The 256,940-nt window shown below is 35.4% G+C and overlaps 6 protein-coding genes, 2 long non-coding RNA genes and 1 pseudogene across 33 annotated transcripts; 6 read left to right on the forward strand and 3 right to left on the reverse strand.

Annotated features, from left to right (window-relative positions):
• Positions 1-11,793: 11,793 nt before the first annotated feature.
• On the forward strand, positions 11,794-26,235 carry LOC128230901 (uncharacterized; annotated as a pseudogene).
• Positions 26,236-33,611: 7,376 nt separating this feature from the next.
• On the forward strand, positions 33,612-100,685 carry LOC128230620 (uncharacterized). Of its 11 annotated transcripts, XM_052943051.1 has the most exons (20): positions 46,960-47,111; positions 47,452-47,502; positions 48,192-48,351; positions 48,445-48,500; positions 48,749-48,882; positions 49,055-49,247; positions 49,712-49,861; positions 49,997-50,097; positions 50,517-50,590; positions 51,001-51,171; positions 51,277-51,500; positions 52,237-52,337; positions 52,907-53,011; positions 53,525-53,621; positions 54,021-54,158; positions 54,370-54,499; positions 57,090-57,871; positions 58,061-58,347; positions 58,624-58,752; positions 59,039-59,958. In XM_052943051.1, exons 4-20 carry the CDS (start codon positions 48,485-48,487, stop codon positions 59,135-59,137), a joined length of 2,931 nt encoding a protein of 976 aa, XP_052799011.1. In that variant the 5' UTR covers positions 46,960-47,111; positions 47,452-47,502; positions 48,192-48,351; positions 48,445-48,484; the 3' UTR covers positions 59,138-59,958. The 11 variants fall into 11 exon arrangements, with proteins under 11 accessions (XP_052799012.1, XP_052799013.1, XP_052799014.1 ...); XM_052943053.1 differs by lacking the exons at positions 46,960-47,111; positions 48,192-48,351 and adding an exon at positions 33,714-33,732; XM_052943054.1 differs by lacking the exons at positions 48,192-48,351; positions 59,039-59,958 and adding an exon at positions 99,470-100,685 and having other exon boundaries at positions 46,959-47,111.
• Positions 66,762-74,788, reverse strand: LOC128230621 (uncharacterized). Of its 8 annotated transcripts, none has more exons than XR_008260281.1 (8): positions 74,697-74,711; positions 74,364-74,430; positions 73,662-73,700; positions 73,212-73,299; positions 70,252-70,334; positions 69,740-69,861; positions 69,241-69,353; positions 66,762-66,929 (listed from the first exon to the last, which is right to left on the reverse strand). It is a non-coding gene; the product is annotated as an uncharacterized LOC128230621 (long non-coding RNA). The 8 variants fall into 8 exon arrangements; XR_008260282.1 differs by lacking the exon at positions 74,697-74,711 and adding an exon at positions 74,539-74,553; XR_008260278.1 differs by having other exon boundaries at positions 73,662-74,430; positions 74,697-74,788.
• A 3,382-nt stretch (positions 100,686-104,067) lies between the features above and the next one.
• On the forward strand, positions 104,068-112,507 carry LOC128230148 (uncharacterized). Its single transcript, XM_052942188.1, has 5 exons — positions 104,068-104,349; positions 106,533-106,647; positions 107,147-107,237; positions 108,234-108,347; positions 109,658-112,507. Exons 1-5 carry the CDS (start codon positions 104,134-104,136, stop codon positions 109,767-109,769), a joined length of 648 nt encoding a protein of 215 aa, XP_052798148.1. The 5' UTR covers positions 104,068-104,133; the 3' UTR covers positions 109,770-112,507.
• Positions 112,508-114,267: 1,760 nt separating this feature from the next.
• Positions 114,268-174,824, forward strand: LOC128230547 (trithorax group protein osa-like). Of its 6 annotated transcripts, none has more exons than XM_052942922.1 (43): positions 114,268-114,331; positions 122,475-122,658; positions 138,884-139,017; positions 139,620-139,824; positions 141,998-142,165; positions 142,671-142,787; positions 147,994-148,050; positions 148,636-148,688; positions 148,830-148,896; positions 149,181-149,266; positions 149,779-149,865; positions 150,070-150,157; positions 150,560-150,687; positions 151,180-151,285; positions 151,620-151,730; positions 152,381-152,484; positions 152,728-152,837; positions 153,239-153,410; positions 153,716-153,831; positions 154,167-154,352; positions 156,897-156,959; positions 158,677-158,813; positions 159,293-159,322; positions 160,088-160,238; positions 160,446-160,697; positions 160,991-161,374; positions 162,624-162,767; positions 164,640-165,212; positions 165,385-165,633; positions 165,872-165,943; positions 166,130-166,358; positions 167,543-167,746; positions 168,216-168,416; positions 168,706-168,902; positions 169,174-169,719; positions 170,235-170,348; positions 170,687-170,829; positions 171,174-171,351; positions 171,636-171,826; positions 172,025-172,202; positions 172,454-172,650; positions 172,918-173,136; positions 173,448-174,824. In XM_052942922.1, exons 1-43 carry the CDS (start codon positions 114,306-114,308, stop codon positions 174,402-174,404), a joined length of 7,914 nt encoding a protein of 2,637 aa, XP_052798882.1. In that variant the 5' UTR covers positions 114,268-114,305; the 3' UTR covers positions 174,405-174,824. The 6 variants fall into 6 exon arrangements, with proteins under 6 accessions (XP_052798882.1, XP_052798884.1, XP_052798887.1 ...); XM_052942924.1 differs by having other exon boundaries at positions 165,388-165,633; XM_052942927.1 differs by having other exon boundaries at positions 154,167-154,301.
• Positions 174,825-177,095: 2,271 nt separating this feature from the next.
• On the reverse strand, positions 177,096-191,559 carry LOC128231389 (uncharacterized protein DDB_G0283357-like). 2 transcript variants are annotated; one of them, XM_052944159.1, is made up of 4 exons: positions 191,385-191,559; positions 183,318-183,593; positions 181,566-181,706; positions 177,096-180,926 (listed from the first exon to the last, which is right to left on the reverse strand). In XM_052944159.1, exons 1-4 carry the CDS (start codon positions 191,428-191,430, stop codon positions 178,231-178,233), a joined length of 3,159 nt encoding a protein of 1,052 aa, XP_052800119.1. In that variant the 5' UTR covers positions 191,431-191,559; the 3' UTR covers positions 177,096-178,230. The 2 variants fall into 2 exon arrangements, with proteins under 2 accessions (XP_052800119.1, XP_052800120.1); XM_052944160.1 differs by lacking the exon at positions 191,385-191,559 and adding an exon at positions 184,782-184,929.
• On the forward strand, positions 191,556-196,690 carry LOC128231390 (peroxisomal membrane protein 2-like). Its single transcript, XM_052944161.1, has 5 exons — positions 191,556-191,755; positions 192,666-192,767; positions 193,682-193,853; positions 194,266-194,385; positions 195,039-196,690. The coding sequence occupies exons 1-5, from the start codon at positions 191,652-191,654 to the stop codon at positions 195,120-195,122; spliced, it is 582 nt and encodes a 193-aa protein (XP_052800121.1). The 5' UTR covers positions 191,556-191,651; the 3' UTR covers positions 195,123-196,690.
• A 10,782-nt stretch (positions 196,691-207,472) lies between these two features.
• On the reverse strand, positions 207,473-215,572 carry LOC128232044 (solute carrier family 28 member 3-like). Its single transcript, XM_052945384.1, has 10 exons — positions 214,762-215,572; positions 213,374-213,515; positions 212,867-213,058; positions 212,039-212,200; positions 211,253-211,378; positions 210,862-210,992; positions 210,407-210,575; positions 209,760-209,918; positions 209,251-209,431; positions 207,473-209,019 (listed from the first exon to the last, which is right to left on the reverse strand). The coding sequence occupies exons 1-10, from the start codon at positions 215,232-215,234 to the stop codon at positions 208,889-208,891; spliced, it is 1,866 nt and encodes a 621-aa protein (XP_052801344.1). The 5' UTR covers positions 215,235-215,572; the 3' UTR covers positions 207,473-208,888.
• Positions 215,573-220,664: 5,092 nt separating this feature from the next.
• On the forward strand, positions 220,665-231,738 carry LOC128233013 (uncharacterized). Of its 3 annotated transcripts, none has more exons than XR_008260595.1 (7): positions 220,665-221,417; positions 225,079-225,165; positions 225,901-226,044; positions 228,149-228,257; positions 229,275-229,351; positions 230,336-230,438; positions 231,330-231,738. It is a non-coding gene; the product is annotated as an uncharacterized LOC128233013 (long non-coding RNA). The 3 variants fall into 3 exon arrangements; XR_008260594.1 differs by having other exon boundaries at positions 220,665-221,181; XR_008260596.1 differs by lacking the exon at positions 220,665-221,417 and adding an exon at positions 221,867-224,873.
• The last annotated feature ends 25,202 nt before the right edge of the window (positions 231,739-256,940 follow it).

Below are 256,940 nucleotides of genomic sequence, written 5' to 3' on the forward strand. Positions count from 1 at the left end.
GTAAACAGGGGCGCTATTAAACCTGTCGAATTCCGAATCGCGCACTTTGTACCTTAAATCGTATAAGCAATTGTTCACTGTATTGTCGTACGCGTTAACAGGGGTGCTATAAAACCTGTCGAATTCCGCATAGCGCACTTTGTACCATAAATCATTTAAGCAAATGTCCACTATATTGTCGTATGCGTAAACAGGGGCGCTATAAAACCTGTCGAATTCCGCATCGCGCACTTTGTACCTTAAATCATATAAGCAATTTTAAAATATTTTTTCGTCAAAATTGTCACAAATCACCATATTTATCCTTGTTAAGTAGAGTAATACAATTAATCAACAACCCCTTTAAGATTGTTCCAAACATTAAGGGCAGGTATCATTGATTCTCAAGTGTCGCATACGTACAAAGCTGCTAATTACAGGTATTTGTTAATCAAGTCTTTTGTGTAATGCCAAAATGTAATGGGTTCTCAGGTAGCTCTTGTCATTAGCATATTGCCGGTGTATTACGGCAACATTCATGTTAGTTTAAAGGCGCACAATATACGTTGATACAAAGTGTTGTGTTTTTTTTTTTATCTTAAATGCGTTTTCATGTATAACTCATTGATGTAAACGATAATGCCGAGGCCACACTTTCCTGGTTAAAGAAGCGTCAAAATATGGCTAATATATAAGCAAAAGAAATATAATTGTGTCCCCTGGGATTCCCATCTATAAAATAATACTTATTCCATTTACAGGCTTAAACAAAGTGTTACTTTCAAAAATGAATCATTACCGTGCATACAGTAAATATAGAGTTGTACGTTGCGCTATTGCTTTTTATGGAAGTATATCAGTAAATAATGTAAAAAACGAAATTTATCTGATTTGTTGACGTTTTCATAGACCGCGTGCGCAAAGCGTACATTCCAACCATTTATATAATGTTTTGTGGTAATTATGGCACTAATACAATTTAAGATAGGGGATAATGTTTTGTGGTTATTATGGCACTAATACAACCGAAAAAAGGGGATAGTGTTTATGGTTATTATGGCACTAATACAACTGAAGAAATGGTATAATGTTTTGTGGTTATTATGGAACTAATACAACTGAAGATAGTGGATAGTGTTTATGGTTATTATGGTACTTATACAACTGAAGATAGGGGATAGTGTTTTGTGGTTATTATGGCACTAATACAACTGAAGATAGGGGATAGTGTTTATTGTTATTATGGCACTTTTACAACTGAAGATAGGGGAGAGTGTTTATGGTTATTATGGCACTTATACAACTGAAGATAGGGGAGAGTGTTTATGGTTATTATGGCACTTATACAACTGAAGATAGGGGAGAGTGTTTTGTGGTTATTATGGAACTTATAAAACTGAAGATAGGGGAGAGTGCTTATGGTTATTATGGCACTAATACAACTGAAGATAGGGGATAGTGTTTATGGTTATTATGGCACTTATACAACTGAAGATAGTGGAGAGTCTTTTGTGGTTATTATGGCACTAATACAACTGAAGATAGGGGAGAGTGTTTTGTGGTTATTATGGAACTTATAAAACTGAAGATAGGGGAGAGTGTTTATGGCTATTATGGCACTTATACAACTGAAGATAGGGGATAGTGTTTTGTGGTTATTATGACACTAATACAACTGAAGATAGGGGAGAGTGTTTTGTGGTTATAATGACACTAATACAACTGAAGATAGGGGATAGTGTTTATGGTTATAATGACACTAATACAACTGAAGATAGGGGAGAGTGTTTATGGTTCTAATGACACTAATACAACTGAAGATAGGGGAGAGTGTTTATGGTTCTAATGACACTAATACAACTGAAGATAGGGGAGAGTGTTTATGGTTATAATGACACTAATACAACTGAAGATAGGGGATAGTGTTTATGGTTATTATGGCACAAATACAACTGAAGATAGGGGATAATGTTTTGTGGTTATTATGGCACTAATACAACTGAAGATAGGGGATAATGTTTTGTGGTTATTACGGCACTAATACAACTGAAGATAGGGGATAATGTTTTGTGGTCATTATGGCACTAATACAACTGAAGATAGTGGAGAGTGTTTTGTGGGTATTATGGCACTAATACAACTGAAGATAGGGGAGAGTGTTTATGGTTATTATGGCACTTATACAACTGAAGATAGGGGAGAGGTTTATGGTTATTATGACACTAATACAACTGCAGATAGGGGAGAGTGTTTTGTGGTTATTATGGCACTAATACAACTGAAGATAGGGGAGAGTGTTTATGGTTATGATGACACTAATACAACTGAAGATAGGGAATAGTGTTTATGGTTAGAATGACACTAATACAACTGAAGATAGGGGATAGTGTTTATGGTTATTATGACACTAATACAACTGAATATAGGGGATAGTGTTTATGGTTATAATGACACTAATACAACTGAAGATAGGGGAGAGTGTTTATGGTTATAATTAAATAAATACAACTGAAGATAGGGGATAGTGTTTTGTGGTTATAATGACACTAATACAACTGAAGATAGGGGATAGTGTTTATGGTTATTATGACACTAATACAACTGAAGATAGGGGAGAGTGTTTATGGTTATAATGACACTAATACAACTGAAGATAGGGGATAGTGTTTATGGTTATTATGACACTAATACAACTGAAGATAGGGGATAGTGTTTATGGTTATAATGACACTAATACAACTGAAGATAGGGGAGAGTGATTTGTGGTTATAATGACACTAATACAAAACTGAAGATAGGGGATAGTGTTTATGGTTATTATGACACTAATACAACTGAAGATAGGGGATAGTGTTTATGGTTATTATGACACTAAAACAACTGAAGATAGGGGATAGTGTTTATGGCTATTATTGCATTAATACAACTGAAGATATGGGAGAGTGTTTGTGGATATAATGACACTAATACAACTGAAGATAGGGGAGAGTGTTTATGGCTATAATGGCATTAATACAACTGAAGATAGGGGAGAGTGTTTTGTGGTTATAATGACACTAATACAACTGATGATAGGGGATAGTGTTTATGGTTATTATGACACTAATACAACTGAAGATAGGGGATAGTGTTTATGGTTATTATAGCACTAATACAACTGAAGATAGTGGATAGTGTTTATGGTTATAATGACAATTATACAACTGAAGATAGTGGATAGTGTTTATGGTTATTATGGCACTAATACAACTGAAGATAGGGGAGAAGGTTTATGGTTATAATGACACTAATACAACTGAAGATAGGGCATAGTGTTTATGGTTATATTGACACTAATACAACTGAAGATAGGGGAGAGTGTCTATGGTTATAATGACACTAATACAACTGAAGATAGGGGAGAGTGTTTATGGTTTTAATGACACCAATACAAATGAAGATAGGGGAGAGTGTTTATGGTTATAATGACACTAATACAACTGAAGATAGGGGAGAGTGTTTATGGTTATAATGACACCAATACAACTGAAGATAGGGGAGATTGTTTATGGTTAGAATGACACTAATACAACTGAAGATAGGGGAGAGTGTTTATGGTTATTATGACACTAATACAACTGAAGATAGGGGATAGTGTTTATGGTTATAATGACACTAATACAACTGAAGATAGGGGATAGTGTTTATGGTTATAATGACACTAATACAACTGAAGATAGGGGATAGTGTTTACGGTTATTATGACACTAATACAACTGAAGATAGGGGATAGTGTTTATGGTTATAATGACACTAATACAACTGAAGATAGGGGATAGTGTTTATGGTTATTATGACACTAATACAACTGAAGATAGGGAGAGGTTTATGGTTATTATGACACTAATACAACTGAAGATAGGGGATAGTGTTTATGGTTATAATGACATTAATACAACTGAAGATAGGGGAGAGTGTTTTGTGGTTATAATGACACTAATACAACTGAAGATAGGGGATAGTGTTTATGGTTATCATGACACTAATACAACTGAAGATAGGGAATAGTGTTTATGGTTAGAATGACACTAATACAACTGAAGATAGGGGATAGTGTTTATGGTTATAATGACACTAATACAACTGAAGATAGGGGATAGTGTTTATGGTTATAATGACATTAATATAACTGAAGATAGGGGATAGTGTTTTGTGGTTATAATGACACTAATATAACTGAAGATAGGGGATAGTGTTTATGGTTATTATGACACTAATACAACTGATGATAGGGGATAGTGTTTATGGTTATTATGACACTAATACAACTAATGATAGGGGATAGTGTTTATGGTCATAATGACACTAATACAACTGAAGATAGGGGATAGTGTTTATGGTTATTATGACACTAATACAACTGAAGATAGGGGATAGTGTTTATGGTTATAATGACACTAATACAACTGAAGATAGGGGAGAGTGATTTGTGGTTATAATGACACTAATACAAAACTGAAGATAGGGGATAGTGTTTATGGTTATTATGACACTAATACAACTGAAGATAGGGGAGAGTGTTTATGGTTATTATGACACTAATACAATTAAAGATAGGGGATAGTGTTAATGGTTATAATGACACTAATACAACTGAAGATAGGGGATAGTGTTTATGGTTATTATGACACTAATACAACTGAAGATAGGGGATAGTGTTTATGGTTATAATGACACTAATACAATTGAAGATAGGGGATAGTGTTTATGGTTATAATGACACTAATACAACTGAAGATAGGGGATAGTGTTTATGGTTATAATGACATTAATACAACTGAAGATAGGGGATAGTGTTTTGTGGTTATAATGACATTGATACAACTGAAGATAGGGGATAGTGTTTTGTGGTTATAATGACACTAATACAACTGAAGATAGGGGATAGTGTTTATGGTTATAATGACACTAATACAACTGAAAATAGGGGATAGTGTTTTGTTGTTATAATGACACTATAACAACTGAAGATAGGGGAGAGTGTTTATGGTTATTATGACACTAATACAACTGAAGATAGGGGATAGTGTTTTGTGGTTATTATGGCACTAATACAACTGAAGATAGGGGAAAGTGTTTACGGTTATTATGGCACTAATACAACTGAAGATAGGGGAGAATGTTTATGGTTATTATGGAAATAATACAACTTAAAATAGGGGATAGTGTTTATGGTTATTATGACACTAATACAACTGAAGATAGGGGATAGTGTTTATGGTTATAATGACACTAATACAATTGAAGATAGGGGATAGTGTTTATGTTTATAATGACACTAATACAACTTAAGATAGGGTAGAGTGTTTTGTGGTTATAATGACACTAATACAACTGAAGATAGGGGATAGTGTTTATGGTTATTATGACACTAATACAACTGAAGATAGGGGATAGTGTTTTGTGGTTATTATGGCACTAATACAACTGAAGATAGGGGATAGTGTTTATGGTTATAATGACACTAATACAACTGAAGATAGGGGATAGTGTTTTTTGGTTATTATGGCACTAATACAACTGAAGATAGGGGATAGTGTTTATGGTTATAATGACACTAATACAACTGAAGATAGGGGATAGTGTTTTGTGGTTATTATGGCACTAATACAACTGAAGATAGGGGAAAGTGTTTATGGTTATTATGACACTAATACAACTGAAGATAGGGGATAGTGTTTTGTGGTTATAATGACACTAATACAACTGAAGATAGGGGAGAGGTTTATGGTTATTATGACACTAATACAACTGAAGATAGGGGATAGTGTTTATGGTTATAATGACATTAATACAACTGAAGATAGGGGAGAGTGTTTTGTGGTTATAATGACACTAATACAACTGAAGATAGGGGATAGTGTTTTGTGGTTATTATGGCACAAATACAACTGAAGATAGGGGAAAGTGTTTATGGTTATTATGACACTAATACAACTGAAGATAGGGGATAGTGTTTTGTGGTTATTATGACACCAATACAACTGAAGATAGGGGATAGTGTTTATGGTTATAATGACACTAATACAACTGAAGATAGGGGATAGTGTTTTGTTGTTATAATGACACTATAACAACTGAAGATAGGGGAGAGTGTTTATGGTTATTATGACACTAATACAACTGAAGATAGTGGATAGTGTTTTGTGGTTATTATGACACTAATACAACTGAAGATAGAGGAAAGTGTTTATGGTTATAATGACACTAATACAACTGAAGATAGGGGATAGTGTTTTGTGGTTATTATGGCACTAATACAACTGAAGATAGGGGATAGTGTTTATGGTTATAATGACACTAATACAACTGAAGATAGGGGATAGTGTTTTGTGGTTATTATGGCACTAATACAACTGAAGATAGGGGATAGTGTTTATGGTTATAATGACACTAATACAACTGAAGATAGGGGATAGTGTTTTGTGGTTATTATGGCACTAATACAACTGAAGATAGGGGAAAGTGTTTATGGTTATTATGACACTAATACAACTGAAGATAGGGGATAGTGTTTTGTGGTTATGTTGACACTAATACAACTGAAGATAGGGGATAGTGTTTATGGTTATAATGACACTAATACAACTGAAGATAGGGGATAGTGTTTTGTTGTTATAATGACACTATAACAACTGAAGATAGGGGAGAGTGTTTATGGTTATTATGACACTAATACAACTGAAGATAGGGGATAGTGTTTTGTGGTTATTATGGCACTAATACAACTGAAGATAGGGGAAAGTGTTTATGGTTATTATGGCACTAATACAACTGAAGATAGGGGAGAATGTTTATGGTTATTATGGAAATAATACAACTTAAAATAGGGGATAGGGTTTATGGTTATAATGACACTAATACAACTGAAGATAGGGGATAGTGTTTATGGTTATAATGACACTAATACAATTGAAGATAGGGGATAGTGTTTATGTTTATAATGACACTAATACAACTGAAGATAGGGTAGAGTGTTTTGTGGTTATAATGACACTAATACAACTGAAGATAGGGGATAGTGTTTATGGTTATTATGACACTAATACAACTGAAGATAGGGGATAGTGTTTTGTGGTTATTATGACACTAATACAACTGAAGATAGGGGATAGTGTTTATGGTTATAATAACACTAATACAACTGAAGATAGGGGAAAGTGTTTAGGGTTATTATGACACTAATACAACTGAAGATAGGGGATAGTGTTTATGGTTAAAATGACACTAATACAACTGAAGATAGGGAAGAGTGATTTGTGGTTATAATGACACTAATACAAAACTGAAGATAGGGGATAGTGTTTATGGTTATTATGACACTAATACAACTGAAGATAGGGGAGAGTGTTTATGGTTATTATGACACTAATACAACTGAAGATAGGGGATAGTGTTTATGGGTATTATGGCATTAATACAACTGAAGATAGGGAAGAGTGTTTTGTGGTTATAATGACACTAATACAACTGAAGATAGGGGATAGTGTTTATGGCTATAATGGCATTAATACAACTGAAGATAGGGGATAGTGTTTTGTGGTTAAAATGACACTAATACAACTGATGATAGGGGATAGTGTTTATGGTTATTATGACACTAATACAACTGAAGATAGGGGATAGTGTTTATGGTTATTATAGCACTAATACAACTGAAGATAGTGGATAGTGTTTATGGTTATAATGACAATTATACAACTGAAGATAGTGGATAGTGTTTATGGTTATTATGACACTAATACAACTGAAGATAGGGGAGAAGGTTTATGGTTATAATGACACTAATACAACTGAAGATAGGGGATAGTGTGTATGGTTATAATGACAATAATACAACTGAAGATAGGGGAGAGTGTTTATGGTTATAATGACACTAATACAACTGAAGATAGGGGAGAGTGTTTATGGTTTTAATGACACTAATACAACTGAAGATAGGGGAGAGTGTTTATGGTTATAATGACACTAATACAACTGAAGATAGGGGAGAGTGTTTATGGTTATAATGACACCAATACAACTGAAGATAGGGGAGATTGTTTTTGGTTAGAATGACACTAATACAACTGAAGATAGGGGAGAGTGTTTATGGTTATTATGACACTAATACAACTGAAGATAGGGGATAGTGTTCATGATTATAATTACACTAATACAACTGAAGATAGGGGATAGTGTTTATGGTTATAATGACACTAATACAACTGAAGATAGGGGATAGTGTTTTGTGGTTATTATGGCACTAATACAACTGAAGATAGGGGAAAGTGTTTATGGTTATTATGACACTAATACAACTAAAGATAGGGGATAGTGTTTTGTGGTTATTATGACACTAATACAACTGAAGATAGGGGATAGTGTTTATGGTTATAATGACACTAATACAACTGAAGATAGGGGATAGTGTTTTGTCGTTATAATGACACTATAACAACTGAAGGTAGGGGATAGTGTTTATGGTTATTATGACACTAATACAACTGAAGATAGGGGATAGTGTTTTGTGGTTATTATGGCACTAATACAACTGAAGATAGGGGAAAGTGTTTATGGTTATTATGGCACTAATACAACTGAAGATAGGGGAGAGTGTTTATGGTTATTATGGAACTAATACAACTTAAAATAGGGGATAGTGTTTATGGTTATAATGACTCTAATACAACTGAAGATAGGGGATCGTGTTTATGGTTATTATGACACTAATACAATTGAAGATAGGGGATAGTGTTTATGTTTATAATGACACTAATACAACTGAAGATAGGGGAGAGTGTTTTGTGGTTATAATGACACTAATACAACTGAAGATAGGGGATAGTGTTTATGGTTATTATGACACTAATACAACTGAAGATAGGGGATAGTGTTTTGTGGTTATTATGGCACTAATACAACTGAAGATAGGGGAGAGTGTTTATGGTCATTATGGAACTAATACAACTTAAAATAGGGGATAGTGTTTATGGTTATTATGGCACTAATACAACTGAAGATAGGGGAGAGTGTTTATGGTCATTATGGATTTAATACAACTTAAAATAGGGGATAGTGTTTTGTGGTTATTATGGCACTAATACAACTGAAGATAGGGGAGAGTGTTTATGGTTATTATGGCACTAATGCAACTGAAGATAGGATATAGTGTTTATGGTTATTATGGCACTTGTACAACTGTAGAAAGGGGCGTGCGCCAAAGTAATTATACTTACGAACGATATCCTGACGTATCTGTTCATTTATTCGGTTTTATAAAAAATCTCTGATAAGGGAAAAATGAAACAAATTTGATATGGTTACAGAAACACAAAGATGGTTCTACCAATGCATTCAGTACAAATGCCATCCTATGGCGGCAGCGGTGAATCCCAATCAATACAAGGCAAAACAAATTAATGGATATAAAGCTTGCTTTAGTGTCAGATATATCTAAATTTTATATTGAAAGAGGTCTTTGTTTTAAAATACGATTCAAATCAAGTTCATGTCTAAAATGCTTTACACAGTTTTTACTCCTGGCATGACAATAGAAATCGTCAATAAAGTTAAAAGTAAAATTTAACACTCTGAAAGACAAGATGATTTATACATTATGTTTATGTTGTTATATCATTTCAAATAATCGGTAAGATTCAGTTTCTGCATTCTTTAATTACTAGCACAATTTTTTGGTAGTAAATCATTAAACTTTACTTATTGGAATCGAGTTCTATGCAATACAACTAAAACAAAAAGAAAAACTGTGATACAAAGTATCACAGCGGGCCCACAAACAGATCTACCATGTAAATATTTTGAAGTTAGTGATAGCTGATGTCAAGTCTAGGCTTTGAAGGAATTAAAAGAGACCTATTTTGGTAAAACATTAGTCTACGCACAACTACAGTTTATATTCAACACTTCTTCCAGGTTTCAGTACAACTATAAGTTTTACAGGGGACAAAGTTTTGTGACAGACAGACAGACAGCACTAAATCAATATGTCTCTTGCTTACTCGGGAAAAGACAAAAATAAAGCAAACCAAAGTTACAGTTCTTGCACAAGCACAGCTGTAACAATACTTTTTTATTTTGGTACCCATTTTAATATTCAGTAACAATTTTCGGGACATTTAATTACTTATATTAAAAATAAGTTTCAATAACATATTAGTTAAATCACTATGTAAATTGTCACTAACTTTACAATGCATCAGAGTCAAGTTTTCATATATGTTACATTGGTCAGCTGAGGAATTGGTCAGTAATTTATCAATACGGCAGTATCGAGTTTCCCTAAAGCATACATTGGTCAGCTAAGAAATTGGTCATTAAATTCTGAATGAGGCAGTAATGAGTCATCTATATGCACCGGACCATGAAATGTAATGACCATACAACAATTCAACACCCCGAGGGATTTTGTGCAAAATGTGGCAACACGCCTTTGAGGCTTAATGGACTATGCAAGTTAATGAACAAATAATACATAAAATGAAAAGATTACACTTATTTCGCCATTAATGATTCATGCTTTATTTTTTTACATCATATGAACATTTCATTAGCAACAGTTTGCCTTGTTTTCCACAAAACAACTTCGAAAATACAACATATTAAAGAGAAATCTATTTCATTTAAAATGATCAATAATGGATTGGCAAACAACATTCTTTTGATCGTTCTTTGATGTAGTGCAGATAGTTTTCCACAAGTTGTGAGGCTAACATTTAAAGCCGTCTTTACGTACACTTAAAGGAGTATATAAAATAAATTAAACAGAATAAGTCTTAAAAAATCTTTAATTTCAAAACTTATTTTTTCCCTTTTTTTGTTTTTAATGGTCAGCAATTGGTCAGCATTCTACTCTATTTCTATATCGTCAGCTAACTCGTCAGCACTTTAGTACGTGCCCAGAAACGGGACTGGCAAACAACATTCTTTTGATCGTTCTTTGATGTAGTGCAGATAATGTTCCACAAGTTGTGAGGCTAACATTTAAAGCTACATTTACAATTAAAATAATTGGTTCAAACAATTGTAAATGAAACACCTAAAAAACTCAATTGATTTCAATGAACTGCCGTTTTCAATAAAAATACACAAACATCCGTCTTTACGTACACTTTAAGGAGTATATAAAATAAATTAAACAAAATAAGTCTTAAAAAATCTTTAATTTCAAAACTTTTCCTTCTTTGTCCATATGGTCAGCAATTAGTCAGCAGCTCTACTCTATTGCTATATCGTCAGCTAACTCGTCAGAACTTTAGTATGTGCCCAAAAACGTTCCGAAAACAAATGTACGAAAGACAACTCTGTAAAAAATAGACTGTGTCTACATTATTAATGTCATAAGTAACACCGTATATTGAATGATGAGACAATCATCATGGTAAGAACGACAACTCATGTATTCAAGGGAAAAATTGACTGTGTCTACATTTTCAGCTCAAAAGTACTTGATTTTTTTAGGAAAAAGAGACGCATAGTTTCAACCAAGTTCTTAAGTCTCCATAAACCTTTTACTCACCACGTATTAAATATAGCGGGCCGCTAAAATTATTATATTGGTTTTTAAACATAGGTTCAATACAAACTGTTGTTTTCTAATTTCAGGAACATTAAAACGGCTTGCCTTTTATATATCAGAAGTACAAAGTAGAGAATCAACATCAATATCACGAAAAGATGCATCATCTGTAAGAAAAGTAAACTACTGTATAGTGTATTGTATCCACACATATTCGGTGCAGGTTTTTGTTATATGATACTATGTTTAGAACAGAAGAAAAACCCTAAAATCGAAAGTAAGATAATAATACTTGTGATTTAAATTATAGTAAAAATCGGTTTTGAATTTCACAAAAAGTAAGTTAACTTAAAAATGATTTCATATCAAACTTTGTACATTTATAATACAACTTAGAATATTTATGCGAAAAACTACAGAAACAAGCTCAGTAGATAACAGTTTTAACATAAACCCGGTTTAATGGCACTGGGTAAACGCCAAAGACATAGAACATAAAAACAAAAAAATCACAAACAAGAAACATGGAAAAAAACAGCACAAATCTCCACAAACAGCACATTGCATACATACTTTATATAAAAAAAAATAGGTATGTTTACCAAGGAAGTTCATATTTATATTTACTTTATAAGTTTAAAGTTTCAAGTTTTATTTACAGAATATCCAGAAGGCCATGGCCCATGTGGACAAATACATACATGTAAATTAGTGTTGAATCAATGCATACTGTATACTCGTACACAATTTAATTTCAAATGTTTTCTTGTGTTTTGTTTCATACAAGAGTTACCATACAGTGTATCAAGCGAACTTTAACTCAGGGGTAACATCAATGGCAGCCAAGTATAATGTTTATCTTGTAAACACATTTAGTTTCCAACTTCAGATAGTCATGGGAACAACCGGGCCATAAAGGCACAACCAAGATGGCGAGACAATTGAGTAAGTAACAACCATGCATGCAAATAGATTTGCCATTACATAAAATAGGAAGTCTCCATTGGGATTTGGTCTATTTGCCTCGTAGCAAGACGAATTTCCTGACTATTAGACTAGTCGTTATAGTTTCCATTGAAGTATGCACATAAGTCAAGACACCTGTTTAATCAGTAAGCGCAGAATATGAATACAAATTAGAACCTAAGATGTCCAGACCCCAATATCACTAAAATACTTAGTCAATTCTCAATTTCAATCTTCACTTATTTGACCACATAACCACTAAGGTTGATTATTTCTTCTAAATGATTTGCTCGTTTAAAAAGTGCGTTTTCTCGCACGTTATGTTAATCCAAACATTTGGTCAAATTAGAGAAAAAAATAGTTAACTATTACTGGTTTTTAATCATGCCAAGCTTTAATGTAGAATCATGATCTGAGGTTGAGATTGAGAAATGACTTGAATAATTTCTTGATATTTGGGCCGAACACTTGCGTATTGTGTTCTTTGTAGGTAGCGATGAGTTGCACCGAGTGTTCTACAGAGCACATCAGTACCTTCTTGATAACATGTTGCTGACAACAGATGTGCTTCAACACATGCGTTCCAAAGGACTTATTACAGATAAGGAACATAAAGCCATTTTGGTTAGTTGTATTTCGGATACTGACTTGTTACTACATATTCCTGTAATTTGGTGACTTATTTGAAATATCCAAAGGATATCAGAGTCATATATGTTTTTCATCCCTTTTTGTTACGCCGGATTCCGGTTCAAACTCGCCTCTAAAAGAGCTAACTGGATTCGGAGAGCATAAGAAATCAATAAACATAAATTGCAGTTAAAAACAATATAAACAAAAAAAAAACATTTTCAAATAAATCGTCAATATGGCAACATTTTCATAGAAAAAATGCGAATAATTTCTCAGGGAAAGCCCCAACCCAAGTACAACAATTAAACCTATTTTTTCACTAATGGAGGTGCATGGTCCAAGTGTTCCGACCCTTCGATACCTTACGTCAAATCTATGAACCTCCGTGAGTCACGTATGCTACATATTAAAGTAAAATCTGATTATATTTGAAAAGCTAATATAACTCAATTTTATAAAAAATATATATTTTAAACGATGAATTATTGACAGATACATCTAAAAATACTTCGGTCTATAACTGATATTGCTGCTATATTCCGGTCCTTTGGTGTAGCCAAAATTTAATGTAGCTTTGTTGGGTATGGATGTATGCGCACTTCTAAAAAATACTTAACTGAGCCGGAAGTTTATTACAAACATCAAAATGCAAATCAATATGTTCGACTTTCGGTCCATCAAACTGTACCACTTCGAACTAGAAATCATACACCAAGATCCCAATGCAAACATTTTATGCCATATACATTTCGTTTCCGAAGGAGAAGCGCATGTCAAAAGGTTTGCACCCCTAAGTTACGCTACGTCAATTCCTGGATCCACCTCTGGTTTCCATTATATACTTTCATATATACTTATCATAAGCTCAATGCTACAGATCACAACATTTGATCAATATGCATACACATATTATATATCTACATATGCAATTGGACTGCATCGTTTTATAGCTAAAAGATTAAATGTTCTCGCTCGCTCCCCAACTTTTGCTTGTTGAAGGTTTTATTATGTTTTAATAAATAATTCTTACTTGGGCTGAACAGAAGTAGGCATACAGTAACAGGGAGTAAAATATCATTTGATTTAATAAAAAAACAACAACCGCATCCTTAAATGTTAATTTACCTCATTTATAATTGTTTTATATAGTTGCCATTCCGCCAAACTGGCCTATATCTGCTTAACCTTCAATTCAAAATTGAACAGACTAGCCAATTTTGCAACAGCTGGATGTGTTCTGCTTATAAGATAATTCTATTTCACATTATCATGCATTTCTCCAGTTGTATCAATCATGTTTAAAAAACAACACCAATTGAACCCAAGATATTTAAGTTTCAAGCAAAATTGTTGATAATTTTTTTTTTTAATTTATTGCAAATCGGCAATCGAACGCATTTAGAAATCAAATTGATCGTAATATTTCGTTTCAATTCATTTTTTTTTAAGTTTAGACATTGTTTAATTTTCATGTAAGATAAGGGACATATTACTAATTGAGAAGGCAGCTGATAACCTGAGAATAGCCGGGTCATACAGCCAAAATTGCCGGGGGATATCCCCGGCCCCCGGCTCTTATTGAGAGCTTTGCCGGCAGTGAAGTTTTATACTAAATGATATTCGGGATACCTGTTCAAAGTAAAGTCGTTTTCCGTATTCCTGTCAAAATTAACGGTATTCCGGGTCCAGAGGGGTAGGGTTGTGGGGTTGACACATTCATTGCTCAAACCTAAGTGTTTGTTACATTTGCACGTGCAATACTTTGGTTCAAAAACACTTAAAAAGCCAATCTAATCGAGTTATGATATTTTGTTCATACAGGATATGAAAACAGAGCGAATGCGGAACCGCACACTGCTGAATAAAGTGTCTGTGAAGGTAAAAGCTGGCCACGGCGGGTATGAATTGTTTAAAACGTGTTTAACAGAAATGAAGTATGCCCAGTGTGTTGAGATGTTAGAAAAAAAGGAGAGGGAGCTACAGACAGGGTCTATATGCCAACATAAATCAGTATGCTTCTATTCAAGATTATACGTATATGGAAATCTACGGAAACAAGCTCCGTTTCCAAAAACAACAACATAAAACCCTGTTTAATGGCACAGGGTAAACGCCAAAGACATATAACAAAAATAAAAACTCACAAACAAGAAACATGGAACAACATCACAAAACTACACAACACAGAGCATATATGCTATATAAAAACTCAAAGATTGTTAGGTACCGCAATGGAACGGTCAGTAAAATGTAAATTTACTAGGGGTTTAAAACAATATATGAAATCAACGAAACCGATGTCATTATTATTTTTCCTGGCCTGCTTTAATAGGCTCTTTTGTAAATTTGAAAACATTGGTTTACAATGATTTATATAAGCTTCATGCCATTTCTCTAGTTCTCCCGTTAACGTCCGAAGAAAAGGCATCAGTTACGAAATGTCTTCATGACGGTCGGTTGTTGGAGATGACACAGGCACACATCGATGTCCTGAAGTCCAAATGTTCTAAGACCTTCAGCGGAGCTTTCGGAAAGGTGTATATTTGTAAGTGAAAGGGATATCGTAGTATCTGATTACGTTAATCATTTGAAGTACATTGTTTGCAATACTTTAATAATGTTTTAACTATGTTTACATTTCGTATCGATTGTAGTATTTTGGTGTATTATACTTTTAAAGGTAATGGAGAGTGCATAGGTATTAATCACACGCAGTTTGCTTTGAAAGAAATCATCTATTCGGAGAAATATGGGGAATTAGCTACCAGATCTATTGCGAATGTAAGTTTTACCCAATTTGCGTTTTCCAAAACATACAAATTTATGTTCTAATTCAACATAGAGTAAAACCTTTTAACTGTTAAATTTACATTATCTAAACTGATGTTTGTTACATATTTTATAATAATCAGGGAAATTATAGCGAAATAAGAGTATACAGGCATCTGATGGTCATTAAATCTGAAGAAATAAAACACCTTAAATGATAAGGTGAAATAAATAGATACGGCGTAGTTGTACATCCATTTCGGATGTAATTCAAATCTGTTAAAGACCTGAAAGTCTAGAAAACGTGTTTTTTCAGTATTGAATTATATTGTTTTATGTTTTAAAACTACAAGAAGACTGATGTACTAAGCTAGGCCAGGGCAATAGCTATGATAGGCTGATTGGAAATCAAAAAGCTGCCGTAAAGTGTAGATTGTTCTTGTAAACATATACCTGTTCTTGTTTTTGGAAAATGTCGCATCCAGAATTTGCTCTTCGCTATGCCAAGGACATAATTGAGACAAGTTGTTTGCAAATTAAAAAGCACCAGAGAAATGTAGATGGTTTTTGTTATTTTATACCTGCTTTTGTTTTAGGAGAAGATTGCATCAAGATTGATGCACTTCGCTATAGTCCCATTGATTGCACATTTTGAAGACAGCATAATGAAGTAAAAACTATTTATTTCTAACGCTTAACACGAAATCAATAATTTATAATCTATGATCTTATTGTCCTCGTATTTGTTCTTGATAAAATTATTATTTTAACATTTGACTGAAATGCAGTTTCACAATGTAGTAATATATCTTCTTTTCACTTGATATCTTATAGCTGCACTCTCACAGATTTACCGCTTTGACAACTATTTTTTGTAATGCGGCACATTCGGTGTAATTATCTGAAAACCAGAGATCTAAAACTGCTAACAAAATATCAGATCGCAGGTTTTCATATTTACGTTCGAAAGTTAATTATTTAAGGCTACTAGCGCTTTAAGAAAATTGCATAAAACTTCACTTTTTTATCATAAATATGAAATCCTGCGATCTGATTTTTTTGTCAGCAGTCTTAAATAACCAGTTTTCTAAAGTGTTGCACTGACCTTTTTTGTCAATAAACATTCTGAAGAAATCAAAACTGCCATTTTTATACTTTGGATGTATATCATTTTGAGGGATCTATTTTGCATAATGTATATTCTTATATATTATATTGTTTTCATTCCAGGCGGTCCTATTTTCTATCACCGTACATGAGCATGGGTAGCTTGTTTGACGCCCTCAAACACATAAGATCCGAGGAAGTTACCAAACTGTCGAAGGATGGTAATAGAATAAAGGTTCTGTTACACATTGCTTCAGCTATTGCATACCTTCATTCGGGAGAAAAGAATTTTTGGTAAGTTTCTTCCAGATTATAATTTTCCTTAAATGTTCAAGTCGTACTTTCATCAATTTTCTCTTTAAAGGAACTAGACACCTGATGATACCATTGTAAGAATTGTTATGGTTATGTACAACGCATTGTACCTTACTTACTGATGTATCACATCGCTTACAACACATGTTTCTTTCGCAGCTTTTGCGTTTTCTTCCAATTCAAAAATACTGGGTATGTTTACCACGTAAATCCCAGTAAAAAACTAGAATAAAAAATAACGTCGGAATATTTATCTGTTCTAAACAAGTGACTTTCGTATGCCAAATATACGCACTATAAACTCAGAAACCTTGATGCGCTATTTTAAACAGGTATTTCAGTTAAGACTTCGTCGAAATATTCTTTTAATTATGTAAATTAATAAATCATCGGCATCATACTAGCTCATATTGACAATTCGTATTTTAAGGAAATACTGTATTTGCCGTCGTTGGGCCAATCTGGTGTCAAGTCCCTTTCAGTAGAACTATGGCTAATCTCCCAATGTTTTCAGGGGACCAGTTCTGCATTTGGATATCAAGTCACATAACATTGTTCTTGACTGTGAATGCAATGCACGGCTTCTCGACTTCGGCTTTGCCAGAGAACTGAAAGAAGGAACAACATCAATGGAAACCAAATTGCACAGCTACAGCGATGGGTATTTCCCTAAAGACGTGAACGGGACACCCACTATGCGTCACGATGTCTACAACTTTGGAGTTGGTCAGCTATTTAGAATATTTACAATAAAGTTGTTGGTGTTTTACCAAAATAGTCGCACCCAATCAGTTCGAAGCGTTTCGTATGAAAATATGACTAGATGCAATCTAGTTTGGTCAAGCCCGCGAACAAAACTTCTTCTCATTACTTATTTGAAAAACTAGTAGCCAAAAGTTTAAACATTAACCCTGTTTAATGGCACAGGGTTAACGCCAAACACATAGAACACAAAAACAACAATCACAAACAAGAAACATGGAACAACATAACAACACTCCACAAACAGCACAGTGCATATACACTATATAAAAAACTAGGTATGTTTATCAAGGATTGTTATGTTCCGCCTTTGAACGATCAGAAAAATGTAAATTTACTGGTGGTTTAAACCAGTTTGTGTGCACAACCTCACTCTTATCCAAATAATCCCAAATAAAGTAATAACGGAAATGGTTGAACTTAAATTGTTAAAGGTGTTTCTTAAACATATGCCCTTTACTTTTTGCCATAATTTTGTTTAAAATAGGATTTTTTTTAAATGTTCTGTTCAGATGTTTCATTTCCCAAAAGAATACGTCTGTCAGGAATTACTAATATCTCAATTACGCCCAAAATGTTTTTTCGGGGCAAAAATCCCGTAACTGGTCACAATTTTAAAATATAAAAAACTAGGGGTGTTTATCAAGGTATGTTAGGTACCGCGCTGGAACGGTCAGTAAAATGTAAATTTACTGGGGGTTAAACCAGTTTACGTGCACAAACCTCACTCTTATCCCGACAATCCTGAATAAAGAAAACACGTAAAAGGTAAATCTTATCAAAGTATGCATTAACTTGAGGAAACTATGTACTCACTTTATTAAACAGTACAATAATTTGATATTTAAGTTAGTGATCACTTTTTCGCCCGTTCCATATTTCGCCTTTTCCAACTATAACCTCACACTGTAAATCTTTTGTTTAGCAATTCTATTTAAATGATATATCAAGCTCATATGAAGCTTCTTTATAGAAAATATATTCTTCTTCTCTAAAAATTACTAATTTATCAGCAATATTGAAATTGCACAAGGCTGCGTCTATTTCTCAAGTTAATTCAGAAAAACCTCAATTTTCAGGCGAGTAGAGGTCCTAAATCAGAACTTGTCCCTGTGGTTTACATTGTTTGATTGACAGGCCAACTTTTAAGGGATTCGTTTTCGTTGTATAGAGTCAAACATCGATAATTTATTGTTCGTGTGAAATGTGAACAAAATGCTTGTAGCAATGATTAAACATCGATAAAAGTTCAAATTAGCTCTATTTTAAATAACTAAATAAAATGTGACAAAAGATGCTCGATTTTACCGAAAAGCGTTAGAAACGCTATTGAAAGTTGAATTATTTTACGATTCTATTCACGTGTATCTGACAGTTGGTCTGTTTGGTCGTTATTAATGAAAGTGAGTAAATAAACCCAATTTCAGCAATTTTAAAAATAATAATTGCCAACATAAAATCTGTGTACGAGTTCCTTTAGGATAGTGGTATACTTCATGTTGTTCGTGTTGTAATGTCTCTGTTTCTTGACCGCGTACTCCTTGATCATTTGTTCATAAATTTGAACACAATTTAGAGGTTGAGCGATTAGATAAACTAAAAAGCCTTTCGATTTAACCTCATTTCGAAGAAAAATGGATTAATGGCAACAAAAGCGTATCAGCTCATGTATAAGTCAACTCAGGCTACTCAAACCCCAAATATAGCAGTTTTACTCTTTGCAGCAGATCATATGTTCAATAGCATGGACTTCGTATCTAGCTTTGATCGTTCAATGTGTTTTGTTTTATTTACCAGTCATTCGGGAAGTCGTGACGGCACTTCCCCCTCTATCGCTGGATGGAGATGGAGCGACGCCTACACTTCGAGACGAGGGTGAATTTAGAAAGAGTATTTCTGAGGTAAACGCCATTAAAATGGAATGTGTATGTAACTATGTATATTAAAGCAATCTTTTGTTTCGTCCATGTTTGTCAATAGTCTGCTTAAATTATTTTTTGAAAAACGAAATAATATTCGGTAAAAGTAGATACAAAGTTTCATGAGGTATTCATACACACTTATGCCGGGCCGAGAGTTATAACAACATTAGCAAAAGGCCTTCTACTTTTAATAAAAAATCCTGTCGACTAGCAATGCATAAGTTGTTGATCAATGTACTTATTGTGAATTGCATAAAAAATATTAAAATTTGTTTAGAATTGAACAAAACAAGAAGGCTGAGAACAGTAGTATGATAATTCATATAACCGTTAGTTCCTGATGAAAAGACAGACGGACAGACAGATATACATGATTATTCGTTGTCGTAAACTGCATCCATTCTTGACAGAAATTATATTTGATATATTTCATGATGCTGCATACAAATTTCTTGTTTTCAGTTCGTGTTGCAACCAAATGATGAAGCCAAAGATATTTGGAAGGTTTCAAAGAAATGCATAAGTGATCAATTCATTCCATCAAAAGAAATTCACATCAAACTAGAGGTAATCGATGCCGATGATTTGCTTATACAATTCTTTGGTTCTGTACATTCCCCTAATTCCTGTTTCTTTCTTTAAGGTAGACAAAAACAGTTATTTATAAAACGTTCAACTGGCTACAAAATAGGAAACGTTCGTGAATACGAATTTAACAATAGATGTTTTTATAATACAATAAAATCTACAGGGATAAGATATATTAACCTTGCATTAACATTTTGTTGTGTAGAACATGCTGAAAACAGGTTCGCAAATTATTGATTAATAATGTTCATTTTTCTTAAAAGATAAGCCAGTCTTCCTAACCTTTATTGAAAAACATACTTTAATGTTGAAATCAAATGTTACACACATTGCCTAGCAGCTAGCAACTCTAAGTGTTTCTAGTTGATTGTTTGTTAACATTTGCCTTGACCTTGTGCACTTAAGCACATTTACCTGTTTGAATTATGCCGTGTGTTGCCTGTAGTTTACATTGTATTATCTACATATGTATTTATAGAACATAACACGACAGCATATGTGCTCTTTCAAAAGATGGAGACCAGCACAGACTAGGCCACTAAAGTGTGAAATCTGCCTTGTCAATCCGTTCGAAGGTGGGGTATCTTATATATATATATATATATATATATATATATATATATGAATATATATATTTTTTATGATTTTTTTTAATTCAACACGTCATTTTTATATTAAATGTGTCGCGCATGTTCTTACTTTATTTGGACACATTGAATCTCAAAGAAGCATTCTTTGTTCTTTGTCGGAAATATAACTTTGTATGTGAATATAATACTTGAATGATGTTCAATAAATATGTCATATTATTGTGGTTCTGTTTGGAAATGGTCACGATTGAAACTAGTCTTTTTGTGCTTAACTCTTGTCCATTTCGTACATTGTTTTTACTTATTGTTGTACGTTGGAAATATATATAACGTAAACATGAGTTTTGACTGACTCATGTGAAGTATTTCTACGTTGATGCAAGACATGTAAATGAAATTACATATACTGCACAATTTGCCCTGTGCAGGAATCTACCTCATATGCTCGCATGCATAGCTGTTAAAGTATAACCGCCGTGTATCTTTTAATAAAATCGGGATGCAGGTACTTAAAACATTATAAATCCTGCAGGGAACATATCAAGGTTTGCATCGCGTGTATGCGGAACTCGTACTTCAACCCGATAAAGTGTCATTCCTGCGATTAAGAAAGGATCGATCCGTTCATCGGTAAATAATACACTGAAGTAGTTCTTTTTCATAAAACTATGCCTATCTTGGTTTATTTAAAGCGATCGATTTTATATTTAAACATGCTTATTTAAGGCGACAGATTCTACATTTGAAGATTTTGTCTTCTTTTTGAACTCAAACTATGGTGAGTTGTTGTTTTTTCCAAATGTTCAATTATCTGTTAATCCTTGGTAAAAGTATGTGATTGTAATCAATTTCAGGTGTAGGTTGGGGTGCTGTTTTCGTCGCAGGTTATGACAGCAATCCGAAAATTGCGGAAGCTTTTAAAAAAGATGTTGAGGAAATGCGCTCTTGCATGACATCTGTTAGCCTGCCGGTCATGTGCATAAGGTATGTGTCATTTACGTGCATCAGGTATATGTCATTTACGGGCATCAGGTGAGAGTCATTAACGTGCATGAGGTATATGTCATTTACGGGCAGTAGGTGTCTGTCATTTACGAGCATAAGGTATGTGTCATTTACGGGCATCAGGTATGTGTCATTTACGTGCATCAGGTGAGAGTCATTTACGTGCATACGGTATGTGTCATTAGAGTGCATTAGGTGAGAGTCATTTACGTGCATAATGAATGTGTCATTTACGGGCATTAGGTGAAAGTCATTTACGTGCATACGGTATGTGTTGGTTACGGGCAGTAGGTGTGTGTCAATTACGTGCATACGGTATTTGTCATTTATGGGCATTAGGTATTTGTCATTTACGGGCATTAGGTATTTGTCATTTACGTGCATTAGGTATGTGTCATTTACGAGCATTAGGTATGTGTCATTTACGGGCAGTAGGTGTGTGTCATTTACGTGCATTAGGTGGGAGTCATTTACTTGCATCAGGTATGTGTCATTTACGTGCATAATGAATGTGTCATTTACGGGCATAAGGTGAGAGTCATTTACGTGCATTAAGTATGTGTCATTAACGTGCTAAACTACCACGATACGCGTTTATGAAGAGAAATATAAGTTTGTGCATGATTCATAACATTATTATGTATGCATATACTCCATTTTGATATGTCGTGCACCGCTGTTGCATTTCATTGCTAGAAACATTGTTTACTTATCAATTTGCTCATATTAGTTAAGGAAGAACATGATGATGTTTTACGGCTCAAACATGATCTAAACATGTACTAAAGTACTAAAGTACTAAAGCCTAGGAAACTAATTAAAAGGGATTGGCCTAAAGTAATGTAACTGTCTTCAAAAGCGGTTGAGTTATCTTACCCATAACATACCCATACAAGACCAAGGATTTTTTTTGCGTTAAAGATGCTTTGGGATATTCAGCTTTATGGTACTATGAATTGGCACAGCAGCCGTTCTTGTTTAGCTTTGTTTGTGTTTTAAGAACTTCTCATAATTAAAATGACATTATTTACGTAAGTCCGATTGTCGTTGACAGTTATGTCATGCTATTTTAATCAACTTATTTGATTCGGCTTTAGTACTTTAAAATGGCGATATTTCACGTGCAACCGTAACACATTTTAAATATTTCATTTCTAGCGAAGAAAATACTGCAGTTATCGAACCCAATTCTGGTGGAAATGCAACACCTGAAAATGAATGTCTCGAACGAACAGCGATCGAAGATGCTCTCAAACGTATTGTTGATAATGACATTGAGACATTGGTATTTTATTACTCCGGCCATCATGGAGACAGCGGCTTTCGTTTGAATGATAAAACAACTATGAAAATTGACGAAATCGGTGATTCAATTTCAGACATATTTAATGAACAACAAATGACAAAAGAGAGAGAGGAAAACACCGTAAGGACGCTTAGAGTACTATTGTTTTTAGACTGCTGCATGCCAGGCGAATTGAAAACTAAAGGCAACCAGAATATCAAAATTATTCAGTTTAATGCCTGTGCGGATACGGAAGAAGCAATAGTTGAAAAGAAAGAGAGTATTTTCACCAAGTTTGTCATCCAGGCTTTTACAAAGAAAGCCTCAGCTAAAAAGTGCTTGAACGAAGTATGTAGTAACCAAATGGAGTGCGGAATCGAGGGAAATTTTGTAACGATGGATGCTCTGCTGCAATATGTGAACAAACACGTTTCTGATGCCGTTGTTGGGAGAAAATCAAGCACTCAGGTCATAGCAAGGGGAGCGTTTGATCCGAAAGACGTTATCATTGGCTACAACTACGACTTCAAGATGGAATTTGCTTTTACACCATACGGTAATGTTAGTGGAGAGAGAAAGAAGCTGAAAACAGTTACGTTAAAACCAGACGACTTCAAAACCATTGCAGAAGCAAAGGAAAAAATTGCTCGCCATGGTAAGTTTCTTCTTCGAAATCAAAAAAAGATAAATGCACAAAACAATATTTTTGAAATTGTAACATACATTGTAGTATTTGATACAATTAAATCGTAGTTAAATAAATTTGCCTTTTTCCTTTTGAATGGTATATAACTTATATACAGACTTCATTTTTTGTACTTTGTGAACTAATATGTATATACAGCTACAGATGTGTTTCCGAGAGAATTGACGCTAAAGCAAGTTATTCCCGACTTGCTAAGTATCGAAATATCGACGGGACCAAGACGTACACAGAAGGAAGAAGTGTGTACCATGGAACAACTTCTGTCTGCGTGGAATGGTAAAAGGCAACTTGAAGTGCTACAGAGGGGCATTGAAGACATCGCTCCTGATAAGGCTGTTGGCGTTGTTGTACAGAATGGAGAATCACTGAGGGATAATTTAATTCGATTGGTAAAGGAGAACAAACTGAAAGCGTCCATTTCTGAGGTATTTTACAATAAATGATTTTACAGCAGAAATGTTGATCAGGTTCTAAAATACTGTTTATTGTTATTCAATTGTTTATGAAGCAATACGTGTGTATTAGAAAATGACACCTCGCCCGAAAGAGTTGATCATGTCTAATCATCTGTGTAATAAATTGTAATTTAACATAAGAATTCGTTCTTTACATTTTTATTTATTAATATAATTTATTCCGCATTCCAACTACTACAGTTAAACTGAGAATTTACGCAAAACTTGTTAATTCACTGATTCCAGCAAATCGATGCTGCGTCACCAGAAAACTGGACTAGTTTCGCGGTCAAGGGTGAGGATGTAAAAGAATCGATGAAAACATTGCCATCTGGCTTTGAAGCTTTCTTTCAAGCGATGAGGAAAATTTGTGAGGTATTTTTTTGTTGTCTTTTTTTGAAGTGTTCATCTAAAGAACGTATAACTATAATGGGTTACTTATATGCTAGAGAATTAAATAAGAACTAGACTCTTTTGTCACCAAAGGAGCTTTTTGAAGATACTCTTTGATCGCTCTTTGTTTTATCTTGCTACTAGAACCATTCATATATTCTTATTAAAATATTTACCGAAAACCTTGCATTACTTTAGTTTTCATCATGCTGTGAGATTTTCCTATTAGACAACCAACAAAGATATATTTGAATATATTTGCGATCAGATTCAGCCGGATCGTCGATGGACACGGGTGCTTTGGAAGTTCCGAAAGGATAGCCACTGGCAACCAATCGTCATCTTAGAAGTTGAACTTCGACAATGATAACGCCTGGAGTTATTGTATGTGAACGTTGTAATGTATAATTTGAATCGTTCAGTAGTTGGGTGCAGTTCGTTAGAATTGAAATTGTTATATGATAGGAGGGTGACTAAATTCGTATTATGCACTAATGTGTATTTGTGCCAAGCCAATGTGTCGAAATGAATGTGAATGTTCAGAATGCAAAATACAGTGTTAGCAACAGTCAACTTGATGATTAATCTGAAACTGTAATCGATGGCATGTTTACTTTTTGAAAACCCGTCTTAAGTTTATCTAGCAGACATAGCTATTTGAGTTCAGGTTTTGTAATACTTTACGTTGCATTTAGATGATCATTGTATGTATCCAAGAACTTGCTATATAATGCTTTAACGACATGATGATATTGGAAAAAAATGGGTTACATCTGTAAAACATTTATTATTCAAATATGGTTTTGGTTTGGTTTGGCTAAGTCACGAAGTTGGAAATGTTGGCGATTTTTAGTATCATTTAAGCAAAGATAGGTTGATTGTAAAAGACAATACTGGTTCGAAAATGTGGGAGACTCAACACGATGTGACACATATAAGCATTTTAAAACTTTGTTAAATCCAGAAAAATATTTCTGTATTAATCTACCATTTTATTAGAGGAAATCGTTAGCGAGATTCCGATGTTCTAGCCATAAATTGTTTATTGAGATTGGTCGACATTTGGGTATCGAACGGAAAAATAGAGTGTGTAGATATTGCTTAATTAATTTTGATATCAGATGTGTAGAAGATGAATTTCATGTATTCTTTCAATGTAACAAATTCAGGCAAGAAATGCAATTATATATATATATATATATATATATATATATATATATATATATATATATATATATATATATATATATATATATATAAATGGTACACGGGTAGACAAGACTTCCAAAACTTCATAAATCTTATGCAAAGTCTAAACGATGACCGAATAAAAAATATAGCATTCTTTGTAAATGTAATAATGAAACAAAAAGATAAGGATATAAGAATGTCATTAAGGAATCACAACTCTAAAGATTTTATGTTTTGTATTGTATGTGTTGTAATATGGGCCGGAAACCTTTCTTTACAAATAAAATTTGAATTAAATTAAAATATGTATGTATGTATGTAGTGTTTGGTTCGATAGAGTTAAATAATTATGTAACGTCAAAATATTTTGTATGTTTATCTATCCTTTATTTTTTCTTCATAAACATAATTATTGTAAAATCACGAGTGCATATGTGTATGGTGCGGGCGTTTTAAAAAAAAATAATATTGTACATGTATCATATGCTATTTAAACAGCTCGATTTTAATTCCAAGAAAAATGTTTTGTATTCATTTCAAGAATTCTAGAGTGAGGGTCGGTTTAGTATTCGATTTGCTTTTGGTTCTCTTTATACACTTAAACATAACCTCTATATGTACATGTTTACTTTGCTCGTTAATCTAAGAAGTGTTTTTTTTAGTTTTTATATAATATAACTATGTACTGTGTTTTTTGTGGAGTTTTGTGCTATTGTTTCATGTTTTTGGTTTGGGATTGTTTGTTTTTGTTGTGTTCTTGTCTATGTCGTTGACTCTCTGCCATTAAACGGGGTTTATGTTTAAACTTTTGTCTACTGTGTTTCTGTAGTTTTTCATATAAATATTTATGTTCTACTGAAATCTTGATTTGTATCTTCTAAGTTAATTCTTTCGATATTTCAAAGTAAAACAATAGAAACTATATAATAAGGACAAACCCAGTAGCATGAAATTCAACCAATCGCCTCCTTAAAGGCATAATTATCAAGAACAATCACACCAAACAAGAGACAACCTTAAAAAATACACAACTATCAGAATATCGTAAATTGGTAAACGTTTGAGTAACTGCCTTGGACGGTCAGTAGAAACTTAGTTAGAATTCACTTTAAATTGTATATTATGTTATAATGCTTCGATCCTTGCGCGGTATTAAAATGATTTGCTCGTCTCTGTAGTTTGCATTGCAGTGTATAAAATGTCAACCATGTACCTTTTGTTATTTAAATAAGGACAACTGAGGATCTTTTTTTCTAAGAAATGCAGTTCGTTCTTCCGTTTTGATAAAACAGGGAACTAGTGAACATTTAAACAAACTGCAATCACTCAAAAGCGGCACTGTCTCGTGACGGGATTCGAAAATGTTTTCATATTTGTCTTTTGGATGAAGATGAACGATCGTTATAGGTGTATTGTTATAAACCATTTATTTTCATTATATTAACACTTTATAAATCATGTTATATTTTTTTTGCTTCTGATTTGTCAATTTCAGTAAAGATGTTCTTCAACCCCTGAAATCATCTTATATACTATATTGCAATTGCAGCAAAACAATCCAGTAATTCATTTATTATGATTAGTTGTATCAAGTTAACATTTCTATGAGTAGCATACTATTATATATAGTTAACATACTTAGTTCATGTATTCGTATATTCTGCATTATATATCTAAGTATATCACCGCTTCACAAAGTGAAATGGGTGCTATATAGGAATCACGCTCGTCACGTTCGTCCGTCCCATTTTCGATCCATCTCTTTCTCATTCATGGTTGGATTTTACTGTTTGGCAGAGGTGACCACCATAGCTTGTGGGTGTGTCGCACATAAGACCCGTGTCCCTTCCCTTAATGTTAAGGTCAAAGCAACCGTTCGAACTTCGTATGTTTTACTATATAAGTCTAACTGATTAAAGTTCGTGTCCAGTCCATAATTTTCTCCTTTATGTTTGGCTTTTAAAGTATTTGTCAGAATCGACCACAACAGCATGAGGATCCTAGGTAAAGGTCACAGCCACCCGCACACGAACCGGTTCCCTACATTCGAGTTCAACGTTCAGCACCCTTCAGAACTTAGGATTTTTTGTTATATAAGCCTTATTGGTGATAGTTTGAGTCACATAACAGTACAAATATTTTCAAATTTTCCTCAATATTATATGGTATAATTATCTTCAGTGAAACACGTTCCACTTGATTTCTTTAAATGTTTTATTCACACAGTATTTCCGACACTTAGATGAGGGGTGGTATTAATCACATTTTGTGATAGCTCAAGTGATATATGAATAAAGTTGTTCATGTGAGAAAACCTTGTCACCAGTATATTGCCGTTCATAAATCTGTGAAATATTGCCTGCATACATATACATTTGTTTAGGTGTGAAAAAGTAAATATACTTATAGTCTGACAGACAACTAGTAATATACTTCAAATTGATATATCTAAAATTATACGCTATTTTTTTAGCATGCTCTTATCATACTGAACTGTTTGTAAATGTACTATTCTTAGTTTCATATTGTAAATTCGTCAATCGATAGATTTTATAATCGCTGTTAAAATCACATGTGATGATGTTTTTTTTTGTCACCACAATGGGTATTTCTCTGGTACGTTTGTTGTAGGTCTTTTTGAAAATAAAGAAGAAATATTTGGGTGTTCTCTTTGGCCTTGAACTGCAAGTCTTGACACAAACATTAATGTAAATTAATATACCTTAACTTGACAAAAGACAATTTGTTTTTTATAATTAATTAATAAAACACATATCTCGTTGTCCTTTGTTTTTTGTTATTCCTCCGTAACGCTTTTGTCGACAAACATCTAACAAACCAACACTTGTATGCATGCATTAGACACTGACTGCGCAAAGGTTCTCCATTATAAGAGACATGAACAAAATATGATTTAATTAAAGAATTTCCTATACACCGTTTTATCCTGCTAACGAGTCCACGTTAATGGCTCAGCATTGGTGAAAATGATGTTAAAATGGACTCGCTTACTATAGCTGGCAGATATTATGGATAAAACGATGATCGAGTGTTGTCAAAAATGATCGTTTAAGATTTGGGTCGCCGATAATCGATTGCATAATTGTGTTATCGATTATCAGTATGTAACTATAATTGCCTAATATTTAAAAAAAAACACACACTTAGAATAACAGGTTATTTTATAGTATAATTACTTACTTTGACCCAGGTTGGCATCGCTATACGACTGCGCTTCAAAGATTGCCATGGTTTTGAGAAGAAAACAAAGTTCTGCATTCGTTTGGTGACGTTATATGCTTTCACTGTAAAGAGTGAGGAAGTGTAGAGACCATATGAGCTACGTGTATGCGAATAACAATACATGTTTATGAAAAGGCGTTGATAAACACCCCTAGTCGAGAGTATCTTTAAAATGCTTTCCTTTATAGGTCACGAAACTTTTTATTAAGCGAAAATAAATCAAAATTTATAAAAAAAAATGAGTACTCCGGTTGATTTTTCGAGTGGGAATTGCTTTATAGGATTTAAAAACCTTGATAATTTTAGACAATGGCATGCTTTGTCGCATTGGCAAAGAATTTGCGTGCGTGCTTAATTATACTCGCACTAGGGCAAGGCCCATTCGACGAGTGCTCTGATAAGATTATTAGTAATTTTATGTTTTCGGAGCATAGTGCACAGACAGAATGTAATCCTGGTTAGAGCTATCATGGTTCTTTAACGTGCACCAGTGCATAGCACTGTCACACGGTACTCCCATTTAACGTTCCTCCCGGAAGACGATTAGTGATTACATTATAGTTGTGCGGCAGGAATCGAACCTGTGATCCTTGGATTGACAGTCAAGTATGTTACCACTAGACAACGGATTCGCTACAAATGCGACAGATGACGTCAGCGACCCCGAGTTTAAATATCGCGATGTTTCGTGGCGCGGCTCATGCGCAGACGATAACGGCGACTGACAACAGCGTATATCAGAAAATTTCGACGAATTCTCATCTCATGACGTTTCGAGGGAAACTTTATCGATTTAGACAATTAAGGATATCTGTTTGCGCCATTAATAAGATCACAATGTCGAAAATATCCACAAATAAAACATCTGTCAGCAAATGTCAGTATTTCAGCGTGAAGTATAACTCACTATATTGTCGTATGCGTAAACAGGGGCGCTTTAAAACCTGTCAAATTCCGCATAGCGCACTTTGTACCATAAATCATTTAAGCAGTTGTTCACTATATTGTCGTTTACGTAAACAGGGGCGCTATAAAACCTGTCGAATTCCGCATAGCGCACGTTGTACCATAAATCATTTAAGCAGTTGTTCACTATATTGTCGTATGCGTAAACACACATATATGAAGAGTAAAATTATGTGTATGCGGGTTTGTCTTTAATTATCTGAATTTGTCAGCTAAGATGGACAATTCCGTGATAAGTTGAATATATTATTAATAATATGCATTCTGTTGTGAACGGTGAAATGTATTCTTGTCAACACATTAAATGATTTTCGAAGTGTATGTTAATACTGATACAAACTCGAAATTCAATCTTGATAACTATGTGTGAAAATAATTTCTGGTTTATATTCGCAAAGTGTGCGATATGCAGTGGGTTTCGTTGTTGACTATTTTAAGATAATTGAATTATGTCAATAGTAAAATGATAGCATCATATTAATATTTAATATTGACTTTTTGTATGTTTACTAGTGTCACATCTGGTATTCTGATCAAGACCAAGTTATATTTCATTGATTTCATCAAATCAGTCTATAAAAGATAATCACCTCGTTTACACGGGCATTTAGTATGTAACACAATTGTAGCGCTACTATGATTATTATGAGATACTGTTTACAAATATCTTCATATTCAAGTTTGAATAAACATTATGCTTTATAAAATAATAAATGTTCAGTCCTTTTCCGATTTTTTTTGCTGGCATCATTTATATCCACCAAAATGCCACTGCAAAACTTGTGTGACGTACTTTAACAGATAGTACAGCAGCGTCCATTCCTGTCAATGAGGCCGAAGCACCATTCATAGTGCTTATATATCAACCTTTTCTCAAAATGATAAAGAAATTCGTAAAAAAAACATCAGTTGAAAATAAATTTTAGCTGAAAATTGAACCACCAAAACATTTTTGGGGAAAGAGCTTATGTTTTCTATGAATAATAAACCTTATCATAGTCTTTTACTTCCAATATCCATGTCTCATGAACTATTTATATTAATTTCTAGTGTAATTATGTTCATTGAAATATTGAAACAATCAAATAGAGGGTTAAAACAGTTTCTCAGACAAAGTCTGGTATAGCATGTTTGTTTCTTAACATTTTTGACATTTTGTTCTTGAAAATAATTTGATAATTTGATTTAAAGACGATCATAATGTTTTAACACCCTAGACAATTTAACCTTCAGTATCTACATCTTGTTTTTATTTACAAACATGGGAAATTTAACACTGATTTTCATAGACCGAAATAAAAGTAAAAACTTCATCTATATTACAGACTGTTGTTTAATTTAAATTATTTCTTAATTTTTGAATTCGTTTAACAAAATTGTCTCCGCGATGCAGCTTTAACGGAATGTAATTTAGTTTAGTTTCAGTTTATTTTTAATATTAGCAAATACATGTCTTTGGCCCAAATTAACATCAACTTTCACAGAAATGTCCATTTTCTGTAATTGTTACCCTTTTTGCCTTGGATTTCAAAACATGTAATTTCCTTTGACATATTTTGTTATTTGGCGACAGCCCGCACTTTTGCAGTTTAAAATGTGAACAAAAAGGCGGGGTAGGCGGGCTTTAACAGATACACAAAATAGCTTATATGTTTTTTTCGTTTCTAAGATGATACTTTTAAAGCACTGTTCAGGCAATATGCCTTAACTTCTAAAATAAATTGATCAATTGACAAACCTGGATAACTACGAAATGTCCAATACTCATTCAATATGGCATCAATAAAAATAGTTATATTACTGTTTAAAAGCTTAACAAGTTTTTTAATGTTTGGTAACATCAAATTAACGGCTTACATTCATTATTGGTATACTTAAGATCAGAAGCAGAGCAGCAACAAGGGCAAACCCGTAGTGGATAATTGTATTACCCATCATAACAGTCAAGAAAAGCATAGCCTTTTCAATATTTATTTCATTTTCATTATCTTTATCTTATGTTTGGATAATAATGGGCAAGGCTCGGACTTAATGTCGGTAAAATATCAACGGTTCTGTCATGGTATATCTAGGATCAGATCCGACTAATCTATTTAAATAGCACAAATTGTCCATAAAATGTTATTGTTATTGTTATTTGAGAGTTGCCAATCGCCGAGCAATAGGATATGCTGAGAAAGCGGTATACTACTCCCTCTGAATACTTAGCTGCTAGGTATGATTGATATTGTAATCGTCAGAGCCTTACCAGTAACGACACAAAGCAACATCAAAATAATGAAATGGTAAAATAGCAAAAAACACAATAGGTTTGCAGCACATCTGGTATTGAAATCATCAGCTGGACCTCGGCGTGAGGTAGGAAGCTTAATGGTTAGCGAGATGTGCAGAATGATTGGATTGTAACCTCGAGTCAATCTCCGGATTTACTGAAAATATATATAGGAAGCAAGCAGAACACATGAATTGAAACAATTATCATTCATTAAGTACATGCCTGTATGTAGACGAAGTTTGGGGTTTTGGGAGGGTGGGAAAAGTAAACCAGAATATAATAGAACTGCGAAAGGCTGACCTTTCTCTTACGATGGTCGGAGTAAAAGAGGCCTGAATAACCACGTGCTTTGTAGAGGGCGCGCACTGCGGCCAATCAGATCAGTATAATAAGTCATGCAATAGCTCACGATATGGTTATAGAGCACTATTAATTAAATGCATTACTAAGATACGAATAACGAAAGCTATCCTTAAAGGGATAACTTGAATTATTGGTATACTTAAGATCAGAAGCAGAGCAGCAACAAGGGCAAGCCCGTAGTGGATATTCTATTATATTTATCAATCATAATAACCCTTAGAAACTCATATTTAAATGTATAGTATAAGTTGTATTGTTTGCGGTTACGACTTGAATTATGGTAAGTGTAGAGAGACATTTCCTTGCTAAGTCAAAAATATATTTCTGTTATACTAGTTACTTGATGATGCATTTTATTCTAGCCAGCACATGAAATTCAAACATTAAAATTTGAGAAAGGATTTCCGGTTAATATTCGCGATTGAAGGAGTGCGCGCATTGAGTCATGCAGTTGAGTCTTAAGACACTCATAAAAGGCATCATCATTTTAAATGTTCATAAACTACTATATAGTATAGTGTGTCAATACATATTCGGTGCAGGCTTTTGTTATTGGACACTATTTACTATATTTAGGGCAGAAGAAAAACCTTTTAAACCATAGTTCGACTTATGCTTTCGATTTGAATTTCAGAAATTGTCATTTATAATGGCATAAACATGTAAGTTGAAAAATAGTTTCTTATCATATTTTGTATATTTATAATGCAAGAGATACTTAGAAATTCATAGTTATTATACATGCATGTATAAAAAGTTATATTTGTGTGGGGATATGTCTTAAATTATGGTCAGTGGAGGCAGAGAAATCCGTGATAAGTTAACATTAATTATTAACGTACGTTTAAATGCATAATAATAACTAAAAGGTGTGTGTTAATGAACAGGAAATTGATACTTCCTCAAAATTAAAATGCAATATAGTTAGATGTGAGAAAAGTACGGGACTCGATATGCAGTGGGATCTTATTTTTGTTATTTAAAGAACATTGCTTTCAATAGTACAGCTATTTTAAAAATTGTAACATTATATTTATGTAAACTTTTCACTTTGATTATGTCTCCCCCTCTCTGGGGGAGACATATTGTTTTTGCCCTGTCCGTCAGTCCGGTAGTCCGTCAATCCGTCAGTCCGTCCGTACGTCACACTTCGTTTCCGATCGATAACTGGAAAACCGCATGACCTAGGATCACCAAACTTGGTAGGGAGGTTGGTCGTGAGGTGTAGAGGATCCCTATTGTTTTTGGGGTCACTAGGTCAAAGGTCAAGGTCGCGGCGACCCCCAATATAAAAAACATTTCTGCTCAAAATCTTGAGAACGGTTTGACCTAGGTTCACCAAACTTGGTAGGGAGGTTGGTCATGAGGTGTAGAAGATCCCTATTGTTTTTGGGGTCACTAGGTCTAGGGCCAAGGTCGCGGCGACCCCCAATGTAAAAAACATTTCCGCTCAATATCTTGAGAATGGTTTGACCTAGGTTCACCAAACTTGGTAGGGAGGTTGATCATGAGGTTTAGAAAACTCCTGTATTTTGGGGGGTCACAAAGTCAAAGGTCAACGTCGCTGTGACCTCTAATGTAAAAAAATATTTCCGTGCAATATCAGGAGAATGCTTTGATCTAGGTTCACCAAACTTTGAAGTGAGGTTGGTCATGATGTCTAGATGATCCCAATTGTTTTGGGGGTAACAAGGTCAATAGTCAAGGTCGTGGTGACCTTCCATGTAAAAATCATTTGCGTGTAATATCTTTATGTCTCCCCCATTCATGGGGAGACATATTGTTTTTGCCCTGTCCGTCAGTCAGTCCATCAGTCTGTCAGTCAGTCAGTCAGTACGTCACACTTCGTTTCCGCCCATTAACTATAGAACTCTTAGACCCAGGAACTTCATACTTGGTATGCTAGTTGGTCATGACTAGTAGATGACCCCTATTGAATTTGGGGTCACTAGGTCAAAGATCAGGGTCAACGTGACCTTGAGGTGAAGAAACGGTTTCCACTCAATAACTAAAGATCCTTTGGGTCCAGGAACTTCATACTTGGTATGCTAGTTGTTCATGACTATTAGATGACTCCTATTGATTTTGAGATCAAAAGGTCAAAGGTCAAGGTTACCTTCAGGTAAAAAATGTTATGTTGGCAGTGACCTTAAGCTTAAAAATGGTTTCTGCTCAATAACTAAAGAAAGCTTGTACCCAGGAACTTCATAGTTGTTCATGACTAGTAGATGACTCCTATTGATTTTGAGATCAGTAGGTCGATGGTCAAGGTCACCGTGACCTTGAGGTGAAGAAACTGTTTCCGCTCAATAACTAGAGAACGCTTGCAACCAGGAATTTCATACTTGGTATGCTAGTTGGTCATGACTAGAAGATGACCCATATTGATTTTGAGATCACTAGGTCAAAGGTCAAGGTTGCCATGACCTTGAAGTGAAGAAAAAGTTTCCGCTCAATAACTAAAGATCCTTTGGCTTCAGGAACTTCATACTTGGTAAGCTAGTTGTTCATGACTAGAAGATGACCCCTATTGATTTTCAGATCAAAAGGTCAAAGGTCAAGGTTACCTTCAGGTAAAAAATGATACGTTGGCGGTGACCTTAAGCTTAAAAATGGTTTCTGCTCAATAACTTAAGAACGCTTGTACCCAGGAACTTCAGGAAGGTCAAAGGTCAAGGTTGCCATGACCTTGAGTTGAAGAAATGGTTACCGCTCAGTAACTAAAGAACACTTGCACCCAAGAACTTAATACTTGGTATGCAAGTTGGTTATGTAGATGATCCCTATTGATGTTGTGATCAGTAGGTAAAAGGTCATGGTCACGATGACTGTGAGCTGAAAAATGGTTTACGATCAATAATTGAATAACGCTTGCGCCCAGGAACTTCATACAATGCAAACTTCGTTTACATTTTCCATGATTAATCAACAACACTTTCTTCTCTTCACTATTTAATATAATCGAATAAACCAAACTTCACTGTTGGTTTGTCTCCAGTCCAAAGTTACAAATTTCATGTCCATCATTTATTTTTTCTCAGCTACGACCACACAATAGGGGAGACAAGCGCTTTTTCAAAAAAGCAATCTCTAGTTGTATATTTGATGTTAAAGATGTATTGTATTATTTTAAATGGATATCTATAAAATGTGTATGGCAATTCATTCGGAACTCATCGGCCATTTTATCGAAACAACCTCGGATGTATGCCGGTACATCAGTTGAAGTAGTTCGTAAAATTTTGAATTATATCATTAATTAAAAGTATTGTTTAAGAGTTGTATTTATTGATCTCAGTTTAAATTGATTGCCAGTGAAGTGAATTATTGTAAACATCATGAAGATTCCCACGAGTAAAGTCATAAAGTTTAACTACTAAATAAAATAACTATGCGATCTACTTGCAGCGGACTTAATCGTGCCACTTTTTGAGTATGTAAACCGTCCAAATACATCCGAGGTTGTTTTCGATAAAATGGCCGAGGAGTTCCGAATGAATGGCAATTTTGCTACAATTCCAATCATTAAGATGTCTGATTTGTTAAAATATATCGCTACGCTAAGAGGCGGAGCGGTATGTGCTGGGATCTCATTATTTTAGCATTATCACATTCGGAACACCTCGGCTATTTGCATCGAAACAAACATCGGATGTACATGGACGGTTTATAATGTCAGACTTCTTTACATTTCACTACGCTGCAAGTAGATCGCGTAGTAATTTCAATTTAGCAGTTAGACTTTATGACTTTACTCCTAATTATTTATGCAATAAAACACTTCACTGGAAATCAATTAAACGTAGATATACAAATTTAAATCATGACACGGGCCGAGGAGTTCCAATTTATTATGAAACCATTTTATAAAATCAATTATATTATCACTCAATTCATGGTACGCGTACGTTAGATTTCCAAAGATATACACTTAACGGATCCGATTCGTTTCATTTGTGCATATCTGGTAGGTTGTCACGGTCTACAAACTAACAAACATAACGTTGCTCGAAATGTCGTACGTGATGATTGTTTCATCGATTTTCATTTGATGTATGTACAAGATAGAGTAAATTCTATAACCATCGAAGAAATATTAAAAAAGCCATCAATTAATTTAATAAGTTGGTTTAGCTGACAACTTCATGTGTTTATGTATATGTTTAAAAATGTACAGAATCCACATCAATATCACGAAAAGAGGCATCATCTGTAATTAATGTTGATAAACTCTTTGTTATTTGTCACATAACAGAATAGAATGTGACGTAATACGTTATATTTAAGATATAATTAAGATTTAATTAAATGGATATGTGTCTACATACTGTATGTTTAGTAATGTAGGGCATATTTGATTGACATTTGAATATGAAAATGGTTGACAGCCGACCTGGTACAAATGTACAAAATGGTCATGTTAATTACAAAAACGTGTATTCCTTGGGTTGTAAACCTGTCATATTCAGACCACAAATTAGTATAAGAGAAATGATTTTGTATGTAAAAGGACAGTTGGCTTAGACAAGGCAAGCAACGCGGCCTTGGGTCCTTAATGGACGGCAGTTAGGATGCGGGATTACCTTAAATGCCATGCTGTATTATATACTGATTATTATACTTAGAAAGAACGTGGAACAATAAAGACTTAGAACACTTGAACAGTTGTTGGTTGGTTACTGAACGAACTATCACGAAAGTTAAGTGAGCGTTGGCGTTACGTGACACGTAAAAGTTTGGCGCCTGCTGACCGAAGATATTCAAGAACAGGGTTGACGTGGAACACAACGGCGAAGTACTGAAAACTATTGGATCACATTTGAAACGTAAAAGAAAAAGGTACATGATGACAACTGCGGTTCGAGTGACTATGGACATTGCAGCGCGACCAGGCCACGGGACAAAAGTTAGTGACATTTTATTACTTTGTATTTCTTGCCTAGATATGACATGTGTTGCTATAATTTTGGGATATTTAACGGGGCAAAATTTTAAAGTTTTGGATAATAAATGCAATCAGAGCAAAGCTGTTTTTTTGAAAGAACCCCTATGTAATCTAATTTCTGACTTAACAACGTTCTACATTATTAAGTACAATAAAACCATTTGATTTAAATAAGAATAAACTAAAGAATGAGTATTTAAGGTAACAAAGATAAAAATATTGAGAAATTCGATAAAAAAAAGTAAAACAGGTGTGAAAAAAACGTTGTTAAATGCAAACGAAGAATCATTTAAGTACATTATTGAATAACTAGATGAAAAAGAAAACTAAGTCATTTAAGGACATTAATTGAATAATTAACATGGAAAGAAATGTAATAAAAAGAATTTGAGTAAACTTATTTAGCAGGTGTTACATTAATGAAAGTTGCATAAATACAAAAAATAATGACTTATACTCAGGGTTTAGTGCAAACACTGAAGATAATACAAAATGAGATATTTTTTATGTCGAAGAAGGAGACAAATGGCAGGTTTCCTTACTTCAGTTGTCATGTAACTGTAAATAATTGTCAAACACATCAGATAGGTAAATGAATGCAATGTTACCTGTAATTAACTTGACATAAATGATATGAAATCATTAAAATTAAGTAAGTTTATAGTCGTGTAAATAATGGTAGTATTTTGTCAATATATCATACTATATAATTTTGAGTAAATTGGTGATGGTTTTAAAGTTTTAAAAATCATATAAATAAATCATTGTTTGGATCATAGAAAGGTCTGAGAGAGAAAGCATGCAAAATAAAAAGTATTTTTTTTTAGATGTCATTAAATAAAGTGTATCGCCTGAATACGGCAAGTAATTTTCAATTTCGAAATCACTAATAAAATTGTTTGTTAGGTAGTAAGTAATCTAATTAAATTATTTAAGTAACTCACAGATTAGTTTGGTAAAACTAATGAATCAATTATAAAGTTGTAAGTTATCCGATGATAAGCATGATGGTAACATGTTAAGCTAGAGTTTAGCTTTCTTATAACTATGAAGATGTACAAAGTTGTACAAAGATAAACAAAGATAGTGGTCAAGAAAGACCAGGTTTCTTAAAAGTGATTGGAGATGATACGTTCAAGATATTGAATTTCAACAAAATTGTTGTACTCCTGTGAAGTCACATTAGGGTGTGAGTTATTTAATAAATTAATTGAATCACTTATGTATTAGTTTTCTTAAAATAATGGAATAATTATGAGATTAAAAGTTGTCAAATGATAAACATACCGAATCTTCAATCTTGTTCGAAATATCTGTTAAGATATCTGCTGATAAGCAGGACAGAACGGAAGTAATGCACATGTTGAATAAATGGGTGTTTTAGTGTGGTAAAGCTAACATATAAGCTTTGTAAAATATTGCATAAGAAAGGTTCTTAATAAAATAAAATGTTGTTCATGAAAAACAAACGTTTCACAAAAAAACCCAACTTAGGTCAAACATTCATTAAATCAAACATACGAACACTTACGCACAGATACAGTAATTAATTATAAATGGGGCCACCTTCAAAATATAAGCCTGCTTGAAAATATCAACACAAAATTTCATGGTAATAGCAACACCTATGTCAATGAAAGGTAAAAGTACAGGTAATATGTCACGTGATACGAACAGTCAATATCAACATTATTCTCAGCGGATATCGAGATAATATACCTAGTGGCGATATTGTGTTAAGTGGTCATCGGTGTTTCATAAAGGATCGAACTATATTCTGGTATTGCGTATGTGATGTGCTAACCAATTGGTTACACTTCGGAATATCCAGAGGAGCTAAGCACACATTCTCGTATGACCTGTGCTCGGCTTGACGTCACATGATCAAGTCTTTAGGACCGTGATGATTCCTGTGTGATGGACAACACCAACTTGAGATCGTTAGCATCTTCAATAACATGAACACTTGCACACATATATCTAAGTACACTTCAAGAATTAGCAGTCGTATAATGGCAGAACATTTCGAGTCGGTGGGGACATTCTACAATCAAACAACCCCTTGGCTATAAACTCTACATCTACAACAACAAGGCAGCAGCAACAACAACAACGATGATTCCCTGTCTTCAGAATGATAACATGAAAAGCAGTGCTACATAAAACATTGACTAAATACCAAATTTGACAACAGTTCTGTCAGTGTTAATTACTTGTACTCAATCTGCAGTGTTATTTTCTAATTGTTAACTATGTTTATTGATTACCTGAGGGCTAATTACCAATTAGTCTATATTATGTCAGACATTTTGACAAATAACGTGTCAGTTTACTTTCTATTGCTTACGAAAAGAAAATCTTGCATTAAAAAGGGACGGTATCTATACGTATCTATACAATTTGATATCATTGTTTGGGATTTAGGCACAGATTTTCTTTTGCGTATTTTTTGTCGAAAATACAACTTGATCATCATTGTTTGGGATTTAGGCACAGATTTTCTTTTGCGTATCTTTTTTTGTCGGAATTACTTTTTTTATTTTTTTATTATTTACCTGTTTGGGGTTGAGAAACATATTTACTTACGATTTTATTTATCTATTCAATTATAACCATTGTTTGGGGTTGACGCAAAGATTTTCTTAAAAATCTTGATAAAAAAAGGACGAATGTCACATAACAGAATAGAATGTGACGTAATACGTTATATTTAAGATATAATTAAGATTTAATTAAATGGATATGTGTCTACATACTGTATGTTTAGTAATGTAGGGCATATTTGATTGACATTTGAATATGAAAATGGTTGACAGCCGACCTGGTACAAATGTACAAAATGGTCATGTTAATTACAAAAACGTGTATTCCTTGGGTTGTAAACCTGTCATATTCAGACCACAAATTAGTATAAGAGAAATGATTTTGTATGTAAAAGGACAGTTGGCTTAGACAAGGCAAGCAACGCGGCCTTGGGTCCTTAATGGACGGCAGTTAGGATGCGGGATTACCTTAAATGCCATGCTGTATTATATACTGATTATTATACTTAGAAAGAACGTGGAACAATAAAGACTTAGAACACTTGAACAGTTGTTGGTTGGTTACTGAACGAACTATCACGAAAGTTAAGTGAGCGTTGGCGTTACGTGACATATTGGATGGTATATCGTGTCCATAAATATTCGGGTTTTTGTTACTTGAAACATTAAGTAAAGATGAAAAAATCCCGAAATCGATAATATAATAGCTTTCGACTTGAATTTTAGTAATCCGTCCAGAGTGTTTGTCCTCCAAACTTAACATTTTGATAAAGGTTACCCAGGGTTAGTGTTTATTAGCACCAGCGGCGGATCCAGGACTTTCTAAATGGAGGGGCACAACTGATTATAAACATATCAAACTTTTTTTGAATGCATTAATTTAATCATATACTAGTAATGCCATGGAATTAACATTTTTCTTCACTGTCAATATTGTTTGGCAGATAAATTGAATTAAAAAGATATCATTAACTAAGGTAAACCTTTCAACAAAAAAAACAACAACAAAGATATCTAGCCGTTTTGAGGAATCGAACCACGGTCGACGGATTAATAGGCTAAGTAGTTAACCATTGGTCCACCTCGGACACACATATTTATGCTTGAAATTAGTGCTATTAGTTGCACTCCACGATACTGTAGGTACTTAGGATGTCATTGTTATAAATTTAAGTTAACTAAATTCAAAACAAATTAACAATACATTCCAAAAAAGGTTTTGAATAAATCATAATGAATTAATTTACAAAGTCTCTAACATAATTCAGAGAACGAGACAATAATTAAGGCCGAAATGAAAAGTTTTAAAGCGGCAACGTTTGGAATTTACACTTTTGTTTAATGTACGTCATGCACATACATATCTTGTTGGCACAGAATGACATTATTAAAAGCAATGAAGAACATATAATGTGCACATGTTAACAGTTTAAAACAATTCATATTTCTGGAATATGATATATTCTATAAATAGTAAACTTATGCGTATAACTGCAGCCATATTTGTTTACTTGATCAGCTGTCTGTGTAAAATGCGGCGCCAATTTTCTTTATCGAATGTCATTTTTTAAAAGACTTTTTCGTTTCGAATACTAGTACTTTATTATACTCGATAATCAGGTTGTTTATTTGCTGAAATGCTGACATAAAATTTTAATTGTGACAAACAACTTATTTGTACAGTTAAATCAATATAGATGTGTCCCCAAAAACATTACTTGCCGGCCCGCTGGGGGGGACACACGGGCCCTATGTATCCCCCGGTAGATCCGCCACTGAACACCTCTGTGATAATGATCTAAAGCAAGCCACAGAGATATAAATACTGAGCTGTACATCGTATTTTCACTTGATTTTGTCGTTCAGAACATTTTCGAACCGATTTAGTATACTTAAATTATTTAAGTGGAAGAATTAATTTTATTCCATTTCTTTTATTCTCATTGAACACTTCAAGGTACATGGAATGATCATTTCAAGGCCAGAATATGAAAAATACCCCATTTTTTTCAATATTGTATTCTTCTTTTTAAGTTTATTTATCTATTTGTACTTTCTTAGATTCATATGCTATAAACATGGATTGCTAAAATTTCAACTCCATTTAATTATCATGAAAAGTTAAAAACAACGTAAACACGTGCAGTTTAAATGTTTTTTTTGACAGGATAACATTTTTATTTCCCTTAAATTACTGCAACATAATATCGCTTAGTGAATAAGAGCTGTAATAAATATTGATATTAATATCTTACGTGAAGAAAATTATCTTCATCATTATGTCTCATATTCTTTTCAACACAAACGTATGGCATTTTATTAAAGAAGTCAATGTTATCAATTACCATATAAACGCGTCCAAAAGGTGATACCACAGGTGCACATTTGCATACAGGGGATGAAAACGCAACATATCGTGATGATTAGATGATATAACTGTTTCATAATGTACTTCATACGGACATACAATACTACGCATTCCAAAAGTCAATGTTATCAATTACCATATAAACGCGTCCAAAACATAACACAGGTGCACATTTGCATACAGGGCATAAAAACGCAACGTATCTTGATGATAAGATGATATAACTGTTTCATAATGTACTTCATACGGACATACATTACTACGCATTTCAAAGTGCAGGTCAAAATCATTAAATGAATGTGAAACTGCAAATATGATAATATCGACAGCGTTATTTTGATAAAATCCATTCTATTTGAAGTCATAACATAAATACAATCACAAAACAGCTAATAAACATATTTAATCTCTTTCCATATTAAAAGTCAAGTCAACCATGCATTGTCCCTATTTAAGCGCATCCAGTGTAAAACAAGCTACATTTATAATACATTTATAATAATATTTGTGTGAGTTTTATGTAAGGCCATTCAGACGGATTCACCTTTTAAGTCCAGATTGTGTTTTTCCAACCTAATGTGTAAATATTCTAGTTTTTATATCCATATATATATATATTATTATATCCAAATAAACTTTTTTCCCTAGGTCGAAACAGTATTTAGAGAGCAAAAAAGTCCGCTGAATTCCTCAAACACCATTAATCGAATTGTGTCTTGTAGACAAAATAGGTCTCCAGCAGCTATATGCATCCTTATTTTGGTTACAGACAAGCCGACTCATGATCAAACAACTTGCCCCAGACGGGCTCTAAAAAGTCAAGCCAGAGCTCATTCAATCTCATTATGGCTACCATCAACCCTATCTGCCATACAGTCACCACAGACAGACTGTTCTTAAGTCCACTGTGTGTCCAATAAACAATTTGTGCCAAACAAACAATAAAGGGGCTTTATGAAGCTCTATATATGAAGTGCCCAATTGACAATAGTTTTGTAATACTAGTACTTGAGACTAAACGTTGTGAAAACATATAGCGTTGCTGTTTGGCCCAAATCCCACATGATAACGGTGATTTAAAAAAAACGGTATACAGTTGAACCCCGATGGCTCGAACTCCTTGGGACCGGCGAAACTACAATGAGCCACGGAAAATTCGAGCCAAGCGGGAAAACTTACGCTCAGTGTAAAGAGATCGGTCCTTAACATTCAATTCGAGCCAGCGACGAATTCGAGCCAAGCGAGTTCGAGCCAACGGGGTTCAACTGTATTGATACGCAAAATTTCGTCACAATTAAATTGTACACGTCAACTTAAATCAGCGAAACAGCTGGTTGCATGGATCTTAAATCAACGCTCTTCATATGAGAACATACACCTTGTGTTATTGTTGTTAAATAGTTGGCTGTTGTTATGAAAAAGAAAGGCAACATTATTGTAGACTTCATAGGTACGATTTTGAAACTATGAACTTCTGATTGCGGTTTTTTGACAAAAGAAAGCAAATGGGTTAATAAATATTTACATGGACAAAATATGCGTTATTGTTATGCAAATACAATGTATGAAAATCAAAGTTATCTACGAAAGTATTGCTTAAAAGTAACACTGGTAACTGCGCTACATTTAATATCAGAGGGAATCCTTTTCTTTCAATCTTTGAACGGTAAGATGCGTTACCTTTTTTATGAAAAGGTAGATTTACATTGAATGTATCCCCAATGTCAAGTTCACAATAAACCATTGGTCGCGATTAAAAAAAACACTTTTAAAGTGTGTCTGTTGGTTATGTATACACTATAACCTCTTAATCAAGGAATTGAAACGAGACTTACCACTACGTCAACACTATCAGCTTGCTGGTTTACTTGGCACACATTTTTCTTTGGACTAAAAACGAGTTATGATGGCGGTAACCCCCCCCCCCCAAAAAAAAAAAAAAAAAAAAAAAAAAAAAAACCATTTAGTGAAAAGAAATCAAGTCAATTCAGTGCCCTGAAAAACTAAATTCTGCTGCATTGAAGTTTATCTGGTTTCAAACATACCACAGTAAGGCTCTTCCACATTCAACTCAGTTCAAATAATCACAAATGCAGCTACATTTAAGTCCATCACGTGTCAAGCAAACACCTAAGCAACATAATGAATACAGTCAAGCATTTGTCTAGATAAACTTCAGGACCCAATTTCTCGAAACTTCTTAAGTCCATTATAACAGGATTAAGCTAAGCTCGTTATATTTGTTAATATTAACTTCATTAAGATTTTTTATACTTTAGATAGGAATTAAATTTATTATTATCACAATCAACCATTTTCCTTTCATAAAAGTTCAATTTAAGTTTGTATTTTAGCTAATTGAAATAAGCTACTTAAGCCTGTTAAGCTTAAGAAGTTTCAAGAAATCGGGGCCAGAGGGTATAAACGTAAGCCAGTCCAGGTCTCCATTATTTTCATTATGCCTACAATAAAGCACATTCAGAGCCAAACAAACGCATGACCTTAAAGTTATCGGCACGGATCATGAGCACATCCTCATGCTATGGCGTTCACTTCCGCAAAAAATCAGGACATGAGTGAGAAAGATATAGAATCGACAATAACAGGACGGAGGGACCGACTGTCGAACGGACGGACGTGATAACGCGAGCGATTCCTAAATAATACCCACCTGACCGTGAAGCGGGAAATAATGAATACACAGTTTTCTGTGACCATAACGTAAACAAATTAGGTGCATTGGTTTGTAAAAAAGTGCAAACCAAAATAAGCATAACAAAAGAGTGCAGCAAAGTTATGTATAATACACCCTTTATCAAACTCAAAAACCGAAAAGAAAACATTGTGAATTCATGTATTAACTTTTAATTCTCCAATTTGTGTAGACAAATCAGGTGGTAAAATGCTCTTGAAGGGTTTGTGTATATTCTTTTTGTATGCAAGTATGTACCTGCTTTAAGGCTTACAAGACTTTTATAATAGACCACAAACATTCAACTGAGTCCATATGGAGTTGAAAATCATACTCGAATGTACCAAATTTCAATGAAAATCAGTCTCTGAAACATACCTGAAATAATGTTTGATTTACAAAATAAGTGCATGTACGAGTATGTAATATTTTGCGTATATTAACAGTAAAACCTATGTATACACACGGATATGAATGGGAAAACTCCCATAAATTGAAAAACTACTTGAAGGTCTGGTGTTAAGCTAATTGTAACTGTATTGCATAATAATTATATAAATAAGATTCTACATGGGAGGACACTGAGATGTACAATCCATAATTAATTCAGTGCGGGTTTTGTCCATTCTCCCTGCACTGTTCTAGAAGTGAAGCAAGATAAATATACTAAGTAACATTGTTTGTAAGGTGGGAGAACATTTATCCTTTATATTATCCATTAATATATAACTCAGATTTTGAAAACGTATATTTTCCTCTGTACATGTATGTTTTTGTGTGTAAGTTCAAACAATATCTAGCCTTGCGCGTGTAAGTCATATACTTCTGAACATTCTAATGATTCTTATTTCCATATAGTGCTGTTATGGATAGTTGGTTTAATTAATGTACATTTTTAAATAATTTGTTATACTTTCTTTTTTAAGCTGTGATGTAAATTGAAATAGTATTTTCTATTCTACAATTGTGTTCACATTCTCTTAAAATTGTAATTAATAGGCATAATATAATCATCACAGTAGTATAAAGATTTAGTTGAATCTGAATATAACCTTTTGCTATGATGCCCATTTTATTCTACAGCTCATGGAATACACCGAATAAGTATGGTGGGTGGGTTGGGTTGTGAGTGGTGAGTGAGTGGATAGGCCGGTGTGTCGGCAAGTTGGATGGATGGAAGGGCAGGCGTGAGAGTGAGCTAGCGAGTGCCATGATATCATTCATATGTTTTTGTTTTATTTCTCATTATCACATAAAAGGAAACATTGTTCAATCCGTTCAGCACTCTCAGTGCTTTGATTATACATGCAATTTATTCATGACAAACTCAATACAAACAACTGGGATTACACTGAGTAAATAGCCCAGCAGGATTAAGTGGTGATTTATTAACTGGTTTAATTTCATAGACTAATAAGCCCTTTTCTCAAAATGAGGACTTTGGGAGGCAATTTCTCTGGACTGTAATACCATGTCTTGGATTGTAAAGTAATGTAAGTTTATTAAATAAAGAAAATGCTATCATATTTTGATTATTTATAATACCATTTAGAAATTCCTAATTATATGGACAGTAAAGTTATTTGTGTATGCGGTATGTCTGTATTTAATTATCGTTAGTAAAGTTGCAGAATTCCGTGATAAGAAAACATATCATTAATGTTAATAGTATGTATTCTGTTTGTGTTCTAGTCAACAAAATTAAATGCTTTGTGAAGTGTTGTTAATATTGCCACAGCATAGACATTTGGTTAACTAAAAACTATATTTAGTACAGAGGACAGACTTAAAATCTAAGTTTAAAGATAATTATGCTTTCGACTTGAATTTCAGTAAAAACAAATGCGCTGACGAGGCGGGTTAATATGGGCAACGACTAAGAATGTTAAGTACTGTTTGTTTGGCATAAATTTATATAATGCATTTCCACCATATTGTACATTTCAGTATAGATATTCCCCATTTAAAACATAAACACACATAATCATCACCCACAAAATGAGCAAGTCAACATTTTATAAAGGCCCCACATGCATCTGAATATAAATTAGATTTCCGGGATTCTGGCCGTCCAGGGAAAAACCTCGCTTACCTTTTTAGATGTGCAAGAAACCTGTATTCGTTACATGCACGAAGCACGCGCTATTGTATCTCAGATTAACTCTCCTAATGTGAGACAACGAATACATCGCGACATGCTCCATTTAGCAAATAATAAATAAGTATTGAAACAATCTACAAAACATTCTTCTAAGAGGGGTTTGTGTCACCACTCATCAAACCCCACAAAACTCCTAACCTAATACATCCTAGTTCATTCGAATCAGAACTTCAATGTGAACCGATTTTCTTTTTGTTGTAATATATTACAAGATCATTGCTCGAACGCTTAGCTTGTTTTTTATATTAAATTTTGGTCTCGGACAAGAGAAGTTTTCAATTTTTTTATCAAATATATAATATTAACGCATCTTGAATGCTAAGTTTCACATAACAGTAATACATCAAAGCTGTTAAGAAAGTTCAAACTGTCATTATCACATAATTTTGTTTCTAATTATTGCACATTTCAGAGTAAAAAAAAATAAGTTGTTTATTGCTACGTCCCTAACTGCGGGTTGGTCGTAGGGGCCGAGTCGACCGCTGATTCTTTGCGGCGCGGGCGTCTCTCGTTCCTCTGCTGATTTAATGTACAGCAATGAAATGTTATCGCTTTAACTGCATATCACACAGGTAACCCCTCGTATCAATCCCATTTCATGCAGGTGAAACCATTAATTGCTTTTTTCATATAGTTTAAGTCACCTGCATTGTTTTCAACTTCAGATAGTTATGGGAACAACCGGAAAATAAAGACACAACCTAGATGGCGAGACAATTGAGTAAGTAACAACAATGTATGTTAATAATATAGTCATTACAAACAACAGTTAGTCTTTATTAGGAAATTGATTACATTACTTTTTTGACAACTAGGCTTGTCTCAGTAGTTTCCATTGAACTGCCCACATAGGTCAAGACGAAAGTTTTGAAATGCATAGCAATGTCAAATTAATAAAAAACATACCCTGTTTGACTTAGTTCAAGTAAGTATGTAAAAAAACCAGAACGGTTGCGGTTCAATTTTCAGATCACGATGATAAGCGCCGGGTGCTTAACCGAGCACATAGTTACCTGGTTCAAAACATGTCGCTGACAGCAGAGGTTCTTACACACATGCGTGACAAAGGACTCATTACAGAAAATGACCACAAGGACATTTCGGTCAGTTCTAATGAAGTTACTGGTTTGTTACTACATGTACCTCGAAATAGGTTAAGAAATATAAAGTATTCAATGAATATAAACAAGTCAAATTTATAGTTCAAACCATTACCTACATGTTTTTCAATGACCCCAAAAGCCAAGCTTATCATATCATATTCTTTTCATACAGGATTTTCAAACAGAGACAATGCGGAACCGTATATTGCTGAGTAAAGTGTCCAAGCAGGAGAAGGGTGGCGAGGGCGGGTATGACCTGTTAAAATCGTGTCTAAGGGAAATGGGGCACGCCCAGTGTGCTGAGTTGATGGAGGAAAAGGAGAGGGAGCTACTGACAGAATCGTTTGGCCTGCGTAGAACAGAGGGCAAGTATGCTTATATTCTAAGCCCAAAAACCTAACAAAACTGAACCTTTAATTTAGGCCGACTTGCGTTTGACCGGCGGGATATGTCGTAAAATATACATCATTCCTATTTGAAAATCATTTTGCGTGATTGTTTTTCTGATTGCGTGAAAGCTATGCATATCCTTTCCATATCCTTTAAATAGTTTTTATTGCATCACTTTAAAGTTTACAGAGATGGAGCAGTTTCAAATCTGTCATGGCATCCCAATGCTCACGCTTGCTGGTGAACTCGCTTATGTTGAAGCTTTTGAGTTTTTAAAGGAGAAACACAATGACTTTTTTCATAGCTATAAGGATCTGATATTTGAAGTGAACGAAATTAATGTCATTATTTTGTTCCCGAACTGCTTTCATATGCCTTTTTGTGAAATTTAAATCCATGCCTTACGCTACATTATTTAAGTTTGCTATCTTTCTTTCAGTTGTCCGGTTATCGACCGATGAAAAGGCGTCAGTGACGAAATGTCTTCATGACGGTCGGTTGTTGGAGATGACGCAGGCACATATCGATGTCCTGAAGTTCAGCTGTTTTAATACGACCACTGGCGGAGGTTTCGGAAAGGTGTATATTTGTAAGTAAAATGGATATCATAGTATCTGATTACGTTAATCATTTTAAGTATAATATTCGCAATACTTGAATATTTTTTGAACTATGTTTATATTTCGTATTGATTGTAGTATTTTGGTGTATTGTACTGTTAAAGGTAACGGAGAATGCATAGGTGTTGACAAGACTCAGTTTGTTTTGAAAGAAATTGTCTATTCGGAGAAATATGGGGAATTAGCTACCAGATCTATTGCGAATGTAAGTTTTACAAAAGTTGATGCTTGTTAAAATAAAAACGTGTCAAATCAAATTATTGTATAAAAATACTGTTTAATGTACAAATTTATAATAATCAGTGAAACTATACCGTTTGATGAGAGTATGCAGGCATCCGTTGGTGTTCATTGAAAGACATAAACATGTAAATAGATTCGGCTTAAATGTATATCAGATATTACACAAATAAGATATACATTTGTCAGTATATATATATTTTTAAATATTTATTGTATTTTTCAATATTTACTGAGAATTATTGATGTACTTAAACGTAAAGAAGTTGCGAATTTACTTTGCTTACTAAAACAATAAAGGGTCCATGATATTTTAATGACAGGTTGAATGTTTAAAAAATATGTAGACTGTTTTCTTAACCATGAAAGTGTTCGAGATTTCAGGAGAAGATTGCATCCAGATTGATGCACTTCGCTATTGTCCCATTGATTGCACATTTTGAAGACAGCAGAATGTGGTAAATTTTTAAACTATTTATTGTCGTAGCGCCCAACTCGAAATCAATAGTTTATAGTCGAAAATCTTCTTCGTGTTTATACATACGAGACACGAGGAAAGATTGCTCGCGAAGAATGTAAAGCATGGAATCCTTAAAAAACGCGAAGTCGACGTTGCAGGTTTAAATTCTAAGTAAAAGAAATTCAGATATAAGGTGAAATTCAGAAATAAAAAAAAAAAAAAAAAAATAGTCCGCGCGGCCAAAATGTGTGGGCGCAATAAAAAACATATTTATTTTTTTCATTTTTCGAATTTTGACTATTGTTGTCAATACAATGTCAATGAATCGAAACTGTCATTTTCATTTCAGGATGTATTTTGTTTTGAGTAATGTATATATTGTATCTAATATGTTGTTTTTCATTTCAGGCGGTCCTATTTTCTTTCACCATATCTAAACAATGGTAGCTTGTTTGACGCTCTCAAATGTATAAGGTCCAAGAAGGATACCATTCTGTCTGTGCAGGGTAACAGAAAAAAGGTTCTGTTACACATTGCTTCAGCTATTGCATACCTTCATTCGGAAGTAAAGAATTTTAGGTAAGTTTGTCGCCCAGAAAGGAATAATTTTCCTTAAAAAATACAAGTCGTACTTTCGACAACTTTTTTTTAGAAGAAGTAGTACTTAACTCTCAATATTTCCAGGAGTTCAGTTCTGCATATGGATATCAAGTCAAATAACATTGTTCTTGATGGCGAGTGCAATGCGCGGCTTATCGATTTCGGCTTTGCCAGAGAACTGAAAGAAGGAACAACATCATTGGAAACCAAGGTGTACAACTACAGCGATGGGTATTTCCCATCCCATTTCCCTAAAGAAGACAGCACGAAGCCCACTATGCGTCACGATGTCTACAACTTTGGAGTTGGTCAGATATTTAGAATTTACAATAAAGTTGTTGGTGTTTTACCAAAACAGGCGCACCCAATCAGTTCGAAGCGTTTCGTATGAAAATATGACTAGTTGCAATCTAGTTTGGTCAAACCTGCTTACAAACCTTCTTCTCATGTCTAGTTATACGCCCATGGCTTTCTGTCCACGAAAAGGGAAAACTTTAACTTGTTCCGCACATATCGAACCTCACCAAATGCAGACATCAAAATAGATTCTCGGAATATAAGCAATAATACAATGTTAACTGCAGAGAAGGGTCGGAAGAATCAGCATGCAAATTATTTTTTTAAGTTATTTACTTACTTTATAAAAGCAGTACAGGTATTTAATATTGAAGTTGGTGACCAATTTTTCACCGGTTCAAGTTTTCGCCCGTTCAAATTATTCGCTCACACTGTAAATCTCTTGTTTAGCAATTGCATTTTAAATGATATTTTAATCGCAAAAAAAGCTTTCGTTATAGGAATTCTAATATTCTTCTCTAAAAATGGCCAATTTGCCAGCAAGAATGAAATTGCACCAGGCTGCGTCGTCTTTCTTCCAACCGGAGTGTTGGGGGCGGGGTCCCAATCATATTCGTTTTTTAAACAGATCAACATACTGAATTGTATAGTAATTAGTACCAGCTCATGTATAAGAATATCCTATGTTCAGTAGCATGGACTTTATTCTAGCTTTGATCGTTCAATGTGGTTTGTTTTATTTATTAGTAATTCGAGAAGTAGTGACAGCTCTCCCCCCACTATTTCTGTCTGGAGAAGAAAAAGTCACGCCTACGCTTCGAGACGAGCTTAAATTTAGTATTTCTGAGGTAAACGCTATGAAATTGGTATAAACGTATGTAGCCATGTATATAAAGCAATATTTTGTTTCGTCCATGTTTGTCACAAGTCTGTTTAAATTAAACCATAGTTTATTGAAACACGATATAATATTCGGTTAAAAATAGATATCAAGTTTCATGTGGTATAAAAATAAACAATTATAATGGGCCAAGAGTTATTACAACATTAGCAAATAGCAAAAAAAAACCTTCTACTGTTAGCCAAAAAGCTCGTCTTGTTGACTAGCAATGCATAAATGATTGATAAATGTACTTATTGTGAATTGCATAAAAATATATTAAAAATAGGCTGAGAACTGTGATATGATAATTCAAATAACCGATAGTTCCTGAAAAGACAGATGGACAGACATATTGTTTGTTGTTTTTTGTTGTCGTTACCTGACTACTACTACTACTACTACTACTACTACTACTACTACCTGCATCGTTTCTCGACAAATGACATTTGACATGTTTCATGATACTGCATACATATATAATTTTCAATTCACAAAAAACACGTAAATAAAGAATGTATACTTTCTTGTATTCAGTTCGTGTTAAAACCCAATGATGTAGCCAAAGACATTTGGAAGGTTTCAAAAAAATGCATAAGTGATGAATTCAGTCCATCAAAAGAAATTCACATCAAACTAGAGGTAATCGATGCCGATGATTTGCTTATACCATTCTTTGGTTCGGTACCATCCCCTTAATTATTCCTGTTTCTTTCTTAAAGGTAGACAAAAACAGTTATTTATTAAACGTTAAACTGGCTACAAAATAGGTAACGTTCGTGAAAACGAATTCAACAATAGATGTTTTTATAATACAATAAAATCTACAGGGATAAGATATATTAACATTGCATTAACATTTGTTGTGTAGAACATGCTGAAAACAGGTTTTCAAATTATTGATTTATAATGTTTATTTTTCTTAAAAGATAAGCCAGTCTTCCTATAAACCTTTATTTAAAAATATATTTTAATTTTGTAATCTAATGTTACAGACATTGCCTAGCAGCTAGCAACTCTTAGTGTTTCTAGTTGATTGTCTGTTAACATTTGCCTTGACCTTGTGCACTTAAGCACATTTACCTGTTTGAATGATGCCGTGTGTTGCCAGAAGTTTACATTGAATTATCTACTGCCGAATGGCGGAATTTTTAGAACATAACACGACAGCACATGAGCTCTTTCAAAAGATGGAGTCCAGCACAGACTAGGCCACCAAAGTGTGAAATCTGCCTTGTCAATCCGTTCGAAGGTGGGGTGCTTTATATATATATATATATATATATATATATATATATATACACACATGAATATATATAAAAAAAATATGTTTTTTTTTTAATTCAACACGTCATATTCAATAAATATGTCATATTATACTGGTTCTGTTTGGAAATGGTCACGATTGAAACTAGTCTTTTAGTGCTTAACTCTTGTTCATTTCGTACATTGTTTTTACTTATTGCTGTACGTTGGAAATATATATAACGAAAATATAAGTTTTGACTGACTCATGTGAAGTATTTCTACGTTAATGCAAGACATGTAAATGCAATTACATATACTGCACAATTTGCCCTGTGAAGGAATCTACCTCATATGCTCGCATGCATAGCTGTTAAAGTATAATCGCCGTGTATCTTTTTAATAGAATCGGGATGCAGGTACTTGAAACATTCCAAATCCTGCAGGGAAAATATCAAGGTTTGCATCGCGTGTATGCGGAACTCGTACTTCAACCCGATCAAGTGTCATTCCTGCGATAAAGAAAGGATCGATCCGTTCATCGGTAAATAATACACTGAAGTAGTTCTTTTTCATAAAACTATGCCTATCTTGGTTTATTTAAGGCAATCGATTTTACATTTAAACATACTTATTTAAGGCGACAGATTCTACATTTGTCTTTTATTTAAACTCAAAATGTGGTGAGTTGTTGTTCCAAATTTTCAATTATCTGTTTATCTTTGGTAAAGGCATATGGTTATAATCAATTTCAGGTGTAGGTTGGGGTGCTGTTTTCGTCGCAGGGTATGACAGCAATCCAGAAATTGCTGAAGTTTTTAAAAAAGATGTTGAGGAAATGCGCTCTTGTATGACATCTGTTAGCCTGCCGGTCATGTGCATAAGGTATCTATCATTTACGTGCATCAGATATGTGTCATTTACGTGCATCAGATATGTGTCATTGACGAGCATTAAGTGAGAGTCATTTACGTGCATCAGGTATGTGTCATTTACGTGCATTATGTGAGAGTCATTTACGTGCATACGGGTTGTGTCATTAACGGGCATTAGGTGAGTGTCATTAACGTGCATCAAGTTTGTGACATTTACGAGAATTAGGTGAGAGTCATTTACGTGCATATGGTATGTGTCATTAACGGGCATTAGGTGAGAGTCATTTACGTGCGTCAGGTATGTGTCATTAACGAGCATAAGGTGAGAGTCATTTACGTGCATACGGTTTGTGTCATTAAGGGGCATTTGGTGAGAGTCATTTACGTGCATCAGGTATGTGTCATTGACGGGCATTAGGTATCTGTCAGTTACGTGCATACGGTATGTGTCATTAACGGGCATTAGGTGAGAGTCATTTACGTGCATACGGTTTGTGTCATTAAGGGGCATTTGGTGAGAGTCATTTACGTGCATCAGGTATGTGTCATTGACGGGCATTAGGTATCTGTCAGTTACGTGCATACGGTATGTGTCATTAACGGGCATTAGGTGAGAGTCATTTAAGTGCATACGGTTTGAGTCATTAAGGGGCATTAAGTGAGGGTCATTTACGTGCATCAGATATATGTCATTAAGAGGCATTAGGTGAGAGTCATTTACGTGCATCAGGTATGTGTCATTAAGGGGCATTAGGTGAGAGTCATTTATGTGCATCAGGTATGTGTCATTTACGGGCATAAGGTGAGAATCATGTACGTGCATCAGGTATGTGTCATTTACGAGCAGTAGATGAGAGTCATTTACGTGCGTACGGTACGTGTCATCTACATGCATTAGGTGAGAGTCATTTACGTGTATCAAGTGTGTGCCATTAACGTGCATTAGGTGAGAGTCATTTACGTGCATACGGTATGTGTCATTAATGGGCATTAGGTGAGAGTCAATTACGTGCATTGGATATGTGTCATGTACGTGCATTACGTAAGAGTCACTAACGTGCATCAGGTATGTGTCATTTATGTGCATTAGGTGAGAGTCATTTGCGTGCATACGGTTTGAGTCATTAAGGGGCATTAAGTGAGGGTCATTTACGTGCATCAGATATATGTCATTAAGAGGCATTAGGTGAGAGTCATTTACGTGCATCAGGTATGTGTCATTAAGGGGCATTAGGTGAGAGTCATTTATGTGCATCAGGTATGTGTCATTTACGGGCATAAGGTGAGAATCATGTACGTGCATCAGGTATGTGTCATTTACGAGCAGTAGATGAGAGTCATTTACGTGCGTACGGTACGTGTCATCTACATGCATTAGGTGAGAGTCATTTACGTGTATCAAGTGTGTGCCATTAACGTGCATTAGGTGAGAGTCATTTACGTGCATACGGTATGTGTCATTAATGGGCATTAGGTGAGAGTCAATTACGTGCATTGGATATGTGTCATGTACGTGCATTACGTAAGAGTCACTAACGTGCATCAGGTATGTGTCATTTATGTGCATTAGGTGAGAGTCATTTGCGTGCATACGGTATGTGTCATTTACGTGCATAATGAATGTGTCATTTACGGACATTAGGTGAGAGTCATTTACGTGCATACGGTATGTGTAAGTTACGGGCAGAAGGTGTGTGTCAATTACGTGCATAAGGTACGTGTCATTTACGTGCATTAGGTATGTGTTATTTACGGACAGTAGGTGTGTGTTATTAACGTGCATTAGGTGAGAGTCATTTACTTGCATCAGGTATGTGTCATTTACATGCATAATGAATGTGTCATTTACGGGCATTTGGTGAGAGTCATTTACGTGCATACGGTATGTGTAAGTTTTGGGCAGTAGGTGTGTGTCAATTACGTGCATAAGGTACGTCTCATTTACGTGCATTGGGTATGTGTCATTTACGGGCATTAGGTATGTGTCATTTTTGTGCGTGCATTTGGTATGTGTCATTAACGTGCTAAACTGCCACGATACGCGTTTATGAAGAGAAATATAAGTTCGTGCATAATTCATAACATTACTATGTATGCATATACTCTATTTTGATATGTCGTGCACCGCTGTTGCATTTCATTGCTAGAAAAATTGTTGACTCATCAATTTGCTCATATTAGTTTTGGAAGAAAATGATGATGTTTTACGGCTCAAACATGATCTAAACATGTACTAAAGTACTAAAGCCTAGGAAACTAATTAAAAGGGATTGGCCTAAAGTAATGTAACTGTCTTCAAAAGCGGTTGAGTTATCTTACCCATAACATATCCATACAAGGCCAAGGATTTTTTTACGTTGAAGATGCTTTGGGATATTCAGCTTTATGATAATATGAATTGGCACAGCAGCCGTTCTTGTGTAGCTTTGTTTGTGTTTTAAGAAATTCTCATAATTAAAATGACATTATTTACGTAAGTCCGATTGTCGTTGACAGTTATGTCATGCTATTTTAATCAACTTATTTGATTCGGCTTTAGTACTTTAAAATGGCGATATTTCACGTGCAACCGTAACACATTTTAAATATTTCATTTCTAGCGAAGAAAATACTGCAGTTATCGAACCCAATTCTGGTGGAAATGCAACACCTGAAAATGAATGTCTCGAACGAACAGCGATCGAAAATGCTCTCAAACGTATTGTTGATAATGACATTGAGACATTGGTATTTTACTACTCCGGCCATCATGGAGACAGCGGCTTTCGTTTGAATGATAAAACGACTATGACAATTGACGAAATCGGTGATTCAATTTCAGACATATTTAATGAACAACAAATGACAAAAGAGAGAGAGGAAAACACCGTAAGGACGCTAAGAGTACTATTGTTTTTAGACTGCTGCATGCCAGGCGAATTGAAAACTAAAGGCAACCAGAATATCAATATTATTCAGTTTAATGCCTGTGCGGATACGGAAGAAGCAATAGTTGAAAAGAAAGAGAGTATTTTCACCAAGTTTGTCATCCAGGCTTTTACAAAGAAAGCCTCAGCTAAAAAGTGCTTGAACGAAGTATGTAGTAACCAAATGGAGTGCGGAATCGAGGGAAATTTTGTAACGATGGATGCTCTGCTGCAATATGTGAACAAACACGTTTCTGATGCCGTTGTTGGGAGAAAATCAAGCACTCAGGTCATAGCAAGGGGAGCGTTTGATCCGAAAGACGTTATCATTGGCTACAACTACGACTTCAAGATGGAATTTGCTTTTACACCATACGGTAATGTTAGTGGAGAGAGAAAGAAGCTGAAAACAGTTACGTTAAAACCAGACGACTTCAAAACCATTGCAGAAGCAAAGGAAAAAATTGCTCGCCATGGTAAGTTTCTTCTTCGAAATCAAAAAAAGATAAATGCACAAAACAATATTTTTGAAATTGTAACATACATTGTAGTATTTGATACAATTAAATCGTAGTTAAATAAATTTGCCTTTTTCCTTTTGAATGGTATATAACTTATATACAGACTTAATTTTTTGTACTTTGTGAACTAATATGTATATACAGCTACAGATGTGTTTCCGAGAGAATTGACGCTAAAGCAAGTTATTCCCGACTTGCTAAGTATCGAAATATCGACGGGACCAAGACGTACACAGAAGGAAGAAGTGTGTACCATGGAACAACTTCTGTCTGCGTGGAATGGTAAAAGGCAACTTGAAGTGATACAGAGGGGCATTGAAGACATCGCTCCTGATAAGCCTGTTGGCGTTGTTGTACAGAATGGAGAATCACTGAGGGATAATTTAATTCGATTGGTAAAGGAGAACAAACTGAAAGCGTCCATTTCTGAGGTATTTTACAATAAATGATTTTACAGCAGAAATGTTGATCAGGTTCTAAAATACTGTTTATTGTTATTCAATTGTTTATGAAGCAATACGTGTGTATTAGAAAATGACACCTCGCCCGAAAGAGTTGATCATGTCTAATCATCTGTGTAATAAATTGTAATTTAACATAAGAATTCGTTCTTTACATTTTTATTTATTAATATAATTTATTCCGCATTCCAACTACTACAGTTAAACTGAGAATTTACGCAAAACTTGTTAATTCACTGATTCCAGCAAATCGATGCTGCGTCACCAGAAAACTGGACTAGTTTCGCGGTCAAGGGTGAGGATGTAAAAGAATCGATGAAAACATTGCCATCTGGCTTTGAAGCTTTCTTCCAAGCGATGAGGAAAATTTGTGAGGTATTTTTTTGTTGTCTTTTTTTGAAGTGTTCATCTAAAGAACGTATAACTATAATGGGTTACTTATATGCTAGAGAATTAAATAAGAACTAGACTCTTTTGTCACCAAAGGAGCTTTTTGAAGATACTCTTTGATCGCTCTTTGTTTTATCTTGCTACTAGAACCATTCATATATTCTTATTAAAATATTTACCGAAAACCTTGCATTACTTTAGTTTTCATCATGCTGTGAGATTTTCCTATTAGACAACCAACAAAGATATATTTGAATATATTTGCGATCAGATTCAGCCGGATCGTCGATGGACACGGGTGCTTTGGAAGTTCCGAAAGGATAGCCACTGGCAACCAATCGTCATCTTAGAAGTTGAACTTCGACAATGATAACGCCTGGAGTTATTGTATGTGAACGTTGTAATGTATAATTTGAATCGTTCAGTAGTTGGGTGCAGTTCGTTAGAATTGAAATTGTTATATGATAGGAGGGTGACTAAATTCGTATTATGCACTAATGTGTATTTGTGCCAAGCCAATGTGTCGAAATGAATGTGAATGTTCAGAATGCAAAATACAGTGTTAGCAACAGTCAACTTGATGATTAATCTGAAACTGTAATCGATGGCATGTTTACTTTTTGAAAACCCGTCTTAAGTTTATCTAGCAGACATAGCTATTTGAGTTCAGGTTTTGTAATACTTTACGTTGCATTTAGATGATCATTGTATGTATCCAAGAAATTGCTATATAATGCTTTAACGACATGATGATATTGGAAAAAAATGGGTTACATCTGTAAAACATTTATTATTCAAATATGGTTTTGGTTTGGTTTGGCTAAGTCACGAAGTTGGAAATGTTGGCGATTTTTAGTATCATTTAAGCAAAGATAGGTTGATTGTAAAAGACAATACTGGTTCGAAAATGTGGGAGACTCAACACGATGTGACACATATAAGCATTTTAAAACTTTGTTAAATCCAGAAAAATATTTATGTATTAATCTACCATTTTATTAGAGGAAATCGTTAGCGAGATTCCGATGTTCTAGCCATAAATTGTTTATTGAGATTGGTCGACATTTGGGTATCGAACGGAAAAATAGAGTGTGTAGATATTGCTTAATTAATTTTGATATCAGATGTGTAGAAGATGAATTTCATGTATTCTTTCAATGTAACAAATTCAGGCAAGAAATGCAATTATATATATATATATATATATATATATATATATATATATATATATATATATATATATATATATATATATATATATATATATATATATATAAATGGTACACGGGTAGACAAGACTTCCAAAACTTCATAAATCTTATGCAAAGTCTAAACGATGACCGAATAAAAAATATAGCATTCTTTGTAAATGTAATAATGAAACAAAAAGATAAGGATATAAGAATGTCATTAAGGAATCACAACTCTAAAGATTTTATGTTTTGTATTGTATGTGTTGTAATATGGGCCGGAAACCTTTCTTTACAAATAAAATTTGAATTAAATTAAAATATGTATGTATGTATGTATGTATGTATGTATGTATGTAGTGTTTGGTTCGATAGAGTTAAATAATTATGTAACGTCAAAATATTTTGTATGTTTATCTATCCTTTATTTTTTCTTCATAAACATAATTATTGTAAAATCACGAGTGCATATGTGTATGGTGCGGGCGTTTTAAAAAAAAAAAATATTGTACATGTATCATATGCTATTTAAACAGCTCGATTTTAATTCCAAGAAAAATGTTTTGTATTCATTTCAAGAATTCTAGAGTGAGGGTCGGTTTAGTATTCGATTTGCTTTTGGTTCTCTTTATACACTTAAACATAACCTCTATATGTACATGTTTACTTTGCTCGTTAATCTAAGAAGTGTTTTTTTTTAGTTTTTATATAATATAACTATGTACTGTGTTTTTTGTGGAGTTTTGTGCTATTGTTTCATGTTTTTGGTTTGGGATTGTTTGTTTTTGTTGTGTTCTTGTCTATGTCGTTGACTCTCTGCCATTAAACGGGGTTTATGTTTAAACTTTCGTCTACTGTGTTTCTGTAGTTTTACTGTTACTGAAATCTTGATTTGTATCTTCTAAGTTAATTCTTTCGATATTTCAAATTAAAACAAAAGAAACTATATAATAAGGACAAACCCAGTAGCATGAAATTCAACCAATCGCCTCCTTAAAGGCATTATTATCAAGAACAATCACACCAAACAAGAGACAACCTTAAAAAATACACAACTATCAGAATATCGTAAATTGGTAAACGTTTGAGTAACTGCCTTGGACGGTCAGTAGAAACTTAGTTAGAATTCACTTTAAATTGTATATTATGTTATAATGCTTCGATCCTTGCGCGGTATTAAAATGATTTGCTCGTCTCTGTAGTTTGCATTGCAGTGTATAAAATGTCAACCATGTACCTTGTTATTTAAATAAGGACAACTGAGGATCTTTTTTTCTAAGAAATGCAGTTCGTTCTTCCGTTTTGATAAAACAGGGAACTAGTGAACATTTAAACAAACTGCAAACACTCAAAAGCGGCACTGTCTCGTGACGGGATTCGAAAATGTTTTCATATTTGTCTTTTGGATGAAGATGAACGATCGTTATAGGTGTATTGTTATAAACAATTTATTTTCATTATATTAACACTTTATAAATCATGTTATATTTTTTTGCTTCTGATTTGTCAATTTCAGTAAAGATGTTCTTCAACCCCTGAAATCATCTTATATACTATATTGCAATTGCAGCAAAACAATCCAGTAATTCATTTATTATGATTAGTTGTATCAAGTTAACATTTCTATGAGTAGCATACTATGATATATAGTTAACATACTTGGTTCATGTATTCGTATATTCTGCATTATATATCTAAGTATATCACCGCTTCACAAAGTGAAATGGGTGCTATATAGGAATCACGCTCGTCACGTTCGTCCGTCCCATTTTCGATCCATCTCTTTCTCATTCATGGTTGGATTTTACTGTTTGGCAGAGGTGACCACCATAGCTTGTTGGTGTGTCGCACATAAGACCCGTGTTCCTTCCCTTAATGTTAAGGTCAAAGCAACCGTTCGAACTTAGTATGTTTTACTATATAAGTCTAACTGATTAAAGTTCGTGTCCAATCCATAATTTTCTCCTTTATGTTTGGCTTTTACAAGTATTTGTCAGAATCGACCACAACAGCATTAGGATCCTAGGTAAAGGTCACAGCCACCCGCACACGAACAGTTTCCCTATCTTCGAGTTCAACGTTAAGCAACCTATAGAACTTAGTATGTTGTGCTATATAAGTCTTATTGGTGATAGTTTTTGTCACATAACAGTAAAAATATTTTCAAATTTTCCTCAATATTATATGGCATAATTACATTCAGTGAAACACGTTCCACTTGATTTCTTTAAATGTTTTATTCACACAGTATTTCCCACACTTGGATGAGGGGTGGTATTAATCACATTTTGTGATAGCTCTAGTAATATATGAATAAAGTTGTTCATGTGTGAAAACCTTGTTGCCAGTATATTGCCGTTCATAAATCTGTGAAATATTGCCTGCATACATATACATTTGTTTAGGGGTGAAAAAGTAAATACACTTATAGTCTGACAGACTAATATACTTCAAATTGATATATCTAAAATTATACGCTATTTATTTAGCATGCTCCTATCATACTTAGGCTGAACTGTTTGTAAATGTACTATTCTTAGTTCCATATTGTAAATTCGTCAATCGATAGATTTTATAATCGCTGTTAAAATCACATGTGATGATGTTTCATTGTCACCACAATGGGTATTTCTCTGGTACGATTTTTGTAGGTCTTTTTGGAAATAAAGAAGAAATATTTGGGTGTTCTCTTTGGCCTTGAACTGCAAGTATTGACACAAAAATGAATGTAAATTAATATACCTTAACTTGACAGAAGACAATTTGTTTTTATAATTAGTTGATAAAACACATATCTCTCTGTCCTTTGTTTTTTGTTATTCCTCCGTAACGCTGCTGTCGACAAACATGTAACAAACCAACACTTATATGCATGCATTAGATACTGACTGCGCAAAGGTTCTCCATTATAAGTGACATGAACAAAATATGATTTAATTAAAGAATTTCCTCTACACCGTTATTTCCCGCTAACGAGTCCACTTTAATGGCTCAGCATTGGTGAAAATGATGTTAAAATAGACTCGCTTATACGTAGCTGGCAGATATTATGGATAAAACGATGATCGAGTGTTGTCAAAAATGATCGTTTAAGACTTGGATCGCCGATAATCGATTGCATAATTGTGTTATCGATTATCAGTATGTAACTATAATTGCCTAATACTTACAAAAAACACACACTTAAAATAACAGGTTGTTTTATAGTATTACTAACTTACTTTGACCCAGGTTGGCATCGCTCTACGACTGCGCTTCAAAGATTGCCATGGTTTTGAGAAGAAAACAAAGTTCTGCATTCGTTTGGTGACGTTATATGCTTTCACTGTAAAGAGTGAGGAAGTGTAGAGACCATATGAGCTACGTGTATGCGAATAACAATACATGTTTATGAAAAGGCGTTGATAAACACCCCTAGTCGAGAGTATCTTTAAAATGCTTTCCTTTAAAGGTCACGAAACTTTTTATTAAGCGAAAATAAATCAAAATTTATAAAAAAAAATGAGTACTCAGGTTGATTTTTCGAGTGGGAATTGCTTTATTGGATTTAAAAACCTTGATAATTTTAGACAATGGCATGCTTTGTCGCATTTGTAAAGAATTTGCATGCGTGCTTAATTATACTCGCACTAGGGCAAGCCCATTCGACGAGTGCTCCGATAAGATTATTAGTTATTTAATGTTTTTGGAGCTTAGTGCACAGACAGTATGTAATCCTGGTTAGAGCTATCATGGTTCTTTAACGTGCACCAATAAATAGCACTGTCACACGGGTACTCCCATTTAACGTCCCTCCAGGAAGACGATTAGTGATTTCATTAGTTGTGCGGCAGGAATCGAACCTGTGACCCTTGGATTGACAGTCAAGTATGTTACCACTAGACAACGGCTCCGCTACAAATTGTCGACAGATGACGTCAGCGACCCCGAGTTTAAATATCGCGATGTTTTATGGCGCGGCGCATGCGCAGACGATAACGGCGACTGACAACAGCGTATATCGGAACATTTCGACGAATTCTCATCTCATGACGTTTCGAGGGAAACTATCGATTTAGACAATTAAGGATATCTGTTTGCGCCACTAATAAGATCACAATGTCTAAAATATCCAAAAATAAAACATCTGTCAGCAAATGTCAGTATTTCAGCATGAAGTATTACTTACTATATTGTTGTATGCGTAAACAGGGGCACTATAAAACCTGTCGAATTCCGCATCGCGCACTTTGTACCATAAATCATTTAAACAGTTGTTCACTATATTGTCGTATGCGTAAACACACATATATGAAGAGTAAAATTATATGTGTATGCGGGTTTTTCTTTAATTATCAGCTAAGAATTTGTCAGCTAAGATGGACAATTCCGTGATAAGTTGAATATATTATTAATAATATATATTCTGGTGTGAACGGTGAAATGTATTCTTGTCAACACATTAAATGATTTTTGAAGTGTATGTTCATACTGATACATAATCGAAATTCAATCTTGATAACTATGTGTGAAAAGGATTTCCGGTTTATATTCGCAAAGTGTGCGATCGGTTTATATTCGCAAAGTGTGCGATATGCAGTGGGTTTCGTTGTTGACTATTTAAAGATAATTGAATTATGTCAATAGTAAAATGCTAGCATCATATTAATATTTAATATTGACTTTTTGTATGTTTTGTAGTGTCACATCTTACATTACATATCTTACATTCGCTATTACTTTCTTTAGTTGCATTTCTCTGGTATTCTGGTCAAGACCAAGTTATATTTTATTGACTTCATCAAATCAGTCCATAAAAGATAATCACCTCGTTTACACGGGCATTTAGTATGAAACACAATTGTAGCGCTACTATGATTATTATGAGATACTGTTTACAAATAGCTTCATATTTAAGTTTGAATAAAAATAATACTTTATAAAAATAATAAATGTTCAGTCCTTTTCCGATTTTTTTTGCTGGCACCATTTATATCCACCAAAATGCCGCTGCAAAACTTGTGTGACATACTTTAACAGATAGTACAGCAGCGTCCATTCCTTTCAATGAGGCCGAAGCACCATTCATAGTGCTTATATATCAACCTTTTCTCAAAATGATAAAGAAATTCGCAAAAAAATCATCAGTTGAAAATAAAAATTAGCTGAAAATTGAACCACCAAAACATTTTTTGGGAAAGAGCTTATGTTTTCGATGAATAGTAAACCTTATCATAGTCTTTTACTTCCAATGTCCATGTCTCATGAACTATTTATATTAATTTCTAGTGTAATTATGTTCATTGAAATATTGAATCAATCAAATAGAGGGTTAAAACAGTTTCTCTGACAACATACAGTAAGTCTGGTATAGCATGTTTGTTTCTTAACATTTTTGACATTTTGTGAGATGTACTAGTTAAAATCTTACCACATTAAAAGACTTTGATAAGCGCCGGTTTGCTTCGAAAATATCTTACAAGACATACTTTCTTCTTGAAAATAATTTGATTTATTAAAATCAAATAAGTAGTATAATAATTGGTATTTCGCGGCCATTTTGTTTGGTGGTTTTGTCGGTGGTTTCATTGTTTGCGCATGCGCAAGTTTGAAATTGACTTTCGCGGCCATTTTGTTTGGTGGTGCGGTGGTTCTGTCGGTGGTTCCATTGTTTACGCATGCGCAAGTTTGAAATTGACTTTCGCGGCCATATTTAGCGATTTCGCGCGTTAGCGGTCATATTTGGCGATTTCCCGCTTTTAGCGGTTATGTTTAACCATTGTTTAAAATCCAAGACAAAGGGTCATTGTTTAACTGGGTCTCCATTGATTATCAGTATTAATCTTTTTGCGATTGAAGTTGGCAGCCATTGTTTTACCGGCTAATATGAGTTATAATTTGACACCATATGACTCAAACAGGAGAATGTTTGATTCCTTTTGGGATGAGAATGGTAATATGTTACCCTGGAACGATAGTGAAGCTCGTTGTATATATTTGTGGGTTAAGGAGAGTCATCAGAAAATGGTAACTCTTTTAAGACAAACTAACAATTTTCAAACCATAGTTGATCAGTACAATAGCCATCAAGAGATTGAAGAATATCCGGATAGATGTAAATTCATTCCCTTTTTAACCGCATATACAGGACTTAAAGACGAGCCCATAGTACGAGAATAATCAACGTCCAAGACATTTTTTTTTTTTTTTTTTTTTTTTTTTTTGGATTGTCAATAGTGGTATATAACAAACCGAACAAATTGGATATTGTAAGTCTGTGCTTTAACAGTTGTCTAAAGTGTTTAAAAAATACAAAAAATGGCTCAAGCTCAGATACGTTTTTCTAACGAGTTGCAGACATATTTGAGAGGTTTTGGTTTTGAAAATGTCTCTTGGTCACCAATAAGAAGGGAAATTACATGCACACTTGGTGACAAATTTGTCATAGTTGTGAAAGAGAGACAGCGACGCATTAAAATAATATTTAAAAAGGGTCACCAAAGTTTTCAATTACCATTTGATATTTTTGAAACTCTCTGCGATATGAAGGAAAGTGTTCAGTTATTGGCTTTATTCTTACACGGACAGTCGAAATGACAACTTCAAAACTATTAGAGTTTGAATATAGTTCTCCAAGCATGCTATTCTTTCAAGACAGACTTAAAACGTTCGACAAGTGGCCACCTCAAATAGAACCAAACAAGTTCCAATTATCTTCAGCAGGATTTTATTATACTGGCAGAAATGACACAGTAGAGTGTTTTTCTTGCGGTTTGCGATTACATCAGTGGCAGAAAGGAGACGAGTCGTTGTTAGAACATAAAACACATTCTCCAAGTTGTTTATTTTTGAACATAATTGGACATCATAAAAACGACATTTCATGGCAGCATAAGGACACCCGATCTTCGTCCTCCAATGACTCATCCCGAGCACCATGGACGTGGACCGAACCTCTGGCGGGTTTTCAATATGGCGATATCCCCGGATGATCTGAAAATTCAAATTTGAATTTTTCCGTTATCATATGTAACTATAAAAGACATACAACACAGCACAAACATTCAGTGTTTCATCGACATTTGGTGTGATCATATCGCAGCAGAAAAACTTAACATGGATTGCAGTGAACTATCTCAAGATATTTATGAAAATGAACATTGTGACTCCAAAACGAATGTTATGGACACTACAGACATTTATACTCCAGTTTCTACAAGTGTCGCGCTAATGAATTCATACTTTGACTTTGTATATGCGAAGGCACTGTGTGAGGTTATGGGTATGGTGACTAGACAACTTTGCTATGGTTGCCAGATGGATCTCCCATCTCAAAAAGATCACGATTGTATCATGGATACAGACCCTGATGATGATGAGTATAAAATAGAACGTTACTTTAGTGACATGCTAAACGCAGTTAATGAAAAAAATATACTACAAAGTTGGGAAGAAATTGTGCGCATTTCAAACATTTCCTCTGAAATGATTGATTTACACAAACATTTGCTAGAGAGCAATGACTATCTGCAGATAATGAAAACCGAGCGGTGGTGTGAAAAAATGAAAAGAATGGTGTTGACAATCAATCGCATTGAAGATCGACTGTTTCGTCCATCACGTTGAGCAAAAGAATATTTACAACACAACAAAATGGACATATTATGCAATGTTGTATGTGTTTTACTGCATTTTTCTTCAAAAAAAGAATTCATGAGAAATTAAGAACTCTGGCATTGTGTGGCGTAAAATGATTTGTTATATTTATTACTTCACGAATTTCCTTTTTTGCATGTTTCAAATAAATATTTAATTCACTTTATGTACATGTATGTCATTGTATGTATATGCTTGTATGATCATATGCTGACTTATTTTATACATGTTTAGTTTCAAATAAATGTATTTATATCTATACATGTTTTCATTTCCTTGCTTTAGTTTAATTAACAACCCATGTGCCCCATAATATAAACTACTAACAACGATGATCATGTTTAATCATGGAAAAAACGCAGAAGGAACATATCCTATCACAATATTATTTCGATTCTAAAAACGCAGGCAGCTTTTTGGGTGCAAAAAAGTTACACAGGATATTAAACCAAAACTATCCAAGAGTATTTACTACTTATTTCATACAGAAATGGCTCAACAATCAAGATTCGTATGCCATTCAACGTCAGGCGAGACATACATATAAAAGACCACGTGTTGAAGTGGCGGGTATGAACGATCAGGGTGATATGGATTTAATGGCAGTTGATAACATTGCTAAATACAATGATGGAGTTAAATACCTACTCATTGTTATAGATATATTTTCACGTTTTCTATCCGTTCGACCCTTAGTTAATAAAAAATCTAACACGGTATTGTTAGCAATCAAGGATATTCTTAGTGTTCATAAGTTTAAAAAGTTAAGAACGGACCGAGGTTCTGAATTTATCAATCGTGAATTAAAAGCGTTTATGCAAAAGAAGAGAGTTTACTTGTTTAATACACAAAGCACCGCTAAAGCAAACTATGCAGAGCGAGTCATTCGTACCCTTCGTGGTATGATATTTAGAATGTTAAGATATCAGCGAAATTATAGATATATAGATCACCTTCAAGATATTGTAAATAGTTACAATAATTCCCCTCATCGGAGTTTGGATGGATTAGCACCAAGTGATGTTACAAAGAAAAACGAGACACAACTTTGGAGTAAAATGTATCTAAAACCTAAAAAATTCCCCAAAACGCCTCCTCGCTTTAAATATAAAATTGGTGATTTGGTTAGATTAAGTTACACGAAACATCCCTTTAGAAGAGCTTATCAACAACAATATACTACAGAAGTTTTTAAAATAAAGAGCAAGATTTTCAAACAAGGTTTTCCATTGTATAAGATCATAGACTTGAATAAAGAACCAATATCAGGTTATGTGAATCAAAATGAAATAATTCCTGTTGATAAAGATGCAGACAGTCTTTGGTATGTTGATAAAGTTTTAAAAAAGAGAAAAGTCAAAGGGAAATTAGAGTATTTTGTTCGATGGGAAGGATTTCCAAAATCATTTGATAGCTGGATTGATGCAGATCAAGTTCAAGAACAATATTTACCCTTAAACCGATCAGAATTCCAAGAGATTGATTTCAGTATAAAAACTGTGGAAAACGAGTATGCTTCATTCGTAAGTTCACCAGTGCATCTCACACTTCATTTTAAGCGATATCCATTTTACCCCAAATATGAATCAATCTAAGTTGTATGTACCGAACCCACAAATGTGGATAGACTATTTCAAAAATAACAAACCTCAAGTTGGGAGGGGATTTGCCATTCCACACAAGTCGAAGATGGGAAGTAATGGTATGACAATCAGCACAGTTTCCCCATCGGAACAGACAGTAAACCAGGCGAAAAGTGAGCTGAAACGAGATGGTTTAAATACTTCAGAAATGTCAACCCTTGTTCATAAATTATCCAAACCTTCAGAAGTAACACATCGTGTAAACAGCGCGAGAAAAAAACAGTTCAGAAACAGGAGTAAACAAACTAAACCGAAAAAAGGACAGAAGTCTACAAGAAAAAATAAACAAACTGAAAATAAACCTGTAAAAAACAATCAAAAATCAAGAAAAGGTGTAAAAGCAAGCAAAAAAGTGGACAATAAATGGAAAATTGATAAGAAAGCGAGAAATAATTCGAAGAAATCTATAACAACGTGGGATATATTTGGTTCATAAAATGTCTTATTTCACAAAAGACGGATTTTCTGAAGGTGTTCCGAATGAATTACTACTATTTGACTTACCTCCTACACAAGTTGCGGTGAATGATGTCCATTATCAAGAGATTCGTCCAATATCCCAAGTGTCGGATGATACTCCCATTGAGTTTCAAATCAGTGGTCAGAATTCGATGGACTATCTCGATCTGAAAGATACACAGTTATGTGTGAAACTAAAAGTAACTAATCCAGATGGATCTAACTTAAAATCGGGTGAGAAGGTGGGACCTGTGAATTTGTTCTTGCAGGCATTATTTTCAATTATAGAAGTGACTCTACAAAACAAGGCGGTTATATCATCTAATTACAATCCATATATAGCCATGTTTAATACTTTACTATGTAATGGAAAAGATGCTTCATTTTCTCAATTGTCTTCTCAACTATTCATAAAAGATGACAATGATCACCCAGAAGACTGTGATCCTAGTGGAGCAAACAATGGATTGTTTTTACGGGCAAAATATATAACAAAATCAAAAACTTTAGAGTTGCAAGGGCCTATATATCACAGTTTATTTACTATTAAACGGTACCTGTTAAACCAAGTGGATGTTAATGTGAAGTTGTATCGTAGTTCTCCAGCATTCTGTCTAAGTTCTGGCGAGACATCCCCAAGCTATAAAGTAAACATTACAGATGCAGGGTTCCCGCTGGCGATCGCCATTGTCGCCATTTGCGACAAAATCGCAAAAGTGGCGACAACTTTTCAAATTTGGCGAATTTATGGCGACAACGATTTTTTTCTAAAATATTTTTTTAAAATGACGTAAGTGGTGACCATGCGGCCTGCATGATAATCGATTCTGTCACTGTCATAAATCAAGCGCATCTGCTGGTGCGACAACAAAAATTAATCCGATAATTAAAGCAAGCAGTCACGGCCCAGTCAACACCTCGCTAATTATTGCAGAATTTTATTGCTTTCACGGATAAACAATGACATCCTTTAACTGTTATGTCTCTTATTAGCAAACAATTTTAATATGTAGCTCAACAGCCTTGTTGCTGCGTAATTATCGTGTTAGTTTTAAATATGCAAATCGTAGAATTTTATGTTGTCGGAAAGTCACTTGATATATGCAAATTTCGTAATGACGTTTACGCGCTAAAAATAGACTTGCTTTCGGTTTTGTCGCAATTTGTAATTGCTATAAATGCAGCATTCTTAGAGTTCAAAAAGTGTCAAAAAGATTAACAGAAATCAAATAAATAGGATTAAACCCCATTTGATAAGGCTTCTAATATGTTGGCTGGAGTAAAGAGTAGGTAGACAAATTTCTATTAGGAAAGTTATGGCCCTAGTTTGACAATGTATATTTTTTTGAGTTTCCATTTATTCTAAAAATATCTCATAATTTCACAAATGTATTCTTTTATTGTATGCAGGCATTAGACTGAAATCAACATATTGATGTTTATGTCACATTTTTTGCAATATTTTTTTTATTAATATACTAGTCCATATACAATGAATTTTGTCAACAGAATAACAATTTGCTATTAATATCTTGTGCTTCATGTACAACAAAATGTTATGATTTGCACGACAATGTGCTAATTAAATGCAATTTAAGGCTCTTAAAATGCTTAAACCCCATGAGCTTCAGGGGGCTTCGCCCCCTTGGCCCCCACAAGGGCGCTGCCCTGGACCCGTAAGGGGGCCTATCGCGGCCCCCTTAACCCCCGCGAAAAAGTGGCGACAACTTTTTAGAACCCAGGGGGAACCCTGCAGATAGTTATCTTTTAGTAAAAAAAGTTAGAGTCAATCCAGCTCTCATTGTTGCTCACTCTGAGATGTTAAAGATCAACACAGCAAAGTATCCATTTGATAGACTTGAATGTCGGTTACAAACCATTGCTGCAGGTAGTACGGTGTTTACGTGGGATAACTTATTTCAAGGACAAAAACCAAATACAATTGTCGTAGCCTTTGTCAGATCAGCAGCAATTTCGGGAGATTATAAATCAAATCCATTTTATTTCCTAAACTGTGACATTAGGAGTATTTGCCTTTATGCTGATGGGGTTCCAGTGTGGGGTAATCCACTAAAAACAAATTTTAATAATTTAAATGGAGAAAGTTTTATGAGAGTATACGCAAATATGTTTCTAACAAATGGAATGTGGAATAAAGATGCTGGACTTGATATAAACAGAGAAGACTTTGCACGCACATCCTGTATTTTTACATTTCAATTAGAGCCAAAGTTTTCTGATGAAGCATTTCTATCTCTAATAAAAACAGGAAATGTGCGATTAGAGGTTCAATTTGGAACGGCTTTATCTACCGCAACAAGCTGTATTGTGTATAATAGTTCTCCTGGATTTTTTCAAATTAACGCTCAGAGAGACATAATAACAGAATGAATACATCACAGCTTCAGTGTTGTATAGACTGTGATCCAATGTTGCAAAAAACAATTTTGGGGGTGTTTGCGGCTGATCAACTACCAAACGACTTGGTATTTCCATGTGGTTTTATTGCCAATACAGACAATCATTTCATGGAAGGAAGACATTGGTGTACATTTTACTTCCCAAATTCAACCACTATCGAATATTTTGACAGTTATGGGAAACCAATTGACTATTTTAACACTTATTTTCTGAAATATGCTTCTTATTTTTCAACTGTTATCACAAATTCGAGACAGCTACAAAGTAATTACAGTGATGTTTGTGGGATGTATTGTTTGTTTTTCTTACTACAACGAACAAATGGTGTATCTTTTTATGACATTGTACATAGTTTTTTCAATGATTATGACTGTAATGATTTACTTGTATATAACTTCGTTAGAAATATGTTTCCATATTGTTTGCAAAATGGTTGTTTCAAAAACCAAACATGTAGATCACTAATAAAGTAGTGTATTTAAATGGTTTTTGTTTGTATTCTATTTATTGTGTTCTCTGTTATCAACAAGTGTAGATCATGTTGGATGCATTAATTAAATTTGAATGCCCTGCCACTTGTATTGTGGCAGGAACAAGTGGAAGTGGAAAGTCAACCTTTCTATTTGAGTTGTTTAAAAATGCAAACTCTATGTTTACCATGATTCCGAAAAAGATTATATATTGTTATTCTACCTATCAATCCTTATTTGATGATATGAAAGAACATGTGGAAAATATTGAATTTTTTGAAGGTTTACCAACTAAAGACGATATGGACATGTGGACTATGGAAACTGACTTCAAAATATTAGTGATTGATGATTTAGCACAAAAAGCTTCACAAAGTGTAGATATTGTCAACTTATTCACCATTTATAGTCATCACCATAATTTTTCAGTCTTTTTCGTAGTGCAAAATTTATTTACAGGAGGAAAATATTTTCGAACTATTAGTCTAAACAGTCATTATTTTGTGTTGTTTAACAATCAGAGAGATAAATTACAAATTCAAGCATTAGCCAAACAAATGTTTCCCGGTGAAACGCATTATTTTATGGATGCCTATAGAAAAGCCACAAACAAGAAATATAGTTACCTTCTGGTGGATGTAAGTCCACATTCTAACCCGTTATATAAACTTCGTACAGACATCTTTCCACATCAAACCCCCATTGTATTTCTACCTGAAAAGGAGAAAAATGGAAGATAAACTACAGAAGGAGAGACATTTTTTAAAATTTATGATCAACACCAATGAAAAACAACAAAAAATGTTGATAAAAAACTTAACAAAATCTCAATTGGCTGCACTTATAGAGGTGATTTACAATGCTATCAGGGGAAATCTTGTCATTCCAGAAAAGGATAAAAAGAACTTGAAACGATATAGACATGTCATACGTAAAGTAATATCCAAAAGACTCTCTCAAAAACGAGGAAAGCCATTCTGTTAAAATATTTCAAACAGTTTTTAGCGTTAATTAAACCCAGTGAATCATGGCTCAAGAATTAGTGTTAATTCCTAAATCAAAGTATGAATACTTACTCTCTAAATGTGATGGAAGTTTACAAAACAGTCAACCTTCTAAAAACAATAACATGGTATTACAACAAAATGGTAAGAATTCACAGAAAAGGTTGACTCAAAATGGCGGGAAGTTACAGAAAAAATCAATTCAAAATGACGGAAATTTACAGAAAAGACTAGTCGTGAAACGTTTAAACAAGTTTTTTGAAAAACCTAAAAAAAAAAATAAGAAAAAAAATGAGAATCTCAAAGAAATAAAGTCAAAACAAAACAAAAGGGGAAAAACAAAGATAATTAACAAATTGAAATGGATTCCCTATAGTATTTGAAATTCAAATGTTTAAAATTCAAATGTTTGGCGAACTTTTTTCCCTCCAAATTCACATTTTGGTGGAATATTTTCCCACCAAAACATTTGACAAACTAGTTCATTTACTATTGAGTTTCCGAGTTAGTAACATTCTTTAAGTTTTTACAGAAGGAAGAAATTGATACTTTTGAACCTGAAAAAATACCAGAGGATGGATCTAAGGGGTATATTCTAGAAGTAGATCTAGAATATCCAAAACATTTACATGACAGTCATAACGACTACCCATTAGCTCCGGAACGTAAATTCACACCCAATGAAAAATTATCTCCTTATGCTCAACATGTGTTGAAACATTTACACAACAGTGAGGAACTTCCACCCAGAGCAAAGGTGGAAAAATTACTCACCACTTTAGAAAACAAACAGAATTATGTACTTCACTATCGCAACCTGCAACTGTATCTCCAACTCGGTCTAAAATTGAAAAAAATACATAAAGTATTAGAGTTCCAACAAGAGGCTTTCATGAAACCCTACGTTGAGTTCAACACCAAAATGCGACAACAAGCCAAGACTGCTTACGAGAAGAACTTCTTCAAACTCATGAACAACTCGGTCTTCGGTAAGGTTGTTGTTGTTTTTTTGTTTTTTGGGGGGGTTCGTGTTAATTTATAACATTGTTATCATTTTTGTATGATCTGCCCGTATGTAATTTATACAATTTATTGTCACTTCCATACCACTAATACTTATCTACAAAAACAACTGTTCAATAATTGTCAGGCGTAGTTTCACTTTTTGGTATTTCATTCATCTTCAATCAAACGCTTACAAGTGCTCATGTACAATTAGGAACCTAAAGTAAAACTGACCAAAACTAACTACCGGCAAGTAAAAAGTGTATTTTTCGGTCCCATTTTCATATCCCTCATCCAAAACACAGGTATCTAAGATAACGACGGATACCATCATAAAAACATATATTGAGCAGTTCAGAGTAAAGATTAACATGATGAAAAGTTACTTACCAAAAATTTTGTTTACTTTCAGGAAAAACCATGGAAAATCTTCGGAAGCATCGGTCCGTAGAACTTGTTCATACAGAAAAACGACTACAGAAGGTGTCATCCAAACCCACTTATAAGATGCACCGGATTTTTTCTGAAGACCTTGTTGGTGTTGAATTAAGTCGCAAAAAAAATTAAATTAAATAAACCAATTTTTGTTGGAATGAGTATCCTTGATTTGTCAAAATATACCATGTACGATTTTTATTATAATCATTTGAAAAATGTGTATGGTAGCAACGTTGAGCTAGAATTAACGGACACAGATTCATTTTTAGTATCATGTACAACACCGGACATTTTCCAAGATATGTTGGCCTATTCACATTTGTTTGACACTTCAGATTTCCCTAAAGATCATTTTTTATATAGTGACTTCAACAAAAAAGTAATGGGAAAAATGAAAAGTGAAACAAATGAGAAATGTATTAGTGAATATTGCGGTTTGCGATCGAAAATGTATGCATTTAAGTGTGATGATATAGACGAGAAAAGAGCAAAAGGGATATCAAAAGCGGTTGTTAAAAAATCATTGACTCTTAATGATTATAAACATGTATTATTTAATAATTCTCAAATGCACTCAACAATGCATTCATTAAGTCATAACCATAAAATTTATCTGGAAACAATCAGCAAAGTAGGATTATCTAGTTTTGATGACAAAAGATTTTTATTAGAAGATGGAATTAAATCATATGCTTATGGACATTATAAGATACAAGAGATATAATTTCTATGTTTTATACCAAATTACATCTAATTTCATGTAATTTCATGTGATGTTATCTACTGCTCTACTGTTAAAATGTAACCTAAAATAAATAAAAAAAATAAATAAAAATGTATGATCTTTGTTAAACAAATTGTTTGAATTAAATTATAATCAACTTTATTTGTATTTGCATTGTATTGTATTTATAAGAAAATAAATATTAAAATCTTGTCTGATATTTTATTTATTGATACAACATACCGGAATGGTATAAAATAGCTCGTCAGACATGTCCTCAACTTATAAATCTCAATTTGGTCTTGTTAAATTTTAAAATATTGTATTAATGGAATGAAATAGTTATACACAAAAATAAATAATAAAAATCATTCACGTTTTCATTACAATAAGATCGAACACATTTTAACATTTCTGTAGGGTTGATTTAATGAAATGTAAACGATACATCATACCTTTAAGGTATGAGGTTATTTGATAAAGAAATTGTGTGAATCCTTTACCGATTTAATAAAAATAGTGAAACTCAAAAGAAGCTAAGAGAGGACAAAACTGTTATATCTTCAAAACCTACTTTTGGTGGTCAAAATAAAAGATTATTTAGTAAGTTGTTTGAAAAACTTTCATGTCATTGTAAGGTTCAACGGAGGTGTTCATAATGATAAACAGAGTCCAGTGAATCGAGCGCTGGCATTTGACAATGGTTTAATAAGTGATTTATTGTGATAGCTCACCACAGTGGAAGAGCTTTAGTCACCCTGAATGATAAACTAGATATATGATAACGACAATCTCGTCTTTTGAGCCATCAGCAGCTCATTTAACTGTCTTCACTTTTAAGTTATTACAATGGGTACGTCGGAGAGTAATTGAGTGGCTATTAGATATGGTGTTGTTGTACGAATTGACACTAAACGGTCAGGTTTTAGTCATTCAATTTCTTGAAATCACTTTCGATCACGCGATGGCTGGGTTCTGATGAACTTTTGTTTGTCAATGACCTGTGATCTTACATATAAAAGAATCCGTTTGATCACATATAAAGATGGTGGAGGTTATGATAAGTCCATCGTCTGATGAGGGAAAACAATACCATTAAATAGATCCTAGGTCGATGACCCTATGTTAGAAACGTTGGATGAGTTGTCCTTTGACATACAATACACTGATGTGGTTAGTGTGACAATGCTATTGTTTATATCCCTTCTATTGAAATGAATACTGTTAATCAATTGAGACCCAGTTAAACAATGACCCTTTGTCTTGGATTTCAAACAATGGTTAAATATGGCCGCTAACGCGGGAAACCGCCACAGATGGCCGCGAGAGTCAATTTCAAACGCACATCCAATTAAAAGACACATGCTAAATTTATAAGTTTAATGATGTATATTAATGTGTGATCAGTTCGTCCTCCACCTCCTTGTCTGTCTGGAGCGTACATCTGACAGGATCCAATTGTCCTATCCACCTAATGTACAGTAGCAATACTGAATTTTATCACCACACTTGCTAAAATGTATAACAATGTTGTTAAATTAGATGAGTTTGACTTGTAATTGCTGAAAGTATAGCTTTCATATCAAATATCTGCTGTATGTTTTAAATTAGAGTATGTCTTGCTATACCTATTTCAGGGACTAGAATTTGTCATTAATGCCATCGCGGATAAAATCATTTGCAAGTGAATAATTGCTTTTTTTTTCTAGAACGGGCATAAGTACAATTTTCAATGTTCGTTGAATGCACAAGACTATAGGTACTCACATTACAATAACATAGTTGTTAAATGTTTTTCTCAAGAAGCAAATATTACATGGAACAATTTGAACACCTGCTGAAGGAAAGTCATTTCCCCCTTTCTCCTCTTTAGCCAATATATCATTCGTCATAAATCTGTCAAAACCAGGGTACAAAATCAAGTACTAGTAATACGAAGGTTATTAAGGTACCTCTTTGTAAATTATTGGATCAACCAATCATGATTACAAGTAAACATTTAATATAAAGTATATAATACTGCAAAAGTTTCATGAAATCAAACCTGTGAAAAAGATGATGTTATAAATCTGTTTAATATCAATATGTACAGGATTGCTTGGTGACAGTTAATTAAACTATATACAATAACAATGATTAATTACAAACTAGTTTAATAACATACAAAACAAAATATCGCATGGGGCTTTCTGATTCTAACCAAAGATTAAAACAACACAGTAATGACTAATATTGATCTCAAAAAGAGATTTTTAAAGAGGAAAATTATCATTATCTTCTCACACAAAGGAGTGTGTAATAAATCGAGCGTTGGACAACGGTTTAATTAGTGACCTTCTGTGATAGATCACCTCATTGTACTAGATTTAGTTAGCCTGGATGATAAACTAAATGTATGATAACGATAATAGTGACAGTCCCGTCTTTTGGACTTTCAACACATCATTTAACCGACTTTTCACTTTAATGGTATTACAATGCGTCAATGACATGTGCTTTTTCACCTTAAATAATCAGAAGTTTGATCACTTAAAAAGATAGAGGGGGTTATAATTAGTACATCGTGTGATAAGGGGACAACAATTAAAGGCAATACTATTAAACAAATGATGCGTTAATCATTGTTAGAAACTTTGGAGCGTTGTCCTTTGGCATACATAACCCTGATCTGATAAAGACGATAGTGCTATCTTCGTGTCGTACCATAAACTACATTGAAATGAATACTCTCAATCAAACAATGCACCCGTCAACATTCCGCGGACCTGCCTGTGATGGGACCCGCCAGATTCGTCAAAGATGACCGCGAGTTACCTTCTTTTACCCTATAACCTAGTGATAACTATGGGTTTTTTCCTTTGTAAAAATGGAAAACATTATTATTTTTTTGAACAGAGACATTATAAATCTTTGTGGTAATGAAAAAACTGTATCTGCTGATGAACAAGGACAACAAACGTCTTTTCAAAGTTTTAAAATGAACATTTTGAAACCTTTGTCTTAAACTTTCTTCCAAAACATTCGTGTATGAATCGTTATTCTTTGAAACAAAGAAATCATATAAAATCATTAAAGGGAAAAAAAAAACGTTGTAATTTTCCTAACTAGTGAGATCAAATTTTGTTTATTACTTGTAAAAGGGATTGAAAAAAAAACTTTTGAAAAATTTGATGATTGTAGAAAACAATAGTTATTATCATAACCTCTCAACTGTTAGGTCAGCTCAATATAACCTTTATCAATATTTTATGTAAAATGATCATGAGCCCCTTTTAAAAGGTATCAAGTACAATCATTATAACAATCGTGACCATTTCTATGATAAATGTTATTGTTAACATGTTAAGATTGTTCTCCCTATCGCTCCTTTTGGGAGTTGAATTGATATATAAAAATATTGTATTGATGGTGATAACGGAACTCATCTTGGCTAATGTTATGTTAACGGAAAAATGAGTATGGTTTTGCAAGGTGAAAAGTTCATATCACCGTTCATTAAATTTGAATGTCTTTCACTGTTAACAATGACCCTTTGTCTTGGATTTTAAACAATGGTTAAACATAACCGCTAAAAGCGGGAAATCGCCAAATATGACCGCTAACGCGCGAAATCGCTAAATATGGCCGCGAAAGTCAATTTCAAACTTGCGCATGCGTAAACAATGGAACCACCGACAGAACCACCGCACCACCAAACAAAATGGCCGCGAAAGTCAATTTCAAACTTGCGCATGCGCAAACAATGAAACCACCGACAAAACCACCAAACCACCAAACAAAATGGCCGCGAAATACCAATTATTATACTACTCAAATATTTAAATTAAAGACGATCATAATGTTTTAACACCCTAGACAATTTAACCTTCAGTATCTACATCTTGTTTTTATTTACAAACATGGGAAATTTAACACTGATTTTCATAGACCGAAATAAAAGTAAAAACTTTATCTATATTACAGACTGTTGTTTAATTTAAATTATTTCTTAATTTTTGAATTTGTTTAACAAAATTGTCTCCACGATGCAGCTTTAACGGAATGTAGTTTAGTTTAGTTTCAGTTTACTTTTAATATTAGCAAATACGTGCCTTTGGCCCAAATTAACATCAACTTTCACAGAAATGTCCATTTTCTGTAATTGTTACCCTTTTTGCCTTGGATTTCAAAACATGTAATTTTCGTTGACATAATTTAGTATTTGGCGACAGCCCTCATTTTTGCAGTTTAAAATATATTTTTTTTCGTTTCTAAGATGATACAATTAAAGCACACTTCAGGCAATATGCCTTAACTTCTAAAATAAATTGATCAATTGACAAACCTGGATAACTACGAAATGTCCAATACTCATTCAATATGGCATCAATAAAAATACTTATATTACTGTTTAAAAGCTTAACAAGTTTTGTTATGTTTAGTAACATCAAATTAACGGCTTACATTCGTTATTGGTATACTTAGGATCAGAAGCAGAGCAGCAACAAGGGCAAACCCGTAGTGGATAATTCTATTACCCATCATAACATTCAAGAAAAGCATAGCCTTTTCAATATTTATTTCATTTTCATTTTCTTTATCTTATGTTTGGATAATAATGGGCAAGGCTCGGACTTAATGTCGGTAAAATATCAACGGTTATGTCATGGTATATGTATGATCAGATCCGACTAATCTATTTAAATAGCACAAAATGTCCATAAAATGTTATTTGAGAGTTGCCAATCGCCAAGCAATAGAATATGCTGAGAAAGCGGTATACTACTCCCTCTGAATACTTAGCTGCTAGGTATGATTGATATTGTAATCGTCAGAGCCTTACCAGTAAAAAACAACAACAACACAAAGCAACATCAAAATAATGAAATGGTAAAATAGCAAAGAAACACAATAGATTTGCAGCACATCTGGTATTGAAATCATCAGCTGGACCTCGGCGTGAGGTAGGAAGCCAAATGGTTTGTGAGATGTGCAGAACGATTGGATTGTAACCTCGAGTCAATCTCCGGATTTACTGAAAATATAATATATAGGAAGCAAGCAGAATTCATGAATCGAAACAATTATCATTCATTAAGTAAATGCCTGTATGTAGACGAATTTGGGGTTTTGGGTGGGTGGGAAAAATAAACCAGAATATAATAGAACTGCAAAAGGCTGACCTTTCTCTTACGATGGTCGGAGCAAAAGAGGCCTGAATAACCACGTGCTTTGAAGAGGGGGCGCACCGCGGCCAATCAGATCAGTATAATAAGTTACGTCATGCAATAGCTCGCGATATGGTTATAGAGCACTATTAATTAAATGCATTACAAAGATACAAATAACGAAAGCTATCCTTAAAGGGATAACTTATTATTATTAATTATTGGTATACTTAAGATCAGAAGCAGAGCAGCAACAATCGCAAGCCCGTAGTGGATATTCTATTATATTTATTAATCATAATAACCCTTAGAAACTCATATTTAAATGTATATAATAAGTTGTATTGTTTGCGATGGCTACCAGACAAATCGGCCCCTTACCAAATCGGCCCCTAGCTCAAACGGTTACCTTTTCGGCCCCTTACCAAATCGTCCCCATCCCGTAGACGTTTCGGCCCCTGATTACCGAGACGTTTCGGCCCTTATTTTTATTTTATTTTTTATATCTAAATACATTGTTTAAGTAAAAAACATGTAATTTCATTTTATTTTTTTAATAGACAAAGCTATATACATGCATACAAAGGTATAGATAAAAATAGATTTAAAGAAAATATCTGTACACTTGAAAACATATTTTTATTTTATTTCTAGATATAAGTAAAAAAACATGTAATTTCATTTTTTTTTATTTTAAGAGACAAAGCTATATACATGCATACAAAGATATAGATAAAAATAGATTTAAAGAAAATATCTGTACACTTGAAAACATGTAAAGATTTATTCACGAGATATTTTTATAAGACGAAATAGAGTTGAAGAAGAAATGTTTAAACTTCATTTTTTTTAAATAATCTTTAAATATTTTACATAACTATGTTGCTAATATTATGTATAATGACATGTCCATTGTCTAACATCAGTCTTGACCAAACACCTATCGCCCGCCGTAGATGGCACCAACATTTTTCAGGAACTCCTCGCAGGTGACCTTATGCGAATCGTATGAGTCCCACTCATCCATGATCCTGGCGTTGATGTTCCTGTAACGCTCTCGATACAAGTTATAAATTTTATGAAATTCAGTTATTTATATTCAAATCAGGTATATATAAGGATGAAAAAAAAACTATTATTAATCTTATATTGAATACGTATGCAAAACCATACTGGCTTAAACGGTGATTTTAGACAGACGGTCTTATGGCGAATTGTCACATTCCACAGAGGTATCAGGCATTGAAATTGTGACACTTTGTGTTTACAAGCTTATAAATACGTCTACAAGGTTTGTTCCGACTTTCCCAACCGCTAATTCTCACACTTAGATTAATACCAAATATCTCTTCGCACCTCAAACAGAATATTATTTCACTTTTTATTACGTATATATTGTTTTACTCTTGTTAAAATGCATTTGAACTATCAAGTTGTATCTTGTTTGCAATTCATATCTATAAAACAAACATTATTTCCTAATTATGTTTAGATAAAACACTAATTGTCAAAAATAATAATTAATAATTATTCTGGAGCAATAGTATACCACATAGATAACAAATTAATGGTTGAAATGTAAAGGCATTTTTAAAAAACGCAACACGTTTAAAACAAATGGTACCCACTTTTAGAAACGATTTAATATGTATACTTACGTGGTTATATTACTCAAATCTTCTTCAATCAACTCTAAATAACATTAACAAATTAAAGACAATTATTCATTCACACGTCTTTGAATGTCTTTTTCACACCCACAACACTAACAGTTTGCCTTGCAAAAAAGAACGCATGGTTCAAAGACAAATTTTCTTTGAAGTCTTTAATGATCAATTAATAATTAACAGTTATAACAAATAAAATTTCTTAGATTTTCTAACATTTTATATTAAAAATCAGGGTTAATAGTTATTTAGATTTTAATCATATTTTTATATCAGTCATATCAATGTTTTTCATGCATATCTGTCTATTTTTAAATTTAAAGATTTTATTTACAACTTATTTACAGATCTCATTGACATTTATAAGACGACCTACAATGTTTTTCTTTATACTCAAGATAAAAAATAAAATAAAATTAAGGGGCCGAAATGTCTCTATTGAAAATCACTAAGGGGCCGAAACGTCTCGAGTCATTTTAATTAAGGGGACGAAATGGCAGGGCCGAAACGTCTTAGGGGTCGATTTGGTAGTAGGCCGATTTGGTAAGGGGCCGATTTGTCTTGCTCCCTTTGCGATTACGACTTGAATTATGGTAAGTCTATCTATCTCTGTTTAATGTCAACTCCTCTTCCGAGTGTTACTGACATGAACGGTGCGCGCCGGCTTGTTAGTGAAAAAATAAAACACTGATGAGGCAAATCACATCAGAAAAGTGAGAACTAGGGTATAAAGAGAACACAATTTAGGTAACATGATAAAAAGTGATTGGTGAACTGGTAAAAGGATATAAAACACTGCTCGCTTATCTAATGCTTAATGGTTGCCACAGCCACCTTGAATGTGTTAGGGGTGGGGATAGTGACAATATGATTTGGCAAATTGTTCCAAAGTACAACCGAGTGAGGGTAGAATGAAAATTTGTGATAGTCAGTTTTTACTTGAATTTGTCTGAAACATAGTGGGTGCATTAGTCTGGTAAATCTTATCGGGAATCTAGTCTACGTTGTTCAAGTGAGCGCCAACCAAGACTTTCCTGCATGTTTGTAACACTGGAGAGAGGAGAGAAGTCATGTTTAACCCAACGGATAGCCCGACGTTGAACCATTTCAATTTTATTGGTGTTTGATTTTGTGTGTGGGTGCCAAATTGTGCTTGCATATTCTAACTGTGGACGGACAAGGGTTTTGTAAGCTAAAGTCCTGACACTTTCTGGTTTTGTTTTTATATTTCTTTTAATGAAGTTGAGAGTATTATTTCCATTGGTGGTAATTCTCGAGATATGAGTGTTCCAGGTGAGGTCTGCTGATATGTCAACACCAAGATATTTAGCACTTCTGACTAGCTCTAAGATCTGGCCATGGAGAATGTATCGATTTCTGATGATATGCTTATTCTTTGTTATGTGCAAAACTTGACACATGGAGGGATTAAACTCCATATCCCAATCATTTTCCCATAATTCCAGTTGATTGAGATCATTTTGAAGGATAGCCCAGTCAGAGGGAGAATTGATGGTAAGGTAAACAGCAGTATCATCTGCAAAAAGTCGAACTTGTGATTTGATACTAGAAGGGAGGTTATTTATGTAAATCAAGAAAAACAAGGGACCCAGTACAGAGCCCTGAGGTACACCAGATGTTACGGGTACTTCTTCAGAATGATCGCCATCCAAGACTACTGTCTGACTTCTGAAGGAGAAATGCCTCAGACCACTTGAGAACCTGTGGACAAACACCATAATCCTGTAGTTTGAATAGAAGTTTGAGATGATTTACCTTATCAAAAGCTTTGCTGAAGTCCAAAAGAATTAAGTCAGTTTGATTACCTGATGAAGTGATTCTTTCAAGATCGTCGGTCAGCTCAATAAGTTGAGTTTCGCATGAGCGCTTTTCTCGAAAGCCATGTTGTAGGTCATAGAGAATATATTTTGTTCGGTCAGATGTGCAGAGAGATTTGAGGCAATAATGTGTTCTAATGATTTACATAAAATACATGTACGTGAGATAGGTCGATAGTTTGCTGGGTTGCTGGAATCACCCTTTTTAAATAGTGGGCATACAAAAGCCTTCGTCCAGGCAACAGGGATTGAGTTTGTGGTTAGTGACTTTTGAAAGAGGACTGTTATAATATCAGTAGAACTTGCTTGGTTTTTCAACCGATTGCTCATTATTAGCTATATCAAGGATGTTTTCAATGTAGGTTAAATGAGACGTTTTTATTTTACTTTTGATGGTTGCCTTTAATGATTTGAATTTGTCACTAATGTTTGAATCAGTGCGATTCTTTTTCAATTTTGTATAGAGTTTATCTCTTTTATGAATAAGTCTCTTAATTTCTTTTGTAAAGTGTAGAGAGACATTTCCGTGGTAAGTCAACAATATGTTTCTGTAATACTAGTTACTTGATGATGCATTTTATTCTAGCCAGCACGAAATTCAAACATTACAATTTGAGAAAGGATTTCCGGTTAATATTCACGATTGAAGGAGTGCGCGCATTGAGTCATGCAGTTGAGTCTTAAGACATTCATAAAAGGCATAATCATTTTAAATGTTCATATACTACTATAATTATAGTGTAGTGTGTCCATAAATATTCGGTGAAGGCTTTTGTAATTGGACATTATTTACTATATTTGGGACAGAAGAAAAACCTTTTAAACCATAGTTCGACTTATGCTTTCGATTTGAATTTCAGAAATTGTCATTTATAATGGCATAAACATGTAAGTTGAAAAATAATTTCTTATCATATTTTGTATATTTATAATGCTAGAGATACTTAGAAATTCATGGCTATTATACATGCATGTATTAAAAGTTATATTTGTGTGAGGATATGTCTTAAATTATGGTCAGTGAAGGCAGAGAAATCCGTGATAAGTTATCATTAATTATTAACGTACGTTTAAATGCATAATAATAACTAAAAGGTGTATGTTAATGAACAGGAAATTGATACTTCCTCAAAATTAAAATGCAATATAGTTAGATGTGAGAAAAGTACGGGACTCGATATGCAGTGGGATCTTGTTTTTGTTATTTTAAGAACATTGCTTTCAATAGGACAGCTATTTTTAAAATTGTAACATTATATTTATGTAAACTTTTCACCTTGATTGTATATTTGATGTTAAAGATATACTGCATTATTTTAAATGGATATCTGTAAAATGTCTATGGCAATTCATTCGGAACTCATCGGCCATTTTATCGTAACAACCTCGGATGTATGCTGGTACATCAGTTGAAGTAGTTCGTAAAATTTTGAATTATATCATTAATAAAAAGTATTGTTTTAGAGTTGTATTTATTGATCTCAGTTTAAATTGATTGCCAGTGAAGTGAATTATTGTAAACATCATGAAGATTCCCACGAGTAAAGTCATAAAGTTTAACTACTAAATAAAATTACTACGCGATCTACTTGCAGCGGAATTAAACGTGCCACTTTTTGAGTATGTAAACCGTCCAAATACATCCGAGGTTGTTTTCGATAAAAAAGGCCGAGGAGTTCCGAATGTATGGCAATTTTGCTACAATTCCAATCGTTAAGATGTCTGATTTGTTAAAATATATCGCTACGCTAAGAGGCGGAGCGATATGTGCTGGGATCTCATGATTTTAACATTATCACATTTGGAACACCTCGGCTATTTGCATCGAAACAAACATCGGATGTACATGGACGGTTTATAATGTCAGACTTCTTTACATGTCACTACGCTGCAAGTAGATCGCGTAGTAATTTCAATTTAGCAGTTAGACGTTATGACTTTACTCTTAATTATTTATGCAATGAAACACTTCACTGAAAATCAATTAAACGTAGATATACAAATTTAAATCATGACACGGGCCGAGGAGTTTTAATTTATTATAAAACCATTTTGTAAAATCAATTATATTATCACTCAATTCATGGTACACGTACGTTAGATTTTCAAAGATATACACTTAAAGGATCCGATTCGTTTCATTTGCGCATATTTGGTAGGTTGTCACGGTCAACAAACTAACAGACATAACGTTGCTCGAAATGTCGTACGTGATGATTGTTTCATCGTTTTTTCATTAGACAGAGTAAATTCTATAACTATCGAAGAAATGTTAAAAAAGCCATCAATTAACTTAATGAGTTGGTTTAGCTGACAACTTCATGTGTTTTATGTATATGTTTAAATATGTATAGAATCAAAATCAATATCACGAAAAGAGGCATCATCTGTAATTAATGTTGATAAACTCTTTTTTTATTGGATGGTATATCGTGTCCATTAATATTCGGTGCAGGATTTTGTTACTTGAAACATTAAGTAAAGATGAAAAAAATCCCGAAATCGATATTAAGATAGCTTTCGACTTGAATTTCAGTAATTCGTCCAGAGTTTTTGTCCTCCAAACTTATCATTTATATATTATAGTATGTATGTACTGTGCTGTTTGTGTGGAGTTGTGTGCTGTTCTTCTATGTTTCTTGTTTGTGATTTTGTGTTCTATGTCTTTGGCGTCTGCCCAGTGTCACTAAACCGGGATTATGTTTTAACTTTTTGCTACTGAGCTTGTTTCTGTAGCTTTTTGCATAAATAGTGATCATTTAGCAATTGTATTATATCATTGAAAGGACCATTGCAGTTAAATCTAATACATGATTTTATTGAAGGACAAGCTGTATTCAACCAAGAATGGTGCGAAAAATCGGACAGATCATATACCAGCATATTGTCAAATAATGAACATAATTCATAATCAGCTAACACATAGTCAACAACGCTAGCACTAACTCTATTTCTAACAGGTGAATAAATCTGACTCATTACGGGCACTGAGACCACCGTTCACATTTCTTGCACATTCCAGCGTAAAAAAAATAAGTTGTTAAATGATGCGTCCCTTACTGCGGGTTGGTCGTAGGGGCCGATCGCTGAATGGTTGCTCTGCTGATTTAATGTACACAATAAAAGGCTATCGGTTTAATTGCATTTCACACAGGTTAACCCTCGTATCACTCCCACTGCATGCAGGTGAAACCATTAATTGCATTTCTTTTCATATAGTTTCAGTCACCTTTATTGTTTTCAACTTCAGATAGTCGTGGGAACAACCGGACCATAAAAACACAATCAAGATGGCGAGACAATTGAGTAAGTAACAACCATGTATGTTAGTAATTTTGCCATTACAAACAACATATAGTCTTCATTAGGAAATTGATTATATTACTTTTATAACTGCGCACATAATTCAAGACATAAGTTTTGAAATGCATAACAATGTTAAATTAATAAAAAAAAAAACATATACCCTGTTTTACTTAGTTCAAGTATATAAAAAATCCAGAACAGTTGCGGTTCACTTTTCAGATCAAGATGATAAGCGCCGGGTGCTTAACCGAGCACATAAATACCTGGTTGAAAACATTTCGCTGACAGCAGAGGTTCTTACACACATGCGTGACAAAGGACTCATTACAGAAAATGACCACAAGGACATTTCGGTCAGTTCTAATGAAGTTACTGGTTTATAAATACATATACCTCAAAATAGGTTAAGTAATATAAAGTATCCAATGGATTTAAACAAGTCAAATTTATTGTTCAAACCATTACCCACATGTTGTTCAATGACCTCAATCATATCATATTATTTTCATACAGGATTTGCAAACAGAGGGAATGCGGAACCGTATATTGCTGAGTAAAGTGTCCAAGCAGGAGAAGGGTGGCGAGGGCGGGTATGACCTGTTAAAAGCGTGTCTAAAAGACACGGGGCACGCCCAGTGTGCTGAGTTGATGGAGGAAAAGGAGAGGGAGCTACTGACAAAATCGTTTGGCCTGCGTAAAACAGAGGGCAAGTATGCTTACATTCTAAGCCCAAACCCCTAACAAAACTGAACCTTTAATTTAGGCCGACTTCCGTTGGACCGGCGGGATATCTCGTAAAATATACATGCATTCCTATTTAAAAAAATATTTTGCGTGATTCTTATTTCTGATTGCGTGAAAGCTATGCAATGGGATCCTTTCCATATCCTTTAAATAGTTTTTATTGCATCACTTTAACGTTTACAGAGTTGGATCAGCTTTAAATCTGTCATGGCATCCCAATGCTCACGTTTGCTGGTGAACTCGCTTATTTTGAAGCTTTTGAGTTTTTAAAGGAAAACACAATGACTTTTTTCATAGCTATAAGGATCTGATATCTGAAGTAAACGAAATTAATGTCATTATTTTGTTCCCGAACTGCTTTCATATGCCTTTTTGTGAAATTTAAATCCTTGCCTTACGCTACATTATTTAAGTTCGCTATCTTTCTTTCAGTTGTCCGGTTATCGACCGATGAAAAGGCGTCAGTTACGAAATGTCTTCATGACGGTCGGTTGTTGGAGATGACACAGGCACACATCGATGCCCTGAAGTCCAACCGTTCTAAGACCTTCATAGGAGGTTTTGGAAAGGTGTATATTTGTAAGTAAAAAGGGATATCGTAGTATCTGATTACGTTAATCATTTGAAGTATACGGTTTGCAATACTTTAATAATGTTTTAACTGTGTTTATATTTCGTATCGATTGTAGTATTTTGGTGTATTATACTTTTAAAGGTAATGGAGAATGCATAGGTGTTAATCATTCGCAGTTTGCTTTGAAAGAAATCATCTATTCGGAGAAATATGGGGAATTAGCTACCAGATCTATTGCGAATGTAAGTTTTACCCAATTTGCGTTCTCCAAAACATGCAAATTTATGTTCTTATTCAACATAGAGTAAAACCTTTTAACTGTTAAATTTACATTATACAAACTCACGTATGTTACATATTTTATAATAATCAGGGAAATTACAGCGAAATAAGTATATACAGTCATCCGATGGTCATTAATTCTAAAGAAAAAAAACACCTTAAATGATAAGGTGAAATAAATAGATTCGGCGAAGTTGTACATCCATTTTTGATGTTATTCAAATCTGTTTTAAATCTGAAAGTCTAGAAAACGTTTTGTTTTTTTCAATATTGAATTATATTGTTTATGTTTTAAAACTTAAAGAAAGCACTATATGTCTGTTCATCTTTTTCCAGTAAATAAAAAGATTGCAATCAGACTGATGTACTAAGCTATGCTAGGGCAATAGTTATGATAGGCTGATGGGAAATCAAACAGCTGCCGTAAAGTGTAGATTGTTCTTGTAAACATATACCTGTTCTTGTTTTTGGAAAATGTCGCATCCAGAATTTGCTCTTCGCTATGCCAAGAACATAATTGTGACAAGCTGTTTGCAAATTAAAAAGCAGCAGTGAAATATAGATTGTTGTCGTTTCCATATACCTTTTCTGTTTTAGGAAAAGATTGCATCCAGATTGATGCACTTCGCTATTGTCCCATTGATTGCACATTTTGAAGACAGCAGAATGAGGTAAAAACTATTTATTTCTTAACGCTTAACTCGAAATCAATAATTTATAATCTATAATCTTATTGTCTTCGTGTTTATACTTGATGAAATTATTATTTTAACATTTGACTGAAATACAGTTTCACATTGTATTAGTATATCTTCTTTTCACTTGATATCTTAAAGTTGCACTCTCACAGATATACCGCTTTGACAACTATTCTTTTTTATTATTTTGAAATGAGGCAAATTTGGCGTAGACATCTGAAAACCAGACAAATATGACTGCTAACAAAAGATCAGATCGCAGGTTTTTATATCTACGTTCGAAAGGTAATGATTTAAGGCTAAAAACGTTACTAATGCTTTAAGAAAAATGCATAAAACAACACTTTTTTTATCATAAATATGAAAACCTGCGATCTGATTTTTATGTAAGCAGTCTTAAATCACCGGTTTCCATGCATTTTCGCAAAAATCAGATCGTTCTAAGACAAAAATATAAATGTTGTCAAAACGTTCATTCTGCGGGAGTCCAGAGTTAAAAAAGATACCGTTGAAGCCAATGATAGGGTGGCTATAGCGTTGCACTGACCTTTTTTGTCAATAAACATTCTGAAGAAATCAAAACTGCCATGTTTATTCTTTGGATGTATATCGGTTTGAGGGATCTATTTTTTTCATAAGGTATATTCTTATATATTACATTGTTTTCATTCCAGGCTGTCCTATTTTCTATCGCCATACATGAACATGGGTAGCTTGTTTGACGCCCTCAAACACATAAGATCCGAGGAAGTTACCAAACTGTCGGAGGAAGGTAACAGAGTAAAAGTTCTGTTACAAATTGCTTCAGCTATTGCATACCTTCATTCGGAAGTAAAGAATTTGAGGTAAGTTTGTCGTCCAGAAAGGAATAATTTTCCTTTAATATTCAAGTCGTACCTTCATCAAGTTTCTCTTTTAAGAAACTAGACACCAGATGATACCATTGAAAGAAAAAAAATCAAAAATAAACATACAATTGATAGGGTTATGTACAACGCATTGTACCTTACTTACTGATGTATCACATCGCTTACAACACATGTTTCTTTCGCAGCTTTTGCGTATTCTTCCAATTCGAAAATACTGGGTATGTCTACCACGTATATCCCAGTACAGTTAAGAATTACGGCGGAATATTTATCTGTACTTAACAAGTAACTTCCGTATGCTAAATATACGCACTATAAACTGAGAAACCTTGATGCGCTATTTTTAAACGGGTTACTCAGTTAAGCCTGCGTCGAAATATTATTTCAATTATGTAAATTGATGTATTATCAGCATCATACTAGCTTATATTGACAATTCGTATGTTGAGGAAATACTGCATTTGCCGACGGTGGGCCCATCTGGTGTCAAGTCCCTTTAAGTGGAACTATGGCTAACCTCTCAATGTTTCCAGGGGACCAGTTCTGCATATGGATATCAAGTCAAATAACATTGTTCTTGACGGCGAGTGCAATGCACGGCTTGTCGACTTCGGCTTTGCCAGAGAACTGAAAGAAGGAACAACATCAATGGAAACCAGGGTGTACAACTTCAGCGATGGGTATTTCCCTAAAGAAAAAATCACGATACCCACAATGCGTCACGATGTCTACAACTTTGGAGTTGGTCAGATATTTAGAATATTTATAATGAAGTTGTTGTTTTACAAAAACGCCCTGCCTAATCATTTCTTTTATTTGTATGGAAGAAAGACTCGATTTTGGACGAGCCCGTAAACAAAACTTTTTCTTCTCTCTAGTTATATGGCCATGGCTGCATGACCACTAAATGGGACAACATTAAATTGTTACACATATATCATATCATCACACTAGAGGCAGACATCAGAATCAATGTTCGAAATATAAACACTAACACTATTTAGGCTACAGGGAAGCATCAAAGTATTATTAGAATCCAAACACACTTTCAGGGTGATTTATAACATCAAGACAGGACACGACTATAATTTTCTTTTCGCTGTGGTTTTCATCGTTCTATATACGGGCCTTCTTTAACATATAATGAAATTAACTATGATTTGGTTTCTCGTGTTGTTCGTGCTTTAATGTCATCGTTTTGTGGCTCATTTGTTCATACTTCTGAACACACTTAAGGGGTTGAGCGGCTAGAAAACTAATAACCTTTTTTATTCAACCTTATTTAGATGAAAAGGAAGTGGAGGCAACAAAAGCATACCAACCCATTTTTAGTTAACATAGAGTACTTAACAGCTAAAACTCTTTGCGTCAGATCATGTGTTATATTAAATCGACTTTATTTACAGCTCTGGTCGTTCCATATGTTTTGTTTTATTTTAAAGTTATTCGTGAAGTCGTGACAGCACTGCCCCCACTACCGTTGCCAGGGGAAAAAACGACGCATACGCTTCGAACACTGTCTGAATTTAGCAGTAGTATTTTTGAGGTAATGGACATTTAAAATGATATGTGTACCTATGTTTTATCCAAGTTTCTTTAAAGACAGACAGTTCAGGTTTAACCATCATTCTTTGAAAACGGTGTAGTATTCGCTTAAAAGTAGATATTACGTTCCATGTGATAGACATTTACAATTTTATAGGGCTTCACTTTATTCCAACATAAGTAAAAGGCACTGCCCTTGTTATTGACAACGGTAATTTTGTTGACAAGCAATGCGCAAATATGTCATAAATGTACTGCTTGTGAATTTTCACAAACAGCTAAAACTCTTTGCGTCAGATCATGTGTTATATTAAATCGACTTTATTTACTGCCGTGTTGTTCATGGTTTCTTGACCAAAAGAATATTTGAAATAAATCATAAAACTGCATATATATGGTAATTATCGATTTTAAAAATACCAGTTACTCTGAATACCGGATAATACCGAATAAAACCAAATGATACCGAATAAAACCGAATAATACGGGATAAAACCGAATAAAACCGAATAATACCGGATAATACCGAATAAAACCGAATAATATCGGATAATATATATATAATACGATATATAACTACCGAATAATACAAAAAAACCAATACTCTTAATAAGGATTGCATTCTTTTATGTTTTCAGTTCTTGCTAAAAGATGATAAAGTACCAAATATAGCCAGATACATTTGGAAGGTTTCAGAAGAATGCATAAAAGAGGAATTCAGGTCATCAGAAGAAATTCATAAAAGAATGGAGGTAATCGAAGACAATGATTTTCTTACAGCATACTTTGCGTTCGGTTCCATCAAGTCATTCATGTTCTAAATACAGTTTGAATCACTACCGGAACTGGCGATTGCAGCAGGGACGCATATCCAATGTTTTTGATAAGTGGGTAGAGAGACACCGACAATGTGTTCGTGCTTGCTGCGAAAATTTTGAAAAGGGCCTTAGCATTCGGAACTCCTCGGCTATTTTTTCAAAAACAACCTCGGATGTATATGGACGGTTTACATACTTAAAAAGTGGTACGTTTAAGTCCGCTGCAAATAGATCGCGTAGTAATCTTATTTAGTAGTTAAAATTTATGACTTAACTCTTGGGAATCGTAATTATGTTTGCAATAATACACTTCACTGGCAATCAATTTAAACTGAGAGCAATGAATACAACTCTTAAACACTACATTTAATTAATGCTTTTATTAAAAAAAAATACGGACTACTTCAACAGATGTACCGGCATACATCCGAGGTTGTTTTTGAAAAAATGGCCGAGGAGTTCCGAATGGGGCCTTAGGCTTAACGTTAAACGGGACGTCGCGTTATTTTTGCTTTGCAAAGTGCTCCGTGTTGTTCATGGTAATGTGTAATAGGGTGATGCTATTTTATTGTATGTTGTTTATTTCCTGTAAAATTTGCAACACCACTTCGTAATACATGTGTCTGTTGTACTGTTGTATTCTTTTGGTTTTAAAATAAACAGTTTCGGTGTCATAAGCAGAGTTCGGGAACTTAACGACTGACCCTCGTATAATGCATTAATTTATTAACCCTTAACTGCTTGGCTGCAAACATATGAAACGCTGGTGGAAACATATATATATATATATATATATATATATATATATATATATATATATATATATATTATGAATTTGTTTATATATACGAGTATACTCGTACATAAGGTTAGTATGTATAATTATGTGTTCACATATGCATTGATTACGTACAAGTAGGTACTTCCGGTTAAAGATGCATCAAGATATGGAATACAATTTCATTGTTGCAGTGTTGAGTAGAACTTGCTGAAAAAACGGGTTTTAAATTTTTATTTCTCTAAATGTTCTTAACAATAAAGTCTTCCGAACATTTAAAGATAAACATATTTTAGTATTTATGAATAGTGTTTTGAGTCTCTGTTATTATATGCCTGACCTTGCGCCTTTAAACATGTTTGAATAGGATTGTAGTAGATATTTTGAATGTTGCCGTAATGCCTGCTGTTATCTTTGTATTATACGAGGGTTGATCCAGAATTGCGTGGACTTTATTAATAATTCAAATATCGTACATTGCAAATTATCGGTATTTTAGTGCATAATACAACAGCATTGTGGATCTTTCAAACGATGGAGTCCAGCCGAGACGCAGTCACCAAAGTGTGAAATCTGCCTAGTTACCTTTGTATTATACATTGCAAATTATCGGTATTTTTAGTGCATAATACAACAGCATTGGGGATCTTTCAAACGATGGAGTCCAGCCGAGACGCAGTCACCAAAGTGTGAAATCTGTCTAGTGAATCCGTTCGAAGGTGGGGTGTTTATACATTATATCAAAGTTCTATATAACTTTCAAAGCTTCATTTTTATGCAATGGGACTGTAGTCCGGATTTCTTGTTTTACAAGGAAACGTGTCACATTTCTGACCTTTAACTCGTTAAGTTCGTACGTTAAATTTTGTGGGTAAACATACGCTCGTATAGCTTGACTAATTCATGTGAAATATTACTACAATGTTGTAAGACATGTAAATGAAATAGCATATACTATATAATTACCAACTTGAAATATTGGTATCTACTTAAGATGCTCGCATGCATAGTTGTATGGCCGCCGTGTTTCTTTTTAAATAGAATCGGGATGCAGGTACTTGAAACATTCCAAATCCTGCAGGGAACATATCAATGTTTGCATTGCGTGTATGCGGAACTCGTACTTCAACCCGATCAAGTGTCATTCCTGCGATAAAGAAAGGATCGATCCGTTCATCGGTAAATAGTACACTGAAGTAGTTCTTTTTCATAAAACTATGCCTATCTTGGTTATTAAAGGCGACCGATTCTACCTCTGAACATGATTCATTTTTTAACTCAATTATTTTTTTTTCCAAATTTCAATTATCTGTTTATCCTTGGTAAAAGCATATGACTGTAATCAATTTCAGGTGTAGGCTGGGGTGCTGTGTTCGTCGCAGGGTATGACAGCAATCCGGAAATTGCGGAAGCTTTTAAAAAAGATGTCGAGGATATGCGATCTTGCATGACATCTGTTAGTCTACCGGTCATGTGCATAAGGTGTGTGTCATTTACGTGCATAATGTTTGTGTCATTTACGTGCATAAGGTGTGTGTCATTTACGTGCAAAGGTATGTTTCATTTACGTGCATAAGATAGTTTCATCTACGTGCATAAGGTGAGAGTCCTTTACGTGCATACGGTATGTGTCATTTACGTGCATAAGGTTTGTGTCATTTACGTGCACAAGGTATTGCATAAGGTGTGTGTCATTTACGTGCATAATGTTTGTGTCATTTACGTGCATAAGTTGTGTGTCATTTACGTGCATAAGGTATGTGTCATTTACGTGCATAAGGTGAGAGTCATTAACGTGCACAAGGTATTGCATAAGGTATGTGTCATTTACGTGCATAAGGTATGTGTCATTTACCTGCATAAGGTAAATGTCATTTACGTGCATAAGGTATGTGTAACTTACGTGCATAATGAATGTGTCTTTTACGTGCATAATGTATGTGTCATTTACGTGCATAAGGTGTGTGTCATTTACGTGCATTAAGTGTGTGTTATTTACATGCATTAGGTATGTGTCATTTTCGTGCAACATGTATGTGTCATTCACGTGCATACGGTACATGTATGTGTCTTTTACGTGCATAACGTATGTGTCATTTACGTGCATAAGGTATGTGTCATTTGCGTCGAACATAAGAACAAACATTATTATTATTATTATTATTATTATTATTATTATTTGTTGTATAAATAAATGAGTAAATTCGAAAAATATAATTTATCCTTTCCAATATTTATTGATTTATAAGAATTTAACTTGTTATAGATTATTTTCTAAATGTAATATTTCATTTTGGTACACTGACCTTTCGTATAAATTCGATTAAGTATCATGGGTAAAGCTATGTAGAACGGTTAGTTGATTTATTCTTTTTGGCGATGCAAATATACTTTAGAATTTTTTAACCTTATACAAGTTGTTGTGCAGGTTTGAAAAAAGGTGAAAATGGTTTAATTGAAGTTACATAATATAATTATATACAAATGAAAAATCGTATTTTGAATTCATTCAATTGTCGTTTTTTACTGGATGTATACGCCATGTTGAACGTCGTATTACAGTTTATTCAGTCTATAACCACTGAGTTGTATCACTGTGTATGGAGGATTATCCCATACTGATATAATTATGTCATTTGAAACAATAAAGTTTTTATGACGTATTCTTACATGATTTTTTCTTCAAGATATTGTAAGGAAAAAACAGGATTTCAACAACAAGGTTTTACAACTTTAGTTTCTTGTTATCTGACTGTATACCAATCTGTTGTTGTTATATAAAAAGATGTTGAACAAGGTTTAATATTATTTTGTTATTTAACTGCTTTATCATCATTATAAGTGTGTAAGAAGAGAAAAATAGTCCGTGTGCTATTAATAACATGACTGGAAAGGTCGGTGTTTACTAGCCCAAACATTAACCTGTAAGTTATTTTCCTCGGTTTAAGAACTTTGGCATATTTAGATATTGTTTGGTTTAACAAGTATTTATTTCAAATAGTTATACATAAATCATAAACATTGAAACTGAAGGAAAATAATATATAGGTAATTCAAATATGATCAAGAACAATACTAACAATAAGATACATTCTACAGAATTGAGGAGTAACCAGAGAATTTTCTGAGTCTCTCTTCTAATACTAAAGCAGAGGAAAATAACATAAGATTTGGCATAATGTAACTGTCATCAGAGGCGGTGCCATATATTAATAAATTATCCATTCAATTTATTGTATGGGGAGTGCATTAGGAGATTTTCCCACATTCAACAGTGACTACCTCAAACCTAGCATCTTTGAATGTGACTTGTTAAAGCGGCTGTCCTTGTTTTATTTACGAAAGTCGGACCGCAATCGTTGAAAGTCATGTCATGCCAATTGATTCTCCTTATTTCCCACTGCTTAAGTACTTTGAAAAGACGATATTACACTTGCAACCGGAATTCATATTGAATATATCATTTCTAGCGAAGAAAAAACTGAAGTTATCGAACCCAGCACTTGTGGGAATGACGAAAAAGCAACAATCAAAGCTGCTCTAAAAAGAATTGTCGCTCAAGACATTGAGACATTGGTATTCTACTATTCGGGTCATCATGGAAAAGACGGCTTTTGTTTGAATAATAGAACGACAATGCATATTGTGGACATTGGTAATGCAATTTCAGACATATTTAATGAACGTCAAAAGTCAAGAAAGGGAAGGAAAGTGGAAAACAACGAGATGACGCTAAGAGTGTTGTTGTTTTTAGACTGCTGCATGCCACGCGAATTGGACATTAAAGACAACCAGAATATCAAAATTATTCAGTTTAATGCCTGTGCGGATACGGAAGAAGCAATAGTTGAAAAGAAAGAGAGTATTTTCACCAAGTTTGTCATCCAGGCTTTTACAAAGAAAGCCTCCTCAAAAATGTGCAAGAGCGAAAAATGTCAAAAGCGCGAAGAGTGTGGAATCAATGGCAGTTTTGTAACGATGGATGCTCTGCTGCGATATGTGGACACACACATATCTTATAACGTTGTTCAGAGTGGATCATGCCCTCACGTCATATGTAAACGAGCGCTGGATTCGAAAGACGTTATCATTGGCTACAACTACGACTTCAAGATGGAATTTGCATTTACACCGTATCACGTTGATATTCATGGACAAAGGAGTACTCTAAAGACAGTAACATTAAGTCCAGACGACTTTGAAACCATGGAAGATGTAAAGAAAAAACTTGCTCCTTCGTTTTACGGTTTGTTGTGTTTTGCCAATAAAATTAAATGAACAAGAATTATTTTTTTGACATAGTAATATCATATTTAGTATTAGAACAATTACTCCATCATCTAGACGGCATTTACGAAAATGCATGTGATATTTCTACTTATATACATGTACATGTTTATGGATGATATATAGCTTATATATAATTCACTTATTTTTTGTACTATATGAACAGGGAAATATATGAACACATCGACAGAAGTGTTAACGAGCGAATTGACGCTGAAGGAAGTAATTCCAGACTTGCTAAGTATCGAAATATCGATGGGACCAAGACGTACACAGAAAGAAGAAGTGTGTACCGTGGAACAACTTCTGGCTGCGTGGAATGGTAAAAGGCAACTTGAAGTGATACCGAGGAGCATTGAAGACATCGCTCCTGATAAACCTGTTGGCGTTGTTGTGCATAATGGAGGATCACTGAGGGATAATTTAATTCGATTGGTAAAGGAGAACAGACTGAAAGCGGTATGTTCCAATATTTGATTTTACTTCAATAATGTTGACTAGCTTCTGAACAATTATGTCATGCTATTTAAAACTCAATGAAGCAATATTTGTGAATAAGAAAACGACATCCACCCCGCCAGAAAGCGTTGATTCAACAAACACATAACATGACTACTCCTCTGTGAAATAAATTGTATTAAATCTAAATCTAATCTTTAGTTCTTAACATTACAGCTTTTCATAATATCATCTATCCCTTTTCAAATTACTACAGTTTAAATGAGAATTTTTGCAAAACTTGTTAATTCACTGATTCCAGCACTTCGATGAGATGTCAGAACACTGGACTAGTTTCGCGGTCAATGGTGAGGATGTAAAAGAATTGATGAATACATTGCCATCTGACTCTGAAGCTTTCTTTAAAGCGATAAAGACAATTTGTGAGGTAAATTTTTGTCTTTTCTTGAAGTATTTATCTAAAGAACGTATTACTATTACGGCTAACGTGTATGCTAGATATTTAAATGAAAACTAGACAATCGCCACCAAAGAAGTTTTTTGAAGAAACTTTTCAACTTGATCGCTCTTTTTACTACTAAAACCATTCATGTGTTCTTATTAAAATATTGACAGAAACCCTTGCATTACTTTAGTTTTACTCATTTTGTTAGATTTTCTTATTAGACAACAAAGATATATTTGAAAATATTTGTGATCAGATTCAGCCGGATCGTCGATGGACACGGGTGCTTTGGAAGTTCCGAAAGGATGGCCACTGGCAACCAATCGTCATCTTAGAAGTTGAACTTGGACAATGATAACGCCTGGAGTTATTTTATGTGAACGTTGGAATGTATAATTTGAAAAGTTCAATGGTTGTGTGTATCTGAATGCAGGGTGACTGAAATGATAAGATACACTTCAAATATAAATAAACACGTGTATGTGTGGAAAGCGACTGTGTCGTCATGTATGTGAAGATTTAGAATGCAAAATATACTGTGTAGTTAACAACAGGCAAGTTAATTTTGAAACTTAATTGTAATCGACGGCATGTCTCCTTTGCTAAGTTTTTTGCTCGCATACATAACTATTTGAGTTAAGGGTTTTGTAATACTATAAGTTGAATTTAGATGATGTATGTATGTATGTATGTGTGTGTGTGTGTGTGTGTGTGTGTGTGTGTGTGTGTGTCCAGTGTTTGGTTCGATAGAGTTGCATAACGTCAACACATTTTGTGGATGTATCTATTCCATCCTAATCATTTCGCCATGAAAACAATTATTATACAATCACGCAGAGCAATATGTGAACGGTGTAAGCGTTAATATTGTATTTTTGCATGCAACACATGTTTTTAAACAGCTCGATTTTAAACATGTGTTGTATTCATTTCAAGAAAATGGGTTGGGGGTTAGTATTCTAGTTGCCCGTCTCTCTTTATACACTATACAATCCCTCTACTTGTACATGTTAACTTTGTTTGTTGATATTGTTGATTTGTATCTTCGAAGTTAATACTTTCGATATTCTACAGTAAACCAATCGAAACTACATGGACAAGCCCAATAGCCTAAATTTAACCAAGATCCTACTGAAAGTAATAACGACCAAGAACAAACAAACACCAAACAATAGTCAACAACTAGCATTACACAACTATCAAAATATCGCCTTGAAACGGTCTGTTAAATCTTAATAAGAACTCACTTGGATTAAAACCGCTTTGTAAACCACTCAACCTCACATTTGCCCACACAGTTATCAACAGAGTGTTAACCTGAATTCATCTTATAACTTGTATTGGAATTGTAGCACACAAATCCACTAATTCATTTAGTATGATGAATTGTATGAAACAAATATTTCTATGATTAGTATAGTTTTGTTAACATGATCTATTGTTAATATCAAATTATAAATTATCAAAGTTTATTAATGAATACCTTGTCACCAGTATATTGGCATATATAAATCTGCATAGCCTGTATACAAAAACATTTCCTTTTGGATAAGAACTGGGAGATATGGAACCGAGACTTTAGTTACATTGGTTACACTGGTTAATTGTAGGCCGCGTGTGTTGTGAAGGATGTTACACTGTTACATCGAACAAATTCAAAGTTCCATTTCAAAGTCGAGTTTTGAGGCCGCCATTTCATCCGAGTTACGCGGTTATAATAGTAACACTGGGTTCGCTATGGAGTATCGGGTATCGCGGTTACATTGGTTACAATGAATATTTTCAAAAACGTTTTGGGGGTTTTCTCTGTGGACTCTCCGGTTACGCGGGTACATTGGTTACTTAAAAAATCAAAGTTCAAACTAAAACATCGAGTTTTGAAACCGTCATCAGATCAGCGTTACGCGGTTACAATAGTTACAAGAGTGTTTTTGAAAATTTTGAAAAAAGGCCTCTTTGGGGCAGTTGTCATGTTTTTGTGGCAGCTCTTGTTCTGCTGTGGAATATGAGGTAACGCGGTCCCTTTGGTTACAACCAATGTTTTCAGTTCAAACTAAAAAATCGAGTTTTGAAACCGCCATCTGAATGGCGTTACGCGGTTACAATAGTTTCAAGAGTGCTTTTGAAAATTTTGAAAAAAGGCCTCTCGGGGGCAGTTGTCATGTTCCTGTGGCAGCTCTTGTTCTGCTGTGGAATATGAGGTAACGCGGTCCCTTTGGCTACAACCAATGATTTCAGATCAAAGTAAAAAATCGAGTTTTGAAACCGCCATCTGATCGGCGTTACGCGGTTACAATAGTTTCAAGAGTGTTTTTGAAAATTTTGAAAAAAGGCCTCTCGGGGGCAGTTGTCCTAACTGAAATATCGAGTTTTGAGGCCGCCAACAAATCAGAGGTACTCGGTTGTAATAGTTACATGAATTAGTTATAAGAGTGTCTTTAAAAATATCGAAAAAAGTTGTGTGTTTTTTTCCTGTGGAATATCGGGTTACGCGTTATGTAACATTTGTTACACACGTTACCTTGGATAGTTTCGAAGTTTCAACCTAAATTCGAGTTTTGAGGCCGTCATCTGATCAGATTTATGTTGTTTATTAAGTTAGTGAGTAACAAGTGTATGGATTTAAGGAGTTGTGCCATCTTTTAAAGCCCGGCCTTCAAATTTAATGAGATGCTGATGCACCGCGGTTATACTAAGAGCATAGTGTAGTGACAAGAATGGACCAGAATTGAGTATAAATTATGTGACCACTCGTTTGTCAGTATCTCTGAGACCATCAAGTAGCGTGGTTATGTGAAGCTTTTTTCTAATATTACAATAGTGATACTGCTGTTTATGATAATAATTTTAGAGGCATTATATTTGTACATAATTATGAATATTTAACTTAGTTGGGTTAAAGCTGCACTCTCACAGATTTACCGTTTTGACAACTTTTTTTTTTGTCTTCGAACGAGTCAATTTTTGCGATCGCAGATTTTTATCAAAAATTGATGTTTTATGCATTTTTCTTAAACCGTTAGTAACAGTTAAAGCCATAAAACATTAATTTTCGAAAGAAAATATGTAAACCTACGATCTGATTTTTTGTCAGCAATCTTATATCATTGGTTTGCAAAACTTACTGCAAAACATTGCTCTTTCCAAGTCAAAAAATAAAAAAAAGTTGTAAGAATGGTATATCTGTGAGAGTGCAGCTTTAAAGCTGTTGAACATCTACTTATGAACTTGGGTCTAATTAATATTTTCTTAAATTTTAACTACGAAAGTAATTCTTTCCCAATTGCTTAAACAAAGGCTACGTTATCATTATGTTCAAACATGTTTCGATATTGTGAATTCACAGAGCAAACACATTCTGACAAACTTTGGTGATGATTGGACGCGCGCTTCTGTTGATCCGACAACTTTCTGGACACCGCCCACCCGCCGCAGGTGAAACTTAAAACGTATAATAACGCTCACAACAGTACATTAACACCATCCGGACATATTCATTGAAGTAATTAACACACTTCATCACGATTAGGAAGTGATCCCTGCAACTCTGTTTGAACACATACCTGAACGTTTATCTGACTGAACAACCTAAAGAAAACATAGTTCCAACTAAACAAATTGGTGGTATTTTGTTTTCTATCCCAACGCCGTGTTAAGGCTATCATTATAATACAGTTACTACCAGACCTTAAAAGTAAAAAAATAAAATATTAACACTTAACAATCCCTCTACGATATTACAAAACTGTCAATAAAACGTGGTGAGCTTATGAGAAAACCTTGCAAAAATCTTAAGCATGCAGGTATGCGCTTTGGCGTGTCATGTTGTAAACGGACTAAACAATTTCGTAAAATGGTCCTAATTTCAGAAGATATCTTCATGTATGTTGTACCATCCTAGTTCTGCTTTGCACACTAAGCAAAGACTTAACCCACGATGCAAAGATTCGTCCAGAGTTATACAAAATGAACATGCACTCTCCTGAACTATGCAACTTTAATACTATATGTATATGAAAAACTACAGAAACAAGCTCAGTAGCCGGAAGTTTAAACATAAACACCGTTTGATGGCACATGGTAAACGCCAAAGACAACTCAAATAATTAAGGATCCACGATCTTCGGTTACACATATTTCAACTGGACTATGTAACAAAACATGCGCAGAAGCTTCCGTTTGTGGATATTTATAACACACATCGATGAATAAAAAACAGTTCATTTCCAATTGTTATGAAGGCAACAGAGACGCCAACCTGATTTTTTGCTAGAAGTACCAGACACTAGTCTTTGACCAGTTTCATATTCATACTATCGTTACATGGGGAATCTTCCACAGATTTAGAAACAATGTTTACAACATTTGCATTCATGTCTGCTCTCATAAAGCACTCTTCTTCCAACTCCTTCAGCCAACCAAAATGAATTGCATATAATATTTACAGTTCTCTAGTTCTCAGAAGACTCTACTGCAACAGCATGTAATAGAAATAATGCATTTCTCTCACCAAAACAACCTTTTTGACATGTTTACATTGAAAAGGGCCCTAGCCTTTGGATTTTGCTCTAGTATTGAAAAATCCTGCTCCCGGCTTTTTAGCTGTCAGCATGTCGTCAGGTAAAACTCTAATTAATGCGCTATTCATTTAGCATGCTCCTATCGTACTGTGACTAAAAAGTTTGTTTATACAAGAAAACGGATAATTTTACATATCATTTAAAATTTCAAAGAGGTAGAAAAAGGGAGGCTGTGTATTCGTGGCCGAAAACCGGCTTTTATCAGCATGAACTCTGCACGTCGGTTTGCAAATATTACAACTGTATTTTTTATCTATTAGTCATCAGTTGGCGGTACGTTTGAAGTGTGAAAATATACTGATTATCAAAGAAGCCACTGATTAATCCAATTTCCATAAAAATGGCTTCTTTTAAGCAAATAATACAAAAGTCCCTAACCGCCAAGCGATATTCCGCCATTGGTATGGAAGGGAAGGAAAATCACGGTTATGCCGGGACACCAGGCCCAAAACAAAACAATCGGGTTCAAAATGATCAGCCACGACAAGAGAGGTTTTTAAGGCGAAATACAAGCGTTACACAGTCAGTCAGGGATGTTGTTGGAACATTCAGACAAGTAAGTTTTACTTAAAGCATCAATATTGTTTATTGTTTTGCAGGCATCAATCAGTGTAGGTAGTCCACCTAAATGGCCGTCAACGAGTCTTTTGACGATTTTTTTAATATGGCAGACTCGTGACGTCCATCATCCCAGCAAAAAGTAGCAAGCGGTCCTTGCGCAGAGAATCCGCGCGGCCACAATTTTGAAATTATCACCGTTACGAATTCAAATTTCTACGAAAATATTATTGCCTACTATTAAACACATATTAAGTTATGTCAGTATGCCCAAAAACATGTTAAGTTATCATAAAACACTTACAAGTGTCAATTGTTTATCAAGTATCCCGATATCGGTAAATCTGGGACAAATCTGACTGGTTGTGTACATGTATAACGGTATTTGTGACCCATAATATATTAATGTGAAAATAACAACTCTAATGACAAATTTAATCCATTTCAGATCACTGTCGGATAACATCAATGCATATTATTTCAGTATATCATTTCGCCCGTTGTTAAATGGTAGAGAGTTGTAGCGTTACAGGGATACATAAGAAATGTCAAAATAATAAAAAAAAGTATCCCTGATCGCTCATTATTGTAGCTATCAGTGTAGGCAGTAAATGCCAGTAATCTGTTTAATAAGTTGTCTCTGTTGAGTGCTGTAGACTGTTGTACAGTACTGTAGTCCACTAGTCCAAATAATTGTATGTGCACTGTTTTTTTTTACGATTTTTTTATATATTACCAACTAAACCTACAAATAGATTTTTTTCTCCATTTGGGGACATTCATTCGGACTTTGATTCTGTAATAAAGCATAAATTATTTCTAAAAAAGATAAAAGAACAAGCTTAACTACCCTATATTTTGCTTGATTAGTTAGCGGTCATCCTAAGGGTCAAATATTAGAGGTAAGCAGTGTTGTCAATAAAAACCAACTGTCAGTCAAAATGGTAGATCAAATGCCAATTGGGCCGGTTCAAATATTGATATATAATTCTTGTAAAATTCAAATAGGTGTTAATAAAAAAATAATATGTAGTGTAATATAATTATGTGAATAATGAACAATTTTTTTAAAGATTGGCAGTTAAAATAGATAAAATAAACAAAACAAATAAATTCCAAAACAGTTTATTTCCCAAAAATCAATCGAGCACATATAAGAACATATAAAATACACATGATTCACGAATGCACGGACCTATAAACCATGGTTTATAGGTCCGTGACGAATGTAATACAACAATAAATAACACATACAGCAATGTCACAATTTGTATTTATACTGGCCCACAACGTCTCGCACATGCTTTCAGAAGACTGCTAGCGGACAGTTTGTTTGCAGAATACTCTGCCCAAAGCTTCATGATTCTGCCTTGTGTCAAATCTGGTCCATAATGTCCATGATCCGTAATGTCCATGTTCTGTAATATCCATGACCACACCCAGTAGTTCTTAGCTTGTCGGTTACATGTACTTCACTCTTTGAGACGATTCAACTGAAAGTGATGTTTGAAGTTCTCCCTCAGCTGAATTTAGGGAGAAGTGAGACCGCTTTATTATCTATTATGTTTAAATGATTTAACTTAAGACAGGTGCTACCACTGTTGTAGCAACATGCTTCATAAATAATTATATATATTACAATTTCATATTTATTACTAGCTAAACTGTATGTTTTCTATGCTGTTGTGAATGAGTGAATGGTTCATCATAACTGTGACACTGAGTCACTGACTATAAGTGTTGGGAATTGGATCCAGTCTGATAACAGATAATCGGTTTCACTCAAGTAACTGATAATTGATAATACAAGTGGTTCCTGACAATACCTAAATTGTAAGTTTATTCTTGTACAATTATTAATCCTTTTCTATGCTAATGTTAGGTCTGTGTTTGAAGTGATTTTGTGTTGCTTTTTCCTTGTGGCGATATTGTTTATGATAAAAAATGAACTTAAAGGAGAAATTTGTCACAAATTAACTGTACGCAAATAATGAGAGAAAAGAAGAAAAACAACTCACCAGTTAAATCAATGATCAATGACAAAATACAATTGATTGCCAGGCCCAGCCAATTTATTTTCCAATTATAATCGATCATCAGAACATCACTACTTACTAGTACTCATTTACTAGTCTGTAGATTATTACAGAAGTTAAATTACAGATATATGTCTTTTTGTAGAAAATAAGGAAGTCAACTAGGCAGAGAAAAAGACTTCAGCACAGCCTGAGTTCACCATGTACACCTGTTAATGGAAAGTCCAAGACCTCAAAGAAAACTCCAACAAGAAGAGGAGGTAAGTTTATATGTTAATTTGATTCTTTAAATCATATAGCATCATCATCTGATACCCACAATATACTGGTGTGTCATGTTTCTTTGTGTTCCATGATGATTTGGCTAGGAAAATCTCATTACCTTTTCATGAATAATAAATGCGCTTTCACTGGTTCAGCAAGAATCCAATGTGAAAATATGCACAGTCATTCATACTAATGTTTTCCTGTAGAAAAAGGATTTTGATGGAAGCTTGAATTGAACTTCGTCAGATCATTAAACATTATAAAACAACTATTTAGACCATTCGCCTGTGAAGACAACTGACTATGCAGGGTTATTGAAGAGTATTTAATTGTAACATGCGATTTCATTGGAAGAAGAGTTTTCTCCTCTGCCTCATGCATATCCATATAAGCAAGCTTTTTCAGTCAATTTTCCCACTGTACGTATGAAATGTTACGGATGAAATTACTATGGTTGCTGATATGCATTAACATGAGATACTTCCATTACAGGCTACAGGGAAGTAAAGATGTACTCGCCGTTCAGCTTTGAGACACCAGAATCCTCCCCACTAGGTTTCCGAGAGGCACGGAGGGCCAAGTGGTTAGTAACATCTGACATAATCAAAATTTACAGTGCATAAAATTATAATTATTTATCTACTTTAAACAAAAGTCAGCCAGCTGTCAACCGATAACTTACCAGTATGTTTCATAATACATGTATATTATTGATTAATGATGCAGATATAAGTGCAGATAAATATTTTTCAAAATCTAATATTTACTCCAAAGTTTGCAGGTTTTCAAGGTCAGTTCATTTTTTTTATTTTGACAACTTTAGTTATACTGTGTGAGCTACTTGTATGTCTTAATTTGATATATATAAATACAGGGAGCATTTTATTAGTAGTGGCAACAGCAGCTTGTATAGTTTGAGTCTTGGCAGACATGTCTATTTTAGTCTGTTGAAGTATTCCTCTTTGGCACCAAAACACTCTTTGAGTTGTACAATCCAGTCAAAAAATGAATTTGTAAATGATGGACGAGGCAAAACTTGCTGTTCTGTTGCAAATGTTTTGTAACCAGCAATGCACAAGTTCATTATCATGCAGCAGCTTGACAATGCACCCCAGTATGAGGAAGCCTCAATTGTATATTTCATAATTTGTTAGTGGTTCCTTACAGCAGTGAGAACGGAATTTCAATACTCCGGATGTACCTGGCAGTCACAGGACCCTCGTTATTTTTACCCACCAGCATTTTGCTATTTTCTATAACAAAGATACCTATCTTGCAAAAGAATGGTACAGAAGAGCCTACCCCATACACATTGTCTATGAGACTTCTAGATCTGTTTTAACTTCTAACCCAGTAAGCAGCAAATCTTTTAATACATAGTATGCTCAACTTAGCCATATTTCAGTATGAAATGGTACCTTTATGTTGTCTTTACATTGTTTGAATCACATTAAAAACCTGTGCATCGGGAAAACATGCAGAATAGGGATAGGCTTATAGAAAAATGTTGCCACTACTAACAATAGCCTCCTTTTAGATACAACCTTCATTCTGTGTATTTCATAAATTGTGTATTTAGGGTTGATGTTGAGACTCCGACGCGGTTGAGGAAGGAAGTTGAAGACCTGACAGCCAACATGCAGGCCCTGGTCAGCCTCACCCCAAACACACTTAAGTCAAGAGCATCACGAAGGTATTTAACCACAAAATCAATCTAACTATAGGTCTAACTGTAATGTCAGATTATTATTGCTGAGTTCAGACATACATGCCATATCTCCTGGCGGGGGGAAAAATCCCCTGGAATTTAAAAAAAAATAAAAAAAAATTTAGAAATTTTACATCAGGCAATAATGACAAAGTAAGTGAAACCACAGTATGTGAGTGAAACTGAATGTAAAGAAACAACTCCACAAGGGTGAAATGCCAAAAGGAAACTTTTACAACAAGTGATCAATTAATTTCTAGTAATTATCAAAGGCAAAGAAATATTACTATTTTGGAAGGAAGAAATTAATAATATTTATTCTATTCTATAATTGTCTGAAAGTCATCAAGCTGATAGAATTAAGCACAATTTTTTAAAAGACTTTAGAGGAAGGTAAATTTAATTTAATTGTCTCGAAAACATATTTTTCCAATGACATATTTTGTTCTGCAAGTGCATTACAGTATAACATGACAGTGTATCATAACTATATGATAAATCATGACATAAAATGATTCTGTATAATGAAAAAGTTAAGAGGTTTTCAAAGCAAACTATATGTGAATACATTTTTTCGTACTTGCGTCTAAAAATACTTTAAAATTTCGCCAACTTAGACCTGCTAAAAAAATCCCCCTGAATACAACCAAAATCCCCCTGAATTTTCAGCCTTTTGAACAAATCCCCCTGAATGGTCTCCAGAAAATATGGCATGTATGTTCAGACATCCTCCAATAATGTGTGTTGCATGTACCTGCAAAATACAGGTCACTATTTATTTAAGCCCTTTTTGTGATATTTGATTATAATTGAAAAATAATGTTGAGCATAGGCACAATTTAAGTGTTAGTCATAGATGCAATGTTGGATTACCAGTGTTCTGAGCTCAGCACCCTCTTGTTACTAGCATCTTGCAGGTATGTGATGCAAAATGTCTTGCTATGGACATTGTAATACTGATCTCTGGAAGTCTTTCAGGATCTATATAAACTTGTAACTATGATTATGCTGCTTTAATCATTTCATTAACATAGATAACAGTTTAATTTTCAAGAAACATTTTTGCAAATAAAAATTGATTATATTTGTTGCTTTTGTTCACCACACAATATGGTTCAAATTTTGAGCACATGGGATATAAGTATTCTGGTCAAAGATTTACAATCAACAACTAAGGAGAGTGTTCTGTCTTCCTCAAACAGCTCTTGTTATTATGGTCATGTATATGTCGCATTTCACAAGACTATTATATCATCATGCATGTAATGTCAGTTGTGTCTCTACCTCTATCATAGGTCCTTGCATCAGAAGAATTCTCCCCAGACCATCAGTTCGAAGCCCGAGACTAGTTCATCAAGGAAAGTTCGGGTGACAGCAGTCCGCAGGAACATCGAGACAGATGTGTAGCTGGGTCCTACCACTATCCAGTTTCCAGTCAAGGAAATGCTGGATGTACGATTGGCTCGTCTTGTCAGCTGTCATTTGTTCATCCCTTGTACACACTGTTTTGTCATGTCTTAAATGTACCCACATGTATGCTTTGTTTACCTACAAATGCATCTCAATATTGTATTTATATCATATTATAGCTTTCATGGTCTCTGTATTACATTTATAGTGTATTGTTTATTTTTTTCATAAGTGATATTCAAACCTCAATTTAATTAGATCTGAATTTAGCGGTAAAAAAAGCACATGACTTACAATTTATATTTCTGGGTGTTGTGACTGAGTAGATTCACAATATATATTAAATACAAAAACAGTCACTGAAAGCAAGATCTTATAATTGTTGAAACTACAGGTACATTTCATCTTGTATAGCATTTCCAACTACCTATGAACATGTTCACAGTTTTACTTGCCTTTGTGTGTGTCCATATTCAAGTTCATACATGTTATCTTCTTGTTTCCATGTACTTTATCTCTTGTATTCTTACTATCAACTTCTCAAGCTGTAGAATAATTCTGTCTTGCATGTGTACACACATTTCCGTGAAGGAATGTTCTTGCCAAAGTTACATTGCCAATGTTCTATATCTTGTCATCTTAAAAAATGCTTATTTACGCATAGCATGCTTACAAGATGCTTACTGTAAAGTCTTAATAGCGGAATTGTATTTCTATTTTAAAAGGAGAAAAAATTATTTTTAACTGTTGTGAAGTCTAAAAGAGGTTGTATATTTTTGTCTTTATATTTGTAATAAAGGAATTGTACTTCTGTTTTAAGGGGCGAAAATTTATTTTAAACTGTCAGAAAGAAAAGATGACAACATTGCAGAATTATTTACTTGTATATATTTTGAATTGTAATATGTTTGTTATTATACTGTTGCAAGTACACAGTGTTTGTGTTAAATTCTAACATTTATATACAAATGTAAATACATGTACACAGTATGTATCCATAGTGCTGGATATTTAGGTATATTCTAGTCTGTAAATCACTTTATTTTCTTATTGTATAACTGTAGTAAAAGGTAGATGCCTTTGTATGACATTTGAATCAAAGGCATATATTTTTCGTATTTTTCTCCTTTGTCAGTAGTTTGATATGCCCATCTTTCGGCCGAACATGAGGTCACATTGGCAGCAATCACAAAGTTGTTAGCTCACTAATTTAAGAATTTCATATCCAGTCCTTTCCAAACAATAACACACATTTATAGGGTATACTGTCTCGCATGAGGCCAGATCCTGTAGTAAGTCCTAAAATTGAGTTTGTAATTTTTTAGACTAAATGGACCTGGTCAGTTCTCTTTATTTAGCAATGTTATGGGCATAGCAAATATGGTTGAAATGATTAGGGGCATTATATCCCTGATCATTTGAATACTCATTGAAACCATCTCAGACATTCAGGAGTAACTTGCTTAATTTGAACTGATGGCTTTTTTCATTGTCAAAGTATAATTCTCTGTTTCACAGCCCTCTCATTTGGTATTTTCTGCAGTAGCTAAGAAAGTTGAAGCTTTTGTTTTTCTATTGCTTTATTTGGTAGAAATGTATCAATACTTGCTATTTTACAGGTAAACTTTATACAATGCCTAATTTAGAAGTAGGTAGCTAAACATTTTATAATGGCTTGGATGTGGTTTCAAACTTCTCCCAGAACCTATTTTATATTTTAAAAGTATTAACTTAGATCTTAAGTTTGATTCTACCAAAATATCTTATTTGACATGGATAAACAACATTGAATGACCTCAAGTGCATTGTTTGCTTGTTTGTTTTTTGTTGATACCAGTTAGCGGTTTTATCAATGATGTTAGATTTTTTTTACAGAATTGTGGTAGATTGGTATCATTACTCATCAGTGTTTGATTTTCTTTTGGTTTTTATAACACAGGGCATTAAACATGATCCATGATATTTCATACACGGTATATTTATTAAATTTTGGACACAATTATAAGTTATTTAAAACTCGCAAAACAACTTTTTGCATAGCTTTTGATTGGCATTATATTTACATGTTCATGTTTGTACTTGCTTGTTGATGTATTGCATATATCTCTTATGAGATCTCCTTTTTCAATAACTTGTCTGAAACCATTTATAGAAGAATGAAGAAATTAGTTCCAATACTGGATCTGTAGATTGCTTTCTCTCGCATCGTCATTTTTATTTCTGGTGATGGCCAATTCATTAGGGTTTTAATTGGATAGCAATGTTATATTGACCATTTTGCTGGGTTTTAAATTCACAACCTTATTGATATGGAGAAAAATAAACCCTTTGGAAATTAAAACAATACAGTGATATGTCAAATTCATTTATTTTTTTATTAACTTTTATTTTTCTTCTCAGAATTTGTTTAGGAACACCTTCATTTATTTTTCAAAAAGAAAAGATATAATTATAAATCAGATTTTGTTTAACCATTGCAAATTTGGTGCTTGGAATATTTTATAGAAACATTATTTTATAATGGTGCAGTTTACAACAAAATGTATCAGGGTAATTATATACATTATAGTGCACGAACATGATGACCCTATTACAACAATGTTTTAGTACATATTGTTAATGCCTTTTGTAAATTTTAATCAAGGAGAAATATTTTATCAGTCTGTTTGTATTGTCCTTTTTTTCTTTTGTAAGCTCTTATTCATTTGAATCTCAATAAAATCATATTTAAAGATTGTCTGTATTGTTTCTACTTGCATTACCAAAAGCAATGCCCTTTCATACCTCATACCATAAATAAGTGGATTTATAGTTGTTCAAGGGTTGATGTAAGACTTTATATGAGATTTATAAACCAACTGTTATTGAGGAATACATGTTGAAAGACTAGTTGAGTGGCAGAATGAAGGTTTGCTGGAATAAACCACCAAAGTGCAATTTACTAATTTGAGGCCAGGTTTTATTGGAAAGATGACAAGATAGTTTAAGGTATAGGGACAGGTGTAAGGGGTGCAATGAACAGATAAAGCACATGTCAACTAGTGCTCAGATTAAGGCACTTGAACAGTACAATTCCCTTATCCTTAATGTTTTCCAATGCAATCATTGAGTGCCTAGGCCCATGCTTGGGAGTCACTGTTGCCATTTGTGCCTCATCTGGTTTTCTGCTGACAATTAAATATATGAATTGTAGTCTTTGTATCATTTTAGTCTAGCAAAAACTTTAACCTTGCCATTACAATTTTATTTTTAAAAATTAGACATTCATATGATACTTAGTACACATGTATCAGGGGACAATACAGGCATGTGTAACAAGGTCCGTAACTCCACCTTTAATTTATTGTCGAGTTATGACCCTTAACGGACTTAAAAAAAAATCAGACAAGCATTGGTGTTTGCTTATGGAACTCTTGTTATTCAAATGAGGACTTGATTTTGGTCAAGGTCAAAAACACTGTTACTAAAAATATAAAATTTGCCAGGTAACTTCATTTACCTTTGACCTAAAGTGATGGAACTCGGTATGCAGCAAGCTCATTTGGATGAGTACCTGTTGAATGCATTTGGGGTATGAAGTGTCAAGGTCACTGCAAATTAGAGAAATGATTTCAGCTCATTAACTTAACATAGTGATGATACTTGGTACATAGCAAGCCTACCTGTATGTTATTGTGTTTTATTTAGGGTATGTGGGGTCAAGGTCATTATTACTAAAAATTATGTCAAAGGATGGAATTTGGCATCTACCTTACAATAACATGTGTGAAGTGATGCCCTGGTATGAAGAAACATATCTTGGAACAGTCCTTTGGGTAAGTTACTGTCAAAGTCATTGTTTTTTTCTAAACAACTTCAGTAAAGAATGTGTCACTGGGGATATTTTTCCTATTTCGTATGCGTTTTATTCAAACACAGGTCCCTGATATGGGTTCTAGCTTTATTTTAGTTAAAAACTTTGTTGTTGATATTACACAATGTGTTCCAACAAAACACCCAAAACTTATGTCCATATGGAAAACTTGGTTTCAGTCCCATGAGGAAACTGCTGCTCCAAAGGCAGATGCTCTACTATTGCCACAATAACTCAATTAATTTTCATTCAAATCCAATGATTGAATGTAATAAACAATTAAATAAACAAATCAACATTGGTGAGTTTCAACAGTAATTTTGTCATTATCTTTCTTAAGTACTCGCAGAGCTGTCTTTATAACAGCACAACTTGTCTTGACACAATCTAAATTACAAGACTAGCCTATTTTGAGTGAAAAGAAAATCAGTCGGCGTCAGGAACTAGCTCAAGACCAAGAAACCAATGAACAAGTCAGCCTAAAACGTCTATACAACTCGGGACCACCTTAAAAATATATTATCAATGAAACCTAAAGTGATGATGATGATGATGATGATGATGATGATGATGATCGATGTATTGTTGAAGACGAAAACAACATAAAAATTCGATATACTATGGATGACAACGACTACGGAAGCATTTTATACATACACAATGGCGTCCAAAGCAAAATAATGTCAAATCGCCAACAAAATGACAGGTAAAAGTCAACTACATCTATATGTCAACATGGAAAATGTACTTCTTGTAAACTTAGTTATTCATATTTCGTACTGCATCGCTGATATAGCTCAAAGATGTGTTTTTATGAAATAATCTGAGTTTAATATGTCAACAAACTGAGAATTAAGACCGAATTAGGATCCTAAGACCTAATTAAGATCTTAATTCTAATGCAGTTATTCTTAAAAATCGCATCATCATACCCTTTTATCAATAAGATATTGAACAAGGCAAATTGCCTCTTCGTATGTGTCAGAAGGACCCTGCGTCTGGCATATTTTCTGAACAACGGCAATGTGGTTCACTGCTGTGCTTCTCATTAGTCCATATAAATCTCAGCTTCAGAGTGTTCGACAGTTTTTGTTTTGGTGACCCCAAGTGGCCATACACCACTTTGTGTTTTCCTAGTCAAGATCCTAGGGCTTAGCATAGAATAAAGAAAATACTGTGTTTATCTGTAGGGACCTGGAACTGCCGGGACCGAAATTAGGATATCAGATTTATCATTTATGTCCGAATTAGTATACTCAATGTATCATCTATCGGTGTATACTGTCTATCGACGTTATCCAAAACATGCCAAATAACGATCACGTGAACGGGTACCTGCACTTCGGATTGTTTATATTCATTCGAGAGAACTGTCAGCTACAAACATTTGAAGATCATGTCGTTTTTACGCGTAAGAATTCCCCAGAAATTAAAACATATACCTAGTTACATTTTTTTCTTTATTCTAATTCAACTTTCTAAATGTAAGCCATTGCTATTGTTAGAATCTCGCAAAACCCAGATCAGATTTTCCCCGATTTCATCTATTTATATATGCTTATGACGTTACTGACAGGTGCTTCTTAACAACGTGCATATTCGCGGTCACGTTACCTTCATGTTTGGTATTGTTATCTACTGAAAATGTCATATACACCGATTGATTGTACATACATCACAAAACAAAATGGCTGACACCTATGTCAACAAATAGGTCAGGTGTCGGACATATCCTATAGAAATACTTTTTATGGCCACATAATTTGAAAGATAATTAAATCCTCAACATATATGTTTTAAAAATTAAACATTTATATGAACTTCGATTTAACAGTAAGCAACAGAAGTCTTAGTACACCGATAGATGATACACACAGGCTACAAATGATTTGAAATGGAAAAATCCTGTTAATAAACATATTATAAAAACACAAATGATTTTTAAACTAAGTATGTAATAAACACATATGAAAAAGATTTAAGTGTTTAAAGTAATATGTTAATAATGTTAATAATGAGATATATTTTTTTTTTTTGCATTTAATTTTTAAACTTTTTCATCTATTATTTAATTAAGCCTACTCTACCACAGTGGTCGAAATTAGCACAAGCCCGCAAGCCCTGCACTGGTACAATGTCTTCCGGGCTTGCTCAAGTTCTGAATATTATATAGCGGGGCTTGTTTAAAAATATGATTCCATGCAATAGTATAAGAATTCGGGCTTGTTCATCCAAAAGTCTAATTTCGATGACTGCTACCAACTACATGTTTTTTACATGAGAGATTGCGTCATTGTGATAAGTCGTGGAATGTCGCCACAATGCCTCTTACCGCGACATGCAGGTATTTGTGCCGGCCAGGTACAAAAAGAAGATTGTAAATTGTACTGTAATTGCAGAATGGCTTTCACTCGATTGTGAGGGTAAACAATCTCAACCCCCACACTTGATAATAAGGTTGCTAGAATATTGAGTGTTTCTTAATAAGTTAATTGATACTCAAATGTACCTGCGAAAGGGATTTCATGCCTTTTAATGAGTTTGCACTTATTAAAAATAATATTCAGTTATTGGACATTTTAGTATTATAATTAATTTAAATTAATTACAAATTATAACTTCCATCCCTTCAACACCTATCCTGATATCAAGGCTTTGATGGTCCTGACTCATGATCGATGTTAATAGTTCTGGTTTTTCTGATAATAGGTCTCGGCTTTTCCCATGGCAATGTTTTATTGACAGAAGCTGATCTTAATAAAATGTCATTTATGGGTATCTTTTGTGTATTACTCATGTTATTGTGGAGTATCTGATTGATATTCACCAGGCATTTGGTATGTAACTTCAAATATTAGGCGAAAATTTCAATAATGGTATTCATAGGTTGGCAGAGAGTATTAATTTATGGTAAGAAGTGAAACATTTTAACAGAGAGCATCCAAAGAAATGAAGTCTTGTTTTTATATCATTTCTTAAGTAGCCTAGGTGCCAAATAAGTTTTCAAAACTATGTCATATCTCTTATGCAGTTACCTCCCTTTATAATTGATCAGAGGTGCATTTAAAATGCAAGCGGTTTGAGCGCTCTGTTTCTAACAGCAACTGTGAGTGGTTGCGATTTAACTAGGAAGTTTTGGTTAGTAAATGCTTCCTTGAAAATTTGGTCACACTTCACTCTTCATAATTGCATTACAATATTAAGTTTGGAGTTATTGGCCTAAAATTTCATTCCTTTTGCAACATTATATCAGCTTACAATGCTCCAGTTCGCTCATTTTTGTGGGCAGTCCGCGCAAGCCCCTTTTCTTACTACCCTTCAGTCTTTTATCCCAGTAGTGCCCGCTTTTAGTGCTTTCTTATCACTTTGTTAATTTATTGCAGAAAACCAATCGGTCAGTTAACTTGATATTGCATTTTGTTAATGGCCATCAGACAGTTAAGTTTTATTACTCTTCATTTTGCTAAAAACAAATTATGGCCCCTGATTTTTTGGCACTTAGGCACTATAACTTGTTTTTGACATGCACAGATTTCATCATTAATGTGTGCTATTCAGTTATATTATGTAATCTCATAGACAAAGCGGTGAATAGAAGAGCACGCTGACTTGTGACCGCTCTTGTTAAATTGCCGCTTACAGAAGAGGTTTTGCGCTGTCAATCACTGACATTATCTTAAAGGACATGGCTGTCATTCTATAGCACTGGCAACGTTTTATGCAACGAAAGAATTGAAATGACAAGAATTGAAATGACGTTAAAACTTTTTTTAATCTAATTTTAATTTTCTCTATATTCTGAAACATACCTTTGGATTGTCTTGGCGTCAGATATCAATTTATTATCCTCCGCCTTGAAAAGGCGAGGGGTTATAGTAATGATAGGTGCGCTTCCGTGCGTGCCTGTGTGTGTGCGTCCGTCCGTCCCTCATTCATTTCTTTGCATCTCCTCTTACTTTTCTCAAGCAATTTCTACCAAACTTTCACAGATTGATGATCATAAAGTGAAGCAGGGCATATTGTCGGGCTTTCCCGATTCGACCATTTTTGAAAGAGTTATAGCCCTTTGCTTATTTTACATATAAAATTGGTTTCTTCGCAACTCCTCTTACGTTTTTCATGCGATTATTACCAAACTATCACAGATTGATGATCATAAAGTGAAGCAGCGCATATTGTCGGGCTTTCCTGATTTGACCATTTTTAGCTTGACTATTCGAAGAATATGGAGAGCGATACTACTCACCTAAGCGTCGGGGTCGGCGTCACACCTTGGTTAAGGTTTTGCGTGCAAGCACACATAGGTTAATGTCTCAGCAACTACTTGTGGTATTGCATTGAGACTTGATAAAATGGTACTCAACCATCCAACATAATTAATTAACCAAGTTAGATAATCTATTTTGCATTTAATGCAAATAATAGGCCTTTATTATCCTACTTAGATTATTCTGGTTAAGGTTTTGCGTGCAAGCACAAATAGGTTAATATCTCAGCAACTACTTGAAGTATTTCATTCAGATTTGATACAATGGTACTCAACCATCCAACCTACTTAATTAACCAAGTTAGATAACTCTAGTTTGCATTTAATGCAAATAATTGCCCTTTATTATTCCACTTAGAAATTCTTGTTAAGGTTTTGTGTGCATGCACAAATTATTTTAATATCAAAGCAACTGCTTGATGTATTGCATTGAGACTTGATACAATGGAACTCAACCATCCAACCTACTTAATTAACCATGTAAGATAACTCAAGTTTCATTTAATACAAATAATTGCCCTTTATTATTCGACATAGAAATTCTGGTTAAGGTTTTGCGTGTAAGCACACACCAAACTTTCACAGATTGATTATCATAAAGTGAAGCAGCTCAAATTATCAGGCTTTCCTGATTCAACTATTTTTGAAAGAGTTATTGTCCTTTGCTTATTTTACATTTAAAATTGGTTTCTTCGCAACTCCTCTTACATTTTTCATGCGATTTCTACCAAACTTTCACAGATTGATGATCATAAAGTGAAGCAGGGCATGTTGTCGGGCTTTCCTGATTTGACCTTTTCTGGAAGAGTTATTGCCCTTTGCTTATTTTACTTTTAAAATTGGTTTCTTCACAACTCCTCTTACGTTTTCATGCGATTTCTACCAAACTTTCACAGATTGATGATCATAAAGTGAAGCAGCGCATATTGTCCGGCTTTCGCGATTCGCCCATTTTTGAAAGAGTTATTGCCCTTTGCTTATTTTACATTTAAAATTGGTTTCTTCGCAACTCCTCTTATGTTTTTCATGCGATTTCTACCAAATTTTCACAGATTGATGACTATATAGTTACGCAGGACATATTGTCGGGCTTTCGCGATTCGGCCATTTTTGAATGAGTTATTGCCCTTTTTTGTTTACATTTAAAATTGGTTTCTTCGCAACTCCTCTAACGTTTTTCATGCAATTTCTACCAAACTTTCACAGATTGATGACTATAAAGTGACGCAGAGCATATTGTCGGGCTTTCGTGATTCGACTATTTTTGAAAGAGTTATTGCCCTTTCATTATTTTACATTTAAAATTGGTTTCTTACGTTTATGACTATATAGTGACGCAGCGCATATTGTCAGGCTTTTGCAATTTGACCTTATTTGAAAGAGTTATTTCCCTTTCTTAATTTTACGCATTTCTTATGTTCCTGAGAAACAACCCTTACCATTGATTGGCTTTCGTTTCAAAAAATGCCCCAATGAGGCGGGGGATATAGCTGTCTGTGACCACTCTTGTTTTAAGTAAGAAAAAACATTTGTTTTAATGAGGAATCTTGGTTGTATAAGACCATCAATTCAAAAAGTTTGTGTAATGAATGTTTTTTTTATTCATATTGAACATTTATTATGGTAGTTTATCTCTTGTTTCATGAATGTTTCAAGTTTTTAAATATTTTATAAATTTGCAAAACTGCAAAACTCATTGTGTCCTGTGTGATCTTTAGAAAACTGATGCCTAAGATATATGCGCAGTGGCAACAACCCCTTAAAATGTTCTAGGAAACAAATGATGTTTGGTTTTTAAGTACCAGGTACCTTGTCAGGTGAAAATGTTGGTGTAATGATGCTCAGAATTTCCAGCTAGACTAGAAGTCTATACGTTATATCACTATACATGACTGAGTGAAGAGCATCAGCAGATGATGTCAGACTGTGTCAATAAACAATCTGTACATTTGTAGGTGCCTTCACAACTTGTCGTATGACTTAAATCAAATGAATGAACTGTCTCAACAAGACCTGTTCAATTTTGCAGATTTTCTATGCACAGTGATTTTTGCTTACCGCGGACATTATCTGTTTTTCACTATACCCATGATTTCATGAGCCGCATTCTTTTCTTTAATTTGGCCCGTGTCCCCCCGTGTTGAGTAATCGTTTTCACGACCTTGCAAAATGTCAATTAACGGTAAATTAAGGTAGCTGTTTTCTGAATGCCATATACTTGACTTACCCAGTATCCAGTACAATTTTACTTCACAATATGATAGGCATAAACATTGATAAATACATACACCCAAAACAGATTATTTTACTACTTAAAGAGTTTGGAAAATTCACAATTTGAAGTGACTGCAGTCAAACATGCATCTCAAAGTAAACAGGACTAAGTTTAAGGCTTTCTGGTCTCGTTAACTGTGGAAAATTCCCCAAAAGGTCACTAGCCACTTTTAACCACCATTAATTAATAATAGTGTATAATTATATGATATCAAATTAATATCATATAATTATCCACTACATTGTATTGATCACGCGCGTGGTTTGGATTGGTGTAAAATGTTCACTGTATAATGATAGAATACAAAGGCAATATATACGGATTCAATATTTATTATTAACAAGACAATATTCATTTGGCAATTAAATACACAAATTGAGATCAATTGCTAGAAAGAACTTCTAATATGCATATTAGGATTAAAACGAATATTTTTTCAACAAATAATAATATTTCGCTTATCTCATCAGACGCGGAGTTCCACCTCAGGCTCATAAAATCAAAAATATTACGTGGTAGTGGCATACCACTTTGTTGGCTAGTTCCAAAATATCTCCACGATTTACCGGGATGAATTAAACTCTCGCTCGGCAGCAATGTGAATTGTACAAAATAACTCAAATATTCACGTCCACACTGTATTTCCTAAACCATGAGGATTTTCATGAAACTTGGGTAAAATATTTTCCACATCAAGAGGATGTGCAGAACTGTCATGTCAGTCACATTTGGGCAAGGTCTAAGTTCAAGTCAAAGTCAATCTCCGCTTATAATTAATGACTTAAGAATGCTCAGTTCAGACAACCTCAAACTTTTTACAGTAGATGAACCCTATTTATTTTGAGGGCTGTCGGTCAAAGGTCAAGGTTGTGGTGACTTTGAGCTGAAAAAACTGTTTTCATTCAATAACTGAAGAACACTTAGTCCCAGGGACCTCAAACCTGGTAGACAGGTTGGTCATGACCAGCAGATAAACTCTAATAATATTAAGGTCAGTGGGTCAAAGGTTAAGGTCAATAACTAATAAACAATTTGGTCTAGGAATCTCATACTTTGGCAGCTTAAGCACTACCAGCACATGACCCGTATTGATAGTTGATACCAGGATTTTAATAAACAGTAAATATGATGAAGCCATTCACCTGCATCATTCACTTAAAATTTATCCAGTCTAGATATAAAAAAAATATTGTCTTTAAAAAAATATTCACAACTTTCCTCTCTTGTCTAGGTATTGATTAAAAAATTAAATCCTGTTAAACATCAACTCCACCTTGCAGTGACATACCATCTTTGTGTTCATACTTCTCTCTTTACAAATGTTAGCAATCAATATTTGCTAAATGCATGGGAAGGTCACCATAAAAATATGTTATATAATATACTATAGGCTATCTGTCCATATAGACCCAAATAATAATGGCAATTGTCCATGGCCTTTTGGGGGCATTTGTCACATTCCTGATACAGATTTAGTTTGGTATGTTTAGATGCATAGCCTAAATTATGTTCCAATCATGACCCTTACATGTGCCCAGCTCTGGAGGCTAAATGTGTCAAAGTAGAATGACACTGTAATGATGGGAAACAAAAGAATCTTCTTGTTGAGCACTGACCATGCTCTGTATGGAATCTGCTACCCTACTAAGTTTTTGATGTTCCTGCCATTCACATGATGCCAATGGTAGTATGTTAGTATTTCATTATTGTGTAGAAAGCCAGTCCTTTGACATAAGTATCTGTTCTCGAGGTCACAAATGAACCCGTGAGGTGCAGTTGACAATGTATATTAGTGTATTTGACAACCCATTGTTTCTGCAGTCCACTATTGATTCAGCAGTGATACACACATCTTAAATGGCTATGTTAGGAAAGATAAAAATAGATAGTTCTTAGAAATCATGAAGTTATATTTTAATATGTTTTTCTGAGATGCTTTGTTTATTTCATTATGATGAGTGAATGTTTCAATGTGAAAACATAATTTACTGTATCATAACTGAAAACACAATAGTGGGGTTTTAATAGTTTTCTCAGGTCTTGAATGTTATCTAAATTGTAAGGAAAAACAGTTATAATGAATGGTGGAAAATCTGCACTTGCATGGAATGATCTGATGTATTGGAAGCACGGAATGATGGCAAGGTCAGTTCATTGAATCAATATGTTTCACAGTGGTTAGAGTATGGCCAGAGAAGGCTTCTGCTAGTTATTAAGATGAAATTCGTTGTTATTGTTGTACATGTGCTTAACGCATTCTCAAATAATGCTTGCTATTTCTGTTTAAAGTTCTATTCTTTGTTCCAGGGCGCCAGGGGGCCCACCTCATGACGCTGCCTCACCCTACAAAAGGGCACGACCCCCAAGCCCTCCCCAGACCTCGATGCTGCAGCGTCAGAGCGCAGCCTACTACCAGGACCCACGGTATGGGATGACGGTGGCAGCAGTTGCAGGAGGGTTTTCTAACATCTACAGGGATCCATTTCAGCCGGTATGTATTAATTTTATGAAAAAAAAATATGCTATAGTTTGTATTATCACATCTGCAAAGCTTGCTGTTCTGGGATAGGGGGAAGGCAAGAATCCTTGGAGTGATTTCATACCTAAGAGAGGGGGGTGGGGAACAGTTTCTTAAAGAATTCATGGAGTGCTTTCATACCTAAGAGCAGATGAGTGGGGAGGTTGGAGCAATCCTTGAGGTGATGTTATACCTAAGAGGGGGTGAGTGGGGAGGTTGGGGCAGTTTCTTCAAGAATTCTTGGAGTGATTTCATACCTAAGTGGGGGAGGGTTGGGAGCAGTTTCTCCAAAAATCCTTGGAGTGATTTCATACCTAAGTGGGGTAGGGTGGGGAGCAGTTTCTTCAAGAATTCTTGGAGTGATTTCATACCTAAGAGAGAGGGTGAGGGGAGCAGTTTCTTCAAGAATCCTTGGAGTGATTTCATACCTAAGAGCAGGGTGGGAAGGGAGCAGTTTATTCAAGAATCCTTGGAATTATTTCATACTTTAAAGAGGGGGGAGTGGGAAGGGAGCAGTTTCTTCAAGAATTCTTGGGAGTTATTTCATACCTGAAAGCGGGGTGGGGAGGGAGCAGTTTCTTTAAGAATCCTTGGAGTGATTTCATACCTAAGAGAGAGAGGGGGGGGGGGGGGTGGAGCAGTTTCTTTAAAAATCCTTGGAGTGTTTTCATACCTAAGAGGGGGAGGGTGGGGAGCAGTTTCTTCAAGAATCCTTGGAGTGATTTCATACCTGAGAGAGTGGGGGGGGGGGAGAGTGGAGCAGTTTCTTTAAAAATCCTTGGAGTGTTTTCATACCTAAGAGGGGGAGGGAGGGGAGCAATTTCTCAAAAATCCTTGGAGTTCCTTTAAGAATCCTTGGAGTGATTTCATACCTAAGAGAGGGGGGGGGGGCAGTTTCTTCAAGAACCCTTGGCGTGATTTCATACCTTAGAGGGAGAGGGTGGGGAGCAGTTTCTTTAAGAATTCTAGGAGTGATTTCATACCTTAGAGGGGGAGGGTGGGGAGCAGTTTCTTCAAGAATCCTTGGAGTTATTTCATACCTAAGAGGGGGAGGGTGGGGAGCAGTTTCTTCAAGAATCCTTGGAGTGATTTCATACCTAAGAGCAGGGTGGGAAGGGAGTAGTTTATTCAAGAATCCTTGGAATTATTTCATACTTTAAAGAGGGGGGAGTGGGAAGGGAGCAGTTTCTTCAAGATTTCTTGGGAGTTATTTCATACCTGAAAGCGGGGTGGGGAGGGAGCAGTTTCTTTAAGAATCCTTGGAGTGATTTCATACCTAAGAGAGGGGGGGGGGGGGGAGTGGAGCAGTTTCTTTAAAAATCCTTGGAGTGTTTTCATACCTGAGAGGGGGAGGGTGGGGAGCAGTTTCTTCAAGAATCCTTGGAGTGATTTCATACCTGAGAGAGTGGGGGGGGGGAGAGTGGAGCAGTTTCTTTAAAAATCCTTGGAGTGTTTTCATACCTAAGAGGGGGAGGGAGGGGAGCAATTTCTCAAAAATCCTTGGAGTTCCTTTAAGAATCCTTGGAGTGATTTCATACCTAAGAGAGGGGGGGGGGCAGTTTCTTCAAGAACCCTTGGAGTGATTTCATACCTTAGAGGGAGAGGGTGGGGAGCAGTTTCTTTAAGAATTCTAGGAGTGATTTCATACCTTAGAGGGGGAGGGTGGGGAGCAGTTTCTTCAAGAATTCTAGGAGTGATTTCATACCTAAGTGGGGGAGGGTGGGGAGCAATTTCTCAAAAATCCTTGGAGTTCCTTTAAGAATCCTTGGAGTTATTTCATACCTAAGAGGGGGAGGGTGGGGAGCAGTTTCATCAAGAATCCTTGGAGTGATTTCATACCTAAGTGGGGGAGGGTTGGGAGCAGTTTCTTCAAGAATCCTTGGAGTGATTTCATACCTAAGTGGGGGAGGGTGGGGAGCAGTTTCATCAAGAATCCTTGGAGTGATTTCATACCTAAGAGGGGGAGGGTTGGGAGCAGTTTCATCAAGAATCCTTGGAGTTATTTCATACCTAAGAGGGGGAGGGTGGGGAGCAGTTTCTTCAAGAATCCTTGGAGTTATTTCATACCTAAGAGGGGGAGGGTGGGGAGCAGTTTCTTCAAGAATCCTTGGAGTGATTTCATACCGAAGAGAGGGGTTGGGGAGCAGTTTCTTCAAGAATCCTTGGAGTGATTTCATACCTAAGAGAGGGGTTGGGGAGCAGTTTCTTCAAGAATCCTTGGAGTGATTTCAGACAATGCGAATGTCCGTCGGACAGTCGGACATGTCCGGTATATTTCCAGTTTGACCGACGAAACTTTTGTTTTGGTCGGTCACAATGTCCGGTGAAAAATTACAGTTAGCTGCTCAGCACCGTTTAATTTTCGGAAAATTTACTTTCAGTGTCTAAATAAATGTTCAGAGTTATTTTTAACTATTATATCATGATTATTCAGCGTGTTAATCCGTGTATCACTATTTGTAAACCCCGTTTCGACATGTTTCCGTAAAAGCCGATAAAACGCGTAAGGTTCCGATCTCAGCTCGTACCATAATACTTTTATTTTACGGAAATGTTCGGAAATTACAAAATGTATTTATTTTCGGCGAAGTGGTTCCCGGCAATCGTGTTAATTTAAATATGATGATTAATATACCGAGCTGACTTTCTTTCCGCTCTGTTTAACATTGCCAATAACAAGAAATCTACTTTCGTTTTTGCATAAATGTTGTGCCTGCGTTTGACTTGTAGTACAATTCGTTACATTTTATAACTGTACTGTATCTTTAAGTTAAAGATGAATTAAAAGAGTAAGATCTAGCTGTTCCATGGGCAGGCGAACCAGATATTCAGATATGAGTTTTTTTGGGAGGCAAGGGAAGAAAAAAATTATGACATAAGATTCGAATATTGATTTTTTTTACATGATGTTTAGCTTTTTTTGTAATTTATTATAGTACTGTAGGACAAATCTAACCAAAAAAGATCTAAACCTGTTATAATGGGGAATTAAAAAACTTATTTAAAAAAGAGGCTTAAAATCAAGGTTTAGGCTGATGTAACCGAATACTGTTTGTAACATTGCGACAGGTAAAAATTTGTTGCGACAGGTAAACTTTAAGTGTTTACCTGTCGCAATGTCCTGTGAAGGAGAAAAGGTTTTCGCGTTGTCTGGTGATTTTATACCTTATAGAGGGTGAGTAGGGAGGGGGGAGGGAGCAGAATCCAAAATACGTTATATGAGTTATGGCTCCTGATTGACTAAGGATAGTTTTAGGGCATATTGTGTCCAGTTAAAGTTTAAAGGGACTTGCTTGTGTTTTGGCACAAACATTTTTTTACCTGGCAATGCATCTGAAAAGACTTATAACAATTTTTTTAGTGGGCAGCAAACCCACCCTGGTACAGTCAAGTAAACATTAGAAAACTGTCAACAAAACCACATGCCCACAAGGATTCATACAGAAACGTAAAGATAACTTATCTTTAAGCTTTTTATTTAAATTTGTGTCTAATGCTATTCAAAATCGTGGACTATAAAGACAATATTTGAGCATAAATCAACATTTGTTCCAGCCGTCAGTATCTTAGTTTCAACACTCATATTGAGTTGCCCTAAAAAAATTGTCAATGCAATCTACAAAAACATGAGTGAGTCCCTTTAAAGTTCGGATTTTTTACAACTTCTACCCTTCCTTTAATTGACATCATACTTCACACAATTGTTGACATCATACAATTAGGCAACATAGCTCCATGTGTGTCCATATGTGTGTGCGTGTTCGTCCGTCCTATTTTGGCTTGTCCGAATTATTGGACAACTTGGAAAATCTTCTCTTCAGAAGCGATTGAACTTATTTTAAAATAGTTTAAAAACCACATATCAAATACCTTCACCCCATTGTGATTCATAGCCTCCATGGGCAGTTCTACTAATCACTATATGTCTATAAGGCCACACCAAATTAATGTTTAGTTCCTCGGATTTTTGCCCCAAAAATTGGAGCGAGCGAGCGAAAAAAATTTTTTTGTCAGTTTTCATTTAAACCGAAGCGAGCGAAGAGCGAAAAATATATTTTTCCTTATATTCAATATAAATAAGAAGGATTGTTCAAAATAATTGCCCTTAAACCCATTTTAATGCCATCTTGAACTGAACCTCTAATGGACATGGGGAAAATGTCGGAATACACACTATTTATTCATCCGTGTTTAGTACAAACATTATATGGATAAATCTAATTTCTTATATAATTAAAACGTACTTTAATATGACGATCATTCATAATAATAAATAACCCTGCTTTTAGTAAAAAGTTTGAAACAACTTATATACATCTACCTGAATCAGTTTAACATCATATGCAACTGTATTTAGACATAACTTTGATTTTGTATTTGTAAAAAATGATCACTTACACAGGCATCATCAAACATCAGACTCCATTTAACATAGACTGAATTTTGTTTTTATTATCACAGGAAATGCAATGACATGTGCTTATTAAAACAAAAAGAAGGATATTTTTTAGAGTACTTTTTTTGGTAATTTAGATGTTTTTATGCACCAGCCAATTGTATATGCCCCCTCCCCCCGCCCCCTAAGTCTGGAATAGCGGGGACTTTGACTTCCGGTCTCTCAAAACCCGGGTAAAATACCCGACCTGCAAGGACACACTGCTGGTAAAATCCCTGCTAAATGGCCCCGCAACCCCGAATACCTATGTGAGGCCCATTCCTGACTATTTTCAATATGAAGACAAAACCACATTCACTAGGCACTGCGGGGCCACCTGTAAGGTAAAAACACAGCCCATTGCCTCTGCTGTCCCTGGTATACCCCTGGAACAAGGGCGAGGGGTGGGCGGGGCAGTGGTTACAATTGACTAGTGCATTACAATCCCGGATTATGCTGCAAATAAAAACAAAATATAAGGTGATAAACTTACGCTTACTTAAATGTTGAGTTATATCCAGACCAGTGTTTATATCGCTATTTGTGAAAAGATACTTGTTCAAAACTGTTGTTATGTCAGAATTTGATCAAAAATGAGCTTGATACATCAATTTGGACCAAACAATGACTCATGTTCCATATCATCTTCAGCATCTTCGTAACGAGGTAAAATTTTGGTCCCTTGTATTATGACTTGAATAAAATAGTACTAAGTTGATCATTCCCATTTCCATTCAAAACGAGTCACTAATTACGCAATATAATCGCTACAAGTCTCAGATACACATGCTTTATTGCATAATGATTTCTTTAAATAATGATCCTTTAGTGCATGAGATGATCAACAATGACTTCAAGCATGCTCAAAACATATTTATTGTCAAAAATAAGATTTAATTTCCAAACTTCGAGCCACATTGTTTATACCGGAAGCCGCCATTTTGATGGAATTTATTGAAACCCATGCTAAACCGATCGTTACAAAAACACAAAAACTAGCGTAGAAAAATTATAGTTGATTATTTTTAGCCTTTTAATAAATTATTACCTGAAAAAAATCTGCTTGGCGATCAAAATGGAGGTTCGGGCGCACAAAAAAAAAAATTTTTTTTTTTTTACATTTTCAAAAAAATAGGAGCAGTAAATCTGAGGAACGAAATATCAATTTGGTGTGGCCTAATCTACTGTTCAGAAATCATTGGCGCAATTTCAAAATATTATCACAGAAATGTTTCTTAGGTTTACCCTTTATTTTTATTTTTTTTTAATTCATTTATTTATTTTAAATTATTTTATTGTTTTACAGTCATTGTAGATATCAACTTCAAACTTAACAATACCCATGTGCTGTTTTGTGAGTTATAGATCTCCAAATTAAATATTGTAAGAGTAATGGCCCTTTGTAACTTTTTAAATAAATACATATTTTTTGGGATAAAGTGTGGTAGGGATCCTCTTATTATGCCCCCCTTCGAAGAAGAGGGGTATATTGCTTTGCACAGGCATGTCGGTATGTCGGTCGGTCGGTCCGTCGGTAGACCAAAGCTTGTTCGAGTGATAACTCAACAATTCCTGGACGTATGGTCATCAAACTTCACATGAAGGTTGGGCCTGACCAGTAGATGACCCCTATTGATTTAAGGGCTCATCGGGTCAAAGGTCAAGGTCACAGTGACCTTTAATGGTAAAATAATTTTAAAGCTTGTCCATGTGATAACTCAACAATGCCTAGACCTATGGTCATCAAAGTTGATATGGGAGTTGGGCCTGACCATTAGATGACCCCTATTGTTTTGGGGGTCATTGGGCCAAAGGTCAAGGTCACAGGGACCTGGAATGGTAAAAGGTTGTCCGAGTGATAACTCGACAATGCCTGCTCCCATGGCCCTCAAACTTGACATGGAGGTTGGGCCTGACCAGTAGCTGACCCTTATTGTTTTTGGGGCTCATCGGGTCAAAGGTCAAGGTCACAGTGACCTTGAATGGTAAAAGGTTGTCCGAGTGATGACTCGACAATGCCTGCACCCATGGCCCTCATAATTGAATTGGAGGTTGGGCCTGATCAGTAGATGACCCCTATTGTTTTGGGGGGTCATCGGGCCAAAGGTCAAGGTCACAGTGACTTTGAACTGGTAGAAATTTGTCAGAGTAATAACTCGACAATGCCTGCACCCATGGCATTCAAACTTGACTCGGAGGTTGGGCCTGACCAGTAGATGACCCTTATTGTTTTGGGGGCTCATCGGGTCAAAGGTCACAGTGACCTTGAATGGTCAAAGGTTGTCCGAGTGATAACTCGACAATGCCTGCACCTATGGCCCACAAACATGACTTGGAGGTTGGGCCTGACCAGTAGATGACCCCTATTGATCTTAGGGGTCAAGGTCACAGTAACCTTGAAAGCAAACTTGACAATTCCTGGACCTATTGTCATCAAACTTGACATGAAGGTTCGGCCTGACCAGTAGATGACCCCCCTTGACCACCACAGTAACTTAAAACACAAAAAAGTTAACAATCTTCTCCCAGTGATATCTCAACAATGCCTGAACCTATGATCATCAAACTTGACATGGAAGTTGGGCCTAACCAGGAGATGACACTTATTGATTTTAGGAGTGATTGGGTCAAAGGTCAAGTTCACAGTGACCTTGAATGTGAAAATGTTTCAAGTGATAATTCGACAATGCCTGCACCCATGGTCCTCAAACTTGACTTGGTGATGTGTCTGACCTGTAGATGACCCCTTATGATTTTAGGGGTCATCGGGTCAAATGTCAAGGTTACAGTGACCTTGAACGAAAAAAGCTTGTCTGTGTGATAACTTGTCAATGCCTGCACCCATGGCCCTCAAACTTGACATTTAGATTTTTGTTGACCAGTTGATGACGCCTTTGGATTTTGAGGTCAAAGGTCATGGTCATAACACACTCTATCCTCAAACTTTGAATGGTCATTATCTTAAAACTGCCTCAACGGCATCCAATGTCAGTGACAAATCAGCTGTCATTTCGGTCCATGCATAGTTCATTCAATTGTCCATATAATCCTGACAACATGGCGCTCAGGGGGGGGGGGGGGGGGGGCATAATGTTTGACAAACATCTCTTGTTTGATAATGGTTTCCTCTTTTTTATGCCCCCTTTTGAAAAAAGTGGGGTATATTGTTTTGCACATGTCGGTCGGTCGGTCGGTCGGTCGGTCTGTCTGTCGGTCGGTCGGTCGGTCGGTCGGTAGGAATACCAAATGGTTTCCGATCAATAACTTGAGAACGCTTTGACCGAGGGACCTCATACTTGGTATGTGTATTGGTCATCACCAGCAGATGAACCCTATTGATTTTGAGGTCAGTGGGTCAAAGGTCAAGGTCAGTGTGACCTTTACATGAAAAACGGTTTCCGATCAATAACTTGAGAACGCTTTGACCCAGGGACCTCATACTTGGTAGGTGTATTGGTCATGACCAGCAGATGAACCCTATTGATTTTGAGGTCAGTGGGTCAAAGGTCAAGGTCAGTGTGACCTTAACATGAAAAACGGTTTCCGATCAATAACTTGAGAACGCTTTGACCCAGGGACCTCATACTAGGTAGGCTTATTGGTCATGACCAGCAGATGAACCCTATTGATTTTGAGGTCAGTGGGTCAAAGGTCAAGGTCAGTGTGACCTTTACATGAAAAACGGTTTCCGATCAATAACTTGAGAACGCTTTGACCCAGGGACCTCATACTTGGTAGGTGTATTGGTCATGACCAGCAGATGAACCCTATTGATTTTGAGGTCAGTGGGTCAAAGGTCAAGGTCAGTGTGACCTTAACATGAAAAACGGTTTCCGATCAATAACTTGAGAACGCTTTGACCCAGGGACCTCATACTAGGTAGGCTTATTGGTCATGACCAGCAGATGAACCCTATTGATTTTGAGGTCAGTGGGTCAAAGGTCAAGGTCAGTGTGACTGTAAGCTGAAAAAAGGTTTTCTGATTGTCCATATTTTTTTAATGCATGCACAGATGATTGGGATTGATGTATAAATGTTTGTATAGAAATGATTTTCTTTTATGTTACTATTTTAGTTGGGCATTTATTTGCCTTCTTAAGTTATCATAAGTAGATGACCTGCCTCATATGCATCCAATGACAAATCAGCTGTCATTTCAGTCCATGCATATTTCATTCAATTGTCCAAATATTTCTGGCAACTTGGCGCTCAGGGGGCATAATGTTTGACAAACATCTCTTGTTTTATACAAATTTGCATTTGGCATCCCTGGAACATGTCTAAAGTATATCAATTAAATGATTGGAGATAAACAGTTAAGATTCTTTTTTTCTTACCATTCCCCCTTTGAAGAAGCAGGGTTATATATTTAATGTTTGTCTGTCACTAGTGTCAGAATACCAAACATTGTCGAAGAAAAACAAGGGAATGCTTAGGTCGTAAGTGCTCAAACATGGTTGGGATGTTGGTCATGCCAGCAGATGACCCTAATGATTTTGAAGGAAGTAGGTCAAAGGTCATGGTCACTTTGACCTTAAAAAGCTTGTTTAATTGATAACTAGAGTATATTTGGCCTACTGTCTTCAAGCTCTGTAGGGAGGTCAGTAGGTCACAGTCACACTGACATTGAACAATTAAAGCTTGTCCGATTGATAGATAGATTGAGTATGCTTGGCCCTACTGTCCTCCAACTTTGTGGGGTGCTTGTTTATGTCAAGAAAATGACCACCATTGGTCAGGTCAAGGTTATATTAACCTTGACCGCAAAAACCTTGTCCCATCAATATAAAGAAAATGTTTGCACCTACCTACCTCAGACAGGTAACCACTTTAATTGACCTTTATGCAGCTTTCTTAATTTTTGTCTTAAATTGCATTGCCCATAACTTGATATTATTCATTGCTTCACTGCTGTCTTGAGAATAGTTACATGTTTTAGTGAAAACAATACCTCATCAACTCTAAAAGCAACATTTTGAATTTGAATAACTAAACCTACTTTCCTCAAACTTGTAAGGGATGTTGGTCATATATCCTTAAATTACCCCACCAACATTTAATGCGCAGTGGCTAATTGGCTGCCATCAGGGGAGCATACATGATTGAGCTCGAATAATGAAGACCAAATCAGGGGGCATTTCTCTGGTGGCTGTGACAGTACTTGTTTTAGTTACATTTCTGTAATGAATATTTAAATAACTGAAAAGCTCACAAAGGCATTAGGAGATTGAGTTGCTCAGATTATATATGTAAGTCAGTTAACTGAGACATACCATACATCGTATGTGACCCCAGAATGAACTCAGGTTACAAACTAGGCTAGTAGCCTTATCTGGGGGAAAATAGTAAACAAGGACAAACTGTTCAAAACCAATTAATGAAGTTACTGAATATAACATTCATACATAGTATGTAGTTCTACTGTGTTAGTAAATGAGTTACAATTGTTTTAACATTGATAAGTTTTATCCAATTATTCATATCTTTTCTGCTTTTAATTGTCTGACCTGATCTGTCAGCTTTTTTCCAATATATCAAGTTGGGAGAGTAAACATGCTCAGAAACTAGGCCATATTTCTCATTGGGATGTTTAGTGGGTCAGTTGAGGACAAGTCAAGTTCATGCAGGACTGTCTTGCATACATTCATTGAGTAAATTATCCAGCTCACAGTGAAGTAACACAGTAAACCCATAAAACCAACTTTTGTGTCTTGTTTGGAATGTCACAATCTGACCGTGTATAAGTCGAAGGTTGTGTGTCACACATCCTTATGTTTAGTTTCTATAGTGATCAAACTAAAAAAATATTTTTTCCGAAATTTACGAATATCAAAGGCACTTATCAATGATTTGTGTATGCTTTAAAAGATAACATCAGTGACCTAGTAACATGTAGTAGGATAAAAAAATATATGAGAGTCTCTATGGGAAAAAATGCACCTAGAGCTAAATTGCTTCATCCTCTTACATCTGTTTGCACCTATGTACATGTAAGGTACAGTATGCAGTTCTTTTTGATTAGTATATGGATTTAATGCTTACTGTTTTTAGATATTTTTGGAAGTTCCTTGTATGAACAAGTGGGCAATATCATTAGGTGAGGTATTCACCAGATAAAACTATGGTGTAAGTTATAGGTCAATGTACAGGGAGTCATTGCTGTTTCTCAATATGAAAACATTTTCATGGATGTGGAGATGTTTTGTATGATGATAAACTGGATTTACTCAGATGATTTTATCAGCATTCTCTGAAGTGTCTAAATGAAAAATCAGGATTATAGATTTGCAGTATAGATATTGCACTTATTGACAGTAAGTATTATATTCCAAATTTTTAGAATTGTTGAAGCATTTCAAACTGGTTGTTGTATATTTACATTTTATAGTTTTTTACAAAACTGCTCTTGTGCTCCCAAGCAGGGCTTCTAAAAACCGGCAATTTGCCGGTCTGGACCGATTTTGACCAAGCCAGACCGATTTCAGTTTCAAAAAGTGTAAAAAAAAATCTGTCCAAAATTTTCAAATTTTTTTGGTAATTTCGGTCCAAAACGACTTATAGTCAGTCAAAGATGTAGAAATTGTAATACACAAACATTCATGGGTCATTTACACATTCAAAACTACATCCAATAGGTCATAAAAGTGTCTTGGTTACCATGAGACCGATGCGACTGGCTGCTTTTTCCGCTAGGCTGATCACTCTATAGCCTATCTGTTAATTAGCAGACGCTTGCAATCGGTCCAATCACATGTTTTGGTATAAGCAAAAGACACAATTAAACAAACTATGTTTTAATTGTGTGCTTGCAGCTTTCCTGATTAAGTGTTAAAATCGGTCTATCTTTTCACATGGCAATATGCTATATGTCGTCCTTGATCATTACATGATATCCGTTTGTTGATTACAGTTAAATTTAAATTGTTATAAAGAACCATTGCTGGTTAAAAACGGCTTTAAAGATAAATGCATGTCATTGTTAATCCGTGAAAAACATTAAAATACCGAATTAATTAACGTAATAATATATAGGATATTAACAGCGATACGCTTGATTAACTACATAGTCTGACATCTGAGTCCGCCGCTTACGTCATATTTATTCGCAGTAATGAAAAAATTGTTGTCGATATCACACTTTAAGTTTGTTGCCCCGATTATAAATCTAGATATATACTATTATTCAAGATTATCAGTTGAATGTTGGCCCACTTAAGAAGCATTAAGCAAATAAATCATAATACTGTTTCACTTTTTGTCGTCTGACCGCCTCCCGACAGCCACAGTTAATTACGATCGCAGTCTTTCTTGTAAGAAACGCCGCAGAACTCGATGAGAATCAAACTTGTATCAATGACTATCTGAATCGGCTATGCTGGCTCTAGAGCCCTCTTACGAATTGCCACATTTTTTGGGGGGGGGGCGTCGCCGGGTCCGGACCGATTGAGGTTCCAAAGTTTTAGAAGCCCTGCTCCCAAGGGTTGACATGTGGGTATTTTTCTCATTTCATGAAATATTCTTACTTTAAATTGCATTCAATGTTTATTCTAACAGTTTATATTTATTAGGGATGGCAACAAGTACCCGAGTACTCGATCAATCATCCGATTACCTGAGTACCAAATTACTAATTACTAAAATATTTTTATAAAATACACCAAATTCATGATTAAAAGACATAAGTATCAGATCTGGTGCGTTTCCAAGCAGACAATTTACAGTCCCTCTAATCCCCACTATGTACACAATTGACCTTGCAAACTGTCAAAAAAGGGCCCTAATTTGCAAATAGCACTGATGTCAATTGGCGAAGTTTTGATCTCCTACAGTATTGTATTGTTTACCAATTAGAGTGTTTTCACCAAACAATAGACGTTGATGTGTGAATTAGTAACGACCGTTATGTTCAATGATTCCTGAACGGGCGTATATTTATCACAATTGATTGTTGGATATCTTAATTATGGAAAAATGAATATTAATGTGGAAAACAACAATATTTCAGTATGAAAAAACTGTCATTTTAAATAGTATTTTGTTAAGTAATAAACAACTAAACAATTTATAAATCATTTTCATTTATTGTAATTCTGAATGCTGTTCATTTAAGGAATGAACTCCACGCATACTTTGACCCGCCCAATTGCGTTCATATCCCCGATAATGACATCAAGCCCGCAATTTATTCCTTATATTTACACCAATAGTTATTATTTGCATTTAATGATTGTTAAAAATATACTTTATTTATTTAAAAAAACCTTTCAGTAACCCTTTCTTACCCATTCTGTTAATAGAACGACCCGACTGTAACTGGAAGCATTTTTTCAAATGACGTCACAATAACGCGGGAAAAGATCAACCACTTGAAATGACTTTTAAACGTAAAATTCAAACACTTATGGAAACAATAAATTTAAAATTTAAAAAAATAACTTTCTAAAATGTTGATTTATATTTTACGGGACCTGCTGACACAATACAAACAATAACAAGATCAATATTTCTCATGTATATTGTTATGCGATGAATTGAAATCCGAACATATCCGAAGATGTTTTTCATCGATTGATTAACGCAATTGCCGAAAGGCAGTTCATTTAAGGAATGGAAGTTGAGGTGTAAATATTTTTTAGTGTAGTCTCGATCATCTAGACGCTCATATGTGATCCTAGTTTTACTTTTCATTTATATTGTAGGACATATATATATATATATATATGTATAAAATGAAATGAAAAGGACAAATTAAAAGCCTGAAGCAACATTTGTTTTCTTTTTATTGATTTCTCTGTTAAGGTACATAATGACAGTCTTATTTAAAAATGAACTGGTCAATATTACGACCAACGCACAATGTACATGGCCGATACATGTATACCCGAACTTGTCTTTCTTGAAAACCAAACCAAAAAGTTACCCGAGTACCCGAGAACTCGATCGGAAGATTGTCTAAGTACTCGAGTACCAATTTTACTACTCATTGCCATCCCTTATATTTATATTGACTGCTGCACTGAGATAATTATTCTAAAACTTTTATACTAGAATTGTTTAAATTCCTGATACATTTCTTGTTCATTTAATGTTAAGGTCAACATTTCTAGAGTTTTATGTTGTCATCAAAAAGAAACTATATAAAAACTGGACCTGGACCTTGACAATTCTGTGGCCAGATTTCTTTGTGAAACCAAGAAGTTTTATGCCTGGTGGGTGGGTGGTGACCGAATATCATTTCAGTGATGTGTAGAGAAAGAATATAAATGTAAGAATTATATTGACAAATATGCGAACAAAGATTATTTTCTTTGAAGATTTCAATATAGGTCCGATTTCAGTTGAAATAAAGAACAAAGGCACAGCCTTCAATATTGTATCTAAATTTCATTTTTGGTCATATATTTCCAAATGATAACAAGATTATGTGGGGTCATCGCCTGGCGTCTTTATTTAACATTCTTAATTCCCACTGGCTGTGTTGAATGACAAGCTTATTTGTACATGTATACCAGTGTGAGTTGTTATCTGATTTCTTGAACTCAGTTTTAAAAGATGACCTTAGGCTCAGAATTGTTTGAGCTTGGATCCCCGACTGTCAGTACAAGACTTCAAATTACAATACAAATATACATAAAATGATATATTGATTATGTTTCAGTTTTTAATTACCATGTTTCATTAAAGTAAAACTTAAACATGGAACGAGGAAAAATATATCCCGATCATTGACCATGCAATTATACACCTGTGTAAGCTAAATTAAATTGGACACTATGAGTCAATATGAGCCCAGCTAATACCATCAAGCTTCAAGTGTTCACACAGCTAAAATGCAAACATGACCTTGACCTTTAAAGACTTAAGGAAAGCTTAAATGGCAGTAAACTAAATAGGTCCTGTAATTAAATTATGTTTGTGTTTAAACTGAGCAACAAAGTCACTTAGGAGTCTGTTTTTTTGTTCGTATGATACTTGGGTTGCCTGTTATACCCTTTCAAGAAATTCAGTTCAGAAAAAAATAGTAGTCTACTTTCAGCTTTGCTTTAGATATAGCCAACTAGTTGAGACAAAGGTCAATGTATTTTTCCATGGTTTTTAAATGCACATAGGTTCTGTACTTGAGCATAAAACAGCAGAGTTTCAATGTGCGTTTGGATATACACATAAGCTTTCTCACCAAACATGTCTGGTTGCAATATTTCACAAATATACATTTCTAATACATTGAAGTCATGGTAACATGATAGTTATGTTTAAAATAATCCTTTCTTATGTGACCTCATATTTTCAGGGTTATGCTTCATTTTGTATTTGTTTGTTTGCCTGATCTTTATTTCACAGTCATACCACAATATGCTGAACTCACATTTCCAGTAATTTTGAGTGCATCATCACCCCTGTGTATAGTAACAGTTATAAATGATGCTCTTTTTGACAGCTACATTATCTAACACATATTAAGTGACCAATTGGAAATTTTTAATGTAGATGGTGGAACTTTTAATTTGGTTTTCTTATATTTGGCAAGAAATAAACTTTTAGTATTAGGACTACTTTTATTGATTGGAATTGAATCCGTTTCTGCCAGAGTCCATGTCATTTACATAATGACCTTTTTAAGTTGGAGTATTGTTTAAAAGAGCATATCATAGATACAGCTTCTGAACATTAACTGGACTTCGCACTGCCTAAGATCATTAGCCTGTGTGGGTGAATGGTTCTCAGATCATTGAACTCCTCATGGATGTACTTGTGGCAACAAGAAATCATCTGCATGATTATTGGTTAATCTTTCTTACACTGTAAAGCATGGTAATTTAGAGTTGAAACTCATGGGCAATATCATATCTATTGTTAAATGCATGATAGGTTGTACAATAAATGTACCTAAGATTTAATTACCAGGGTAAACGTGACCATCCACACATAAACAAGATAAATATTACTACATTATTTGATACTCTTGATGCAGCTTTTCTCAAATTCCACATTCAGTCATCTGACTTACTTTGTGTTATGAAAATAAAGAAGTTAAACTCTGTTGTTGGCCAGGCACTTAAAGTTCAATTTTGACCCGTGAGTTGTGACCTTTTTGACTAGTGCATTGTTAACATTCCTTAAAAGGTAAAATGAGTCAATTTAGAGTTACTTTTTCAGAGTGACTTACTTTAAATGATATAGGTATGTATTAAAGTGCTGAAAGCAGTAGTTTCGTTTGAATGTCGTATAGTGCAGTAGGTAACGTGTAGGGCTGTATGCCAAAGGTTGCGAGTTTGAATCCATTGAGGGTTAGACCTTTTATTGTTATTTTTCTTTATCTTTTCCTCGATTTTATGATTTCAATTCAGTTTATAATAAATGTTTTCACAGGAATTTTGTGAGATGTTTACATGTAAATGTGTTGAAATTAGGACTTATAAAGATGGAGAAAAAAACTGAAGAGTTTCAAACTCAATACTGAAATAAAGCCAAGTACCCATTCTGTGGAATGGCCCAAATATTTATAAATACAAAAGTACATTTGAGGCTAAGTGTGTGGAATTGGACTATAGCTGTCCATTGCTTATTATTCCACAGTTGACAGTAAGCACAGAAGTAAATGCACTCACAAATAAAGGTATCCCGGGCTCAATTTAGAGCAAGAGCTCATGTGAATTTGATTGGTTATCACCAACAGAACATAATAATGGGTACCTTCTCCCCCAAAGCTTAAGACCACATTGTACTTAAATGCAATGTAAATATGTTAAAACTTTTCTTCAGCCGCCAAGCCACCAGGAGCATGGACGTGAGATCAGAGAACAGTACAGGGACCGGGTGCCCATCCACCGCCGCCCTACCCTCCTAGATTTCCACCACTCACACCAGCCAGCCGGCGTTGACAGGGCTCGCTTCAGGTAACATTGCCATTGCAATGACTTTTGGAGCATTTGACATCATCATATTCTTTTATGACTACGGAGCATATAAATTAGTGAAAATTTAAGGTCTGTTTCACCTAAATGAAGAGTGTGATGAGGATGTGTATTGAAATCTGTTGAAATATATTTTTACTACAGTTGCTAAGGATCAGATAAGAAATGCGAGTAAATGCGAGGACAAAGTTAATTTCGTCAAAATTCAAAATTCAATGAATCATAATTCAAGGGCTGACTCCACAGTAAATAGTGTGATCAGGCTGTTGATCAAGATTGCTCAAGATAATTATCATGACCGCCAAGTTGCATCATTGCAATATGAATTTTGGAGCTGTTGGACATAATTTTTCAAATATGACCATCACTACATATATTGCAACAAATGTTTGAACAACTCCCATCAAGTCCAGAAGGGAAACATATCTCTCTAGTTAACCATTAGTCCTAATCATAATTAGTAATTGTATAATCATATCCTATTTTAAAAAGTGGGCTTTCCAAGCCTGCTTCATACTCAATTCGAGAAATTCTAGTTATAAATGTTCGTAATGTATATTAACGAGCCATTTTTCTCATTACAGGCCTGAGCCCCCGTCAGCCTATGGTCAACACTACAGACAAGAGAGTATGGGTAACCTTCAGACAGGCCAACCAGCACCCCTGGCCGGTGGTACGGCTCAGGGTCCCCAGGCCCCTAAACGACCCCGCCTCACGGAGCGGGCAGATCTTACACAACCCCTCACCATTGATGTCAGTCAGGCAGAACCAAAGAGGGTCGGTATTGTTGTAAGTTTACCTACTGCTAAGATGTCTTATTTGCTAGGGATGACTCTGCTGCCAAGTTGTGCCATGAGTATCTCAGTTAATATATCCTGAATTCCATGTTTTGATAGCATTTTAAGGCTTGTGTTCAAAATGTATACGACTCACTCGTGTATGTCAATTACATGTTGGCATTTGCTAACTTGGTAGCAAACTATCAAAACATTTCATTTTTATGTTCAGATTTAAAGTGCTGGTAAACTTACAAGGATGTTGTATGAGTGATTATTGTAACATTGTTTAAATGTTTGCAGAAGCCTTGGCATTCACTCATCTAAGCAAGGGTTTTTATCACATTTTGTATTGCTTCTTTACCTACTTTGTAAATAAAATTCATAGAAAACATGATGTTTCATTCTAATTAAAACCTTGTAAATGTTTATTATTAAATATTCCCTTTTAAATCAATGCTCAGGCTCTTCAAATATTTGATAAAGCTGACTGATTTTGAAAAAGAATTTGAGCTTAAATATTTTCTTAGTATGGGTCTGCATGAGCATCATTGTTAGGCAGGAACTTAATGTCATATAAATTGAAAATTGTTAAAAGATATAAATCTGCACTGTTTGATGCTGTAAATAATATGTTTCTTAAATGTCAGCCGATAAATATACCAAGATTTAATTGGTTATATTTAATTGGTTATATTCACGTTTTAAAACCATCACTGAATGATAAAGAGATGTTACAAAAAATAACATCCTGAAACTGATCAAACTTTCCATAAATAAATATTTTGCCCGGAACTCGCAATAGCAGTCTAAAACACGCAGACTTAACCTGTATACCGTAAATGACAGGGTATAAGACGATAGGGGGTATTAGACACAGGGAAAAAATCTGAATAGTCCAAGAAAAAAACTTTTAATCTATGTTTTTGGTTAAAAGACGCATAGAAAAGATGTCAAATCATCTGGCATTTTCGGCCACCATGTTTGTTGACAGTGACAAATTTTTTTTTTTCGTGAAAATGGCGACGGTTATCTTTAAAACCATACAATGATAAACTGTTGAGAATGAAAAGTTAAGTTATGCAAAAGCCTTATATTGTACGGGTTTGTTCTCAAAATGTCAACACCTACAGAAAAGAATAAAGTACCGTAATTCACCTAAGAGTTCGGACACTCTAAATATTCGGACACCCATAATTATTTTCCAAAATAATTTATTTTGCGTACCTAATTTTCGGACACCCAAAGGACATCAATCATAACTTTCACAGACGAAGATTATTGATTTTATCTTTACAATGCCTGGCTAGATTACCTAACCGTATACACTACTGTGACAAGTTAATTAGTTACTACCCCATCCTAAACGATTTATTGCCTGTTGAAAAGGAAGTGTGATATATTTATTGAAGGATTAAAGAAACAACAAGGGCAATCAAGGGATTAAGAAAACATAAACATGACATGTTTGTAAAACGATCTGCCAATAAACTGTAAACTTGTACCACACTTATAGACTGTAAGAAGCAATAATCGTACAGTTATACATTAATCCTGCATAGCAATGTCCATGCTCTCCACGAGATCCTCGTGGGTATAACTGTAAGTTATGTGACGTTACACAGTGTGACTCTTTGATCTAAAGCCGATAGAATGTGTTTATTCAATTCAATGCATGTATAAAATGGTGTTTTAAATAACTTGATGAAGGATTTACACTTATAGGCGTAATAAATAAGTTAATGACCATTGATAAACAGGTTAAAAGCAGTCGAGTTCACACCTTCTTGTACAACTGACAAAAATATTTTGACAGTGCCCAACTGTCAATTTAATTTTTAAGTTTAATTATTGTTCAATTCAATTTATTATTCAAAATAATATTGAATAACTTTAATCGAAAAATATTTTTGTTTAAATTATAAACGTCTTACGATATACCGTATCCCGATCTTCAACTGCCGTTTTAACTCATATATACTCGATTGATATGACGCGAGTAACATCCCTTTCTACATAAATCTAAACAAACTCTAGGCTTGAAATCTACCTCAGAAAAAAAGTTAAAAAAATTGTTACTGGGTATTATACGCAGACATTTTTTTGCATCGAAATCTGAGGGAAAAAAGGGCGTCTAATATCCAGTCATTTACGGTACCTAACTTTAACTTGATGTTTTCCCCCAGGAGCCCGCGTACAACCCGCAAGTGGAGGCAATCTCTCCAACTCTGCCACCTGAGGAGACCCTCAAGGTCCAAAAAATCAAGGATGAGCTCCTCCAAAACATCTCACGTATTGACCGGGAGATAATCCTCGTAGAAGGCCAGATTGGTATGAAACAGAAGAAACTCCAGGTTGGTGCTAGATAGGGATCTTCGATTTGTAACACCACAAGCAAATCATTGTAGAAAGAAGATCTTACTGCTGATAAGGTTCTTGTCAATTAACATCATGTACACTTGACAATTACATGTACATATGATAAATACATGTACACATGACAAATACATGAAGAGGTTGTTTCACTTGTACAATTATGTTCAAAAGTGGTCATCTTTTTCTGTAAAAGATAAGTATGAAATTGGACGTTGCATGCTGTTTGCACCCAAATGAAAACAATGGACTTTATCATATTGGTACTTTGTTTTCATTAAAAGAAAAATTAGAAGTTGCATGCTGTTTGTTAACAATGGACTTTATCATATTGTTGTTTTGTTTTCATTAAAAGAACAATCGTTATGTTCAAAATTTGATCCCAACCCATGATTTTCTTTTGGTGTATTTAGTACATTTGTACACATTTAACTGTTAAGCAATAGCACTCTATGTACTTATATTGCCTTATTTCTATCCGCCCAGCAACAAGAGGAGGCAGCCAACAAGCAGAAGGAAGAGGTCGAGTCAGATGAGGCACCCGACACAACTGTTGACACCAAGAACCAGTCTATGGCTCAAATCATATACGCAGAAAACAGGGTAACCAGTCTTCATATATGTTATAGGGTTGTAGGCCACAGTTTTCACTGTTTTCAAGTGTTAGTCACAGATTTCAGATAAAAATACAGAATGTTGCATAGATCGTCAGTGCTCAAAACATGGTTGTATGACCCTGATTGGTTGTTTGGCACCATTTCATTTTACCTGAATATGGTAATGATTCAGTCAATGCTCTAGCCTTAGTGTATGATGGCACTGTCAACAGTCAGAACATCCCCTTGTTATACTGTATGAAGGCACTGTCAGCTGTCAGAACATGACCTTGTTATACTGTATGATGGCATTGTCAACAGTCAGAACATCCCCTTGTTATACTATATGATGGCACTGTCAGCTGTCAGAACATGACCTTGTTAAACTGGATGATGGCACTGTCAACAGTCAGAACATCCCCTTGTTAAACTGTATGATAGCACTGTCAGCTGTCAGAACATGACCTTGTTATACTGTATGATGGCACTGTCAACAGTCAGAATATGACCTTGTTATACTGGATGATGGCACTGTCAGCTGTCAGAACATGACCTTGTTATACTGGATGATGGCACTGTCAACAGTCAGAACATGGCCTTGTTATACTGGATGATGGCACTGTCAACAGTCAGAACATGGCCTTGTTATACTGGATGATGGCACTGTCAGCTGTCAGAACATGACCTTGTTATACTGGATGATGGCACTGTCAGCTGTCAGAACATGGCCTTGTTTTAATGTATGATGGCCTTGTCAGCTGTCAGAACATGGCCTTGTTATACTGGATGATGGCACTGTCAGCTGTCAGAACATGACCTTGTTATACTGGATGATGGCATTGTCACCAGTCAGAACATGACCTTGTTATACTGGATGATGGCACTGTCAGTTGTCAGAACATGACCAGGCCTTTTTTTATTCTGTTTTTGGGGCCCCATTCCCCAAGCAAAAAAGTATATATTTTTCCCCAATTGTCGCTTAAAATTCCCCACCGCCAAAAAAAAAAAAAAACAAATCCGAAAACGGAACGATATAAAGCGACGCAGTTATTATCCGTCTTCTAAACTTTGGTATGACGTCATCTTAGTGTACTTCCTAGACTACCGAGTGTTCCGAATGTACTGGTTCCCAGTTTAACTGAATTGTATGTGAATAATAAAGCATCTACTCCGGAAACCATATGCGATTTCCGCCCACGATTTCGTTCACGATATTTCAGTTTGAAGTTGGAAATGTCGCATTATAATCGTTGTTACGTCAAGATCCTACAAAGCCATGGCATATCTGGTGGACTTAAGCTGCATTGTGCCTACATCAACAGCTTGTGTTGAGAGACTTTTCAGTTTGATGAATTCCTTGTGCACTCCATCCAGGAGCTCTCTTGGTCAAGTCAGGCTAGAATCTTTGATCAGAATTGTGATTTCTGAAACTACTGAACTTTCTCAATCAGATATTAACAACATCATTAACATCTTCAATCAGTCAAAGAGGGACATATGTTTGTAAAGCATGAGAAAACATGATATTAAAGTTGTGAAACAAGTTTATTGTGTTCGCCTTTCTTTTTTTATAAACAAATGTCAATGTCAATTTTCCCCAATTTTGTTAATTTTCCCCTCTGAGAAGGACCCGCCACCTTTCCCCAAAACCTGAAAAAAAGGGCTGATGACCTTGTTATACTGGATGATGGCATTGTCACCAGTCAGAACATGACCTTGTTATATTGGATGATGGCATTGTCAGCTGTCAGAACATGACCTTGTTATACTGGATGATGGCATTGTCAGCTGTCAGAACATGACCTTGTTAAACTGGATGATGGCACTGTCAACAGTCAGAACATCCCCTTGTTAAACTGTATGATAGCACTGTCAGCTGTCAGAACATGACCTTGTTATACTGTATGATGGCACTGTCAACAGTCAGAATATGACCTTGTTATACTGGATGATGGCACTGTCAGCTGTCAGAACATGACCTTGTTATACTGGATGATGGCACTGTCAACAGTCAGAACATGGCCTTGTTATACTGGATGATGGCACTGTCAACAGTCAGAACATGGCCTTGTTATACTGGATGATGGCACTGTCAGCTGTCAGAACATGACCTTGTTATACTGGATGATGGCACTGTCAGCTGTCAGAACATGGCCTTGTTTTAATGTATGATGGCCTTGTCAGCTGTCAGAACATGGCCTTGTTATACTGGATGATGGCACTGTCAGCTGTCAGAACATGACCTTGTTATACTGGATGATGGCATTGTCACCAGTCAGAACATGACCTTGTTATAGTGGATGATGGCACTGTCAGTTGTCAGAACATGACCAGGCCTTTTTTTATTCTGTTTTTGGGGCCCCATTCCCCAAGCAAAAAAGTATATATTTTTCCCCAATTGTCGCTTAAAATTCCCCACCGCCAAAAAAAAAAAAAACAAATCCGAAAACGGAACGATATAAAGCGACGCAGTTATTATCCGTCTTCTAAACTTTGGTATGACGTCATCTTAGTGTACTTCCTAGACTACCGAGTGTTCCGAATGTACTGGTTCCCAGTTTAACTGAATTGTATGTGAATAATAAAGCATCTACTCCGGAAACCATATGCGATTTCCGCCCACGATTTCGTTCACGATATTTCAGTTTGAAGTTGGAAATGTCGCATTATAATCGTTGTTACGTCAAGATCCTACAAAGCCATGGCATATCTGGTGGACTTAAGCTGCATTGTGCCTACATCAACAGCTTGTGTTGAGAGACTTTTCAGTTTGATGAATTCCTTGTGCACTCCATCCAGGAGCTCTCTTGGTCAAGTCAGGCTAGAATCTTTGATCAGAATTGTGATTTCTGAAACTACTGAACTTTCTCAATCAGATATTAACAACATCATTAACATCTTCAATCAGTCAAAGAGGGACATATGTTTGTAAAGCATGAGAAAACATGATATTAAAGTTGTGAAACAAGTTTATTGTGTTCGCCTTTCTTTTTTTATAAACAAATGTCAATGTCAATTTTCCCCAATTTTGTTAATTTTCCCCTCTGAGAAGGACCCGCCACCTTTCCCCAAAACCTGAAAAAAAGGGCTGATGACCTTGTTATACTGGATGATGGCATTGTCACCAGTCAGAACATGACCTTGTTATATTGGATGATGGCATTGTCAGCTGTCAGAACATGACCTTGTTATACTGGATGATGGCATTGTCAGCTGTCAGAACATGACCTTGTTAAACTGGATGATGGCACTGTCAACAGTCAGAACATCCCCTTGTTAAACTGTATGATAGCACTGTCAGCTGTCAGAACATGACCTTGTTATACTGTATGATGGCACTGTCAACAGTCAGAATATGACCTTGTTATACTGGATGATGGCACTGTCAGCTGTCAGAACATGACCTTGTTATACTGGATGATGGCACTGTCAACAGTCAGAACATGGCCTTGTTATACTGGATGATGGCACTGTCAACAGTCAGAACATGGCCTTGTTATACTGGATGATGGCACTGTCAGCTGTCAGAACATGACCTTGTTATACTGGATGATGGCACTGTCAGCTGTCAGAACATGGCCTTGTTTTAATGTATGATGGCCTTGTCAGCTGTCAGAACATGGCCTTGTTATACTGGATGATGGCACTGTCAGCTGTCAGAACATGACCTTGTTATACTGGATGATGGCATTGTCACCAGTCAGAACATGACCTTGTTATACTGGATGATGGCACTGTCAGTTGTCAGAACATGACCAGGCCTTTTTTTATTCTGTTTTTGGGGCCCCATTCCCCAAGCAAAAAAGTATATATTTTTCCCCAATTGTCGCTTAAAATTCCCCACCGCCAAAAAAAAAAAAAAACAAATCCGAAAACGGAACGATATAAAGCGACGCAGTTATTATCCGTCTTCTAAACTTTGGTATGACGTCATCTTAGTGTACTTCCTAGACTACCGAGTGTTCCGAATGTACTGGTTCCCAGTTTAACTGAATTGTATGTGAATAATAAAGCATCTACTCCGGAAACCATATGCGATTTCCGCCCACGATTTCGTTCACGATATTTCAGTTTGAAGTTGGAAATGTCGCATTATAATCGTTGTTACGTCAAGATCCTACAAAGCCATGGCATATCTGGTGGACTTAAGCTGCATTGTGCCTACATCAACAGCTTGTGTTGAGAGACTTTTCAGTTTGATGAATTCCTTGTGCACTCCATCCAGGAGCTCTCTTGGTCAAGTCAGGCTAGAATCTTTGATCAGAATTGTGATTTCTGAAACTACTGAACTTTCTCAATCAGATATTAACAACATCATTAACATCTTCAATCAGTCAAAGAGGGACATATGTTTGTAAAGCATGAGAAAACATGATATTAAAGTTGTGAAACAAGTTTATTGTGTTCGCCTTTCTTTTTTTATAAACAAATGTCAATGTCAATTTTCCCCAATTTTGTTAATTTTCCCCTCTGAGAAGGACCCGCCACCTTTCCCCAAAACCTGAAAAAAAGGGCTGATGACCTTGTTATACTGGATGATGGCATTGTCACCAGTCAGAACATGACCTTGTTATATTGGATGATGGCATTGTCAGCTGTCAGAACATGACCTTGTTATACTGGATGATGGCATTGTCAGCTGTCAGAACATGACCTTGTTATACTGGATGATGGCACTGTCAGCTGTCAGAACATGGCCTTGTTTTAATGTATGATGGCATTGTCAGCTGTCAGAACATGACCTTGTTATACTGGATGATGGCATTGTCACCAGTCAGAACATGGCTTTGTTATACTGGATATTATACTAATATTATTGATGATAGTTTGGCCTAATCAGTTATTGTCTTGGCCTTTGTGCCGATGGCTTCGGCGTTGTTGCATCATGCAATAGTTTAATTTTCGCCATGACTTGGAAACTGTGCAAAATATTTACATGAAACAATCACTCACAATGATAAGAAGCATGTCTGAAGTGGAAGTGCCCTGTACTTGATGTTATATTTCAAGCTCAGTGGGACAGTAAACTGTTTATTTATACAATTGTCATGGTAGCTTTGTTTTGGGTCCAGTTTTGATTGGCATCATAATTCCTGCATTTGATGCAAGAAGGTACCAAGCAACATTAAATACAGAAGGTTTTGGTACCTTCTCGACTTAAGTGTACAAGTTATGTTACATAAACAATATAATACTGTCTTTGGTATTTGTAGAAGAAAGCGGCAGAGGCCCACAATATCCTCTCCAAAATGGGACCTAAAGTTGATGTGGTAAGCCTTTAGTTAGATATTATTAATGTTTGCAAATAAAATTATCCTTTCAAGGTATTGATGCATTTAACGAACATTGCTTTAATTCTGTCCTAATGCATCAAGTGAATTTCAAATGAAGTGCAACATGTATCGCCTGTCCATTGACTTCATATTACAGAAAACAACTGCCACCATTAGCAGTTTGGTGTATACTTTATGTTGATTACTTTGGTTTAATTTCTGAAGAGGTAGGCTCATACATGTACAGTTTGCATTGGTTTCACTTCAACCAGCTAATTCAATCATAGCTTTAAATTATGTTTGCAAAACACTTTGAAGTATTGAACCTGACTCTTTGAAGTCGCTGCTATGGTAATAAAAATTGATCAGAAGTAGTATATTCATTACTGGATGCAAAAAATAAATATCATAAAATAGAAATTGATTCACTTCCATGATAGTGTATATGACCTTAGCTTTGATATCAGAATCTCCACAAGATGGTTCAAGATGGTTAATCGCCTTTTTTTAATAACATCTCTGTTTGCTATTTGTTAAAATTGTTAAATGAGTTAAAACATCAATTTATTTTATCTTTTCCAGCCTCTTTACAACCAGCCAACTGATGCTCCAATATACCATGAAAACAAGAGGAAGTAAGTTATATACTTTTCAATTTGCCTTTGTCATTCCTGTTTTAGAGTACCAGTAATTGTTTGTAATTGGTTGATTGCAATATTGTTTGATTTTAAATAATTCTTTGAAGATTGAATAATCCCTTTAATTGCTACTTCCAGGTTTGCGTTGTTCAAGCCACGGCTGGTTGCCCACTTCAAGAAGAGGCACCAGGCCAGGAAAATTAGGGTAATGGTCTCCCTTGTACATTATAAGGACTCTTTTACCATTGGGCGTTTCTTGAAAACAAAAAATATAAGATACTTTATTACAAATATTTGTGAGTGGAAGTGTGGGTTTTAGGCAATGTTGGCAACAATACATACATCAACATATTTATATTATGTTCAATTAACTAGAATCCATTATTCAGTGATTGGGCATTTAATTAATTGCTCAATTACTTAGTAACAAATGCCATAGCTATCTAAAAGGCAAGACATGTGATGTAATTAGTTGTTTACTGGTTGTAGGAGCGTTACCTGAGCCAGCGCTATGATCAACTGATGCAGGCCTGGGTGAAGAAAGTCGACAAGTGGGAAAACAACCCTAAAAGAAAGTAGGTTTAGCAGGAATTGTTTAGAAATACTGATACTGTGTATGTGTAGCTGGCAGCTCATGATCTGTTTGTAGCTATCCATAGAATCACAGGTTCATTGTTCAATGTAAGATGGTAGACAATGTGAGTTAGTTGAATTATACATGTAACTGATGATATAAGCTTGAATGTTTCCACCATCCTTGTTTTTTTAATCATATAATATGTTGACACAGTGTGCTTTAATATAAAGGGCACAAGTATTGAACTTAAATTCTATTTTTCACAAATCGTGAAGAAAGTTATAATAACTTTAGCTAGGTCAATTCTGTTAGCACAATGTTGCCTGTCAACACGTCCCGTACCTGGAGAAAAAGCACATGTATGCCTCGATGATCAACAACCAAAATCATACATGCCTGAGCCAGGAGTCGAACCCTGGAAAGCTTTTGTGAGAAGTGAATGGGCTAACCAACCTGTATGTGGAATGGTACCTAAGTAAGTGTAGCTCATTTGTGTACATGTATTCACAGAGCAAAAGAGGCCAAGTTGCGAGAATACTTTGAGAAGATATTTCCTGAGCTGAAGAAGGCCAGAGATGATAAAGACAGACTCAACAGGTAAGCTTCCTTTCTCTGTATACAGAAGATCAAGTTCAAAAAGAATCAACACAATGAAACCACCTCACCTAGAAGCCTTGTCATTTTCCAGTCCTTTAGATTAACTTCAATACATAAGCAAACAATTGAAAAGCCTGATGAAATTGATGACAAAATGAAGAAAAATAATTCTTTTAATGACCTCTATGTATGATTTTATGTTAGCAGGGCTGGAACTCGTGCAGGGATCCAGGTGTATGCTCGCAGTGAGGCAGAACTGGAACAGATAATGGATGGCATACATGAACAGGAGGTACATGTACAAGAAGTCACTACTTTCTATTTTAGGCACTGAATAATTTGAAATGCAGTGGTCATTTTCAAGATATTAAATTGTTATAAATTGTCGTAGAGATTCTGAAACATTTTGTATTTTAGAAGGACCTGCTTTCTTGCCAAGTTTGCATCAATATAAACTATGATTTAAAGGATTTGAAAAGGTATGTTAAATAAAGCTGTTTTTGAGTGATTTTCAGTGTCTCTTATGGGCAGTTCTTAATTGATTTGAACAGACACAAACTATGAAGATGTTGACCTTTGATCTCTACAATGACAATGTCAGGCATGTATTCTCTATCATGCCACAGGCCCATTGCAATATACATAAATACACAGCAATTAAATACAACATTGTGTGACCTTGACCTTTCTGCAGGAGGAGGACAGGAAGATGCGAAGCCTGGCAGTGATCCCGCCCATGATGCTTGACGTCAGACAGAGGTCACTCAAGTTCATCAACAAGAACGGCCTCATTGAAGACTGCATGGAAGAATATACTCAGAGGTGAAACATCTGTCTTTATTGTGTCAGCAAACGAAACATTACCTAAAAAGAATAATAAACATCTACTAGTTCATTGGTCCAGTTGTTAAACATTCCATTCTGTTATGGGTTTGAGATATTGTATTCACTAATGTCTTGTATCTGAGTTTGAGACTCAAGACTCAAATTTGTGTATTTTAATTTTGTTTTGTAAAATTGCTACTCATAATACTAAAAAATGCTGTACCTATACAAAAAATGTTCTGCCATCAAAACACTCAAATATAGTTATAATAAAGATATTTTTAACCATTTAAAAACTTTTCTGAGCCTTAGTCCACAATAGGTTAGAGAATATGGGCCCTGACTCATTGTCATATCCATTACATTCAGTGACATAAATGACACTTTTTTGTGCTTTGTTTCGGATATTCACAGTACAAACAGCTGACACTATATAGGCCTGTTGCCTTTGTCAGACAAAGCTGTTACATAGATACTTGTATGTTTCAGGAAGTACATCAATGTGTGGACAGCCCAGGAAAAGCAGGTCTTTAAGGAGAAGTACCTCCAGCATCCTAAGAACTTTGGCCTTATTGCCTCTTTCCTGGAGAAAAAGGTACTGCTGTTATTTGATTGAGCTTGAGATATTTACATAACAATTGAGATGTTGCTGCTGGTTGGTGGTTAATGCATCTGCCAATGAAATCTCAGAGTTAATTGAATATTCATTATACAATTTATATATTAAAATGTGTGATTTGTTTTAGCTTTGTTTTACAAGACCTATGATTGTTTTGTTTTTTTCAATTTAATGGGATAAAATTGTTTTGCCTCAATTAAGTTGGGTGGAAAACTGTTCCCCCCCCCCCCCCCCCCCCCCCCCTGTACAAAAAATTTGAAGGAATAACATGTATGGCCTTTCATTCACCTCAGTATATTCATTGCCTCAGAATACAATGGACTGTGTGGAGTACTACTACCGATCAAAGAAGAGTGAGAACTACAAACAGATGCTCAAACGCCAGTCAACCAAGAAGAAGAAGCAGCAACAGAAGCAACTGGTAATGACAGTTTTAATGTACCTATGACAGTCTGTTAGCTTCATTCTTTTCTAGTATTTCATGAGATGAAGTCTGGTTACTTATCAAAATGTTACAAAACATGATTTGACTTGGTAAGATTTTTTTTTTACCATGAATTATAAGTCAACATAGATTCTTGTCCATATAATGATGTAAAGTACATGTAAGTTGAAGCTGCACTCTCACAGATTGACAGTTTTGACATTTTATTAGTTTTTGTTTCGGAATCCGTTTTTTTGTATCAATGCCTTGAATTCAGTCATATATTAGATAACTCACAAAATAACAGATCTAAATTTGTTTGGAAAACTGCCAATTTTTTTTTTAGTGTTAGTAATGCTTTAATCTATAAAACATCAATTTCCGAACGTAAATATGAAAAACTGCAATCTGATCCTTTGTCAGCAATCTTGCATCACTGGTTTCCAGTCATTTACGCGAAAATGGAATAACCAAGGCAAAAATAAAAAAGTATTCAAAAAGGTTGACCTGTGAGAGTGCAGCCTAAAGGCTTGCTTCTTGAACATAGGCAAAATTATGTAATATTTTAAAAAAAATGCTGTCAGAGGATATTATCCTCATATGTCTCAGTTTGGCCATACCAGTAAATGTGTGGTGACTGTTTGTAGCCTCCAAGCAAAGATGAATGTAACATGGAGATGTTGGCTTCCACGTCTGGAGAAGTGGCCACCACACAGCCAGGAACCAGTGGCGTTATAGAACCAGGCAACTTGTGAGTCCTGTTAAATTCCTTATATATAGTGTCTTGAAATATCTGTTTTAACAAAATCAATTTGAAATTAAATGAACAATGTTGTTTTTGTATACATTAATGTAACAATTGTTCAGAATTATTAAATCACATGATAATGTAAGAGTTCAAGGATAATTTAGAACGATTGTAGTCGTAGAACACAATTTTTTATAATAATTATGACTGCTCAAATAGCTAATGTATGTGTTTGTCATGTTTCAGAATTAGCTCTAGTGGAGAGGGGCGTGTGGGGGAGGGAGGGAAGGAGGAGGAGGACAAGGATGAGGACTCCTCAGACGATAATGAGCCCACCAAGGGCACTGAGGGAGAAGGTTAGACACACAAAACCAATAACTTTGTTAATGATCACTTTCCTTGCAATTTAAGAAAATCTGGATTTATGGAAAAATATGTAAATAGTAGCCAGAAAGTCAATGATTATGTAAAAACTTGCCTCCAGCAGTTTTGGAAATTAGCACAAGCCAGCAAGCCCTGTACTCATAGGAGGCTTTTCGGCTTACTGATATTCTGGATTTTATATAGCAGGGCTTTATAAAAAATGATACCAAAGCACTTGCAAAGATTTTGGAGTTGTTTATCCCAAACTATAACTGTTATTGTTGCACATTGTCAGTTTTAAGCAAACCTTAACCTGTTGACTAGTTTGTATTGTAAGTATTTTAACTGTAAAACTAAGTATAGACTATTAAAAGTGCTGTCAATTATCTGGCAGGTGGCGTACACCCATGTACTGTATGTAAGACCCAGCTGGAGCACTACGGGCTTAGTCGGCCCCTGTCCACCAAGAACTGTGAGCTGTACGGCATTATCCAGTCAGACCTCACCCCTGACATGAGGGTCTGCTCCAACTGCTGGTGCAAGTCTGTACGCCGGAGATACACTGTGTATGTGCATGTTCTTTAGTATTAGTCAAGGTCTGGTATTGTTTTATTTGGACATTTAAAGATAGCTTGATTTGAATTGTACATTTACTGTCTTTCTGAAACTAACATTTGCTTGGTAATGGTGTGGAAAAGAGAGAAAAATTTATATAAATGAAAAATATTTAAAATAATGCGATTAACTATATATGATATCCTTTTGCAAGCTTATGAAGGATTTGTCCAGCACTTTATTATAGTATATCAATGAAACACTGACAGATTGAATTGTGACATTATAAGATTGTATGCTTGATTGTGTTAACCAGTTGCCCGGTGTCGTCGTGTAAGACACCAAAGAGAAAGGTGAAGAGACTGAGACCTCTACCCACACGCTGGGCCGACACCCCGCCAGCCATCAGAGGGGAAATCATGAAAGATCTGCGTAAGAATATAAACACTCTTTAAGCCCAAGAGGTTGTGACTTTATCAGCCGGAGAGGTTGTCATGTTTTACTTTATAAGAGTGAAGGAGGAGGAGGAGGACAAGGATGAAGACTCCTCAGACGATAATGAGCCCACCAAAGGCACTGGTTTCTATCCAGCAAACTGATTCAAGTCTATTCTATTTATTTGCTTAGCTGTCTTGACAATCCAGCTTATATAAATCGATATAAACTAAAATAACAAGTAGTCAAACTGTTTGATGAATGTAATATTCTCTCATCACCATTTTCTATAAAAGGTTGTTTACAAGATGTTATATGCCTTGTATTTGCAGAGCTGACAGATGAAAGCACAAAATGTTGTTCCGCATGCTTCAACCGTATTGCCCGTAGGTTGGGTGCCAGTGCTCAGCCGGAGCCCCTCGTGCCTGGATCCACGGAGCCCACGACTGAACAACAACCCATGGAGGGTGGGTATAGAAGAGAACCGTTGTATTTACTTAGAAATACACACCGAATTGGCAAGTTTATATTAATTCAAATTCAGTGTGAACTCAATGAAGAGCATTCATGTATCAGTATTTTGAATCAAGTTAGTATGCATTTGCTGTATTCCACTGTGAAGGAACTTTCTTGCATTTTTGGATATTATTCCATCTAATAGCATTGCTATTTCTTTTTTATTTGACCAAAAATATAGTTCATATATAATATATATCAGTGCCCCAGCCAGGATTTGAAAAGGGCAGGGTGGAGTTTTGAAAAGGGCAAGCTACATGAGTCGCATAGGGGCGATTGGGGGTGGTTGTGAGAGGGGTCCACCCCTGTCACAAGGGGGGTTTTGGGGGGTCCCCCCATATAATTTATTTTGTTTTCATACTCAATTTAAATCATTTTCCATGATTTTCAGACTCTAACAAAATGGGTTGTTTTTCTCTCAAAATTTAGAAGGGTGTGTTTGAATATCAAAATTAAAATTTGTCTTTTTGTCTGTGTTAGTATGATTGTGCTTTTTTGAAGTCTTCTTTCGTGCGATGTCACATATTTCTCCTAAATATCATGTAAAATGAAGAAAAAACAAAGACAGTTAAACATTTGAAGCAATCAAATAAATGCACCAAAAATGTAGGGGATGAATCTTAGTTTGGTACGATCGGGATCTGGTACAAATGTTATATTCAGCCTGGCTGTTATTTAATTGTCTTTGGTAAAATTATGTTTAATATGCTGATGTTTTAGAATAAAATGACAGTAAAAATCACTGCTCTTGCTTAAAAAAATAACTTATAAAACATAGAACATTAATAAAATAACTCGGAAAATCGTTCTGACAAAATGGCGGTTTCGGCGAATTTTGACATGATCATAGGCATGATAGGTAAACGCTGCATAAGGAATCAACATATATGTATGGGTGACAAAAAATTTTTTTCATCATGAATATTTAACAAATAAACTTTCAAAACATTTACTGAAAAAGTGATGTATTTGATTGTGTTAGCGCCACCTTTCTTATGTTTACATATCGTCAGTGACTGTCTGCTTCAAATCAACAATGTTTAAAATGGCGAGTCTTGTCTGTACAATACAATAAACAATTAGTTTAAAAGATTTAATTGTGCTTGACAACATTTTTCACCATCCCTTCGCATTGTCTATCGCATTTTACGAACTTTCATCATTGATTGAACGAGTTCTCAATGTATCTTCTGATTGGCTGACGATGTTTCCCTATTTGGCTCTTCCTAATTATCGGATTAGTAGATGACCGATTATGAATACCCAGGTCGTCTGCTCACTACACAAATACACAATTAGCTGTCATATGACTTGGTCAAGGCACTTGGGAAGATGAAAGAGCAGTACGGCATATTTTAAGCAATCAATGGGGGCATGGTGACACCTAGCGGGAACACTATTATCATAAGTATTACGTAATTTGTCTCAATTATGACAGCGGATTAAGGGCAGTCAATCTTTTACTGTGAAATCATTAATGTTCGTGGGGCATTAATGTTCGTGGTTTTTGTGGGTAGGGTGATCCACAAATTTAAGAGCCCACGAAATATAGACCCTTTATTCACTTTTTCAACTGACATGTTATGTACATACTAGTTTATTCGTTACAGAAGTCGCAGTATACAGCGTTTATACCTGTCTCACTGTATATTTTACTATCTTTGTTTTATTAATATATTATATCTGCCTTTAACAAAAAATAAACCAAATCAATTAAATGTGTTTTTATGAACCAAATGACAGAAGCAAGTGTTTAAACGTGTGCTGTTTATGAAAATCTCCAGGTTTACAAGATGTGCATGATGAGTGTCAGTACTCGATTTTTTTATTTAAAGAAATAATTAATCGATTACATTGGAGGTTACTGAGCACCCAACGTGACAAAGTACAAAACAACGAGTTCAATATGCTTATTAAATTGAAATGATCTTGTTTACTCAAATATACGCACCTTTTCGGTGTTTTCACAGTTTGCAAAATTCTTAATTGGTATTCAATGGCTTTCCCTATCTGTATTTATTATCAGGGTGCATCTTCTTTTATGACCTTAATTCCCAATTAAATCGATAATTGACATGGGTATATGCACTAATTGGCATCTCGTACCACTTTAGCGAGTGTCATAAACGTGTGACGTAGATCCCGGAAATCACGGGCCAGCGCGTTGAGATTATGCAGACGATCTAGGACGATCGCATATTTGGTTTTTTTTTTCAAAAATGAAAAACCACGAATTTAAGTACCCACGAAATTGTATTTTTTCGGCACACCACGAAATTTCATGCCAAGGAATATAAATGATTTCACAGTATAATGATTTCAATAGTAAAAAGGGCACTAACGGGATATTTGGCGCTAATAGAGCATTTGTGAAAAGGGCACTACTCAAAAGCGGGCAGGGCGGTAAGAAAAGGGGCACGGGCGCGGCGCCATTGAAAAACGGGCTAGCTGGAGCACTGTATATTAGTTGTTTCTTTGATCTTATGTCGATAACATTATCATTATCATTCACTGTCAAGCACCTTGATGAACATTTGTGGTTTTAGTGGAGAGTTCTGTAATGACTGAGGAGAGGTGGACAGAGGAGGAAATAGAGCTTGCCAAGAAAGGTGAGAGCTTACTATCAGTAGGTCATAACTGTGTGTGGGTGAGAACCTACTATCAGTATGTCATAATCTTGTGTGGGTGAGAGCTTACTATCGGTAAGTCATAACCTTGTGTGGTGAGAGCTCACTATGAGTAGGTCATAACCTGGTGTGGGTGAGAGCTTACTATCAGTAAGTCATAAACTTGTGTGGTGAGAGCTCACTATCAGTAAGTCATAACCTAGTGTGGGTGAGAGCTAACTATCGGTAAGTCATAACCTTGTGTGGTGAGAGCTCACTATCAGTAGGTCCTAACCTAGTGTGGGTGAGAGCTAACTATCGGTAAGTCATAACCTTGTGTGGTGAGAGGTCACTATCAGTAAGTCATAAACTTGTGTGGTGAGAGCTCACTATCAGTAAGTCATAACCTAGTGTGGGTGAGAGCTAACTATCGGTAAGTCATAACCTTGTGTGGTGAGAGCTCGCTATCAGTAGGTCCTAACCTAGTGTGGGTGAGAGCTCACTATCAGTAAGTCATAACCTTGTGTGGTGAGAGCTCACTATCAGTAAGTCATAACCTTGTGTGGTGAGAGCTCACTATCAGTAAGTCATAACCAGATGTGGTGAGAGCTCACTATCAGTAAGTCATAACCAGGTGTGGGTGTGAGCTTGCTATCAGTAGGTCAACCTGGTGTGGATGTGAGCTCGCTATCAGTTGATCATAACCGTGTGGATGAGGGCTCACTATCAGTAGATCATAACCTTATGTGGATGAGAGCTCACTAACAGAAGATCAAAACCTTGTTTTGTTGGGAGCTCACTATCAGAAGATCATAACCTTGTTGTGTTGGGAGCTCACTATCAGAAGATCATGACCTTGTTTTGTTGGGAGCTCTATATCAGAAGATCATAACCTTGGTTGAGTGAGAGCTCACTATCAGAAAATCATAACCTTGTTTTGTTGGGAGCTCACTGTCAGAAGATCATAACCTTGTTTTGTTGGGAGCTCACTATCAGAAGATCATAAGCTTGTATGGGGGAAAGCTCACTATCAGAAGATCATAACCCTGTATTGGGGAGAGCTCACTATCAGAAGATCATAAGCTTGTATGGGGGAAAGCTCACTATCAGAAGATCATAACCTTGTTTTGTTGGGAGCTCACTATCAGAAGATCATAACCTTGTTTTGTTGGGAGCTCACTGTCAGAAAATCATAACCTTGTTTTGTTGGGAGCTCACTATCAGAAGATCATTACCTTATGTGGATGAGAGAGCTTTATCAGTAGAGCATAACCTAGTGTGGATGTGAGCTCATTATCAGTTAGTCATAAGTTAACCTAATCGGGTGATAACTTGCTACTAGTCGAAGATAACCTGTTGTAATATTTGGTGTTGAGCTTTAACCATGATGCACAATATTCAATATTTGAAGGGAAATATTATAATCACTTGATCAGCAGTGTTGGCATTGTGAGGTATTGTCTAAGTGTCAGTGATATTGTAGTCTTTTGTTTCATGCTTAATCAACAGTTGGCCAAAACATGGAAATCAATTGATTTATTTTCATGAATCTTGGTACACAATGTGTAGTAATTTCCATCACTCAAGCTATTAAAAACTTAGAGAATTGGACTAGAGTTTGCTTTTGTGTGAATCTAGTATTGACCTGTTGGTAATTTTGAAAATCAGACAAGTTTTCTAGAGTTTTAAACAACGTAACTGATCAATTCTTTATTGCTAGGATTGCGGGAGCAAGGGAGGGACTTTGCAGCTATAGCGAATGTCGTGGGCTCAAAGTCTGAGACCCAGTGTCGCAACTTTTACAATGAACACAAGAAAAACCACAACCTAGATAACATACAGCCAGAAAAAGAAAAGGTAAGTGCAAACTCTAGCCATAGATCTTCTCTCGTTCAGGTTTTACCAGTCCCAATTTAATGTCATTCATAGCATTTTGATGTGATTTTTCATTTCGTTTGCAGGTCATGTTGTCCATCATCATTCAAGTTGTGTTACACTTGAATGTCCGCCCTCTAACATTTCATATGCAATCCTTACCAAACTTGCCTCAATGTCTCCTGGCATGGCACATCAACTGAGCTCTATCAACAACCCGTTCACAATATTCCGTCTAGAGTTATAGTCCTTGAATTATTGAAAAAATACCACTTGTATTGTCCACTTTTTAATTAAAGCATGTCTTATCCAAACCTTACCATACTGGGAGTATCATCTTGACTGAGTTCTATCAGTGGCCACGTCTCCTAATTATGGAACCCATCAAGAAGCAGCGGTATATTGCTATATATTTTATATTCGTTTATCTAATTGATAGGGTTTTCTTTTCATTTCAACAGCTAAAGGACAAATCTTTGACAAAAGTTAAAGTAAGTTTTAGGTTCATGTATGGAATGTAGATAATCACAATAGCTGCTTTTATAATATTGCATAGCAGTTTTGCCAATGTTGTGTAAAGCTTTGTGTTAAAAGTCCACTCTTAAGGCAGTTTGGTGTAAGTTTGGATGTTTGTGTCGGCCATCTGTTGCAGTAACTATTTTAAGTTTTAGTTAGTCCATCTTAAGTGTTATATGTCAGTAGTTAGAACTGCTATTCTATGGAAAATAATTTCAAGAAATCAAACTGTTTGTGTCACCAGTTAAAAAGTTTGAATCCTGTTAAACCCAAGATATTGTGAAATCATTGCTCTCTGATACTCAGAATTAGATCTTTAACTCTTTGCCTTGTATTGACTGTTTAATTTAGAACTTGTTGAAACTGTTTAATACAAGCTTTCCATAACAAGTTTCATAAAGAATTATATTAAATGGCAACTCATTTAAGATTCTTTTCTCACCATATTTTATTCATTTTGTGATAATGTTTTGCCATTTAATTAGTATGGTGAAATGAAGTCAATGTGAAGTTACAATACGCTTGTGTAATAAATAATAAGTTTGTAATGGTTGTTGTACACTCGAAACAAACAGGGAAGTGTGATAGAATGCTGTTCTCCTTGGTAAACTTAATTTTTAGTTCCATGATGCAATGACAGTGAGTGCCTTATAGTTCTGTAACTCATTGTTTTACAATAAATTCACAATGCAATGCTCTGTACATCTAACCATCTGCACACTGGCCTGTTTCCCTCACAGGAGGACAAGAGGACGGTGTCCATATGTGAGAGTATCGCGTCCACGGTGACAGCACCGTCCGACGGGGAACAGAACATCTCAGACAATGAGGAGGCACGGGACACAGACAGTACTACCAGCGCCCCCAGCCCTCGTCTTGGTGATGACAGGGGTGTGTACACTTTCATATTAGGAATATTCTAATTCCGATTTTCACATTTTTTTATGCAAACAAGAAATTCATGAAATAACTATTTGACTCTTTTAAAGTTGCAAATGAAGTGTATTGGGTATCAAGGAAAGTAAGATTTTACTTGTTTAAAAACATTTTGCTGTATATTTCAACAAATGCTGTTATACATATATCATTGTCTCTCAGACTTGGGCAAGGACCAGAAGCCTGACTCCAGCCTGGTGACCACAACAAGCAGGGGCCCATTGCTGCCTCCTACCAGTACTGGAGCCAAAAAGCCAGCAGATACAAGCTCCTCCGGGCCCAGTGAAGGACCTAGCCAGGGGCTCACTCTGGGTGGCATGTTGCGGGCAGACATGGGGACTCTTAAGCCTGCAACCCAGCAGACACTCTACCCAGGCAGTATCAACCCCACTGCCCTGCCCCCTGCAAGGCCTGGTAAGAAATGTGTAGTACAAGTTAAAATGCTGTTTGTTTCAGTATTATTATGCCCCTGTAGGGGTTTTGTAAACATTTTAGTTTTGATAGTCCAGCAAAAAACAAAATAGAAAACATATATGTATTAATTGGTCCAATAAATGGCTGCCCGGTGCCATTCAATGATAATGCCTATGGGCCATATATTTATATCTATGTAAAATTATTCTGTTTTATAGTTTTGCTAGTATATTATCTTGGATGTACATACTCAGGTCTGATTATACTAATGATTTTTTGTGTGTACCTTCAAGAAGTACCAGGAGTATCCCAGCTGGCCAGAATGGGAGCAGCAGGGATTGGTTTTTCACCCAGGCAAGCATTCAGCCCTTCCCAAAGCCCGAACCAGTCAGGCCAGAGTTACTCCCCTCACCCGGGGTCAAGTGCAAGCCCTGGAGGTCAGGGCCTGCTACCACAGCGGCCAGGGTCCCAGCCCCCAAGCCATGAGGTGCCCATTGTGAGGGAGATAAACCAGGGTCAGCCAGCTGACATGTCAGGGCAGGGTAGCCTGAAGCCCTACCCACAGATGTTCGGAAGGGATAATGGTGTACAGCCTAAAAGGCCATTAAGTGCCCTATCTGAGCCAGGATCGATCTCTCACAGGGCTCTGTCACCACATATTGGATCCATTCCTTTCGGTAAGCTATATGACTCATTAGGGATTAGTAAACCTGTTTGATTACTGTCTTGGGAAATGCACCATTCACAAAAAAAAGAAAAAGTTTTCCATGGTTTATCATCAGCCAATTATTTCAAACTGGTCAGTTTTACATCAGAAATGTTGAGTCCTTTTCTTGTCTTCATCATGTTTAAATGCCTGTCTATTCCGTGTTCACGCGTTTATCCCAGATTTTCATGATTTGCTACTGTTGTCTTGCTTTTGACATTGAGGTCATTAAAACCAACTTTGTCATTGGTTATATGCTAGATATACAATAATATATATATATATTATGGGTCAAAACTGGCCCTGTCCCAAGGGTCACAAGTTTCGTAAATACTTATATATTGAAGCTTAGATATTTGGTGTGAAGCATTGTCTAATGGTCCTCTACGATTGATTGTTTAAAGTATGACCCTGGGTTCAAAATTGGTCATCTGTGTTTCATAAACATGTAAAGGAAATCTTCTTGCCTGAAACCAAAAGGCTTAGAGCTAAGATATTTGGTGTGTCACTTTGTCTACTGGTAACAAAGGTTTAAAACTTTTGCGCAGGTTAATTATTTAGGGCCATCATGGCCCTCTTGTTATTGTATCTCGATCAAACATATACAGCAACTTGATATCCACAGCACTCTGTTCCTTGAAAACCAGCCAGATCCGCTCATGTGTGAGTGTATTATGGCCTTTGAAATTGTGTAGCCTTCTCAAAGTATTCAAAAGGAGACAATTGTCATAAAGCGTTGGTTTCCTTCTTTTTTATCTTGACTTAACCATTGTATGGTTCACACCCCACTAAAACCCCAAAAATTATTTTGTATACCTAAATTGTGTTGGTTTTTCTGCAATTTTGGTATCATAGAGTAAAATAATGATAAAATAGGTGTTTCTGGGAAATTTTATTTCTGTCCTAAAACAAGAATGAGTCCCTTTAAATCATACGGTTCAAATTGAATGTGTGCAGTTACTAGTATGTACATGCTTTGGATGTGAACAACTGAAATAGTTCATCCAACTAATCGGCATTCTTCATTTTCTGTTTTCAAATAACCCAAACACAAAACATTCCAAGTGTTTTTTAAGTATGTTTCCCATACATACATGCTCTAGATGAAATTGACCACAAGACCCATGCCAGTACAGTCCTCATATGCCTCTTGTTTTTTTACATAAACTCATCTGATATAGTCAAAGAAAAACAAATACCTTACATTTTCCATATGTCAGGTATTGACCCATCTCGAGTGAGCACCCCTCCACAGCAGCGCCAATCAGCCACCTGTGTGCGAGATCTAATCCACTCTGCCATAGAGCGGAACTTGAGCAAGGATGCTGGAGCAGAGAGATCCCAGTCCTCTAGGGAAAGGCCAGGTAAGATACATGTGTGATACACTCCCAGTAATGTGCATGTGTAAGTACACTTTCTGTTGTGTTTTTTAGCTCCACTGGCCGAAGGCCATGGAGCTTATGTCGTCACAGATTGTCCGTCGTGAGTGCGTGCGTGCGTGCGTGCGTGCGTGCGTAAACTTTTACTTTAAACGACATCTCCTCTGAAACTGATAAGCGGATTTTGACAAAACTTCACAGGAATGTTCCTTTGGTGGTCCTTTACCAAAATTGCTCAAATGGTTCCGGTCCATTGCACAATATGGCCGCCAGAGCTAAAAATAGCAAAATCTTTAAACGACATCTCCTCTGAAACGGTTCGGCAGATTTTGATGAAACTTGACAGTAATGTTCCTTGGGTGGTCCTTTATTAAAATTGCTCAAATGGTTCTGGTCCATTGCACAATATGGCCGCCACAGCTAAAAATAGCAAAATCTTTAAACGACATCTCCTCTGAAACGGATAGGCAGATTTTGATGAAACTTGACAGAATTGTTCCTTGGGTGGTCCTTAACCAAAATTGCTCAAATGGTTCCGGTCCGCTGCACAACATGGCTGCCAGGGTAAAAAAATAGAAAAACCTTTAAAGAACATCTTCTCAGAAACCAATGATCAGATTTTGATGAAACTTAACAGTAATGTTCCTTGGGTGGTCCTTTATTAAAATTGCTCAAATGGTTCTGGTCCATTGCACAATATGGCCGCCACAGCTAAAAATAGCAAAATCTTTAAACGACATCTCCTCTGAAACGGATAGGCAGATTTTGATGAAACTTGACAGAATTGTTCCTTGGGTGGTCCTTAACCAAAATTGCTCAAATGGTTCCGGTCCGCTGCACAACATGGCTGCCAGGGCAAAAAAATAGAAAAACCTTTAAAGAACATCTTCTCAGAAACCGATGATCAGATTTTGATGAAACTTAACAGAAATGTTCCTTGGATGGTCCTTTATCAAATTTGCTTCAATGGTTTCGGTCCACTGCACAAGATGGCCCCCAGAGGTAAAAATAGAAAAACCTTTAAACGACTTCTCCTCAGAAACCGATGATCGTATTGCAATGAAACTTGACAGAAATGTTACTTGGGTAGTCCTTAACCAAAATAGCCCAAACAGTTCTGGTCTGCTGCACAACATGGGCACCAGAGCTAAGAATAGAAAAAAACGTTAAACTACATCTTCTCAGAAACCGATTATCAGATTTTGATGAAACTTTACATAAATGTTCATCGGGATGCCCTTTAACCAAAATTGCCCAAATGGTTCCGTTCCGCTGCACAACATGGCAGCCAGAGCTAAAAATAGGAAAAACCTTTACACCACTTCTCCTCAGAAACCGATGATCAGATTTTGATGAAACTTGACAGAAATGTTCCTTGGGTGGTCATTAACCAAAATTTGTTAAATGGTTCCAGTCCACTGCACACCATGGCTGCCAGAGCTAAAAAATAAAAAAAACTTTATACGACTTGTCGTCGAAACCGATGACCTCTTTTCGATAAAACTTGACAGAAATGTTTGTTTGGTGCTCCTTTACTCAAATTGCCCAAATCATTTCGGTCCACTGCACAACATGGCAGCCAGAGCTATTAAAGTAAAATAAAAAATTAAATAACTTCTCCTCAAAAATTGATGATTGTATTTCTATGAAACTTGACGAAAATGTTCGTTAGGTGGTCTTTGCTTGAACCTTTTGGCCAGTGGAGCACAGGCACTGATGTGCCTCTTGTTTCTGATTTCATTGGCTATTTTAAAGCTATTTTAAAAGCTAAGTTACGTTCTATTATAAGACATGCGGAATAGCAATATGTTAAATGTGCCAGAAATACTGACACTGAAATTGCATTGTGTACTTTAGGGTCTACAGAGTACAGCAGACCAAATAGCCAGCCAGCAGTAGGAGGCTTGGCCCCTCATGACATGAGAGCTATGGACCAACGCAGCAAGGAACTAAGGTCACAGGGTTTCCCTGACCGCCGAGGTTCACCTTACCCCCTGCCAGGGCGTGATCCCAGGGACATCAGAGGGGACCCTAGGGACATTCAGGAGATGAGAGGTGAACTTAGGGACATTAGGGAGATGAGAGGTGAACTTAGGGACATGAGGCCTGGTTCCACCCCACAGGGAGGCATTGACCTCTCCACACACACCATGAGGCAACCTGAGAGCTTGGACAAGGTCACTCAGGGATACAAGGGAGACCCACGAGACTTTGACCCCCACAGGGCTCCTGAACCCTTCAGAGGTCAACCTGATGACCCTAAACAGCGGGGAGTTCATGCCATGGTGAACCCACCCCCAGCTCACTCCCACCAGCGCCGGTCACCATTCTCTATGCAGCCTGAAATGATGAAAGGAAGGCCAGAGGGTATGGACAAGTCACCAGGACTCTACACTGATAACAGGCAGAATCTCTCTCCAAATGTTAGATGTAAGTATGCAAATAGCTTGACTTATGTTGTATTTGAAAGCAAAAAATACTGAGTTAATGCTTACTTGATGTTTACCAATAAATGATTTATCTGAACCTTTCTGTTCAAAATGTCAGTTTGCTCTTTATCAACTTGACAAAATACTTGACATAATTTTCTTGATTCTTCCAGCAGGTCTACCCCCCTCTAGCTCCCCGTACAGCCCCCATGGAGTTGACCCAGCCCGGCACAGCAAGCCCGGAATTCCCCCACCCCCTCCCCTCATCAACAGCACAAACTCGCGCAAATCCCCACCTTCAGGATCAATCACACATGGGACTCCTGTCGGCCCTCACCCCGGAGGGGCTCCTGGAGGGCCTCACCCAGGAGGGGTCCCAGGTGGACCTCACCCAGGAGGGGTCCCTGGAGGGCCTCAACCTGGTAGGAACACTTGGACAATTGTTAACCATATGAACAGCTATTGTGCATGAATGTTTAATGAATAAATCTATTTTAGAAAATACCAGATAACTGTTATATATACTTGAATAACCTTTTAAGTGAATATGAAAGCAAATTATATTATGTATGGATTTTAAACATGATATTAAGATGAATGGTAAAAGAAATGAATAACTATGAAAATCATATGTTTAAACGACCTGTGTTTTGTGTGCAGGAGTGCGGATGCAGGCCGCTCGAGGCTCCATTACCCAGGGCACCCCAGTCAGGGATACTCCTAGGGGAACAGGTTGTTATTTTTGTAAATGACAATTAATTCTGCAAGTCAACCTTCTTCCATCTAAAAAAGAAGATACAGTCCTCCGAATAATTGAATAAATAATGTTAATCAATTCCTCACAGTTAAACTGCTTTTTTGTTTAATGTCTTAACTTTGCAGTCTATAGGTTTCTAAATAATTTGATTTGCTATTCAGGTGGTCAGTACGATATTCGGATGATGGAGCAGGCCCAGATGCGGGGTGTGGCTCCTCCGCACCCAAACATGTATGACCCCCGGGCGGTGGAACAGATGAGGCACCACCAGGGCTACCCTCCTGGAGCCCAGTTCCCCTACCCACCAGACCACAACAGTCCCCGCCCGGGGGACTACTCCAGTAAACAGACACTACAGAATGACTTCATGATTGCCAGGAACCAAATGAGGTATTCATTTGTTTGGAATCTAAAGTAAAGGTACATGTTCTGTAGTAAATGTATAGCTGTAAAAACATATTTGCTCCCATTGTATGAGGAGCTTTTTGTCACCTTTGAAGCATGGTCAACAGCGGGATTTCTTTAGTACAATGGCAGCAGCTGCATCACACTTTTATGTTGATCAATAATCTTTATTAGAACAGTTTTTGATTGATTATTTGTAAAGGACTTGTTGTCAAACTTTGTGTCAATGGATGATCCCTTTTGAGTTTGTGTCAGTAGGTCAAAGGTCAAGGTTGTGATGACATATATTTGAAAATTGCTGTCCAATTAATAACTTGTGAATGATTTGTTGTAGAGTTCATAAACTGTTTGTGCACATTGGTCATGATCAGCAGATGACTCCTATTGATTTTGGAGTTAGTAGTTCAAGGGTCAAGGTTATGGTGACCTTAACTAGATAAAGGATCTCTGACCAATAGTTGGTGTGCACATTTTTCATAAGCAGTAGATGATTCCTTTTGATTTTGAGGTCAGTTGTCAAAGATCATAAGGAACTTTTAGAGAAAATGGTTTTATGCTTTAAATGTTTAAGACACCTGATCCTAAGATCCTCAGAGATAGTAAGATTGTTGATCATCACCAGTAGATGACCCCTTTGATTTTGATATCAAGGATAATGATTATGGTATTAAATTTTGTTCGACTACATTGGGAGCTGCCAACAGCGAAACATAAACAAAACATTGGAATTTATATATTTATGATTTAAAGTGATACTTGTTTTTAAAATCAATACATATACATGTAGAACAAACATACATTTTTGAGTGATTAACTTTTCACTACTTAGTAAAAATGCATATTACTGATATCAAGATTGAAACCATGTATTTAATAGCTGAAAATATAGCTCAATTATTAATTGACTGGTGGGTCCTAAAAGTTTTACAGTGATCAACTATTGTCTCATAAAGTAGAAATATCGTGTTATGCACCTTTCTTTCACATTAAACACAGTATACTTCATAAGAACCATTTTTTTATTAAATTAAATTCATTGTATTTATTGTGGTATTGGTTATTTTGGAGTAAGAGTGCATCTTTAAGACAAAAACTTATGGATAGATTTAACAAGTAGACTTCAATAATAATTTTGGCAATTTTTTATTACTTTTCTTTCACTTAACTAGACACCAGTCGTCCCCAACAGACAAGGATGGTCGAGGTGACCCCCGTGACCAGAGTGTAAGCCCACGGGCCCCCGACCATGGCCCGGGTCCTGGTCCCACACAAAAGGGATTTGTGATTGACCCCCGGTCTGGATACCCCATTCCTGTCACTGGAGTGGCAATGTACATGACACAAGGACAGGCTCAGTCACCAGCCTCATCTAGGTAGGGGCGAAATGTAGCAGACAGAATGGAATATACTGAATAGTAGGCAATGTTGCAGGAATCATTGAGGAAAATTAGTTAACTTCAAGTGTAAATGTTCATTCAACAATGAAGAAATTTAGCTTGCCTGCTTTTTGAAGAAAAAAGTCTGGGTATTATGATAGTCTTTATGTAATTGTCTGCGCTGAAAAAACTTAAGCCTTTGCTATAGCTCATAAACTGTATTGACATGTTGCCAGAGAAGTCTTTGGCTAGCTTTGTCCCTTTGTTCACTAAAGAAAAAAAAACCCAGACAAGTTTAATTGCTGCAGGGTTTATGTTGAAATTAAATGACAAAGAAAAGTAGTGGTCACTATAAGCACATAGAATCAGTTTTCATGCGTAGAAAAGACAACGTATCAAACCAAAAAAATGCATGTTTTCCGTTTTTTAGAAAAATCAATTTCAGCAACAATAATTTCTCCCCTAGGGTATCACCACGCCCAAGTCAGCCCTCTCCCCGTGATGACAAGCCTGGTGGTGGGCCCCAGTGGATGATGACAGGTCACCCCAGCCCAGGGCCCCATCATAGCCCCCACATGGAACCTGGTGTACAGTATGCCAGCAGGCCCAGCATTACACAGGGAACCGGCCGACAGTCTGTTATCACAGAGTCTCGCTCTGAAGAGAGGTTATTATATGAAATGTTTCAGTCACTTTTCTTGAATGTTATGATGCTACCAAGGCCACTTTTCTTAAGTTTCATAATATGACCAAGACATAAGGTGCCGATTTTTAGATCTCCTTTGGTGTCGCATCCAAGTATTGGTGCATTTTTTGTAATTTCAATTCCTTGTATATTTATATAGTTTAGAATGCTTACAATGATGGTACATTCAAGTTCTTCAGTTATTTTTGAAGATATAAACTGAGTTATGAAAACCATGCATTTTTTCACCATGTAACCATCTACAACCCAGGTACCGAGGTGTACCCCCGGATAGTTCGGGTGCCCACCACTCCCCACGTGTGGGACCCCAGGAGGGCTACATGCTGATTCCCAACCAGACAGGTGACCACAGGCGCTCCCCTGCCATGCACCTGGACTACCAGAGGCAGCAGTACGAGCGAGACGTGCATCCTAACGAGCGCAGCCAGATGGCCATCAAGGCTGCAAGTATGTGTAGAGAAAGAGCATTACTGTTCAGTGTGATATGAAATTAAGGGCCAATATTCAGTGTTATCTTGAACCTGACACAGGCCTCCGTGATTTTTATTCAGTTTGGTGGCCAATTAATTTTACAGTCAACTTAATACATTCAGAATATATTGGATATCTGCATTCTCATAATGAATTAATCAGCATTGAAAGAAATACACTCATTGAGCTTTATTTCATGTCATGATACTCAACAGTGAAAACATAAATATTTGTTTTGATACAACAGAGGAGCAGTTTGAACAAGGCCGACGGGCAGCTGAAGAACAGAGAATCAAAATGCAGCATCAACAACAGCAGCAGCAACAACAACAACAGCAGCAGCAGCAGAGACAACAACAGCAGCAGCAGCAACATCAACAGCAGCAACATCAACAGCAACATCAGCAGCAACATCAGCAGCAACAGCAAGAGGTGGCAATGCTAAACAAGATGCGAGGTGGTAGGGATGATAAAGTCTCCCCACAGATGAAGGAACCAGCTGAACTTCTGCAGGCATTTGCCCAAGACTCGCACCCAAGCCGCTCTGCACAGAAATCACAGGACCCAAACAGCAAAAATCGCAGCCTTACTGCCGCCAACCTGATAGATGCTATAATCGTCCACCAGATAAACCAGTCTTCAGATGACCAGACACCATCAACAACTACGAGCAGTCAGGGCAAGCCAGCCATGAAACAAGATATCAAACCAGGGCTGTCCCAGCAGACACCAGTACCCTCCCCACAGCCGTACCGGCCTGGCCAGCCCACACAGCCAACATACCCTCAGCAAGGTAGGGTACTAGAGAATAACTGATGTAACATATGAATGCAGAAATTGTTATTGGTTGGTGTAATATGTATCTTGAGCATGGTTTTTAAGGAAATCAATGATGAGAGGAAATTTCCTGCCTGAAATCTTGCTCTGATAAGACATTAATGATAACCACAACCTATTCAGATATGCATAGGAAGTGCTTGCATAGTCAGTATCAGATTTTTTCTGAAGAAAGACCTTGTTGTGAATTTTATGGAATCCTTCCCAGAAATAAGCTAGCTCCATTAACCTTAATATTATATGTTGACGCTTTTTGACTCCATATAATGTTGCTATATTGTAAATGTACCTGATGGCTGATTACTTATGTGTAAATTAAATGATAAAAATATTTCATCTAAAATGTCTACATTTTCTATTTTCACACAAAACCCTTTCAAATGGTTCCAAAATAATGTGGGCACTAGGCACGGGGTAGGTAAGGGAGGACTGTCATCGTGGACTTTTTCATCAAGTTTTGTCTTGACTCAGGTCAGCCTGGGATGCTGGGGCAGGCTATGGGAGTTCAGGGTCAAGGTTTAGGCCAGCCATACCAGGGACAGAAGGGACAACAGGAGAGCAAGTCACCTCCAGCACAGATGGCAGGTAATAAATATTTTCATACAATAATAATAATAATAATACATAGGGTTATAACATATGATATATCTGTACTTGTGATCTGACCTATGGACCCAGGATATTGTAACACTGCAGTTTACTTACTTCAAAAAAGCAGAAAGAAACTAATTGTCACCTTTTTTCAAAAAAGTAAACTTCCATTTTCATAACAAGCATCACAATGAGTAGGAATTATTTTCAACAGTTTACTTCTTTATTATATTTAGGAACCTAACTGGGAATAAGATTAGGTACTGCTAAAGTAAGGTCCTTGAAAAAAGTAGATATGTATGTTAAATATTGATATTTGTAATCTTCCTCAGGCAAAAAGCGATGGATGCCATCTCCAGTGCCTCCTACAGGGGCAGATGGAAACATGTATTCACCCCGGGCAAAGTCTGACACTGACAGCCAACCCCCATCCCGCCCCGGCAGTCGGGGATCACAGGGCAGCAGTGGCCGACAGGTGAGTTAGCTGGAAGTTGGCATTGGATAGGCCTTTAAATCATATTGATAATTTAGTTTCATTAGAAAGACTTATTATAATTTCCAAAACATTTGGTACTGTGCTTGTTTAGTTATCAGCATACCAAAGGGAATTCAAATAAAAATAATTTGTGATCTTTTTCTCTAATTATTAATAAGAGTAGACTCCATTGAGTTACTGACTAAAAAACAGAATTCAAATATTTACCAGTATTCCTGTTATATTTGTATTCAAAATACAATGCTAGTTCATAACTGGTATTTATTTTATTACTACTACCATTAGTATTCATGGTATTTAAGTCTTTATATTTTCCCCCACAGGACCCTGGTGGGCGTGGTGGTGTGCTTGGAGGAGGGGGCGGGGAGAACAAACAGCTTACCTTGGGGGACGCAATACATAACATTATCCTTAAGGACTACGAGCGCCAAAGTGACCCCCCACCCAGTGCCCCCGGGGGCAAGTCTTTCCTCGCACAGATCAATGGATCCATACAACCTGGTGGGTGAGCTTTACACATAAAATGGGTTGTGATTCCATCAATGGTTTTATTGATTTATGATATATAATAGGCTATGCTATTGAATTATACAAATTTTGGATATTGAATAGCTGAAATTCATCAGTCAATATGTACATTTTAAGTTATTAGAACAACTTTCTTTGAAACTTTACGTTATTGAGGAATATTTTCATAAAACATTGACAGTTTATGCTTCTTAGTAGTTAAATACCAGACAGTTGATAATGTATCAAGTCCCATACAGCTATCATATAATCTTCAGATTCAACCAAGTCTTCAGCCCCGACATCCACCAGTGTGGTGTCAAGCACATCTGGGACAATCCAGACCTCCACCTCCGATATTTCCAACCAGGCCTGGCCAAGCCCCTCCCCCGCCATACCAACTAGCCAATCAGAGCAGAACAAAACCCCACCCACCTTTCATGGTCACAAGAAGTTCAAATGGAGACAGGTACAATGTTCAGTATATCTATCAGGTTATCATCTACAAGTGTACTGGCCATTGCTATTTAGCCCTTCAATGGCCAAAGAAGTATTTATTTTCTGTGATTATCAAGTTAATAAATTGATTTTGTATGAGGATTGCATGTATGGTAAAATGAATCCAATTTCAATGATTTTTATAGATCTGGTTTCGTGCTTGTTATAGGATAGTGAGCAGGCAAGCAGCAGTGGACATCAGTATGAGGGGGGTCTGGGTGTGTCCCAATCGGGTGGAGATGAGCCCGGGGCCCGACCCTGGCCCCAGGAAGGGGACTGGACCCGCATGATGAAGCCTGACCAGTCTCACTCACCTGCCGTCCCTGCACACCCAACATCTCCACCAGGTGGGTTTCATCAAACTGTTATGTATCACTAGAAAGGAAAGATTTTAATAGCTTAATGTATTGTTCATGTACATTATACTAAACATTTTACCAGTTGAATAGGTGTTGCTATGCTCTACAATTAAAACTTTTTATCTACCCAATTAGTATTGTGTTGATGCAATCCTGTTCCAATCACTTGGATTACCTTTTAATGATTACTTACACTTTTGGTGTTCATTATTTACATGTTGCTGTTTTTACCTATGTAGGCAAGGCTGACAGCAGCAGCAGTATGGGTGTGATTGGTAGGAAGGAAGGAGAAGTCTCGTCACTGGGGTATGTGCAGAAGATCACACAGTCGTTGAAGGAGGACAGTACTCCCTCCCAGGGTCTCCAACCCCCACAGCCCTCTGCCCCCTCGCCTATGGATACAACACCTGGGCCAGGCAGAAGTCCACACTCTCATGTGAGTCATCTGTTTATGTATCTTTACCCTCAAATTTGAGTTGTGCTTATCTTCAGCAAAAAGGGAGTTGGTACTAGTGCTTCTTAAGATATATTGTAATTCTTGGAATGTCGGTTACAAAAAGTGAATATAACATTACAATGCAGACACTCTATTATCTTCAATTAATTTGATTGAACAGCATAAAGCACCTTTCTTCTATTGATAGTTGATAAGTAGAGGTATATATATGCTGTTATAAATTATAATCCTGCCTGCCATTTTCAGCCCATGATGGCCCAGTCCAGCCACCCGTCTGCCAAATCCCGGACTCAATCCCCTGTCTCCTCCCAAATGTCTATTGGGGGCAAGGAGCCCAAGCCCCGATCCGGGGGTCCTGTGGTGAGCACCTCCATGGAAGGGGGAGGGGCCCTGGGTGTGGGACGGCAGGGAGAGATGGCCTCTGTTTCCCCCTCTAGCTCCTCCCAGCCATCCCCTGACCAGCAGGTATATGTCCACGCCCCAAAGGAATATATACACAGACACAGAGATACACATATAGAAGCAGTTGTATCTTTACTTTAATTGTAATAAATCTTAATCGTTATCAATAAGAAATCTGGAAAGGGTTTTCTAGATTTGGAAAAATGATATGAAAAGGTTAAATGAACACTTTGAATATGAACACATGTACACATATGAATGAAATATTTCTCAGGTATTTTTTGCAAAATAATATATACCAGTAATATTGTTTAATGATTTAAAGGCAAGGATGTGTACAAATTTTATAAAGCTGTGCTTCAATTCTATTCCAGGAGGAAGAGCCAAGAGAGGGCAGTTACCTGAAGCCTGGGTCCCAGTCCCCGGTTTCCTCAGCAGGAGATTCCCGGGAGCAGGTGCACTCCTCTCAACACCAGCAGAGGAAAGGACGCATGTTCTCCAGGCCAAGGTCACGGCTAGAGCAGGAAGAAATGGCACCTAAACCTGGCCCTGCCCAGTCCCGGGATGCCCTAAAACAGGCCCAGAGACTGTCACCATCTGCCTCTGTACAGGAGGGAGGACGAGCATCATCATCAGACAAGAAAGGCCCAAAGTCAATGTATGACTTCCCTGACAGTCCTGATGATGAGGCCATTGGGAAGCCTCTAAGTAGTTACATGGCGCTGTCTAGCAGTACAAGGAGTCCTAGACGTGGTGTAGTGGACAGTTCTGAAAACCGGATGTCAGGAGGTGGGGACATGGGAAAGGAGGGGGATGTGGAAAGTTCTGAAGATGTGGCTCACTCAGAGCTGAAGATAGCAGATAGTGGGGTTGGCAAAGATAATGAGGCTCAAGGCTTTGAGAGGTTCGGAGGAGAACAGGCAGTATCTAAGAGGAAAATATCTGAAGCTGATGAGAGTTCAAATATTTCCCAGACAAGTGCTGACAGCACTGACCGGCTGATGGTGGATGAGTCTGCCAGTGTGGAGAGCTCGGCACCTACTGAGGTGTCCTCCCAGAGTGGCAATCGGCGTGGCTCCAAGTCCTCGAGGGAGAGTGACAGCAGTCCTCACTGCTCCTCAGAGTTTAGCTCTGGGCGGCAGGGTCACAGGTCGCGAAGCCCACGCTCATACCCACAGCCCAGCTCAGAATTGGGCCCAGGACTTGGAACAGCCTCCAATGTGCAATACTCCCGCAGGGAGGGAGAAGTGGCGACAGAGTCAAGGGAGCAGGAACCACAACCCCTGCTCTCATCTCAGTATGAGACTCTTTCAGATGATGAACAATCCTGAGGGGGGAACTGATTGTGGATGTTTTAATCATTGTGCTTCAGTATGTGTGCTTATTTTTTCATCATTATCATGCCATTGGTATTAGTGATACTCAGTAGCTGCTTCTGGATAACAGTAAAATATCGTGTAATCTCAAACACTCAAATGTAAAAGCAGTAGGTTTGGATCTTATTTAATGAGGTGAAAAGTCCATAAAAAAAGTACTGATCTGCTTTTGTTGTTTTGTAGTGGTGCATCAATATTGTGGACAAAATATCCAGTTCTTGCACAATACATTTTATTTGATACTGTTTTGTATTTCTTTGATTGAAGAATGTTAAGGTGGGAAATTGTGCTCAAGTTGTTTTCATTTTTAAGAAACATTTTTGCTAAAATCATGTATAAACAAGACAGTTTGTTTCAATAAATGGCTAAACTGGATAGACTTTACTCTCTGTACTTCTTTAGTGGAAAAGGGACATTTCAGTGTTCAAGTTGTGTTGCTGTGATTCATGCACAGTTAGTCACTCTATTTTGACCTATGTATTGGTTAATATTTACGATTAACGAAATACAGTAATAGTTGCATTAGACCTATGAACACTTCTTAACAACTTTCTGACGCTAAAGTGGAGAACTTAGTGCCCGACAGAACATAAACATAAATATATTGAATATAAACATCTATTGTTTGATTGTTGACAAATTCTAAATAAAACCTTATGCAATCATCTGGCACAACATTGTAGCAGAGACAGTCTCGGTTTGATCAATTATTCGATTTGAAAAAAAAAAAAAGTAATTTCATTCTTTGTGAATATTTTTTCGAATTAAATGAAAGAACTTTTCAAACTGACATGTTTTTTTCTAGATGTTGAAAGCAAGTGAAACTAATTGATTCATCCCAAGGAAAAAGTCATAATTTGAAAAAGAAGTCCATTGCTGCAAAGGCCTTGGAATCCAAAGCAGTCAAAATTCTTCATGATGGAAATGCAACATAGACATATATTGTCATATATTTCAGGTTATTTCATGATTGTTTGGTTACTACTTTGTGCAAAGTGCAGATCTGGTCAGTGACGCAAGAGTAATTGCCCCTCTTTAATAAAAAAGGACCAATTGTCTGTCAACAGTCATAACTATGCAACTAATGGACAGAAATGAATGAAACTTATGTGAAGTGTGTATAAACATAGTGCACTGGTGCATGGGTAGTCATCAAACCTCAAATAGGTATTTTTGATAACAGGGCACGTAATGGTTTACAAATGTCTTGAGAATGGTTTGACAGTGGACCATTCAACTCAGTGGCAGGTTGCCCTTGACCAGAACATGACGTTTGGGGTCAGAAGGTCATGGTCACTTTCATATTTGTTCCCACAATAACTTAAAAATTGTTGGATCATGGAACACTTACGGTATATTGCCCTTGAAAGAGTCGATGGACACTTGTTTTTGGTGTGAGAATTGTTTTGAATTGTCAGTATGTCAAAGGTCATGGTTATGAATACTAGATAGCTCGAGTGTTGTTTCACCAATGATCATAAAAATTAAACGGTAGGTTGTACTTGGCCAGTAGATGATTCAAGTTTTTTTCATATAAGTTGTTCAAGGTCACATCCAATGTTGTTGAAAAATGTCGGAATAATACCTCTAGAACAGTTGACTTAAGACAATGCAATTTCATTGGTAAGCTAGAAATGAACCTTACTAATTTAGTGGGTTAGTAAGACCAAAATGGCGCTCATGGGGCACAATGAATTACAACAAGCAAATTTGTTGATTTGATATCTTCAGCAAGATGAGGCAATCAAAACATGCAATTCCTATGCAGAGTGATGGACTTTTATGACCATTGGATACGAGAGATGAGTTTGTTTGCAACTGTTTGAAACAAAAGAATATCGTATATTGTGAAGCATTTAGATTTGACCTAGTAACCCAGATTTCGACCTCACGTTACCCAGTTTCAAACTGTAAAAATATTTTATTAAGGCCAGATTGGGCGAGAAAAAAACATTTTGCATCAAAATTTAAGTCGAGGTCTCAATTTTGAGACCTTGACTCCTTCGAAGGACTAAGAAGGAAAATACAATCCAGTAGCTGGGACATTTGCATGACTTCTCATTACAAGGACCATTTTGTTCCATTGCCAAATCCCTCCAAAATACTTAAAGATGCACTCTTACTCCCAAATAAGACCTACCACAATTAATACAATTGTGTTAATATACAGAAAGGATGAACAAATGTCGAAAACAATGGTACTTATGAAGGATAAAAATGATGTTTGTTATACATGTGTATGTATTGATTTTGAATAAGATTGTCACTTTAACAGTGTGCATAAAAGATTTATCCCTGATGTTTGACATTAATCTTGGTTTAATTAATTTAGGTTGCTGGAGCTTTAATAATGTCATCTCATGTGTTGAACACATGGGCACTCCTGCTATAATGCTGATAACATCTTTAGATAAAGCTCTACCTATAGATTTTTTATGAAACAGTACACTAGGTTAAATAGGTGCTTATGAATTTGGAACAAAATTTGGGCCACAGTGCAATCAAGCTATAATGCAGCCAGTTGGCGTAGGCAGACCTTTATAAACTCTAATCATCTGCAAGCTTGCTTAGAGGTTTCTGTATGTTAAAACTAAATGAATAGAAGGGAAAATATTTTTTTACATGAAACAGAATGAACACGACCTGTATATCTTCCATTTTTACTCACAATTTAAACATTTTACAAAACATTATGGCATCTAAAACAATTTTTTTTTATCTTAACAATACCATCATACTGGATGGTAACATAAGATTGGAGCAAAACCAGAACTTAACATATTAAAAGTAATGCAGTGCATCAGGACTACACAATACAACAGCTGTTATAAGACAATGAAATGACTGCAGTAGTCCTTATTTCTCCATAAATGCAAACATTTGATTTCCAATGTATGAAGATAAAGGTTCATATTTTATGTAAGCTTCTGTAAAGTTACTGAAACAAAAACATTGTAAGAAAAGGCAATCACGATATTTTAATGGGATAAAAAAAATCCTTATAAGGTAGAATTGTTCTCAATCTAACAGATCTACATGTAAAGTTACAGCAGTACATCGTGCGAGTTAAAGTCTGTATAACAAACATTTTCATTATTGTACTTTATATACAATGTTTATAAACACTGCAAAACTAAACATACAAAAGATGTTCAAAAAATGAACAGATTGCGCATGATCGACATACAAAACTGAACTGTTTACATTCAAGAAAAAAATCTCACATGTGTTGCATATTATATGTACAACTTTCTGTACCCCATAAGGAATAGAAATCCATTTACAGTTAAATATTTCATATAAAACATACAATTTTTGCAATACTTATAAAACAATTGGGACTTTAAATAAAATTAACCAGTATATATAATATATACAAATGTAAGAATGTAAATCTTTGCAAATAATCAAAATTTAGTACATAAAAGCATTTATTTAAAAGCAAATCATGCACATCAACAACGAATTCAGCAAAAATCTTAATTAATCTTCATAGCGTAATATGGCTATAACAAAACAACCTGATTTTATTAGAGGTAAAAAGAGTTAAAACACAGAATTTTTTGAAAGAGAAATAAATAAATATGAAAGTTATGTTAAACAGTAAGAAAGTCAGATTATTCATAAATACAATGTACATGTGTACTTCAAGTTAAGCAATTCACACTGAAACATGTAGAGACAATAATATCTCATTCAAAAACATTTAGAACACCAGTAATGGCAACATATTTCTAACAGGTTAATACAATAAATGAGTTACAAAGCAAACAATGAACAGTTATACTTGAGATATTGCACTATTGTTCTTTTTTATATCAGCAGGAGTGTGTTTAGCAGGAGACCTCTGTTTGCTAAGGACCTGTTCTAGCTCCTGGTGGAATAAGCAGGCCTGCTGGGGCTTCCTCCTGGCCCGGGATCCCCCAGACCCCTTCCTGGCCCCATTGCCACTGGGGTCACCCCTGCCCTGTGACTTGGACCTCTTCTTGGAGCGATTGTCAGAGTGTCTGATACCAAACAGAGCTGGAATATCATGATCCAATAAGGCAAAGTCTCTTGGTATGGCCGAATGCATCAAATAGGGGGCATTTTGTTCCACTTTATGTGAATCATTTGATGTGGCTGGTGCAGATATTCTTTTGGATCTTTGATCTTTTGCTGTATTTCTCTTTTTCATGTTCACATCCCCTATAACATTATCAAACCTAGTCAAATGATGGGCTCTCTGCCCATGATGTGATGCTACACAGTTGTCAGTATGTTTAGCAGGAAAGCAGCCCATTGAGTGGCGTTTAAACATGTGTCTTCGCTCTTTCCTGTCTGGGCGATCCTCTGTTTCACAGCTGTACATTGCAGCTGCAGATGCCCTCATCTCACTGTCTGGCACCTTGCCCCTGTCCACTGTACTGTCCATTTCCAGGTTTGAGGGCTTAAACAGTGGCAAAAACACATTACTTACATCCTTACTGCCGCACGACTTTTTCTCAAAGTTTACATTGCTATTTCTAGCAAGAGTGTTTGAATTTGGGCCTGAAGTATTTTCATCCCCTGAATCAGCTACCCCTGCATGCCAGCTGTGAATCATAGAGTTGTCAGGCCTTGGTTTGACCCTAGAAGTCTCTTTTCTAGGGCTTGACTGCGTACTTGATGTTACTTTCTTTTCAGACTTTCTACTTGATGAAAAATTAGAATCATTCACTGATCTGTCTTTCCTTTGTGACTGTCCTCTTGTTTTTTCCTGCCTCCCAGACAAACAGGTTTGCAGAAAATGCCTGTATGAGTCTGATGGGTATTTTGAGTCATTCCTAATTGTAAATCCAGTTGGTACATTTTCATAATAATCACACGGTTTGTTAGACACACACGATGAATCCACTGAATTGTCACTTAATGACCTCTGTAACTGTTGATGGTTGACAGCTACAGAGTTAGATGCTGAAGATGGATCAATGTTTAACTCCAATACTGGCTTATTGAGTAGATGGGACAATCTCAATTTGCGTAGTTCATCTTGCCGTTTTGTCACAATAATATCCCCAGGGTCAAGGATTGCAGCGGCAAGGTTTGAAACATTGGAGGTAATACTCCCACACTCACTCACATCCGAGCGAAAGGTCAGGTCATGACTAGAACACACTTCACTAGCGCTATGATTACATTGGTTCGAGTTCCTATCTTGTCTTTGTGACAGCTCATCAGGCTCCTTGTAAGCCACTCTTGCTCCATGTCCATTGTGATGATAGTTCACTGGTTTAACTACTCCATTAAATGGATGGTTAATTAAACTCCCATTGGTTTTCAAGTGTTCAGATTTCGATCTTGGTAACAAAGGCTTGTTGTCTCGATCAACTCTTGAGCACTGTGGCACAGACTGCCCAGGGACATCTCCATTGGCAGGAAAAGCCCCTAATGAGATGCTTTGCTTGAAGTTTTGCCCTGGACTGGCACCCTGTGGACTTGTCCATGACTGGGACATTGTAGTGGGGTAGCGACGACCCTTGGGCACCTGACCAAACTGCCTGTCCAGGAACCTCTTAACTGTCGTCTCTGCATCATCTACAACACGTTCCTGATTGTTTTGGCCTTCTGAAGGGGTGTCCAGATCAAAGGCAGGAGATTCAGGACTGCTGGTCAGGGACTCAGCAGATGTCGTGGACTCACCTATGTCTGTGGAACTGGATGAGCACTCTCCACCATGGGGAACACCATGTACAACATTACTTCTCCAACTCAATACAGCATTTCTGAGTTCTAAATTAAGAGCATTAGCACATTCAGTTTGAGTTCCATTACAATTCCGTAATGGACTAACTTGTGCATTTAGGTTTGTATCTGATGACCTATTTCTAGCAAGGTTTCTGTTTCTATTCTGTATACCCATTGCAATAGACGTATTTGGCTGTCCATTGGAACTATTCCTGAAATGCACACTTGCCCTCTGTCCTTCTATTGCACTTTGAACCCTGTCCACTTGCCTAGCCTGCCTTGGATGTGCATTTCTGTGTGAACTTCTACTACTATTACTACACTCACTGGAATTATTCCCACTATCAACACATATCCCATTTGCATTTATGGCACTAAATCTATTAATATCAATGACAGCGTTGTCATCAGCAACTGTAATTCCCGTATTTACACCCCTGGTAACCATATTGTTCCTTCTGGGACTACTAGAGTTACTCCCGCCTTCTAGCAGGTGCTCCTCAGAACTTCCACAATTGCCTGATCTTCCTGTTGAATGTACTCTGTTGTTTACATTGCTTGTTTGCTCATTATTTCTCCCAGTGAACTCGTTTTCAGGGTTGTTATTTGTCTCGAGTGCTTCATAGGGCGGGGGCTGTTCCCCAGGGTGGGGTTTGGGCGGAGTGTAGGGGGGTGGGGGATCCTCATATGGGGGGCACTGTACCCCAAAGAAATCAGGAGAGTAACTGATGTTGTCTGAATCATCTAGTGGCTCCCTTCTGCGGTTGTATCCTGAAAGTAATAACATTTGTTTTGAGAACTTAATCTGTACTAAGAATACATATTTCTATTTAATATTGAAGAAATTTGCAAAATTAAACTGCATTTGACTAAGACCCATTAAAATGTAGGTGTATTTTTGGACAATATTTCCTTCAGCCATCTTTGCAGGAAAGTTTATTCCATCTGACAAGATGCGCAATGAATCTCAAACATACAGTAAATCTTTAGACATCTATAAGCGGTTACCCATGAATCAGATATGTTACTTTTTTCAAGACAGAGTCTGCAAAATCAGACTGATTTATTACATTTTTTAGTGCATCCAGGCACCAAATAATTTTTTGCATACCTAAACGTATTTCAACCCTAGAAAGTTTGTGAATGGAAGGTTTTACTTTATTTTTTTCCTATATCCCAACCAAAAAAGCATCCTGAAACTGCAGATTTCAATAAAGTAAAACTTATGGAAGTTGATTATATTTAATTGTTCAGCATACATTATTTATTTCAGAAGTAAACATCTTTCTTCAGATAATGAAGAATGAAGTGTTCATGTGCCTTTCTTATAAACAAATAAGAGTGTTCTTTAATTTAGCTTATTTGTAAGTCACCTGTACATAGGGCAATGCCCAAAACTCATGTACATACGTCTGAGAGTGAGAAGAAGTCTCCGCTGTCTGAAGCGATGGATGAGGAAGAGTAGGAGGGCAAGGATAAGAAACGTGGTCACCGTGCTCGCCACCAAACGCAGACCCAGGTCCGTCATCGTCCCATCACCACCAGCACCACCTGTAAAACAAGAACAGAATTTGTCATTAAATTTATGTCAACATTGGCAGACAATGTCTTTGGTAAACTTCCTATGCATGTATATATATGTAATTGACTCTCTTTCAATTTGTGAGGTCTTTGAGTAATGGTGGTGTTAAGCTCCCTAATTTGCCTTAGCTTTGAGATGAACTCATATGCAAAGATGTTTGCATGACATGCATGACAGAAAATGATGCAAGTAAATGTTTAAGAGTACTGTGTTGTCTTTTTGCACATTCACCTGCTCTTCAAGTTCCTTTTTTCATAGAAAAGCAGTAACAAATACATAAATAATTATGTGATGATCCTTCACTGTATCATACTCATGGAAGATATAAAGCTGTTAAGAATAATTATGAAAAAAATATTCTGGTTATTTTTTGCAAGAATTTCTCTAACATATAGGCAAGCCACTTATCAGGGGGTTTTACTTCACATTTTAGTTATATTTTTTTCCATCAGAATCAATGTTAACCATGCTGAGCGCTATCAGAAATAACACATTCTTAAACGTCACTCAATAAACTTAGGCAAACACTATTGGAAACAAATTAAAATAGCATTGGTGATAAAAAGCTTTCAAAAAGTCCATCAAAATTCCTTGATACAGATAACAGATCAGCTTGAAACCATTCAATAACACCCTTAACCTAAATTATTAAAATAATATTGTCTCAAACAAAAGAAACTATAATGAATCGATCTATGATCAAATTGCAACATGTTTGATATTATCTCACATAAAGTGGTCATTGGAGCAGATTGCATGACAAGATTATTGACATTTAGATCATATCAGTGCACACAATTATTTGTTTAACAGTTTATAGATAGCAGCAGTTCTGGCATGATCCTACTGGTATAACAAAAACCAGCAACCATTGCCATTATATAGAGGCCTTAAATATTACCCAGCTCACCTTTCCATCTCTAACAAAGTGTAACAAATTTTTGAGTATAATAAGCTGCCATATTCTTGGTAAAAACATTATAATTTGAGAGGGAAGTACAGCTTAGAGATATAATACACTTGTATATGTTATTTTATAAAAAAATGCAGTAGAAAGAGAGTATTCCAGAAGTTTTATGTGAGTAATAGAGCAATGAGGCAATGCACTTATTGTTAAGTGGAGATACATGATTCCCTGGTTTACTCTCACATATACAGGATTACCATCACCACATTAACTCAATTATAATGGGTTCTTTTATAGTTGCTATTTTATGCCTTGTGTAAGATACTTCAGATTTTCCTTGAAGTATTTCAAAGCTCAAATAAGAGAGGGTAGTTTTCAACTTCAAAAGTTTAGTAACAAATGAAAAACCCAGTTCCTGTTGTGATGCATGCTCTGCCTATCCTGTTATGATATAAATTCAGGCCTGTTCATGATTATTAAGTAAAGTACATTAATTTTGCATCTCTTTCTCGATATTACTGGTATAACTTTCATCATAAAGCGGGCTGCTTCATGGATATGTTTATTTGAAGCATGATTAATAAAAATATTCTGCAATTTGTCTAGCTTATTTACCAATTTGTAGACAGTATAATCAGTAATAGTGTGATTAAAAGATCACAGTTATGTATACCTGCAGAGTTGCCTGTGGGTGGGTTAATGGCGGTGCCATTATCATGTGTTAAGATTGACGCCCCGTCTGAGTCGAGACACTCATAGTGGCAGCACTTCTTGGAGATCTGACGCCACTTTGGACAGTTTGGTGGTGAGCAAGACACAGATTTACACATGGTCGACTCGCCACGGTAGCAGCTGCACATGTGACAAGGGTCTGCCTCATACGGGTAGAAGTCCTCCCCGTCCTGAATCGCCTTGCCCTGCCAGTCTGTACATGTCAGCTCTGACATTGCTGGAATAAACAACCGGGAGAATTTTTACTGTTTGTTTACTTGAGTTTGTCAAGGTCTTCCCATGCCTATTGGCCCCATTATGTCTTGACCCTGCTGTGATGCCATCACGACTTATATTGTGTTTTAAATGTCATAAGTGACATGAGATAGAAATGACTGCCATTTGCAGTCAAATCCAGACATTGGAAGGATTAAAGAAACAGAGTGAGATACAAGGTCTGAGATGCGATACCCTATGTACCTCTTGGTTCTTTAACATGCTCAAGATGTAAAGCACTGACACACAGGATACAACTTTCCTGGGATGAACCTGTACTGAGTACACCATTTTCCCAGTTACAATATACCCTTTTTTTTTACTGCCGAGTGCTAGGCTAGGGAGAAACTGGTACCATATATTTTTAGGTTTCTCAGTTTGATGCAGCTGGTGTTTGAACCCCAACCATTCGCACCTGAAGCAAATGCTCTACAACTGAGCTATTGGAGTGGTCTTAGTATTTACTGTGGTCTTAGTATTTACTGTGTAACATCACTGACTTATATAGCTCCACGGTTCATACACTTCCCACTTGAAACATAATGTTTAGAAGGTGAAGTGGTACATGTACATTGTATACATATTTCCTTAGTTCAATCCCATAAAATATCTCACTGGCACTTTCTCATGGCCTCTTACACAATGTAATGGACACCAATGCCCAGGAAATTGACTCAAAGCTATTAGGTTTTTTCACAATCAGGCTTCTAGAAATTAGAATTAATTAATGTCATAAAACCTCCAGTTCTGGTTCTCCCGCAGACAGGAAAGTAGATGAATGTACACAAACAGAAAACAGAAAGGCATGTTAATATCTAGGGAAATAAGAAACAATATTATTGATTGTTTTTAAGTAACCTACAATATAAATATGACCTTTTATTGCTCAATCATTACAGAAATAAATCACACCAATCAGCAGCTTCAACTAGCTTTAATGAGCAAAAGGTCATTGTCTATAACAAGAGGAATCAGAGACATCCATATAAAGAAATAATACAGTCTCAAGAGGGAACAGTCATACCCTATACCCTATATAGCTACATACATGAATAAATCATGAATTGTGTAATTAAGTGTTAAGCACTTAAAATTTATGAATGAAGTCTTATTACTCAGTGATTGTATTCTATAAATTCCTCGTACATACCAAAATTTATTCCATGCATTCTCATTTCTGTGCAACACAAATCAATCCAATGTCTAATGCTAAGGAATATTTCAATGTGAAAAAAGATTACACTGTGTTACCACCACAACGAGTCTTGCACAACAACAACCAAGATTCTCCCGATACTGACAACATTCATCCCATGGAGAAACCATATACTGGCTTTATGACATATCAACTGAACATAAAGCCTAAGACACCCGCAAAAAACGTCAGGTGTTTATTCAATTACTATGATTTTTCCTCGGAAGTAATTTTCAGGGTATTGAGATGTTTTTTGCTGTTTTCGCCAGACCTGCTGTCAAGTATCAGTTTAAATGAAGCTGTAAAAGTTACGTGACTACAAACAGATCCCTCTTCCCTAAGGCAGAATGGAGTACTTATCTGTCGAAATAACACTGTCATGTACCAAATGTAACATGTCTTTTTTAAATGATGTAAATGGCCCTCCATCTAAACTGTCAGAACAGTAACTGTTGGTATCGATAAATATGTTATTCAGAACTAGCTTAATGACACATTTAAGGACAGTTTGCTGTCTATATTTGGTTAAGAGTAAGAAACTGATAGTCTCTTCACTAGTCCACTTAAGGACTTACAGTGTAACTGTTTATTGCGAAAATATCTTGCAAAATTAAAATAAAATTCTTAGAAAGAAAATAAAAAGGGTTTGATCTGGAAAGTTCATATCACAGCATACACATGTGCCCACTAAAAGAAGTGATCTCAAACAGTTTAATTAGAGATGTATATTAAAACAAGCAGGAAATTATTGTATTCATCAAAACTCTTTTCCTTTATCTGAAACTCCTCAATAAAGTTGGCAATAACAGCATCCATTATCATAATGGAAATAAAATGTTCAAACCCCACACCAAATTCTCTAGATTTGATGAGATGTTCCTGGATGCAGCTCACCTGGCACATGAAAATTGCTCAGTACATATGGCTTCAATTAAGGCACAATTTTTACAGCCAAGGAGTTCTTCTGCTCTTTTTAATTGCAGTTGTGTGCAGAAATTCTGAATGTATTTTATCTGCAAGGTACACAAGACAGGTAATTCACTCCTCAGGAACTTTTAGCATCATTATAATCTACTTTTCATACTGTTATTTCCTAATAAATGAAATTAGCTTCACTTCCTGTAGCATTGAGTAAGGAAATTCATTGTTCATGTCCCAGAAATTCAGAATAATATCAAAAATGACAGTTATTTTTTGAAACAAAAAATATGTTTTATGCCCCCAGGCTTCAGAGATATGGAGTGGATTATGGGTGTTGCATCGTTGGGGTGCACATTTTACTCATGTCTCATGATAATCCTTTAAGGGGTTTAAGAGTTATGGAGCTGACATGAAATCTATTGCTCAAACCTTGAGCTGGCTTCCTTGAGTGTAGAACCTGCATGTCTTGTTTTAAAATGCGGTAATTTTACCCAAGTTTCATGATAATCCTTAAAGGGGTTTAGGAGATATGGAGCAGACATAAAATCTAGGACCAAACCTTTGTCTTTAAACTTTGACCTTGAGCCAGCAAGACTGTAATGGGATTGTGCACATCATATCAATGAAGTAAACATGTTAGCTGAGTTACATTAAAATCCTTCAAGGGGCTTAGGAGATACACAGCAGACATGAAATACACGCCTAATACCAACCTTTGACCTTGTAATGTGACCTTTAGCTTGAGCTGGCATGCCTGTAATGCGGGTTATGTGGTGAATTTATGACCCAAGATTTATGAAAATATTTCAAGCAAAAGCAAGGGGGACATAATTCCCAAGTACAGATGTATCTCAAAAGGGACATAGATGATGGTCTGAAGAACATTAAAGGTAAGTAGGTAAGTACCATATCCTGAGGAACTGGTTCCCTCATAATTAGAATATATGAAATAAACCCCTTGTAACATTCAGTTTCAATATTGTTGCATAATGATTGATTAACAGATCTCTTTGGCAAAATAATTACTGTATTCTACTAAAATCCAGTATAATCCAACTGTTTTAGTATGGAGAATTGTGCTTTATATATTTATATCCCTTTTGCTGCATTACGAGAATGAATCATGAAAGATAATACACTCATCATGAGCCATTTTCATGTTTAAGCACCTTCCTTCTCTCATGATCATTACGCAAGCTTCAATGGTTCCCACCATTTCCCACAGTGGAAACCTACTGGGTAATTACGAATGCCAAACCTATTATCCAGGTTTTACTCAAGTTTGAGCATAGCTTTAAGAGGCTTATGATATAAGATTAATGAAAAGTGCAAGGTGTAAAAGCTTTCATGCATCTTCTCTTTGCCAAAACAAGATATCTCTAATCATTAATTAATTATCAGAAGTATTTTCAGATCAGGACATGTATAAAGAATCTATGATTAAGCAAAGTTTGTGTTTTATATGTAACTAGTTGTATTAAGAACCATTTTTTTTTAAAAAGCCACTGTATTGATTTACTCTTTACCATATTCAGCTCATTTCGCCAAAAAACTATTGGATAGAAAATGTTTCCGCTAGCAGAGTTACCATAGTTTTGTCATGATTCATTTTCAAACTAAACAGTCAGGGAAAAAAATTAAAAGGAAAGATAGAGTCAAGATCATTGGCACTTTCTCTGAAATTTGAATAAACATTTATTTCCCAAAACACTCGTGCCTACAGGTTCTGCATCATAACCTGTATGCTATCTTTGTTTACAAACCTGCGAGCTGCACATTCTGGGTAGTTACCTTAGAAACATGAAAAAAAATGCCAACTATCATTTAATCAGAGAAAATAAATCGTTCACAAATAAAGAGAGGCATTTTTGCAAGCAAATTTTTAAGATCCTCATAATATCAAGTAAAACACTACATGCCTCAGTAGCAGTACCTGGACGCCTGGTATGGTATGTCCATTTCAACAACATCTGTCACAAGTGAATTGAAAACTGTAATGTCTAACCCTCATTCATAACATTGAAATAGAACAAAAATAAAATGCATTAAATTGTCAGCATTATCAAGTATAGGCTCAGCCAGCAACCAGCATGAGCCTGAAATACTATTTCCCTTCATCTGACAGCCTACCTAACTACTCTTGAGTGCTCTAACTGTGTGTGTGTGTTATTTTCTTGCCCAGCTGACTACCTCATAACCTTCCTATCAATTACAAGAAAAGACAGAACCTGTCAAAACTTACCCATTAATTATGATCCTGCAACACATAATAGCCAATTGTTTATCCCATCATAGAGCTAATTGTGAAATTTACACTCAATAGTTTTGTGAAAATTGCAAAATTAGATAAGGTAGCTGAAGGTCAAAACACTGTTATGTGTTTAACAGAGTTTTAAAGACTTTTTTAGAAAACGTAAATACATAAACATGTATAATGAGTACAGCTGAACAGGTAAGAGTCTGATCCACATACATGTACTATGTATAGGAGAATATGCTGACATGCAACATCTTATGGTGAGTTCTTCATAGAATAAATATTTGATTAGAATTAATATACCGGTACAAAAATTCAAGTGTTTTCCCCCCTTAGTACAAGTCTATATATAAAAGCCATGCTGGGGCAGGCTATGAACAAGGTCAGGTTCTTAAACAATATATGTATATGAACTTACTGATTGATTTTTGTTTATCTTTTTGGCTCAGAGCTTAACAATTACACTCCAAATGTAAAGGTCAAATTTGGTCCATTAAACGATAAACAATAATGCCTGATATTGAGTTTGCTAGAACCAGTGATGAAACTTATTTCTGAACACGCCAACAAACATTATAATTTCTTTATACCTGATCGCAACAGTCAATTTAAGGACTCTTTAAACAGCAATGTACATGCAACGAGTACAACTGCAGCTCTGTCCAAAATAAATGTAGATGTATCCTAATTAAAAATTATTTCAAGCATTTTCAAATCAGAACAAGAGCGCTACTTGACCATCATAGGTTACAGCATCCTATAAATGTAAAGTATACAGCCCATTTCTGAAACTAACTGGTGCACTTGAAAAATACATATTGTCAAAAGACATGAGAAAATTGTAATATAAAAGTATTAACCTGTTCTTATGAATTTCAAACAATTTCTTTTAGCTTAATCGTGAAGAAAGCTAACTGCTTATACTGTTATAGAATCATTTGCAAGTCTGTTTCCAGCGTAGAAACCAGTACTGGTGTCCTAGTGTCTAAAGGCCACAAGAAAGTCTCTGTTTGGGATTGAACCAACAACCTATTCAGTGATGTCTTCAACTTTAATTTCTGGTAGTGTGTCAAAAGGGTTTTAACAGGTTTTAAAAAGTAATGGGTGCTGGAAAAGAGGGACAGACTGCTAAGGGAGAAAAGTGCACACTGTGAAGAACATGAACATTACTAATTTGACAGTAAATGTAAGGAATCATGTTTAATTAAAGTAATATCAGGTTTCAACTGCTAAATATGTAAATTTTATTTCTGTTTACAGCCATATTTTAAGTTAACCAAAAAAAAACAGAAATATTTGACAATTTTAGTATTTACAGTTTATTGACTACATCCGTGTTCCGCAGTTTGGATTTTAGGCTGGCAATTGACCGAAAAATTATGCACCAGTCAATTGTTACCACAGCAAATGCCCCCGCAACCCAGGGACCCTAAGTAAGGCACATTCCCCGCTAAATTTGGCGCGAATACAAAACCACCGCATTCAACCGGCACTGCAGGGCCACCGGGAAGGTAAAAACACAGCCCATTCCCGGCTATCCCCGGTATACCCCCGGTCCTTGGGGGCTGTGATTACAATTGACTGGTGCATTACGAAAATGAAATTTGAAACACCTTTCCAATTATAAAATAATTTACAATCTACAATCTTACAATGACTAGTCTTAAATGAGCCTGAAATGGCACTTTTGATACATGGTATTTAAAGTTTTTTAAGAAAGTATTTAGAACTCATGAGGATGGAAAGCAGTACATATTTATTTTAAAAATTGCAGTATTTGGAAGAATGGGTGAATTCTAGTTCTGGCTTCCATAACTTTAATGTTGATATTTATTTTTTTGATGTTTACAACACATTAAAGTTATGGCGTAACCCACATAGTAAAGTCAACCAGAATCAATTGAGTGTGATGATGCAATGCAATAACATGACCATGATGACGTCGATGGATTATATTTATAGCATCGGATTCACATTGTTCATTTAGTTGAATCCAATTGCAGTAAGGCTGTAAATACCTTTTGATAAGTAAAAACAATTTATTTATTCCAAATTTGTTATTAGTTATTTATTAATTATTCAAAATAGAAAAAATAACAGCAAAATAAACACTAGGTCACATGGGTATTTTCTGAAAATCTTGGTGTCACGTGATTAAATTTGAACACAACTATGACCTAGATAAGGAATGCTTGTAATAGGATTTATTAAAATGCTAAATCAACTATCTTTAAAGCATTTTTTGGTTTTGAAAATGAGTTTGTGAACTACATTTTACTTCATTAACCTAAGGATACAGCTATTTTGTCTGTACAATGCATACAAGTGAAATAACAGCGTGACATAAAAATGTCACAAATTCTGGTAGGGTTTGGATACGGCGTTCTCTTCAGCGAACACATCCAAAAAGGTAATATATAACGTGTTCGCTGAAGTTCTTTAGCTAGGTGAATTCTAGTCTAAAATAATAGACGTGTTATACGGGATTCTTCCAATCCCTAACGTCTAAACGGGAATGTGCAAAAAACGGGGGTGTTTTAAAAATATTGAAATTGTTTTAAGTGAAGTATTTTATGGTTGAAATTGATCATAAAGAGCTATATTCATATTTTACCATGTAAGTGAAATGTTATTTTGCACTAAACAAGCATTTAGAGCATTAAAACAAGTTGTTTACCTTTCCAATGAAACAAAAGTTGACTGACACAGACAACAATTATGCGAAGGGGAACAACTCGATACAATCGTAATAGCTCGGCCTCCTCCGACAAAGCTTCGAGATCGACCTCGTTTTACAATCGTGACAACTTGGTCATGGCCGAAATGTTCCGAGCGATTTAAAACTGTGCCCTAAAGCCTTGCAGGTGCCCTTCATGTATATATCGTTATGTTTTGAAAGAATGAAATGAAAAAAAGCCGTCAAACTCATTATTATAAGTTGGATATTTATTTTTTTGTGTACGAAACTAATATAAAATAACATTATCTGGTAATATTTCTTGTTTTTATGATATTTTATAGACGCTATATGCTTTAACCCAGAATCCTGATCGGAACAACTACCCACTTTTGATACTAAACAGTTTGTACGTGAAGGATTTGCCATATCAAAAATCTAAAAAAAATCCGTCAACGTACAATTATTTGGACTAGGTGAATTCATGACAAATGTGTGTTAAACTACAAAAGTATAGTTATCGCTAAAATTCACATACAAATTAAAGAATTATTAGGTATGCAAGTGTAGTACTACGGACTATCTTCAAACATGGTGATTGATCGAACAGTTTTCAAATCAATAAAATATAATTCCAATTTTCATTAAAATTGAAACCCCACCCACTACTAACTTGATATGGAACAGTGAAAATAAAGCCTACCTCTTCCTAACAAACAGGTTAAAGTGATGAGGAAAAAGAACATCATGTTAAAACTGGTATTTCATATTTATCCTGACAATACTTGAGTCACACCACGTTAAATTAGCACATAAATTCATTTTGCCAATTAACTGTCAATATTTACAACCTCTCGCACTTTTGCGAGACTCTCGCGAGATTCAAGATGTCTGCGCCCATGGGAAGTTCCAATTTCTGAACGCCAAGGGTCATTTTGTAGATCCACACAAGCTCTACACGGCTGCAACCATGAGTTTGAGCAAGGAAAGTAGAGAGAATTTCTTTGAAAATTTATTGAACAAGTATTTAAAGAGTTTGAAGGAGCGGCCATTAATAACGAAGTGTTGCACCAGGTTTGTTTACCTTTGTATTTTATTTTTGAGCTAAGTAAATATTGGTAAAATTTAAAATACGTTTTTTTTTCAGTTTAATTTAAACATGAAAGGTGTCATTTCCCCCAACCTTGATCCCTGCTCCGAAATTTGTCAATGAGTTAATGCATGTAGTTTATTCATTTATCAAAATAAAATTAGAATCAGTGACAGGGAAAAATCAATGACATGCCATGTAATTTGTATGATTCAAGTTTACTGTTGTTCTACCAGATATCACAAAAACGGACCATTCAGACTGCTAAATGTTTACTCAGTCTGACTAAAATTGTAAGGAGATCCGTTTGCCTGACAATTAGATGTAACGAAATAATTAAGTTGTAATGTTCATCAAATATTAAACAATGCTTAAAAGTGAGAATATATATCTTTTAAAAGAAAACATATTTTAATTAATAATGTCAATTAACTATTTGTTTACTATCCGGATATAGTAATCAGATGATTTTGGATTTCAATATGCATACTTCACTTGTCAAACATCACATACAGTTTACCTGCTTTTTAGTAAATTACCTACCAAATTACCACTATATATTGCATGATGATTTTGAAACTCTAAAGAATAATCTTCGTTTGCAAAAAGGTCAGGTTTTAAATGACATTTCCAAATGTACCAAACTCCAAACTTATCTTTTGGAACATGCTAAATCCAATTACAAAGAAATCGGTACCGATGCAGTCCAAGAAATACACATTGCCACAAAAAAGACCAATCACAGTTTTTTATTAGGATTCAGTGCGAGACTATCAAAAAATGGCTATGTTAAATCATAACTTAAAATGTTACTCCGACTGACAATAATATTAATCTATTAATACATTTTTGTTTTATTTTCCTTCAATTCTTATTGATTCTGATTCATTGCAGTGCCACCATATCAGCTCTTGGTAACTTCATATCGCAGAAGATCGCCCCACAGAAAGATGGGAAGGTTGTATGGAGGAGTGTTGCAGCCTATGCCACTATGGCGTAAGTCATTGCTTATGCACCTAATCAGGGGAAAGTTCTTGGATGTCAACTGATTGAGAGTTCTTGCTAATTAACAATGTTTTCTTCAATTTAAAACTGTTAATATAAAGTAAAGTATATAGTATAATAGATATTTAGTAATATGCAATAACTGTTTTGTGTCTATATTGCTAAGATGTAACTTCATTGTTCAAGGCGGTTTGAACAAGTTTTTTAAAGTAAATTTTTTAGCTTGGATTTCACACTGTCCTTCTCTCATTGGTCCACAAAAATGTGGGGCATGGAAGCATACCCGCAGTCCTTTTACGTTTAGGCGGGTGAAATTTTAGTATGAGGTACATGACTGATAAAGCAATACTATCTATGGTTTGGGGCTTTTTTGGAATTTTTACATAAGCCTTGTTGCCTGCTACTTGTTGTTCAAAGTGAATAAAAGGGATGACAATTATGTTTTTTCCTTCCATGTGCAAACATATATATGAAATTACCTCACCTTTGTAACTGAGTATGATGACCAATAAAAAAACAACAACAGTTCTTGTTTCAGTTTTAGCCGACATGGTCACTTTGAGATGCTTTAAAATAGGAAAATGTCTTTGAACTAAGCCATGCTATGTAATTTTTATTTTGTGATGTGTGTATACATGCACTCACAGGTAATTGACTCTCAGGAACCATGGTCAAAATTTCTACCCGTCCATGCCCTACTAACATAATAAGTCTCAATTATTTACACTATGCCCTCATTATGATCAAATAATGCTTTAATTTGATTAAAATAAGCTCTTTATCAATATTTTGAATTTACTACAAAATAAATATATTAACAGCTGAAAAAGTACGGTAAACGGTGTCCAAATAAACTAATATCCATGAAGTGTTGTTCATTAATGTCAAGTATTTACTTCTTACAGGTTTTGTGTGAGTGCGCCAATTATCCACTACTTCTACATCTTCCTGTCGAAGGTGGCGCCTCCCAAGGACAAGCCGAGTCAAGTGGACAATATCAAGCGTCTCCTGATTGACCGCCTCATATTCACCCCGCCTTTCATCGTCCTCTTCCTCTATGTTGTCACCATACTTGAGGTGGATATGATCATTTTGAAATTAATCTGTGTGGTTCTGATACATGCACCTTTAGAAACTTACTTTCATAACTTTCAACTTTCATTCACTTTGTTCAATTTAATTGTACTATTTAAATGTTTAAAGTTTAATATACAGGTAAAGACAATAAATTATTAGCATATACCGGTATACAAAATCTTGCTACCTAAGATAATTAATGCCATCTGTACTCAGTCAGTTAAAGGTCTGTGGTGTTATGAAATAAATGTCATGCCATGTGTTACACAATTGTATAATAACAGTATTATATATTACTTCAAATAGCAGAAAAGCTTCTCATACATGTAGTATGTTCAACTTTGCTGAATAAAGGCACTCTTGTTTTAATGTATATAATATACAATGCTTCAAAGTGTATCAATGTTTTCAGGGCCAGGGTTCTGCGGAGGCGGTAAAGAAGATCCGGGAGCAGTTCTGGACGATCCTGAAGATGAACTGGAAAGTGTGGACAATCTTCACGTACATCAACATCAACTATATACCACAGAGGGTAACAAACACATACTCACTTTCTACCTTTTGCAATAAAACTAGGTTTAGTTGCTAAATATGAAATTGAACCTTAAATTTCAACTTAGACTTAAGTTTATAATTCTTGGAGTCATAATCAGAATCTGCAATTACTTGATAAAAAAAACCTAATAAGATAATGAATCGTCTTTAAGTTGAATAATTAGTTTGTTAAGTTATAATAGTGTTTTTAGTATATATTTTTTTAATCAGATACATAGGATTTCATCCATGAGGACATTAGCCTGGGTGGTTTTATTTAAAAAATCAGAATGACAAATGATGTTTTATTTGTTTATGCTTCGAAATAGCAGCTTAACCTGACACTGCTTTTCCCTGAAGTTGGGTAGCAACATTAATGTAGTGGGAAATATGCACTGTCCAGGCAGCTCCTGTTTATATTTTGTCACACAATAAACCATATATAGATTTCTTCAAAGTTAAATGAAAAAGAAAGATATACATGCATTATGTTCATATTTTAATTAATTTGAATCTCCTCCAATCTATGATACACTGTCCGTAAGTCCTAGCAACTATGATAAACCATGAAGCAAGTACCTTCAGTATCAGGCTTTTTCAATTCTCATTCTGCTTTAATCAGTATCATTAATCATTTTATTTCTATTTCAGTACCGAGTGTTGTTCGGCAACACTGTTGGTTTGTTCTGGACAGTGTTTATTGCCATCAAGCGGAAGCAGATGTCCGGAAACTAGGCCGCATCTTGAATTCCGCCACTCATGGTTGCAGCTTGTGTTGTATAAATTAACAGTTTCATATATCCCTTATATTTACCTTATATTGGGATCCACCCAATGTGAGTTTAATTAAGGGTTGTTATAAGACATTTGAGTATGCCCTACTACTGGAAATATTGATACTAACATATATATCATAAACCTCTTTTGTGATATTTGCTCTGAATTGATTCCAAATTAGTGAGGCCTGTTTTTGAAATAAGGGTACATATATAATAATTAATATTAATTGCATTGGAACAAGACTTAAGCTTTTGTGCCACTTTTTGGCTGTCAGAAAATATTCTAAAGTTTCTGGTGCGTTATACAGTCTGATATCTTGTACCGGGTATACACTTTGTTGCAAATTTTTATAAAGGTAATATATAGCTGTTACTTTTTTATTTACATGCACAATTTACTGTTGCAAAGTATTAAAGTAAATATTTGTACTTGAATACACATGTTCACAACAAAATATTATTTTGTATGTACAAGGATTGTGATATTTTATTGTACTAATTGTATACTTGTCGACTTTTATTATACTTATGAGAGGACTGATTTTGATCGTGATGTTTTAAAAGGTTGTAAGTGAGTAATGTTAGTTTGTTGGTAACATTTAAAAAATTTAAGCTTCAAATGTTATGGTTTGTGTTTATCTGTACTATAACGAAATCATGTCACTGGCATTGTATGTGAGATTCACAATTTGTTGTTATAGAGCTAGGTTGTTGAACATTATCCAGACATATAGTACATTGTACTTGGTGTAAATTCTTTAAAGGTCATGTACAGCACTTGTTCTTATTGTTGTTCTCCTTCAGTATATATTTGATATTTTACAAAGCACATTTGGCATGGGTGCCTATCCTGCATTTGGCACATTGACTGTCTGTCCTACATTTGGAACAGCTGCCTGTCCTATAGTCAATTTAGTTGAAATTGATCAGGATAGAAGTAACTAGACATTTCAAAATAGAAATCAGGGAATCTATTCAATAATAACCAACTTCGATTTAACTTAAATACAAGAATAGAATCGGAGTGTTTTGATTGAAATGTAAAATTAATTGGCCAATTGACTGAATGGAATCACTGAGGCATGTCTAAGGATAAGAATGATATTGAATACTAACCCTGGGGACCATATAGCAGAACAGTATGGTAGTTCTGTCTCAACTGAGAACATTACTTATATATTGTTTGTACTGGAAAAAAAAGGAAATAGTTTTTGATTGCTTCTATTGTTATTTATAGTAACTTTGTATTGATCAATATTCTATAAAGGGACAATAATTGCATAATATCTTTATAAGATCTTTAACTACTATTATGCTTGAAATAATAGAGTCCAATTTATTGTTTTGATTATTTTTCTCAAGTACACTTTTTATGCTCTATGATTTCTTTTCTAAGAATATACTGCAATAATGCTTATGAATATAGTACACACGGTAATGTGATGTTAAAAGGAGTTAAACAAATATGGTTATTCTATTTAATCAAAGCATGCTATTCTGTGGAAATAAATGAGTTGAAATAGAGATTGTATTTTGTGATACTGGGGCCTTTAGTCATATTGTAGTTGGTCTATTATTAATTTTTATTCGAGTTTGGTTGTTACTAGTTTTTAAGATAAAGATATCTCAAAGATTAAATTGCAGTCAAATTGAAACTCTCTAACACAGTTTATCAATGGCATTTGTTTTTAGCAAATGTATAAAGTGGAACACCATTTAGTTGATGGATGAAAAGTGATAGATTTTAACCTGCACCAAACACTGTACAGTTCACCTCTTATACACTCTACTATTACGTTTAGCTTCGACTTGGTGTGTATTTTATTACCATGTATATATTTACAACATGTTTAAAACAATGTCAATTTGTATAACAAAATATAATAAAGCTTGTATCATTTGACATTATGGAAATTAAGTTAAGTCACAAGTCTTACTTTTACAGCTATTTGTAAGCCTGTTTAGTGGTATTGAATTGAAGAAAAACAATTTTATTTTATACATTGTCTTCTGTCACAAAATGTGTACAAACCATATATATGAAATAAAAAAATAACAAAATAACTAAGGCTGTGTCTCTGGATGTAGGTTGGGGGGATACCAGTCTGTCATGTCTAATTATTATTAAACATTGATACAATTATAGTACGCTGCTTAACATCGTTGAGCCATGTACAAGAGTACGTACGGACAAACAGGTTTTTGTAAAGCTGAGTTAATAAAAATATAATTTAAAAAGGGATTAGTTTGAACTCAGTTCTAGTCTTCTTGGTTACACCTCACTTGCAATTCAAGTTCAATAATTTGAATGCTTTAAACTATGATGGTCAATTGAACACATCGATTTCACATGTAAATGCAACAGTTTAAAAAAAATACAAAAGACACAAAGTCATTTCGAAAACATATAAGGTGACTAGGTTTCGCAAACTGAGGTTGACCTCAACAAAGTTAGATTTATCAATGAAAGCGTTGAAAGTTATGTACGCTGAACAAGCTTGATTTTACTTTTATATGATTCTGTTTACAGGCAATAATCAAAGTGCTGAAAGCACTGATGGACTAGGGCTTCATTTGTGGGGAATGTTGACAACCATGTTCTAAGCATTGAAAAAATCGGCTCACATCACAAGGGGTCACTGTTTCATGGGCTAGCTTAAACTATTGACTTAAATTGCTTGCAAGCTGCAAAGGAAATTTGAAAAATCTCTTTAAGTGTGTGTAGAGTGAGGGGGGCGGGGTGTGGGGCATAAGCGTTAAATCAGATAAAGTCATAGTTCTTTTGAATTTCTCAAAGTCGTTTAATCAGACTTGTACAAATTAATTTACGTGTTTGGCGTATGTTAACCAAAGTACACATACTTCTTTAATTTCATCAAATCTTTTATATCAAAGGTCTATTATTTGCAGTTTCAGAGAAGATTTTCAATGATGTAATTATATACTATATAAAAAACCTGTCACCTCTTTTTCAGGGGAGCTTTAAACCACAGGGCCATACTTTGAACAATCTTTGTAAAAGACATCTACATTGTAGACGTATGTCAGACTGCATGCACAATGCTATTAGGAAGTAGTTTTTAGCTCTACTGGCCAAAGGCCAGAAGAGCTTATGCGATGGTAATGTGTACGTAGTATGTGCATCCGTGCGTCCGTGCGTCTGTAAACAATTGCTTGTGAACACGATACAGTCTTCAGTTTTGATTGTATCTCGATGAAACTTGTACAGTATTTAGATATCCATTAGAGCTGGGTTCCTTTCGAAAACCAGCCAGATACGCCCATGCATGCCTAGATTATGGCCCTTGATAGTATAAAAAAATGCTATTGTGTAAACAATTGCTTGTAAACAATTGGTTGTGAACACGATACAGTCTTCAGTTTTTATTGTATCTCAATGAAACTTGTACAGTATCTAGATATCAATTAGAGCTCGGTTCCTTTCGAAAACCAGCCAGATCCGCCCATGAATGCCTAGATTATGGGCCATGAAAGTTTTAAAGAAATGCTCTCTATTTTTAGCCAGGTCTGCATGAGCGAATTCTATTTTTAGCCAAGTTTACATGTACATGTAAATTCAAGTCTAGAGTTAAGGGAGGCAATTTGCAAGTCTAGGATTTTGAGAGACAATTTGCTTTTTGCTTCTGCAGCTGATTTTGTGAATTACTCTGCCTTGTTCTTGTTGAAAGCCCAAAGGCCATTTTTTAGCTTTAAGTTCTGTAGTTTGCGCATTCATCTTAACAAAATTGGTTGTGAATGTTTAAGTTATGCACCTGGTGTCATTACTGGCCACACCCAGGGTTCACAGGTTTGGTAAACATAAATCTGGAAAGGTTTAAAAATCTTTGTGTGTTCGTGGATCCATCTCAGCACAATTGATTGTGAATGTTTGTTCAAATTGATCAATGTTGTCCTAGGATGCCCTTGACTTTGACCTTTTGACCAACTTTTTTTAACTTTTAAAACTACAGAAATTTTTACTATGAGTACAGTTTTGAAAGCATTTTTTTTTTGTCAGATGACTTTTACTTGGCACATATTAAAATAGTTCATGGAACTAATTTGCTTACAATACTTTCTGGGCTCAGATGTTGAACGTGCTACGTTTTCAGGTAAGCCAAACACAAAACATAAACCATATGTCTGTTGCCTTTTACCCATACATACATGCTCTGGATTGATATGACCACAAAAGCCATGCCAGTAGAGCATAGACCCTTTTGGGCCTCTTGTTATTTGAAAAGTGAAGAATTATTTTCTCCCTCTTAATTAGTGCTTGGTATTCAATTAATATAAAATGTTACCATGGTAACTAAGTGCTGTTGATAAATATTAGGCACTGCCTTCTGTCTCATGCTATTCTTATTACTGCTGCAGACTTTTGTACAAAGCAAGTTGAGTAGCCTAAGATGAGATGAATATCGTTTATCAAGTATGAAATGTCTTTTAAATACATTGACCATCAAATTCCATAACATAGTGTCAGCAATTCATCACACTGCTTGTGAGAATGAAATACCAAACATAATCATATTCTTTATTATATACCCATCAGCAATCCACATGCAATACATATCACAAAATACTTTAACCCATATTCCGCTCCAGTACAATACGGCCATATACCACTCTTGTGACGTCACGTCATAACAAGTATGTTGCACAATATTAAATTGATGTCATTAAACCAATGAGTGCATCCTTAAAATGCAATTTATTATGCAAAGATGTGGCTTCTAAGTGATCTAATCAGTAATGTATATAATAAAAGGATTATTAGTACTGCGTTTTGATCCGGATATGGCGGAATGTCATATTCGATTCTGGTAGTTTTTTGTAGATTTTGATTTTACTCGGCTTGTGCCTTGTGAAAACCGAATCTGCAAAAATCTACTTGAGTCGAATACAACCTCCTGGATCAAAACATTCCCTGGTCCAATATGTCATACAGAAAGAAGATGTTGAATATAGAATCAAGAAGCTTTCTTTTCAGGCAATTCGAATTGAATAGTACTGTAACATTTGGAGTGCCTAGAATTTGTTGTATTCGTAGGCAACATGTATCAGGTGTTGCAGTACATTTGGCAAATACTTTTCACCCGTCCTGGTAAATCTAAAAAAGCTTTCATTTTGCAAAAGTAGTTCATATAACTATAATAAGGTTGCTAAATCAGAGTTTGAATAAATCTGAAAACTAGATGTGCCTTTAATTGCAGCAATTTGAACTCCAACTCATAATGTCAATTAAGCTGGTTAAGCAATACTGCAGTTCCTTTGGTATGGGGATTGCTTTATTAACTTGAAAAAACAAACATTTCTTGTGTTGGATAGTACAATGTATCTTTGATTTGGATTGTAAAGTATAACTTATATAAATAAATATATATTCTTAACTTTTAATATGTAATTAGACAATTAGTTATTTTTTCAACTGCGCACCCTGAATCTGAATACACAAGCTAATGCATCAGTCAATTGTAACCATGCCCCCCCCCCCCCCCCCCGGTCCCGGAATAGCGGGGACTTTTATTTTCGGTCCAGCCAACCCCAGCTAAATTCCACGCCCTGCGGAGATAATCTGGTGGTTAAGTCCCCACCAAATGCACCCGCGCCCAAGGGACATTAGGTTAAGCCCCATCCACACTGTATTTTCCGGGAAGACCCGGCACTGCGGGGCCTACTGAAAGGTAAAAACATGGCCCATTTCGACGGCTATCCCCGGTATACCCCCGGATGTGGGAGCCTTGGTTTCAATTGACTGGTGCATAATGATCCGTGTGATCCAATCTCATGCCAAGACGATTTCTGTTCTAACATTGCCAGGTTAGTTATTCTTAAGCATAAAAAGCCTGGACAGTATTTGAGAAAGACTGTTGTGAGGTTAAATCTTCATTACTTCACTATTCCACAACATTGGGTGATAATGGAACTTTATTGAATATTTTGATTTTAATTTTGTTCCCTAAACGCCACAAGTCAACTGATTAATACAAATTAATTCAATTCTATCTCCACAATATTCGGCACTGCATTGTTAAATAAAACTCAAAAGTTACACTTGTAAATTATATAACCAAATACCTTTCCCTCAAATATTTCACAAATTTATATTGATATATCAACAACAATGCATCACCATACTGTATCTCTGACTGATTATTGATTTTCATTTTTGGCTAGAAAACAAAAAGTGAGCACAAAGCGTCTTCAGAAAAAGAACTTGTAAAGTATGCACCAGTCAATTGTAATCACGCCCCCCCCCCCCCCGCAGGGATCAACAGGTACTTTGACTTTCGGTCCAGCCAGTCCCCGGTAAAATCCCTGCTCTGCGGGAACGAACTTGTGGTAAAATCCCGTGAATTGCCCCGCACCCCGGTGATCTAAGGTAAGAGCAATTCCCTGATATAATTTGCGGGAAGACAAAACCACCGCAATCTCCCGGCATTGCGAGGACACTAGTTCTGGCTTCCATAACTTTAATGTTGATATTTATTTTTTATGTTTACAACACATTGAACAAGTCCAAAAAGGTAATATATAATGTGTTCGCTGAAGTTCTTTAGCTACGAGGACACCTGAAAGGTTAAAACACAGCCCTTCCCCCGACCCAACCCGGTATATCCCGAGAGGAAATCAAAATTGAGCAGGCAAGATTGTTTTACCTACGGCGATGGTTTATCACAATGTCATTGAACAAAATGTACTTACACTGAGAGTGGCTCCAAGACTTTTCTATGCACATAGGTAAACAATCATCTTATTCATAAGCCAGATGCTGTGCACATATACATACATTTGGCTTCATTTAGAATGAAACTTCATAAATAAATATGTGCATATTTGATATTTTTTATCTCCATTTTGCAGAATTGAAATCACATGATTTGATCAAACCAACTTGTATTGCTTGAAAATGTACGTGTCAAATTAAAAATGCTACCCACGGTAAGATGAAAATAAATCCGTTTGATGGTGGTAATCATTCAAAGGCAGCTTTAAGCTTTATTGATAAAATTTTTCAATAAAACATGTATGAAATTCACATCATCAGCATCCGGAAGTAGTGATAACATACATGTCTGAATCATTCGGCCGCTCTGATCAGAGTAAATGAGGTCAATACAGTAGACTGGTACCCTGATTTACTTTTCCTCAAAAATATAAAGTTATACAGGTACGCGGCATATGGGTTTTAGTTAACATTAATAGTATTTGAACAATAAATACCAAAAATCATGTTGTGTTTTTAAAAAGTGCAAGCTTAGTGCCATGCAATGATTAGTTAAAAAATAAACTTTGTATCGAAAAGAAAATATCACGGAACATGCAAATTATGTCGAAAAAAAGAATAGGGACCGACTTCGGATTTTTTTTATTAACAATGGATACCGTTCTTATAAATAAATACCAACATTCTGAACAAAGGATATTAACAATACTTTTTTAAACAAACTTTCCAGGTTGTTTTCTACTTAGACCGCACACTTTAGTCGCTTTACGTATGAATTCATTTTTTCCGATTTAATAATATTTTATTGCATAGTTATAAACATTATTACAATTGTCAAAATATTTACATACATGTTTATAGAAAAGTTTGAAATAAATGTTATCAAAGTTGTATGCAAAAGAGTCGGGCCACAAGTTATCAACAACATTAGTTACGGCCCCCCCCCTTATAGTTTCGTTAGAGTTAACAAGATGATTGGTATGTAAAGTAGTATATGCTAAAAAGAGCATAATGCATAATATGCTAAAAGTATATAATGTATTTAATTTGTGAATTTGCGTGTATAAGTAATATTCGTTATATTATTAGAAAAAAGAGAAGAAACACAACATTGTATCAAACAAGAAAATGAAGAATTGATATAGAAGAAGAAAAAGAAACTGACGAGAGAAAAAAAAAGGACAGAGAAAAAACATATAAAGGAGACAAAAGCACACACCCCAACCACAACCCTCACATAGCGTTACATCAAATGTTACAGCGCTTATGCTTCCACATGGCTATTTACTATTTCGTATACTCGCTTAGGTAGTTTGCTGGTGAAATCTTCCTGTATGTTTAATATAGGCTTGGACTTGTTGAAAGAGTTTACTATTATCGTCATCAGTTAAACTGTCTATACCATTTAGGAGTTTATCAGGACTTAAAGGGTGATAGGGTCTAGTTTTTGTAAATAAAGTTAATCTCGCATTTTCATATAAAGGACATCTGAAGAAATAATGTTCAGCATCTTCATAACTATTGCCACATTCGCAAAATGGATCGTCACGTAGAAAGTTGTTAAAAAGATCTGCATGAAGATTGCTACATTTGTTTCTTATTCGAGTGTGTTGAATTTGCATTAATCTCTCACCATGATAGTAGTAGTTTGGGACTGTTGGGGGTTTGTACATCTTTTTAAGCTGATATTTAAAAGCTGCTAGTGTGTCAGACATTTTTATTTCTGGGTTAAGATCATTCCATAATTTCGCTGAGGATGGTATCGTGGAATTAGAATACATTTCAGTTCTTCTTGCCAGTGTTTCAAGGTTATCATTATTTCTAAGATTATATGGGGTATTATTTCTAACAAGTTGAGGCATATCGTCAATTAAATAATGTGGCAAGTAACCTCCCTTATATTTATACATCAATATTAGTTTTTGCATTTTTCTTCGATCAGCTAAAGATACCCAACCTATTTCATTTAATAAATTGTTAATAGAGACGGAACGGGTAAGTCCAGTGACTAGTCTTGCCGCCTCATACTGAATTCTTTCTAACATGTCTTTCTCATATTTAGTGCAATTGTCCCAGACTATTGACCCATATTCTAGAATTGGACGAAGGTATGAAATATATATTTGGTTAATAGTGTTCCGCTTCAGTTTATATTTAAGTAGTCTCATAGAGCCCAATACTTTGCCTGCAGAATTAATTATAGAGTTAATATGTTCATGCCATTTTCCATTCTCACTAAGTGTTACTCCGAGATGTTTATGGTGTTCAACATAGTTGAGTTGGCTGTTATTGAAAATAAGAGTTGGACGGTTATCATTGGTTCTTGAGAAGAACATAACTTGCGTTTTAGCAGAGTTAAAAGTTATGAGCCATTGCTCTGCCCAACGATGTATTTTATCAAGATCATGATTCAATGTACGTTCAATGTAATTAACATCAGTTAAAGTAACAGCTAGCGAGCTATCATCAGCGAAGAGGCGTGTTATACTTAATAACGGATCAGCTATATCGTTAATATATATAAGGAACAATAAAGGGCCTAACACGGACCCTTGAGGGACTCCAGCATTTATTGACATTTTTTGAGAGAATGATGATTTTACAAAAACCCTTTGAGATCTACCTTGAAGGTAACTTGAAAGCCAATTTAAAACATCACCATTGATACCGTATTTTCTTAATTTAAATAATAAACCTTTATGCCATACTTTATCAAATGCTTTCCTAATATCACAGAATACAATACATGTTGACTTTTTATCGTCAAACGATTTACAAATTTGATTATACATATCTACGAGCTGGTATATTGTCGAATGTCCTGGTAAAAAGCCTGATTGGTTTTTGAATATGAGATTATTTTGTATAAGATAATTATGGATATGTTTGTGTATTACTCTTTCCATAACCTTGCCAACACAACTAATTAGGGAAATTGGTCTATAATTTGAGGGCAAATACTTTTCACCTTTTTTGAATAATGGCAATACATGAGCTAACTTCCAATCGCTAGGAAAAGTGGTCTCTACTAACGATTTGTTGAATAATATTGTGAGTGGTTTGCAAATTGTATTTTTTGTTTCTTTTAACATACGGTGAGATATTTGATCAGGTCCTGTTGCTTTATTTATATCCAGAATACCAAGAATGTCTGTGACTTCTTGTTCATTAATAATAATATTGGTAAAAGAGGAATTGGTTTTAGAGGCAAATGGAGGAAGAGAAGAAGTTGAATCATCAACAGTAGATATTGACGAAAAGTAATTATTAAGAGTAGTTGCTTTATCGGTGTCAGTAAATGAAAATGACTGGTCATTGTTTTGCAGTGGTGGTATATTCTGGTCACAGTTTGTATTGCTTTTAGTTAAGAGCTTTACGGTCTTCCAATATTGTTTTTGATTGTTGTTTTTTAAATCATTTAAAGACTCCTCAATGTTGTTATAAAAAAATGTTTTAGCGTACTTTTTCATGTTATTAACTTTGTTTCTAAAAGTTTTGTATTTATTCCAATCTAATGTTTTACCACTTACGGTTGCTACCTTCTTTAACCTGTCGCGTTGTCTTGAAAACTTTCGAATCTCGTTTGTGTACCATGGTTTGTCGTCGGATCGTATAGTAACTAAATAATTTGGAATACATTGTTTGACTAAGTTTATGAATATTTCTGTAAATTTACGTGTTGCTGTATTTATATCAAGCGGGTGTAAAGAAGACCAATCATAATTATTAATTAGGTCATTTAGTTTAGTAAAATCTGCGCGTTTATAGTTCCAGACTCGCCTTTGGTAAGTATTATTTTCCGGAAAGTTAAAATCAATGTATGCAAAAGTACCTAGATGATCACTGATCGAGTTATTTGAATCAAGTATGCCAGCGTGATGCAGTTTTATGTTATTGCTTATCGCGATTGGGTCCAAAAGTGTTGCAGAGGTATTTGTCACTCGCGTAGGAGCATTAATTATATTTGTCAAATTATTTAAAAGAAGAATATCCTTAAATTTATGATTTGAAGTATTGAGTTGATCTTCATTTGAATATGAATTCACAAGACATTTCGAATGCGCGATGGGCACCGCGGTTATCTGATACTGGTTTCTTTTCGGATAAAAGAGAAGAAGGGTACCAGTCTATCAATACAGAGCATTGAACGGGAAAATCTCGATTCGTACTTTTCCAATATGTTCATATTCTTATTGCATATAATCTGACCGTATGCAAGAACATTCATGTAGTTAACCCGATTAACTCACTCGCTACGTATGAATTTCTTGTGCTTCATTGTAATCAGTTCTGGTACTACTTTGATTATTCAAATTCGCTAACGGCAATCCAATCAAAATACAGCGTATGAATACATTACGTCAGTGAACCCCCAGATGCGGCTTGAGAATGCAGATATCGTGATTATCGCTATGAACTAGGCCACAAGTGCCCTAGTCCAAAATCAAATCCATAGAATATTTTTGGGTGGCCTCAAACTGGAACCGACAATTGCCTATCAATACCTTATAATTTAAATTGATGAATTTTGAATACAATTAGTTAGTGTCGTAATCGTAACTGACCAACATAAATGTACTAGGATTTATGAACGTTAATTTTATATCGCGAGTTTATTGCTATTTTAAAGTAAAGTAAATGAAACCTGATATTGGCTGAGGACGTTTTGACTATTTGAAGTAAATACAGTAATTTAAGGCCTTTTAGGCAATACATTTTCTGTGCAATTATCAATAATTATCTGTTCACACCGTGATTTTATAAGAACTTTCGGCTGGCTTTCAAATTTACATAATCGTTGAAATCTTATGAACTTATGGATCTCACGCCTGTGGCCTTAAACCTAAAACAGTTTGGCCTCATATATTTGAACATTGGTATATGTTTTCAATACATTGTTGTTAAGGAGCATAAGGGAGATGAGGCCCGACAGCTAGTGGAAGGACAGTCTCCTGAAGATGGAGACAAACGTGTAGAGATTTCTTAGCTTTTACGCGGCAGGTCGACCACGACTGTAAGCTCCAGTTGTTTTCTAGTCATACTTTGCCTATGTTGAACGTTTATGCAGTGTTTTTGTCATAATTGTATCCTGCTTTATGTGGTCATATCATAAGCGTGACTCGAATGTCGCAACAAGGTATGTTGTTTTCATAATTTGTAAAAAAGAAATTTAGGACGTAAATATAGATTTGATATTTTCACTGTGTATAATTTGAATATCAAGAAAACAACAACGATGTAAACGATATCATGTATATATATTTATTTTGTAAGTCGACACAAATATAATATCATATTCAAATAAATAGCAAAAACTATAAATATAGCATCTGACGTCCTTGACACAAGAAAAACAAGAGCTGTCACAGTATGTGACGAATGCCCCCGAATGTGACATTGACCTATGAACAAGGTCAGTACATGAAAAGTTAAAGATCAAACAAATACACACACACATACATATATTTGCCGTATATATATATATATATATATATATATATATATATATATATATATATATATATATATATATATATATATATATATATATATATATATATATACGGCAAGTTATTTTAAATTACCTCTGAACATAAAAAATACCACCCATACTTGACAACCTACATTCTTATGTCCTTATATTCAGCATTCAATTGTGAATAAACACTAAGTGTATCTTTCACCTTAGAGGTAGGGGCATGGGTCTTGCACGCGACATGTCGTCTTGGTATGTCGAATACATGTGAAAAGTTATTATAAAATCTATCCATACAAGAAAAAGTTACAGCCCGTACACAACAACCAATACTCTGTGTCCTTGTATGCAGCACTACATTGTGAATAAACACCTAAGTGTGACTTTGACCTTAGAGGTAGGGACACGGGTCTTGCACGCAAAACGTCGCCTTGGTATGTCGTACACATGTGACAAGTTGTTTTAAATTCTGTCCATACAAGGGAAAGTTACAGCCCAGACACGACAACCTATACTCTATGTCCTTATATGCAGCATTCCATTGTGAATAAACACTAAGTGTAACCTTTACCTTAGAGGTAGGGACACGGTTCTTGCACGCGACACGTCGTCTTGGTATGCAGGACACATGTGGCAAGTTATTTTATAATCTGTCCATACAAGGGAAAGTTACAGCCCGGGCACTACAACCTATACTCTATGTCCTTATATGCAGCATTCAATTGTAAATACACACTAATTGTGACCTTGACCTTAGAGGTAGGGACACGGTTATTGCCCGCGACACGTCTTCTTGGTGTGCAGAACACATGTGGCAAGTTATTTTACAATCTGTCCATACAAGGGGAAGTTACAGCCCGGACACGACAACCTATACTCTATGTCCTTATATGCAGCATTCCATTGTGAATAAACACTAAGTATGACCTTGACCTAAGAGGTAGGGACACGGTTCTTGCACGCGACACGTCGTCTTGGCATGCAGAACACATGTGGCAAGTTATTTTAAAATCTGTCCAGTCAAGCGGAAGTTACAGCCCGAACACGACAACCTATACTCAATGTCCTTATATGCAGCATTCCACTGTGAATAAACACGTAGTGTGACCTTGACCTTAAAGGTAGGAACACGGTTATTGCACGCGACACGTTGTCTTGGTATGCCGAACACATGTGGCAAGTTATTATAAAATCTGTCCAAACAAGGGAAAGTTACAGCCCGGACACGAGTTATTGAGACGGACGGACGGACGGACGGACGGACGGACGGTGCGATTTTAATATGCCACTTTAGGGGGCATAAAAAAACTGGCAATTCTGTTTTGAAATTCACGCATTTTTTCTTCTTCTTCGCATTCTCGCAGTTATTCTTTCTTCGTGTTCCTGATATAGTTGAATACGATAGAACCTCGTAAACATTTACTGCATTCAGTGGCTGTTGTTTGCAGGAAAGTCCAAGTAAAGCGGGAATAGTTAAGCATGCTACTGTCATTTGACTTTAGACCATTGAGCGTCATTATACTGTAGATGTAAGCATAACTTGTGTCGTTGTGTTGAAAAGTGTCGTGACGTTGTCTGGTATCATCACGGTGACGTTCTGTACGACGCTATGAGGGCTGTGCGCGACGTCACCCTGGTACAACAAACCTGAAAACGGACAATGTCAGCATTTGTTTTATAAATGGTCACTTTCTCTCACTTTGAGATTTCAACAACATATGTTCACATCGGCATGTCTTGATAGAGGTTGTATTTTGTTTTTAAATTGTATACAGGTTAATCTCAGTTGGCTCGAAATTCTTCTGACAAGTAATCGTAACTAAGCATGTGGATAAGTAAAACCCCATCGGCCATTTCCCTTGATGCCCGAATACCCACCAGCAATGCACGCCGTCATGAAGCACGCAATGTTCCCGTTGATCATGGAGCGGACGGACAGACGGGCGAAGTCTGGGCGGCGGTCGGGTGCGGCAGATGTGAGGCTGCCCAGGTTGATTCCCAGGGCCGCGATACTGCCAAACCCGCACAGGATGTAGGTGGCTAGGACACCAGTTCGATCCTGAAGAAATGTTTGCAACTTTTTATTATTATTTTGTTATACGCATATATGATCCGGTTGTTTATATGTTGTTGTTTTTTGTCAAACGACTCCATATAATATGGCTATATAATGGCTATATATTATGATGCCAAAGATGTCAATAACTTTCATTACTTTAAAGGCAAACTACTTACTACTACTAGTAGTACTAATAATTAAATCAGACAAAATCTATTCATGTATGCATTTAAGTAAGAATTTAACAAACTGTACAATGTGAGCGATCATGGGTTATGTCATATATAGGATTTCATTGGGCGTTAGGACATCCACCGGCGGTACTCACACTGAGCGTGCCCGCCTGGATCATGGCTCCGAGGTCGATGTAAGCGAGGAACTCGTTGAGGACGATCTTCTTGCCGATCAGGGCGCCCACCGTCTGTGCCTCGTCCCACCGTACACCCATTGCCGCCGCTACCGGCATGAACACGTACGAACATATTAACTGGAAAGTGTTGGGGTAAGAAAACATAAAGGTATCCGCAACTCAGATGGAAAATGTAAGCCTGGGTAAGAGCTTTTTTCTGTTCTTGATCCTTTAAAAGCTACAGTGGCAGTCACATCAGTACTTATAAAGAATCTACGGTCAAATTATATCACGGAACAGAATCCTATAAGTTGACCGCACTCGTAAAATAGAACGTGACTTTTCATATACTGGCTCATTAGGCTATAATCTGCGCCGAATGTCTGCATTTTAGTATTTATTATACGATAGTATAGTTTGACAGTACCGATTTTACATACTATAATTACTTATTACAATTATACTCGTTGTGTCTTTTCTTACGAATAAGTATTAGGTTTTAAATTAAAGTAAGGTTATTTTCCTATTAAAGAAATATCCAATTCACTGACTTTGAGCTTCAATTAAAGAAATTAGGATAACATTTTCGACGAATCTATCGCCCACATCATCAATCCTGTGCATACCTGGAAGGACATGTCGGGGAGACCGACCCTAGCACCCAGGTACCCCAGACAGGCGTCCAGAAATCCAAGCACTGCAACGAACGCGATAATGTTGACAACCACGTACGCGATCAGCTTGATGGCCATCGTCGCCCCCGCTGACAGCGCCTCGATCAGGTTCGTTTCCTGGCTTTTAAAGGAAGCCCAGTAATGTAAACAGCCAATCGAGAGCAAAATATTTGATCGCAATTTTAATTAATATGCGAAAAGGTCCTTTAGCAAACATTTGACAAAACACATTTTTTAGCAAACTAGTTTTTTTTTAATAACTTTGGTCACTGATATCCGATGAGAGTCGTTCGTTTGATGTTCGTTTGACGTCGATTTTATAAACCGCTAGAAGAAAACGACCCGGCATTGCTTGCAAGTAATTAATAAAAAAACGCATTGATTAGTTATCACTATATAAGAAATACCCTGATGGCAGATTGATTTCCTTTTGAGATCGGATCTGCGACTTCTGCGTTTCTGGGATGGATATCTTGGCGATAGCGAGTGCCGCCGGCGCAGACATGAACGACGCCGATATAACGTGTTCCGCCGGCACCTGTGACAGGATTGTTGCAATTGAAAAAGATTATAAAGAATTATTATCGAGAATTATTTGGAATGCGATCGAACGCATATTAAAGTAACAAGCAAACATTGCTTTACATTTGAAGTCATTTGAACGTTAGGATTTCTTTGCCTCATTTCTTTTAAGCGCATAACAATTCACGTACGGAAATAATCTTTATATACGTATATTGACAAAGTAATTGGCCTTCCATACTGACTATATTCTTAAAATCGTATTTCAATATTTACCCCAAATTTCACATATGCCCCAAACAGTGTTCCAGCGACGGTAGCAAAGCCACTCGTCATGACAGCGTGCATCTCAGACTCGGTCAGCCGCATCCAGAAGGGCCGCAGCGCCACACTGGACTCAACCTGGGGAAAAACGGCCCCTTCTGTTTCATGAAATGTAACCAGTATTGTTACCATGCCATAATGAACACCTTATAATACGTTTTATATCCAGGTCACCAACTCTTTGGTATGTTTTGATATTGTTGTTATTCATGTCGGAAAAAAGCACATTGAGCTAATAGTTCTTGCATTACCCGACCTTAAATAAAGATTTTTGTCATGATAATGTCTCTTGTGCTTTCAAGCAACTTATGTTGCTCCATTAGTCCATCATTAAATTCTATATTTGTATCATTGTTACTGACCAATATACTCCTAATAGATCGAACACCGGTCTAGGAATGAGCGACAACTTGGTCGATTTAATACAAATTTTGTTTTTGAAAATGCAATTTTATTTAAATGCTAATGAAACTCAGCCACCGGTCTCACATACACGTCCGTGTAGATATGTGTGACGATTGCGATATATTCTTTGAACGTGGTGATGAAGCAACTTAACGTTCAGGAAATGAAGACCTGAGGCTGGTCTCGAGAGGATAAGGAAGCTAACCTCCATCTTCCCATATGTCTTTTACAGGATATGTTCAAAGATGGCAAAGGAATATATTGGCTTGATGTTGAATTTAGGGGGAAATTCATGGTATTTGATCACTGGCACTTGCACTACTAGTCTCTCACCTGGCCTACGAAAATGTGTGCGGCAGTGGCGAAGGATTCTATGGGTGTGGTGTTGAGAACGGCCTGCAGGAAGAGGGCGATGACCTTGATCACCGCCTGCATGGCGCCTATGTAGTACAGGACTGACACCACTGCGCTGAAAAACACCACAACCGGCAGGATCTGCAACAACAACAACAATGACCGCCAGGGTGTGAAGTATGGTGACAGCGCAATATATATAGACTACGATGTAACTGAAGTTGTAGCGGATACATGGTCTAGTGTAACACACTTGACTGTCAATCCAGGGATCGCAAGTTCGATCCCCCGCCGCAACACTAAACACATACTAACCTTCTTCCGGGAGAGACGTTAAATGGGGGTTCCGTGTGACAGTGCTAGCTCTAACCCCTAAAATGACTAACAATCTTATCGGAACACTCGCCGAATGGGCAAGGCCCGAGTGCGAGTATAAATAAGCTTACACACTCACACACACACACTGAAGTTGTTTTACACTTTGTTTTAATTTGCCTTCAATTTGACTGATTCTTCTGATCTGTGTAGTTCGTCACTATAGTAATTGGCGGGAAAATTTACGAATTTCAGAAATCTATAATTTTTTTATTATTTGCAGATTATGCGAGTTCTGGCCAAGAATGTCTTAAACATGTGTCTAAATGCCATTTCTGTGCTATAAGCGTTATGGAAAAGGAACAAAACGTGCGTTAGACTTAGGCTTATGACCTTTCACAATCACCGAATAAATTTTGAAGAAAAGAGCCTGTAATCTCCAAGGTCATTATTAATCACAAAATAATAACAACGCTAATGTCACTGACTTACTTGAAAGACGACAGGATGGTCAAGGTATTTATCCCCGAATACAAACTGCGAGCCAAGGTCGGTGTAGCCGAGGAATGTTGTAACTTGGTCACCTAGCCACATGCAGGCACGGAAGCCGGGCTGCCAGCGCAAAATGAGCATCCCAAGGGCGAACTGCAACAAGATCCCCCACACCACCGGCGTCCAGTTGATCTGCAAGAGTAGGTGCGGTACATGGCATCATGACATGGGACATGGCAGTCTGTTAACATGCGTTTTATTTTTTTGAAAATTAAAATTTTTGTTCTGATAATTATGTTTATGTGTAATGCATATAATTCCATTGTTAATATTACTTACTATAATTGATTACTTAATATGCAGTGTGTCCGTGTGTAACTTTAATTTTATAGAGTGCGTGTCATCTGACACCAATATAATTTAATCCAAATTGAATCATTTTTACTTTTGCATGGACTCTTTAAACACCTTCCAATAAACTCTTAATTATCCTAACGCTTGCTATACCTTCTTGGGTTTTTTCGAGAAGAGGACAGATCCGAGAATGAAGGCGGTGAGCCCGGCGAGGGGCGTCCATCCCTCCCAGCGGTCCCTGATGTCGAAACCTAAGAAAACGAACACGCTCACCACCGCCACCACCGTTACAACCCTGGACGGAGGAATGACAGTGTAGATTAAAGTATACATGTTGTCAAGTGCAGGTCTTCTTAGCTTAGATACCGTTATGTGAAGGCATAATCAGAGGCGAAACCAGGATCGGACGGTAGAGGGGGCACTTTGAGAGATGGCGCCCTCTTCCCAAGGCACCAAATAAAAAAAAATGTTAGAAAAGTGTTTGGCTAATTTTAGTCTAAAATATGGCAATGCTGGTCTTTATAAATGGGACATAGTGAAAGCCGCAAACCTCGGACATAGTATAACGACCTTGGACATGGCTGGGCTGGTTTCAATACAGAATGTAATGCGTTTCTAATGGTTTACTGAAAGTTAGTGTTAGAGCGTACGTTTCAAAACATTGCAAACTACACGAATACTAAACGCTAGCTCCACTACTTATCGGAGGTGCAAAGAAAATGAGCTGTTGACACTTCCGTGGTGCAGCTATGTCCTTCGTTTACTTGTACACACGTGAGAATGACTTATATTTTATCTGATATCTTTTTTAAATGGACACATTTCGAAAGTCGGAATAAGTGGTACCGTGCAGGAACACTTTAACTACAGGATGCGTACAATTTCGTTTCAATATTAGTAGTTACTATACGTAACAGTTCTTTTTGCATGCCTTAGAGTTTTTTTACGGTGTTTCTATGCAATTAAGTGTAGTTGAACTGCAAGCCGCAACCACACTATGCACACGGCCGAATCGAAAGAAAGTCTTCTGGTACCACAGTTCGCACAATATTGAAACGAAATCGTGGCCAACCTGTTGTAAAAGTGTATACAAATAAACAAAGGACACTGCTGCACCGCAGACGTGTCGTCACCTCATTTACTTTGCTCCACCGATAAGTGGTGGAGCTTGCGTTTAGTAGGCGTGCACTACAAACACAACTATGAAAATGAACACGCATTTCCATCATCAAATGTAAACAGAAGTATAATGGACAATTTTATTTATGTTACATTAAATGAAAGAAGTCGCTAAAATGTAATGTTTGCTTCTCTGTGCTATATGTTTAATGTGAAAAAATAATATCATGGCAAACTTATCTGGTCTTAAAAGCAATTAATCCGACGATCGTGCTTTAAATGCATTCATTATGTTTACTGATGAAAAGCTTGCAGTTAAGTTAAATAAGAATATGAATGGAATAGTATTGCATACACATCTTTTTTCCCAGAAAGAATCATATTCAAGTTTTTTTTCTATTTATACTACTAAGTATTCATACCTACGCATCCATATCCCCTTCCTTTTGCTGGGTTTCAAAAACTTAACACCTTTGGAAATACCTTTACTTATAACATGTTTAAGCTTCCGGTTTGTGAGTTTATTAATTGAAAAATAAAGAACGAACACTCCAAGTATGCACACAAACACAGACTCCGAGGGGTTGAGGTAGAGACAAAATCCAGCATACACGAGGTACCCTAGTAACAAAAGTAGTGTAAATATGTGAGACTTATAGCTCCTTAATTTAATACAATACTTTCTTTCTCGACTCTCTATAGTACTCTCCAAAGTCATCTTTTGAAGCGAAGCCTCGATGTGGTGATCAAGGTGACTGACGTCAACACGCGCGTGAACCACGTCACCCATGGTGAATCCAGCTCCTGCAGGGTGTAGACGCTCAGCTTCTTCAGTTCTTCCGTTTGTACGAGGCGCCCGCCTCTGCCACCGTGTATTGCGAGTCTTAAGGCTCATGTTGACCAGTGATAAACACCGTCCAGTTGTCCAGTGGTTTACATATACAGCCCCGATAGCTCGTGACTATACATACATACTTTATACTCTTACAGCAGTTCATGAATTTAAATATTAATTAATTTCCGAGTATCTGTTTATTATAAGTAGATTCCAAATGTTTAAAGTATTTATATGCACTATCCATAAACATTACAAAGATGGCACAGCTACATTGTACTAATATACGTACTAGTTAGCACAGTCATGCCACTTTCAGTTTATCTTTATATAACGAGATTGTAATAAAACATTATGTAACATATTGTAAAGTCGCGACATCAAGCCAGCTGTTCAGGCTGAGAAGCATGCGCCATGTTGTCAAAACAAAGACTAATGTCATTGGAAATAGTGCAAGACAAAACCAACGTTCATGACATTGAAATGTTTAACAAGGACATAATTTTACTTCCAATTAAATAACAACTACAGACTATTCACCATTTTGTATTATGATACTAGACTCGTTTTGTATGACGTGTGTATATATATACTGTCAAGTGTTATTGCAAGATATGGAAGAAGCGGATATATCGTTTTTCGAGGAATCGTCTTAAATAGAGGACACGTATATATCATTCAACCTAGAAGTATCAAAACAACAACAACAACAACAACAACAACAACAACAACAACAACACCAACACCACCACCACCACCACCAACAACAACAACAACAACGACGACGACGACAACGACAACAACGACGTCGACGACGACATCAACAACAACAACAACAACAATAACACCAACTAGTCCGCAGTGGAATTGTATATACATTTTTGTTGAACTTATTGAATGCTTTAAACATTTACACTTGGATCATTTTATTAACTTATGTTATCTCTTTGACTTCATTTGGCTAATTATCTGATTTGACTCATGTACTCGGTTTAAGCATGTTTTCATTTCATGAACATGCATTCAAACATAATACAGCTAGGCCCTAGTATAACTATCAAAGCGCTGATAGCGCTGCATGAACAGGGTTTTATACGGGTTTTCACCATTATGATTCACGATAATGTGTGTATTAATAAGGTGCTGATATGTTGCACAGTGAATCTTAAAGTCCCTGTGTAAAACAATCACAGGGGCCGCCCCAGATTTATTGAAGCATGATGGTAAATGAAAAATTAATATTTTATTGACAATAAAATTAATGTCGCTAAGTAAGAAGGCAAACAGGGATGGAGAATGTAACAAATCCAAGCAGAACTCCATCATATGGTGTTACATTTGAGTATATATATATACTAATCAAACTTTACTGATTTGAAAGTGTTTGCCTGTTATTCACAAAACAACTTCGAAAATACAACAGATTAAAGAGAAATAGTTTCTTAATTAAAAAGATGAAAATTGTAATGATTGATTTCAAACAATTGTAGATGAAACACCTAAAAAGTTATTAAATCCTCGATATTTTCTCATATTTTCACCAAAACAGCAAAAATAGAAATCGATTCATTTCAATAAAATTCCATTTTCAAAAATAAACGCACAAACATCCGTCTATACGTACACTATAGAAAGTGCATATATATAAAATAAAGTAAGCATTAACTATTTAATTTCAAAACTTGTTTTCCTTCATTGTTTATATGGTCAGCAACTCTCTTCTTTTTCAATATCGTCAAGTAACTCGTCAGCACTTTAGCACGTTTGTTATTCCCAAGTGGCCTATCGCATTATGTTTTAAGCAGGGAAACTGTGCGATCATTGAGATCAATGAGACCATTGTTGCTTTCTAGGTAATTCCAGGTTTTAAGATGAGAATACATTTGTAGTATAGGGAAAGAGGCTAAAAGAATATCACGGAACTGCCATTCTCGATTTAAATACAAAATCTGCTGATGGCGTAAAAATACATGATAAAACTAAATAAATGCAGCTAAATGAAATAATGATCATTCCAATCCATTGCTAACCAAAGACAAACACAAAAAGACTACAAATGCATATCAATACTAACCAGCAGAACATCAGATTCCAAGTAAAACAATCAAGTTTTCTAAAACAAAGTAAAACAAACATCTCTGTAGGCTTCAACTGTGCACGACAATCAATCAAGCTTGGGAGTTCCCGCTTCTTCTTTACAAAGGTAAGGGAGAGAAATCTGATTAACTAACTGCATTATCTCATTACATGATTATCTCTCTTCGAGTGTAAATTCACTTGGCTTCATCATTGTGTCACGTGATTGAATGATGCGCTTTGAGTGGATAGTAATTCTTCGTTTACGTTTCGATGTTCATTCATTTTTGGCACAGGAAAACTACTTTAATGTTATCTTTATCTAAGTTCAACGGATTAAATTATTTAAATAGATATTGCGTTATGATTGCTTCTTGCTTTGTCAAATCTACCTCGGTTATTGGAAACATAGCTTGCAATTTATATAGTCTGCACTTTTTCAAACTATATTTTTGGTGGTAAATCGGATGGCGACATTTGTTACTATTAATAGGAATTTTCTGTTGTGAGTGTCGAGTTTGTGGCTTCACTGAACAGGGTTGAGAACAACCCTTTTCAAATACACTTAGGTCAGTTCTCATTTTCCATCTCATTTAACCACATAACCGCGTAACATGATTCAAAATTAGATATCATTTACTCTTTAAAAAGCGCATTCTCTCATCTAAAACATTGATATAAATATTTGTAAAATATATTATTATTATTGCTATTTTTATTGAACTATGATGTTTTATCGATATAATGTACAAATTAATGCGATACTTACTAAAAAGAGTAAAACATTCGTGATTTTGAATTTTTAAGTACATGCTGTCAATGTGGAAAATTTATGGCGTGGGCCTCTTGGTTTATTCAAGTAGTTTCGAGTTCGTTCCGATTCAAATGACTGATTTCGTTGAATAATTAAACGTTATACATATTCTTACTCACTCTACGGATGGATTTCATCACAATGGAACTTATCATTATAATTATGTTAGAGTTCAATTTCGGCCCGCACTTTTTTCTGTAGATTGACAGAGTTGGATTCTAACTTATTTTGTGTTTGTTGGTGAATTCGTCAAATCGTTCTACGTAAAATCAATGAAAAGAAAATTTGAAAAATTCTCATCTGCCATTGGCCCTCACACAAATAATTATACTCCAGTATATGCTACCTTTTACTATTGACACCAGTTTAACAAGTAATCCTCGGTAAAACGATTAACTGACTTAATCAAATATACTCATGAAACTTCTTCTTTCGCCAGAATTTATCTACGTCAAATTACAGAACTTTGAAATATCTTAAGTTGCCCCACACAAAAATGCAAACACCTAATGCAGACAAATGTATACTGAACTGGAAAGGAAGATGATAACAAAAAGCAATATGTATTCAATAAGCAATCAGATAAGAGTGTAAACATTATACACTTCTACATTTTATGTATTCTTACACGTCGATTGTAAATGCTGTTACAATAACAATTATATAAGTTTTCAAAAAAGGTTACATTCATACAGTCGGATTTTAAACGCAAAGCTTTAAATGTTTGATAGCCTTGTTCGCACGTGCTGCGAAATGAATCCACACGGTATTTATATGTCATGCTCCAAATTGTTAAAACAAGTTTACTTAGTTGGCTTAATGGTCAAGCCCATCGGGACAAAGGCAGAATTATTTTGCGTTCATGCAATAAACATTAATTTTGATCGCAATTGAGATAAACTGGAATAGTCTTCAGCTTAAAATCAAATGTGACAATTTGCATTTTGCTTCTCTGGGCTTACAGACATTATAATTTATTGTCATTAAACTGTGACATTTCAGGTCTTAAAATCATTTAAAAGAAGAAATCGTGACACCTGTAAAAATACGTTATCTTAAATGTTGTACGTACACATCACATACCATTATATTTCTTACTTTAACATGACATTTGTAAGTAATGATATGTACTAACACTAACAAGCATTTATAATTCGATTTTTTACACACAAAAAAGAGATTGATGCAGATTTTGCAATAAAAGTGTTTGAATAAGGCTATTTCAATGTTTGATTTTTGCCAAGATTTTATTGCCAACATTGTGATATGGAGGAAATATTATAGAGATATCTTATGATCCTTTAAGATGTTATGACAAACTTTTTGAAAGATGAACAATGTAAAATCGTCAAAACACGGGGTTCCAACTGTGTAACACAAGGAAAAGTTTAATGACGTGTTTGTGTCACGGAAGCTTGTAGATGGTGTCTCAGATTTACCGAGTCCAGAACAAACAACATCGAAATAGGACGCCATGCATTTATCATAGGAGAACTTGTACTCAAAGAAAGTTGATGAATAGGTACATGCAGCATTGGGGATTTCTGCCGTCGGTTATAGTCTGACTACCGGTTGTAAACCACATCGTTGAAGGAAGTTCGGCGAGGCTGTGTCTGCACATTGATGACCCTGATGGGAGTCGCAGAAACATGCGAATATATACTTAAAGCGCGCTGACTTTGAAGAAAATATAAACACGGAAGCATTTACATTTACCAGTACCATTTCACCACATACATTCTTTTGCAGTACTTGATTATAGACTGGAAAAAAGTTTTACGATATAGTATATAACTGAAAATAATGTTTAGATTTTCCATTTGTATCATAATATATGAAAAGTGATTATTTGCTAGTTCCTCTGCAACCAAATTCGAAGTAATTTACTTTAAATGACAATATATTATATTATTCGGTAAGACATGATAAATCCTAAGATAGCTCTCTATGTTGTAATGTTAAAAAAATCAGTTTAAAGCAAATGTTAATGGAAATTATTACGACAATATTACGGTGACCTTAATTGGAAACAATAAAACAATGTTATAAATGATGATGTACCATATTTTACATTCGTAACATTGAAGTATGAAATCAACATCAGTTGGCATTGTGTACATTAACACACTAATCCTAACATATTGCCTTGAAAGGTTATGCCCTGGTTAAAGCTTGCTTTCTTTATACTTTACATTTCTGCATGTTATTTAGCTCGGGTATATTTTCATTTATGAATAATAAGAGAATTTCTAACATATAGCAATATAAAGTTATGGTCTCTCAGTTGCTTTACATGCTGAATGTCTCTCATATGTAAACACCCAACAAAAACACCGTTATCTTTGCAGCATTGTCATACCCCTGGTTGTTTGCATGTTTTTTTTTGTTATCTTATAAATAATGTATTTTCTTATCATGATCGACTTTCATATCGAAAGTCCATTATCCACTATACTCTTTTTGCACAAAATGTAAATTAGTTTGTTTCCAGACAATTATATATATATATATATATATATATATATATATATATATATATATATATATATATACTACAGATATTAAGGTGACCATATATATATTAATCTAGGCATTATGGGGACCGCTGGATTAAGGCGACAAAAATTGGTCTCCTTAATATTTTCAGTCCAGATTTGATGTATCAAATGTCAATAAAAATGTCCATTGATAGTAAGTTGATAAGCTTGAATGTTTATTTACGAGATCATTTCATTGTTTTAAATCTTATAATCTTTTATTATCAAAAAAAATATCCTTAAACTTTTGTGCGTGTATATTTGTGTATCCATAAAAATAGCTATTAAGGCGACCAGGGAAAAAAATCATAATTTTGGTCAAAAATAGCTATATACTAAGCATTTTTTATTTGTTTTACTTTATTTAAAGCCTATTGTATATTATCCCGAAGTTTCATTCCATAAAAAACAGAAATAAGGAAATTCGATATTTCGTGTACCATCAGCATCCAAATTTTCAAGTATACAGAAATTTAACTTTCCGGAATATAACGGAAATTTTCGGGTATCTCCGTGGTACCATCTCCGTGCAATTATGCAGTATGGCGTTCATCTCTTACGGAAAGAGAATGGTAACTTGGTAAGTGTTTAAAATACATATTCAACGTTTTTTTTCGTTTATTTTTATGACTTTTGTACAGTAGTATAAATCGTCCACCCTTTGGATGAAAAGCAAATGATTTATCCGGATTTTGTTCATCCGAAACTAAATCACTAGTATCAACATCCGGTGTAATTTTTGCTTGTATTTTGGAGAAACTCGATTGATTTCTAGCAAACTTGGTTTACCACTACATCGTCGGTTATTATTATTTGGTATGTTCCAATCTAAAAAGGGATTTGCTCCCTTAACATCTCAGATTTTAATAAATAAAAGACGAAATGATACAAATGCCTTACATTTTGTTTGTCAATGTCATGTCATTTGTCATTCTCATCACCTTTGCATAGCAGAACAGAACGAACACTATCACCAATTCGTATTGTGGCTTTTTGCATGTGTCTTAAATTTTCATATTTGATAATAAATGCAACAATAAAATATTTCCCTTATTCTGCCACAGTTATGCACCAGTCAATTGTAACCATGGCCCCCAGGCAGGTCTTGTTTATACCAGGGATAGCAGGGGAAATGGGCCATGTTATTACGTTCCAGGTGGACCGGCAGTGCTGAGTGAATGCAGTGTTATTGTTTTTGCGCTGAAAACAGGGAATGGGCCTAACCTAGGATGCCCCCAGGGGCATTTGACGGGGATCTTGTCATTTCGTAACCTTACCATTTCGTAACTGCTGAATCTTGGTTATTTTGTAACCATTTTGTTAGTCAATTCGTAACCATCAATAAATCAATTGCTCATATGGTAACCACCATTTAACAAGGTGATAAATAGTACACTTAGCACCTCGTTAAGTGTATTGTTCGAACCTGGATGTATATGGCACAGCAACCAAGACACCAATTGGGAGACATTACTCAAATTCTCACTAGTAACAAGCCAATAATTTATGTTACTCAATAGTTATTAGATATATATCATGGTAAATTAGAAATGATTTGTTATACTACCAAAATATGTTAATTATTTTCTTACATTTTGCTTACTTATAAACAATAATTTAAGACTGATCGCGATGTATTTTTGAGTAAAATTACGTTTACATAAATGATCATTCTTGACCTATTTCATTGACTATATTTGTTTGAATTGTTTAAAACGAAAAAAAAATTGTTCTGTTCTTTTCTCAATTGATCCATATTCTGCATACTTTATATCCGAAACCGACAAAAAACAGCCTAAAATTATTAGTTATGGTACAGTGGAAACTCACTAAACCGGATCTCCACAAAACCGGAATCCTCGGGATACTGGAATTTTATCAGAGTCCCGGTTTTCCCCTTCTATTTTCAATGTAAAAAAATCCCTACAAAACCTGAACCCCGGAATTCCGGATACCGGACAAAAAATCGAGAAAATTTGTTAGTTGTCAACGTAATTTTACCTTACAAAACCAGACGTTTTGTTCAAACATGTCAAAATAATTCTGTGTATTAGGAATTCGCGAATCACGTGTCATTTTGTTTTGACAGCCGGTACGTCGTTAAATATTACACCTGTGATGTTGTGTTAACACGATAATCGATAATGATGATTGCGCTGTGGATTGACTGTCACGCGATAATCAAACGATAATCAAACTTGTGAAAAGAAAATTGATTAAAACATTTATTTGTTTGTTGCAGAAAATAAAGAACTAGAAACGGTTTTTTAGTGATCATTTTGAAGTGTTGTTTTTATCTAAAGACTTCTATGATTGAATCAAATTAGAGCGGTGCTTTAATTAAACTATCAAACATACTAAACAAGCATTAAATTACGAGAGTTGTTTTATTTCAAGACTTGGAAAAAAGATGGTTATAAAAACGCAGAAATGTTTAATTATGCTTATCACTTTTGCAAGTGCTTTAATCATGTCTCAACCACCGTCTAAACGTCGGAGAATTGAACTGGATAACTTAACAAGTGAAGTAAACTGTACTGAGCTTTTGAACAAACCTACATACTTATAAATCAAAATTGATATTTTAGGGTCTACACTGAATAAACCCAAAATGTTAGTTTTGATTTGCTAAATTCGAACAGTATTTAGTCTATCCACACAAAATTTACAGGATCATCAGATAACAAATTTTCTAAAAATTCTCTGTTTGCCAAATAGGGAAGACAGGTTAAAGTGGGGTTAAAAGGTTGCTATCTGTGACCAAAAAAATACTGTTCAAAATTGTGAGTATTCATTTATCTTTCATTCAGTAAAGAGCATGCAATGGCATAGTGGTTGGATTAGATAATCTGACAGCGGTGCTGGACGTCAGGAGTTCAAATATTGTTGTGAGTTCAATGTTCCAAAAGAATACCTTTGGAATACACAATTATCTATAAAAATGGCAGAGCAAATTGCCCATATTGTAGTAATGTCTTAGATCCAGCTTGGATAACTTGGACACAGTAAGCGGTTCACACCAAGGGAAATTCTCAGATTAAACAGCGCTTATGAACTTGAACATTACATTTTTCATTGAGACAAAGAAAAAACATTATTGCTGATCTTCTGAAAACAAATCTTGGATTTATACTAATCACCACCAAAAATTTAATTTTAATCACACAATGTAAACAACTGCGCCACAGATCTATCTTATCTGTATGTTTAGAGTTTTTAAAATTTAGCAGTTAAATATAGATTAGCATACTGGTAGGTCTGGTTGGTCTGTTGCTTTAGATGCTAAGTAAACATAATGTCAGTGATTTCATCACTATTTCTATTAAAATATCAGTTTTCTTCTTCAGAGCTTCTCACATTTGCACCATTTTTTACCATTTGAATCATAAAAAGATAACAAACAAACACGGATGGAACATTTGAAAATACAATTCAGTTGGTTTCTATTTTCATGCTCATTTTTGCTTAAAATTATTCTGCTTGAATGTGATTTATGTTGCTTAATAAATTTGAACTTAACTCTTTGTGAATATTTAAGGAATGTAAGGGGTCAGATTTCAGATTGCTCATTATTTCTGGAACACTAAATACTTTATTTGATTGTGTACACTGCACTTTCTTGTTAAGCATTCATCCAAATCATTTGGGTAAATATTGGCAGAAAAACTGCTTTTAGATTTATACTGGTCATCAAAACCGGCACTGACAAAACATAAGATGTGTTTAATTAATGTGCGGGAAAGAGGTTTAAAGGTGTCCGCCCACAACGAAATGCTTGCGGGTCACAGTACCCCTTCAAGTAGTTCTTGAAAAAAAATGATTCTCTCAGGTAGCGTTTGATTATTTGTACATTGTATCCTTGTATATATTCTCAAGTGTACACATGATTTATATAAGGTTTGTACAATTTTAGTTTTATTTAAATTTTAAAATTTTGACATTTTTTTTAAGATTTGCCTGCCCCTGTCTAAACACTTAAATTCTTGTTCTTTGGACTATTGTCTGCAACTTCAAAACACACTTTTTGGAACAGGACACATTTTTCTGATATTTTATCCAGTTTGACTGCAATATAAGTTGTATTTATCAATCAAGTAAAAAATGACATTTATTTTTCCATAATTACCTGGTAGTTATTTGTTAATTTGTTTTAATTCATGGATAGGTTTATTGCAAGTGTCATGGAAAGCTGGAACTTTTCAGTACACAACATGCAAACAGAGAATGAACTGTGTGTGCCGGCTTTGTGAACAAAAACGCAAGGCGGCTATGGTAAGTTGCGTCAAGATATATCCTTGGGACCCCCCCCCCCCCCGGACACGCAATACAATTCGTGTTTCGCTGATCTGTTGGCTGGGATCAGATCATCCATTTGGGGATTTAGATATGTTACCCCAGCCAACAGGCTGCATGTTTAATTTAACTCAATACTAAGCTTTGTTTTAGTGCGAACATCAACATGTTTATATAATTGCAGTTGCTGCTTGGGACAATAAAGTTAAGTCAGCAACCGTCTACCAGACTGCAAGATTCATCTCTTCCAAAGGATGTCGTACCTTTCCAGGTGGGTGTGCATTGATTGATTGATTGATTGATTGTGAGTTTGTGTAAATGAATAACTGTGAAACCATAACCAAATGTTGGGCTGTAAAGGTGTGTATGTGCATGCTTCACATATTCTCCATCCTTTTGGCATACTGGACCGTCATCAGACACTCTGCCATGAATGTTAGAGAGTTTAAAGCTATTTCTTATTTTCCCGTGTAACTATATTGATGTTAGATTAAATTTACGCCGCCGTGTTACTGAGTAACAATTTGAAATTGGGCCAAAATCATCAAGCTAGAGCTTTGCATAATCTTTTTCAAACTTCTGCGAGATTTCTGCCCTTGACAATATTTGCTCGCAGCCCCCCTTAAAGTTGCACTTCGTTCAGTATTTGAAAGCTTACGGATACACTTTTTTGTTAATTTTAGATCTTAATGTGGCTACTTCTAAGTAAATAGATGCTCAAAGTAACTAGATGCTCTGGGTGTTCACTGGGTGACAAAGGCTACACAGTATTGGTTGTTTCTTTTTTCTGAAAAGATGTTTCTAGTGAATTGCCCAGTTGCAGTGGTTTTGACGCCACAGAACCAGCATAGCTCCATGACAGATATATATGTTTTCGTCATTGATGTCAGTACTGCTGTATTGGAGGCCTCACAATTTCTGTGTGGAAATGTCATCTGATACACTCATAACGGCGTATTTCTAGCATAGCTTTCATAAGTGCATGGCCATTCTCTGTCATTTTCAGATACACTGTGTTTTGTGTGGATAAGAAATGCAGAGTGGTACCACCAATCACCTAAGCCACCATTCCCCTAACAGACAATAGGCTCAAGGGGACAGTTCCTGCAATTTACAGAAAAGCTCTCAATTGTAGCCCTACGAACTTAAGGTAAGCGATAAATCTGGACTTCAAGATATCTCTGTACTCACTGTAAGTTTATACTTCATTTGAACAAAACATAGGGCCGAATTCAGAACAATCACTCTCACTCACACTCAATGAGTTAATCACATAACGGTCGAGATATTTTCGAGTGAAAGGTATATCCGTATTCACAGGTGTGAGTGAGACTCAAGTGTTTTGCGTGAGTGGGACATTTGTGAGTGCTCGGCTAGGCCACATGAACCGCCCTCGAGGATTGGTTGTGAATAGGAATTGAATGAGTGTATGTGAAAAAAGTACATGGCAAGTAGAAAAGATGAAATATATCAAATATTTGGAACAAATAAGGGACATGCTCGTTCCCAGACAATATTTAAGAGACCGGGATAATCCATTGAAGTACATGTTCATTCAATAACGTGGCCATCTATAAACAAAACAAATTCAAAAGGATGCGCCTATCATATATTTGTTTTGTCTCACAATGATCTTGAACCCCCAGCAATGTTGATGTTTGCAATTCATCAATGGCTGCAAAGACAGCTAAAGGTACGTGAAGTTAGCATCATAGCGGCATGAAGTTAGCGGCCTAGCGGCGTGAGGTTGACGGACTAGCGGCCTAAATTTGTTATCTATTTCAAGGTTCAATGGTTTAAATGGAAAATAAGATAAATCAATGTTTTTAGTCGTACATTAGCGGCCTTAAATTGTTTTCTACTTCAGCGCATTTTTATATGAGTTTTCTTCTAAAACAATGCTAAAATAATTGTTTTCCTATGCAAAATACATCACGCTTGAGCGGTCTTGCGGCGTGAACTTGGCGGCCTGGTGGCCTAGCGGCCTAAAAATCCCCAAAACTCATCCAGCAGCCCATGAAAAGGGGGCAATGCTGATATTCGCTAAAGGATGTTGATTTATGAAAAGGACATTTAATTTATCATTGTTTTAGAAAAGAACGCATATAAAATGCTTTGGAATAGGAAACAATTTTAGGCCGCTAGTCACATGAGGCGGCTAGGCCGCCAGGCCGCTAACTTGACGCCGCTAGGCCATTTCATAGCGTGGTAAGGGAATTGATATGTATTTTCCAGCCTACATTCAGCTGGATTATTATTACTATTATTACTATTATTATTATTATTATTATTATTATTATTATTATCATTTTCATCAGCAGCAGCAGCACCACCAACACCAGCAGCAGCACCACCAACACCAACACCACCATATCATCATCAACATCATCATTATTATTATTATTATCGTCATCTTCATCCATTTTCCCCTACATTTCTTGAGTTGTTTTTCACTCCGAGGTGTTATTTCCCCATAAGAAGTAGATTCATTCGCTAATTCTATCCATCTGCTATTTTTTCAACTTCCATTTTTTCAACTTGCATATATTATTTTCAAACGCCCAAGACCGCTTTATGTAGAATACAAAAGCAAGATTATATATGAATACATATTTAAATTACGTGATACAATGGAAAACGGCTACATATTTAAAACAGCAACAACAATGACAACAAAAAACATGCATTTAAACGTATTTTGCAACAGTTATTTACAACCCAAAACGTTTATTTTTATTAACCAATTGTTTTAAAATGAAAATATCAGTTTTAGAATAACGCTTATTATCATTTGTTTGTTGCCATAACTAACAATAAGGTACTCAAATCTCAAATAAACATATGTTTACAATGTATAATGTAAACATCACCATAGTCAAACAGATAATTCGATATGATCATGTAAACATACGTGTATAATTATATACTGTATTGCTCACTTGATGAAGTGGAGTGTTAGCGAGGCGTGTGAATACGAACAGATCACTTGAGTGTCACTCCCCATATTCCACTCAAGTGATCATTTGAGTGTCCCTTACGGGAATGTGGTTGGAGTGTGAGTGAGAGTGGATGTTCTGAATTCGGCCCTTACAATTTCACCATCAAAATCCAGGTTTAGATCCCAGACCGAACTTTGTCTCCTTCATTAAACTTAATTTCAGATGCCACATACATGTTCACTACTTATGACGGATAAGAACTTTCGCAAATTGATTATAAATGCGTTTTCCCAGATTTACACCCTCCTCTTGCAGATACTGCCGATGGTGAAGCTTGGATGCACCGGGCCGGTTTTCCAGCCGTGTGGAATCTCCAGCTGAACTGGGGCCGGGAATTATATTTATAAGACTCCTTAGCAGCATGGTGAGCTTTTGCGTATTTATTTTCAGGCTCATATACCCGGCCAGACTTCTGCGTTTAAGCTTTCCTGTCGTCATTTTTTTAAATAACGTATCTCAAGTCTTTCAATGAAATCACCACTGTGACACCTTTGGAGACTAGATTTAAATTAAGGAACCATTATGTGTAGAAAGCCTTTTGGGTGATTTAAAATCACATTAATAAACAGGATTCTCATGGTTCATGGTTTATAATTGGTCTTGTGGACCTTTCATTCTTTACTTTGGTAACAGCCGCTTAAGTATGTAAGAAGGGGGGGGGGTACAGATGTGATAGTAAACAGTGTTTAATAAGGTATATTTGTTTTTATTTTATCACCAGTTTGAAGGTTATGATTTTGTTAAATCAGGGTTAAGTAACAAGTTTAACACAAACACTGTAACATGTTCTTTATTTCAAATAAATCTATAAATTATCTCTGGAGAATTTAGTCTGATCTCCATTTCTCAGAAAATGTAGCTGTCTAAGTGCCTATTCCATCAATGAGTATCACTGTCTTTAAATTGCTGTTGCGGTACAGTTTAAATAGCAAAAGTTTTATGGCCCTGCTTGTTTGCAACTCCTCATTCATTTTTGTACAGCGAGAAAAGTAAGGGAATTCTAGAGATTTACTAGAATTATGGATTGTTTTTCATGAGTTACACAGTACATAAGGAGGAATAAGTGTGTACACAACTCCTCATTTTATTCCTGTTTATTATTTATATATGTAACATAGATGTGTACAAGACTTAGAAACATGACATAAAAGAGCTCACTTTGATAAATTTTCTCACAAAAAGATATCTTTACTGTTAAAGTAAGAACTTTTACTGCATAGTAAGTAATGTCTTCTGCTCATCTTTATGACATCATTACATGGAATGGAAACTTCCCAAGATACATTTCCACATGGCGCAGCTCATTTATATATATTGCTGATGGATTGTTTAGAAAGGGACAGTTTTAATTGGACAAAATGTTTTAATCGCCATTTTACAGAGTGCCAGCCAGTCATTGCTGTTCTTGCATTGCTGAGGAGGACAGTCCTGCCAACATAACAGTTTGTTCAATAACAGGTAAAAAACTGGTCTCACTTTACATTTTCAACCACTGCCAGATAATATAATCTTATATAATGATAACTCCTTCTTCACAACTGGTGTTAAATATACAATGATTAAACAAACAATAAAATGAAAATTATGCTCTTTAAACTCAGAACCATTATTGACTGTCAGATGCTACTGGTAAATGAACTGGTCTTGATGTCCTTTTCTTGAGATAATAACCATTTGCATATTACCCCGGTACTACTATTGTACATTCAATAGAAAATCGTCCTGTTTGTATTGTTAAATGGCTTTATAATGTTCCCCACTTCCTGATTCTTGAAAATTACGTGAACAAATGACAATCCTACTACCATTTAAAGTTTGATTAAATTTCGTACAAATGTGTTTGTTTTAATTTGCCTTCTGCTTAAAGTAAGGGTATATATACTGGGCAAGAAATGCTGAATTTCATCGTGAATGACAGTGATTATCCATAGTTTGAATTTGGTTCGGACATGTTTGACGGGAATTCAAAGACATTTTTTTGTCATCATTTTCGCATACATTGGTTCATTCTAAGATAAAAAATATAACCTTTTTCAAAATGTTTAATCTGTGAGAGTGCAGCTTTAATAGACCTGTGAAACTAAACTCTCAATCAAACTTTGGTAAAAGATCAAATGCGGGGCTCCGTGTGTGGCATAAACTGTGTTAATTTTTATTTAATATGATGAAGAGCTAGTTAAGTTATCTTTGTTAAAAGTCTTTATTTGAAGCAAAATATGTTTCAATACCCTGTATGAATTTTCTTCACTGGATATTGATTTATAAAAAACATTGCTCCAGGGTGCGGAGCTATTTTTTGCTATATGTCTATATGGAAAAATCTTCTCCTCAGAAGTCAACTTTGTTCCCCAATGTGCAAGGCACAATCGGTGAAAATAATTTCAATAAAAGTCACTGATTATTATTATTGTTATTATTATTAATAAACTTTTACTATTTCAGGAGACAAACAGAAACACAGAGGTGCTATACATTCTGATGGAAAAACAAAAGCATCTCCCATCATTTTGGCGTGGCTCAGATCAAGAGGAGAATTTTAAGAAAGGTAATAACTGAGCGACTAAGAACATGCAAGTTGCACTGGTTAGAGTGTAAGACCCATCTCCCTTCATAAGAATTGATAATCATCACTGTATTAAATCAAGAAATTGAAACGGAAGTGTCTTGTCTTTTGCAGTGTTTTTGAAATATAATATAATTTAAAAAAAACTAAATTATTATTTAATATGATTGTGAATGTGTGATGTTTTCTTCTGATCATTCACTCTCAAAAACCAGATACTAAAAAAATATTTGTAGATTTTTTTGTTTTACTTGTAAATATAGTTTTAAGGTTGTATTTTAGGCAAAGCCTTTTATTCTGCTCAATACAAACTTAAATATTGTAAGAGTTATGGCCCTTTGTAATTTTTTAAACAAATACATTTTTTTATGTTTTTGTAAGCCCATTATTAAGGGACTTTTAATATTTTCACCAGCTGCATTATAAAGTCAGACCAAAAGTGTTCAGTATGTGTCCAAACAATAACTAAGTTAGAATCCTTTCTCAAATCAAGTGAGCGATATAGGGCCATCTCTGTGTTTGTCTGACTAAAAAACAATAATCAATCTTTGAGTTAAATTGACAAATATTGTTGTAGAATGTTTTGTGAAAACATACAATTGGATTACTTTTGTGTCAATAGGATTAAGGTTTCTGCACATAAAAATTATTTAGAATTGCATTTGGGTCCGTCGGTTCACGTTCAATATTACTTGCAGTATAAGTGGAAGCAGTGACTTAAAATTAATTACCAAACAGTTTCTGCTCAATTGCTTTGAGTTAACATACGAGTTATGAAACTTGGAATAAAAGTTCTTGGTGGCATAAATGAAAGACCTTGTTTTGTCACATTGACTTGTTATCAAGCACTAACTTCCTCTAAATTCTCTTCAGGTGATGGTTGGGCACACACAAGAAGACATAGATCACAGGTGTCTAGCCATATGAGTAGATAGGAGTGTCACACTCTGCCAAACTTACTTCAGATAGGAGTGTCACACTCTGCCAAACTTACTTCATCAGACGAGCAGAAAGCTTCTCAAGATCCCGCACTGCACACTAAGACATAGTCTTTGACTACAACAAGGTGATGAAAGTACAGAGGTCCAATTGAAATCAATTCTGTGCTGCTGTCATTTCTTCATTCTGGAAGTCGATGGACATGATTTATTATGGCATCAAGTGTGTAGTTTGCCGACTATCAGCAGTCTTGTTCACCAGCTGTGCAACTTGAGCTGGTAGCTTTATTGCTTGAAGCCACTGCATAAGAGGGGGAAGGTGCAGGCTCATCAAAAAGTCTCAAAAGTTGAAAACTAGGAAAAGAAGTTTATCAAGAGTGTGAATCTATTTTGAAAACAATCGTTACAATGATTTGGTTTCCTTTGAAACTTCATACATACTATGAATTGAGATGCTTAAATAAAAAACCGCTATTCAAATATCAGGAAACTGCCTTTTTCATACTAAAGGGTAAATGATGTCGCCATTTCCTGTATGTATTTAAATAAGATATGTCTCCACAATTAATATTTTTAGGGAATTTTTCTCAACTGAATGAGATTAAATTGTACAGCGTTATATGAGCTTAATATGTTTTCTCATTCTTTAAAATTGGTGAAAAATTGTCAGAAGATCATTAGACCAGTATCCATTACTGCAATCATACAATCAAATATACAGGGACAAGCCCACTGGGCATATAATTAAACCCTGTTTAGGGGCACGAGGCAAACAGAGTTACTTTCAAACGTTAAAGCTGCACTCTCACACTTTGGATGTTTTGACAACTTTTTTCATTTTATGTCTTGGATTGGAACCATCCAATTTTTGCGAAAAATTAAATCCCAGATTTTTCTATTTAAGTTAAAACATTGATATTTTTTATGCACTTTTCTTAAACCGTTAGTAACATTAATTTTCGAACGGAAATATGAAATCTGCGATCTGATCTTTTGTCAGCAATCTTTTATCATTGGTTTGCAGATAATTACGCAAAAACTTGCTCATTCGAAGACAAAAAAATTTGTGGAAACGGTATATCTGTGAGAGTGCAGCTCTAAATGTTTAATTTCTTGATTTTACTACTGTATTAGAAATTACAGGGATTGGGGTATATTTTTAGTGTTTTATTGCTTGTTTTTGATTCATACAGTCATACTTTATTCTTCAGGGCACAACTTACAAATAGACAAAACTGGAAAATGGTCATATCAAAAGGTCAAAGATAATGCAAGTTGAACAATCATATTGTTCATGGCTTGTATTTTTGGTATATTTTGTTGCATATGCTATAGAAAAGTTGAAAGTTAAAAATAAATTCATAGTTGAAATGATGGCTTTGAATGATATTGTCAGATGAGAAACGGCACTATTAAGAATAGGTATAATGGTACTTTATTTATTTTAATCAATTTTAGATATTATGAAAATTATTATCTTATTTAGTACATGAGACCTTTTAAACAGTTATTGACAATATAACAATGTGTATATGAAGCTTTAGATCAAAACTTAAAGCTGCACTCTTACAGATTGTCAGTTTAGACACAAAATTGTCTCAAAATCGGCTGATTTGGTTATCATTCCTTTAATTCAGTCATATTAGATAATTCACAATAGAACCAATCAAAAATGTTTGGTAAAACTGCCGAAAAAGTAATTTACATTAAATTGTTTGTAATGCTTTTAGTCATTGTTCGTAATGCTTTTAGTCATAAAACATCATTTTTTTAACATAAATATGATGAACTGCAATCTGATCTTTTTTCAGCAGTCTTATATCACTTAAAATTGGGTCTAGACATTTCTGCAAAAAATACTCCATTTATTGACAAACAATAAAAGAGTACCGGTAGTCAAAACGATCAATCGGTGAGATTGCAGCTTTAAATACACCTTTTAAGACCGCCGTAAAATTCCAATGGTTTGCCTAAATCTTTAAAGCTAGCATACTGTTTAATTGACAACCATACTTATTGTTTAAAATATGTCATGATATCTTTGTACAATGTGTTTATATAATTCATTAAAGAAGTCAAAACAAATTTGTTTACCTTGTAATTTGTTATCTGTTATTTAAATGACTCAGACAAAAATGGGAACGTCAGTGCTAGTTCTTTTACTATTAACATCCCATGAAGTTTCTATTGGTGTAGCAGCAAGGAGGTGTTACATTAATTATGCATCATTTAAACCAAATTATACATTCATATGCACATCATACAGGCGTGTAGCCGCCTATACGTGAATACGCGGCTGAATCCACATGATTCTGAAAAAAAATCAACCAAAGTTGCAGTATGCGAACTTGACTACATGAATCTAAAACTGGTTATTTTCCAGTACTAAATAATGCACTAGATTGCACCATGGTTTTCAAAATTTTCTGAGGGGGCACGCCCCTGAACCCCCCAGCACATGAATTCACATGAATAGAGGGGTAGCTACGCCCCTGACATAATTGAAACCACAGTGTGGCTAAACAACACTTGTATGTTTATCATACGCAGTGATCTCCCATGGAAATGCAATCGTCAAAGAATCTGAAGGGGCTGTTTATATGGACTAGATTTGAAATGCACCAAGTGTTTAAAAAAGTTGATTTCAGTCACGAAGAGAATCAACCATACCCCACACTTGTTGGAGTAAGATGAAATGTCCACTTTCCGCGAGAAAGAAAGTACATTGAAAATGGTCATTTGATTCAATTGACTTTATCTTTTTATAAATATGTTGCAATACGTTATTTGTTATAATTGTTTACCCATGTTGAATTTTATTTGGCAAATTTATAAGAGATTTAAATATTAAGAAACTCAGCCGCTAAAGAGCATATGATTATGACATACTTTTTTTAAATCTTTCGAACATGAGTTTTTGAGTGAATATAAGCGAAGCGTTAAGTGTTTTGAAAATGCATCTTTTACTTGGATTTTATAGATTGTTATTACGAAATAAAGTATGGCGAATCAAACGAAGTGTTAAAGCCAAGCTATTGATGGCTGAAACCCTTCAATAAATGTTGATATGTGCTAAAATATAGTCTTTGAAGTCCAAAATTTTGACATGCGTTACTAACCCGATTCAACAAAAGGCTGTTGCACAATCAGTTGATTGACATAATCACGTGATAAACCAATAACTTCCATTAAGGTTAAAATATTCAACACCTTAGTATGAGTCCCTGTGGGCGAGTGGATAAGCGATCCGTTTTTTATTCTATGTGTTATCTGCACCCCCATGTGCTTGCTCCCAACTTGAACAAGATTAATTTTTAATACTTTAATCGGTTTTTTAAAAATGCAATTGAAGTATAAAAGAAAATCAACCTGGTTACTATTATTTCTGCAATTTCAGTACCAAGGAGTAAAATAAATATACATGTAAGTGTTTTTAGATGCATTACGAGGAAAAATATGTTTGGTGCCAAAACATGAGAGAGTCTCTTTAAACGGAAAAGTTTTGGCAGTTACTCAGTCAGTCAGATGATGATAAATATAATGCATAGCATCATCGCTCTGGAGTACGAGAACGTTGTATACAGAGTATGTTTTTACTGAACATGCGTCTGTTTATTTTGATGCCATAAAAGGTTTAAACTGTTTAAAGGAACTATAACATTATGAAACAACAAATCTGATTACAGATATCAGTGGCAGATCCAGGAATTGACTTAAGAAGGGGTACGTGAAACTCATGGGCTTAATCTTTCCACATCCGCCCCTCCCTCAGAACAGAAATTGAATGGCTTAAAATGTTGGACCGGGGTGGGGGTTAGACTCCCCTAATTTATAGTCCGAAATAGTGCATTTTTATCTTAATATTGTATTTTTTCCCGATATTGACTGAGAACGTATTATAAACGGACGATTCAAAGGGGTGGGGGACGCGCGCGCGCTGGGACCGACCCCCCCCCCTGAATCTGCAATTGAGTACATGCATTAAAACCGTCTCCGTAGCCTATTGGTTAAGGCGTTCTATACCCTTCATTCAATTGACTTAATACTTCACACAATTGTTCAGGACCATCAGCCAATGAGGTTACATAACTCCATAATACAAGTTATGGCCCCTGATTGACTTAGGTTAAAGTTTTAGGCAAGTAAAATTTAAGGGGAAGTTGGAATTTAATAAAAAAAAACTTCCATGGGTCACAATGAACCCAATGAACAATGTTCTTTAATCATGAGCTAACTGTTCAAGCGTTAACAGACACATTCCTGTGCAGACAAAACTTTTATTGTTTTTACAAGCACAGAACTTGTATTTAGAATTTACAGTTTCTATATAATTCAACTGAAAGTTCTATTTAACCATAATATATCAAATATTAAGTCACCATTCACTAGCGGATTGAGAATGGGGCGCAATCGGCGTGCGCTGCCTTTAAAATCGTCCAAGTTTACTTTTTGTGTCAATATATGAGAAGAAAATAAATACGCACATAATGCATCATTTCCGACTACAAATTGTTAAAAATTTCTTGATTGAGTAACCCTCAATCCTCCTGCAAACGCCCCTTAGTAACGCCCCCTTCTAACGACAATTCCTGGATCCGCCCCTGGCCATTACATTTTTTGTTGATCAAACGGTACATATACCAAGTGACTGAAGCTGAATTTCATTTAATGAATGAGATGGTCTGTAAAAGATTTCTGATGAATATCCTATGAAATTTGCAGTCCTCCCGTTTCGACCGGTCAATGTTTGTGGATTTATTACACACAATTATATAAAAATACTATTACAAAGTTGTCTCTTAAGGTTACGGGAGCCTTCACTGTCAAAAGTAAGATATATATAATTTGTCCCCCTAATGCCATAAAATATGGATGGTCCCCTTAATGCCTCAAAAATAATATTATATATACACTGGTCTCCATAAACCCTTCGACATATATACCGGTCCCCTTAAAACCTGCAACATACTTACAAATTATTAAGGAGACCGCAAATTACGTATATTTTTTGTTAATTAATTTAAGAAGCCTAAATCTTGTACACATAATAAATGATCATTTCAATACTAAATTATCAACAAAAAAGCAAAATAAAGTATAAAACAAAAAATATACAAATTGTCTCCTTAATGCCGTAAAATACATACGGTCTCCTTAATGCCCTAAGTAGATATATATATATATATATATATATATATATATATATATATATATATATATATAGTTGTATTTAGTAAAGTGGCATTGACCGACCACGTTCGTGCTTAAGGGAATTTATCGCCGTTTCTCTGTTGAAAGAAGCACATTGGTGTTCAATAATGCGATGATGAACAGGCTCATTATTGTAAACATGTAATAGAATAACAGAATCATTTTTCACACGCTTTTTTCATGATCGTACCCGTTTTCTACAAAACTCTTGTAAATAGTTGATCATGTCTTCATAAACAGTATACACATTGACGGAATCTTGGAAGCTTGCTGTGACACCATAACAACAAGAACATGGGATCTTGTTCCAAACTCTCTCAGTTTTCTTAACAAAGATAGGTTCTGGCAATCTTTTTGAACTCATAATGGTGTTCTATAGTGGATAATGTTCTTAATGTAATTCTAATATTATTCATGTCAGTTAAAACACATGTTTTTCTGTAGTTTCAATTCACGCTCTTTCATTATTGACGTACACTAGTGATTGTCTACAGTATCTGTTAGGTTGTATCTATCTAACAGCTTTCTATATCCATAGTGCCAATACTGGTCTAGACATCATTTCTTAATATACCGACTGTAGACTTGGTGCATCTTTGGTCACTCTCAGCGTCATTGTCTGTTTACTGACATATCTAATAGCCTTTTGCCCGGAAGCATCTGTTGTTGTATTGACTCTCCCAAAATTGACCGGGTCTATGTTGATTCTAATGTTTCAGTTGTTTACCCAGTTGTAGCATGTTGTCATGGACTAACAACGTTCGTGCTTACAATAAGCTATCCCTGTTTGTAATGTGTTTACAGTTGAATGATGTCGACTGTTCTTTTTTGAAATAAATCCCGATAGATCGTTTGCAATCTCAAGATTTGTATTTGGGAATCAGTTGTTATACATGTCTTTGATATTTCTCGCAATTTCTTTAGATTAATTAATTGAGTCACACTTATATCACCACTCTGATGTTGATAGCGAGATTCATAAATTGATCAACTAACCAAGGTTTGTGGAAACATTTCTTTCATCGTTGAACCTATTCAAATTCCGTCATTTTCTTTTTTTGCAACCTGTGTTTAAGTAAATACTTATTTCGTTTAGCTCGACGAAAGCTGATAGCTTAGGTAGAATCACAGAATCACAGAGTCCGTTTCCTGGGTAGAAACCAATTAAGTGTCCATTATGGGAGGCAACGAGAAAATGTTCCGGGGATCGAACCGACAACATCTAAGAGGCGCAACTACACCACTAGACCACTCGCACCTTTGTCCTTTGATAGTTCATTTGCAATAATAAGTTTCAATAACGTCCACTGTACAAAATGGTGTACACTTTAAGTGACTGGTTGTAAATTTGTTGATTATAAGTTCTAACAGATACCCGACGTCGTTCTTGAGGAGGTGGTGGAACACCTTGTCCTCCAGTTGCAGGTAAGAAGGCGAACGCGAGCTTTGCGGTTGGCAAAACTCGTAGGCAAATCCATTTGCATGCTTGATTTAATAATGTCGATTTCAAATATTGTGTTAAACTCTGCATTTATTATGATTGCTATATTTGTTCCAATGAAATAATATTTAAATAAACTCATGCGGGGCTCCTGACACACGAATGTGATACACTACGTTTACACAACACAACTGCTGACATTTTCAGAGACGACCACGCTTGTTGTATACCCCGTACGATCACGTGCTGTATACGTCAGCGGTCATACAAAACGCAAAGGAAAGCTTAAAGATGCACTCTTACTCCCAGATATAAAGATTTACCACAATTAATAATATTGTTTTAATATTCCAAAAAGGATGAATAAATGTCGAAAACAATGGTTCTTATGAAGGATACCGAGTTTATTTGAAAGAACTGAGTATAAAACATGGTATTTCTACCTAATGAGACTATAGTAGAACACAGTAAATCTTTTAGCATTCACCGATCATTTAATATTTTTGCGTTTTCAGCTATTAACTACACGGTTACAATCTTATTATCAGTAATTAATATTTTCCATAAATGCATTATTTAGTAAGAAGTTAAAGGTTTATCAGTCAAAATTGACGTTTGTTATACATGTGTATCTATTGAATAAGAGTGTCACTTTAATTAATGCGGCATTTTTTCTTTGATATAACTAATGCTTTCATTTATGTAAATAACAACTTCAAGCTTAAACTTGAAATTGTGTAAGGTAAACGTCGCTCTACTGTTTACTAAAAGGGAATGCGTGAAAATAATAATTTTAATCATTTAAAGTTAAGACGAATTCAATCTATTTTCAATATTAACATACTTCTTTAAGAAGTTGCTCTGATATTCATGAAAACTCTACATTAAAGAAAATAAATTGGAAGTTTTTTGTTCTTCGAGAGCATTGCGTTCTTAATTTAATTTACACAAAACTCTATATGGAGATTGTTTTTATTTGTAACTGGATTTTGAGGTCCTTATTGTGTGCTAACATGGAACTGTTGCATGTAACATATCATTGCATATGAACATTAACTAGAAATAAAGCAATACAGCAAAGGAGTTTTTCTCCAGCTTGGATAACACCGTAATTGTATTTTTGAAACATTCGTTGGAAAAGAAAACAAAAACAAAAAGTTAATAATATACTTTCGTTCATATTTGTTGTGTAATATCGATTAATTATCAATGAAATAAGAACATTGAACATATTTGATATTTGCGTTGCAGCCCGAGCAGTAGAAATTACAACTACAAGAAAACCCTTTAGTTAATTGTCTTGAGTACCTCACTTTTAAAAAAATATACATAACAATAATAAAATTTTGATTAAGAAAGATTGTATATGTTTAACTATATATTTTTTCACTGTTTTTCAAATGATTGATTATTTGCTCTCAAAGCACAAATCATACCAAACGAAAAAAAAAAACATAAACAAATACTTGAATGGAATTCGAACCCAAATCCAGTGTGTGTATACCACGTGATGAATTACGTCATATATGATTTCCATTTTGCTCCGAATGATGACTTAAAACAACTTTTATTTTTCTTCACCATTTTAAATACAACAAAGCCTTAACGGTAGTCTATACGCCGCTTAAAGATCACCGCCTTCTTTTGATTGCTGGAGTTTGATAAGGTGATTAGTTTCCTCGAATACTTCGACAAACCTGTTTCCGATGTAATGTTTTGACAGTGCTACATCAGGTGGAGGTTTTGTAAAAAGGGTTTTTCGAAGTGTTTTAAGAAACTAAACTTTCAATCAAACTCTGGTAAAATACCGAATGCGGGGCCATGTAAGGTAAGCTGCCTAGTCTGCGCTATGTTTCATTTAATGGGTTGAATAAATAGTAAAGTTATCTTTCTTTAAAGTCTTCATTTGAAGCAAAATATTGCCTTCCGACGTCAATATGATTGAAAAGAAGCATTGGAAAGTAGCACAGTGAGCATGCCAGGAACGTGTACACTCTTAGCTGAAACACTGACTTATCTTTCAGAGTTATCCGATAACCAGCGTGAAAGAGCTAGAATTTATAAAATATGATTGCGATAACAACATAGTCCTTCAAGTATCTCTATCATGTTGTCCCTTAGATATATGAACTAGCTGAACAAAGTCAGTGTGTATTATAACACATTGTCTTAGATAAGTTAAAAGTTCGTTTAGTTCATGATGTTAACGCCAATGACTTATCACAGAAATGCAATTATGATACAGCAGTGATAGGTGCTTCCTCATATCATGTGGCAATTATCTTTAAAGGTGGCTATTATAAGTATAAGATATGAGACCTGGTATTTTAACATACACAGTTACTTTATTCATTCCGCTAGTATAAAGCATTTGACCGAAGAGTTGAGTGTCGATCATTTATTTATATCTTTGGAAAGATAGCAGAGCGTTTGACTTAAACCATGGTCATATTTATCTCACTTGTCCCATTAATTTATGCGTCGAAATTAACAGAACGTTTACCAAACTCTCCATGCGATGTTCATGTTCATGTAGAATACTGTTCCCAAGCCCTCCAGTGGCCAATATTGCTGTAGAGACCTCTGTGCCGTGATCGAAATACTAAACCTTTACAAAGTCACACTTAAGTTGTCACGATTATGCAGGATCATTTATGTATTAACCAATTTAAATAAATAGGTTTGCGGATTCAGACATTAGCAATAATGGCTACATCAATGGTTCAGTTAAGACACCCGGCCCCAATTTCTCGAAACTTTTTAAGCTTAACAGGCTTAAGTCGCTTATTTCAAACAGCCAAAATACATACTACTAATAATTTTTGATAAATGAAAAATGGTTTCTTCTAATAAGCATACAGATTTTTCTTATATAATTTATAAAAACTCATAAAGAAGTAAATATAACACATATTATAGAACAACAAAAACAGTAAGTTTAGCTTAATCCTGTTATAAGGGACTTAAGAAGTTTCGAGAAATTGGGGCCTATTTTCAAATTTCTGCTGTCGTTGTCGTGTTTTCCCGTTTTACAGTTGTCGTTCTAAGACGGTAACCCAAACATTGATTGATAAAAGATATGTTATTATTCAGTGGGATTACCGCCTTGGAACGGTCAGCGAAACAGATGATAGGCCTATCTACTGATACGAGCTATATGGGAGCGCGGTAAGAGTACGAAATGTCGCGAATTTGCGCATACTTTGACGCGATAGAAACCGGTGACCAAATATCATTCCAGAAACCCCGACGAGTGCATCTTGTAGCGTTTAGCGCCCCTAAATGGATAAATTGGTCCGAGCCTGGTCAGGGGCAGGGATGCTGAGATACTAAGATTGCCAACCCCATTTTAAGGCATTTTATTTGCTGCATTTTAGCGTATAAAATGGCCTTGTAGGCGAATGGAAACGGTGACGCAATGACGTCAGAGATACGCCGACGGTGGCATAACGTAGGGAATCGAGAGACGTAAATTTCAAAACCAGTACAAACCTCCTATCATTATTGGTTCCGGAGATATCTTCGAGATTAGCTCCCCCTTACGATCTATAAGGGAGCGCGTTAAGAATACGAAATGTCGCGAATTTGCGCATACTTTGACGCGCTAGAAACCGGTGACCAAATATCATTCCAGACACCCAAACGAGTGCATCTTGTAGGGTTTAGCGTCCCCTAAATGGAAAAATTGGTCCGAGCCTGGTCAGGGGGCAGGGATGCTGAGATACAATTGTATATGTTTAACTATATATTTTTTCACTGTTTTTCAAATGATTGATTATTTGCTCTCAAAGCACAAATCATACCAAACGAAAAAAAAAAACATAAACAAATACTTGAATGGAATTCGAACCCAAATCCAGTGTGTGTATACCACGTGATGAATTACGTCATATATGATTTCCATTTTGCTCCGAATGATGACTTAAAACAACTTTTATTTTTCTTCACCATTTTAAATACAACAAAGCCTTAACGGTAGTCTATACGCCGCTTAAAGATCACCGCCTTCTTTGATTGCTGGAGTTTGATAAGGTGATTAGTTTCCTCGAATACTTCGACAAACCTGTTTCCGATGTAATGTTTTGACAGTGCTACATCAGGTGGAGGTTTTGTAAAAAGGGTTTTTCGAAGTGTTTTAAGAAACTAAACTTTCAATCAAACTCTGGTAAAATACCGAATGCGGGGCCATGTAAGGTGAGCTGCCTAGTCTGCGCTATGTTTCATTTAATGGGTTGAATAAATAGTAAAGTTATCTTTCTTTAAAGTCTTCATTTGAAGCAAAATATTGCCTTCCGACGTCAATATGATTGAAAAGAAGCATTGGAAAGTAGCACAGTGAGCATGCCAGGAACGTGTACACTCTTAGCTGAAACACTGACTTATCTTTCAGAGTTATCCGATAACCAGCGTGAAAGAGCTAGAATTTATAAAATATGATTGCGATAACAACATAGTCCTTCAAGTATCTCTATCATGTTGTCCCTTAGATATATGAACTAGCTGAACAAAGTCAGTGTGTATTATAACACATTGTCTTAGATAAGTTAAAAGTTCGTTTAGTTCATGATGTTAACGCCAATGACTTATCACAGAAATGCAATTATGATACAGCAGTGATAGGTGCTTCCTCATATCATGTGGCAATTATCTTTAAAGGTGGCTATTATAAGTATAAGATATGAGACCTGATATTTTAACATACACAGTTACTTTATTCATTCCGCTAGTATAAAGCATTTGACCGAAGAGTTGAGTGTCGTTCATTTATTTATATCTTTGGAAAGATAGCAGAGCGTTTGACTTAAACCATGGTAATATTTATCTCACTTGTCCCATTAATTTATGCGTCGAAATTAACAGAACGTTTACCAAACTCTCCATGCGATGTTCATGTTCATGTAGAATACTGTTCCCAAGCCCTCCAGTGGCCAATATTGCTGTAGAGACCTCTGTGCCGTGATCGAAATACTAAACCTTTACAAAGTCACACTTAAGTTGTCACGATTATGCAGGATCATTTATGTATTAACCAATTTAAATAAATAGGTTTGCGGATTCAGACATTAGCAATAATGGCTACATCAATGGTTCAGTTAAGACACCCGGCCCCAATTTCTCGAAACTTTTTAAGCTTAACAGGCTTAAGTCGCTTATTTCAAACAGCCAAAATACATACTACTAATAATTTTTGATAAATGAAAAATGGTTTCTTCTAATAAGCATACAGATTTTTCTTATATAATTTATAAAAACTCATAAAGAAGTAAATATAACACATATTATAGAACAACAAAAACAGTAAGTTTAGCTTAATCCTGTTATAAGGGACTTAAGAAGTTTCGAGAAATTGGGGCCTATTTTCAAATTTCTGCTGTCGTTGTCGTGTTTTCCCGTTTTACAGTTGTCGTTCTAAGACGGTAACCCAAACATTGATTGATAAAAGATATGTTATTATTCAGTGGGATTACCGCCTTGGAACGGTCAGCGAAACAGATGATAGGCCTATCTACTGATACGAGCTATATGGGAGCGCGGTAAGAGTACGAAATGTCGCGAATTTGCGCATACTTTGACGCGATAGAAACCGGTGACCAAATATCATTCCAGAAACCCCGACGAGTGCATCTTGTAGCGTTTAGCGCCCCCTAAATGGATAAATTGGTCCGAGCCTGGTCAGGGGCAGGGATGCTGAGATACTAAGATTGCCAACCCCATTTTAAGGCATTTTTTTTTGCTGCATTTTAGCGTATAAAATGGCCTTGTAGGCGAATGGAAACGGCGACGCAATGACGTCAGAGATACGCCGACGGTGGCATAACGTAGGGAATCGAGAGACGTAAATTTCAAAACCAGTACAAACCTCCTATCATTATTGGTTCCGGAGATATCTTCGAGATTAGCTCCCCCTTACGATCTATAAGGGAGCGCGTTAAGAATACGAAATGTCGCGAATTTGCGCATACTTTGACGCGCTAGAAACCGGTGACCAAATATCATTCCAGACACCCAAACGAGTGCATCTTGTAGGGTTTAGCGTCCCCTTAATGGAAAAAATTGGTCCGAGCCTGGTCAGGGGGAAGGGATGCTGAGATACTAAGATTGCCAACCCCGTTTAAAAGGCATTTTTTGCTGCATTTTAGCGTATAAAATGGCCTTGTAGGCGAATGCAAACGGTGACGCAATGACGTCAGAGATGCTCCAACGGTGGCGTTACGTAGGGAATCGAGAGACGTAAATTTCAATACCAGTACAAACCGTCTATCATTATTGGTTCCGGTGATACATTATGTCATATATGCTACGTCGGAAGGCAACATTTTGTTTATAATGAAGACTTAAATCGAAGATAACTTTTCTTTTACTTCACCATTTAAAAGGAAACAAAGGGCAGTCTATGCTGCTTATAGGGGCCCCGCCTTCATTTTATTACCGGACTTTGATGAGGTGACTAGTTTCATCAAACACGTCGACAAAACCTTCACACTTGCTTCAAAATCACAAGAAGAAGACAATTGAGAATAAAGAAAAAAAAAACAAGCAAGTTCGTTGAATTGATATCCTCCACCGGATTAGGCAATGAAGATTGCATGGAAATCACGTGTTGGTAAAATATTTCAACAGAAACATGCGTTCCTAAAGATTCGAGCGGATATATTGTCTCTGTTTGTTCACAAGTTTTCTTTAAGATTTGACCTAACGACCATGATTGTGACCTGTGATCCACAGCAGAGTCTACCAAGATAACATCAAGGGGCACATTCTGACCACAGTATGAACACAGTCTGACCAATGAATATTAGGTTCCGGACATGATTTTTTAAAAGATTTGACCTTGTGACCTAGTTTCTGACCCCACGTGATCCAGTTTCATACGAGTCATTGATTTTATTAAGAAAGACATTCTGGTGAGATCTTATAAATTTTGGATTAGATATATTGCTGATAGAAATCCAAAGAATTGTTCTAAGTTTCGACCTAGTGACCCCATGTAACCCACTTTTAAAAAACGGTGATATTTCATCAAGGGAAAAATTCTGTCAAAGTTTGTTCCGAACATAATCTAAGCAATCAATACCATGAGATGGTTCCAGACAAAACAAATATAAGATTTGACCTAGTGACCTTATTATTGATCTTATGTGAGATCCGTTTTTAAATTATTCCAAACGTTCATCAAGGGGAAACATGCTGATTAAATATAATGAATAGTGAACCAAATCTTTAGCCTCAAGGGGAACATCCTGAAATTTCTTTAACATAATCTAACCAATTTATTTTAAGATATGGTTCCGATAATATGGTTCCAGACAAAAAAATCTAAGATTTGACCTAGTGACCTACTTCTTGCCGCCACATGACATACTTTTAAATGCACCAAGAAGTTCATCAAGACAAACATTCTGATAAAGTTTCATGGATATTGGACATAACATAATATCTCTAGTGTGTTCCAAAGGTTTTTTCTAAAATTTGACCTAGTGACCTAGTTTTAGATCTCATTTTGACCGCATTTACGGGCGGTCAATAATTTATGAAGGAAAATATCTTTACCAAGTTTGAACATCATCTGACAAATCATTAGCAAGATATGGTTTCAGACGAGCGGAAGCACGGGCACAATTCCCTCCCGAATCCTTCGATTCGGCGTGAGATAACAAAATATGCAAATAAGTTACCATAAGCTAAGTCGAAATGATTAAGAACACGCATTATAGAACATTTCCGATGTTTCTAAACATAAATACACTTTCAAGTTAAACATCGTCGGATAGCCCCGATACACTTCTGTGCTAAGCTTCGTTGTGTTCCGTTGGCAATTTGTCTTGCAACATCTCGTAATCATAAATGATTGATGAGGCGGTGCCATTGGTTCCGCAAGGTACTAATGCGGAAATATGCACATACACTTATACAAATGTTTTCCTATTTAAAAAAAACTATACTGGTGAATGCTCAAACTCAGTCAGCCTTATCACTACTCATTTAAGAATAGCTGCTTAAACCACTCGCCTGTTGAGACAACTGACAATACAGGTTTATTGGAGAGTATTTAACAGTGGACGATGAGTTGTCCCACCTGCCTCCTACATATCCATTTAAACGAAATTATGTAAGTCAATTTCTCCCCGGTATGTATGAAGCGTAACGGAAAACATACCGTGGTTGCCGATAATAAGAATCCAATAACAATACCCATCATACTGAATGAAGCTTTTCCTTTGTTCAGTATTCCGCTCATTAAAACCATGGGCACATTATTGAATAAACATACGGAAATTGGCAAAACCAATCTTTAATTTGGTTTCAATGAGGTAAGATCTCAAATAAAGATGAGCTGTAAAGATGTCACTCACAACTACAAGCACAGCATGTGAAGTATCAACATGTATATGAAACCCTTTATTTGATAAGCTCGCAATTTCGACTGAGAATGCATCATATCTGAAAGCCTGTCAATTCACGGACTTGTATTTTAGTTGTGATGAACATTATTTTACAAAACAGTTTTCCATCGAATGAGTTACATATTAATAATAATGGAATCATGTGCCGTCGACTTCTTATGGTCTGTCAACATTGACTTTAATATGATTGTTTCTGTTACATTTGAAGTTTGGTAATGATAATGACAAATGAAAGCTTAACATAAATATATCAATGCAATATGGCAACACATTTTTACATTCCTAAAGAGCGAAAAAATAAATGCAGAATGGTATAACAGTGTCTGATAGACACTCCAATCAAATCAGACAGTCACATATGATGGCAATTTTTTCTGCAATTTCATGTTTTCGCCTTTTTGCGGCGAAAGGGCAAAACTGTGAAATTGTGTAAAACGAAATAAGCCAAGTAGCGGGGCGAAAGTGCGAAAATAAGCCATGTGGCGACGCAAAAGTGCGAAAATACGTCAAGAGGCGTCGCAAAAGTGCAGAAATACGCCAAGTGGCGGGGCGAAAGTGCGAAATACGCGGCGGGGCGAAGACCCGCCATTTGCCGAATTTTCGGAGCGTCATGTTGCGGATTTTCGCGCTTTCGCCGCGAAAAGAAGAACTCACGAAACACCATAGAAACAACGGTGTTTATCAGTATGGAGCCGTCTCGAGACCTTGAAAGTTGCTACAAATTACGTACAGTCGTTAGCTTTAAAAAAAGAGAAACTGTTAAACCAATGTGCGTGAAGTTGGCTCAGCCATCGGCGATCGACAATCGACATCTGATATTATATAGCAAATCTTCAATGCCGAGCTACAATGTCGAACTGGACAGAATTCTAGCTCGATATTCGATATTATATAGGAAATATTCAATGTCGTGATGAATCGTAGAGCTGGACGGAATTCTAGCTCGACATTCGATATTATATAGCAAATCTTCATTGGCGAGCTGCAATATCGAGCTGGACGGAATTCTAGCTCGACATTCGATATTATATAGGAAATATATATCGAATGTCGAGCTAGAATTCCGTCCAGCTCGACATTGCAGCTCGACATTGAAGATTTGCTATATAATATCGAATGTCGAGCTAGAATTTCGTCCAGCTCGACATTGCAGCTCGACATTGAAGATTTGCTATATAATATCGAATGTCAAGCTAGAATTCCGTCCAGCTCGACATTGAAGATTTCCTATATAATATCGCATGTCGAGCTAGAATTCCGTCCAGCTCGACGTTCCAGGTCGACATTAAATATCTGCTATATAATATCGAATGGCGAGCTAGAATTCCGTCCAACTCGACATTGCAGCTCGACATTAAAGATTTGCTATATAATATCGAATGTCGAGCTAGAATTCCGTCCAGCTCGACAATTCATCACGACATTGAATATTTGCTATATAATATCGAATGTCGAGCTAGAATTCAGTCCAGCTCGACATTGCAGCTCGACATTGAAGATTTGCTATATAATATCGAATGTCGAGCTAGAATTCCGTCCAGCTCGACATTGCAGCTCGACATTGAAGATGTGCTATATAATATCGAAAGTCGAGCTAGAATTCAGTCCAGCTCGACATTGCAGCTCGACATTGAATATTTCCTATATAATATCGAATGTCGATTGTCGATTGCCGATGGCTGAGCCAACTTCACACAGATTTTAAACCATGCAATTTCTTTATTCAGAGCCGGCGTTCGTTAAATGTGCACTGTCAAATAGGTCATTAATTTCAAGCACGATTTGTTCTCCTTCGCAACTATGAACTCGAGCGGCTCCATTAGTGCCACAAGCATATGAGCCCAAACTCAGTTATCTCGCTTTGATAAACATAAGTTGGCTTCGCTGTGAAATAGAAATAAACTGACTTCATCAAACAACACGTAATTTGTACTTTTAAATTTGCTTGAAACAGACATGATACGTTTTTAATAACATAAACGTACGAATGCACTATTTTATTCGTCGTTTCGTCGTTTAAATAACAGTAACAGTGATTGTGATCACAAGCGGCTTTTTAATATAATTTCATAAACATGTTCTTTACATCGGTGTGAAGGAGGAAAAAAATGAGAAAATTCTAGATATCTATATTAATATGGCTGATTATTTCGTCCTAAACAAAATTAATAAGCAATTAGTATACACATTTGCGATGAATTTGAAGCAACACTTGAAGATTGGTTTGGATCTTTCTATTATGTCATGCCAATTAACTGTTCATTTTATACCTCTCAGCGAAAATCAAGATTAGTTCCGCTTTCTTCTACAATCTCCTGACATCAATAATACAAATGAACGATGTTAAACAACATATTATCAAATGAACTTTCACCAAGAGTTCCAAAGGGAGGCTATTTTTAACCACTATTATTGTTCATGGCTGTTGCAAACCAAGATTTAATCGCAGTTTTATTTCATTGTTCTTCTCTCTTACAATCGGAAAACTCATTATTCTGCCATTCGATCGTCAGCGGTGTCTTTTTTAATTGATCTCAAATTGTCCGATGAGGGCATGCATTTTTTTCTAAATATACCGACTGTACCCTGTAGCAATGGAAATACTCCACCTTTTGTTTTGACGCTTTTGCTGTAATGGGATTTCCATCAAAATAGTATGTGCTTTTGGTGATTCGAGCGTTTAGTCCCATTGTTTTCTAGTGATTTTAAGGATTTAAGTGGTGCAGTTGTTTTCCCATTTGTAAGGATACTGTCATGTGAAGACCACGTTCAGTAGTGGTTCAGTTTACCATTTTAAAAAATTCTATTTCGCACTTCACTTTTTCTAATTCTTTTGTGGTCCTTTTATGACCAGTATGCGCATCTATTATGCCAGCAGGTGAACGCTCGGACCGTCTTTCATCACGTATACATCCATTACAGGAATGTTAAATTATGTTTCTGATGTTAAAGACTTTGTGTTAAAACCATATATAAAGGATAAACTTAGAACGTGTAGTAAACAAGAAAGGTCGACGTGGCTCAACCTCCACTTCCCATGAGGCCCCGCTTCTGGAGGAGTTGCGCGATTTACAGCCATGAAAAATATTCTTGTCATTTAAATTGATAATAAACGTATTTATATTTTCAATAATGTTGATGATTATGATAATACGCGGACAATTACGCTGTTGAAAATACAAAGATCTAACATAATTATATAGACATTCACCAGAAGGAAAAAACAATACATTAAGAACAAAAAAAAATGTCTTCTTTTGAATAATGGTCGTCTACGTATTCATTCTAAGAGTTCATTTTGGCGATCTACAGAAAATGGAGCGAGCGTAGCGAGGCCGCAGACCCACAAATAAGTGCGAGCACCAAAACAATATCTTGTCTTCGTACATGTGTTGGTTTTGCGATGGAAAGTAACACTTTCTGAGACAAACAACAATTCTATTTTTTCGAGTTTCAAAGCCAACCCGGGCGCAACGACACCTCAATTTGAAATCCATTCTATTATCAGAAGACGCAGCATGTGTATCTTTACCCAATGGGCATTGTACATAAAGAAGGTTCATGTAGATTGTAAATAAATTGGTTTGAAATAACCAAAGAAGACTGGTGCATACCACGTCAGAAGACTGGTGCATACCACGTCAGACGACTGGTGCATACCACGTCAGAAGACTGGTGCATACCACGTCAGACGACTGGTGCATACCACGTCAGACGACTGGTGCATACCACGTCAGAAGACTGGTTCATACCACGTCAGACGACTGGTGCATACCACGCCAGAAGACTGGTGCATACCACGTCAGACGACTCTAAACGAACGCAGGTAGCAAATGAAGTATGATTTCTTGCCAATATTTGATTAATGTATAAAGATGTAAAATCAAATTGGCAAGGTAATGTAATTGTGTTTCCTTATCATTATCATATTACCATTATTACCTTTTTGATGTTCATAAATGTTATAAATCTTTTTTAGGTAATTGACAACCATGGAAATAATTTTCTCATCCATCTCAATAATTAATGCGTTGGTGTTTTACACATCTTTTTAACCATGCGTTGGTGAAGTTTTTTTTAAAGAAATACCTGTTCTGTTTACTCAATCAAACCCTCCAGTGTCCCATAACCTTGCATTCATACGACGGTAGAAACATCTGTGCACGATCGAACCGCTTAACGTTTACTGAAACACATTTCTAGGCATCACTTTATCCGGATCATTCATTTAATATCCAACATATGCGATATAATTACCACTGATTAGCCACAATAGCGACATCAATGATTTAAATAAGACTTTTGATTGCGGACAGTAACATTTGGTGTTTTGATAAGCATAAAGCGCCAGTGTAGATAAAGGCGATATTTGCCTTTATTACAGGAGAGCAACACTTCATTTTAATTTTTTTATAAACTGATGTTAATAGATAGAATGCTATGTGTCTTATCTTTAACACAAAGGTTTCCTGGTATAACCCAGTGATTGTGCATTGAACACAGGTTATATCATTGTTGATTTGTCTTGTACATGTATGTATATATGTTTGTGCTGTCGTTCCCTTGCTAGTGGTCAGTCTTGATTCTTCCATTGACCATTCAAAGGTGCTTACCAGAACATTCATTTGATACATGATATTTATTATCCACGTGGACTGTGATTGTTACTGCGTGTGTTCCATGCCAATTGTCCGTTTGGCTTTGTATCTTTTTCCGTGTGCTAACTAAAAATAATAAACAATCAAAAACAACTTTACAAGCAACTACCAGGACACGCCCAGTCGCCAGATGTCATGATAACCCAGTCTAGAGACACAATCCAAGGCCCGACAGACACCATTATATAGTCATTGTTGTCCCATTATGTTTCAGTGATGTAAACTTACTTTTTGTATGCATATCCAAATAACTTATCTTAATCGTTTTGACAACACCCAGAATGATAAAAAATGCATTTATCGCAATTAAAAAATGCATCAAAACCGAAAATATAATCTAAATTTAGCGCGCACAAGGTCATTACGAAATTTGCACTTCACGTGACTTTCTGACTGACTAAAAGTCCATGTTGCTAAATTTATATACTAATAAATTGTATTTTAACTAGGAAGTTTTTGGTTTAAATAGTTTAACTACACAAACCGTCACAACACTACAAAGACACCACCCATGATGAACAGCCCCATACCCCAATAAAATGCAAAAAGTCGAATTTTAATCCTGAAATAAATGAAATTATTATAATGTATGAATTTGGCCAAACCAATTGTCATTTCATGATTACACTACTGTTTCAATGCAATTTTTTCAAATGCCAATAATTAAAATGAGGTAAGTTCTCCGATCCTCACGAGTTTTAGTATCATTTCCTTTTGACACGCATATTTGCACTCGGAATATCTCGGCCATTTTCCACATTGTTTTTTTGTGTGGAAAATGGCCAAACTGTTCTGATTGGCTTTATTTGATTGCGCTCTTAAGGTATGCACTGTCTTGCGTTGGAATATCCATTGTCGAACAGTATTTCTAGCACAATCCTTCCTCTTTCGCAACTATAAAGACGTTCCCTGTAGAATGCCATGTATAATTGGGATCATATTTCTGATGCATATCATGTTCTGCTGTTATTAACACGTGTACGACAATCAACAATGCTGTCTGTACTCTCTCTGTCTGTCTATGTTAAGACTGATGAAAGAATATTTCAAATTAATAGTTTGTATGAGCAAACTTAGCTTTATGCTAATTTATTTCTGATATGTCCTGTTCATGCAAAGAGTTTTAAGCAATAAATATAATAGTGTAAGATCGTATTTTATTGCACGAGTGTCATACAAAATACAGTTTTTTATGATCACGAGTGAAATAGAGGAACGATCTTATACTGAACCGACAAATTTTAAGTGTATTTTATGCTTTTTTCAGAGTAAATATATCAATATTTTAATTTATTGTTCTGCTTGGGCGCATGTGATTTTCGTTTGTGGTCACCAAGCCGGACAAGTGGGTTTCCTCCGGGTACTTCGGTTTCCCCCACAACAGAAGACCAGACTCTCGCGTAACATCGTGCCAACGAGAGTGATCAATATAATGTGGTAATAACTTGTTTCACAATCGTTGTAAAACAAATAAGTTTAAATTTTTTTTTTTACTAAATACCCCTTTTGAGAAAGTATGTTGTCTACGCCACTACCCTTGGAAGGCCCCTCACGCACAATTATAGCTGATGACATAGCTGTCAATTGGCTATTTCCGGTTCGTGGCTAAAAAGTTCTCCGATATTTTTTTTTAATAGTTTATTATTCACTCTTTTTTAGTGCAAACATTTTATGCACATTAATAAATGAACTTTTATTAATGCATCTATGCTTGAAATAATAACAGATAATACATGAAAGCCTTAAATTAAACAGGGCATGAAAACATGACCAAATTACTACGCCGCCATTTACTGTACAAAAATTTGAAAGGTCTAATGTGTAATATAATTGCAGTTAATCTGATAATAGTTGTGTGAATTTTCCGGGAAGTTCGTATTACGTATTACTAGGATAAACAAAAATATATTTGAACGATGATATAACATAAAATTTATGTTCGAGCAGTTGTTTTCGTCAGTATATTTTGTATGAAAGCAAATGTTCGAAATTTCAGCTCCCGAAGAAAAACGTTTCAAAATCAGTAGACCATTTTTCTGATTAAAAGTAAATTGTTTATTTCCAAATATCAAATATCTTTATTTAAATGTAGGTAACCCTTTTGAAATTTCAAATATGTTTGGCGCCATTTTCTGGTTCAAAAGTGACGTATTTAGTTTTAATCAAGGGGAAGTAACTATAATGGATTTTAAAAGTACTTCTTATATTTTCACTTCTTAGTTTGCAGATGATGTTTTGTGTGTTTTTAATTCACTGATAAAACTCCATATTTAATGTAAAAGCATGAAAGCAATTTCTTTATAACTTATTTATCTCATTTTGTTTTTGTTATGTTTGTCTATAACAATTCTAAAGCATCTTGCTACCAATAAGGAGATATATTTTTATCCATGTTTTGTTATTTTCTAAGAGGGATAAAACTGTTCGCAATTAATAACTACTGAGAAAATCAAAACTGTAAAAAAAAAGATTTTTAGCAAACACTTTATAAATGTTTGATTAAACGTTTGATGTGCCCTACAATAATGTTACAAACCTCCTTTCGCTCTTTCAAGTATGCTTAATATTATAAAAAGAGGTTTTTCACTACGCCAAGTGTAATTCATATGCACCATTACGGCCTTTTTATCATAAAGTATCATGCTGTTAAATTAGTAATATCTGCAGCGAGGAGGCAGACTTGCAAAACAATTCATGAATTATTAAATTACTTTCCATTCAATCTCATGATTTTATCCAAAAAAATATTTGTATTTTCGCTATTTATTATGTTTGAATTATTAATATGAGCCACGGGACCAACTGTACTCGTATGTGTTTATTTGAAGCAGAACTGTTCAAGGATACATATATGTACAGCGGTCATGAAGGCTATGGCAAACTAACAAGTTAAAATCAGAAAGGCGGTTTTTCAAATGGTGTTTTGAGTTTTTAAACGCCCGCTTACAAAGTGATCGACAACGCACATCATCAAGTCCGTCTGCCCGTTCGTCTGACCAACTGTACGTCCCAGTCCGTCTTGCCGTCCGGCCCGCTTTCGTGTCCCGTCTATAAATTTGTCCTTCATCGGCCATACGTCCGCAACAATTTGGCGAAAGTGAACACCTTACAATGTCAACGAAATCGCGCTTCGTATTCGGATCCTTAGTTTCAACGTCTATGATCAATGCCAGTTGGGCCATGTAAACCTAACTGATGATACAACTTATTTGGCACCAGTGACCACCATATGAAAACGAGGGGCGGGTTCGTAAGCATCAAGGTCAAGGTCACTCGCATGGCCGGGTTAAGGTATCTGCGCGTGTTTGTGTTATGTGCCCTTGGCCATCAGTTTAACGCTTTGTTTGTATTGAAGATTTAAAATTGATATTGCGGCAAATTACAACTATTTTTCTTTTATTTCGTTTACCATGTATTATGATATTCATTTCAATAATTGCCTGAGTCAAGCAATAACACCATGTTCCAAAGCAGCGTGCGTTGATAGTCATACAAGTAATCACGTCTGTGAAAGCTCCGATTGTCTATTCCTAATTGAGGTCTTATTTTAAAATAAAGACAGGACCTTGATTAACAGCAGATATAAAGAAAAAATACTGTTTGGTCTGGTTTTGTATATAATTCTTTGTTTAAAAGGTAAAGGGTGTGATCGACAAAGTGATGATGAACAAGTTCGTTAATCTGAAACATGTTACAGAAGAGTTGTTTACATTTTTATGTCTGATCGTACCTGTTTCTAGAAATTTCATATATATAGTTGATTATATCGTCATAAACAATATTTATAATTATACACATTTGCGAGGAATTTAGAACAACACTGTTAATATTGGCTGAGATTTTTCTATTATATCCTGCTAATTCCCAGAAACGCGATTAGATAACTCATTGAACAATCTCCAAGCAAAATACAAAGCAGAAGCAGTTTTCTGTTTATTTTCTATCTTTCAGCGAAACGCAAGATTATTTCCGCTTTCATCTACAACCATTTGAAACTAATAATCAGAAAATAATCATGTTAATCATGATCGCACCAAAATCAAAATACTGTTAACGAACTAATATTGTTCATCGCTGTTGTAAATGAAACTAATTGAATAACATTTTGTTCTGGCGCATTGCACTATTGTGATTTCCACCGAAATGGATGGTGCCTCTGGTGATTCGAATCGTTTTATTGTAACGAGAAATATCGGTGAGAACAACAACATTCTAACAGCAAACAGCTTGTTCAATTAAACGAGCAATACCATTAAAGGATCTGACAGTTTAATAGTAACCCGGGCGCAACAACGCATATCTCCAATTTGAAAGAAACCGGGCAAGACTAAGATAGCGATTTGATTCCATGGTATTGTCGCATATTTAACTTCAAATAAGATTCAACACCTAATAACAAGTATTCGTACTACACGTCGAGTTTCACGACTTAGATACGTTTTTAGAATAATGTTGTTCTGACCATTAATAGTTTCGTTATTATTCTTTTCCGTTTTCCGCTGTCAATATTAATGACATTTGTTTGTTTTTCTCTGCTTATGTTCCTTGCATTGCAAAAAGATTAATGAAATTAAACCTTGAACTCTAAAAGACATCAGCATGTATATTATATATTCATAATTTTATTTGGTGCACGTCATGATGTAAGAATGCCTATAATATTCAGAAGGATTATGAAGAAATTGAATAAAGTAGCTTGTTATCATTATCCTATAATTGCGTTTTTCAGATATGTGGTACATACCATGTGAGTGTAATCTATAGTTCAAAGTTCAAGAAAAGCATGTGGAAAATGAAAAGCTGCATTCTTGCCAATTTTTGATTAATGGATAATGATGTATAATCAAATTGGCCCGGTCATGTCAGTATGCGTATACGAGCTGCAATGTCGAAATCGACAGATCTGATCACCAAATACGCCAGGAATCAGAAGAAATCAGAAGACAAATACAAAGACTAAACTTAACTTGTTGTGCTAACGACGGTGCGTAAATTTTAAACAGATCAAATTGACTATAAAATCGCTAAGATTAGCTCCAAAACACATTTTAATCACGCTCTATTTGAAAAGAAGAATCACAATAAGCTGAAGATTTGTACCTGGTTATGATTTTCTGCATAGAACTCTTTGTAACATATATATTTTTAAAGACATGGCTAAATCCTATAAGTTCTCAATTAGGTTAAGCCGTTTGTTGATGGTTCCTCGTGTAAAACTAATTGTCACTATCACGCAGGTGTTCGGAGACATTCGTAACAAGATAAAACACAAGCTAAACGCCTATATATAAAAATGCCCAGTAAGATAGCCTTTTATTTTGTGTTTTATTTCTGAGTTTTTTTTTTATAAACATGTGTTAATCATTTGCAAATTATCAAAGTTTGATTTAAATTTCAATTCCAAAACAGATTTAAGAGGCCTTTGAAAATAGCCACAACCAAAATCGTGTTTTTGCGGAAAAAAGACATGTTTTACATATTTTCACTTGAAATCAATTTTACTTGTGTGTCTTATCGGAATATAGCTATTAAATGATTTAACATTAAACATAACAAGAAAGTGCTTTAATCCATGATTTCCTCCCATAGTTGTTACCCAAATAGTCAAACTCCACGTATAGTTTGTACGCATGTTTGTCTGTTTTTCGACAAATGAAAACAATCGCGTGTTCTTTACCAACTGATTGTAAGTGCAAAATTATTGCAAAGTAGGAACATTAACATGCAAATAACGTAGACCTTTTTAACTCCGAGTTGTCAGATAAAACAAGTGCTAGAATGTATCAACCCATTTGCGATTATAGAATGGTTTAATACAGTACCCTATTCAT

The sequence above is a fragment of the Mya arenaria genome, chromosome 4 (genome assembly GCF_026914265.1).
Source record: "Mya arenaria isolate MELC-2E11 chromosome 4, ASM2691426v1".
Classification (NCBI taxonomy): Eukaryota; Metazoa; Mollusca; class Bivalvia; order Myida; family Myidae; genus Mya; species Mya arenaria.

Bases quoted from the DNA above. Each gene is read 5' to 3' on its own strand.
- LOC128230620 (XM_052943052.1), top strand. The intron at 52,338-52,906 runs GTAAACGCTATG...TCTTGTATTCAG, and splicing joins TTAAATTTAGTATTTCTGAG to TTCGTGTTAAAACCCAATGA. The intron at 58,753-59,038 runs GTATTTTTTTGT...ATTTGCGATCAG, and splicing joins CGATGAGGAAAATTTGTGAG to ATTCAGCCGGATCGTCGATG.
- LOC128230148 (XM_052942188.1), top strand. From the start codon at position 104,134: ATGGCTTCTTTTAAGCAAATAATACAAAAGTCCCTAACCGCCAAGCGA. The intron at 104,350-106,532 runs GTAAGTTTTACT...GTCTTTTTGTAG, and splicing joins TTGTTGGAACATTCAGACAA to AAAATAAGGAAGTCAACTAG. The intron at 107,238-108,233 runs GTTAGTAACATC...TTGTGTATTTAG, and splicing joins GAGGCACGGAGGGCCAAGTG to GGTTGATGTTGAGACTCCGA.
- LOC128231390 (XM_052944161.1), top strand. From the start codon at position 191,652: ATGAGTTTGAGCAAGGAAAGTAGAGAGAATTTCTTTGAAAATTTATTG. The intron at 193,854-194,265 runs GTGGATATGATC...CAATGTTTTCAG, and splicing joins ATGTTGTCACCATACTTGAG to GGCCAGGGTTCTGCGGAGGC. The intron at 194,386-195,038 runs GTAACAAACACA...TTTCTATTTCAG, and splicing joins TCAACTATATACCACAGAGG to TACCGAGTGTTGTTCGGCAA.
- LOC128232044 (XM_052945384.1), bottom strand. From the start codon at position 215,234: ATGAGCCTTAAGACTCGCAATACACGGTGGCAGAGGCGGGCGCCTCGT. The intron at 212,201-212,866 runs GTAAGTCAGTGA...TTGTTGTTGCAG, and splicing joins ACCATCCTGTCGTCTTTCAA to ATCCTGCCGGTTGTGGTGTT. The intron at 211,379-212,038 runs GTGAGAGACTAG...GTTTTTCCCCAG, and splicing joins CACACATTTTCGTAGGCCAG to GTTGAGTCCAGTGTGGCGCT.
- LOC128231389 (XM_052944159.1), bottom strand. From the start codon at position 191,430: ATGATGTTCTTTTTCCTCATCACTTTAACCTGTTTGTTAGGAAGAG. The intron at 183,594-191,384 runs GTAGGCTTTATT...TGTTTATTCCAG, and splicing joins AACCTGTTTGTTAGGAAGAG to CAATGTCAGAGCTGACATGT. The intron at 180,927-181,565 runs GTATGTACATGA...TATTACTTTCAG, and splicing joins ACTTCTTCTCACTCTCAGAC to GATACAACCGCAGAAGGGAG.
- LOC128230547 (XM_052942922.1), top strand. From the start codon at position 114,306: ATGTCAAATCGCCAACAAAATGACAG. The intron at 142,788-147,993 runs GTAACCAGTCTT...TGGTATTTGTAG, and splicing joins TCATATACGCAGAAAACAGG to AAGAAAGCGGCAGAGGCCCA. The intron at 167,747-168,215 runs GTAGGGGCGAAA...TTTCTCCCCTAG, and splicing joins CAGTCACCAGCCTCATCTAG to GGTATCACCACGCCCAAGTC.